The 255,079-nt window shown below is 42.4% G+C and overlaps 4 protein-coding genes across 8 annotated transcripts; 2 read left to right on the top strand and 2 right to left on the bottom strand.

Moving 5' to 3' along the window:
• Positions 1-39,345: 39,345 nt before the first annotated feature.
• Positions 39,346-78,247, top strand: STAT4 (signal transducer and activator of transcription 4). Its single transcript, XM_009989202.2, has 23 exons — positions 39,346-39,473; positions 41,009-41,153; positions 54,349-54,447; positions 55,211-55,303; positions 57,240-57,318; positions 58,848-58,933; positions 59,812-59,963; positions 61,172-61,330; positions 62,261-62,353; positions 63,208-63,267; positions 64,676-64,693; positions 64,773-64,866; positions 65,682-65,726; positions 68,524-68,607; positions 69,390-69,488; positions 70,499-70,634; positions 71,757-71,806; positions 72,588-72,682; positions 73,125-73,261; positions 73,644-73,835; positions 74,998-75,064; positions 75,567-75,675; positions 77,999-78,247. Exons 1-23 carry the CDS (start codon positions 39,346-39,348, stop codon positions 78,023-78,025), a joined length of 2,247 nt encoding a protein of 748 aa, XP_009987504.1. The 3' UTR covers positions 78,026-78,247.
• Positions 78,248-82,698: 4,451 nt separating this feature from the next.
• Positions 82,699-109,074, top strand: STAT1 (signal transducer and activator of transcription 1). The gene is made up of 24 exons (XM_086616091.1): positions 82,699-82,773; positions 84,724-84,852; positions 86,184-86,328; positions 87,456-87,554; positions 89,428-89,523; positions 90,245-90,323; positions 91,433-91,524; positions 92,133-92,284; positions 92,560-92,718; positions 93,971-94,063; positions 94,535-94,594; positions 95,414-95,443; positions 95,533-95,626; positions 96,681-96,719; positions 97,224-97,307; positions 97,827-97,925; positions 98,491-98,626; positions 100,485-100,540; positions 101,679-101,773; positions 104,103-104,242; positions 105,581-105,766; positions 106,417-106,492; positions 106,871-106,973; positions 107,553-109,074. The coding sequence occupies exons 2-24, from the start codon at positions 84,725-84,727 to the stop codon at positions 107,574-107,576; spliced, it is 2,265 nt and encodes a 754-aa protein (XP_086472217.1). The 5' UTR covers positions 82,699-82,773; position 84,724; the 3' UTR covers positions 107,577-109,074.
• Positions 109,075-113,087: 4,013 nt separating this feature from the next.
• On the bottom strand, positions 113,088-174,630 carry GLS (glutaminase). Of its 3 annotated transcripts, none has more exons than XM_086615666.1 (18): positions 174,290-174,630; positions 166,842-166,938; positions 166,229-166,350; positions 159,937-160,066; positions 159,120-159,199; positions 157,076-157,239; positions 152,180-152,238; positions 144,474-144,506; positions 144,149-144,207; positions 142,948-143,014; positions 142,343-142,393; positions 139,735-139,911; positions 138,452-138,583; positions 137,183-137,275; positions 115,328-115,389; positions 114,336-114,412; positions 114,106-114,169; positions 113,088-113,759 (listed from the first exon to the last, which is right to left on the bottom strand). In XM_086615666.1, exons 1-18 carry the CDS (start codon positions 174,628-174,630, stop codon positions 113,603-113,605), a joined length of 1,965 nt encoding a protein of 654 aa, XP_086471792.1. In that variant the 3' UTR covers positions 113,088-113,602. The 3 variants fall into 3 exon arrangements, with proteins under 3 accessions (XP_086471792.1, XP_086471793.1, XP_086471794.1); XM_086615667.1 differs by lacking the exon at positions 174,290-174,630 and adding an exon at positions 173,399-173,427; XM_086615668.1 differs by lacking the exons at positions 157,076-157,239; positions 159,120-159,199; positions 159,937-160,066; ... (1 more) ...; positions 166,842-166,938; positions 174,290-174,630 and adding an exon at positions 146,088-146,137 and having other exon boundaries at positions 152,180-152,212.
• A 55,306-nt stretch (positions 174,631-229,936) lies between these two features.
• NAB1 (NGFI-A binding protein 1) lies at positions 229,937-249,140 on the bottom strand. Of its 3 annotated transcripts, none has more exons than XM_086615571.1 (7): positions 248,313-249,140; positions 242,535-242,668; positions 241,448-241,499; positions 235,816-235,926; positions 233,012-233,153; positions 231,664-231,813; positions 229,937-230,526 (listed from the first exon to the last, which is right to left on the bottom strand). In XM_086615571.1, exons 1-7 carry the CDS (start codon positions 249,129-249,131, stop codon positions 230,435-230,437), a joined length of 1,500 nt encoding a protein of 499 aa, XP_086471697.1. In that variant the 5' UTR covers positions 249,132-249,140; the 3' UTR covers positions 229,937-230,434. The 3 variants fall into 3 exon arrangements, with proteins under 3 accessions (XP_086471697.1, XP_086471696.1, XP_086471694.1); XM_086615570.1 differs by lacking the exon at positions 235,816-235,926 and adding an exon at positions 239,943-239,945 and having other exon boundaries at positions 248,313-249,131; XM_086615568.1 differs by having other exon boundaries at positions 231,664-231,837; positions 248,313-249,131.
• Between the last annotated feature and the right edge of the window lie 5,939 nt (positions 249,141-255,079).

The following is a 255,079-nucleotide window of genomic DNA, read 5'->3' as shown; positions in this document are numbered from 1 at the left end:
GAGGCAGCACGTTGCATTAAGCACTAAATTAAAGACATTCTTAAACTCAGGCCTGGGACAACTGGAAATAAAAACATACTAAGAGAACGTCACTACTTTTAATACTTTTAAAAGCGGCCAACCACTGAACTCCACTTTAACAGATGGGTCGGACTATTTCTGTTCCCTAACACTGCGCGCTTTTGGGGGAAGCCTTGTTTTTGACACAGGGCTTGACAAAGTGATGATTCATCCAGGGAAGGATGGGCAGCTTGTTGCCAGCCTTAATTCACAATTAACAATAGGACAGTCGGATATGGGAAACTCATGATTCAACACAAAAATTGCAGAGTCAGCCATTTCACCTGGCCTTTAAATTTTCCAGTGGCGATTTCTAATCTGTATATATTTTAAATAGCTTTTCCAACATACTTTAATAAAGTAGTTAGCTTTTATTTCATTACTGTTAAGTTTGTCCTTTAGGACAGCGATCCTGATTGAACAAATAGCAAATGACTTAATCACATCGCCTGAAATTGCAAAGGTTTAGATTACTCAAAAAAGCAAACAGCACGCACGTGCACAGACGGACACATGCACAGACGGACACATGCACAGGTACCGCGGGCCAGACAAGCGAGCGCTGCACCTACACACTTTGTGACCATACCACCAGTCCTGCTCGCCACAGGCCCTGCTAGGATGGCCGTTGTTTGGCGCAGGGGAGTCTGGCTGCTCGGAGGAACAAAGGGATGCCCTTCCCAAAACGCAGCAGATGTCCTACACCGAATCCCGACAGCCTTGGCCTCTGTAGGCGCAGATGGACGGTCTTAGTTGGGAGCCTACACCAATCCATCCCCTCAGGCAAGATCTTCGGGACAAAGACCCTGCCCTGGAAAGCGCTTCCCCAAGTCTCTTCTCCAAAAGTTACCCAACGGCAGAATTTATCATCCCGCTCCAACCTAACAACACCCTTCCCACGGCCCTCCCCTCTCCCCAAACCCGAGCCCGCTCTTTTGAATTAAGCGAAGCCGCGCACACACGGTAATTATTTTAGACAAGAAGAAACAGATGCCACGGTCTCTCTCCAGAAAAAGCACACACGCACACATTCTTATTCTAAAGGGTAAGATCCGGACCATCTCCGCGTGTGTGCACACCACCATTCACGCCTAAATTAAGCTGTCCAAAGCCCACAGCCATCCACCAGATGCCAACGAAAGCCACAACGCACGCAAATCGTCCCAAAGCCGCAGTTTTGCCCCGGGAAGGGACGCCCAGAAGGTGCCGGGGTCCGAGTACCGAGCACGGAAACCCCGGCACCGCCGCCCCCTCCTCGCAAAGGACCCAGTGCCGACCCCCCCATAACCCAAACCTCTGCAGCACCGACTCCATCCCCGCGGGGGGCGCGGCGGGTCCCATCCCGTCCCGCCGGGCTGCCGGTGCCGGAGCCCCACCGCCCCCCGGTCCCGCACAACAAAGGGGGCCGGGGCCGGCCGTGCAGGCGGGGGGCAATCCCGGGTTGGGGGGTCTGAGGGGGGGGAACCGTACCTCTGCCGCCGAAGGGCGCTGCCCGCCGTCCCCCGGCAGCCCGACGCCTCCCTCCCGCCCCGACCGGCGGCGGCAGCCCTGCCCTGCCCTGCCGAACCGGGGGCGGGGCGGAGCGGGGCGCAGCCCCGGCCTCTCCCTGCCCGCGCCTGCGAGGGGCGGAGGCGCCACCGCCCCCCGGCAGCGCCCGCCCGCCCGCCCGGCCTCGCAGCGCCGCCCGGCGGGCACCGCGCCCCGGCCCCCCCGGCCGGCCTCGCCGTGTGCCGCGGCAGGGTCCGCCCGTGAGCACGGGCCAGGGCAGGTGCCGCGGGACGGAGATCCCTGACCTGATCGCCCCCGGGTGCTGCCAGGCAAGGAGAGGAGAGGAGGGGAGGGGAGGGGAGGGGAGGGGAGGGGAGGGGAGGGGAGGGGAGGGGAGGGGAGGGGAGGGGTCTCCACCCGTCCTGTTCGTTGTACGACTCGAACCTCTGAGCATCTGCAGCTCTCCAGTTCTACCTGGGTATTAATTCCCCCCCCCCCCCCCCCTCTAGTTCACCTTTCGCCTTCAAAAACGAAACAAAAAGAGAAACTAACCTGTTTTAGCCTGAAACCCAACACCCCCGACTAGATTTCTGCAATAATGTTTTCAGGACCTCCTCAAAGCATTTTAAACGCGAGCACCCAAAAGTATTTACAGCAAGCTTTGACAAAACGTATCTTATCTGCCCAGTCCTGCCCCTGATAAGCACGTCAGCCATCGACAATGTAGGGCGACTACCCCATTGTGTAAAAAGAGAAAAAAAAACAAATACAAAAACACCCTAAGGGCCGCATTCATTCTATGTCTCAGACATTCGCTGGCGTGAAACTGGGTCTGAGGGAAAATAAGCAGACGTCTCTCCGCACCACCATAAAAATTCCCCAACACACAGATGAGATAGGCGAATATTCAGGTCTATATATTACGTTCACACCCTTCCTGGCAAAATACCCCGCGTGAAAAGTTTCACTACACGTACTTTTTCCTAAGAAACCAATTACCTCATTATCTTTTTGTTATTTTTTCATGATTGCAAGCAGGCTTTTTAGCTAACCAAATTATTTATAAAAAGAATTATTACATTAAAAAAAAAAAAACACACAGAAAAAAATGAATTGAACTCTCTATGCAGTCCAGCAGTTAGTATAAGTTGCAGTAATAAGCTGATGTAAGAGGAGGAGCAAAAGGTAAGGCTGGCTTTTTCTCTTCTCTTTATACCTATATACTCCGCTTCCTTCCAAGACAGCTGAAAAGGTTGAACCGTTGCGCTGTTTCCGAGCTGGGTTGTTTTTAAACAGCAATAAGCTTCAGTTCAGCTACAAGCCACCCCTGCGTTCGATAGGTAACAGTGACGGGGACCTGGGCTGCAGGCACACAACCAAAACTCTTCGTATGTGGTAGAAATCCAGCTTACGTCACCAAATTCAATATGATCAGAACCATACAGCAAAGATGTAAAAGGCGTTTTAAAAGCCTTTCTGATTAAAACACTTCAGTTATTTCAAAGTCAATACTGTATTTTCAGCTATATATCCTATTCCTTGATAGTCCTGCTGTGTATAGAAAAATACTGGATTCTTACACAATTTTTCAAATCTGTAACTGTATAAATGTTAGAGCAAGCTTTCAGATGAATTCTAGGAACTAGAGCCCTACAGCCTTACTAATTCATAAGCTCATCACTATTTTATTATTTGTAGATTTCCCAAGCAGATGCATAACTCCTAAGATTTGTTTTGCCCTTAAGTTGTTACGTCTTTAAAAATAATGCCTGCTTTCGTCAGAAGAGGTCAAAACTGTTTCAACAAAATATTTTTCCCACTGAAAAAAATCGTATGCTTGGCCAAAACTCGGTTCTAGGGCAACAGTGACAGTTCTGATGCAGGTATTCTCGGGAAAATAAACGACCCTTTCGCTTTCAGCCCGTTCTCCATTCAGGTGAGGGCTTTGCTCATGACTCAGCTTGCTGTCCTGGGACAGAGTTATTGCATTCTTTCCCAATTAATAAAGGAAAGGGAAAAAAAAAAGTAATTTCCTTTTACTCCCAATCTAAATGAAAACTAAATTCAAGTTTCTGTAAGGAAAGCAGTTACTGTCCAGCCAGCATTATTTATCAACAACGTCCCCAGAACAGTAAGTAGCATCACGAGACAGCGACTGCAAGTATTTCACAGAGAAAGTATCTATTTCGACTTTACACATTAAAATTATTGTTAAGTCATTGCATTGGGATGAAAATACAAATTTTCTACCTTGAGGGTCAAATTCTCCACTTCATCCAAGTAGAAGTTTCAATACAGGAAAAAAACAGTATAGCTTTCCTTCCATGGTCCACTGGGCTTCAAAAGGGTTAATGGGGGCTACTTCTCAGACACACTCTTCATGCCCATCTGATTCTTAGATTCCTGCAAATAAGAACATTCATCTGTAACAGCTGCTGATATTTGGTAGCATTTATAACACAGATAATACTGAGCATCCTCGTGAGGCTGCCTTGTCCTCCAGGAGATGAACCCAAAATACTCAGAGTTTTCCCTTAGCCTTCCAGCACTCTATTCTCCCCTTGTTTCAGATCTGTGCAAAAGACGACAGCTCTTTATCCATCATTTTTCTGGTGCAATTTTCTATTCTAATTCTTTATAAAATGTGAATTAGCAGCCTATCACTATATCTTAAACTCTTTGTTTTGTCCTGTCTTAATAACAAACATTAGTCCTGAAACCCATGTTCTTTCCCTAAAGCAAGTTAGTACGATACAAAAGGTATCACAATTCAGCCTAGAATATTTTTTTTTTGCTTTTTACTGCATCTACTGGACTACCATAATTACTGCTGAAACAATCTGCAGTAAATGAAAGAAAAAATCTGAAAAAAAAAAAACTAAAATACATGCTTGGTCACAGATGATCAGGCAGATACCCAGAATTATTTTCTTTAAGAAATGGCTCATTTCTTAAAGCTAAATGGTATATCCTGGACCATATAAGAGATCAGGGAAAATCAGTATTCAACACACATTCAGCTCTCTTTCGAATGTTAGCTAAACCTAGAGAATATTTAAGGGGAATTTCCAACTACTGAACCATTAAATACGCTTTCTCTAGCACGCACACGCCACTCTGAAAGGGCATAGGCAAAGGCTCCGCTTGGCAACAGCCTACAGCAATTTCAGAGAGAAAACAGGAACATGGCTGCGTCCCTGTTTTGAAGCTCCTGAAGCATGGACTCACCAGAATCTGTCAGACAATCGTGTACATCAGAGCAGTTTAGGAGCTGCTTATTTACAGATGACCTTCTTTTTCCCCCCCTTTTCTTTTTTTGCACGTTTCCACAGGGTGCATTATAGCCTCTTGATTACAGCCCTACAGCTTCACAAGCCAAGCACGTATACCAACTGTAAAACTAGCTGTTGTTAAGATGGCCAAGGGCAAACCATGGAGATTCAGGGACCCATTTTGACTGACAAACCACGAATCAAACACACAATGGTCCTTAGATCTGCCCATGACAATCCCCAGCAATTAGAAGAGTGCTAGTCAACGGCTAGAAGTACTTCCTAGCCAACCTTGCCGAGAAATAAAACTCAACCAAAAAACTACAGCGATTCCTTGACAGAGCTGAAAGCACGATTTAGATGTCCACTTTTCTAATCTCGTGCTTAGCTGCAAGGCCAAGCTTAGCCATTTGTCCTATGCTCGGTGAGACAATTCTGCGTGCTGCTAAAACGTCGCAGCTATACCTCTATTCTAAACCAGTGGCACCGAGTGCATACCAGAAGCTGTGGAAATATATCCTACAGTGTTTATAATGCTTTTCCACTTCGGGCAAAAGAAACCAGTATTCATAAGATAACGAGAGGAAATCTTGCTCTAAGACTGAGCACAGGGATTTAACAATAATAGTCTCTGGCTTCTTTGTCATGGAAAACGGCCACAGCTTTGAGTTCTGTCTGCACACAAGTGAATGATTCAACAAACAAGCTGCCAACGGTCTGGAGAATTCCAGTTCTGTGACTGGAAAACCAGAAAGCAAAAACTGTACGTGAACACAGCTCATCCTTCATCCACCTGTGGCAAATCAAATTGCACGCAAATTAGAACGAACAGGCAGTGGCTCTGCACGGCCACATGCTGGAATGCTCCTCTGGTGCTTTGGAAAGCATCGGTTAATTCAGTACGGAGAGAGATCATCTGCCTTCTCCAACTGTGGATCTTACACAGGATTTGTATTCCCACCTGTCAAAACACTGTCAGCTTTCCATTTTGCCATAATGTCTCCTCATTTGGCCAAACAGGGACTTTCTTTTTTTGTCGAGAGGCAGCAATATGCCTTCAATTAGCATGGTATTTTTGTCCTTCGAAGTGAAGACCTGTGTAAGATGGCCCGAGGGTCTAGACCTGCAATCCAAGAGAAGAGGTCACCCCAGGGGAGATTTCACCCTGGATGTTGGCATTAAGCACAGGACAGGATCTGCAGGGCAGCATTAACTTTTTTCTGGCTAATTCAGGCTTGAAATCAGTTTGGTACATGGCACAAGCTACCAAAGTCCCCAAAACTAACTTGTACGTTTCATGCTAATGGTCTTGTGAGGGTGAAGAAATCCCCAGTATGGAGGTGGCTCAGCCCCCACGTCCTCCCATCACACACCAGGCTCTGTCTAGCAGCTGAGCGCTCCCTGCAGACACCAACATACTCAGACCTCTCAAAAGGCGCATCTGGAAAAGTCCCCCCTGCCAATGCTAACACTGGGGAGATCTTTACATTAGCGTGAACAAATCACAATAGCAATACGTTCAAAGTTTCACTTCCACAGTGGCTTCCTTTGAAAACACATTTGAAAACTGATGGGCTATAAATCTGCGGGGCAGCTGGTTCAGTTCAAGAAAATTTCCCCTGGGAATGGGTTTGAGTGTCCTCCTCAGCAGCTAGCAGGGAGGAAGGATGGGAAAACTCCCAGCAAATCCAACACTGGCAGGCCCTGCAGCTCTGTCAGCTCATTGCACAAGGGCACATCCCCAGTCTGATCCAGTGGTCTCAGCAGCCAGACCCAACAGCCACCAGGCAGAATGAACTTCCGTGCGGTTCACCTGCTCTGAAGGGCTGAGCACTTCCCTGTTACATCCTTGGCTGATTATTTTCTGGTTTCTCTTTCTAAGTACCCGGAATGCAGCGCACAGAAACACGGACTCCCCAGGGAAGCAGGTACTACGCTGTCCAATGGACTCACTAGGTGCTGGATCAGCATGGAGTCATGAAACCAGGAGTCCACAAACAGGTTTTCTTCTCTTCCTACTTTTTAAATGAACTATATACAACTTTCCTTGCTAACCTGCCTTAGTAACTTTTCCCAGTATGGATTCCTCAGTCTAAACTAGCCAAACATCACCACTTTTCAGTTGAAGAGTTAAGTACATCCATTAAAATTAAGAAAAATGCAGGAAAAAAAAGAAAATGAGAAACATAAGAAAGCTATGAGAACCGTCTGAACTGTCACCCTGTAATTCTGCAAACATGAACACTTTCCAACAGCTTAAGGAAGTGCTTGCTCTGAGGTAACGCTTGCAATTTCAGACTTCCTAAATAATATTCCCACACACGCCCAAAGGATTGTACTGTTGATGTTTTGGAAAAGGAGAAGGTCCCATTTTTTCCTAGTGCAACGAATTAATCTTCCCTCCTTCTGAAAATGAAACTTTTTAGAGACACGGCTGCATGCATCCCTTCACAAACACCCCCTCAAGCAAATCATAAAAAGCGTAATTAAGGAAGAGAAAGGCCCAGCGTCCTGCAGGATTCAAAAGCTGATGTCAGAGCAGTCCTCACACTGAGCGGCAAGGGAAAAATCTTCACTTGGAAACCACGCAGCACTAGGGAGAGGAGTCTCTTTGGGGACCAAAAGACAAACATCACCAGTAAAGTATTCGCGCTGTGATCTCTGTGCATACAGGGATTTACAGCCTGAACATCTTTGCAGCAGGGTAATTATGGATATTCTTTTCCCATCTTATATACTTCTCTCACAGAACTCTCTGATTTTGTAATGTATGTGTTTTTTGTGGATTCCCAAGCACAATATGTGATGCGTTAAAGATAGAATTGCACTTATGCTGAGATTTCTGACCACACGTAACATCTGTTTGTGGGGATCCTGCTTCCCACAGGCGTCTGAACACAGCAATGACATGTTCTTGTGCTTTGTATGGTCCTCTGTTATCGAGGACTCTGCTTAGAAGGAAAACTTGTACTTGGATTAAGTACTATTAAGTACTTAATCAAGTACTTGTACTTGGACTATGACTATTCTTGCAAACAAAACTCCCCAACACAGAAGCGTTGGACTTGAACTGTAGGTATACGCAAACTTATTTTCAGAATAAAATCAAGTATATTATAATAATAAATCCCACGTCACATATTGGGGCTTAAAAGTTGCTGCAGACTGGGAATGACCATTCCTGTGTGGCAGTATGAAATGATATGAAATTTCTATGATATATTTATCAAGACTTCTAATCAGGAGTTATGCTTTGTTATTGTTTTTTCCACTATTTAAAACTAGTCTGCAATTTACACTAAAATTCGAAAAATGACAGCCCACTTTTGCAAAAGTCATCGACAGAAGACGGTGTTAGAAAGGAGTTGCACCATTTAAGCCAACAACAGTTTAAAAGAGAACGACGAGGGTCTTTAACGGGAGACTGTGAAATCTTAACAAAGACCTTAGAAAAGGTCTCATCACAAATACTAATACTGATCAATGTACACATAGTTACCTATGAGGAAGTTATATTTCCTTTAACTCTGTACAATTCTCTCGCTTTCGTGATTTTCTTAAAGAGGAGTTTAAATGGGAACTGACTATGCAAGTTTTAGGCTCTGGACTTTTTTGACTCCCAGCGAAAGTGCAGCCAGATGGACAATACAGCTGAACTCTTTGCTGGCTACCCACCAGTCTCTGAATGGCAGCAACAATGAAAGCAGTATAAATAATAAAGAGAAGTGCAGCATGAAAAAAATCAATGGCTAAAGAACTCAGAAATCAGATGGTTCTGGAAGGTCCTTCTTAATAATTTTGCAAGCCTGAGAGCCTTCCACTTCCCCTGCTAGCTAAATGAATGAGATCAACTTATCTAGGGCACATAAGGACAATTTTTTCTTCCAACTTAATCTCAAGAAAAGCCTGTGGAAGGTAACCCAGCTGTGAAGGATGTGACTGCACACGCCAGACAAACGTTGCCAGCACCAGACTCCTTCCTATGTTCCCCAAATGTTAACTACTCACTGGAGATTATGCATGTCTTGTATGCAGGGAAATAGCAATTTCTTTGTTCTCCAGCGTTATTACAACATAATGAACTATTTAGGAGTGCGAATTCTTGCCAACAAGAAGCAAATTGGTAACATATGTATACGGGCTGTTTCTGCTTCCATCATAGGTGAATGCAGTGCTTGTGAGAGATGCTATTTGCAACCTTCCTGAAGCAAGGATCTTGAATCCAGCCCCAGCTACACCAGCGTGAACCAACTGCAATCCTACTGGAAGAAGCAAGGCAACAGTGATGTAACTGATGCCTCAGCCAAACTTTTAACTCTGTCCAAACAGAAACAGAGCAAACACATCAATGCAACTTTCCCCTACATTGCCCTGTCAACTCCTCATCAATGCAGTTACTCAAGCTATTCTACTGCCTCTCTGAATCCAAGAATATACTTTATTAAATGTCACTAGATTAATCACTAGTCTGTCAAAAATTAACTTACATGAACACTTCCAGCATTCACTGATTGTGTGTGATTTAGCTGTTCTCTGTGATCATTGTTCTGTGTAATACATAGATTTTCATTTTTACACAAACAAAATGTACACACTATAATCCTATTCTAGATACTGGTGGTGTTTGGTCCTATAATATGTATTACAAACCATTTGCTTTCATAGATCTCATCAATAGATGGTCACAGTCTGTATTTTCTTCAAAACATCCACTTAGTTATTTCATATTCCCTTATTAAGAAATGGTGTTATTGTGCCAGTAATAAACCATCCTTATCTCCGATACTGGTTTAACTAAAAAGGCCCTGCTACTTTTTTGAAAGACTAGCTAGTGAAGTGCATAAACCATGTTCATGTTAAGTACTATTCCTAAATGCATGCTTATTTGAAGCAGAAGAGATGGGCTGAACCAGGCTTTGAACATTGAAAACACACTCCGTAAACCCCATAATAACTGCTTCACAAAGATCACTATTTTTGTCCCTCAAACAGACGCACAGGCTTGGGGCTGGCCGTCCCACAAGCCCTGGGTACTGCACCTGCTTCCAACATGGGGTAAAAAAAGGTAAAGAGAGAAGGGCATAAATTAAAACCCTGTGCCAAGCCTTTCTGGGGGTATTACCCAGCAGACCACAACAGGTCTGTGGGTCACATTTCACGTGCAGAAATAGAGATATTTCTAATTGACGCTTAGTAAACAAGCAGACTGGTTACTTGCTTTAGACAGCCCTGAACAAATATTAATTGAAACCATCTGTAGGACACGTTATCTCTGAGGTAACTAAAGATGTTCAGTTGACTTTGGACTAAATTAGCCAACAGCTTCCACACACAGAAAGCACATTCGTGAAAGAAGGTGATTTACTGTTTTAATATAGCACACAACTAGGAAGGGCTTACACTTGACCCTAGGGTTTCAATGATTATTCTCTTTAGAAAAGCACAGCTGAGAGAGAGAAAATAGCTAGAAAGCTGCTGTTTCATCTGTATAATTTGTCTTTGAGCTCTGAAGCATCTTCTTAATGAGCAAATTACTCTTTTTGCTTTAAAAAATTGATGAGACAGCGGTCCTGAGAGAAAAAGATAAAAAAGGAGTCTTTCCTCCAGCACATCACCCATCCCAGGAGCCAGTGGAAGTTAGACTCGTACTTAACAGCGCACAAGGATTCTTCCTGCTGTACATGTTATAAATACTGGGAAGCAGATGAGGGAGAAGGGTGCCCGCCCCTTCTCCCCATCTCATTTGCTTCTTACACCTGTACAAAGAGAAGGAGTCCAGACTGCTGTACTTCCTGTTATATCTGGCCGTTACCTCAGCAGGGACAATGCTGGAAAAACTTTCACTGTAAGACACGTGATGAGGGCTGCTGCGCAGTACTTTACAGGGAACCATTCTGCGTAACGCTTTAGCATCCCACTGAGAACGCTGTCAAGGTCAGCGATGTGCCAGCAAGGCCACAGGACTGAGCAGGCTGCTCTGACACAGGACAACAAGCGATACAAAAAGGCAACGGAGAAGCAGATACTGAGCCTTGGAACAAAAAACCCTCATGGTGAGGGAGTTTCTGTGATCCGATGAGAGGACAGATAAAACGCATTTGCTGTGGCGCAAGAATTGAGGTTGGTAACTTTGTCAAGATAGCATACAAAAAAAAAAAAAAGATAGAAAAGTCTCCAAAAGGCTGATTCTTTATTGCAAACAAAGCTAGCAGACTTCAAGTAAAAGTACGTAGGCTATAATGAATGTTTTTGACTGTAGGGAGAAAAATGAATGGCTTGAGCCCAGAAACTGTCTCTGCCTACATACAGAACTAGGTCTGTAGGAGATCCTTATTCAGCACATTTCCTACAAAAGACATTAATTTACATTTTCTTGTTTAAAGAACAGATAACTTTCTCCACGTGAGAAATTCCAGCAGGAATACTGAACAGGCTCAGAGGAACGAATAAGCACTGCAGAGACCACTGCGCATTTCATACAAACACTCACGGATTGTTGCCGCTTTGACATCTCAAAGCTCGTGAGGAAAATATGTTGGGGTTTTTTTCAGAGCAGAGACTAGGTTATCAACCCGAATTAATCTGCAGTTGCTCACCTCCTGCCATTGCAGTTTGAGGGACTTGAGGCGTTAATCAAGCTCAGACGTAAGGAAGGATTTCTTTTAAAGGCTATCATTGTTAATGAACAACTTGATCTTGTTTAAACATCCGGACGGTGATATGAGCAAGTATCTGAGTTTATCATGTCCTCAGTCTTTTGAGCAGCCAGATTTTATTTGCTAAGCACTGGTCAGGCCAAGAGGAACGAGGTTACCCTGAATGGCGGTGGCTGAACTTGAAGTCTGGACTTTAGATAGCAAAACATTCAGGATTTCATGCAATTTTGCCTCAGCTACCTATGCAGAGCTTTGGTCTCTCCTTATAAAACCAGGGACTAAAGCAAACTGTCCTGAGCCTTACTGGAAAACAGAAAGGCACATTCTCACTCTGAAAGGCTTTTAGTTTGTGCTTCTGTATCTAAAAGCTAAAAAGAGTTGCTGAATCTTTGTGCCAAAGGTAACAATACAAACACAACTGGATGTACTAATGTTAGCTACGGTTTTGCTATTCCTTGGGCATGTTAGGAGCAGAGGATTACAAATTAAAAGCCATACTGAAAGCCAGAAACTAAATATCACATCAGTTTTAAAAACAAATCGTTCAGAAAAATAGTATCTTCACTTCATTTATGAGGTGGATTTATATAGGTTCATTTTACCCTTTGATTAGGGCAGTTTTTTTCTGTTTTTGACTATGTCAGCAGTCTACAGCGGCAATATTGCTGCAAAAACCATACAGGTGTTTAATATAAAATAAAAAGGCTTTTGTGCAATTTTTTCAATCATGAAACTGTTTCTACTAATATTAGATTTTTATGAAGTCTTTTGAACTCATACTTTTCATATACAGTGGTTCAGATCATACCCTAAAATATCTCTTGTGAAATTAGAATAGCCCCGTGTCATTATTAATCTACTAAAACAAGACTTTTCGAGTGCTTACTCACTGATCTGCTCTGTGTACTGTTGCACAACAGCTTCTCATGAATTTATTAATCACGGACATATCACTGTTGAAACATTCAATATGTTACACTGGGGCTTCTCACTCCTTCCCTCAGGGCAGAGTCCTTTCTTATTGCTCTGGCTCACTCAGCATCTGTATTATTGACTTTTTCAGTAATAATGCGGTTTTGTCTTTGAAGTTTTTAAAGAAAAAAGTGCAACAGAAAGATATGCATAGAAAGGGGTATGGAATACCAATTAATACGTTCAGCCACCTGCAAGTGAGATTCAACTAATTAGGTCTTGTAGCTACTCCTGTAGCCTCTTATCCTTCTTGCTTTTTCAGCCCTCGCTGCAACCAAACTCTTAGGAAATTCAGTGAAATTCATATTCAGCAAATACACTGTTTTCTGAAACTCATGCTCCGAGACTGGAGTTTTGCAGGTATCAGGTGGTGAAGGACTTCACCACTTAGCTTGATCCTGCAGTTGCATTAATGCTTTCTCAGGAATGTCTGGGTTTGTTCCAAAGCTCTTATCTGCCACCACTCCAAATGCAACACATCATGAAGCTCAGAGTCAAAGCTATTTACATAAAGACGTGATGGAAATGTCATTGTCAACATAATCATCCCTTGTCCACATTACATGGATGTTTCAAAACAGACACCCATTTCAGGGAATTTTGTTTAGAATAATTTTATCTCTGTACTTAAGGAAAAGCACATAACAAGACAAACTTCCCGAATCCCAAGCGCAGAGCAGGATTGTGCCACTGCTTCACACAGGGTTAAATTCCCCACCACACTGATAACCAACATAAGAGCACCCAATTATCACTTAAATAGTGAATTTTTCCTTTAGAATTCACAGCTTTCCTGTCCTCATTAGTGGAAGACTATGACACAGCTGAGGAAACAGCTCCCCTCAACAGCATCCTAAACGATTCACAGAAATGTAAGCTGAATAAGAGAAAGTAAAAGAGAAACAGTCTGTCCCCAGATGCCAGCTGACCTTTTAAACTTAGGAGAATACATACTAGCTACAGCAGCTGGAACCCATGGACAAGAGCCACCGGACTGCCTCTGAACCACCTTCGATATGGCCAATGGCATAGTCATGGCAGAACGGAGCGTCACAAGGACTGCTTGCAGGAGCTGAAGTCAAGCTTTAGTCTTCACTGAAGGCATTCCCTTAGAGTCAGTGTTTTAAGGCATAATCACCCATTGAATTTAATATTAAGCAATTTTTAATTTTAACTAGGGAGATCATGCATACCTATAGTCTTGTCTTAAAAAAAAGCTAATCGCTCATCTTAGACTTCACGGTTTTTTGGTTGGCACTTAAAGAGTAAAGAAAAAAGAGAAATCTTGCTCAGCTGCTTGTGTCCTTCCATTGTCTGTGTTAAGAAAGCTTGAGTAGCACCTCCTTTCCCCCCTCCCCCCGCCCTTCCCTTGTCAACCAGTTAGCTATAGCTGATTTCAAACGTTAACAGTAAGCTGTGGTAATTCATTTTATTTGCACGAGGGACGTGTTGAATATTGTTCTATTGTCTTTCTTCAGTGTACTCTTCCTAAAAAAAAGAATTGCATATTCCATCTCCACAGGATGCCAAACATAGATGTCTCCTGAGCAAACAGAATAAGTTACTCAGTATAGTAACTATAAAGACAAGAATAAGATTACAAGAAAACATCCTCTACAGCTGTAAACACTAGCTGCAAGTCTTAATATTCACCACCACAACATCTTCACGCTGGGCTATTCCAATCCCTTCTCTTCTCATTGCTAAAGCAAGCAGATTTTTTTTCCATTATTATGGAAATTCTATGTACCATTTTTGCGGAGAGGAACGGACACGTGTTGATAAATGAGTCTGAAAGGGGATCAGAACTAGCACTGGATCATGCATCTCTAGTTTTAAAGGTTTGAAAACATCACCCCCAACCCCCCACCCCCCCAAAAAAAAGAAGAGAAAATAAATAAATAGAGAAAGAATCAGAAGTTAATAGCCTGGGGAGTTTCTGCTTTGGCAGAACTAGAGTAAGGCAGTAGCCAAACACATTGCTACTGGCATCCAGTCTTGGAAATTTTAAGCCAGCGAAATCATAGCTTGCTTCAGTATAATTAAAACAGATGCTCAAAGGGAGGACAGTAAGGCTAACTGAAGAAATTATACTAAATGCATTTTAATAATAAAAATGTCTTGAGCAATCAGGAGAGGGGGAAAATGGTATTCCTATGCTTTGAAACTAAATCAAGAAAATTGAAAAAAAAAAGTACTCACAGTAGTAAATAGATGAGAATCCTCCCCCGTGCCCTGAAACAGTCAATACGGACTAGTGCTATGTATTAAATGTTGTATTCTGTAGGTCTTAATTTTTGCAAGCCACACATCTTTTGCAAACATGCCAAGATTTTAGAAAGAATTGTAAGCCATCGACCAAAGTCTGCCTAAATGCACGTATTGCCATTTTCTCTAGAACACTGTTAGACGTTTTCATGTCATTGCTCAGATGGGCAAACTTATACCTACATGGAAAATGTTCATAGCATTATCCACTATATGTGCTTCACTGTAGCTGCTTTATCTTGATTGTGGCGGGGAAAAAAAAAAAGCCATTAATCAATTTAATGATTGGTTAAGGAAAGCTCATGTCTAAAAGCGTTAGGGTCAGCTCTTGTCAAGCTCCAGGTGGTCTCTGTAGGAAACAATTACAACTTTTTAAGAAAACTTGACTTTCTGTCCAGCTTGTTCAGTTTCTAATGGAGTTTGGACATGTCTGTTCATTCTGCCGTTTTGAAGTCACTCTCCTCATTTTTTAGTGACTTTATAAACAGAGCTATGAACAGGGCCATTGTCTCCTGGATATAGCACTGTGTCTGACTTCCGTCTGTATTACATACTCCTTATGACCCCCTCCAGCAGTATAGAGGACCTTCAAGGAATAGTATGAAACTCAGCCTGACTAAGGCCCATTGACAATACCAGAATGAAGGAAAGGGGCCTCGTTAGTCAAGGGAGAAGTTAGGCTCCCCAGCATTTAAAGGTGAAAAAAAAAAGTGAGCTACAAGCCATACACACCAATTCTATTTTGTGTGTAGATTTTTGTCTATTTTTTTTTTGCCATCATCTTTATGGATGGCAATGATCCATATGGTGACATTTCAACTATGAACTCTGTATTTGTTAGCAAAATTAAGTACTAGCTTTCTAGTCTTGTGTTCCGAATTGGTGTATACTGCTGTCCTCATAATGATCAGTGGACTTGTAGCAGGGAAGTTACAAGAATTCCTGACTTCCAAGGCTTAGGCATTGGTAATTTGGTGGCAGAATGAGGGTAATTCAGATCACAGTATTTTTATAATCACGCTGCGAAAGTCTGTGCAGATAAGATACAGGTACAGCACACAAGATACAGGATAAAAGAAACACCCTTTATCCCGCCTACAACACAGTTCCTGCACTCCTCAAGATGAGTGGGAAAAGAAGCTTCCTAGAGCCTCTCCTTAGAGAAATCTGGGGGGAATCACAAATCAGGTCAATATGTTCAAATCGTTAAAAGAATGAATAGAAGTATTAACTTATTTCGTATCCAGGATATTCTAAATTGCTTTACTTAAACACTTCCAGTGGCTGCAGTCTGAGCTCTGCTCTGCTAGTCGCAGAACCCAGAGGCATCAAGAACGGCTCATGGGCAAGACCGCGTCCTCTGCTGTACACTTCCAGCCATTTTTTTACATCACTGTTTCAATATACTGAGCAGTCTGGTTTCTAGGCGTTACACAGAGCAATTGTTCCACATGCTCAGAGATTTCCTACACATCACAGGCAGATCTAACTTGTCTCCTTATTGTAACTTTGAATAAACAGATGATTATTTTACTGCGATGCCTCTTGTTGAATGTATTTATAGGAAAATATTACTTATTTTATCACTAATTGGGAATGAGTTTGAATCTAGCAAGTATCTTATATGCATTGTAAAATTACATTCTGGAGTGGCTTCAGCTTTTCAGAAAAAGAATAGAAGACACACTAGTCCCGAAGGCAAAGGATTGATCTTGTGATCAAATTTAAGATATCCATTCTCTATTTGTCAAAATTATTTTGATTAGCTTTATCACGCATCTTATACGTATACATATAATGATACAATGCAGAAAATAAAACCATCATTCATTCACCACGTAATTTTTCACATGTATAGAAAAACTGTACTTGATAACATAGAGTAGCACTACCCAGTCTGAAAATCTGGTAGTCAGGCTATCTCTAGTGATCTCATGGTTCTGCTATGATTCATGAATATAGAAATCCATTAAAATGCTTTCATTAATCCCTGATGCTTTTACTGTATGCAAAAGGCATGCTGCTTAAATACCGAATTTTACAATAGGCTTTAACCTTCTGCCATGACTCCCTCCTGAGTCTCATTGGCTTAGGGAGGGAAACGGATGATGAATTTGAACTACGTCAATGAAAAACTAGAGACAAGTTAGAGCAAAACGTTTTGCAAGACATGACTATCATGACTATCACATTTGAGTGAATAAATGATATTTTGAAGTCCATGGTTCATCACCTTTTTATATGAATGTGAAAGCATTCAGCTTCACCTTGTTGAATACAGGTTGTGCAACTCCTGTACAAACTGGCGCAGACAGGAGCTGAGGAACAAAAATAAGTATTTTAGGGAGGACAACAGTTTCTGTTATTAAAAACAAACAATTTGTATTCCTCCCCAACAGCCATCAATGTTCATTTACGTGCAATGTTGCATGATTGCTTTTGTTGTTGCTCTGAAGACAGCTACCTTGTAAAAATTAAGGTCCATTCCTTATGTTTTCATTAAGCTATCAGTTAACAAAAACAGAAAAGAAAAAAAAAATTGAAAATCACACAAGCAGACAGCAAAGGTATACACTAACTCATCAGCTCTATATTCCCACTGAAAAGCAGCAATCGCTGTCCTGCAGCGATCTATCTGGAAGCTATCTGCTTCCAGAGCCGTTGGAACTGGTTCCACCCACAGGAATCAAGAGAAATAACAAAACGTGGCCTTTTAAAAAGGAAACACTTCTGTGAACTTAAGGATATGGTTTTCCACCTCCTGCATCCTTTTGGCTGCCTCCTTTGAAGTGGCAGTCATCAGGCAGCTTCAAATAGAGGTAAGCTACAGAGATGGACCCTGCTGGTGGCCAAATGTCACCATTTTTAGGCTGTTTGAAATGTATAGTTGCTTCTACGTCTCTGCCACCTCAAAATTATTCACTCTTACCTGATGAAGTGCTTCATGGACTTACCGGTAGGTCTCCAAAATACCCAGGAGCTGCTGTGGGGGGAAAACAGTTGTCCATCAACCCAAGTGCGTAGGAGATCTGTTGAACAGACATAGCTGGAGCAGCTGCTCTGGGTTCACCGGGGCTGGGCCACACTGTCACCTACAAAGAGTTAACCAGCCTGGTTAGACACCCCATCCTTTCTGCAACTCTTGCCTTCACCGCCATAATCGAACTGTTCCACAGCGAGACAACTCACTCAGCTGCCGTTTGGACAAACCCTGGCATGGAGGGGCCACGTCAGGCTTTCTCCTTGGCGGAAACACTGGAGACCGGTGTCAGTGCCGGGGCTTTGCCGCTAGCCCCCCCAGCCCCGCATGAGCACCATTTGTGTCTCGACCTCTAATTAGCCGAGGTGAATACCTCTGCTTTGGCTCCACCGTGATCCTAAAGTACCATAACTGGATTTGGTTAGCTACAGGGTTCTACAGAAAGTACTCCTTGCTTCTCTGGCAAACATGTTGCCTCAGATGCCCAATGCCACGACCTTGACCAAGTAATTTCACTTTTGTTACTGACGCCTAGAAAACAACCAACATGTCCTTCTTTTAAAGTTCACCACAGTAACTTTAAATTAATCAGATCAAGGGAAAAAAAAAAAAAAAGATGTCACATAGTGTTTGCACCACGGGAGGTGCGCTTGCAAGCTTCTTTCAAACCGGCATTAGCACCTGCCATCTTGTTCTCTCCAACACCTCCAAAAGTTTTTCCAAGCTCTACCAAACCTTTAAAGCAGCACAATCACAAGTCCTGAAGCATTCAGTGACAAATGTTTTCCAGAACAAAGACAGCATATGTCTATATATTTAAAAACCAAGCAAGAAAAATAATTTTTCAAGTCTCCTTTTGTAACATAAAATCAAAATGGTCACATTTTTTCTTTTTTTCTTTCTTATTTTTTAGGATAAGTTTTAAATTTACTGCTATGCTGGAAATACATCGAGAGGGATAAATTCTTCTCGTTCAGATCTGAAAGATTAACTCTTCAATTATTAAATTCTATCCACAGCCAATAACTTGCTCTGCCATCTATTTTTAAAAGTACATGAAAGATTAGTGTAACCAGAATACCTGGAATAGAACACTTAGCAAAAGTCTGCCATGTAGAAAGCTGAAATTAGTGTTTGAGATGAAAACTGTGGAGATCTGCGATATCAATTTACAGTTAATCCCAGGCTGGCTCTCAGGGGGGCTCAGGTCACTTTTTAATGGCCTTTAACAGCTGCACACACACAACCCTTCCCTCCTCAAACCACCACGAAACCCACAAGTGTTGTTTCCATCTACAGGGATGATCCAAATCCTTACTAAAAAGATCTGATGCCTGCTTTACATTCAAAATTACCTATTAATTTACAAAAGGAAGCATATCACAAGTTTGTTTTTAACAAAAAAATGAGTGAAGTGGGAGGGGGCTGTTTCAAGCTGAGATCGATGCATTTGTCTACAGCCACCAGCGAGTCCCTTTGAGGTCCTGCTAAAAGCCTGGTACCCGTATTCCTATCACCAGAAACCTCTCCAGAGCATCGCTCTCTGCTTACCGTGTAGTGCCACTCTTTGCAGACCGAGGCCAGCCCCTCTAACAGAGGCATCGTTGCTCCAGGAACCATAGGTGGGTTAGTAAAACAAGAGCCCCTCATGCAGGTCACTATCTCCTCTGAGTGTCTCCTAAACATCTCACCCTTCTTATAAAATCCAGTGATTTCTGTCAGAAGACTCTCAGCATGCGCTCTTCAGCATCTATTTCCTCAAGAAATTCTGCATGTCTAAATCCATCAGACCATACCTCTCCAACCTGATCTAGTTGGAGATATCCCTGTTCCTTGCAGGGGGGTTGGACTAGATGACCTTTGAAGGTCCCTTCCAGCCCTAACCATTCTATGATTCTATGATTCTATGATTTAAGGAATGACACCTCATTGTACAAGAACACACATTTTCATCACCTGTCCCTAGCCAGAAAGTCTAGTAGAGGTTGCCCTCAGCGAATGATGTCTGACAATGCCTTTCAGAATCTTCTGAAAATTACACCCTGTGTAAGGCTTTACTATTGCACCTTGACCTACTAGCTCCAGGCTACAAGGACCTGACACAATGTTCCGATACCAAACACAAGTTACCTCATTAAAATAGCTCCTTTAACTTACATAAACTATTACCTCTGAACTTACTCCATAGACCTGACTAAGCTAAGACACAAAGGGACGTGAAATAAACTAAGCGCGTGCTAATAAAATTATGTGACCCTTTGGGAATAAGCTTTATCTTGGTGGTAATAGTATTACAACACCAGCAGGCATCAGCAAAGCAATAGCACAGCAAGAGTTAAGAGCATGTGCTGTACTTCACTGGTGGGAATAGCTCGGGAAGCAGAAATAGTAGGAGTAAGATCTTTTACAATTACTTCAGTTTTTATTAACATATTTTTACAGGATATCCCAGTTAAGCCAGACAGCTTGTTTACAATAGGGCCCTGTCCAAGGACAGCTTAAAACTATTATACAGTACATACAGAAGGACAATACAGTCCCAGTACAAGCTACCAGCAGGCAGTAAATCATGTCAAAGCCTCATGTTACACCTGATTAACTGCTTGGCTCTCGTACTACAACCTATTCCAAGAACGCTTGCTTCAGTGTAGCTAAGAGTTGTCAGAGAATTTATGTCATCTGATGGCAAGTTACATAAAATAGTGGCCCAGTGTATCATTTAAGAAGCATTACTTGGCATGAAACGCAAGAGTGTGTGCTTCACACCTGCAGTATCCTCTGGTGCTATGTATTCCTTAAAAAGGGACTCCATTTAGAGGTCTTGTTTACTAGGAGAAATCACATCACCTCTGTCCCAACAGGATTACGACTCTATCTGAATTACGCTTCATCAAACATATCCAAAATTTTATCACTCGTGAGTTAGTTCATCCTCAACATGGCCACTGCAATTAAACTAAATTTTCCACAAAATTTTTCTTGATTCTGCTAAATGGCTTAAAAATAGGTATTCTCATAAAACTGAAGACCTTATATTTTTCACTAAACACATGAGCCTGCAAGTGGTCCAAGCAGTGCAATCTTTACACCACCTGAACACAAAGGAAACCTTGTTTCTGTGAAGCTCAAAATTAACCCAAGCCACTAAAGAGCCAAATTTAGTCCATAGATTGCACGTCTGTCAAACACGCAGGGCACTGCGAAACCCAAGCAATAATCTGTATGAAGTCTGTGCTTATCCGAGCGTCAATCTGCAAGCTGCACGGCATTAACTGCGATGTCATGCATCTTGATCAAGAGTTAGAGCCCTGGAAGTCAGCAAAAGCGTTTAATTGTAAAATCCATTAGCTCTGATTCTGTATGCGCAGCTTTTTCCAGAGCTGTGCAGGAACTCAGCAGAAAGCTGGAGGTCAGTTTTAGCAGAAACACCTTCTACACACACACAGATGAACAAATCCAACATTTCTATAGGGTTCTTCACACTTGGGCAGCAGGAGACTTGTCTATATTCTTTTACAAGATGAACTGACCATCGCCTTTTTTTAAAGTACAGTTGCATAATTATGATCTCTTTCCTTAGGCAAGGCAAGTGATACTTCAGCTTTACCCTTGATTTCATAAACTGGTGAGCTGGTCTGTACTTCAAGTCTCTGCAGGTAACATAAACCCAGTAAAGAGGGCAATTTCTTGCGCTTAGCATATTGCAACACACATGGTGGGCTGAGAACCTGAATTCTTCCTCTTGCTTATTGAGTGAGGCAATTTCTTACTTCAACAATTATATCGCAGAACGCAGTGAAAAATTTTCTTCTAAAATTGAACAAGGAGCTTAATTAAATAAGAACAAGTCTTCAGCAGAGCACACATCTCGGGACTGCAAACCTATTTATCTACTTTTTCTGCTCAGTCATAACAGCATTTCCACAGCTATCACAAGAAGAGTTACTAACAAATGGAAAGCCAGATATTCAATCACCTTTCCCTGGTAGAAGATGACAAAAAGTCATTCTGGTTTTAGTATGAAGTAAGACCCAAACCAAATACTAAGGCCATGGCAAAAGAGAGATGTAAAATCTTTTAGAAATCCAGATACTGAAAGGAAGATCATCCACAAGCAGTAGTGACATTTAAGACAGAAGAGAGCACCTGAATGGTACCACTGTGGTGGCCTTCAGGCACAAATACCCGGGGAATTGAGAGGCAAGAAAGAAACCAGTACACGTTCCCTAGCAAAGTGTGACATGAGACACAAGCACCGAGGAACAGCAATTTGCAGTGGAAATGCATAAAACAGCATGTGGGACAGGGGCTTTTGGGTAAGCAGTTAATGCTGGGAGAAGTGTTTGGGGATGGGTTAGCTGAGGCCAGCTTTTCAGAGGGCTTCTCTCTCCGAATCCTGAGCAGCATAGGAGTTGTCCTTTCAGATGGCACAGCTCCAAGGTACAATAACTCTGGCAGGACTGTTGCTAACGCTGCTGCAGTTTTGGATTCAAAGCTCACAGCTCCTTAGCTGGGGAAGGAAGAAGGGTGGGTGGGAGGGAAGCAGCTCAACCATCACTGAGCTCAGTAGGTGTAAGAGTCAGCAAGGTCGAACACAAGTACTCATGGAATTTAGCAAATTGCTCTCCAAGCCTTTGGGTGAGATCATAGAATGTTTTGGGTTGGAAGAGACCTTAAAGATCATCTAGTTCCAATCTCCCTGCCATGGGCAGGGACACCTTCCACTAGATCAGGTTGCTCTAAGCTCCATCCAGCCTGGCCTTGAACACTTCCAGGGATGGGGCATCCACAACTTCTTTGGGCAATGTGATGAAAGAGCTGGGCTTCCGTGACACAAGCCACTGGGCACAGCGTACCAGTTCAGACACAACCTACAAGATCTTCTTTGTGGCTAGGAGTCATGCTGACTGCTCGGCAGAAGAAGCGGTCACACCACAGAGGGACAGCTAGGTCCAGGAGGGTGCTTGCCAGTTGCCACTGCCATTTAGATGCCATTTGAAGAGCTCAGCCTCTTGAGCGGTCTTGACTCTTGCGGATTTGAGCTGAACATTTTAATCAGCTCTGGTTTGGAAAATGTAAAATCAGTAAATTTGTTTCTACTCAGCTTCTTAATCTCCTGGTAGTTTTATTTAATGGCAAGAAAAATCAGAGGTTAATCTCAACTAAGTTTTCAGTGAGTTCAGCTCTTCCAAGTCCAAGGTGCAACTGAAAACCTGTGACTAAAGCTAGCTGTGCTCATTGCCTTGCTCAGTTACCTGCAAAGGCACAAGTGGAAACAGTGGTATCTGCCCGTACACACTTGGTGACTAAGTGCAGGTATTTCTTATACATGATTTCCTTTTCCCGGTCTTGCAAGCCTTCACCCAGAGCATCAAATACCAGAGCCATGATGTGTTAACAGCACATTTCCTGTTGAGCTGTGCTCTACCACTCCACAGTAGGTTTCCAAGAAGTTGTGTGCCTCTGGTAATTCAGCCTGCTAGAGGCACTCGTAAGGCAAAATTGAACGGAAACTGCTGTATTCCTTTCAAACAGATCCATGTAATTTTTAAATTGACTTTCAGAAATACACCAAACATACCCAGGGGAAATACACTAACAATGGGGATTGCTGCCTCAAATCATCACACAGACAGCTCAGGGCATTTAACGTTGTGAAGAAAGAAAAGAAAGAAGAAAAATAGATTAGCAGGCTTCACAGAAATAATGTGGCTTAGTAAATCCGGCGCTTCCCCTTCCGCAACAGAAAGTTTGACATCACCTAGATTTATAAATACAGTACTGTACATATCGGTTTTCCCAATTTGGAAGTCCCTACTGGTAAGTTCAATACGATACAGGAAACATGCCTATAGTAGAGGGCTAGCTGCTACTCTCATATAGACATACCTGCAGATTTATGACATTGTCATTATTTCACTGCACAGCTTTGTAAGAAGCGGTGATTTTACTGCAAATAAGATTACCTTCTCATTAAAAGTGCAATACTGAAAGACAAAGTTTTGCTTTGCCAGTGTATCATCCTCGATTAGTTCTTGCTGAACAGTAACACAAAGATAGGTAACGGACTTGAGGATCTCTCAAAGCCAAAGGGTTTGGAGCTGAACTGTCTAAACATATAGCAAGCCTCAAACTCCTTAGAAGCTTTCTTCTGTTAAGTTCAACAGCATTTAAAGGAAACTCAGGCACTGTTGGCAGGTGAGCATAGTTTGATGAAGATCTGAAAAATAAACATTTGGGTTTTTTTAACATTTCCTTGAAATTAAATATTCATATGATGTAGTTACACTTAAAGAACTCAGTGGCAAGTTTTAGCATGTGCACTGAAATGGTATTTTACTATATTTAAATAACCAGCAGGACGAGATATCAGAGACATTAGCCCTGACTGTATTATTCTTCCACTGAAACTACACCTACAGTATTTCAGCACCACAACAATTTGCACTTGAATCATCTTTTCCCTTATTAAAAAAAACCAACACAACTTGACCAGTGTCTCTACAAGCAGCTCTTTCTTAATTAAAATGATACATCCAAACAGATTTATGCTACACCCTGTTTTGTCATGAAAGAACTTAATTCCAGGTGATGAGCATACGTGGGTGTCTGCTCATAATTCTGAACTCCCGTTTTAAACATATGTTCCAAAGATACTTTCCATATAGTCAAGGTCAATGGGGAGGAAGCAGGAAAAACTGAACTGTTAAAATTTCACAGAAGGATTAAGAAAGTTATGTAGAGAAAAGAGTTTGTTTCAATGCTAATCCAGGCAGGATTCAAATCTATATTTTTTGTATGTTTCAGTTTTTTAAGGCTTGAAATCTTGGGATTCATGAGAGACAGAATCACAGAGTAGAAACTATGGTGTGAACACTAAAACAATAATCATAGATTCATAGAATGGCATAGGCTGGAAGGGACCTTACAGATCATCTAAACCAACCTCCCTGTCATGGGCAGGGACACCTCTCAACTAGATCAGGCTACTCAAGGCTCTGTTAATGAATGATCTGGAAAGTTTTCCCCTTGTTAATAAGATGCCTGTAAACATTTATAGTACTAAACCTGCCAAATTACACCTAATAGTCATTCAGCGTGATCTCAGCAGTATTTCCTTGGTTTGTTACTGATCACATCCCTACACGTGAATTTCAACAGAAACACTGTCTGTTTGGGACCCATGTGTCATACTTATTTGCACAGTCCCCAAAAAAAGAGCAATAACAAAAAGAAGAAGGAAGGAACAAAAGTTGACAGATAATGGCTAAGTTGATCTTTAAAGTGACGTGTTTTGTACTTGAAAATCCTTATTTATCTATATAGTGATGATTTTAATAATACCATCTACTTGAAAAAAGTTAGACAGTTCTAATTATACTACAAGCCCCATTAACAAACAACAGCTGTGTCATCAAAATAGCATTCTCGTGCAAAACCAAGAACTTTACAATCAGGACAATGTGCTTGCCAGATGGATCTAGCCATTTGCATTTTACAGACGGGAAACAGAGGCACTGCAAGTCAAACATGTTACCCTGAGGGGCTTTGCCTCAAAGTTTGAGTCAGAGAGGCAACTGAGCCATGTGACTACTGCTTCGAATGCTGATCGTTACTTTGCTGTCACTTCATATTCCCCCTTCTACATTTCTAGTGCTCATTCAACTGCACAGCACCGTTTACCTTTACACCATGAGGACTTTGGGTGAGAGATGCGTACAATGTTTAGCAAAATGGAGTCAGGGCCTCTAAGCACCATTACTACACACACAGCCAGAGTGGTAACAGTCCTAAGCCTGGCTATAGGCTGGATGGGAAGGAACGATTGCAAAGGGAATTTTTATTGTAATAAAGCTCATTATGTATTAATCAGATACTTCTATTTTGCGTACATGATGCACAACTTCACCACTCTGAAGCGTCTGTGTGGTCATGATCATGCTTTTTTCCTCCAGGTCAAACAAGCGTATCTATTAGAAATTAAGATATAAACACTAAAAAAGAAGGAACATAAAGGAAACATAATTAGAAAAATCTCTTTGAAGACAATACCAAAATGGTAAAGCAGATATTAGAAAAAATTAAACATTTTACAGAGAAGAAACACTTACTGCTGCCATCTGGCAGATACTGTGACATACACAAACCTGGATGTTGAAGGAAGACCAAATGGGCTTCTACAATTTGAACCCGAACTTTCCTCCTGGACTGCTTGAAATGCCTTTTCCAACAAGCACTCTCTTTAGCCTATTTTCCATATTCAGAAAGAATATTTACAACTCATGGAAGAAAATAGTGATCTCATGTTTTAATGGCTAACAGGTCCTTGGATAGTCTGAATCTCAGTGTGAGACATGACTTGCTTTTCAATATACTGGAATTAAACACATTTCATAACAGCCATTACTTTGGCTTAGTTTCAAGAAGTTCTCTGTATCCCACCCAGTTGGCAAACTATGAAGTCAAGTCAATATTTAGGCCAGTAAAGGAAGCTATGGGAGCAAGATCTCGTTTGGGAACAAGCTATATCAATCAGGTCCAGAGGAGGGCCACGAAGACGATCCAAGGGCTGGAGCACCTCTCCTGTGAGGACAGGCTGAGAGTTGAGGTTGTTCAGCCTGCAGAAGAGAAAGCTCCAGGGAGACCTTCTAGTAGTCTTCCAGTACCTAAAGGGGCTACAAGAAAGCTGGAGAGGGACTTTTGACAAGGGCGTGTAGTGGTAGGACAAGGGGTGATGGATTTAAACTGAAAAAGGGGAGATTTAGATTAGTTATTAGGAAGAAATTCTTTACTATGAAGGTGGTGAGGCACTGGAACAGGTTGCCCAGAGAAGTTGTGGATGCCCCATCCTGGAAAGTGTTCAAGGCCAGGTTGGATGAGGCTTTGGGCAACCTGGTGTAGTGGAGGGTTTCCCTGCCCATGGCAGGGGGGTTGAACTAGATGATCTTGAGGCCCTGAGCAACCTGATCTAGTTGGAGATATCCCTGTTCCTTGCAGGGGGGTTGGACTAGATGGCCTTTGAAGGACCCTTCCAGCCCTAACGATTCTATGATTCTATGATTCTATCTTTGAGATCCCTTCCAACCCAAATCATTCTGTGATTCTATATCTTACCAGTATTATCTTTCTGTAACGTGACGTAGAGCCTAATTTTAAATACTGTCATTCTCAACAGGATCTTTTGAACAGCAACACAGTCCCTTTTTGTCTTAATTTCAGTAACTTCATCAGGATATCTCTTTATAGCCTTCTTGCTAATCACTCACTACCAAGCACATCATTAGTTTTTGGTAAAGAAAGGCCCATGGAAAACACAGTCTCTGCCTTGGTGAACTCAGGCAATATAATCGTATCGCTTGAAAACAAATGCATTCATGCAACCCAAATACGGCCTCCTCTGAGTCACCACACAACTCCCACATCAGCACACAACCTCCTGTCATTTGAGAACCTCATTAAACCTATCAACACTTGTATCTCTTCAGACTGATGAAACGGGAGAAGTTTTGAGACAGCAGTAGGCTTTGCTGTCCCCTAGCTATAATCTGCTGAATTTGAGAATTCCCTTCATAGTTGTTTCCCCTCCTAATGCTCATGGACATGGCACAAAGACCATAGATTCCCACGTTTATTCAGAATTAGGATCCTCTGAGAAAAAAAACATGCAGTTCTCAAAGCAATGTAAAGATACTTGTTCTCAGCAGAACTGCAAAGCAAAAAATCTTCAAATAAGAAAAAAAAAATCTGATTTGTCAAAAACCCACTTTAATTACTATGTGGTTTGCTCAGTTTTCTTTTGAAGATGCCTAACATATGGTATGATTTACACAACACTGGCAGTGAGCTCAAGACAGAAGATTCAAATCTAGCTGCAGAAGTATGCAAAATTTAACACCACGCATCAAGATCGTTCTTCTCATCAGCTGAGTATGGCCATTTAAGTTTGCATATACAGCTAATTCCTATTGCTAAATATTCTTTTAACACTAAGATATGTATTTCTGTATTTTCATATATACGGCTCGTAGTCGTAGCTGATGACATAGGAGCTGCCAAGGGGTGGAGGTCATTTGCTTCCTCAGAAAGGGCAGTCGTCTCCTTCCAGATATGCATTTACACTCCTGGCTCCAATGATCTCAAGGAGAAAGAAAAGAAGTTTGTGTACAAGGGATGTAGTCTTCAAACTATACAGCATACAGACTCCAGCTGTACCTCCCTTCCTCCCAAGTGTTTGTGCAGGTCCCTTCCGAGGCATCCCCAGGGCTCAGCCCCCCACGGCTGTCATCAAGCCAGTGCACAGCCACCTCTCCCAAAAAAAGGGGAGGCATAACAAGCAGGTTGGGAAAAACCCACCAGCTGCGCGTTTTCTTTCTAGGGGCTGCAAGGAAAGAAGTTACAAACTGGGCCATATACTACAAAATACTACAACCTTCAATAATATCACACCTTTTAGCATTGCTCAGTGCGCTGCACCTCACAGTACTGCAACTGCTCTGAGTGTTCAAATACAGCATTATGTTATTTCCTTCCCAGGAAAAGCACTTTAAAAAACAACAACACATGGCTTGTAAAACAAAGTTTAAAAAAAAATACCACAAGAGATAGTAGAGTCAGTTGAACTGAGAACCTCTAGCTCGGTTCTCATGAGTTCAGAGAACTCAGCGGTTTCTTTTTTGACAAAAGATAATGGTGGTGGTGTAGGTTATCTACATCGCTGTAGCTATCGGAGCAGCACTTCTCAGTCTCTGGGTCACAAGTAGGTCATAAACCTTCATGCAGCAGTTTGCAAAACAACTATACACAAAGTAAGATTTTTTTGAGAGATATGTGTGCATTCCTAGGTATGGAAAGAACTAACCAAAATCAGCACTGGAAAAATGATAATCATTCAACAGCTTTGCCTCGTTTTTTTGACTCCAAATGATAACTACCGTGGCAGCACTCCACAGTGCATTTGGGATTCATTTTTTCCCCCAAAGAAGTTAGGCAATTCTCAGATTTTTTTTCAGTGACTTTTAGAGGCCACATGAATAAAAACAAAACCTTGAAAAACAGTAGTCTAGATGGCCTCACTATCAGGGTTCCCAGCTGAAAAATCTAAGAGCTGTGGATTCTCACCAGGCAGACGCTGAGGATCTGAACTAGAGGAGAGAAGAGGTCACAGATTTCCACTCATGTTGGTTTTAGGATGAATGATACAAATTACACAAAGAGGAACTCTTTATTCTGTGTTCGAGGTATTGAAGAATGTGAGAAATACAGATCATTAAATATTAGAAATTATGAATGAGTCAAAGAACATCAGAAAAAAGTTATTTATGGCTTATATTTTAAGAGTACCTACCATTTTCATGTTTTGGCAACATTTACATTACTAGACGCTTAGGACGGAAGAGAAAAAGCCCTTGTTTAGTCCCTGTTAACCAGCGTGAGTCTAACACAAGGCTGCTTGCTGGGATGCTCCCCCAGCACACCAAGGCCTAACAAGGACAGAAGCAGAAATACCCAAGTACTTCCTTCCTGCGACCCGTCCACTCAACTTGGCCACGTGCACAGAACCGCAACAACACAGCAGTTTGTTGTTGAACACGAGGCAGCATACCAAAGCAAACCTTAGCCTCATTTTTAAAGACATCATCCTAAAGACACTTAAAATGAAATCTGGGTGGCCCTTCAGAGCTGAGCTGAGGACTGCAATCCTCAGAATTGCTGCCCAGCCTTTTGCATGTCTAGAATTTGTGGGTATCTGAGCAGTGCCATCGAAGTGGTGCTGCTCATACCCAGGTTTGTCCCACAGCTTGCTGCCCACTTCAGCCCTAACCCAGTCCTGATTCAAGACTCTCCAATTTGGCAAGAGCCTCAGCGTTCTCTAACCCAGAGCACAAGCTCAAACAACACATGCCACTCACCAGTACCAGGGAGGAATTCCTGCTGCAAGCATCGCTCTCCCCTTCAAATCCATGCACTGTTTTGTGGATAAATCAGTAAGTCAGTATTTAAGGTGTTCACCAGGACTCAAAGACCTGGTTTAATTTCCTTATCAGACTGAGGGAACCCAGACATACTGTCGCTTTTCCTCTCCCAGCAGACTCCTGCAATCCTGCTGCTTCAGATTATTACAGAGGGAGGATGAGGAGTACTTCCTCCCACAGCCATTTCATCTAGACCAGGAACAAAAGCATCATCACGCCCAACCAGGAACACCCTCAGCCTGGGACTGGGAAGAAGGCTGGGCTTTGATTCCTGCTGCATGTGTGCCAGACATCATAACTGCTTCATACGAAGTGCAAAGTCCTTGGACTATGCTGCTGGACTGCCTGAACAACCATGCTACAGTGAATCAGCATGCTCTCTCCTTGCATCTCAAGTCTGTTTCCCCAGGAGAAATAGGAGAACACCAGTTCCCACCCTGCAGGAGCCTCAAGACCCAAGCAGCTTCGGGGAGAGCACAAGATGTGAGCTCGAATGACCACAGACTGACAGAAGAATTGAGCTTTGGGTTAACCTATGTCCTTTTATGGCCACAACTTCTTTCTTTCCTACTGGCATTTCACCTCATGTTAGTCAGCTCTAGAAATCACTTTTTTCTCCTTGTGAAGACAAGAGAACAACACGAGTTTTGTTCACACCATTAGGACAACTTTCAATGCTAGATTTTCACATACAGTCTTAGCTCTTCATGTCATCCTACACCCGCAGAGACTCCAATTGTCTCCCAGCGAAAACAAGCTTGTTTTCATTTCTGGTTTGAACCGATAATACTAAAAACTGATTAATTCTGAAAACTTTGAAATGTACTATAAAAAGCCACTTGGAAAATTCAGAAACAATAATGATTTTCAAAATAAACACAGGATCATTACTTATTCACACTGCTCCTCCTTCCCCACTGCCATGAGAATGGCACTGAGTGAGGGACGTGCCAGTTTGCAGCTAACCCTTCCATCACAAGGACCCTTACCTACAGCATGCTGAGGGGCTGAGATCCAGGAAAAAGCAAGTTTACAGAAGAAAAATTAAATCCTATCTAACTGGGATTTGTTGTAGGAGGCTGGAGACGCATAGAAGGATCCAAGCAAACACTACATTCATACATCCTAGAAGGGAGATAATGAGTCTGTAACAGGCATGGGATTGCCATCCTCCTTGTGATATTCAACAATACAATTACAGTCGACTGTACAACTGCTTCAGATTTGTTGATATCGTATTGCCTAGCCAAGGAAAAAGCTGACATTATTCCTGAAGATGTGTGCTTTGTTATACAAATAATATAAAAAGATAAGGAGTTTCAGAGAGTAACTTAAATCAAGAGGTTCTTTTGGTATCATCAGAGCTAAAACCTGTAACTTTAACATAGAATATTTCAAGTATTATCAAGCAGAGATAATCAGACTTCGGTTTAATTGCTCCCTTTGTGAAGAGACTTTATTAAATTAATTAACCAAGTTATCTTCTCAGAGCATGATCCATTACTAATTCTAAAATTATTGATCTTTTCATTTGGAAGTCATTGTTCAGCATCAAACTGGTTTTTGCAATTAGCATACACTAGCAAGCTTAATAAAACTCAAGGACTCCTCTGAGGACCTAAGAGACTGCAAACTGAAAATATTCCTAAGTGTGCTCAGAAATTACCATTATGCATAGTCATCTTGATCCCAGGTAAGGAAGGCAGTAAGAACTTAAGTAACTATTGACAGCACAAATCCCAAGTGAGCTTACAATGAAAAAATTACCTTCTCTCTTGTCCAGCCAACATTGATTTACATACTAATCAAGTTGCATCACCAAGAGTCTCCCTCCATTTTGCCCTCCAAGGTGTACCTCACAGGAACACACATACAAAACCACAGCATCCACAGCATTCCCCAAATCACACTGACTTTGTATTCCTTTCTCACATTCTACTTTGGAAAGCACTAATCACAAAGCCCTTGGCTTCCGTGCAAGCAAAAAGTGAAAGTTACCAACTGACAGGGAAGTTGTATAAAATAAGAAAAAAGCTTCCCACTGTCTTCACTGAGAGGAAGTTGGCCTTAACTTCTACGAGAGAGATGCACAGGTTTCTTTCTCCTTTGAGGAGCACCTCTTTCCCAGAAAAAAATTCACCAGAATATCGAGATCTATCCTCTTGAGAGCCAACACCTCCAAGTTTTCCCAGGATACACATTAAACTACCCAGTGCAAAATTGCAAATATGCCATCAAGAGGTAAAACAATAAATAAGGCATGCATCAAAGCAACACACCTGTTGTTCAAAGATAACAATAAAAGAGAGCTCCTCATGTTCTAGTTCAACAGAAGAACTTTTTGCTTTGGCCTTGCTGTCAACTGGTGCAGAAGATCCTCTCCCCATCAGCAAGGATGGGCATGGACCCTCCATTAGGGCCGAAGAGGTCTGGGCACAGGCACAAGCTGCAGCCAAAAGCCTCAGGAAGGAAGTCCTCTACCTACAGGGCATTTGTTCTGACCTGCTCCTACATTGCTGGGCGGTTGCTCTACCTGCACCTGCCAAAAAAAGCAAAACTAGAGACTGTGGTATCGAAAGGCCATACTGCCTCAAAAGCAGAGACCTGAACCCAATGCAGTGGGAGACAATTTCATTTTCTATAGTTCCTGATTTTTCGTTATTCTCTACTTGGCAAGTTAATTACTTTTTTCTAGCTAGTATCATCTTGAATCTGGGTGAGATACGTATCTTTATTTCATGTGGATTTATGCATCTGAACATATATGGCTTGTTCATGACTGGAAGGGGGAAAACGGTAAGTTTTTCAGCAATTGAGAACAACCAAACAGCCAAAAAACCTCCATGTTTTCTAAGCATAACAATAATTCTTTGAGCTACGCATAAACAGAGAGCTAAGAGTTCTTTCCAGTATTCATAAACAGCTTGTTACAACATGTAACTTCAGGACATGTAACTTCAGGACAACATTGCTGTTCCTGTATTTTTCTCCAAATAGAAGACAGTAAGGGATGTGACCTGCACACACAACGGCTGATTTATGCTGTGCTGACTAGGAGGAACTACACTGCCAGCAAGACAATTTCTCACGATTATAGTGTTTACTAGTCTCCCTGAGACCAGAAGTCCATGTTCTGAATGTAAGAAGAAAAGCTACGAACAGTTCAGATGCAAGATATAATGCGTGAATAGCAAGTACAAGCTAAATGTCTCCTTTATGTAAAAGATAGATGACACATACTCTAATTAAAGGTTAGTCAAGAAGTATAATGACTAGAGGCCAAACATAAGAGATGATAATCTTGATTGCAGGTTGGTCAGACAGATCAAAGTAATAAAACGGCTCAGCGTTCCTAGAAACAACTTTGTGAACTTTTGATGAGAAGATTATCACGTCCCAAATTCTTTCTCCATCACTTGAGACTTTTTCTTCCCTTTAAATAGCCCATGTAATTTAGACACTTGCTTCTTATTCTCCTGCCTTGAGCGCTGCTGAAACACTGGTGAAGTGGAATGAAATGTTACAGAGTAAAGATTAACCTTGACCTGCCAAACTCAACAGTGGCTTGAACCTTTGCCGGCCTGTGCCTGTCCGTACTCTCCAGGGCTGCAACCCACACTGTGACTCAGTGCAGCTGACGAAACTCCTTCCACTCCAAGAGCTGCCCTAGGCTCTTTACTTCCTTGCCCCCACTTTGAAAGCATCGTTTCAGCCTGTCCTGCCTTGCCAGTGTGCCTCGCTGAACTCCCCCACCGAGTGTAAGCCATAACTCCTTGCCCCTGAACTTCTCCTTTCAGTCCATGCAGCTGCCTCCTTCACACCCTCCCTGTGCTCAGCAGTAATCACTGCATGCCTCGAGCCATCTCCTCCAGGATCCTATCCACGTAGCACTCCTTCAGAGCTTCCTTGAACTGACCTAGACCATCTCTTCCTTCTCATCTCAAGATGGGCTCCTGCTCCATAGCAGTTTCCCCTCACATCTAACGTCCAACTGGCCTGGGATCACAAGTCTCTTTATTCCTCCTCTCCAAAAAAAGCGCGTGTCCCTTCCACTATCTCCAGCAAGCTTCTGTAAAGCCCTGGGGGTCCCCCTGCCTCATTGTAATGCCACAAGTGACTCCACTCATTTTCCCACAACCTCGCTGCGAGGATCACCCCCCTGTTCTCCTACCTCCACAGCCATGGCTTGTACCCAGCATCCTGCACCCCCACAGCTGGCTCCTCAGTTGCTCTCCATCCCAGCAATCAACCCACCTTCGCTGCCATACCTGCCAGAAAGTGGGGGGAGGAAGGAGGGAAGAGGGGAATAGCAACCATCTTCCCAGAAACTGATCTCGCCAGCTCAGATGAAGAATGATCTCTGATGACCCAAGGTTTTGGGAATGACACCTAACTGGACTTTTTCCTCATGGTCTCTTGAAGGAAGCCTGAATAGATATTTGCATCAGATAACAGGAAGCACAGTATCGTCTTAATAACAAGCACTTCACCATATAGCTTCTTTTCTAGGTTAAGTGGAAAAACAGCAAGCAAAAAGGGGACTGGAAACCTCTTACGGTCTTATTTTACTAGGATGGTATAAACTACCTGTCTCCATATCACTATGGATAGGAGCTACGTAAGGATGCCCAGAGAACGAGTACTTAATCTAAAAAGAAAAATAGTTACCAATATTTATTGAAAGGCTAAAGAAAAAAGTACAGTGCAATAGTTCCCCCTACTGACAGCATGAAATCAAATTACTAATCAATGTTATTTCCTGGGCGATCCTCAAATTACTAACTCAATGTCCCGACGTGGTACCTACACAAGCTCACCAGTACACAGTAAACCACGTGAAAATCGGCTCCCTTAGAAAACTATGAAGATTTGCCAAGTGGTAGAGAACAGAACCTGACAAAACTCTCGTTAATCCCTAAGATTATTTGTCACATGTACAAAATGACACTATGCAGTCCCACCAAAAGATTGTAAAACATGCGTGATGTGTGTATTCTGAATGAAATGTCAGGGTATCCTTCAGCAAAAACAGAAACACAGGTCAAGTGCAACTGTATAGCTCCCTGTGCTTGCTGAAGTCTAAAGGACAGATGGCAGGTCTGAGCAGAGACTTGCCAAACTCTGGCTGTATTTGGGGACTGACCTCTTTGGACAAAGAGCAAGTCTGACATTCAGTCTGGTCCCCAGTTCCCAGTAAAAGGCAGTGAAAATATTGTTATTCCGCTCTAGTGTCAGCTGTTTTGAGCCAGTGGCAGCTGAGTTAAATCAGAACCAAGAACAGCTGCTTACAGAAGTTGAAACGCAGTGTGGGACTAGATGTGCGTCTGGTCATGAACAGCAACAGAAGCATTCCCCTGGCAGAGCTTTCATTTCTGGGTTGTAAAGCTAACATGATTTTGCACTCTGGTCGTTTAGCAAAAAAAGAAGAGGCTGAAGAAAATCCTCTAGTACGTTATATCCTCATCTCACTTGAAAAAGTTGATGAACAAATATGCAACGATATAACATAAAAGATTAACAGAAATAAATAGAGTCTACTGAAACATGCACTGCACTACATAGTTCTATAAATCAGCATTTTGCAGACTTCAGTTAGGATCCTGGCTCTCTGATTACACAGGCACATGAAAAATTGCTCAATGCTGTTAAAGATAACACCAAGTCTCATTTCAAGCACATGTACAGTGAATATGACATCTACTCAGCTAATATTCAGACACGAGCCAGCTGTCGACACCTGCATATGATCTTTCAGAAGTTGCCTGTGTACCAAAGCCTCTCACTTCGCTTTCAATTCTCTCTCTGCTGTATCAGGAAAATATTATTAGACACCAATAGGGACACGCACCTTCCTCTTAACTGCATCTCCAGCACCTGGCTTTTTCACTCGACCACGGTTTCGTGTTCCTCCCAGTGCACAGGGTGTGACACCACTGGGTGGGCTCCCTGGCAGGTTCTGCGAGCATGCCTCCTACTTCAGGTTTGCACAGCCTGGTGCAGCAGAGCCTTGCTCGTGACTGGGGTTTCTAGTAAGACAAAATATGACAAATAAAACAATATTCACTCAAAAAGATCCTCTTTTTGGTAGACTGCAGCTGCTTCGCATCATGCCTGAGCCACGATCCTACCACTCAAGCTCTGTGCTGAGGTGAGATGGATTTGAAACAGTCATAATTCAGCGTTTTCCCCTCATTTTGGTTTTAGCAGCACCTGGTATTATAGAAAACTTCTTTCCAATAACGTACTACCTTTAGGGAAAATACACTTGGAGTGTCTCTGTTGCTATACGACCCTTGCTGCGAGAATGCTATTTACACACACGACATTGGATCCTTATCTCCTCAAGGCAGGGACCAAGTTCGTCATCTTGGACACAAGCTCCTGCATCCCAGGTACCACCTGAAATGAGGAACACCGGTAGTCACTGCAGGAATCCACAGCACACGGCGTTTCCACGTCCTACTGCCGACCTCCTCTGAGGACTGCCCTTAGCCTTCTACCGGTGTTAATTACAGCGAGACACGGGCGGCGAGTCCGAGCACCGTGGGGCAGCTGGTGGCTCCGTGTCTCTCGGCTCCCCGGGGGTGCAATGAGCCCCTGCACGGTCCAGGCTCAGGCCCCACAGTACAAATCGGAACGATTTTAACTTTTTTTTTAACTCTCCTGAAGACAACCATCCTCCTTCCTCCTCTGAACGTTCCCAGACAACTACCGTGACTTCTGCTGCTCCGATACCCGCCCCGATTCACGCCACCCGAAACACAAGGGCACGGAGGCACCGCGGGGGGCCGGTCCGCGCCTGCGAGGGGGGCTCAGCCCTCGGCACGGGGCTGACGCACAGGAAGGCGGCTGCCGCCGGGGCCGGGGGCGGGCGCGGCATAAAGCGCGGGGCGGCGGCGGCGGCGGGCAGGAGCAGCAGCCGCCGGCGGCAGCAGGGCTCGGCCGGGACCGCGGGCGCAGGCAAGTGGGGCGCCCGGGGGCACGGGGGGCCGGGGGCGGCCGGGGCCCTGCGGCTCCTACCGAGGAGAGGCGGGCCTCTTCGATAGGGGCGCACGGACGGCGCCCGCAGCGTTTAAGCGAGCGCCCGGCCGCCTGGAAAGCGGGACGTCGAGCAGCCGCGCTATCGCCGTCGCGCTATCGCTGTCGCAACTTGTCTGCGTCCAAGCACCGTCTCGGCAGCGGGGATCCGGCGTGACCCGCAGCTGCCGCAGCTTTGTGACTACTCGCGCGGCTCCGAGGGGAGAGGTGTGCCGGGGGGTGCCGCACGAAATCGCCGGTCACCGACCGGTCCCTTGGCGCCTTGCAAGCGCTTGTGCGTGCGAGCATCCCTGCGCGGCGTGCCGGCGGCCTAAGGGGGTTGCAGCCTGGAGAAAATCTCGCTTTTCTCTTTTTTTCCTGTAAAAAATAACATTAAGTTTTCTCACTAGTGCTTTTAGGATATGTTAATCACCAGAAATTGCAGTACAAAGTCCCACTGAAAGCGAACAGGCTTGCAAATCTTCATTTTTGTTCTGAGCGTGAGTTATTAACGCATCACGCTTTGGTTCCTTGTATGTGTCTCAAGAATTAAGGTCTGTGGTTCTTTGTAACTATCAGTATAGCAACACAGACAGCAAAACACTCCTATGCATTACTCCTCCTTGGCAATTTAACGAAGCAACCTAAACGTTCAGGCAATATTTTTTCCTCTCTGAATGGAAGTAATGAGGAGGGAAATGTCACTGGGCACGTTTCCACTGACGTTATTCAGCGTCCTCTGTACCACTCACAGAATCATCCCATCCAGTGGTAGTTAAGGAGAAACTAAAACCTGTCACTTTTACTTTTGCATGAGTAAGTACTCAGGACTCCGTTACACCTTGAGATACTTTGTCTTTTTTTTATTATTATTCTCTGACTTAAGAAAATGCAAAATGAAAGACCACAGCATTAAAAAGATGATGAACTATCTACTTCAGACTGTTGCCATTCTGAAACTATGATTCAGAATTGGAAATAGAAAACCTGTTTATAAAAAGGTCAACTTTATATAAAAATGTCAATTTTGATAAAATCTCATCTTTTTTTCAGGAAAAATTTCTATCAAAAATGTTCAAACAGAAGTAATATGTTGCCCTACCTCAGTGTAATCCATAGTCCATGGCTGGACATTTTTGTAGTTAGTTAACATGAACAAACATCCTAACGAAAAGAGAAGACAACCTCCAGTATAGGATCGGGGTGCAGGCAGAGCCCATGCAAGGACCGAGATCCCAGGGCACAGGCCCTAGGGCATCCCTTGTCTCGGCTCATCCACCATGGCCTGTTGGCAACCCTACTGCTGGACTTTTTATCCCCATGCCACATCTTGAGGGGACTTTTGACAAGGGCGTGTAGTGATAGGACAAGGGGCAACAGCTTTAAACTGAAAGAGGGCAGATTTAGAATAGATATAAGGAAGACATTTTTTACATTGAGGGTGGCAAGGCACTGGAACAGGTTGCCCAGAGGAGTTGTGGATGCCTCATCCCTGGAGATGTTCAAGGCCTGGTTGGATGAGGCTTTGAGCAACCTGATCTACTGGAAGGTGTGTCCCTGCCCATGGCAGGGGGGCTGGAACTAGAGGGTCTTTAAGGTCTCTTCCAACCCAAACCATTCTATGATTCTATCTAGAATTACAGCCTGGCGTAGCCTGCCCTGAGGCAATGTTTTATCTTTAGTCTTTCCTGCCCTAAAAAAAAATCACAATGAAAACGGCATATTCACCAGTGGGGTTAGTGATGACCTGGTGCAACCCCAGAGCACAAGTATTGGAAAGGTATTGTTCTCTCAAATGGAGAGTCACTCAGGCTGAGGTGTCTACCCAAAACAACCTCTTTAGTTCACAGAGAGGAGCAGATATCAATTCAGCCCACCTAAAATCTGGAACAACCAAGCTTCTAACTCCAGTATCACAGTAAACAGCCAAAACGTACTCAGGATAGTTATTTCAGTAAGGATTTCAGAGCCTGTCGTTGCGTGATGCTACTCTTGCTCGTCTTACAGTTTTCGTATGACTTTACGCTTCCCCCTTTTTTTTTTTCTTTCTGTAACATCAAATCTCAGACTTCTGTGGCAATTAAAAATGGAAATGATGTATTAGATTAACAATCTAGGTTGTAAACCAAACACTACTCTCTAAACAGAAGATGTGGGGCTCTAGGAACGACATGGTAACATACAATCATTATGGCTTTAGGAAAAACGTGAGTGACATGAATTCACTGAGAAGAGAGCAAATTTGTTGCTTTCTACTACTTTTTCATAAGAATAGTTTTACCTAGATTTGAAGAGTACAATCCTAAGCTGCTTCTCTTGAAAGAGATGCTGTGTAAATCTCTCTGCTTTATAAGCATCATACAGTATCCCAAAACATTTGCATTAAGGAAGGAAATTGGCAGAGGTGCCCATTCAAGTGTAAGAGCTAGAAATCCTTTTAAAGGTCTTCCTCACTTTTCTCCCTCTCCCCCTTTAACTGACAATCTTTAGCCAAGTACTGTCTGTATTGAAAGGCAGGTTAAACAGGAACATTCAGTGCGTAATAAGAACCATAATGAAAATAAGTGATTTATGCACTTTGGATTATTAATTCATATTCGCCTTTCAGCAGCAATTTAATCTTTTTTAATCAATGGCTGTTTAATCTTTTCTATTGCAGTATGTCCCAATGGAGTCAAGTTCAACAACTGGAAATAAAGTTTCTGGAGCAGGTAGACCAGTTCTATGACGATAACTTCCCCATGGAAGTCCGGCATCTACTAGCACAATGGATAGAAAGCCAAGACTGGTAGGATTAAATTTATTCCCTCTCGTGCAATTTCAGTCATGAACAATTCTTTCGTTCTCTGGCAGATTTTAGGGTGCTCAGTTGTGAACTGTGCAGGCATCTGCGCTCCAAGAATAGTGTTCCACTAGTTATGGATTTAGCCCGTTGAACTGTCAAAGTTTAAATTTAAGGAATGTCTGGAGGTGAGGTTTGATTTGAACTTATTCCTAAACAAAATCCAATAAAAATGATCTAGTAAATTAACAGTATTACAGGTTTTTCATAGACAAAAATAATGCGAGTTAGTTTTCAGTGGAAATGTTATACGTTTACCTCTCGCAGCATAAAATTATTCACTTGCCCAAAACCGTTCTTAAAGCTGGATATATAATTTTGGGGAACAAGCCAGCAATCTGCATGAACTGTTCTCTAGAAGGTGAATTTCTGCACAAATTTGGATCGAATTCACTGGATAGCTATCTTGAGAAAATTCAGAACTAAATGCCAAAAATAAAGTTTATATTAGTCGTACTAGAAAGAGACATCTCAATTTTTCAAGGTAAATCTGCAAGACTATTAGAGGACTATTGAAAAAAAAATCTGCTAAGTAATTTAATCTTTCCTTACAGTTTATAGCTTAGTGTTTATGGGGCTATAGGAACATGGGAAGCATTAAAATCTCCTTTTCACCAGATTTAGCAGGCATATCTCAAACAGGCATCTGCCATTTGGGGGGCCAGGACAGAGAATATCCCAAGGACAAGGATGCCATGCAGTCCAAAGTGTATCTCCCTCTATTTTGCTCACGAATGTTATTGCCCTTCATGTACTAAGCTGTTTCATAAACAGCAGAACCAGTAAAGCCTGTTTTTGTGTCTCTCTGTGTCCTTTGTCCCCTACATACCCTTCACCAGCAGCTTCAGAGTCTTCCTGTATCCCCAAATAGTTTGGCCAGGCGAAGGCTCATCTGGTGCCTGGTGTGAAGATATATATCTGCTGACTGGCCATCTGGCTGTTGCCTCCTGGAGCAAGTTATTACTGCCTTTTTCCTCAGTGGAGGCACTAATTTGGATTCCTTTCTTCTACCAACCTGCCAGTTTTCTGTGAAATTGTGAGAACATACCATCTTTTGGGCTTCGAGTCCGCTGTCAACTTTGAAACCAGGCAGCAAATTCAGAAATTATACCTGTATGACTGCCAGAGTGAGAGGGACAGTGCGCATGAGCCTCATTCCTTCTGGGAAGTGGGCTAAAAATATTTAAATATTCATTGGACCAGAGACTAGAAAACTCTGGTTGTCTCCCTTCTGGCTGACCTCATAGCTTGTGCTAAGAACATCCTCATCCCGTCTTTATAGCTGCACATCTGCATGAATATAAATAAAAAGATCATAAAATCATTTATTCACAAACCTGAAACTATTTGCCAGTCACCATATATTTAGAGCCTTTTTTTGCTGCCTAAATTTCTGAATGGATTATAATTTTCTGTACAGATAGATTGACCTCTCTTATGACATTTTAAACACATGTGGTTCTCATTCGTCGATTCTTTAGGGAGGCTGCGTCCAACAATGAAGCAATGGCAACGATCCTTTTACAGAATTTGCTAATACAAGTAGATGAACAGCTGGACCGGGTTTCACAAGAGAAGAATCTTCTCTTGATACACAACCTAAAAAGAATCAGGAAGCTGCTGCAGGTAGGTCATTACTTCAGATGACCAATTGCATCCTCTTACTGGTTTCTAAAGGTAGTGCCCAACCTCTGTTGAACGCAGTTTGTTCCTGTGCGCAGCTCAGAGCTGTCCTGATCGCTATAGATTCCAAGCAGCTGTGGGAAGACCGAGCCTTCCACAAAATAATTCAAAGTGATACTTCCACTGTCTGTTACATTGTGGAACAATAATTCACATTTTAATGCTTCTTAGCTCTGTGTGTATCTGTGTCTCACTATGATCTTAAAAATAAGACTGTATAGTGCTTATAGATGTTCATGTTTAATACAAATGTAATTACCACCTTTCAGACACTTAACAGATATCTAGCTGTGATTAGCTGCAGTTATCTCAGGAATAAAGATGCATGTTTTGAGTTTAAAGCAGCACCCTGCAAAAGGAACCCCAGTAAAAGTCTTTACCATGTTTGCTATTTTATGCTTAGCTGGGATTATTTGTTATGAATGGCTTAAAGGATTTTCCATTAGGCTTCTGCAAAATTAAATTTATTTTGATTGGCTGAACGTTTCTCTAATAATTGTTTATCTAAGGCAAGGATTCTCAGAGTTCCACTTCATTAGTCACCTACTTCCTGACATCTGTCTATCTTCTGCATAAAGCAGACAGGCATCTGAGTTTAATGAAAGTCTGGGGTTTTTCCTCTTCTTTGATGGTGTTTTCCATAAGTACTTAAATAACAGTTATATTGCTTGCAAAACATTTTCTTTATTTTTTTTTTTTGTGTGTATATATACATGCACACACACTAGTCTGGAAAATCTTCACATTAATTTGCCAATTATTTTGTGGCTGCGTGTCTTTCTATTCTTTATCCCTAATGGCAGCCTCTTAAAAACGTGACAATATTTCCATCGCTACCACTTTTTCTTCCGGTGTTACGCAAGCAGCCTTACGTAACTTGAAACCAAAGTCCTTTTTATTTCTTTTCTCGCTTGTGTAGCAGCACTATCCACAAATTCAGTACTGCTCAAACAGCAAATTTACTTAACTGCTGTTGGAGTTCACTGTAGAAAGGTTAATCCTGTTATTTCGGCCACGGTCTTGACATGATTCACTACAGCAGGGCTGAGACAGAGCTGTGTCACCTTGGTGAAGGTATTCTCCCACAGTAGCATAATGTGGAAAGAGCATTTCAGGGCACTGAAATAAGCAGTTGCACTGGTGTATTCCTGGCTTAAACGACTGTGCGTTTATGATCGTACCATCACAACGTGCTCATGCAGAAGGACTCGTCAATATTTATGTACAGGCTCTACAACATTAAAGTCTCTCATTGTTCCTTCTTCTCTGCGCACCATTTATTGTATTCTAAAATTATGACCAAATTTGAAGTGGGAGCTCTGCATACTCTGTGAAATTTGGCGTACCAGGGCAAGTACACACACATGAGTTTACAAGTACCAGGGCCTTGGGCACACACACATGAGTTTACAAAACAGCCAGTGTGAAAACGGCCAGAATGAAAACTGCTTCCTTTAAGTCCTGGCTGGAAATTATATTAGGATGCACTTCCTGAAGAGCACAAAGCAAAGGAGGCTTCCAGAAAAGCAAGAGAAGGGGAGTTTTAAGTGATTCCTGATTAAGTGGTTTCTTAAGTGGCAAGGATCCGAGTCAGGATTCCAGAAAAAGCCAAAATGCTCAGGTGTCCCCATCACAACTGTACAGCGAGGTGACAGTCACCATATACTAGTTACAGCAGCAGCAGAGCCAGCACCAGAGCTGGTGGCCTCCTCCTCTGGGTAAAGCAACAGTAAAGGTCCATGTGGGGTAGCCTAACCCATCATTTCACTTGATCGCTGGCTCTGGAAAGAAACGCCGCACAAGTTGCGACATGCAGCACCTTGTTTTCTCTGCCGCCCCGTGGCACTATGAGGCCCTGCCTTAGGAAGCTTTCTCAAGCAGCAAGGTCTCTCTGCTCCCTTGGGTTGCAAAGGTCTGTAGGTTTGCAGTCTGAAGCATTACAAACGTCTTGAGAGGACATGTGTGGTGCTGGAATTACACTACTTGTTAAAAATGGATCACAGTCTTGAGCTTTGCAGTAAAATGTTTCCAGCTAAGCAAAAAAACCCCTGCAGCCCTCTCCATCACTAATAATTTTGGCCTTTCTCCATTATGTCAAGACAGCAAATAACCTGCATTTAGATAAAAAGCTACTCATTCAGTTTCAAAACGCACACATGAACCCCCAGATACTGAACAGCACTTTCACTATTAGAGCTTTTCCTGATTTCTTATGACCTTTAGCACTATCACCCAGAATCTATTCTGATTTCCAAAATAATTTCTATGGGCTGGAGTAGGACAAGGCTCTTGCAATAGGTGGTTGTTGTTATTATTTTGGATAAGGCAAATAACTTAAACCATGTCTTAAGAAATCTGTAACACAGGTATATTTTATTTTTGTGTAAAATACTATGTTACAACTTGCAGTTTTTGGAATGTAGGTGATAAGTGCATTTTTGGCCAAGGTACGAACTGCATGTTCTATAGAGCTGTACAGGCAGTCTCCTGAGCTTCAGCTGTTAAAATTATTTCCTTATTGGTTAGTTAAGTACATCAGGAAAAAAACACGATAGTAGTTGTAATTAGCTGACGTCCTATCCTTGTTATTAACTGTCAAGTATTATTAATGGACTATGAACTGTACATGACACATAGTATGGACAGTAGCTGCTGTAAGGTCCTTAAATTTGAGTATGCAAATTGTGTAATTATGGGTCTAATGTTTTTAACACATCACTGATTGTGTTTTATGGCTAAATATGTGAGAAGTTTCAAACTGGGCATTTGGCTCCCCGCCTGCAGCTGGATGAGCTTGCAGATACCTAACTCTTGCAATTTGAGCTGGTTCGTGACAGTTTCATGAGACGCCACCAGAAAAAGGTGACTGATGTACATAGTACAGTGCCCCAGTCCCTTTTGTCCCAACATACCAGTGAGAGAAAGGGAGACTGGAAGGGTACTCTCTCAAGCTAGCAAGACTTTTCACCAACTTGGATGGAGGAAAGACTGGGTTCCTAAATAGGAGAGGAAGGTGCATTTGTCAACAACCTTTCATTTCTGGTGACTGTGCGAACTGTGTTGGTTTGATTTTCTCTGGAGGTTAGTTACCATGAGCTCACCTTTACCTCTGCTTTGCTCTCTAGCGCAAGCACTTCTTTGAAATTTCACAGTTCACTCCTCTTCCTTCCCCTCTATACCACACACACACAATGCTGTTCAACCTCGACACATGATCTGCGTGCACTGTTTGTTCATTATTTTGAGTCAAATTATGTTACAATATTAAGTAATATTTGTCAAACTAGATAATGCCAGAAATCAGCATTTATCACTAAGCTTGCAGAGCAGTGTGTTGAGCTATGGTATAGGTTCCTAAATACTACGACAATAGCAATAATAACTATAATTAGAGAAACAAAGAAAAGCCATGCAAAAGCAATCTGTAGTTCTTGACAAAAGGCAATATAAGGGACTAATGTTTAATTAGAAATACAACTAGATCGTTAATGAAGAGAAGCCTTAGAAGAGGAGGCAATGCACACTTTACAAATGCCTTGTGCAGCTGTTTGCTAGACAGCAAACGACTTGTCAGGATGAAGATTCCTGGTGCCGCTACTGAATCTAGAGAGAATCGCGCTGATTGAGTTAGTCACCAGCACCACAGTCAAACACACCCTGTCTGAAGGATTTCCCTGGGATTCACGTTTGTTCTAAACATTATAAATGGAGAAAATGTTCTATTCTGAGCTTCACCCGCAACATCTTTATGTAAACACCTTAGTTGCTCTGTGAAAATAACGATGGAAGAAGTGAGAACTTGCCTGCTTCACACTCACAATACAAAGCTTTGGGCAATCTTAGGCATTGTGCAGGGCAGAGAGTGGAAGTCTTAGCAGGAAGACGGATCTGCCTGGCACCCGGGCTTTTAAGGCCACAGGGACCATCCCTATTCTCTCACCATTAGAGAAATAACTAGGGAACATGGCATTTCTGCTCAGACTGCTGACATTTCCGAAATAATCTTGAGGCAAAAAGAAACATTGACGAGGAAATGTGCAATTTGACAAAGTTACAAGCACGTGAAAAAGTGCTGAGCGGCTCAGCTAAGCAGCTGAGGTTACCGCTAGCTCTCAGGAATTTGCTTCTCTATCCATTTCTTGCTTTCCCTGAAACATGGCTTCTTGACATTAATCTGGTATAAATGCACATATTATATTAAAATCGGGGTCAGCGTTTTAGGTTAAAATCCTTCATGTTTACTTCTTACGTTATTATCACTTCTCTAGTCAGTAAATAGGATTCATTTTTATAGCAGAGCAGCCTTTTGTTGCTGTGCTCTTCGGTGAGAGACAGTACAGCGCAGTCACTTGCTAAGGCTAAATTCTCTGTCCGTCTTCCCACAGAACTCCTGCTCCCCCCAGCAGTGGATCTGGAAAGGGGTGAGGAGAGAAAACGTTTGGAGGCAGAGCGGGGAAAGAAGGGGGAAACTATGTCTGTGGTTCTTTCTCTTGCTTAAAACCTAGATGGAGAAAAGCGAAGCGGATTAGCCACAAGGAGATGGTTTGTGCTGTTGCCATGACAACACGCGTAAAGGGCCGATGTTAAGCTCAGAAGAGCTGCCTGTGGCTTCTAGGAACCAAACTGCAGGTACAAGTCTACACCACCTTAGCCCACGAACAATTACATCTTAGTTTTCAGAAGGAATGCTTTTAAGTGACAGCGTACTTGTCCCTGATGCAAGCTCCTGTGCAATACATGAGTAGATTTAGTACACAAATACAACTGGGGAAATACAGAGGTCCTCATGTAAGACAGGCACTGTCCACGTTCCTGACTCACATGCCAAAATCTTTGGTTAGGGGAGAGCAGCCGGCCTGCAGTGCACTTGGGGAGGCTCAGAGCAGCCTGGGAATCGGAGATGGCCCCACACCTCAGCATCCCACCGCTCCGTTTAGGAGCGGTACTGGCAGGTGATTGCTTGTTGGTCTGAGGAACAGTGATGTTCACCTCAGGGATACTCTTCCCTCCCCAACTCCGAGCCGGAAACTTGGAGCACTCAGCAGGTACCTGCTAGACAAGATGTAGCTCGGTGGGATGCAGCCTGGCCCGTGCATGGGCTCAGGTGAGCTCCCAGGAACTGCAGAGCTGCTGGCTGTGCTGCACGCTGCGATAGGAAAAAGCAGAAATTCCCTGAATCGTCCTACTCATAACTAAAGCTCCTGTTTGTGCTCTAGTCTCAAGATAACTTTTGAAAGCAATCCCTTCTCATTAATGGCAACCATGCATCTGTGTCATGTCACTGTTTACAGTATTCAGGGGAAAATTTGAATAGATAATTCTTCCTTTATAGAAGTGAAATAACATATTTCAGGAATAGGAAGAAGGGCCGCTCTGCTCATTTACCATTGAAGCCTGAGTTAATGAGTATAGTGTGCTCTGGGGAACAACTTGCTATAAATGATGTATATTCATGACATTAATTTAATACTCATGGCAGATTCTCAGGTATTGGTGAGCTTTACCCACGTACCAGCCCTGCTAGAGCCTAAGATGGGGGAGGTGGGCACTGGGGACTCTGTGCGAATGAGCAGGTCTGTGTGCACACCATTAACACCTTGGGGTGTGCTTACAAAGGGAGAGGTTCATGCAGAATCACTAGATTTGCTGATTCTCACCCATCAGTTACATCAAAACCAGCTTTTGGAAGCACTACACTTACAGTATGAAGTTGGGAAATAATACTTTAGTTGTATTTCTTCCTGCTACACAGCTCTACTTTTTAATGGAAAGATCTGGAATAGCATCTGAAAGTATGTTCTGTCAGCCTCATCGACATATATCAACATGATGGCACTTCTTTCCATATAAAATTCACCCTGTTTCTAAGTAGTACAAACAAATAGCATTTTACTGCACGTGATGCTGCTTACAACAGTAAGGCATTAGCATGTTCCTGATTCTGTTTCAGGTTCTCAGCTATACTGCACAGCCCGTTTCCACCTGTAATGGGAACTGAACATCTTTGTGCTTCTCCAGATAGAAATAAAGCGAATATATAAAGGTTTTTATTGCAGGTCAGGTGACTGTTTACGCAATTCACCCTACCAGAAAGGCACACGCATGAGGGATCCTAAGATTATTTATCTCGGTGCATCACAGAAAATGGACAAAACAGCATTGGATCTAAAATAAGACGTTCCAGTTGGTGCTTAGCAAACAATTCTAATAAGCGCTGTGCTGAGAAACAGTTGCAAAGAATGGAAACATAGCCATTGATGTTTAAGTTGCAGTTTCCTGTTAAAGCTTAGGGCAGGGAGAGAGTGGAACAAAATAGAGAAAGTTTCTAATACACCACAGAAGATTCATTTTAAAATGTTATTTACATGTATTTAGCACTCATGTAACCTGCCAGATCAACAAAGCAACAAATTATAGTAGGAAATGTGTTTCAAACCAATGTGTCCTGCTGTGTAACACAATTCAGATTGGTTTTTCACATTAGCATCTCGCCCTCAGTGAGTTTTCCAGTTCAACCATTAAAGCTGTTTACAAAAAAATTTGGCTTACAAATGGGGAACCCCGCGTAGAAGTCTGGATGCTAAAGCAGCTAGCTGTCTGCTGTTAGTGATCGCTGGCTGGGGACTGCGCTTCAGCTAATAAAGATTTTTAAAAATGCTTGACACCAGACCAAAAAAAGGTTACTTACTGGAGGTAAAACAGTTTTGAGTTCCTAGTTATTATTTGGAGACCATAACTAACAATTCATAAACATTTCAGTTTTGTTTTGTCGAAGAAATGAAAGCATTAGCTTACAAACAGAAGTAAAATCCCAAGCAAACAAACTAAACAACCTCCTGTGGGTTTGTTCATTCTGGAGTATTAAGGGCCCAGTTGCAGTCAAACATCTGTCTGAGAGATTAGTTAATAATGCTCAGGTTTTCGTGGGCAGAAGATGGAGAATTAAAAAAAAAAAAAAAAAAAGAATGCAGTCCTCTGCTGTTTTATGCTTTTTCATAGAGAACATTATGCTTTTATTTATTCTGAAATAAATCTCACTTAAATAAGAAGCATTGCTACATTATTCATCTCCTGTAGCAACACAGCCCTGCTGCCTGATGGTGAGATCTACAGACCTGCACTTTCTAGAGATGCATCTCACCTTACCTCCTCGGAAATCGGCTGGTTCTATACACCGTTCCTTGGCTGGTTTTAGTGTCTGCAGGGAAGGACTCAGCAGTGGAATTTGGGGGCAAACTGGGGGATGGAAAAAAAGATCTGTCTTCACAGCTTATTCACTGTGCTTTTATAGCTTTGCCTATTGCAATTTGGTTGCACGTGCTCTAAAAAAACTGCACGATCTTTTGGAAGTTGTGTTTTATATGATGCGAGGAAAGCAGAACCGCGGCTTACAGGCTTATGTATCAGGACTTCCCACACATCACAGGAGTTGTCTAAAACAATGAGGTTGCCTTTAAATTCTCTCAGGTATTTTGAGAGGGGGAAGGGGAAATCTAAAAATAAAAGTCTATCTAACAAGAGCAGTCTAAACAGATAGTGTCACAGGTACTTCCTCTTAAAGACCTAGATAAAATGGAGCCATCTTTCTATTAGAGAAAGGTTTTTTTGTAAGAACTCTGGCTGTTTAAATAGAGGCTTTCAGAAAACTCCACAAGCACTTTACCTATATCAGGGTACCACAAGGACCGAGTCTTTCTTTGTATTCTAGTACTGCCTTCATTAGACTTTCTGCCTGGATGCACAAACAAAGGTAGAAAACAAATCAAGGCAAAATGTTGTTTGTCATATTCGAAGGTGAAAACGGGAAATAAGTGTGTACGGCAATGACATCCCACCCACACATATCCTTGAGATACAAAACTACACCAAAGGGTTTTTTTCTTTCAAAAATAAAATTACAAAGGGTTTTTTCTCCGTTTTTCTCTTTACATGAAAGATGAGACATCTGCTTATCGAGAAAGATGCTGAGTATCAAACTTAATAAAATAAGCATATCACAAGTGAGTAACAGGGAAGGAAATGTATTTTTGCTTGACTTTGTAATCCTGTTTCCTATCTCTCCGTGTCTCACCTCCCTTCCATCGGCTTCTTTAAATATTCATTCAATGTCAACAAATACATCAACAGTCATATTAGTTAACTGTTCCGTGCCTCCAGTGAAGCTCTTCTTGTATACAATGAAAAGGCTCAAGCAAGGTTGTTTGAGCAGAAACGGGAAAAACTACAGCTGATGTTTCTGATAGTTAAAAAAAAAAAAAAAAAAGAGAGAGAAAAGCAGGGAAAAAAAACCCACACAACCAAATTCTGAAGTGCTTTTTCAGAATCAGAAAGCACTGAAACCTACTCAAGTCCTTTTTAGGTCACCTTGAAAACCAGATGAACCCCTGACTAACTTTCTAAAGGTTGCACAGCACATCCTTCTACATTACGAGACCAACAGTCATTAATACCTAATTCTCTACTTTAATCACTGAAAACAGAGTAAGGATACTCAAGTAGTGCATATATAGTATTCGTTTAAAGATGTGCACAGTACCTAGATGACCTTTGACACATGAAAAGAAAGCTGGCCAATATTACTGTAGTTGGAAGTGATCTACTTTGTGATGGAGCTGCCCAAAGGAAAATAAGCTAAATTTTAGAAAATTTTAAAAATGGGAAGAAAAGAAGAATAAGAGAATGAATCTCTGGTCTAGATTTATTCATTCATCTCAGGAAAAGCAGGAAATCTCAGATACTAAAACTGACAGTTGTTTGGTGTTTTTTTTAAAAGGCTGCAATAAGGTCTCTCTGGACATGCATCTTAGAGTCTCATAATAGGTATTTTAAAGTTTTTCCATGATCTTAAAACCTTGCATTTCCCCAGCCACTGTTTCATGCATCTTAACATATCCCAAATAGTTCAAGCTGGTTCAAAATTTGGCTAGAGGCTGTAAACTGTGCATACTGTAACGTATAAATTGGTTTTGCAGAAATACCTCTTTGTTTTTCTTCATGATCAAGATACTATCACAACAGATGTCTTTGGAGTAGAGACAGTGCACGCTGGGCAGTTGTAGAAAGGTCTTCTCCCAAGGAAATGTCATCAGCATTCAGAGAAAATTTTCACATATTCAGAATGAAAGTTTAATTTCCTCCGTTTGCTTAAATTTAGTATCATGCTGGTAGTTACTGAGAAGAAGCTCATCCAAATAAGATCATTTGTTGTTTGTTGTAAATCGTGATATGGAAGACCTCATCAAAAGGGAAGAGAGGAGAAAGAAAATTTTGAAGAACAACAGAATTACAGTAGCATTAGGAGACAGGACTAACGTTTCCATTTGAAACTTCAGATGAAAAGTGAATCTTCAATTTCTCTTTGTTGGTATTTATCAAAAGACAATGATAAGTTTTCTCTATAAACATCTAAACTTAATAATACAATTTTGCATAAGTACAGAATCCGCATCCTTCCTCCTCTCCTGGCTGCCATGCTAAGTTAGGATTCCCCTGTCTTAAGCCTTTTCTGGTTCCATTTCCTTTATTTTCCAACTTATCCTACTCTTTGAATGTTAGGAAATTATTTTCAATTTGTCATGCAGAAGCCAAGTTCATCTTGAGCAAATTCTGCCCTCAACCAAAGAAAAAATGCAAGAGTGGGCAGTAGCCGGATAATAAGGGAATACTGAGTGGTGCATTCTGAAGCGCAATTACCTCTGAGAAGTACAAAACACGGGGAGAAAGACTTCAGTGTTGTTATTCTGATGGAGTCAAACACATTGGTTATTGTGACTTTTAGTACTTACTATTTAATAAGTTACAATTAGTGAGATATTTCATGTTACAACTCATTTATTATTTATCCATGTATTACTGTTGAGCTGCAATCCATCTGCTAGATCACTGCGAAAGAGGCTGTTGGTAGAGCAGATATAGCACAGATACGGCCGTTCCAGGAGGGAGGACTCAAGATGACGGAAGGGGATGCCCGCTCAGGCGGCTGAGCTCCGTGCCAGCTGTCCAGCATCAGAGCATCTGTCTGATGGGAAAGGCAAGGCCCGTTCCCAGCCTTTGATCGCAAGCGTTCATGCTGCAGATCCACTGTTATTCCAGCTTTTGTCGGAGAGGCTGCTGCTCTGGGAGGGCAGGTTCTCTGTCGACCTGCTTGGTGTCTGCTCAGACTGAATCAAGTGGAGTTGAACAAGCACCAGGCAGGCACAAGTATGGGAATCATTATGGGTGCAGCTTGTTACTAGAGCTTTCTGAGTTAGAGAAGAAAGGAAAAAAAGAAGTGAATTTCCACTTCATCTCTTAATTCAGATGGTTTTCTCTTAATGAAACAAAGAGAGAGAAAGAGTTTTTAAAAGTTTTGCATATGAACAGTATCTAGAAATGCTAGGAAAGTCCCCAATACTTGGCATTTTTTGTGGGGGATTTTAAAACATCCCACTGTCAAAAGATTTTTTCGAAGTGCCTCTAGTACATAAATGCATTATCCAGCTCCAAGAGAGGATTTTTATTTCTTCTTGGCTTTGTTAAACAGCTTTTGTTTGACTCGTTTTTGCCACAGGGCAAAGACAAAAGGCAAGCATCAACCCTTAGAGTGCTGGAACTCTGTCAGGTAGCTGTAAGCCGGGACTAAACACTCCTCAAGCTTTGCAGCTTCAGATAGCCCGCAGATACCAACGCGTGGTGTGGTCCTCATGTACTAGCTATCTATGTGGAAGGTGGGACCCTGTCTGACCAGCAAAAAAGGAACAGCAACAAGCAGAAATTAACAGATGTTAACTAAGGAATTTGTACACCTGTCAGTGTACACCAGTCCCAGATTTCTCACCACAGCTTTCATCCCAAGCGTTATTAAAGGGCTTTTTTCTCTTCTAATCAAGGTGTGGATAGATGAGACAGGCTTAGCGATACAAGGAACTGCAGCTGAAACCAAGCAGGCCTGTTCTCCCCTCTCCCAGATGGCCTCTCCTGACTCCATGTGCGCTGGTCCTCAACAACAAACTCATCCTTTGCTAAGCAGTTCTTTGCAGCAATTAATTTGCTCTGGCTGTTGCTGTTGGACCTTATCATTACCTTACTACTTCATGAAGCTCTACTCCCCTTCTCCACCTTTTGCTAGAATATCATAGGCATTTCCCACATTCCCATATTCCCTTCCCAAAGTCACATCCTGATGCTACAGCTTAGGAATATGGTCAATAAAAGGGGACTACGGATATATTCCTGGACCTGAAGTTCAGTTGTGCTGAAGGAAGCCCGCAGCAAGAATGCCCTTACTACCCTTATAGCCAAGGGCATCGGAAGCTGGCAGGGAGAGGCGAGTAACAACAGATCTTTGGCACTGTTGTTTGACATGGAAATCAGCAGTGTCCCCCCTTAATGTTAAATTGTCCCCTCACTGCCCAGGAAGGAGCAGGCAGGGAGGGAGTGCTTAGTGTTTCATCTGAGACATGGTGTGTCCTGAGGCAGTATTACTCACCACTACTTTTTTTCCAGAGAAACTCCTAAAATCACAGTCTAGTTCATAACTCCTGTTCCTCAGGGTAATTGATACAGATGATTGCTGGAGTAAAGCACCACCCTGAACTGCTTTTAAGGAGATCAAAGGAGGTACAGCGCTGGGACTGTTTCGGGTGTGCACTGGCTGCACTGTGGGGCATGTACTGTATTTGTCCTGAGAAGATTTCAGAAACCCTAGGAACATCAGAAAGCTAAGTTTCATTGCCAACAATTCCACAGCAGTGAAAGCTTCTCTAGAAGGGAATGTTTTGTACATCAGTTACGTAGTTTTAAGAGTCCTATGTCTTTCACCACAGTCTCTACCTGGAACCAGAGTATAACCAACAGCATGGTATTTAATACTGAGAAGCTCAAACCAAGTCTCCATTATTAAAATTACCATTTTTCATATAATACTTCTTTACCTTGCAACTGAAGTCAAAACATATTATGAAAAAAACCTTTCAGATTATTTAGATTTCATGCAGAAGCAGCCAGGAAATTATTCAGTTTTGTCTGTCTAGTAAAAAGTGTTAGAAATTTATGTTCATTGTCATAGCAATAGCTGGAATATAGAAGCAGAGTGTTCACATTTCTATCAGATGTGTTTGCACCCTTGTTTCTAATACAACAATTGGTATGAGATATCAAAGGAATATACAGCAACCGTTTAAGTATGTGTAAACTTATTGTGCCACATTCAGAGAAAGCAAGAATAAATGAAGTTCTGAGTGGCAGCAAAATATGATGAGAATAAAAACTAATCAGAAAGAGAGGAAAATAGAAATAAGTCCAAAAGCACAAACCGTATAGGAAAAGAAATGAACTGGATTAAGTCTAATGAATGGCTGAAAACTGCACGAGCACTGAATAAAGGGCATCTGAACAAACGATAGGTGAGTACTGAATAAAAGGCATGAAGGATATCGAGAAACACTGAGCAAGTACATCACCATGAAAGATGCTGCTTGAGAGTCCTCAATCATTCTAATTTGATAAATACAGCGCAAACCAATATTTGTTCAAATTGTGCCCAGTCCTCAGTCAGGCATCAGCAATTCTACGCATTATTTATGGTGGTGTAAAAACAGAGACATTTTTTGGTTCTTTGGCTTGAGACAAGAGTTGCTTCTTCCTTCGTCTTAGGCAAGTTATTTGTCGAAGGAGAAAAAGCGTTCATAGACATGAAAATTTAAGTCTTCTGCCTTATGCTGAGGAGGCTTTTCTGCTTGCATCAATACTGTATTGATACACTTACAATTTTTTGTTGGCAGAAGTGCTACAGGCTAACAGCAACATCCTACTGAAAATGGAAGACATGATAAAATCGTGCACAGAATAGGCTGACAGGAAAGCCCTTTCAAAACAGCCGTGTTAGCAGTGGAGCAATTTGATCTTCAAACGATGTACATCTCGGAGTTGTATCTTTGTAATCTCTGCAGAACACTGTTAAGAATATTTTATGACAATGGCACTAACTGATGCTGCACTGCAAGGCTGAACCAGCAGTAACAAAGGTCGAGAACAGCAGGGGAGTCTTTTCCACCCGCACCAAGCCGTAGCTCATAGACACCGAACACAGTGTTTGTGATTTTCAGAGGGATACCCTGACTTCTGATTTTTTAAAAGCTGTATTTACTTGTGCTTGCAGGGCAAATATCACGGTAATCCCATGCATATAGCAGTAATCATCTCGAACTGTTTAAGAGAAGAAAGAAGAATATTGGCTGCAGCTAGCATGCCTGTACAGGTAATGAATTACATGTTGTTAATTCGCTCACATGCTTTTAGGACCAAATCCTGTCCTCTCATTCCACTGGAGGGATTTGTGTGCACTAGGGGTTTCCAAATGTTGCCCTTCAAACTCACGTTTGTACTTCATTAGTGGCTCTACTGCTGCAAACATTGCTATAAGTGACTTCTGTGTCACAGGTAATCTTCAAAGACTTTAATCTGTGGGAAAGGTTTTAAAGAGATTATTCTTTGGAAAACAGATGTGTATATTTTAAATTATGCAGTGCATTAATTCATATTAATTCTGCAGTGCAAAAGACATTCCATCTGATATGTTGCAAAGGCATTGATAGTTTTTATGTTGTTTGAAGAAACTTTAAAATTACATATAAAACCTATTTTTTGGAAATTGTTACGTGGTTAAAACCCAGATAGAATTAAGTCAAATGTGTTCTTTTTAATTGCCTCTGGATGTAATACATATTCTTATATTGTGACCTGGGTCTTTTATCAGAAATTTAATAATCTGTGTTTCAGTGTCTTGAATTTACTAGATGTTTGGTGTTTGCAACATACCCACATCCTTTCACCTTTTGGATTTCAAAGTTAAAGCAGCATGTTTTTCAAATCTGTGGAAGTAAACAGATTTTTCTGTTTACACCAGTTCCCAGCTGGTTGAAGGCCAGCTTCTGAATTTACTCTGCGCTAGAACTTGGAGTACAGTTACTATCGCTCGTTATTATTACTCATGCACCCATTATCTGTTCAACGTGTTCCAGGGGCCACTGGAAAAGTCTCTGCAGAACTCCGTGGTTTCAGAACGACAACGAAATGTAGAACACAAAGTGTCAGCCATCAAAAACAGCGCTCAGGTAATTTTTTTTTTCGTCCTGTTTGCTGTTTACGCAGCCATGATTTTCATACAGACGTACCTGAACTATCTTTAACCCAAGTAGCACAAATACTTTTGCTAACAATCTGCACCAACCATTTTCCGTTATTCTAAGGACCTCAGCCCAGCCCAACTACTCAGGACACATCTGGATCCTCAGGTTTTTACAGCTGCGCTGGGTTCAGTGGGAGAGCTACCTATTTTAAATCTATCACGCTCATCCCCATGCAAGTTGCAGGCAGACCACTGAGTGCAGTAAGAACACACCTACTGTCTATAAAAAGATGTGAGGCTCAGTAAATACGTTTCTGCTGCTTCACCTCTTTCAGTTGGGTCAGCAGTAGCTAGCCTTTGTGACCTCTGAGTCACATACCAAGATCTTGGTAAAGCTGAAGGCTAAGTGGCATAATTACATGTTTTGGAGATGTGAGGGAAGAACAACATTGGGAGCAGATGGTAACAATTCTCCAGGAGCTTCCCACACCGTTGCAGGGCAGAGCCAAGCTGAGCCAAACCTGTAGCTATGCCTCACAGAGACCTTGAAAGCTCAGTCAGAGAATAGCTGCCTGCTCAGTTCAAGGCAGGAAAAGGATTCAGATTACCAATGGCCCTTGTGCTATCCCAGCCCCCCTTTCAGCTTTGCAGCAGTCTCGATGTAGAAGTTCTGTTTGAAATACCTGTCCATATGCTGCTCAAGAGCAACACTTTTGGTCTACTGGAAAGAAGTCCTAGTAGTGTGCTCTCATCAGCATCTCCCTACGTGGGGAAGAAGGGTTAGAGAGATGAAACCCTTAAAAGGATAAAGCTGGCTTTAGAAGAGTATACAAGATCTCTATCTATGTATAAAGTTGTCAGAGTTGCAGAGCAAAAGCAGACAAACCTGTAACCCAGCAGCCTGCCATGCTGCTCCTTCTGCCTGCGTGGGGAAGCACAGCCAGCCCTGGAAGACCATTTCTAGATACAAGGTTTTTTTAGTAGGTAATTAAGTTGAACACAGAAATCAGCCAGCTCCTTGTGTATGTAATTTCATACCTTACACATATAATTTAAAATCTTACTCTCCAAAATAAAGAGGAAACCAAAACGGCTAATTCTGCGTGTCCTAATTTAGCAAATGAGTTTGTGTATTTCTGCAGACACTTAACGTGCTATCTCAGGGAACTAAAAAGGATTGTGAGTTGTCAGCAGAATCAAAACTTCATATAAACAGCACAGAAACAGACCTGCGAAGGAAAACAGATGATTTCCTACAGTTTTGTTTTCTTTCTTTTGATGTGTCTTTTTTGAATTATCATTGTTTGGTTACTAGAAAACACCTTCTATACTTTTTCAGTACATATGAAAACAAACCCTTGCAAAAAGCCAAAGCAGCAAAAACGTTACGTTTCTTCACCCAAATTTTTAAGTAATTCTCTAAATAAAGTCTCTAAGCTCTGCTCCTGACTCTGGCTCCACCTTTCTTGGCTTTGCACACCCCATTCCAATTTCCGTGGAAGTCAATGCAAAATTATCCATTTGCCCTACTCCGAAGTTCAAAGAAGAGAGTTACATTATTGGCATAATAATTTCAATTTAGCTCAGGCTAAATGTGATATTTCCTACTTTCCACTACGTCATTTAACTAATAAACAAGAAGTAGTTAAGCTGTATCAACTACTGTTTGACTGTGGGAGAGAGGTTAATAGTTGGCTTTCTGAACAAGTGAAATAAGTCTGTAATTATAAATGTGCATTTATAATTCAATTGTCTTTTTTAAAGTTTACAGGTTAGTAAACCAGAGTTCCTAGAACTGCTTAGGGATTTTCAAATGATAGGAAAGGAGAATACTACATTATGCATGTCTCCATTATGAAACAAATTCCTTTTTATGTCACTGTGAACATCCAAATAATTTTACTTTCTTTTCCCCGGGAAAGATGACTGACCAAGATGTCAAATACTTGGAAGACTTGCAAGAGGAATTTGACTTCAGGTATAAAACAATACAAAGCTTAGGTAAGGGTTTTTATAATAATTTTTAGATTCTCTAGGAAACAGCTGATTCCGCAGCTAGACCCCAGTATCAAGGTTTTTTCTGTGTTACCTAGATAATATACGTAAACATAAAAAGTGGATTTTTAGTTTATATAAAGTTAGAGTCTTGGAACATCATGACTCTTTGGGGGCTAAGAGGGTAAACAGGATCTCATCAAGTAGGCATAGTTACTTTCTATAGATAAGCTGCATAATGGCATGAGAAAAAGAGTAATTTTCTTAATTTAAAGAACCTATTTTTCAATTTCTTCACCTTTGACGTGGCCCTTCCTTGGCAGGATGTGGAAGAGCCTCTTATTTCCCAGAGTAGAGTTGTGCAAAACTGATTTTTTAGCCTCTAACTTGGCTTTCTGTTCTTTTTTGACCACAGTGGTGATAACGAGCTGGTAAGCACTCTGACTGCATGTTTGACCAACCTGTGATGGTTGAGATCTGCACACGGCAACAGTCCTGGCATGATCTCTTTCAGGAAAGAAACTGAGGTCCACTTGTGTCTGCTCAGACATCTTCATGTTCTCTCCTTTTGAACATGCAAAGATACTGGGCTTGAAACGTCCGAGTTCTTAAACATGTCAATCCTATATGTTTAAGGCTGGGTATGGCCAGGCAATTGGAAGAGACCAAGTTGCCATGGTTTAATAATTCATCAGGCCAGTCATAGTTATTGACCACGCAGATGACTGAAGCCTGCTCTGCCTGTAAAATAAAACACGCTGTAGCTGAGCTGACTATCAGTTACTTGTCTGCCTCTGCTGAAACATTGACTCTAAAGCAATGGGAAGATGTCAATCCAGAGCTCGCACAGACACAGTTGGCACCGATTTCTTTTTTGAAGGTAGCATGAAAGAGTCAAGAAGAGCAAAGGTGGAGGAAGGTGAGGGCGGGGGGAGAAGAGCTGCATATGAAAGAGCCCGGGGCAAGCTTGGGGAAGCTTGAAACTAATGCATGATCCAGAGAAGGAAAAAAGTTACCGAGAAGGGGAAACACCCACTGATCAGTACTCCTGGCTGCCGAAATCCCCATGGCGATGAACACTTCATCTCTGTTTCAAATGCCTAACCTCCATTCTCTCAGCCAGATGTGTAATTCACACAAGTCCACAGAGCTTTAATCTAACGGCTGGCATCACGAGCATATTTCAGTACCGTGCAGATCAATCATTGATCCAAGCCAGATGTACACAATACACACGAGCATGCACATGAATAAGATATTTATAGATTTCTAGGCATCATCCGTATGTTTTCTACTTTTTCCTGTTCCACATACACATCCAAAGAGTGGAGTCACGAAACCTTATCTTAAACTTGTACTAAAGTTAATCCATTCGAATGAAATATGCTCTTACATAATCTACTAATGTCTGCAGTTAATTTTTTTACTAGTTCATGCTGCAATCTGCTTGTAGGGTTTTTTTCCCCTCCTCCCCCTATAAACACGCACACACACCCTCACACACGTTTACACGGATTTTTTTCATCCCCTTGCAGAGCAGAGTGACAAAAACAGCGCCCTCATTAAACAGGAAATGTTGGCGTTGCAGGCGATGCTCAATACTCTAGACTACAAGAGAAAGGTTAGTGACACGGTTTGTCGTTTGTGGGTCGTTTGCTTTCTCCCCTTATTCCCACACCAAATACTCAAACGCGTATGCGTGCCTTTTTAAATTCTCCTCTCGGAAGAACAGAGTTGCAAATCCACAAAATGTTTTGGGTGGGTGTGGGTGATTTTGACCAGCAGTTAAGAAATCTGCAATTAAGTAACGGCTCAATCGAGGATATGGCTCTGCACACCTTAGAAGGGAGATGAGGGTGTCACTTCACGGGGTCTCTTATGTACTGTGCTAAGTAGATAACTTAGTTGGCAATCTGTACCTTTTAAAGTAAGCAAAAAGTATTCAAATAAATGTAATCTAATAATTGGAAAAAAAAAAAACACAAAAGAAAAAAACACCTAAAACCAACAACCCACTAATGGTACCTTGCCTTGTTCAGCGACCGAGGCTTGCAAATATGACAAATATTCCCCTGCCCACTTCTTGGCTGGCACAGAAAACAGGACATTTAGGCAATTTGAGTCCATGTGCTTTTTATGGATAAAAGCAAGCGAGGAAAAAAAAAAATCAGTGCACTGGATATGATACAAAACAGAAGGAGGACTTTTTGACCTTGACAGTATTTGTAAATGTCAACTTTTGGAGATGTTATACCCACAAAGAATGCAACAATACTCCTTCTCGCCCCCCAAAAAAGAAGTTTTACTGAAGAAGGGTTCATAGAGATTCAGGATTAATTTCAAACACAATAGGTGACAAATCCAGTCACCTCTGAATTACAGAGACTAAAGCCATAGGGACTAAATAGAGTTACTTTGAAAATAATCGAAAGAAATGTAATCAGCACTTCTTAGTAATTGTTGTATTTTGTGCCTGTTCCCCGTGGTCCTATTTTACAGGAAGTACTCAGTAAAATAGGGCGTGTGATTCATGAAATCGATATGCTTATGAGCAACATGCTGACTGAAGAGCTGCTAGACTGGAAGAGACGGCAGCAGATTGCCTGCATTGGGGGTCCTCTCCATGGTGGGCTTGATCAGCTCCAGAACTGGTAAACCTGCCTTCAGCTTGTGTTTCCACTGAAAACCACAGGAAGTCTGCTGCACACAAAGCGATCGTTCCTCTAGATCAGTTGCCTTGCTACTTTGCAACAGCAGCAAATTCATTAGCAGCGTAAGCGAGTAAATAACTAAAACTACAATTTGTTTTGGTGGGCAACATTTGCTGTTCAGAATTAATAACATTACAGCGAACTGCTGAGCCTGAGCTGTGGCAGACGCTCATTTTTTGGTTTGACAGTTGTTCCGGATACATGATACATACCCTCTCGGGAGTTTTGCTTGAGTAAGAACTGTGCTGACTGAGTTTGTCACTGAGGACAGTGGGAGTTTTGTCTAGGCAGGAGCTGGGTAGACACTTTATGCTTTGACTCACTAGGTACATCACCCCTCCAGACTTCAAACTACACAGGGATTGAATGGCAGTAGTCTCTGTGGTGTCAGCTCTGAAGGTGATGGCAAAGAAAATAGCATTATATTTGAAAAGATAATGCAGCCAGAGAATGTCAATGCCCTGGTCATTTCTCTCCCGTCAAACTTCTCTTCTGGAAAACGTGAAGTAAAAAGTAAGAAATAAAAAAGGAAGGAAAACAACCAAGAACCTTTTTAGGTTTGAAGGAAAAAGTATTTTCTGCCGTTTTTTGTGTGGGTTTTTTTTTTTCCCCACTGAAGTATTTTTTTTTCCAATGAAGATATTAAAAATAGCTTTTAAAAAAATGTGATTTTATATGCGCATACCCTATTAAACTTTAGCAAAGGTGTTTGGGTTCAATACTTCTTATTGTTTTTACATATCCTCAGTCTTGGTAACTCATTCACTTTATATAAATATTATCCTTTTAAAAAGTACATTTTGCAAAACTACCGAGCTGTAGGAAAGAATTGAAATTGGCGCAAGCACCCTGCATGTAAAACATCAGAAGCGCGTATGTATTTCTTCCAAATGATCACAGACAGCGTTGCATTGCTGTTGATGAGGCCTGTTGCGTCAATATTTATCTTTGAAAATGAAGTAGGTAATTTGCCTGGTGTATTTATATACTCCTGTAAACAAAAGATGAATGGACGTGAGTTTGGATAAAGCTAGAAAGCACCAATCGGTACCGATTCCGATTTCCTTGAGCAAGAACTTCAGTAGCCGTTATGTTCTAAGAAATGCTTTGCGTGAAGGATTGCAAACTAATCTTCTGTCTTGCTGTAGTTTTACGCTGTTGGCAGAGAGCCTCTTTCAAGTTCGAAGGCAACTAGAAAAACTGGACGAACTGTTGACCCGACTGACTTACGATGGGGACCCTATCCCAGTGCAAAGACCTCAGCTGCTGGAAAAAGTCAACTTTCTGCTCTACAATCTTTTCCGGAAGTGCGTAAGCCGTTGTCAACCTACGTAACTTTACCTGAACTGACACAAATTTATGGGCAACAATGAAACCATATGGTTAAGAAGAAAAAAAAAGGGGGAAAAAAAATATTGAGGATCTTAAAAACTTAAAGACCAAGTTTCCAGTATAAAAAGTGTACAGCTGTCGTCAACACTCCTAGAAGCTGAAGGTGCCAGGCAGCTTCTCGTGTGTGGCAGTTAAGGATTTGTGATCAAGTTCTGACTCAATATGAACACACAAAATCCACTTATTTCAGTAGGAGTCAAGTACATACTGCTGAGAAAAGTTGTGGTTGTTTTGGGTTTTTTTTTGTGGGTGTTTTTTTTTTTTAAAGTGGCAGGTGCTAGTTTGTTCATTGTCTTTCCTCTTCCCCACAAAGACCTTCTTTCCCCCCATCCCAATTCACCCTTCTATTAAGATATAAAATATTATCCTCATTCGTTTTGCCTTTTGTACTAGCTATACTAGAGATATACCACAAGTGCCTGACTGAAAGCAAAACATGGTCAATTGAGGTTTTTTTTTATAAAAAATGAAAAAAAGATGAAATGATTGTTTAATTTTATTGGAGGCAAGCTCAGTGTATTTTCATACTCTGGTTCTAATAAAAGTCTCAATCTTCCAGACTGTTATCAGCCTGATATTTTAGGACTATGGAATTTGTTTTGTTTTGATTTTTAATGTATCCCAAATATCTGTTTCTTATGGAAACAATTCAACAACAATTAACAGCTCAAGTTAGACCACTGGATCATTTTAGGAACTGGGAGTTAGAATACGTACCTCCCACTTCAGTATCTGTAGAGAACCAAGTCTCTAAGAGATACCAGCACTTCCCCCCCCCAACCCATACAGCTGTTTTGTTTATGCATATTCCTAACAATCTATCTGTTTCACTTCTTTTCACACAGTTCATTTGTGGTTGAAAGGCAGCCCTGCATGCCAACACATCCCCAGAGGCCAATGGTTCTTAAAACGTTAATACAGTTCACTGTTAAATTAAGGTAAGGAAAGGAAATCTGAGATAAACTCCTTCATTTGCATACTGCACTTTATCCTAGGAGAATCTAGAAAGCAAAGCAGACCAACTTGTGTTAGAGATCCTTGTGACTCCAGGGAGAATTTTCTGGAACAGGGATATAAAGGCCACAGAATCTGTCACTTGTAATAAGCGGCAATAAAGAGTAAACCAACGTGAGGAAGAAAGGCAGATTGTGGCCCGAAGTCAGCACCTTCAGGGGTTCTGTATGCATTGAACTCCTGGTTTAATGACTTTGCAAACTGAATAAATAACGATCCACATCATACAAGCCAACATCAGAATAACTCAGAGCCACTTTTGCACGTAGGAAAGAGAAACTTCTGCATTTCAAGGGGCTCTGGTGAATCAGTGACAAGTTCTTTCTCTCCCACTTGCTCCTTTGCCTGACTTTGTGGAAAGAGTGAAGATTGGAGATGAACTCACATCTCCTTTCCACCTCGCAGCAAAAAGAATGCGTGGAGGGCTGGGGATGTGGAAAGGGTACACAAAGGAAAGTACACATACAGCGATAGTGTGCTCACTGATTATACAAATCCATCTCCTAATTATTACCTCTTTGTTGTCTCTCTAGCCATCCCCTCAGACACATACTAACTTTTCCATATACTAGCAGGGAGGGTAGAACACCTGCCACTGGACAGCTCAGCTCCTCTTTTTGAGTATACAACCCTGTAATCATGATATAATCCTAGATGCCTAATCTGTTCTCAGATTATAATAATTTCATATACTTCAGTGTGGAGCTACTGGTCTCTGATGTTTTCTGGTGAAAAATTTATTCTGTTAATATTCACTTTTACATTTTCTGTTTTGAAGGTTGCTAATTAAATTGCCAGAGCTGAACTACCAGATCAGAGTGAAAGCAACTATTGACAAGTAAGAAACTTTAAAGTAAAGATATTCTCCCTCTCCCTACAGAGACTACACAGGTTTTTCAGTTGCTACCCTATCTGATTTAGAAATTGCTCTAAAAGGGGAAAAAAAAAAAAACAAACCAAAACAAAACCACAAAAGAACATTTAAAATATCAAGGTAAAGCTTTAGTTTTTTTAACATGGAAGATTTCTTTGTCCTTTTTTTATTTGTCTAATTGATATTTTCAAATTGAGGGAAGAAGATTTGTTTAAGATTTGTTTCAGGACTTAGATGAAATTCATCAGTCTGAAATAGTATCATCACACAAAAACTTCAAATCAAACTGTATTGCATTTATGGGATAGTTAGCTTTGAAACACCACTTATCTCTGCTTGCATTAATAGGCCCAGTACCTTCAATGCAGCTGCTCCAAGTAGTACATGAAGCTTGTGCTTGCAAAGCTAGTGCTTTAATTAGTGACTGTGGCAGCTTACAGAGCTTTACTCCGGCCTGAAATTAAGACTGCTGCATTAACTCCTCCTTTCTAAGGTGTTTGATTCTCCTTCATGTTCCCATTATTTATTACAGCAGTCTCAAACAAACAAGATCCCCACTTTCTTTGGTTAATTATAATTTCCTAAGCAAAAAGCATCTCCGAGCCTGTCTATACTACGTTTGGGAAAACAGCGTTAATGCTGCCTGGAGTATTTCTGTTTGAGTTGATGCACCTTCTCCCAGCAAGGTGTGTTATATTTTGAGCAATACTTGGCACTGTAGTGCAAGCTTGGTTACAGATAGATCAGGGCACCGTGGCATGATAAAACATGGGGCAGAAGACCTGCTGTCAAGGTACGATTTCAAAATCAGCAAAGGTCATCCAAGTCCTCACCGCCCACCAGCCCCAGGTACCGGCTGCCTCCCTTCTGGCTGTTGTGCTTTTGCAGGCCCCTAAAAACCACCTTGACCACCCAGACACAAGAGTTGGCCTAAAAGAAGGAGGGAAAATACCCAGTGAGGAAGGAGCAGGAGAGAAGCCAGGACTGTTTCTCTCAAAAGCTGTGTGCTGTCCAATTTGCTGCTGTGCACATGTTCTCCCAGTACACCATGAGCTATTTACACAGGCTTGTATTGTCCCAGAACACAGGCATGCAGGCAATTACTGCAGCTTTGAATACCCACACATCATTCCAACGGCAGGAAAAAAGCTAGAAAAAAATATACTGCTTGCATCTGATCGGACGCGGAAGTCTAACTGGGCAGTACAAATTTCAGTTCTTTAGTTTAAAAATTGCAGTTATATTGGTCACACAAATCAATGTTGGCAAGGCAAAATCTACTATCTCAAGACATGTTTCTCAGTACAAGTTATGGCCTACACATTTACTGATTCACCATCTGTTCCCTCCCTCTGCCCCTCTTCTATTTTAGGAATGTTTCAACTGTAAGGTAAGAAAATAAAATACCATATTTCTTAAATTATCCAACGCTGTATTATTTGAGTACGTAAGTGTAATGTCCTCCGTAGCAATCGTAGATTTGTTCTGTGTGGAACGCACGTGAAAGCGATGAACATGGATGAATCCGCAAACGGAAGCCTGTCAGTAGAATTTCGACATTTGGTAAGTTTGACTGCTTTTTTCCTGTAGTGCACCTCTGGTAAAGAAATAAAAGATTCTTTAAAAACTATGCAGGGAGAATTGTATTACTGTCAAGTCTACACTCATTTTCTTTTTCCTTATACAGAAAGTTTACTCCTAGAACCTCCTTATCCCATTCCATACTTATATGTTCTATAAAATAAGACTATACATTTTCACAGAGATGACAAAGCAAATCCTAATTTAATGCCATAAAAGGAAAAGACCAATCATGCGGAATTACACAGCTTCTCAGAAACTGAGTTTTGTTAAAAAAAACACCACCAAAACCAAACCAAACAAAAAACCAAACCCAAACCACATCACCATTGTCTAGGGGAAGCATATAATTGAATGCTTACACCTGGTTGAAATGAATGCCTGCGCTAGCTGTCTTTTGAGAGACTCTCGTACTGCTTCTGTAACTTCTCTAATATCCCAGTGAGTCATACCCCTCACCTCTGCTATTTTTTTTTGGCTTAACAACAGATGCAACGCACCGGTGCAGTTTGGATTGGAGATCAACAGTCTTTAGCTCTTTTTTGTATTATACACTTCACACGCACCCTCATTAACGCTTCGTTACATAGTTTCTTGAAAAAATTCTTTAAAAATATCAAAAACTATCTGCTGAATAGACTTTTCAATGCATAGTGTCAGAGCCTTTATTATAGTGCACTTGTGTGTTGTAAATAAAATCCTTATTTTACTAAGAACATCACGGTTACAAATGATGTTCTTTATATGTACTTGTCTATTGTTTCCTTGGCACATAACTATTGTTTTGCTTTACACAGCAACCCAAAGAAATGAAATCAAGTGCTGGAAGCAAAGGAAATGAGGTTTGTGCATTTATTTTACATGTTATTTTTGATTACTCTCACAAGCATTTCAGATTGGATTTTATTTAAATCAAAGAGCAACCATATGTGGTTAGATTTTTAACTATATATTATCCTTATAATAAGTATAGGACCCAATTATTATGTGACAGTATAAGTACAATGAGAACTTTTCAGAACGACTCAGAAATTTTAATTACATGCCTTAAATTTGCATATTAAAAAAGTTAACATAGAAGGTAGGATGTAATAATCTGAATGTATGTATTCCTCTTTAAGGCTGCATTTTTGGTCATTTACATTTGGAAAAAAAAAAACAACATTTTTTGAGTGTTTTGTTGAAACAATTTTTCCTATAGCAACGGTTCTTTAAATATACATCCTGTTGCCAAGTATACAGAGTGAGGACATAACTCTATTTGCATCACAGAAGTTTGCGTGCCTCAACCTGGACCAAAAGCTGCTGCGTTTGCCAGGGCTCGTCCAAAGCCGGTCGTAGGTTCCCCTCTTGTGGCGACACTGTACCGTGACACGTTGGCCCTAACAAACCCCCGGGTGCTTTGCAGCGCCCAGATTCCAGGGACATGCACACACCACCCGGCATGTAAAGAGAAAAGGTACTGCGAGTGTGGAGCAGCTGAAAATTCATACATTCTTGCACACAACCTCTAGGGTGGCCGTGGACCATCACCATAAATTTAGCACTGCTATTTAACAAAAGAAAAGGCTGCAGATAAATCTCGGACCGAGGCAAGAGTTGGAAGCTTGCAGCCAACGATACAGCCTCTGCCAATGCTACCAGAACAACCAGTGTCTCCCAAGGGAACTGAAGTCGTAAGATGCTCTTACGAATGCCATCTCCTTACCTAGGAGGTGAAATAGCCTAGACTGGTTTAGGGTATCTCTGTAACAGTGTAATTTTTTGCACTGAAAGTGCTAGTGGCAAGTTTCAAAAAAAAAAAACAAACAAACAAAAAAATCACTCATATCACAGCCCAAGTAGAAGAAGTTATTACAAGCAGTCTTTACATACAAAGCAAAGGTGCGATTAGCATGGAGGATTTTAACCAAAAAACCTAAAGCAGAAGGTACTTGAGCACCCTTCACACCGTGTTTCTGAACGGAATAACTTGCAACCTGATTAGCAAGACTGAAACGCAAGGCTCGCCTCCCATTTCTTTGCTACTTACAAAGTCGTTTGCATCAAGACAAGCAAATGCAGAAATGTAGGTGCTCTACTTTTGGTAGCATTTTACTCCCACTTCCACACATTGTGCCTTTACAACTAGATAAAATACAGGGCTGTGGAGAATTAGGACAGCAGAGCTGTTCACTGCTCACTGGTTCCCTCAAACAGAGCTTCTCCTTGGTCAAACCACAATCAGCGAAATCATTATTAGCATGAACAAATTTTTTGATTAACAGTGACAATAATAATTTAAAAACTTGGTTTGCTTACAGGATGTGTAGTAAGCCGAGAGTGTAGTTGTTCAGTATGACTTGCCACATAAAAAAGAGGGGAAGCTCTCTATATTTGAGGTTTGTCCTTTCATGCAGATGTTTGGGGTTTTTTTGCCTAGATAATTTTTCCATAATAAAAACCCAAGTTTTTGCAAAAATCATAACAGGAGGGAGGGAGAAGGGGAGTGTCATCAACCCTTTTCAACTTTGTGTGAGCAATACAGGTTGAGTTGGATTGATTCTACCTGTATTAAAGCATTTGAGCTCATTTAATGGTCAAGTATTTCATGTAAAAGCCTTCAGCTCTAAGCTGGATTTTCCCTTTGCAACACAGATTTATTTTTCACATGCCTGAGGATCTCCTGTGGGCTCAGCCTCTCATTTATATAGTAACTTTTGTTGCAGTGTCCTGTATGAAGCATTATCTCCAAGGAATAATTTTATTTTGCATTGACTGAAAGAGGAGTATTTCAGTAAATGGAAAGATTTTGATTTGGGATTTTTTATTTTCTTTTCTTAAAAATCTGACAAAACAAATATGTGATGGAAGAAAAAAAAAGAAAAAATCAGGAAAAGGACAAATAGATTTTGATACTTCAACTTCTGGGGATTTAAATGTATTTCAAAAGATCTGTTTCCGAAGGGGCAGATTCGGATCTTTACAGAACTATGTCCATTTATAATCAAAACAAAACGCTTGTACTACAAACTTTAAGCAACTATGACAAACAGATTTTATTTTTCTCTTTTTTTTTTTTTTTCCAAGAAAAACTTGAGTTTTTTAATACCAGATTTACTTTGGATTTAAGATTTAGGTCTCTACTTCTTCAACTAGTACCATCTAAGTACACTGACAACAAACCTGTTGTAAGATGGGGACCTACTTGCCATTAAAGCCACGGCTTTTTGTTTAGTTTCTAGTCTGTTTCTCCTTGAAGTTTAACATCTCTGTTTAAATTAAGACTGTCAATCAGTAAAGATACTTGAGGAAAAGTTGGAGACTACCAGACAAAAAATAATCTGTTAACTTCTCCTGCATGACACTGTTTAAAAGCAACGTTTTAAACAAATTAAAAGCAAAAGTTAAAAGTTGAGGAGTGTTGCTTTAACAGCAGCAAGGGGTTTTTTTTTAGATTCATCAGGAAAACACACCCGTTCTGGACTAATTTAATGTCAGTGTTTAACAAAGTAATTATTTCCTTCATTTCAGTCTTTTCCTGCTCTACTTGTACATTAGATACATTGTTTTCTTTCAAAGTTGTGTCTTTGCTAAAACAGCACTAAATGCCAGCTAAACAGTGCTAAATTCAGTTTTCTAACCTGCGTACTCCCTCAGGGCCCTCACATGGTGACCGAGGAACTGCACTCCATCAGCTTCGAAACACAGGTCTGCCTGTATGGATTGACTATAAATTTGGAAGTGAGTATTCTAGCCAGATTTCCTAGGGCAGGAATAAAAAGCATTTTCCAGCAGCTTATGTGGAAACAACCGTGTGGAGCCAGACCGCAGGTCCGTCTATCCTAGATTTTGTCTTCAGCAATAACCACAAGCAGACACAAGATTCCTAGAACTTCTGGACAGCAAGGAGCATGCACAGGTTTACAGCAACATTTCTAGCCCTTCTCTTCAGAAGCTCATATACTGGCTCTCAGGGTAATTTTGTTACGCTATGCAAAGGTAACGCATCTTACTAAGCAAACACCGTAGGATCCACTGAAGTCAGAGACAAAATCCATTCACAAAATCCATGTTCAGTGGCAGGCGCATCCCTCTATTAAGCAGTATAAATTAACACATTAGAGAAAGTCCGTGATGTCCACAGTGAGTCAAAGGCTAAGGACATCTCTGTGGACCTAAAACAGACATTCAGAGCATCTTCTAGTGATAAAGACTGCCACAAATCACTCTTTGGGCTGCAGGCTGCCATGCCCACACAGGTGCCATGCAGCTACAGCTAGGCTTTCTGTCTAGGTCCAGCTAACCAAGTCCCGAACACCCTCTGAAATGCCACTTCTCTCTTGGAGTGCAAGCTAGGCATCTGTAACCAACAGTTGGTCCTGCTCCACAGGCTCAAGAACAGTATTTTGAGAGGTGGAGGAACAAAAGAGGAAGGAAGAGGGGGCTAAAAGAAGACAAAGTGTAACACAGCACTAACACTTTCCTTAGCAGCATTTACTTACTGCGTTCGTTCTTTCCACCAGACCAGCTCCTTGCCTGTGGTGATGATTTCCAATGTCAGCCAACTACCCAACGCGTGGGCTTCTATTATTTGGTACAATCTATCAACCAACGATCCTCAGGTGGGTCTTCAGTATGCACATACTGACTTTCTGCACTTCCACATTTCTATTATTTGGTTATCAAATATATTCATAAAAAGGCTGCGTTTCCCTCTTAAACTGGTCTTATTTTTCTCATGTACACTGTTATAAACATCATACTTTAAAATTTTTGGCTTTTCCTGTTGTTCCCTGCCCAGATATAAAATGATATGCATATTTAGCCTTCCTTTTCATAGGCTAAAGTAGTCGTTCTTAAACTAAGGAAACATGGTAGCCCTTCTCCACAGCTTTTCTAGTCTGAATTTGTCTTTTTTGGATGCGCTTGACCAAAACTGTACTTAGTACAAAATAATTCCACTAGTACAATTCAAAACTGTCAAAGTAGGTGTATAGGTGGGTCTGCAGTGTACTTAAGCACTGCTTTCCCTCATGCATTTTATAGGAGCTAGTGCTTTCTGTGGAGAAGATCTTGAGTCTCAGGTAGGACCTTCTAGTGGCTCTAACCACGAGCTAAAGCAGAATCATTCTTTCTCAGGCTCCTGCTGGCTCAGCACATATTTTAGGTTCAGCCACTGTTACTGCATTTGTAGATTGTGGAATAGTGCCATCAGTAGCTCTCAGGCTTTCAGTCAGGGATTAGTGGCAGTCACGTAGATGTTTGGAGGAGAGAAAGGGTAAGATAGGCACACCCCATGCACAACGGCAGGGCAGCTGACCAGCTGCCTGGACTTCCATGATACTAGGAGAAGCAGAGCAAGGTATTTTGTCTTCCAAGATGCACACAGACTCTCGCGGTCTCTAGTAGCACCCCCTTCCCTCCCCTTGCAGCTGCCCTTACAGGCACCCAGGCAGACCTTGCTGGGTGGCTGCAAGTGGGAGTGCCAGCACGTACTTACGCCAACGCGTGCCCCACACACCTCATTTATAACTCTTCTGGATCCTGCTCAAGTACTTGCAGCCTTCTTTTACTGCCTATAGTGTATTTCAGGGTTGCTAACTGTCTAAACAAAGCACTAATTCTGTTGCAGAATTTGTCTTTCTTCAACAATCCCCCTGCTGCCACTTTAAGTCAGCTCTTAGAAGTACTGAGCTGGCAATTTTCATCGTATGTCGGTCGTGGACTCAATTCTGAGCAGCTCAACATGCTGGCAGAGAAACTTACGGGTAAGATCATAGAAATATACAGATTTTATTTTCTTTGGGGCTCTTATATTTGATAGTCACGGGTAATGACTTCAAGCGTGACCTTCACTTCCAGAGCTGACTGCAAAAATGCCACAATGACATTTTTTCTCTTTAAAGAAAAACACACGTCAGCTTATTCTTACCACAAAGCAATTCAACTTCTGAACTTCCAGGCTGCTAAACTGAAGAAAGAGGGCATCAGAGTCACACTGAACTGTGATGTTATTTTGTTTCCTTAGCAAGTAATTATCTCATGCATCTGAAAACAAGAGGAAGGGTTTTTTGCTTGCTTATGGGGTTTGGTTTGGGTTTTGTTTCATTTTAGCTACCCATCCTTGTGGGTCTGTTTTGTTCTGGGACCCATCCTTCACTAGTGACAGCATAGCAAAGAGGCCCTGTAACTTCAACGAGATGAACTATTGAACACTTGGATCTGACTGTCCCCCAGAAGGGAGAGGCTTTAGGGAAAGCTGGCAGAAGAAAGGAAAGCCTTAACTGTTTCTGGAGAAGAAACAATTGTAAAATATACTGTAAGCTGTAAGGAACTCCAAGCTGAGGGTGTAACGATACCTCTACTGCCAGGCAAGAGCAAAAGCACTTGTCAAAGACAGGGGAAACGTTTATTTCTTTCAAAGCTAGGAAGCGAAGATTGGTTCCCCTGGCTAACAGCCACTTTTTTCTGATGGTTTCTTAGAGGTTTCTTGCTTAGTGGAGGCAGTGGAGTTGAGAGGTGCCATTGTAAATCAGCAAGAATCATAAGAAAAAATAAATTGTCTTAAAATACGGAAGCTCAAGATAGAGTGAAGGCCAAGAGAAGTAACACTGGGGCTAAAATCTGAAACTGAGCACATAGTGTTGCAGAAATGAAGTCCCAGGCCACTTTAGGCAAATATTCTCAAAACCACCATTTTCAGCTCCTTCAAAAAGATACAGAAAAACTGATCTACAGGCCCTTAACATGCTCCTCTCAATCCCTCTCCAAGTCTGGAGGTACTGTACTACCCCCACAACTCTACAGATATCAAGCTGTATCTATTTCAAAACTTCAGAGAAATAGACTCACTTTTTTTTTTTTTTTTTTTTTTTTATCCTCTTTCTCAGGACAAGTCAGTTACAATGATTATCAACTCTCCTGGGCAAAGTTCTGCAAGGTACAGTTCTGAAAGTAAAACTAGACTCTTCTTGCTGTGAACACCCACACGCGTGCCTAACGCCATCGCCCTGATGCTACTGAAAAGATTCCCACTTGTAGCCCAGCACAATCATATTCATTGTAAAAATTTAAATAGGAAAATAATATTTCCAGAAGCTTCAAGTTTAGGCTCAGAGATCTACTTAGTTACATTGTTACAGAGATCAGAAGCAGTCATTGTAATGTGCCCTATATATTTCTGTAAATGATTAATAGATTGTGCTATCAAAGCATACGATACATTTTTCATAAAGCATACGGTAAATTTTTTCATATGCTTAGTTGTGACCTAAATTATTTCAAGTCAGTCGATGTATTGAGTAACTTTGATGAGGAACGGAAAAGTCATCGAGAAAGACAGACAAACCCATTTTATTCACCTTAACTATGTTATTTAAACACATACAGAACCTTGGAAGGAAGTTCAAGTTTCTCATCATCATTTCCTCTCAAACTGTGATTTCATAACTAGGAAGAAACAACAAATGTGATTTTTTTTCCTTGAAAAATGAGGTGCTTCCAATGCATATCTTAAAAAATCAATTGCTTTTGTGTCATGCTGAGAGATGTTAATCAAAATAGCATTTCACATTTGTCACTCTCACTTCAACAATTCTTAAGAAACTGAGATATCCATGTCATATGGATGTTGGGTTACAACACTCTCACAATTGTCTTCTTGTGTGTGTTGTTTTTGTTTATGTTTTGTGTTGTGGTTTGTCTTTTTTTTTAACCATTAGGAACATTTGCCTGGAAAGTCTTTTACCTTTTGGGTTTGGCTTGAAGCCATCCTGGACTTAATTAAAAAACACATTCTTCCTCTTTGGATTGATGGGTGAGCAACAAGGAAACAGCTGTATATTGATCTCCCTCTGCTATGTCTGTTTTCTTTACTAATCTCAGTTATAGCTATGCAAAAGAGAATTTGCAAAGAGTTCAGTACTTCCAACTCCCTCTTCCCATTTATAACTTTTTGAAATTTTGGCCAAAAGGTAACACCACTAAATCTCTTAGAAATGCAGGTTTAGATCTATTTATCAGATGTGTCAGTGTACAGTCACATACTGTGATAAATTTCATCATGCTTCATCATACTTTGACCTCAATATCATACTCCACATGTAATTCACATAAAGCTTTTGTCATCATTTCAAGACCTGACAAAGCTTTTGTAACCAGCTTTTAACATCTATGTACAGTTTGGCCAGATGCGTTACACAGATTGAAGTTTGTATTTTTTTCCAAAAGCCAACCCATTATTTCCTGTTACGCTTCAGGTATGTAATGGGATTTGTAAGCAAAGAGAAGGAACGAATTTTGCTCAAAGACAAGACACCAGGAACATTTTTATTGAGGTTTAGTGAAAGCAATCTGGGTGGAATTACCTTTACTTGGGTGGATCAGTTAGAAAATGGTAAGTATAATTTTAAGAAAATAACATAAACCGCAAACTTTGTAATACAAGATCCATGGTTTAAAAGTAAAATTCACGTGCATCGTGTCTTAGTATGGTTTTGGGCAAGATACAAGTATCATATTTACTGAAACACAAACCAAAACTCTGAAAGTCTACCTCTCAGTTCTTTATTAACCATATACCTTCATTAGGAGCTGTACCTGCTTACTGCAGGCTTTAAATTTGTTTCCACATGTGCAGATGCTAAAGATACTAACACAGGTAGGAACAGGTAGAACCCCCACCAGAGTAAACTGCAAAAGAAAGGCAAAACCATGTTCCAACTGCAGATGCGGATCTACCAGTTATCGGCGGTTACGGTGCCTTTGTATTTTCACAGGAGACGTAACGTTTCATTCGGTGGAACCCTATAACAAAGGTCGCTTATCTGCACTGCCTTTTGCCGACATACTGCGCGATTACAAAGTCATTATGGCAGACAACGTTCCTGAAAACCCTTTGAAGTATCTGTATCCAGACATTCCCAAAGATAAGGCCTTCGGCAAACACTACAGCTGTCAACCAAACGAAGGTTGGGCTCCATTTCTGTATTCACCCTTTCCGCAAAGCAGCTGCAAAGTCAAGAGGCAATTCGAGGAACAAGGAGGGAGGAGGAAGGGAAGAGGCTAAGATGCCTCCTTTATTCGGCGTCTTCAAGAGAACTGTTATAACGTGTGTCTGTCATTTAGACAGCTTCATTTTGTAAATATATCCCTGGCTTTAGAGGTTACATTGGAAGTAATGACAACAATATTTAAAAGAACATAAGAAATAGATCTTAGGGTAGAAAGAGTCAGAAAATTAGGATTTTTTTTTCCTGACTGATGCATGACAAAAATCAGTGCTTGGATGTTCAAATGAGATGGAACGGAAAAATCATCCTGCTTATCAGTTTCATAATTGTGTTACACTGTAGCATGCTGTCTCTTTAATTTCAAGGAAATTCTGTGTTTTCCAAACGTCTTGGAAGACTTACTTTATTCCAGCAGTATAACTCCTGGCAACTACACTGGAAAACACAAAAAGGCTAGATGAAAATGGCTCCAAATACGTTCAGGCCCATGCTCACTCTTGTCCAAGTTATGAGACAGGCTGTTTTCAGATCAAACTCTTTCAAAAAAGCCCTCAGCGCCTTGATTTTTTTAAGAGATAATACACGTTCTTCTAGACTTTCTGTATAAAAGGTTATGATTCCATTTGAACTCAAATTCCTACACTACTCAAAAATATTTAGAGGCTACAAACATTTTTCCTCTTCATTTTAATTCAGTGGACTTCACCTAATGCTCCAGCCCTCTAAAAATTTATGTATATGCTTAATTTCATGCAAAAGACATTGCTGAAGGCGTATCTGTAGAGACAGAGCTCCACACAAGCATTTGCAGACCTGAAATGTGGAGGCTCAGAAGCACCAAGCTGGGATTTGCTTTTGAAGCCCCGACTCTTTCATCAGTTACTGTAACAGATTCTGAGATGGGGATGCATGGCAAGGGAGCACAGCCAATTGTGCAACTAAGACCTGAACTCAAAGACTCATGTCAGGAATTCCCCTCGTTTTTGTGGCTGCTTATCTAAGCATAAACAGGGACATTTCTTTTTTTTGATATATTATGGTCTGCAGCACTTAAAGCAGATAATCAATTTTGAATATATATTACTAGGCAATATGTAATTTCTCTAATATTTATTTTTAGTCTCAAAGCCCTCAGATGGAGGAGGCAAAGGTTATGTTCCTTCCGTATTTATCCCAGTCTCCAAAATGTAAGTACCCTTACAGACATATTACCCTGCAAATGTTACTTTTCTTAAATTTACATACCATTTCAAAGTTTTCCCTGATCCCCTTTCCCCTTTCAAATAGTCTGGGATAGCAACACATTGCACGTTTTTATCTGGCCAAGGACTGCTAAAGACAAGAAAGGGAAGTAAAGAACTCGACTTCTGCAGTGCTCTTCCCATCCATGTGGCAAAACATTTTAAAAATTAAATGCAGACTTTATGGTACTCTGATGTACTGTCTTTTGCTGTCTTCTTTTTCTCTCCAGCAGCTGATACTAGTCACGTTTATCCTCTCTTCCCTTGGTCCTGTCTCCTACATTTTCAAACATATACCAGGTTGTTGGCACATGCTTACAGGGCCACCAGCAAGGCCAAGTACAGGCTTAACCAACTTAAACATCACCATGCTCCAGTGCTGTGCATCAAGTTAGAGGGATCTAGGTTGCTTTTAAGATTATTTTTGTCGTTTTTGTCTTTTTTTAAGCTTAAATGATTCTACAGATCCACATTCTCCATCAGACCTTCTTCCAATGTCTCCAAGTGTTTATGCTGTGCTGAGAGAACACCTGAGCCCCACGGTGATCGAAACTGCCGTATGTTGTGAACTTTTCCATTCATAAGTTAATACTAAGCAAACGGGTCATGTACAGCACACGTGCTGGTTATAAAAAGGCCGCTTGTACAATTCTGAAAAAAATCAGAGCTTTCATCACTTGTGTACTACTTTCTGAAACAATGGTGCACACTTTTCCTATTCTGAATGGGACAGGATGCTGCAAGCATACTCAGCAGCACTGCGTTATGTGAAGCTGTCTGACCCCCTGGCCAGCGAACGATGAACGTCATAATTGAAAGATCTCGGAGTTCTTGCACAAACAAAGCAATTACACTAATTCTGTAGACAGCACAAAGGACTTGACTTGCTCAGGGAAGCTGCACACGGAACACACAAATTTCCGACTTGGCAAACTTCCCTAACACTTCAGTGCTGCAAGTTTCTACGTGGGGTACCAAAGTAAGAAATTCAAAGTCAACTAAAACATTTTTAGCAAATAAAACTAATGTTCACTGAGTATATAGAAAGATTGGGGAAAACGCCGTATCAATGTCCTATTAAAAATATTTTCCTCTTTTACTTACTGACTAGAAATTGCATTCTAAATCATCGTGATTTAGAGAATCATAGAATACCAGGTTGGAAGGGATGTCAAGGATCATCTAGTCCAACCTTTCTTGGCAAAAGCACGGTCTAGACAAGATGGCCCAGCTTTAAAGTGTCCAATGTTAGGGAATCCACCACTTCCCTGGGGAGACTATTCCAATTGTTCTCATAGTGAAAGATTTTCCACTTGTGTCCAATCATAATCTCCCCAGGAGCACTTAGAGCACTGATGTATATACCCACTGGGGATTTGTCCGGCAGGCTTCTGTCAGGAAACACAGCAGTGGTTTGGCTTTAAAAACTTTAAAAGAAAACCTCCTTTTTTAACACGAGCTCTTAGTTTTCTGTGTGTTCAGTGATTTATGATCTTAAAATGGATCTGTCAACTCCCCCTGAAATTCCTCTTTGTAAACATTCCTCCTCACCCACAAACAGAACAAAACTAAACGAGAATCCTAACTGTTGATGATATGAAGCACAGTTAAAACTTTGTATACAAATAGAAGAGTTCTTTAACATACACCAAGCTGAAGGTAGGTTCAAGAGCAAAATATCATACTTTGGCTTCTTTTTTTCTGCAATGGTGCTCATGACAAACTAGTTCTTCAGCTAAAAACTGAAATACTAGTCTGAATGAAAATTCTGCGTTAAAACTTACGACACCCAATCTGAGATGTGTCTCCACTCGTTTGTGGTTTGGTTTATACATATGAAAGACAGTTCTGACCTTCTAAACTGCATTTGTGAACTACGTATGCATTTGCATTTCAAAGTTTCAGCAGCGAGAAGAACAGTTGGCTTCACTTTTGTTTATCATCAGGCTCCAAACGTTTTTGGTTTCTATTAGCATGGACAGCAATTCTCAGACCAGCTCTGTCCAGAGCTTCCAAAGCAGCCATGATCATCACCATCTTTTGGGGTCATAACTGCACAAAAATAACGTGTTTGGTGATGAACTAGGAGAGTCACATACAATCATATTGTGGTTTGTAAAGGTACTAAAGAAGCGATTCAGTGCTGCTAGATGGTAGGTAGGTTTCTGGAGGCTCTTGCTAGAAATGTTTTCAAGTTTTGTTAGAAATCAGGGGAGAAGTAAGTTTTGGAAGATTTTTAAAGAATTCCTTCCTTCCTTTTTTCATTCTATTTACCTTGCTAAATGGGAATGAGGAAAACACGGAATTTTTTTCTTTATCAACCCAAATTCATACAATATAATCTACCCTGGGGAAGAGCTGGCTAAGTATAGTAAGCAGACAATCTGCATTATTAAAGCAACACTTCTCCTTCAACAAGATGCCAATAAAAAGCAGCACGTGAGATGCAGAGAACAAGTGTGAAACGTGCAGCAGGACAAAATATCTCACAAGTCAGTAAGTCAGTCTTAGCAAGATATACTTTCCACAGTCTTGCTGAATTCCCATTTCCCCCCTCTCCAGGTTCCCTTACCATCAGGAAAACAAAGACTCCAGTAAGAACCATGCTACATGTATCATAGGCTGCAAGAACCACAAGAGTTCATATAAAAATATCTTATCATTTTTATAGCAACTGTTTCCCACACAGTGTTTTTTAATGGGCATTCCTGTATTTTGTAAAGAACCAGAAACAGAATCCTCAGATCCTTACCCAGTTTGTACTACATTGTCAAAATGACACTGTAGTTACCTTGAGCCAGAGAAGGTTTCATCTGCAGTTATTTCTGAAGGCACAGCAGTAACTGCCATGAGACTAATCTTTTCCTTCTTTTCTTCTAGCTGAGTTCTCCTTACTCAACTGACTGAAGTTCACATACTGGAAAAATTAGTAATCGCATGAACACTGGATGGGTTAAGGATGAAGTAATTTTTTTTGGTCATCTTTGTAAATCAGCATTTCCTGGAAACAATTTTAATCTTATTCTCAGGCCTCTTTCCATTATCAATACCATGCAAAACAGGATTCTTCTCCCTAGGGATCACAAACAGCTCCTGCAAGTCAGAATTGCTGTCCTCACTGATAAAAGACCAAATCTTTTCTGGCTTGGAGGTCATTTGACTTCAGTGGTGTCCAGCATGGATAAATTTTTCTTGCAGAATTAACGTCCATAGAATTGCTGTAAACACAAGAGTATAACAAAATGTTTTGCTTCCGAGAGTAGCATATAAGGATAACTAAAGACATTAACATGTTTGGGGAAATTAGGGTTTATTATGTTAAAATGTTTCTGTTTATCACCTTGTATACCATTGGTTTAGCTTCTATTTTAAAGTGAAGATTCTCATCCCTCCGAGTTCAAATGTGCTGTAAGTGTCCGGGGTTTGCTTGTTTTCCAAAAGACAAACAACCTTCAGCATAGATTTTTATCTGCCAGCACAGCACAAGCTGTGGAAGGAAGGCAGGCAGGCAGCAAGGCTGGGAAGAGAAGGGAGTTCTGGAAAGGAAACAGACACAAAACTTACAGCATCAAAAAGGCCGTCTCTATTTTGCCGCTGGAAGAGAGGGTGAGGAAAACTTACTCCTCTCACAAAATAGTTGCAGAAGTGAATCTATTTGTGCATGAAGCTCCAGATACTACAGCAAGTACTATCAGAAAGTCTACAAAGAAAATCCCTGATCTGACAAAGTTTGGATAGTAGCTGGTAAATGCAGACTGAGAAGCACAGTTTTTAAAAAGTTACTGAAGAGCTGCAGTGTTTGCTGGCAACTGGCAATTTGTGCCAATTTGACAATATCACATGCCTGTCAGAGACTCAGTTAATAAGCAGAATAACTCGTTTTTATATAAGTGGTAAATTGCCTTTTTAAAATATTCTTTTTTTCTTCTTTCAGGAGCTGTTTAGTGCTGGGTTTGGGTTGTTTGGTTTTGTTGTTGCTATTTTTCCTCCCAATACTATCCCTGAAAATTCGTTAATGGAATAATAAACAGGCAATTCCAAAGCCACTGCATTTCATGTATGCAGGCTCATTCAAGATTTAATTCTTGTCTGCAGAATATATGGTTAAAGCATGCAAAGTTCTTAAAATACACATGAGCACTTGGGCATTTGCACCTTATACTTTTCTTGAGTGGGTACAAATTAGACATACAGAATGAAAACATAACCTCCTTGAATCAATAAGATCTGGATTTTACTTTCATTTCTCCTTTTTTACTTGCTCCTCTCTCCCATACTATTGACGTCAGTTGAAAGCAAGTGAATGGAAAGAGAGTAACAAGATACTTCTGTGATGCACAGGAGCAGATTTTAAACAAATGAACGTGGCTGTTCATTATTCTGAGTGATTCAAAGCAAGCTGCAGATAGTAAGTCATTTTCTCTCAGAAAACATCATGTATAAATAATTTTCCAGAACAACAACAGCAACTGTGTATATAGTTTGGTAACATCTGTAATTTATATGACCAGTATGAATAAAAACAGATTTTGGCTTAAAGCTGGATAGCTGGACTTTTGCATAATTTTTTCAATAATAACAAAAACAGAGACTTGCCATCTTTTTGTTGAGCTCAAGTCTGAACTAGAAGCAGTAACACAGACTTCTAACACCACAAATGTAACTTCACCTCCCATCAGCTATTGCATGCCTTTTCATTCTAACCTGTTCTCAACAATCTTAATACAAACACAAAATGGGAGGCACCCTCTACTTTTGACTATCTAAACCTCATGAGAAGTACTGTAAAAAAAAGTCCAGACATGGCACATCAATCGATCTCTCTCCTTCCACCCTGCTCCGCATGCAATGCAAGTTTTCAGGACTCAAGTCTTAACTTGAACTCAACATATTTTGTGTTACTGAATAGCACTGTCACTCAGGTTTTGGCATTCTGTTTTAAAACAATAGTAGAAACTGTATTTTGCAAGGGGTAAGATTAACGCTGAATTGAAAGGCATATGATTTCAGACCGGTTTGCTGCTTTAAAAGAACATTGGAGTCATATTCTGTAAGATAAATGTATATAACCTGAGCTTTCTTCCATAAAAAAAACCACAAACCCACAAACAAGAATTTTGTCCTTATGCCACTGAGTAAGAATAGGGTTCTCTAGCAAAACGATGGGTGGGGGAGGGGGCAGACACAAGAAAAACATGCTGAAAGGGGTGCTGCAGATACTGCCAGAAGAAATGAAACATCTGCTTTGAAGTACTTATACTAACAGGGCTTGTGCTTTCACTGTGTTTTGCAGCAGCAAAGTCAAAAATAACAGGGAAAAAAAAAAAAATCACGTAATTGTTCTGTGCCCTGTGTCTTGCTGTGTCACTGTAATAATTTTAATTCAACAAATGTAAAAACTGTCTTGTTACCTTCTACTATAGCTTTTATTTATAGCCACCACCTTTATATCCACTACTCAGTAGAATTTCATGCCATGAAATTTACCAAACAGACTTTCTATATACTTGTTTCTTCCACAGGCTAAGAAACATCTCCTCCATCTGAGGAGAGAGGGGGATACAAAAGATACCAAAAAGGATCCAAGTATCCCAGAGAACTGCACCAAAGTCCAGACTTTAATTCTTCCAGTCTTTGTTGATGCTTCATACACGACACAGGAATGAACAAGATCGTGCATGTCCAAGTAACAGTGTCCCAGCAAACAAGACCATTGGAAGAAAGACAACATGAAAGAAAGGGAAGTCATAGAATGGTTAGGGCTGGAAGGGACCTTCAAAGGTCATCTAGTCCACCCCCCCTGCAAGGAACAGGGATATCTCCAACTAGATCAGGTTGCTCAGGGCCTCGTCCAACCTGGCCTTGAACATCTCCAGGGATGGAGCATCCACCACCTCTCTGGGCAACCTGTTCCAGTGTTCTACAACTCTCATGGTAAAAAATTTTTTCCTAATATCCAATCTGAATCTACCTCCCTCTATTTTAAAACCATTACCCCTTGTCCTATCACAACTGGCCCTCCTGAACAGCCTCTCCCCATCTTTCTTGTAGGCCCCCTTGAGGTACTGGAAGACCGCTATAAGGTCACCCTGGAGCCTCCTCTTCTCCAGGCTGACCAGCCCCAACTCTTTCAGCCTGTCCTCATAGGAAAGGTGCTCCAGCCCTCTTATCATCTTCGTGGCCCTCCTCTGGACCCTCTCCAACTGGTCCATGTCCTTCTTATGTTGGGGGCTCCAGAACTGGACACAATACTCCAAGTGAGGTCTCATGAGGGCAGAGTAGAGGGGGAGAATCACCTCCCTCGACCTGCTGGCCACACTCCTCTTGATGCAGCCCAGGATACTCGGAAGAAAATTCTCAACTGACAAAACGCCAGGAACGATTAAAACACTCAGCCACCTGCAGTTTATAAGCACTCTTAAAGTTTCTGTATCTTCGATGGAAACCTGGGTTACAGTTCATAAACTAACAACCACAGTCCCTGAGACCGGCTGCTCCGCTGAGGCAAACCGGACGCCGCAGGAGCCGCCGCCCAGCGTGCGGCCAGGCCGGCGGAGGGCAGGGCAGGGCAGGGCAGGGCGAGGCGGGCCGGGCCGGGCCGCCGCAGGTTTCGCTTTCGCCTTCCCCTCAGCCGGCCCTTTCTGGGTCCCCGCCGCCTTTCCCCGAAGTCACGTGGTGCGGCTGTTCCCGCCCGGCGCTCCCCCTCCCGCCGCCAGCCGCGCCTGCGCACTACGCCCGGCGCTGGAGGCGGGCTCCCTGTGGCGAGCGGGACGCGGCACCCGCGGGCACCGTTGGGCCGTTCCCGTGAAACGGCTCCCGGAGCCGTACCCGCGAGGCGAGAGGAGGAGGGGAATGGTGCCAGCAGCAGCGTCGGGAGCTGCGCGTCAGGGGGTGAACACCCAGTAGCCAAACCTGTCGCTTCTTCTCAGGCTGCCGCCACGCCGGGCAGCTGGCCGTCCTTGGCTGCTGCCGGGAAGCCGCTCGCTGGGCTTTACGCTTCGGAGCCTTTCCTTCTGGGACAAAAGGAGTTACCTCCTAACGGCCCTCATTCCTGACAGGGCCACCAGAGCTGCACCGCCTGCCTGCCGCGCTTTGCTTCCACCTGTCACACCTGCTCGCGCATCCTACTTCTCAAAACATCCTCTAGCTCCTTCTCGGCAGCTGCACGTTCTCTCACACGTTTCCAGACTTCTCACGCTCCCAACGCTGCTTGGGAAAGCCAGAAGCCCACAGAAACGGAGGCTGTCCCCAGGGACGGTGCTCACTCTATTTCTGCTTCGCCTGTTTATTGCCACCATCGCCGCGCTGCTGGGCAGCCTTTTCTTAACAGCTGCAACCTCTCTCTACGTTACACGCCTGGCGCTTCTGCCTGCAAGCGCTGCGCGGTGACCGGGCGCCAGCCGGCCGAGCTCCCACCCAGCGCAGCCCGGCGGAGGGGAGAAAGCGCCGCGCCGGGAACACCGCGGCTCCCCGACGCGGAAGAGAAAGGGCTGTGGGTGGGGCATCCCGGCGCCGCCGCACGCCCATTGGTCGAGGCCGCGGGGACTGGGCTCTGATTGGTCCTGCGGCCAGCGCCCCGCTCCGCGGCTGTGCGGGTATTTCTCGGCGCAAGCGAGGGTCGCGGCGCGGAGTCGGAGCGCAGCCTTGTCCCACGAGTAAGTACGGGCGGCGGCGAACGGGCGGCGGCGGGCCGGGGCTGACGGGGCTGCCTGCCTGGCCCGGGGAGGGGGAACGCTGTCCGCCCCGCGGGCCCGTCGAGCCGCGGTGGCGGGGGGAGGCGGGCCGGGTCCCGGGCGGCAGGGGCAGCTGTGCCGCGCCCTTTGCTCCCGAGCTGCGATCGCCTGGGAAAGCGGGAGCGACATGAAGAGTGGCGTTGTAGGCAGAGCGCAGCCAGGCAGGAGTCCGAGTTCAGCTGTGAAAGAACCCTCGAGCAGGGTGTTTCCGAGGCGCACGGACCCGCGCGGCTGCGGGTGAGCCGCCCGTGCGGGGACTTCCAGGGAGGCCCCTTCTCCAGGCACACGGATGGGCTGCGATCGCGCTGCCCTTCGCCCAGGGAAGGCAGAACAGCGAAACGGGCTTTCCATCCCACGTCACCTCACTTGTCAGCTTCTCAATGGCAGGCTGAGCCCTGTATGCCAGTGTTGGTCTTTCTAAAGCCTTCTCCACAAAAGGTCCTGCTTTCCCATTTCTTTGGCGTTTCCCTGCACGTATCCCCAAGGATCGTGTTTGCTAATGCTGCTCTATACCCACCTCTTCAGATGGTTCTCTGTCACTGCTCCGAAGTCCTTTCTCAGTCTAGTTGCTTTAAGACACAGGAAGATTGGAGTACATCTTCATTTAAGCACTAGGGAAAAGCCACGGACTAACTTTGTGCATTGAGATAAATTCTTCTGGCTTTCCTCACCAATATCATGTTTGTTTGCCTTGGTGCCACTACAGCATGCTCACATGCTGCATTACCTGTCATCTGAATCTCATGCACATCAAAATCCTCAAAGCCCTCACTTTAAATGTAGCAGCATTCTTAACTCGCACTCGCTTCTCACATGTAGCATATGCTGCCCAGCAGCTGAGGGAACCGGCATACAAACACTAATGGGTTTGGCAGGAGGCCACGTATGAGATGATAGTCCTTTGCCTTGGTGCTGCCTTGTTCTTTAGATAGGTCATATCACTTTTTTTTTTTTTTAAAAAAAAAGCTGCAGATGCAAGTGGACTTGCATCTCACCACCCATGTTCTCAGCCCGGACTGTTCCTTGGACATATCTTTACCTGCCGTTTCCACTACAAGATGCTAACCTGCAGCTCAGTGAGGAGACAGTAATGAGCCTGCAGCCAGGGGCCATATATCAGAACATACAGCCACTCTGTCATTGAAGTGTTGTCCTGCATGGCTTCTCTCAGTCATATCGGTTCCTTTTAGCTAACTTATGTCTGCTGCTGACATTACTCAATTTAGCCTGAAAGTTTGGCCATGGAAACTAAAGCATATAGTAGAAAAAAAACCCCAACTCTCTAACACTTCTCCATTTAAAGTGACTTGAGATCTAGTCCTTTTTCGGAACAGGTACGCAAAGGGACAAATAGCACCTGAAAACGGGCCTCTAGAGGTTTCTTTGATTTTCCCCTCACACTTTTTCCACCTCTTGGTGTGCACCAAGAAAAGGTGAAACTCCACATACAGGATCTCGATAGTGCAGAGTGCAGTTATTAGATCCTCAATTCCTGTATCCCTACACTAAGCAAGAGAGCAGTTACACTACACGCTGTGAAAAGGGGTCAAAGGGAAAAAAAAATTGCAAGTTTTCATAAGGAAGAGTGATTTAGCTTTGAGTTACTTTTCATGAAATAGTGTACTGTCTTAATTCACAATTTTGAAAATTTTTCTTAAAACAAGCACAGAAGTTGTATTCCGTTTAATTATTAGATTTCTGAAATTATAGGAGCTGAAAATAATATTTTTGTTTGCTGGAAACACTTTTCCTTCCTACTCCTTCCATTTTGCTATTTGTTCACAAAAATTTTAAAATGAGTTACTTTTTTTTCACCAGTTCAAGCCAAATACTGCTTAAACATTTACACTGATTTTTTTTCTCCCTCCTCAGAATGACTCAGTGGTGTCAGCTACAGCAACTTGATTCCAAGTTTTTGGAACAAGTTCACCAGCTATATGATGACAGCTTTCCTATGGAAATCAGGCAGTACCTGGCACAGTGGCTGGAAAACCAGGATTGGTAAGCACAGAAATTGGCCTTCAGGTTGTGAGATAAGCAATATTCTCATACATGCAGTTCCAGGCAGCAGAAGAATAGTGGGGAAGCAAGCTGCTAGGTGAACCTTTGCTGGTAGGATGCTTAAGTAGCTGTGTGGGTGCTACAGCCTGTGTTCCTGCCCCTCTTCAGGGCTCTCTAGAGGGGCCTGACATGTAGAGTAACAAGTGCACTATCTTACATTTCCCTTGGTTGGTCTTTAACTAAAGTGGCTGTTTTAAGACCAAACAGTTTCGACTGTGGTAGCTCAATCTCTTGCTGTTTGAACATGGCAAGAATAATGCAAAGAACAACATTTCTGTATCAAGGAAATTAAAGTCAGAGTTTAGAGCTTATGAAACTGGCTTATGTTCGAAGGCAATTCTTACTGCTTGCATATACTACTAATGGAGCTGGGGATTAAAAATAAAATACTTATGTATGCATTTAGGCTTGAGAATTGGGCCAGTGCAAACTGCATGAGCTTCAGCAAGTCAAAATGCAAGGTCCTTCACCTGGGTCGGGCCAATCCTAGGCACAAATACAAACTGGGCACAGAGTGGGTTGAGAGTAGCCCTGAAGAGAAGGATTTGGGGGTGTTTATAGATGAGAAGCTCAACATGAGCCAGCAGTGCACTCATGCGGCCCAGAAGGCCAACCGCATCCTGGGATGTATCAAGAGAAGCGTGGTCAGCAGGTCAAGAGAGGTGATTCTCCCCCTCTATTCTGCTCTTGTGAGACCTCACCTCGAGTACTGCATCCAGTTCTGGTGTCCCCACCATAAGAGAGACATAGATTTGTTGGAGCGTGTTCAGAGGAGGGCCACAAAGATGATCCAGGGGCTGGAGCACCTCTGCTACGAGGACAGGTTGCGGGAGCTGGGATTGTTCACCCTTGAAAAGAGGAGACTTCGGGGGGACCTAATAGCTGCCTTCCAAAACCTGAGGGGAACTTACAGGAAGGCTGGGGAGGGACTTTTTACAAGAGTGTCCACTGATAGGACAAGGGGAAATGGGTTTAAGTTGAAGGAGAACAGATTTAGATTAGATCTTAGGAAGAAATTCTTCAGTACGAGGGTGGTGAGACTTTGGAATAAATTGCCCAGAGAAGTTGTGGATGCCCCCTCCCTGGAGGTGTTCAAGGCCAGGTTGGACGGTGCCTTGAGTAGCCTGGTCTAGTTGAGAGGTGTCCCTGCCCATGACAGGAGGGTTGGATTAGATGATCTCTGAGGTCCCTTCCAGCCTATACCATTCTATGATTTATTGAATGCTATATTGAAAGTGTATTTATCACAAACATGCTTTAAATTATTCTAGGGAACATGCAGCCAACAATGTATCTTTCGCAACGGTGTTATTCCATGACCTGCTGTCACAGCTTGACGATCAATTTAGTAGATTCTTGATAGAAAACAACTTTTTGCTGCAACACAACATAAGGAAGAGCAAACGTAACCTTCAGGTATGCCTGGGGTATATGCCTGTGCATTTGTTTGAATTGCTTCAGCAGTGCAATTGGATGCCTCTAAACAAACTACCCGCCATGAGGTATTTTCATAGAGAATGTGTGAGAATCCTAATTTAAGAGCTAGAATTCAAGTGTTGCTCCATTTTGTTTTAATTGGCTACAATTAGAAAGTTACTTTTGTTACCATTACAGTTTCAGTTTCTGAGAACTCTAGAAGAAAGTTATAGTTTGTAAGGTATTCACTATACGTATATGGAGCACTCACTCGAATGTAGTTTCAGCTCACCCCACCCCCCCTCCCCAGCCAGTTTCCTCAGTGTCCTAACAAGCTTCTGTGATGCAGAAGAAACACAGAGGAAGAAGTCTTTCCCGTGTAACTGCAGAATTACAGTTAATAGCAAAGGACTTGTCATTAGATAGCACTTCTGTGCATAATATTGTACTGACAAAGAAAAGGACCAAAGCAACTGATAGTGAGTGGCAATGCAGAACGTCTGCTTAGTGGACTCAATTACTTTTGTTAGTCAGCCCTCTTCTCCTCCCTGTAGGGCTCTATGCCAGAGGATCTTCCATAGTCACCCTTCTCCACAGCCTATTTCCCATGCACCTAGCTTCTCCACAGCACAAGTCAGTGACTAGGGGAGCGTTTCAACTTCATATGCACGTAAAACAATAAGATTGGATTTGTATCCAGCCTTGACTGCGTGTTCATAAGTGGCAGCTAACATACCTCCTTGACATGACTGAACAGGAGCTGTACCTGTCAAAGTAGAACAATCACCCTTCAAAACCAGCAGCTGTACTTCAAAGGTGTGGGAGGGTGGCTCTCGAGAGAAGATGAGCTCTCTCAAGGACTGTAGGGTAGTATCTCACTTCTCCCAGCAATGTCTCTGACCCTTTCCTGTTGTTTTGTGTCCAATCTCTTCATGCACTAGTGAACTAAAACAAACTCATTCTTGGAGATGGTTGGACCTGTCACACTCTGTAGTGTTGGAGCATGCTATGACCACTGTGTGCCCCAAGGCTCAACACAGTCACCCGCTAACCTTTTTGCTGATAGTTTACTGAAGCACAAGCGACTATAAGTATGAACTTTAACAATAGGCTGTCTCTAATGCCAGGATAACTTCCAAGAAGACCCAATACACATGGCAATGATCATCTACAACTGCCTGAAAGAAGAGAGAAAAATACTGAACAGTGCCCAGTTGTCGAATCAGGTAACTTAGTCTTGGAATGTCTACTGCAGTTGTATCTGGCCTTTCCTATTATTTGAGAGGGATGGAGTAGAAGACTGAAAGGGGAAACAGGCTGTCCTCTCTTTATCCAAAACCATGTTTTTTAAAGACAGAAGAGTGAACAGTAACATGTACCAGCTGGACAACATGGCTTGTTTGTGCTGTATGAGGCATTTAGAGGGGAAATTACCAGAAAGTAATTTTTATTTCTTGCTTTTTTTAATGCCTTTGTGGTATAGCTTGATGTGCTCAATTACAATTTCATGATTAGTGCTTGCTTTATTTCTCCAACAGATTTTAGCATTTTTCTTCTGCATTTACTCAGTCTTGAGCAGCTGAGCCTTTGTGCTTCCCCATACTGTCTCTGGGGAAATAATACATCATTCTCCTTCCCAGTTATCTCCAAGTATTTATTTCTATTTTTTAAGTGAAGCCCATTTCTTTCCTCTGAACTATAGGCAAAGCCATATTCTTCTCCTTACTCATCTGTTCTGACTTTTCATCTTTTTGGTTTTTTTCCTTGGCAAGGAGAACTGTTTTGCAATAAAAGAAATTCTGCAGATGGGAAAGGCCTGCAAGCTATACAGCTAGATGTAATCCACTTACGTAGTAATAAAATGGTGACTAACCGAGCATGTTAAGTTCTGATACCGAAGTACTTCCCTTTAGAGCAAGTTTTCGAATGTGCGTTGTGGAGAGCAGGAAGAGCACTGAGGCACAGGCTTTCAACAAGGGCCCTAATGCATCTGTGTCCAAAACCAGCTCCTTTAAAAATATGACTGACAAAGCCATTCCCCGATGCCTTGTAGCTGCAGCACAGCTGTTCAGTTTCTGTTCTGGCCTGTGATGTAAAGCACACACACACAGAGCTGTCTTTCCAGCATGCGATGTATATTTGGGTCATCAAAAAGGGAAATAAGTCCTCCTGTACTTACTGTTAGCACACGTACAACACCATGCCCTACCTCTGCTTTCTGGTTCTCATTTCCCAAAGCTGAGAATGTAAAATGCAGAGAAAGCACAATTATAAGCATCATAAAAACCAAAGGAGAATCCATAGTGTTAGAGTATGCTTGGATTGCCTTAATGGTCTGACAAATCTATGATGGGGGACCTTTGCTAGTTTGCCAAAATAAATGCTTTCAATATATTCAACTTGGCTTATGTTGAACTGTCAGAGCAACAACACATACCTGACTGACGTTAGAGGCACAGCAAGTTTCTAACACCAATAGTACTGCTGATGTGTGGACCAAAAAATCCTGTCTTCCAAATTACTGCAACTCTCTTTGACTGATGTCATGCAGTGAGCTTCCTGAGTGATGTTGGGGTCAGCTTTCAAAGAAACTGTGCAGATATTTAAAGTGTGCTTGAATGCTCTCCAGGAAGAAGTTGCATACCCAGTTACCCCATTTGCCTGTACACAGACCTGTCTTGTTCTTAGACTGTTTCTCTCCGTATCTTGTATGGATGAATCTAACCTTTAATATAGATGTCATCCAGCATGCAGAGTTGCTGATTTCTTCAAATAAATTTAGAAGATACGTGAAGATAAGCAAGCAAAGAATGGATTTATGCGAAGAGAAAACAGAATGTGTTTATAGCTTTATATTGCTATGATGAAAAAATGCAGCAGCATCACACAACAGGCATTTTTAATGCTGCCTTGTTTCTTGCCCAAGTCACTTGACCTTGATTTTATAGTATAAAACCTTAGTATGATTTATCAGAACAAGCCATGCTTCATCAAGCTGTTTGCCAACAAAAGCCATGAACTTACGTTAATGAAAAAAGTATTTGCTGTCATGGGTCTCTCTGGTCTGACTTCTGTTGTTTTTCTGCTTGCCTCTCTCAGATGGAAGTGGGAAGCGTACAGAACACTGTGGTTGGGATGCTGGACAAACAGAAGGAGCTCGATACTAAAGTTAAGGCTGTAAAAAACAGCGTTATAGTAAGTATAGTACAACTGTTTAGAGTGGTGCTTGTTGATTCATGCATGTTGAAAAGCTTGCAGTACATAAAATAAGACTTTCTAAAGTGACAACTAGAAATAAGGTAATAGTTTGTTTTTTAACTCCTATCACCAGTGACTATTTGAAAATAGAAAGTAGTTATTTGTCAGCAGCACTGTAACACAGATTGGGATTTGACTAGTTTAGCAAAATCAAATTTCTTGTGCTTGAGTTTTAACAACAAAAACATTTTACCCGACATAAATACTAGCAACTGAGGAAGAACTCTTAAGAAATCATATATTGACCGTTTTGTTGTTAACTTAAACATAGATTTTCAGTTAGCATATAGATGTTTATTGTCTTAACAGATTTTCTCCAATGCCTAAGAATTTGGAACAGCACACAGCACTTTAAACAAACTTTCAAGTTTTTCCACTGTAGCCTATGTTCACAGAATTCAGGAGAACTTATATAGCTAGACAACGATGGCTTTTCCATATTTTATAATTAACAGATTTTAGTTAGCTGAGAAGAGGAAGGAAGGGTGAATAGAAGGTGGTTAAGTTTAGGAGTGTTTCCTGTTAGGGAGTTCCAGGAAAAGGCATTGCTATAAAACTGGACTTCATCTCTAAATGGCTGGCACTAGGCAGTCCTGAGAAGTCTTGCATTACGTGAAGGTGTTGATTAACTGTGGCCACGCTCGTTTGTGCGTTACAGGACGTGGAACAAGACATCAAGACATTAGAGGATATGCAAGATGAATATGACTTTAAATGTAAAACCTTGCAGAACAGAGGTGAGTAGTTTATCAGGGACATACCCTATTGCATATAGTTTATAAGAGTAAACTGTTTTATGTCAGGAAACTAAACCTAACAATACGTAGCCAAACTTACTGATAATGTCCCTCCTTTATTAATTCTGCTTCATGCTGAAACCTAAATTCCTGAAAATGCATTCTCTGCATGTGTCTATTCTTACAGGAAGTAAGAGAGCCTCTTTGTTAACAGTGTTCCTTTGTCCTTTACATCCCTTTGCTATTAGAAACAGCAAACCTTATAGACTGTGACCATTCAACCATACATCTAAACAGTTAATTTTACGCTTCTCTTTGCTGTCTTGTATTTCACAAATGCCTTCCCTGCGTCAAGTTTTGTAGGCCCTTGTGTACTGAGGGAAGTCACACTGGTTTCAGTATATAGATCTGTCTCTCTTTTTGACTACTTTCTTCTAGAAAAGACTGTAGTCTCCAACACAAATTGGTAGTTGACTGTCCCTCGGAAGAGGGATATGTTCAGAAAATACTAAGGGGACCACTGAGCCATGATCTGGCTCTTTGTACTTGAGGGCAGGTAACGCTTCTGCGAGGCAGACAGGAACCTCTAACTTAGGGTCAGCAGGCAGCAGAGGTAGTAGCTAGGGTGACTGTGTAAGATCTGTCAGCCTCTGCTACCCTCAGGAGGCTGTACACAGACTCCCTTGAAATAACAGTTAACTTCTGTTGCCAGGCTAAGTAACGCGAGTGATTCATGTCTGAAGTCAGCATGAGAACAAATTGCTCTGTGTGCGTCTTTACACAATATAATCATCATGTTAAATCAGGTTCTTGATCTGAAAAGCAAGCAAACTCATGTCTCAATTACTTCACTGAGATAGTGGCTTTTCCTTGCATTAGTGCTTTAAGTGTAAACTCTGTCCTTTCAGAAGGGGCAAAGAAGGAGTCATAAAAAAAGTCTAGGAGGCAGTAAACATTTCCTCCCTTAAGCTTCAAAGATATATTTCACTTGACATTAGCCAGGCAAGTCCTCTCTTCCCCTCAGTGTTTCCCCCACCCGTACTTCTCACAAAGGCATGACCTGTTGCCTTCCTTCAGCCTCACCTTCACAATCTGGACTTATTTTACAGAGCATGAGCCCAACAGTGTGTCACAGGAGGAATTTAAGAAAGAACAGATGAATCTCAAGAAGATGTTTTTGTCACTTGACCTCAAGAGAAAGGTAGTGCTGTAGTTTTCTTTCAGAAGGCGACCGCTCTTCATTTTGAACATGTATTCATTTTCATTGGTTTGACATAAATTATATAAAAGAAAACTTTTCTACTACTGTCAGTTGAACTAAGATGTCATTCTTTCCATCCTGACTGATAATCTAGAATCTCTGTAAGCAATTTGCTTCTAGCAACCTTAATCAAACTCTGTCAGTTAAAGCTAAAAGAACGGTAAGAGGGAAAAGTATCATATCGATAGTCCTGTTCTTGAGGGAAAACTGATCAAAAAATTTGCAGCTAATGCAAATGTGCTCACTCTCATTGCAGTGCTCAAATCTACAGCAAGCACTGAGATGATCCCAGGTACACTCTTGAGACGTGTGAATGTGAGACACTGGCTCTTTAGAATTCAGCAACACTGAATATACATTGATTCTGTACTTAATGTAACAAATTCTCCAGCTGAAAAAGAAGGTGTTTTAGGAAACATCCTCTGTTGACAAACTATTACTTTAAGGTCCTTGCAAAGTTTTGCAAGACAGATAGCATTAGCTAAAAGAGTACTTAGTTTTCCTGTTTTTCTGTTTTAATAAACAGAGTAATTTTATATTCTCTATAGGAAGTGGTGAACAAAATAGTACAGCTGCTGAACACCACAGAGCACACACAGAGTGCTCTTATTAATGAGGAGCTGGTGGAGTGGAAACACAGGCAACAGACTGCATGTATTGGTGGTCCACCCAATGCCTGTCTTGACCAGCTGCAGAACTGGTAAGTCTCCAGTCAAGGACTGCATTGGCCAGGAACTTGAAGTGTTCTATGAAGGGACACCAGATCTGAGAAATATATTGATTATTTATGCTGTGTCAGAATAAAAATGTGTAATATAACTACATTTCATTGATTTTATTGCCTCACCACATCTCTAATTAAAAGGAAGTGTTCTCTGTGCACTACCTAGTCCTTAGGGACAGTCACCCAGCTTGTGTCTCAGCATTACTGCAATACAAAAACATGCTAAAAGTAATAAGACTGTCTAATTGTAGGTTCACTATTGTTGCTGAAAGTCTACAGCAAGTTCGTCAGCAGCTGAAAAAGCTTGAGGAACTAGAACAGAAGTTTACCTATGACCCTGATCCCATCACAAAAAATAAACAAGTTCTGCAGGACCGAACATACAGTCTTTTCAGACAACTCATCCAGAGGTAACATGGAAGAAAGTCTTTTTGTGTTTGCTTGAATAACAGAGAGAGTGCACCTTTCCCTTTGTTCCCTCAATATTTCCTGCACGCTAACTTCGCATTTTCTGAGGTTTTCCTAAGTTTGTCACAAACATTAAACTAAATGACTGGGTTTGAGATTTACCTTATTTAGGATTTCCACAGGTTTAGGCCTATGGAAAGAGTTTGTGATCAGTCATCATTTAAGTTAGCAGGAGCTATGCTACGGTATGCATTGGTTACAGAATCAAACTCCTGGTATCTTGGTCCATGTCTTGCTTTAAGCTTCAGCCCTGCAAAGTTCAAGTAAAGAGAGGCAAGAAACCATCTGCACTAAGCTATACCCAAGATACCTACACACAAGATTCTCCAGCCCTTTGTCTCTGGGTGAATCCTCTTTGTCTCTGCTATAGGGAGGCCATTTGTATCACTGTACCATCTCTATAGTGCAAGTTACTGTAACTGGTGGTTACCCCACATAAGATCAGAGTCCCATTCTGTAAACATACAGTAGACAAGAATTCACGCTCCAGAAGACTTGAAACTAGCAGATAAGAGCAGGGGCTTAGACACAGTAGGTAACACTCTTATGGGGGGCTAGAATCCAGGTTTCCAGACTCCCGTTCAGATGCTTTGGCCACTAATCTTCAATTGAAAAACACAGGTACTGCTTTTCAGTGAAGTGAAGGCAATGAGGTAGGAGGCTATAGAAATCTAGCTGCTGTTTAGTTATCTAGCCTGTGAGTATTGTGGAAGGGAAAGTCTCCATGCTGCCTAGGACTTGGTAACAGTAGAAATACTTCAGAATTGTCTACACAGCACAGTGCTTCACAAAAGGTGCATCAGAACAGGTTAGCGTCAGGAGTTTGCTTTGTGAGGTTAACTAGCCCTCATCAAATCCCCAGCTAGCTTATCTAGCTCTTGAGCATGTGTCGTTACGTAGCACTGTCTCACAGCACCGTAACCGTAAGAATTCAATGAGCGCTGTGAAGTGGCAAATGAAGCAACACTCCTCACTTGAATTATGCAAGTTACGTCACACTGTTTACATGCTGTTTAATTTCAGAGAAGTCTGAGGTAACAGTCTCCCTGCTCAGGCCATCGATGTGTTTAGGAAAAGCCAACCCTTATGAAGTCACTTTATACTTGCATTCTAAAGTTCACTTTTTATGTAATTTCTTATTCCTAAAAGACCACATTGATAAATCAAAGTGCCTTTAATCTGCTCTTTCCATAGCTCCTTCGTGGTAGAGAGGCAGCCTTGCATGCCAACACATCCTCAGAGGCCATTAGTTCTGAAGACAGGAGTACAGTTTACTGTAAAGCTGAGGTATGCTTCCCTTCACCCATCTCATTTTGTGGTAAGGCTTTCATGTCATTGGCTTCCTGCAGCTGCAAGAACTGCACTTCTTACGCAGTAGCCTAAGTGCTAAGGTCAGGAGGAAGAGTCCCATGTGGCAGGGGGATGTCTTCTAGCAAAGTTTAACTTTCGTTTAGCTTTTGCCCTTTACCAGAAGTGGTGGTATTGAGTGTATGAGGAAGACACTGAAACAGCAGAACAGACACATGCAGGAGAATAACTCATTTGCCCATCTAGATTCCTCTCTAAATCAGGACCTGGCACCTTGATAATTTGTCATGCCACTGCAAATATGATATATATCCTGTATAGAGCAAGCTTGGAGCCTGTACGTGGCCCTGAGTTGTGCAGCTTAAATGTACTTGTGATAAGCAGCGCAATAGAAGAGTGCCTGTCTTTTACAATTGCAGTCATTAAAAAAATACACCTTTCTCTTTCCAGATTGCTGGTGAAATTGCAGGAATTGAACTACAACTTGAAAGTGAAAGTTTTATTTGACAAGTATGTTGCGTTTTTCTCATCCCTGTGTACGTTAGTAGTAAGCAGTCCCTGTGTTCAGAAATCCCAAGGGCAGTCATATTTTAAGTGTTGAGTTGACCAGGAGCAGGCTGGTTCTCCATGGCAGCAGGTACACCCTCCCTTTTTCTTACTCGTGCATCTCTGCCAGTAGAGACTGGCACAAAGTACAGAAGGCCTTAGCACTTGCTTGAAGGATAGGGAAAGAAATGCAGCAGACTCTCCAAGGTAATGACAGGGGCTGTAAGGTCATTAAAGAGGGCTTTTAAGAAAGCTTTGTCTTCACATTTAAGTCTTTAAGGGGCATCCTCTTCACTTGAAACAGTGCTGGGGTCCAGAAACTTGCACGAAGTGGGGGGAAGGAAAAGAAATTCTAACATGGATGTGGGAGCTGAGGCTTTGAGAAGTGCACCAGATATAATGCAACTCAGTAAAATCCTGAGTAGTGGGAAAACTGATTCAAGTGACTCAGCAATTTATTCAACAAGTTGTATTATTTAGAATGACAGTACTATATAATTTTTTTCTCAAACCAAAAGTTAAAGCCTATGTAATAAAAGAAAGGACTTGTTTTGATTATAAAGCCCCGTAGCAAAATTTAAGCCTCAGTAAAAGATAGCCTATGTAGTGCAATATTTATTTTGACTACTTGAACCAATTGCCTCCTCCTTTGCACAAAAGGCTTCCACAGAAGCATTTTACCAGTTCTCAGTCACCTACTAAAACACCTACTTTTTTCGCCTGTGGCAGAATCTTTAAAAGATTTATTTTGTCATTTGTTTGTTTTTTGTTTTTTTTTTATAGAGATGTAAGTGAGAAGAACTCAGTCAAAGGGTATGTGGCCTTACAGGTTGGTATCTTAATATTGGATTCTTTCAATGAATTTGAGACACTTAATTCTTTCCTCTCCTCTCTCTGTGAAGGTTCAGGAAATTTAATATTTTGGGAACAAACACAAAAGTAATGAACATGGAAGAATCTACTAACGGAAGTCTGGCAGCAGAATTCAGGCACTTGGTAAGGGATTTTTTTTTTCTTCTATTGACACATCCATTTAATTGTGTGTGTAGAGGGTGTGGTAGGAAAGAGACAAATTGCTTTTGTTATTGAAGTAATTGTTTACTTCTGTATAAGAGGAACTGTGAACATCTTTCCTTTTTCTTTGTTCTTCCTTTTTGAAATCTTTGGCCTGTTTCTATTGAAGCACTATTGCTTTTGTCACTGAAATACAGCTAGAAAGACAAATAAGAGCATTCACTGCCTTACAGGTTATGTTGCAATGAGTTCTGTGGAGGAGAAAAAAAAGCAGCCTAGAAATGCTATTTGGAGCTTTTCAGAAGGCGGCCCATAAGTAGGGAAGCTTAGAGTAGCTTAAGAGCTTTGAAACTGGAAGAAAAAAATTGTCCAGGAGGAGGCAGCTACAAGAAATTCAATGCCTTTAGCAGACTATACAACACAATCCACAGATTGCGAGATAAATCAGAATGGTTCCATCGTTACAACAGGAAAGGGAAAATGCAAGTGGTGAACATGGAATTCTTGCTTCCTCCCTTCATTGTCCAGAACAGACACTGTCTGGAGTTTATTGTCCAGTTCAGGAGGATACTTCAATAAACCAGTATTTCATCTGATCCTTCCTGATTTCACATTGCTTCTGTTCTTATAAGGCCTCTTATATAAAGGTGTTGCATCAAAAGCATGCAATATCTTCTCACAGATGAATGGTTTATCAAAGAGTAGCAGTTATCTATAGTTTTGTCATCCCTGTGTATGTTTATAGTAAGTAGTCCCTGTGTTCAGAAATCCCAAGGGCAGTCATATTTTAAGTGTTGAGTTGACCAGGAGCAGGCTGGTTCTCCATGGCAGCAGGTATGCCCTCCCTTTTTCTTACTCGTGCATCTCTGCCAGCAGAGACAGTGGCTTCCACTGCTTGGAACCAAATGGGATCAGATACTAGTGCAGCAAGTTTACGTACAGCTGAGCAACTAGAGCATGTAAACATTTGTAACCATTAACAATTTTATTTGTGGCTGAGGTGAATGAGTGACAGGGGTTTTTTGTTCATTTGCAGCAACTGAAAGAACAGAAAAATGCAGGAAGAACAAATGAGGTAAGCAGCACTAACCTTGTTCGTAAAGCTTGCGCATACTAAAAAGACATTTGGACATTTAAGACAATGCTCTGCTCAGTGCCATGAAGAAACACACAGTATGACAGATCAATAGGAGAGGAGTTCATGTTTTGGGAAACGGTCCCTGTAGGAGGTGTCTACAGATGAGAACTACTGCCAGAATGGCGTCTCTGACCTCTCCTTCGCTGGCACCTAGCTTTAACAGGACTTTCTGGCAAGGACAGTTTCCTGTGGCTTTGAGGTAGGAGCCCAAAAAAAAGTGCCTAAAGAGTAACTATTCTAACAGGCATTTCTAGGAAGTTGGTATTGTCACTTAACTTTGACCTGTAAACTGTTTCTGAGGTCCAGAGCAAGTAACCTAAGGCAGAAAAGGTTTTTCGCCATGATAAATCCCTTACCATCCCCCCCCGCAAGCAATTTCAGTTCCTGAAAGGTTTTTTGTTGTTTGTGGGGTTGTTTTTTAATTACTTTTTTTCTTCAAAGGGTCCTCTCATTGTAACAGAAGAACTTCACTCCCTGAGTTTTGAGACACAGCTGTGCCAGCCTGGCTTGGTAATAGACCTAGAGGTATGTCTTAGGTGAAACAGAGATGGATTAAGTTTCTGTATGTCACTCATACTAACAATCTAAACTTTTTAATTCTTGGACATCAAACACTTTCAGTTATTTCGAAATATATGAATGACACCTCACAACATTTCTGTATATACACATACAGAAAGCTGTCAGATCTCAGGGTAAATAAGAGTAGATGTACTTTGCAAAGTATCTGATAACCAACTCTGTGTTAAGCTCTCTAGGTATCAGTTTCCATTTATCTCAGAAGCAATATGCCAAGAACTCTATTACTATCAGTGCTATCATAACTAACACTAAATGGAAGTTTTTATCAGACAAAAATCACTCGAGTCTTTCTAGTACTTCATCATATTGATGCTTTCTCCCCTACATACAAACTTCAAGTGAAAGAGTTAAGACTGTGTAGACAGGGAATTGCAATGGAAGTGTGTTTGTCGGTAATGTAGAGGAGGACTGCAGCAGGGTACAGAGGAGTCTGACATGTTTTTCCTTTTGTGTCCCTTTCAGACCACATCCCTTCCTATTGTTGTGATCTCAAATGTGAGCCAGCTTCCGAGTGGATGGGCTTCTATATTATGGTTCAACATGCTGTCTACTGATCCCAAGGTATTAAAAAAACCACACAAAAAACATCAAACAAAACAACCTCCCCCCACACAGAGACACTTCTACCTCTTTATGTGCAAGAACCACCTCCACAGTTCCTGAAATTGTATCAGGAATGCTATATCTAATTTTCAAGCATTGTCTGTGTACAAGTGGTTACAGCATTTCTTCCATGCAGATGACTCAGTGGAGAGAGGCACAGTGACCCACTTACCTGTCCTAAATAGAACAATGGTTGAAACTCACATAAAGATATTACACATTGTATTCAGTTTATACAGTACACAGTGAGAAGCCAAATAAACATTAAAGAATTCAAATGCAGTGCACTTGAGTAATCTGGGAATTCTACCCACTGGGAGAAGACATGTCCAAAGCAAAGTCCCAGAGATTGCTTTTCCTGTGGAAGAGTGCCTGTCAGAGTAGCAGCCTGCTGTTCTAGAGTTGGCTCAAGCTGACGTCCATTAAGCCCACATTTTCTTTTGGCAATACGCTTGTAAATTCAAGTGGCATTCCAAAACTAATGCATATTAACTACAGATTGTATTTTTCTTTTCCATTCTAGAACTTGTCCTTCTTTCTGAATCCACCTTATGCAAAGTGGTCTAAACTTTCTGAAGTTCTGAGTTGGCAGTTTTCTTCTGTAACAAAGAGAGGACTTAATGCAGATCAACTGAGCATGCTGGGAGAAAAGCTACTTGGTATGCTTCCATCACTTCAAAACTTTCAGTTCTACTGAACAAGCAGGTGGCTTGTTTGAATTGAAGCAAGTTCTACATCTTTTCTGCAATCTATTTTTTCATTTCCTCTCTCACCTTTGTCCTCCCTCATACAATATCACTTTATAGCGATGGAGTGTTTTCCAGTTTTCAATACGGTAGAGTTTGCAAATGAAGGTCAGGTCATAAAAAAAAAAAGTCTGCAGTTCTAATTTAGGAGTTACATGCATTAAGGCAGTGCAGATTGGGGCTACTTCTGCCTTTTGAGAAGCATGAAGTAATGCATGTTTAGTCAGTCTTTGAGATGGCTGTTTCTCAGTACTTTTGGGGTTGTTTTTAAATCCATTAGTTTCAGCTTCGTGCATGCCCCCAACTACAGGGCAGGTTTACTCTATCTACATAAACACAGTTGCAATATCAAAGTACAAACACTATGAAACCATGAAAGGATATCAAATTGAGTGTATCCCAGACAAAAGTCCCTAGTAAAAGCCTAATCAGCCATGAATTTTGTTTTCATAATTCCTTGTCAGTTCACCTGATAAGGCAGGGCATTTGACACAGCTGCTGAGTTTGCATGATAGACTGTAGATAAAATACTGCTGATTCCGTATATTCCACTAACCTTAAGTTTCAAGAAGTATTTATGTTTAAAGAGATTTGACATTAGTGGGTCTGGGTGATAAGTACAGCATTCCAGTCTCTCACTCCCTTCCTCTAATTCTCCCAAGACATAAGATCTGACAAAATCTTACTGATTTAATAGGTTACTTCTCCAAATTCCTCAAGGAGAGTATTTTTTATTAGTCCAGTTAACCATCAGGAAGACAAAGTGACCACTAACGTATTTCTGTGGTCAACTTGTATTTCAGAACTTCAGAGATTCTTTGTCAAGCTCTGAGTAACAGTAGAGATGCTATTTAAATCTTACCTCTACTGCTACAAGTATTTCACTACTGAAAAAATCCAGGGAGCTGAATGCTGTATATTCAGGATCCCTCAGTGCAAGGGGACACAGAATCTAACAGGGTGCCAGGATACAACTTAGCTGCTGCTTTTGTGATGTGAAAGTTGACAGAATCCTAGTATCAAGTATCAGAAACAAGCTCACTAACCCAATTTATTTTTAGAGAGCTAGGAAGGAAAAGCTGTGGATTCCTGACTCTATTGAAATCCATAGCATGATCTGTAATGGAAAGAATTTGGCTCTTAATATAGTCAGCAAAGCTGTAGCTAGTGTAGTAACAGCATAGGATTTTCTTTGCTGTTTTGATGTGGTTATGAAACACTGTTGACAAAAACAAGGCAGGGGAAATGACTGTAACAGGAATGAGATGAGTCTTTGGTTGGAGCAGACTTAGGATTCAAGAATTTGAGGCAAAAGCCTACAAGTCACCAGAATGGAGACAGGAAAGCGCTCCATCTCTGAAAGATGTTGTAGGATCTGCTGAGCTCCTACAGAAAAGCTTACAGGTTGCAGTTTTCTTGTTTTGCTGGAGAAGAGTTGTGCGAGATTTCAGTCTCCTTCCTGGAGGTGTTTTGAAACTGGCAAATGTTAGGTGTAGCACAGCTTAGAAGGTGTCAGAATGAATTTGTTCCCACTACACAAGGTCTGTTTAGATACATTTGGTAATTCTCATGCAGTGAGCTTCTCCAGAGGAGAATTCTGCAAGCCCTCCCTTGCACTACCTATGGAGATACTGTAGCCTTGCATTTCCTTTCTTCCTTAGTCCAGCAGCTCAGAGTTGTAAATAAACACTCTGAACATGGTTCTAAAAGCACTTGTCTTTCAGCTTAAGTAACTTACAGAACATGACTGAAGTCAATTTTTTCTGTTCAGGGCCAACAAGTGGAGGATCTCTGGATGGCCTTATTCCTTGGACAAGATTCTGCAAGGTATGAATGCAGTTTAAAAAAATGAGAGGGAACAGGGAGCTTTGTCTTGGGGTGGGTTTTTTGGTGTTTGTTTTTTTTGTTTTTGTTTCAGTGTCAGGGTGTTTTCTGGTTTTTTTTTTTTACTCCTCTAGGATTCTTTTTCAGTAGTGTACCCTAATTATTCAAGAGCTTTGAGCTTACATAGTTGTGGGAGGTTTTTGGTGGTTAACATAAAGTAGCAGCAAAAGGAAGAAAAAGGGCATGTAAAGCAAGGAGCAGATGGTTTTGAGCTTGCTTTTGAGCCAGTAAACTGTATAGAAAAATGCATCTTTGAAAGACAGCATCTTCATTATTATTAATGCAATCGCTATTAATAGACTAGTTCTCCATTTTAACTGTTACAGGAAGCATCAGAAAACCCCAGCAAGATGAGTAATAGGACATTTCCCAGACCAGGGGCAACTGGATTAGCACAGGGCAGCCAAGAGTGTCAGCATGATGGCAGAAAGCCACAGCATATTTCATAACCCTGGCTACAGCAAGACAGGAGAAGTCTTCACACTTTCTTTGGCTTTAGACCCTAAACTGGTATAGATAAGCAGGAGATGACAGATGACAGGAACAGACTCCAGGGAAAGAGCAAAGCTCTGGTGACCTACAAGCACCCAAGTTCATTCATGTGGGTCTCATGAGGAATTGACATTGGAGTCTGAACATAAAGCATCTCTAAGCTGTTCTGCTAGCCAGCCTGGTTGAAGGCCCCATGGACTGGTTTAGATGTCCAAGAGCTCCAGTAAGGACAGTGCCCAGGCAGGAACCAGAGCCTTTTCTCTGTTCTTAGACTAGTGTCACTGCATGAGAGGTGATGGATCACATGTTTGTGGATACTGTAGGCTCAGGCAGGCATTTCTCCTACACTGCCTCTTGCCTTACATACTTCATTCCTAATAGTTTCTGTCCTTCTGGAGTAGAGAAACAGAAAGGGAAAAAATCATAGGAGAACACAAGGATAGTGGGAAGGAAGAAGGGAAGAAAAATGCAAGAACAAATAGACACTGGCAGGATTAACAGCTTGCTTCCTCTCCTTAATAAAACTCATGTTTCATTATCTCTGTTCTTCCCCTCTCCCACCCCTGCCTTTCCATATTCTGAATTTCAGGAAAATATAAATGATAAAAATTTCCCCTTTTGGCTGTGGATTGAGGGAATCCTGGAGCTTATTAAGAAACACCTTCTGTGTCTCTGGAATGATGGGTAAGACCTGAATGAAGTTAAAGATATGGTCATTGCCTCAAACCTTTCATTTAGGCTAGCAGTTGCATCCTTAGGTTGTAGTGGTGTTTGCACAAATACTTCATTGGATCTAATAAATTGGAATTTGCAAACAGAAAACCTGAGGCAAATGAATTCTAGTAGTGAGGAAGCCTCTAATGTGGCAATTGCTTTTAAGCAAAAGAGTCAGATGAACAAGCTGTCCCATTTAAGTCACAGAGTAGGACTTTAAGCATTAGATTTTTTTTGCCTCTGCTCCTGCTACAAGTAGGTTCTTTCTACACCCCAGAACAGAGCATCTTCTGCGTTTGACAGGGGAGACTAAGATACAACAAAGCATAAGTCATATAATAATCATCCATCTTAAAAAAAAAAAACATACAAAAAACCTACCCACGAGCAAACATTATTTGTGAACATCCTCTGGGTGGCAGCAGCCTGACTCTGAGCTTCTGTATCTGCAATGTGTGTCTGGAAAGTAGCCTTTACTGATTTTAGTAGAGTATTAGTAATTAGTAGGTCTCTGCTAGATGGAAAACCAGTTCCATTTTCTGTTTAGCACTGGTTTAGTAAACTTTTGATTCTGGTATTGCCGATTTCAGAAGTAATTGCTGCCAGAGATAGGTTCAGCCAAGGTCACAATCCTGCCTTTCAGGTTTAGCTGTATTACGAAACCCTGCCAGTAGTGCACTCACAGCAGAGCATCCGAGTATCCCACAAGTCTGCAGGATCTACAACAGCAGGATTGCTGTCTTGCTAAATTCAGCAGCAGGCTTCAAATTATTACCCCCTAGCTCTAGATGAGTTCTGTCAGAGCCTTTTTTAGTACAAGCCTCGTCTCACTGCCTAAAGCCTATGTATTTCATCTTCTTATGTGGAGTCCAGTGCAGTGGGAACTTCTGCCACTATTACTGAAGCAGAGTTGCAGTTCTTTCACATTTGATGTTCCACCTCAGAATGGCTGCGTACCCACAGGATTGTTTTTGCCTGTAGCTTTGATAGTATACAGTCTTGGATAGCATTACTCATTGCTCTCAGTCACGAGAGCAATCCCCTGTTTAGGGTTTAACAGAGAGAAAAGGTGCAAGTTAAATCCTGAATGTAATCAAAACCAGAGATGTAGTACTATTAGTTTTTCTTCTCTCAGCTGGCTTTGTCAGATAGTCACAAATCTTTGGCTTTTAGAAATGTAAAGAGGGAAACCGAAGCAAAAAAACTCTTGCAAACAGAATGTACATGAATGGGAAAGACAAATCTATAGTATTTGTTAGGATAGAGACTCCCTTTGTATACAAAAGAATAAGTATTACAGCCTTAAGAACACTTGTCTTTCTGCGTGCTTGAGGGATGGGAGGGCTAAAGACTATTCATTATACACAGTACATTTACTAAACAGATTTGTTATCTAAAGCATGCCATTTAAAAAAAAAAACCACAAACCAAAAACCCCACAAGACCTCATAGAACAGGGCAGCCTACAGCACCTGAAATTTCTAAGCCAAATCATAAATATTTAGGAGTTTGTGCACAAAGCACTGTAACTTAACACATGGAAGGACAGTAGTAGTAGTGCTTTTTGAGTAATACTCAAAACTTCATTATTGATGGAGTGTTTTGAGGAATAAGCAGCAGTGCAAAAAACTCTTAACTTTTTTTTTTTTAAAAAAAAAAAGCAGTTGGAGTTTGACCAGGGTTATGCCCTAGTGCTGGCTTGTGCAACTCCCTCCCACAGTACCTGTTAAGACCAAGCCATTTCTTAAAGCTTTCACACTGGCCTCCTTTCCCTACACAATGACATTTGCTGAGCGCAGTGTTTTCGGAGGGTTGAAGTCACACAAGCTTAACAAGCTCATCTAGAAAATGTGCACAAGGAACAGAAGAAACCCCACACCTGTAGATGCAGTCTGGTAGCTAGCAGACTGTTTCATCAGCCAAAGAGGAGAATCAATTGTTCCTCAATATACTTTTCAAGTCAAAACTGCTAGCTGGCATCTGATTGTTGCACACATGTAACTTTACTTCTGCTTCCATAGCCCAGTTTTGACAGCAAAAGACAATCTTTTTTAATTCAAGGCTCAGAAAAACGGTTGTCTAAGCCACCAGGCAAAAAGAAGAGTGCTGAGGGAAGCTGTGGTGATTCATGGCTTCCACAGTGCAACTCTAGCCTGTCCGTCCTACTACTGACTTCCCAGGACACTCCTTCTCTGAGACTTTTACAAGAACTTTAGCTTTTTAGTTTTCCTAGCTGGCCCAGCACAACCTAGATTTTGTGTTGAGAAATAAACTCAACTTTTTCTTTTCAATGTTACAGCTGCATCATGGGTTTCATCAGTAAAGAGAAAGAACGTGCTTTATTGAAGGACCAGAGTCCAGGAACATTTTTACTAAGATTCAGTGAAAGCAGCAGAGAGGGAGCAATCACATTTACTTGGGTAGAAGGATCTCAAAATGGTAAGTCAGTAACAGAGAACATATTTGTCTGCCAAATATAAGCTTACATCAGAACAAGGAGTCTTTATGTTCCTCTCTTTCACACTGGGAGCCAATACAGTACACCACCGTAGCAGTCCCCACCCTGACAAGCAACAGGCCACTAGCCATGGCAGACACATGCCTTACTTGGCGTAGTTCATAAGCCACACAGTGGATTGCTCAAGGCTTCATCTGGAATTACTGACGCTTCCCAGGTACTGCTTCTGGCCTGGAAGTTTGTTGAGGACAAACCAACTGGGCTGTCTGCCCTTCCTCCTTAGGGTCTCTTTTAACAGAACACATTTAGTACATACACACCTGCATCTCCCTCCAACCCCTTACCACCTTCCCCATCAGATTTCTTTCCCAGAAAAAGTTCATTACAGCCACACTCAGCCTTCTGTACTATTATTCTCTCCTACTACACCTTGTGTGCAACACTCCTTTCTCAAACAACTAGCATTAACTCATGGTCCAATGCACTTGTTCTTTCCAGCCCACATGCTCCCTAGGTAAACCACACATTTAATTACTTCATTTTCCTAGCAGTTCTCTTTCCTTCCATTTCCAGAAAAAAGACTGATGAAAGGCTTGGCTTCTTCATTTAACTAGGCACCTTCTGTCAAGAAAGCCCAGAGACTTAACAGTTGCCACAAGCTGTAACCTCCACTGTATCCAATCAGGGTTCTTCCCTTATCACACTGCTTAAATCAAACCCACCTGCCAGGATGCTGCAGCTGTTGACACTTCACTTGGATGAGCCCAAGACCTACAACAGCTGGAAGAGAAACTGCTGAATGTACTTGAATGACTTCTTTCCCTTTTGCTGCCTTCATAGCTGAGACATCCAAAAATTGAGCAAAGAAGGGTGATAGCATCTGGAACATTTAGGGTGGATTTGTGTGCCTCTCTTTATGATTCGTAAGAGCTCCAAGTGGACTATTGGGCTCAAACTTCTAGTAGGCAATAGAGTTAGAATTACATCATTTGGAAGAAGGTTGAAAAAGTAGCACAACTTTAATTAATGAAATACCACAGTTCGTTTCTATGGACAAGTCACCCCGGTCATTCTGAGTACAAACCACACCAAAAGCTATCAGTATATACCGTCCCTCCATAAGCCTTCCTACCCCGCAAAACACTTGTCCTTTCCCTTTGACCGTCATTAAATATTCACTTGCAGCGCAGTAGGTGTCATCCAGGTAAGCCTTTTGTTCACCTGAGCTCTGAATTTGTGGAAGTGACTGCAGCTTTTCTGGGTGGTTTTAGAAAAAACTTTGAAACCATTTTTAAGAGTCACTGTTCTCTCATCTGCAGAGCCCCAGTTCCATTCAGTAGAACCATACACCAAGAAGGAACTCTCTGCTGTCACTTTCCCTGATATCATTCGCAACTATAAAGTGATGGCAGCTGAAAACATTCCTGAAAATCCACTGAGATTTCTGTACCCGGATATACCCAAAGATAATGCCTTTGGCAAATACTACTCCAGGCCTAAGGAGGGTGAGTGCTGTAAATGGCTCATACGGTGTGTGATGTTTGTTCTTGAGATGCTTGGGCACTGGATAATTTCTTCGGAAACTGGAGAAATGGAAAGAAAGGGTAGCAGTTGAACTGAATGTCTTGGCAGCCTAACCCATGCTTGAGAGTGCTGCTCAGCTGGAAGGTGAGAACAGGCACCTAAGCTTTAGTAGGTTAAGAAAAAGTCTGTTTTTAAAAAGAGGCACAACGTGAGATCTAGTCAGCTCAGAAACTGAAAACATAATTGTCGCCGGCCCTCTAATTCAGCTCTCGTGTCAGCCTGTGAGATGTTGAAGAGATTTAGGTTTCCACTAACAGCTGGAACCATGACTCACATTTGTCTGTGACAGAGGACTGATTCTGGCTAAAGTGGGCCTGGCAGGATGTGTTGATACAGCTACATCAAACTTCATGGGAGGTTTTGTTCCCTGTTTGCTGTAGGGGAAAAGCAAAAAGGAAAATCTGACTTAAAAATTGGAATAAATTAACCATAGTGCTGTAAAATGTATGGGAGAGACTTGCATGTTATCTGGGGCACGGGCTTTATTTTTGGTATAATAAAGATGGCAACGTGAAGTAAAATTGCTTGAAAAAACACCAAGCTTTTTTTTTTTTTTTTCCCCTCCTTGAAGCACCAGAGCCTATGGATTTGGATGGTCCCAAGGGAAATGGCTACATCAAGACTGAGTTAATCTCTGTATCTGAAGTGTAAGTTTCCACATAAATGCTGTATTCCTAGGAAGTGATCATAACTCCTTAGCTGTCGTTCATGTCTCATCACAGTGTTTAAGGTGTAGGTGCCCCTGGCAAATCTTTCCTCATTTTCTCTTTAAAGATCTGATCACACCACGTTCATGCAGCGCTGTGTTCGAAACACCATTTTTAGGCAAAACCCTAGAAGCTTGCAGGTAGTTGTACTGGCAAATAATTTCTTGCAAAACAATGCTGGTTTTGCAGAGGATGTTGCATTGCTCACAGGCTGGTCTTCACAAGAGACCTGGTTGGTGGCCCTTCTGCACTCAGAGCCAGACATGGTAGCCCAGTCGTGCCTTGCTTCTTTAGTGAAGGTTTCTGTTCTTCTGTTAGTCATCCTTCCAGGCTCCAGTCTCCAGAAAATCTGCTCCCCATGTCTCCTGAAGAGTTTGATGAGGTGTCTCGGATGGTGGGCTCAGCAGAGATTGATACTGTGGTATGTATCACAAACCAGCCTTGTGCAGGAGGGTTGAGCCGGAACTTGCTTTTTTCCTGTTTTTTTTTTTTTCCCTTCAAACATACATCAGACAGTTAACACAGGCTGGCACTTCAGAACAGGTCTCTCCAAATGCATGGGAAAAGCTGGGAATCCAGAATTAGACTTGGATTGCTGTCAGTTGTTCTTTCCACTTGTCTGTGAAGAACAGGAGAGCAAAGCCTCCGGTGCGCATCTTGCAGGAAGAGGGAAGACGGGAAGGGAGGAAGGGGTAACACTGTAGTCCTTCCTCTGGGGCCTGGGGTGGGGAGGGCAGCTAGAGCTGGTACACATCTGGGCAGTGTCACCCTGCCAACGCCTGCGAGGTGCTGCCTGTTAAGAGAACAGCATTCTCCCTTCGGGGTGTACTCAGAAAAACAAAACCAAAGCGTAGCTTTTTCTTTTTTTCTCATAGTGGTTTGATCCTAAGATGTGAATCTGGTGCTATTTGGGGAGGACCTGGTTGTGCTCTGTGGTTAGCAACAACTGGAGTTTTCGGGCTTTGCTTGGCTTAAATGACACGTGCTTTTCTTGTTGCAGATGTGTTCAGCGTATTCAACGTAAAGGCTGAGCTTTTTACTGCGGCATTAACACAGCTGAGCAGCTTATGCATCCGGCTCTGCAGTCAATGACTTGGTGCCATGCTTCACTTCAGTTCTTTGGGAAAACCTTAGATACTTCACAGCACATCAGTTTCTCAACCTGAAGGCCCAGTAGCAATTTTTAACTAGTGGCAATATGAGCAGCAGTCTGAGTAGCCTCCTTACACGCACTTCTTTTGTTTAGAAGTTGTTTGTTAAAGAATTTCCAGTTGGCAAGATACTGTGGCAGCGTGGAGGAAAAGAGGAGGATAGGAACAAAAGGTCCTCAGCTAGAATGATGGGAGAAACATGCATTTTTTGTTTAAGGGAATTAGATAAATTTAACGTTTAGAACAGTTGGCTGTACACAGGCGGCTTCAAAGGAAAGCTAGTTCTTTTGCAGAGGTTCTGTTCAGAAAGCTTGCACCTTCTGTGAACCTACTCCTGAAGAACTTTCACAGCTCTAAATTTGCGCCTGCATCACAGAAAGAAGACTCTGCAGGTATGTGCGACACGGAATCCATGTGCTGTTGAAGTTTGTCCTGGTTTTATCTTTGCTAAGGGCATGGCGCACTGAGACAACATAAGCCAACAAACATTACCCGCATTTCATTTTTGCTTGTTTCTTAAGGCAAAGTCTTCTCGTGTAGGATGTTTAGCACAATGTTTCTCATAAAGAGCACTTAGGACACCGCCTTAAAGCTGCATCGGCACATTTGCTTGCAACTCAACGCGTAGAATCAAGACTAAAGCCTCTACAGACTGCCATCATGCTGTCTAGCAGCACCATGGGACGAAACGAGAACCTGCTCCTAAAGAGTACAAAAGGGGCTGGAGTATGCTTTTGCTCACTGTGCTTAATCTACCAAGGTGAAGATCCGGTCACTCATCTCTTTTACAATAACATATACCCAATTTAGGTTGTAACAGGTGGAATGGAACTTAATTTTCTCATGCACTATGAACCAGGACATTTATTTCGCTGTTGATTGTAATAGCTTAGAAGACCCTATGGGCTTTGATAATGAAATGGTTTTGCAATTAGGGATAAGGCACAGGAAAGTGAAGAAGTTCAGTTTCTACTGAGCAATGGCTGTAGGATATGCAGTCCTTAGTACTTAAAGGATGAAGCTGTGCTTCCACCAGAGGAGGAACAGATTTGTTCTCAGCATGTTTGAAGATAATTAACAACTCACAGTTAAGAGGCAAGGTTGTTTTTAAGCAGCTGGTCTCTTAGACTAAGGGCATGAATTAGTCTGTACTGCTAATTTGCATGCAGCTGAGCAGAGGGAGTGCAGAACTCTGATGCTGGATCCCACATGTTCAGGTACAGGACCTGGGCCACAAGCTCTAGGTGGCCCTGCTTGAGCTGGGGAGTTTGATGAGATGACCTTCAGAGGTCCCCTCCAACCTCAACCCTTGCATGACACAGCTGCTACTACAGCTTTTCAACCCATTGCTACCCCATTCCCAGCGCCTGGGAGGGCGGCAGTGGCCCTCACAGGGATTGCAGAGCCACTTCTCTGCCATTCGGAAACGCTAGATCCATCAGTTGCTGCTTAGAAAATGAATGACTGGTTCAATTTAGTGCATTGTGCCCAGGAAGACTGATATGCCCCCCTGCAGAAGCCAGAGAGAAAGAAAATTTAAAGGACCTAGAGCACATAACATACCTACTTCCATGGAAAGCGTTGCTAAACTGACTTATTTTTAGTACCACCCTGTGTTACGGAGGTTAACAGTGCTGCAGAATACCACAACTGGAAACTTACTGCTTTCACCTTACTAGAGGTTGCTGAATGTGTATCTATATTATATTAAAAAAAAGGACTTGTTTATTGAGCTACAACTTTGTACTTACGTTCCTTATACAGCAGTTTCGTTTTCATTACTTTGGTATTTCAGTTTTACCGACCAGGGTGAAATTTGCTTGAGAGATTTAAAGCAATGGCTTTATTCATGGATTTATCTTTACATGGCAAATAGTTGTAAAAGCCATGTTCCCCCCACTCCCCCCCGATGGAATATTCTTTTGTCATTTTAAATAAATGGAACTGTCAGTTGACACTTTGTCCCTTCTCTTATGTTTTGGCTACCTATACAGTAAACTATCATCTTTATAATAATCTTATTTTAAATGTGTTTGTGCAACTGAACAGTTACAGCTCTGAAGTCTAAGGCAATGTAGATGCTTTTCCTTCACTGCATTCCTGCAGGTTGGTCTGCATCACAGAGTTCTTAGAAGGTGGTCGCTAGCATTATTTTTTTTTCATTCTTGCTTGTATCATATCCCTGATATTTCTTCCTTCCCCAACCAAACTTCACTAAACTCAACTTGAATTTCTAATTTGAGTTGATCAGTAGGATAACTGATCCGTGGCTAAACTTTGTGGCTATCAAGCTGGCCCACTGCTGCATCGTTTTTCTCTGGGGCTATTCAGTGATACAATCCCTTGCTTTTGTATTAACTACACAGCCAGAAGAATAATAAAAAGAAAGAAACTTGGTGAGATGAAGGATAGCAGAAGGGAAGAGCAGGCAAGAGAAAGGTGGAGCTGTTCAGAGGCACATGGCCAATCCACTTAAGAATCCCAGCAGGAACAAAAAGCAATCAGTAAAAGGACACAGCTCTAGAAGTGTAAGTTTAAAAGAAAAAAATAAAGAAAAAAACAAAGGTAGATCAGATAAACTCATTCTGATTTCCTGAAAGCTTTGCACAATGGAAATGACCACAGCAGGTTTTCCTGGACAGCCTTCTGCGCAACTGAACGCTTGTTTCAACAGCGGTCGCATAGATAACCAATAAAACGCATCACCACCATTGTCATCATCTTGGTATTTCCATTTATTATGCTGTAAAAAGCAACACTATCTGGATTTTATTTCTTAAAATAAATAACTTTCATTTTCAGAACCAGTACAGCTCAAGTTTAGATTCATTCATGGGAAACTGCTAGAAATACATTCATCACTGTCTATTCCCCACAATACAGAATCTAAAAGTCGAGATCAGCCCAGTCAGTTGCGACGACCAGAAGTACGCTGCTGAGAAGTACAGTCACTGATAGTCCAGCTCTGAAGCAAAAAAAAATCTGGTACGATACATTTTGTTCACAAAGATAGGCTAATTAATGCTAAGACTATCACAATATTTCTGAGTACAAAGCATTAAGTTAGCTTAACGATTTTAGGTTGTGATACAGAAGAAACATATATGACACAAAAACAAAGGAGTGGAGGAATCCTCTTTGGAGCATAAGGAAGTCAGCGTTTGATAAGATAACCCAAAGCTATTTACGTTAAAATCTACATGTCAGTGTCATGAATGATAAAAGAGCCAAACCAATGCATATATTTATATTTATAAATAACGCCATGTCTAAACAGCTGCATCGCTGAACTGGACATTACAAAATAATGCATCTTCTCACAACGAGAAAATACTAAAGCTAACCAGCAAAAATGCACTGAAGCTAAGACCAGCTAAAAGCACTCAGTATAATTCCGGAAAGCGTTGAGTTTAGGGACAGCCATAATCTTTAATGGTAACTCAGTTAAAACGCCTTCTTTTGGTTGTTTTTTTTGTATATATGTGTATTATGTAATATACCTATCTTTTAAAAATGCCAGTATGAACAATGCAAATCTCAATTAATTAAAGCTAAATCAGGTATTTTTCTGAGAAGCCAAAGGATGTTTTAGTAGGAAAAAAAAAATACCAGGGAAGAAGTCAGATTAGCGCTGAGATACAGAATACCAAACTAGAGTCCGTCTGAAATTCCTCTATGTGAAAGTTGACAGATCTGTTGCCAGAGAAAACACGTTGGTATTTAGTTCAGGGTGCAGTGGAGAAGAGACCTTGTGCTACTCAGTGGCCAGTGTGGCTCAATAAAGAGCCAGAGGCCATTTCGGTTAGTTCTTGATTAGAACGAAGGTGGCTGTGACACAGGATGTGAAAAGAATGGGTTTTAAAAGCCTTCAGAAAAACAGCTGATCTTCAGAAAAAAAGAAGGGTTGAGGAGTGAAGCCACTTACGAACAGTAAGATTCTTGAGAAAAAGTGTTTGATAACCATGCCAGCCAGCTTCCACGTGTGCTTTCAGGGCTTTAGACTTTCAGACTCTTCCAAGATTTCATCATTGTGAAGACAGTCACTGCTTGTGATGAGTATCAAGCACTTTTCCATGGGATTTGTCTTCCCCACAGGGATGCAGTATGGCACATCGACAAGAGACTGTACAGGAACTCGAAAGGATTTATTCTCAACTCTGCCAGCCTGCTGGGTCACTCTGGAGAAGTTACTTCTCTCTACGCCTTAGCGGACTCATTTGCAAAAGGAGGATAATGTGGTTCAGATCATCTTTATAAAGTGCTTGGGCCATTCTAGAATGAATTTTGTCATTCTTTCAGGAGGATTTTGGTGCCTACACAGAAAATTTGAACTTCGAGATCTACTAATGACATGTATACCATGTGCTAGGGTAAAAATAGCCACAGACGCAATTCTCAAGCACAATCTCCTTTTCCACGTGCTAAACAATTCTTGTGCTAAAATTCTTGTGCTAAAATTCTTGCCTGTGTCCGACAACTGTGGGGTTTTGTGAATATCAAACTCTTAACTTTAAGTGACTGCTCAGTTTTGAGGTTTTATGCCACGGTATCGGCAGAAGCAATTGCACATGGGACAGGGAACTGTCGTAACATTGTACTTCTGCAAACAACACATACCTGCACCTACATTTCCCACGATGGGGCATGTGCCAAACTGGCTTTAGTGGCCAGACGATAAATGCCACTGTTCACCACAAAAGGCATCACCTACTTGTGCTCCTGTTGCTGGAACTCCTGTTCTACACCGGCGGAATCCCACTGATGCAGTATCCTGCTCCCTGGTTGATGGTAGTGCAATAAGAGAATATATCCAAAAATTTGGCTTATTTCCTGCTCTGGTCATGCTTTGATAGGCTCTATGCTCCTTAAAGCTGTTTCACTCCATCCGTGTTCCTTATTTATAAGCCTAAATTAAGCCAGATTTACATGTGAGATTTGGTTTAGTACTTTGCCTTTCACCTACTTCCATTCCCCCCCACTGGCTCCTGGCGCAACCGCCAAGACCACCACCCACGAGCCCAAAAAGGGTTTTTTTGCAGCTCGTCGAGGCTTGCCGTAGTGCAAACATACCTGTAAGGAACACGACTGCAGAGAGTGGAAGCACCTGCTTTCCCCAGTAGAGGGGAAGTACTTTAGCAGCAGAACGTGGAGAGAGGAGGGAGGCGAGACAAAGGGAACGGAAAGAAACGCTTCAAAACCAAAAACCCCACTAAACGCTGTTTGATGTTACAAGTCACGTTCCCCTATGCCATTTGGTCAAACAAACCATAAAACAGATTCTCTGACAAAACTATCTCTAAGAACAAGCCTAGACCATTGACAACTGTCACCTATATGCTCTGTTGATATTTATATTATGTAAACAAGGTTGTGTGGATTTCCACCCCCCCCCCCCCAAAGGTTAAGTGCAGATCCTTACTTAACACACCCAGCCTAAATCTACATCAGCATCCTCAGCTTTTGAAAAACCTCACTGACGCTCATACCTGACAGCACTCTGGCTCATCTCGGCCATACTGGAAACAGAGGGCTAGAGAAACAAAAATTCAGCAGAAAAATTCCTGACCACAGACTAGAGCTCACATAGAAACACAAAAATAAATTAAGTAGTGCACAGTAAAGCCAACAACAGCTAAATATTTTTACACATCAATCATATGCAGCATGAGGTAATATTGCTCACATTATGGAGGGAGATTCTTGGTTGGTTTTGTTTCTTTTGAGAGAGATTGGATTTGTCCTGTGCGTATAGAAACTCCTGTAACATAACACTGAAGTAACAGAGACTTCTGTAAAATATATACCACTATCAGATAGAAACACACACGCTCTTCATTACTTATGCATATCACAATTAAATAGGTAAGTGATTTGATTCTTAGGATCTAGCTGAAGACGATTATAATAAGCCATCTAGATTTTTATGAACCGTTCGGTTCTCCTTTCCGTTGTTGGAATCCTCTGATGGCGTGTACTGGACCTGATATTCCTGAAGAATTTTAAATACATCATGGTGTCCAAAATGTAAAGCTTCATCCATGGGAGTGTTATTCCACCTACAGGAAGGAGGGACGATGGTATTTAAGATCACCACGCCAAGTACAAAGCACCAAAAGTCTAGTTCTTACATACTGTGCTAATAGACCGCACTAAGTTCAGTAACTATGAAAACACTTTGTAAACTGAGCATAACCTTTCAAACAACAGTTTCAATGGTTTCACCAATTTTTTATTCCCGTTTGCTCTGCAGAAGCTACAGAGAACCAGCAGGATCCCACCCCTTCTCCTCCAGTGTACTGGCTCAATGCATTCCGCTCTTATTTGACAGACACCTCTCCACACAGGAGCTAGAGAGACGCTGTTAGAGCATCTCTCCTCCAAACTGGTGATAAAACCACTCACCTGTCTTTGGGGAAAGGATTCACTTTGCAGGCTTCCAGTAGAAATTTAACAACGTCCACATGTCCTGTAAGAAAAGCAGGCTTGTGAGTGTATATACTTAAATATATCTCGACGTATAGTCACACAAAGTTTTAAAAAGCAGGTATGCATATAGAGAGAGTGGAGACAGTCTAAAGAAAGCGGACCACGCTCCATTGACAGACAGCAAACCATGTATGAGGAGACATCACCTTCTGCAGCTGCTACATGCAGAGCTGTTCGTGAGTCGTAGTCTCTTTGTTCCATATCCATTCCTGACAGAGCAAATCTAAAAAAATATGATTACAGAGAAAAGTCTTACATAATTAGAACAAGTTAGAAAACTAGCACAGAATGATACCCCTATGCTAAAATGATGAAAACTTCTGCTACAAGAGGATATAAAAGGTATCAAGAGCACATCGTACCTTTGGTTATAATGAAAGGATTACTGCTTTGGCTTTTAAAAAAAAAGGTAGGGGCTTAACTTTCCTTCTGCTCTCCAGTTGTTATAAAGAAAAACGTCTTTGCAGGAAATCTAACAGTCAACATATTCGATTTCATATCTAACATGGACGAGCTAAGTCATATAAGGCAAAGTCAATTTACGCCAGCTGAGAAAATCCAGCGAGGACTCCCAAGACTGAAAATGCTGAACAGCGTTAAGGTATTTCATCACAGGATGGCAGAGTAAACTATACACATTTTTCCACCTACTAACTATATTCAGATATATTCTAGCCAAATTAACACGTTTATTTAGTCTCTTACCATTATTACTTTAAACGTTGCCAGATTCTACTCCAGATTTAAAAAGCAAAGCTAGATTTCCTAACCTCTCCAACAACAATGGGCATTTTCCAGCCTGAATTTTTGTGGCAGTTTCAGAGTTGAAATACAAAGCAGGCGAGAGCACAGCTAGGATTTTCTGCCATTGCTATAAAAAAACTGGTTAAGGAAATGTATTTCATTACGACCCAAAGAAACAGAAAACAATGGGATTGCAGGATAGCATGAGGGTATCTTTTTGATGGTTAGGTTTGAGGTTTGGGGGTTTTTCTGGTTGGTTGTTTTTTGGGTAAACATGCTCCATCTCCAGCACAGCTCAGATGGCCCCAACATGGCCCCAGTGCACGTGCATAGTCATAAGTAAAACAACAACAACAAGCAGCATTCCTATTCCCGACCCCGCACCGATTTTTACCTCCGGAGTGCAGACACATCCCCCGTGTAGGCAGCAAACAGTAGATTTATCACAGATTTCACCTACAAAGAGAAATAAAGCCCAGTTTATTTAGCTTCCTTCCTCAAAAAGAAATGGACGGAAAACCTAGGAAAAGCCCAGCGTGGCCAGTTGGTCCAGTGCTCATGAGGCTGTTGATTTTCTCTCCTTCCCTGGCCACATTTTGCAGTAGCGTTAAACACTGGAAGAATTCATTCCAGCTTGCTTTGCTACCAGTACTTTTAGGTCTGTCTTTCCAAGGTTGAAGTCATAAGGGCAGTACAAGAACCACAAAACATGCATTTCTGCTCCACTGTGTTAAAAAACGTGAGCCTTGCTGCATGGACAAACCATCTTTCTCTCTTTGATTGCCCAACAATACTGAGTATTGAATTACACAGATGGCATCATTTTGCACCTTTCATAAAACCATAAACGCCTCGTAAGACAAGCTCATTCCAGAAAAGGAAGATGGTTTTGTTGTGGGGTTTTTTTTGGTTTTGTCTTTTTTTTTTTTTAAGAGAAGACTCCTAATGCTAGGAGAAATCCATGTTAGCAGAAGAGAAGAAACAAAGTTTTGCTTTGTATTACAGATTTTTCTTTGTATACATCTGTTACAGAGGCTTTCTTCAAATAAAAAATTCTAAGCAATTCTGTAACATAATGAGTCACTGCAAGAAAAGTAAAGTTTCAAGGCAGACTAAAGTAGGATCGTTTTAGATCAAACAGTGAAATCTCAGGCAAGGAGTGCTTTTCTCAGCTCTATTAGCTCAGAAGAAACGATACCGTCAGGCTACAGTTTTAACACACCCTAGCTATAACAACTCTGCAAGTTTGAACAAGAGCCAAAAACTACAAGACAGATGGTTTAAAGCATCCCCCATCAGCTTCTTTCATAAACTGATAACAGCCACTTCTAGGCACCATTTCACAGTAATTTCCAGTAAACTTTCTAAATGCTGTGTTGCTTGTTGAGTCTACAAAGTTCTGTTGCTGCTACTGGCCAAGTAACAGAGATAAAGGAGAAAACTGATGCTGCGTTGACCTTCCACAAAGAGGAACAGAAAAAAATAAAAATAAAATCACCGCCCACGAGTAAGTCTCCCACAGATTTCTGCAAAAAACACTGGCATATTTTCACAGGGCCACAGATGAGCCGACATCTGTGCCTCTTACACAACGAAGGCAGTGGCGGCCCCCCTTCACACAAACCCAGCACAACGTCTTTGATAAATACTGGGCTGCAGCCTCTATTTCAAGGCAGGCCCGAAAGGGGAATTTAGTTTGATAATCTCTGTATTTCCATCAGGATGATTCAGTTCTCCTTGCCAAGAGCAGCCGAGCGCTGCCGCGCCGCTGGAGCCCAGCCGTAGCCCAGGCTGGCTCCGCTCAGATGCTTCAGGTCTTGCAGGTGCCGAATACTCTCCCTTTTTCAGGATCTAGGATGAGCAAAGGACATTCTGTCCTTAATAAAAACCCTTTCAGAGGTAACTCATCATTTTAGCTGGACATCTTTATGTTCCTGGGAAATGCAAACGTGTATTACAACCATAAAATAAAAAGAACACACATTCCTTCCTCACAAAAAAGTAACTTTCCCAGTGTAGCCGGGGCCAAAAATCCCTCTGGATTCATCTGAACATTTTGCTGAGAAGCCATTTTCCTTTTCTATAATGATGTGACAAAATGTAATTTGAAGATTTCTGAGGCTCTGTAACACAATAATCTCAGCCCGTGTCGCTCAGAAAACTGGGAAAGGTTAAAGCCGCTTCTTTCTTAAGGTAAATAACAAAATCCAAGGTCGCGTTATTGCAATAACTGAACTTCTTGACAGACCAAAACAAAAAGAAATACAAGTCCAGGTAGAAAGAAATAAAAAAACCTGTTATTTTAGTTCAGAAGAAAGAAATTTGAGAGGAAATATGACTGCTCTCTGTACATCAATAACGGTAATGGGATACAAAAAGCGGGAGAAAAACAAATTTAGCAGGACAATTATTTGCAGAGTAATTATCCAAAACTGGTCAGGAATGAACTCAAGCTCAAAAAAAAGCAGACAGAGCATAGCCATCATAGCTGAAACAACCCCCCTAGGGCTACCTGCCCTCATTTCTAGTGAGACTTTCATCATTTTATGGAAGAATTATGTTGGATCTGCTGGTAACAAAACACACCTCGACTCTGTAACTTCACCCTACTCTATCAGCAGCATAATCCAGGCCACAAAATTAACAAATTGCGTAAGGTATGAAAGGAAGTTGCTCAAAAGGCAGCCATAAACAACAAAGATGGACATTAAAAGTGAATTCCAGAATAAAATTTTCAAATCTGAAAATACAAAACACATTCTGAATCTAAGGTGAGAATATACAGTTTCCATGAGAATCTTCTGGAACATCTCCTCGTTTTCAAGAGAAAATCAATCTAAGTAGCGTAACTATTAAACCATCGTGTAAGAGGTTATCGTTTACATTGAGAAAAAGTTATGATGTGACAATAACTTGCTGCCAGAAGCTTTGTATTGGCACAAAACCTCACTTGGGCTGCCATAAAAAAAAAAATCAAGCACAATCAAGACACCAAAAACGCAAACCAAAATTCTCTACCCCTAAACTCGGTGCCTGCTAGCCTGAAATAACAGGCCCATCGCAAAAAATCAAGAGCCAATGAAATTCTAAAGTGGGAGCAGCAAACTCTAAAGTGGGGCTTTAACTGGAGGAGAGAAAAAGAATAAATAGTAAAGGTGACAGATGAGCTGTATCCATTCAAACCAAGTAAGGCACGAGGAACAAGGCAACTAATTGAGGTGTTGAGAGACTGTCACTGAGTTTCTCACCAAGTGGTTCATTATCTTCCATATGCTGTACTCAGTACTGGTGTTTCTAGTAACTACACTGATGAACACAATTTTACCTCATCTTCAGAAACAGGAAGTTCTCCCTTAACCTGACAGCCGTGAATTACCTTTTTCTACTGCACAGATTTCCTTAACTATGAGAATGTAATAAAACGAGAACAGATGGAGCCCCTTCGCCGTACATGAGCTGGATCAAACATTACCATACAGCTTCAAGCAGTATCGAACCCAGACCAAAAACAGTTCCACCTCACTCCAAACAGGAGATAAAACCTGCATGCGCTGCACTGGATTAGCTTAACGGCTCTCGTTACTATCCCAGAAATACAGAGCACTACTCACTTAGCTACAACAAAACCCTCTTTGTACACAAATACTTTTTCTCCCCAAGTGCTGGATATAGTCTTTGTTACCCAGGTGGTGAAACCAATAAGGAAAGGTTCCCCAGGAATATTTTTGTCACCCAACATTAAAGATCAGAAGTAAGACCAGAAGTCCCAGACCACACAGCTTATATTTTCACCTTCAGGTTAGTAGCTGTTCGAGGTCTCAGACTCAGCTGGATGAATCACAGAACCGTAGAACAGTTTGGGTTAGAAGAGACATTAAAGATCATCTAGTTCCAACACCTTCCACTATACCAGGTTGCTCAAACCCTCATCAACCTGATCTGGAACACTTCCAGGGATGGGGCATCCACAGCTTCTCTGGGCAACCTGTTCCAGTGCCTCACCACCCTCAAAGAGAAGAATTTCTTCCTTAGATCTCATCTAAATCTCCCCTCTTTCAGTTTAAAGCCATCAGCCCTTGTCCTATCACTACACACCCTTGTCAAAAGTCCCTCTCCAGCTTTCTTACAGGTCCCCTTTAGATACTGGAAGGCTGCTAGAAGGTCTCCCCAGAGCCTTCTCTTCTCCAGGCTGAACAGCCTCAACTCTCCAGCCCTCGGATCATCATGAAGCTATGACTGACACAGCCTAGTGCTGGCCCTGGTCCTGCTTCATGTTGGAGGTGGCCAAGTGACCATGACCTCCAGTGGTCCTTTCCAACTAACCATTTTGTGAGTCTGTGGGTAAGAACACAAGCAGCACAAGAAAGAAAAATCAAGACTGCTGTTGCTGAAGAACTACACCGAGGTCAAGTCAGAGGAAGTAAACACTCGGAATTCGGAGTGGCAGGAAATCACGTGGCTGTGGCAAACGTTTCAGATAAACAGGAGGGGCCTAAAGGGAAAGGAAAAAAAAAAAAAGAGAGAAAAAAACATCAACCCAAAACCCCAAAAGCACAAACTGAGAGAGATATGGTACTGAAAAGTTACAAAGGAAAACTGAGTGTTAAAGCAATTCCTAGTCCAAAGTTTTCATATTGCAATTATTTTAAACAGCTCCTAAGCCAGACTGTGCTAAAAGCTTCAGAGCAGTCTCCTTCAAGTAGCAGGATTCAGATATGAAACCAATCACACAGGGACAGAGAAAACGCAGTAAAATCCACAGGCTGCCTCAGCATCTCGGGGAGCACGTGCCAGGCGCACAGCAAGTACGCTGCTGTCCCCCATTCTGCTGTAACACACGTTGTCGAAGGACTTCAGTGAGGGAGGGTAGTTTTTGTTTCATTTTTAATTTCTCAGGGTACCAACCTGAAAACCTAATGAAAAATAAGTTTATCTTCAGCACTAAGTTTCTTATGGCAAGCAGAATTCCAAACACATCTAATTGATCCGAAAGGCTTGACCTGTACGTAGGAACAGCCTGGGCGAAGTACTCGTAACAAAATCATCTTCCTAGTTGAGCTGCACACCCGAATCCAGCCCACGTGAGAAGACTTATTTTAAAGGTCTTTTAGTCTCATGATGGTTAATAGCAAATCCCCACACAAGACTGAGATGAAAATCTCTTCTAACACAGACCAGTTTAGAGGATTTTTTTTTCTAACGTAGGAGAGCAACATGCATATCAGTGCCCAGCTGTAATGCTACCAACAGAAGATCTCTCCAAACACTTCACAGAGAGCAAGCTGCTATTGTTATCGGCACCAGGATGGGAAACTGAGGCCCAGAGATGGAAACGAACTGCTATGGCCTTGTGGCGAGCGCAGAGTGACCCAGCGCCTTCTACCCACCGGCTCACATGCTTCGGCATTATTACAGAACAACCAAACCTCATGTAGGAACCAAACCCAAGCGGCTGGTCGCACCAGCTCCATGCTGTGTCCCTGCCCGCGTGCCCCTGTGGCTACGTGGCTGTTTGTCCTGCTCTGCTACTGCTGCAATGACCCTGGCGCAGCAGGACCAGCCTCTGCTCCGCACTCCGCTTGGGTCGGGAGAGAGGAGCCAAACATCTGTGCATGCAAAGAAAACAAATCCTTCAGGAAAAAAAAATAAAATTAATTTAGCTCAGAGCTGGATTAATTCCATGAGAAGCTCTTAGCTAAAAAGGTCACTGGATCTGGATTTTAATTTCCTACTGTGTCCTGCTTCCCGAGAACATCCCCCCGCCCCAAATTTATTTGAAAACATTACAGAATTTTGTCTAAAAAAAATATTACTTCCGAGTTTACTGTTTCTCCAGGTGGCTGAGGAATACAGTCAAGCCCAATAGTTTAAAACAGTGCTGCTAAATAAAGGCAATACAAACAAGGACAAACAAATAAACCACCTCCCTAATCTTTCCAGTGCTCGTTACATGATATTTAGGGACAATGCCACAGATTTGCCTTCGGAAAAGACATTCAAAATATTGGGGGGGGGAAGGTTGTCTGAATGCATATTGCTTTGCAAGAACTTTGCCATATCTGAACTTCACGATGCATCAGACCCAGTGTTCTGATAGACTTCTAAATACAACAAGGGGGGGAAAAAAAGAGATAGTAGAGCTGGCTGAGAAAAAACAGCCACCAGTCTCTTCTCTCAGGTTTCAGTTTTTGTGCTTAAAATGGGAATCCTGCTCTCCTGGCCAACTGGCCTGAAGAATAAATTTTTCAACGTTCCCCTGCACAGCACAGAGGCGCAGAGACAAATGGGGATACAAACTGCAGCTCTTGCAGCTCCAGATTTCCTTTACGACATGGAGCTGTCATGCTGACCTCAGGTCCTGATGCACTGGGATCTCAGAGCAGGCCCCAGATAAGCAAGACTCTTGGTGCCAGATACCCCACCATCCAACCTCCTGCCAAACGCTCCCAGCTGTAGGAGAGCTGCACTGTAATGGCAGTAACGTTCTGCAGCTCTTCACCAGTGCAGAACACACCAGAGCAATAAGACCAGCTTCTCTGGAGGCGTCTCCAAGGCACACTTCTCTGCACTGCTAAAACCTACTGATGCTGCAGCATGGTTGATCTGCACCTACGCTACGCTGGCCACCTTCCTCTGGCACCTGTGCCAACACCTGAGGACAACGCAGCTCCATTTCCCTATTTGTAGGAAAAGATGAGAGCACAAAGGGCTCCGTAATTTCTCCTACAGAGCCTCTCCTCATCCCACCACCCCTGTTTGGCAGCTAGGTCACACCAGCCATGGCTTGTGTGCCCGGCGCAGGTGCTGAGTGCCTCTTTCCGCCCCATGCCCATCGTCAATAGCACACGGTGGCTTCACTAATCCGGCTCAGCACTGGATTAACTCCGAAATTCAAAAAATAGATTTTTAAGCTGTCTAAGGTGAGCGTTTGTCTAGTGAACAAGGATTAATGCTTCATGCTGGGAAGAGACCAACTAGTATAGAGTCCTTCTGTTCTCCTTGACCTTTGCAAATGGCCAAGTACCGACAAATAAGGCGGGAGCAAAGAGTTTACATAAGCCAAGAGAGACCACACAAAGTAATAAAAGTTCCCAAACCAACAGAAATTTGACGTCACAGTAACATCATTCTGCTACTTTTCCTAAAGCTCATTGACTGATGAGGGTCATCCCAGTAGGCAGCAAAAAACAATCATTCCTCCTGCTCTCTGGAAACATTGCAGGTTTTTAGACGCTTATTTTATCAATGGGAAAAAATTCCTGAAATCTAAGAAGTCAATATAAATTCTGAAACAGCAGTGGTGACCTACAAAACCAAGAAAAAGTAGATCTAGAACATAAATTAAACCATTTAGTCATACAGTTTTTATAAACACTGAACATGTAATTCAACTATGCTGAAACATAGACTATAGATGACTTTCTCTCTGTATGTAAGGTTTCAAAATAAAACCTAAGAACAAAATAAAACAAACCTGCTCAAAATGGATTTTGAAGCTTCGACTTTGAAATTAAACCTAGAACGCAAGTAGTCCCTAAACGGACAAAAATAAACCAGGGATGAATCTCAGAGAGGAACACAGGTGTCTGCACATTCAGACATTAGACAGGACCACTTATTATAAAAAGTGACCATTTTTGTATTTACAATTAATTTGCAATAAACTGGAATCTGCTGCCCAGGGTCCGCTGACAAGGCTAGTGCTGGGGGAGAAAAAACTAAAAAAAAAATAAAACAACCCTCTGTTTAAGTCTAAAAGGGACAGCCACAGTTTTCCTTTAAAATACCATTCCTCAATATGAAGGTAAGCTGTATTTCGTAGGGAAAGTAATGTCAATCAAAAGTCAGTATCTTTGCAACTGGGCTTCTGCTTTGTTTCCCCTGAAATCAAGTGAAAGTTATTACCTAAGGGGAAGTAAAACATTTACTTTTAAAAGTAAAAACTAAGATGCACCGTAAACAAATATCCAACCACAACAATATGGGTTTGTCAAAAGCCCTGGAGTATTACTCTGTCCTCCCACTGAAGTTTTTACAGCTTCTAAACGAGCTTTTTTTTACTGCTCATTTAAAAATCTCAGTAACATCCAGCACATTTGAAGGACAAACTGGTATTCGGATGCCCGCAGCACTGGCACTGGAGAGAGCGCGTGTGCCAGCTCTCACGCAGAGATCTCCAAGCGCTGCTAAGCATTACCTCTGTGTCACTGCCGAGATGGGAGCACCTGTCCTTAGCCACGTGTCCCGCGGCAGCGCCAGCCGGGATACAGCTCCCAGCACCATGCTCTATTCACCTTGTTTCAGAGGGGCGTACGTGCATGGCTGGAGCTCCCACCCGAGCGAGGGCTGGCTCCAAAGAGGTCTCAGGATCTGCCCCTGAGCACTCCTAGGGATGCAGAGCCCATGAAGGAACTAAGCAACCTCTGGATTAAGCCACAAAATTAGCTTTTTCTACAGAAAGCTAACAGTTAAGTAAGAAGAGACAATTTCTCAAAATAACCTAGTGAAAATAAAAATCAGTCTTTCGGTACGAGTGAGAGTCACCAGCACAGCACACCTACCCCTACGGCAACCCAATGCCCACAGCCCCTGGCAGAGCCCCTCGCCCCCACTTTCAACGAACACGAGGCTCACGGAAAGTTCAGAAAGTGAGAACTCCTTGGGAAAGTCTTTGTTCCGTTATACCATATATAATCTCAGGATACAGGAATAAATCAACGCCTACACTTGCGCGTGTTAGCCACAGACAGAAATATTTGAATACACTAGCTGTTCCACAAAACTGTCGTTTCTTCTACATGACTTTTTCCACTCCCTCATCTCTTTTGCCTATATTCTGCATTACAGATCCTTCTTTCCTAAAGCAATTTGAAGAAAGTGCAAAAACAACTCGAGAACCTGCAAATATTTTACTCTTCTTTGTTTCACAACTAACACAGGAAACGAGATCGTGTCCATTTTTCCTCCAGTCCATTTTCTATTGTTTTTTTTTTCCCTCTAGATGGTGCAAGCTCCTCTCTGCCACTTGGGCCGGAGGATGACACCCACCTCCTTCAGTTTTATGAGCTGGGGGTGCAGCATTTATTTTTGGAGTCAAAGCTGCAACAGTTAACTTTCAAAGCTGCTACCACGGAGTTTATTTTTGGAGCCTCTCAGCTGGAATTAACTGGAATCGCCGCTTGCACAGCACATAGCTCGTGCTGTTGGTAGAAAACTAGCAGACTCATGAACCACTTATTTATTCCTCAGGAACCGCCTTACAGTTTTTAGCAGCCATGTTCAAACACAATTCGTGTACCTGCTGAAAGCTGCTTCTCGCATGAGTTACGTCCAGGCTGCAGGCACGCCAGGGGCTGTATTTTCACGTATACAAAGCCAAAGCAGCTTTAAACCAGCTGCAGAAACACCAGGCAAGCCGGCAAGTCAGTCAGTTTTTTACTCAGCTTGACAGAGGAGCTGCTCGGTCTCCCCTTGGCCATACTGGACGGCAACCCTGTACCAACAGCTCTGCATCTGGAATCACTTCAGATGAGTTAACTGCACTTACGACCGCAACGAAGACTGTTCCGGTGCTCTGTAACCTGCACACAGACCCTCGCTGCATCTGGATAGTTGAGCTGATTACACAGAAACACAAGGCACAAGTTATTTTAGGTAGCGTGACTGCTAATTCATGAATTTGTACTTTATTAAAAATGGTACAAACATGCTGGACAGCGTGGGGGTTTTGATCTTTAAATTATTGATCTGAATACAGATCAGCAGTCAGCAGCTGCTAAGAGGAGCTGGACATGCTATGATGGATGGATGTGCCTCTCACCCCAGCATCAGACTGCCCTCGGACCCAGGCAGAAGGAAAGTGGGAAAAGTTGAGACAGATTTGACTGCTAACAAACAGATCAATTCAACAGAAAAAAATATGCAATCCTGAGTCTTTTAATTTTTTTTTAAATTGTGTATCAAGTTAGTCAAAATCCTAGCATGCTTTTAAATGTCCTCTTTTCACAATTCAACTTTTAAAATTGTTTCAAATCCAAATCCAATCTTTTAGAAAAAAGCTGGTCATTTCTTCTTCTGAATTCATACATTTTTAAACTGGCAGGGGAACATTTGACAGAACAAGTCCGTGGTCCTAAAAGCATCCCTTTAAAAGTCCAAAAACAGAGCAAAGAGTTTTGACTGGGTTCAATTCAGACTCGGCAGTGCTAACACACAAATGAGCTCCTACCAGTAGCTCAATCTTAGTACCTGCCACAGAAGCTGTGCATGTAGATGAATATAAGAAACATTTAATTAAATCAAATATATACATTGAAGACTTCTCTTGACATCGGGGGAAAAAAAAAAATCATAAACCCCTTCCTTCAGCCTAAGAACAAATGTCAATCTCCTTTACTGAGTAATGTACAGGCTAAAGTCGCCAAAGGACAATGGAGGTGATGGCTGAGCAGAGACGGTTTCTCCCTCCGCTCATCTGCTAGTTTCAAATGGATTTCTACCATTCACATTCTCTTCATATTTAAAACTTCTAGAGATAGTCCAAAGTACTAGAGTATGCCTACCTGAAATCGCAAATAATTAGATAATCAAGATTGGATTTTACAGTCAACTGATCTTCTTCGCCCATCGCTGCCCAAAATTATGTTTTTCATCACAATACTCTAATCTAGGTATTTAAAAGCATCTAGAAACGATACTTGCTACAAGCTAGCACAATACCATAACTCTTTGTCCATCTCTTCTCCTGTTACCATACTATTTTGCCTAAGATTTTATAAGCTAACAAGGACACAGGAAGCAGTACTTGGGAGCAGGTTACCTTTTCTTCTGATCACATTTGCAGCTACGAAAGATGGACTAAACCAGAATTTACCTCTTCCAATCCCAACCTCTTGCTCATGAGATGATCATCAAGTGGACACACAGTTCTGGAAAGAGTCTGTCTCACTGCTATTCCTCAAAACAACATCTCTCTACCTGTGAAAAGGCTAATTCATCTTCAATACTAACAGGCAGGAGGAGGCGTTAAAAGAGTTTTAAAAAAAAATCCTTTAATGCATATGGAAAAAAAGCAAGAGTCATAGACAGGACTGAGCTCAGTTCTACAACTAATTCAGCCACTCTATGCTCAGATTATTGAATGTCATTCTTCAATTTTTAAATGATAAGTGAGATTTAACACTAAAAATTAAATTTAAAATACTATATATTTCCAATACACTTTGTGAATCCATAGTAGTAGTCTACTTCATTCTTTCTTTGTCTTTGCTGAAATGCCTGAAAGACAGTAACAATGGCACTGGTTGAACTGCCCTGGAAGACAGCAAGCTACAAGAGCAGACATCTTGTTTCATGACAACAAACACTGTGACTTTGCAATGACTTATTATTTACAGTTCTGGCTATTGATAAATTTTAAAGTATTAGTAGACTGATTCTGTCTGAGTTTCAGGTAAGACTATTTAATTAAAATGAATTAAGAGTTAAATAACTTAACAAAATGTTTACTAGGTTAAGCGAAACATCGACTTACCTTCAGTAACTGAGATTCTTTCAGAAAGACCATGCCCATCTATTCTGCTCCTGAGATGTGTAAACACAACAGGGTGAGCCGAGGCTGTTTTGGCCAGCCACGAATCTCGACTTCCACCACTGCCTCCCCCAATGGAGGCAGAAGAATCAACCCTTCACCAACACTGACTCCAGAACTTGAGCTCCAGAGGTGAAGAGCAGGTCACATAAACTGAAGTTTACTTGAATCCCTGCATACAAGCCTCTCCCCCCTGAGCCAGGGCATTCAAACTCATTTTTAATCTAGAAAAGAGTACCTAGTATCCTAAGAACATCCAGGGTGCATGGATAGGGCAGTTTCTCCTTTCTTGTACCATCATTAGGGGCAAGAGGTGCTCAACATGACAGTGGGAAAAGTTGTGGGAGGAGCAGTGCATGACTGGTGGTGTCTTTCCCCTTCTAGCAGATAAAACCATCATTAAAGATGGACTGGTTCAAGGAGTACACAGTAAAAAAGAGCACACCAGTCAGAGCTCAAGATTCAGAGCCATCAACTCCATCAATATTAGAATACAAGATCCCAGGAACAGAAACTTCTCTAGCTGGAAGATAATTCCTGCAAAAAGGCCTCAAGATTCCCTTATACATAACTATGGTGCCTACTCTTAAGAAGAAGTATTAGGATGGACACAGCCAATATCGTTCTGTCATAGATACCCCTGAACAACTCTCAGATGATCCTAAAGTTTTCAACACAGGAGGCCTTTAGTAACTAATGCTGAAGTGTGACCAGGGCTTAGATGATGGTAATGATGTAGTGACTAGAGAGCTTCCCTCCTCATGCACATGCGTGCTTGGACAAATCGACGGCTCTGGTAGAAGAGTAGCTAATCTCAAGTGCTACTCACTAACAATTAATCACAGAGTCTTATGCTTTGTTTCATACCCATGACCTTTGTTTTGGTGAGGATTATGCTGATTTCAAAAGGTAAAAGTCCTGGGAAGAGGAGAGAAACCTGAGCACCAAAACTGCCTTGACCAGATTAAAATGAGCATGGCTGTGCTTGGTTCCACCTGCTGTTTCTGATTTCCTCTGGTATGAATGAATTAACACACTTTTCGCTTTTGCAGACAACAGAATTAAGTATATCACTGACAAAACTCCAAAAATGTGAAGCAATAAAATTTATTGTCTTCCACTAGACTTAAGACCTAAATTTGGTTTATTCTACATACTTAAAGGGCCTTCGAAAAAACCCTTTCGTGGACATTCACACACTCATAAATTGTGACAGCAAACAGAAATTTTTGCAGGCCTAATAAGAAAAAGCAAATTAGAATAACTGCAATGAATCGGGCAATTCTAGAGAACTGCAACTTAATAGAAAAATTCGACCTGGCTCCTGTCCTGATGGCAAAAGACACTACTGCTGACTTGCTTGCCACGAGAGGAATGACCAAAGCATAGTAGGGAGAGAAATTACTCCAACAAAAAGTTTACTAGACCGAGTGAAACACTTAAGGCATAAAGAGGCATAGATACTTTCATTCTTCACACCAGAAGATGAAGAGGAGGCACATTTTCTGCTTTAGATGGTACACATTTGCCATCAGTATTTTGAATGGAAATACCTGAATCTTGCTGCCATGTCCAAAGCATCAAAGTTATGTAGAAGAAAATGAATGACCCTCTCAAAGGTTTTAACTTCCTCTGCTGTCATTAAAGTTTTTCAGCGTTTCTTAGCAGTAATGTTTTGCTAGTGAATTATGACTGGAAATTCCAAAACAGTAAAATAGTAATTCTTGTAGAAAACTATTGCAGGAATCTTAGGGTCGTCATCACCCCATGACACAGATTTTGGTATTCCTGCACAGTCTTTTCATAGGTTAAACCCTGCAAACACTACTGCAACAAAGAGCATACAGCGTACATACAGAAATCTTAACAAGGGGAATGAACGCTGACCAGTTGACCAAAAAAAAAAAAAAAAAAAAGAGGCTTTGAAGTAGTGGATACAGACATTACTAACACTGCAAGATTTGTATCACTGAAATTGATCAATTGATCCCAAAGGCCTGGGATCAATGACAGGCACACAAATAAAGCAGAATGCTGATGGGTGCTTTAGTGGCGCTGGCTGTATTAAGCAGACAGGACAAAAGAACGTCTGCCTTTCCAAGGACCTATTGACTATGACTGATACCCAACACAACCGAGTAATGCTCCCACTTTCCCCGTAGAGCAATGCTTTCGCTTTGCTTTCTGGGTTGTAGGTTCTTCACAACGTATGGACAACAGTTCACTCCTAACTACAGGACGTGGAGCAGGAATTATTCCCAAAATAAAGGAGGCTGTTCTCAAAAGATATTTAGTGAAGCTTTACAAGCAAGAGACTGACTACACTCTACAGGCTGAAAGCACAACAGGAAATCTCACCAGAAGTTTCCACTCTGCTCTCGTTGGGAGGATTGTTTCTACACTGTTAGGAACAAGTTTCTAGAAACCTTCTTCTAATTTTTCCACTATTTATTCAGTACCTGCTTTTCTTGTACTGGAAATATTTATCAACTTAAACAGACCTTCCGCCTTCATGGTTTTATCTCCAAATCCCAGGAACTGTCATTCCCCATCAGCCTTTGATAGATGAGGCAAAACGTGCTCAGCTGTTTTAGCCTCTTCTCCTATGACTGCTTCTCCATTTCCTCAATCATAATTCTTAATCCTTTTCTGCAACGGCATGGGTGCCTTTTTTTTTTTTTTTAACACATTTGATCAGAACAGTTTATTCTCAGACTGAGATTACATTTCAATTAGTCATCTTGAAACAATTCCAGGTTGGAGCAGTTTAAAAGACAAGTCCTTTAAAAGAAGTGTGAAATGCACTTACCATACAGAAAGCCAAAGCTACATATACAACCAAAACTAGGTCTACGAGTCCAAAAAAAATTGATATTGAATGAGCAATTCCTGAACAAACAATAAAGTTGCTTGCCTCAAGGAAAAAGCTGGGCTAGTGAATGACATCAACAGGAAGCAAGTAACATTATCTCTTCCTATCACTCCACTTGTGTTCTCAGTTTATTGTTTTGATAACAAGTGCTCTGATCACAAGGAGTCCTAATAGTAACATGCTGTCCCTCAGCAAGTAACATACTTTCATGTTTGCATTTAGCCTGTTATGCTTTAATAGAAAAATAAAGGGAATACGGAGTTTTAAAATCCTTAAATCACTTTATTTTCAATGATATAATTAAGAAAAAAACTTGGGATCCAGCAGGAAATCACAGCAGGAGGTGAACATGTTAGTTACTGCTGACCAAAAGCCATTTTTACCCATGCCATTTCTAGGACTCCCTAAAGGCCAGCAGATGCCCACATGATGGTAAGCTCACCATGCTCAGCAAAAAGTCACCATCACAAGCTGCAGAAAGGGAAAATTTCTACTGGAGGTCAAGAGAAAATTCTTCACGATGTAAGTGGTAAAGCACTTGAATAAGTCACCCAGTGAGGTTACAGAAACCACATCCTTGGAGGTTTTCAACACTTGACCGGCAAAGTCCCTGAGCAACATAACTTAACTGATGCTAGATCCTGCTTTGAGCAGGAAGTTGGACCAGATGATGTCCAGACATCCCTTCCAAGCTCCACGACCTTATGCTTTCATTCTTAGGTTGCTTACTAGAATCTCCTGCACTTCATACAAATGGGTTATGATGTTCGCACCCAGCTAAGTAAAATTGACCTGAATTAAGGAAAGATACAGTTATGATAATAAATTCCCAATTTACAGTGTGCACAAGAATTCTGTAATAACACATGAATCCTTCAAATTCTGTACACCAGCTGTTTGGCAACTCAAGTGAAAAGCCTACTTAACAACAGCACTTAGATATTAAAGAACTTTCCAAAGAAAATAACAGATATTTGTTGACTATATTTTCAAAACAATTACTTTAAATTTGCAGAACATTCAACAATGTAATAAATAAGAATGAAATTCAAGCAATATCACCGAAAAATCATGATGCCAAACAGATTAATAGAAGTGCAAAAATGGGGTGGGGGTGAAAGTCAGTCTTTATTCCAAGTCTGACCAAACGATAATGAAGTTCATGTATACTGATCTCTAGCAGAAGTATTACCAACTGCCCACAATTCACAAAATAATAGTGCTACTTAACCAGAGAAAGTCTGCTGTAATCGATCAGATAAAGGCGTCAGAAGAAATCTGCAAAGAAGATATGCAGAAGACAGTTTTTGCCTTCCGCAAGCATAACCGGTACCGGGAAAGCACACGGACGACACTACAGAAGGCACAACTAGGTGCCAGCTAGGTCAAAATCAGAGCAAAGCAGCAGCTAAAACAGGAAGCGTCACCTTAGAACAGCTGTGCTCCCCCGCACGCCCACTGCGTAAATGAAATGCATGAAAGTACGGCTGGCTGGAACATTTTTGAGGGTAGAAAAGCATTCTGAAATTGTTTCCTTTGTCCTTCTTTCAACCCTGTTTCCTCATCAGCCTTAGTGCTGAGGTGCCAACGTCTCTATTATTCTCCCAACATGCAAACGTGCCTGTCTTTGCCTTTTTAAAAATTCGCATGGTCCAGTTATCTCCAACACCCTCGCTATAGATCTTACACCCATGTCACCTTCATTACCTAAATTAAATTCTGTTTAAACTACTTAAACTGTTGGGGGAAAAAAAAACCCAAAACTTGGCACCACCACACTTCTGCCAGCCTGAACTCTATTGTAGGGCTTTATTTAGTTAAAGCATAGCTCCAGTTGTAACCCTTACGTAAGGCCTGCTACGCAGAGCGGAAAGTACGTGCATTTTCAGAAAGAACTGAGCTCTGTGTAGATCTCTGCCACTCTTACGTCCTGCAAAAGCTTTCAAATGCTAAGCGTTCAAATGGCATCAAAAGTCTGCATAAAGCAGTATTAGAAGCCAATAATTAACTTCTACTTGCATGAAAAGCACAAGGAAACAGGACGTTTGTTTTGCACACAATATTCTCTAGAAGGAGCAAACGGTAAATCAGAAACCACGCTTGGTTCAAAGTAGGTAGCTTAATAATTTAGACTGCAATGAACTATTCAACATACCAGGGCCTAAATTCCTGAAAGAAAACGTGGCTGTGCATGACCCATCCTTTAAAAGCATGTCATTACGCACGCTACTTAGTCATGCGTTTTCTAGACAGGACAAGAAGTGTGGAACAGACAAGATAACTAGCATAAAAAATAATAACTAAGTTTTACTCAGATAGCTACCTGATTTAAAGCCTCTTGCCATCCCTGCAACTTTTGTGACACTCCATTTCCGCAAAGAGACTCTGCACTCAAGATCAATTATTAGATGCTCTTAGTTACCCCAATAAGAACTCCGCTGAAAAATATCTATTCTTCTTTCACTGGAATAACTGCTCCTGAACATCCATCAGAAAACTACAGAAATATTTAAATAAAATAGTGAAAGCCTACAAACAATGTTCAAGATACTAAAACGTTTTGTCTAAATTATGAAGCTCCTAATTAACTACTTTGCTCACAGCTAACTACTCTGCATCAATGACATGTATGTATCAAGACCCAGAGAAATAAGGACAATGAAAAAACAACGTACTCTATCCCCCCTCCCGCCCCACCCTCTTCTGACTCTGTTGCCTTTTTATTTCTCTATCCACCCACTGGTCTTCGGACACAAATGCCAAATGGAAAATAAATAAAAGAGCCAAAATAATTCTACAGTAAATCACCTGTGGTTCTCTCTTTGTATCTATTAGTTTTCTACCTTTCCTCACCTTTATGACGTTTATGACATTTAGAGATTAAACTCTTTTGATATGTGATATTTTATGTACAATGAACATACAGCTAGTTTTAAAAAACATAGTACAAGTAACTACAGTTTACAAATCGATCTACAGAAAAGCTAAATTAATAGTTATGGCCATCCTCAGTATGGGCATGTCTCTGGTGACAAAATCTTGCCTCAGAATCATCGTGTTATAAATACATCCACTATTTAGTATCTTGAATAAATTTTCATGAGGAAAAAAAACAGTAAGCCTGTGACAAAGGGCAAGTGCTCTGTCAGGAACCCGGATCCAACTAACTGTTGCTTAGACCCCACTGTTGCTGCTACAAGGATGTGGGTTTTGGACCACCTTCCTTGCTATGCGTGATTTATGACAAGCTGTATTTTACACTTCAGGATCAACAGTTACTACCCTGGCACTGGCACCATTAACCACACATTTTCCAAGTGACTAAAATTAGTATCTTTAGAACCACACAAATGCACAGTGACGTTAATAACCTACTGCACCATGACGTTTTTACTAGAAAAGTCATGCTGAGAAAGTTTTGCTACTTTGGATTTTTGCTTTCAGCTTTCCAAGATAACAGTTCAAAGAGAAAAATAATTAGATTATTGTACAAAATCTTTAAGAAATTTTGGAAAGGTTTTCAATGACTGGTTTAACTAAATCTGCTTATTCCACCTACTTTTCCAGAACTTTATCTTTTTTGGAAGGGAGTGCTTGCTATCTCACTTCAGTCTCAAAAACATGTTTGAGCAAATCTGTTCTCCATTGAGAGAAAAAAAAATACAATAAAAATCAGCTTAAAATAAATTTATTAAACAATACAAAAATAAGCATGCTGGAAATCAAGATACATAAATAACATACAATGCAAATGAAAAATGGAAAACGAGACAGGTAACTTAACAACTGAGCCAAAAAGTACAACACAAATGCTAAAATAAAATTTTGAAAAGCATTTACATTTCTAATGAAATGTTAATGATGCCAACAAAGAAAAACAAACAAACAGCTAAAATGCTTGAATATCAAGAATTGCTATGACTGTAGCACAGGTGAACACTAAAACCGTTGCAGACGTCGAACACTCAATGACTAGCCTCTATCACCGCGTTCTGTCGGACCCGCTCACCAAACGGAACGCGGGCACGGGTAAATCGTCACGGCAGACCTACCTCTGGTCCCAGCTACCTATGTGCCGCCCTGCCGTGAACAAGAGCCATCTGTTCTGTACACAGACATGGCAGGCCAGAACAAGAAACAGTGAACGGAGGCAAGTTACAAAATAATTGGTCCTAAGGAGTCTCCTCCTAACTAGAGGCTGGCTTAAATTCTGAGACAGGCTTCAAAAAAGCACATATTACAGAACTGTAATATATATATATATCTCTCTAAAGTAAAGATTGTGTAAGCTGTACCCTAAATAGTCTTATCATGCATATTAAAGATCTAATAGTTTCCTTAATTTTATATTATTTCCCATGCAGGACTTGCCTCTACCACAAATTTTGTATGCAACCGACAAACATAAATACAGTGAAGACTCTTATTTTCAAGCTGAAACCCAGATGGAACAATTTTCCATCTTCAACCACGTTTTTAGAATTAGCTTCAAATAGTCTAAAAATCAAAAAAAATAACGTGTGTAGAATTAGATCAAGCAAATCCTGCATCATGTATTTTCCTTTTTTAATTAAATGAGTAATTTAACAAGCAACATCATCACTGTAAAGACCTTTCATTAGCAGCACAGATGCGTTATGCTCCCCCTTGCAACTGAGGGTATTTCAGGTAGAGACGTAGTTTTGCAGGACCTGAATACTCGTTATGTCTCTGCAACTACTAGTTTCCTGTAAAATCCTCAAACAGGCGAGACATTTTTTATAATTCAAGACTTTGCCTTTACTTATTTTACTTTGTTTCCAAGATCAGCACTGACAAACCTAACCTTACCATCAGGGATAAGACTGTAAAACAGCTATGATTCAGCAATTTATGACTGACATTTATTAATGACATCTGCACCACAGATTTACCTCTTCATCCCAATAGGACTTCAAATTCACTGAAAATTGATGTTCTGTCTTGTTTTGCTTAAACATTTTAATCCTAGGCTTCAAAGACAGGAAGCCCATCCTTTTACAATGCACTGTGAGATGAAGATTATTCAGGGTTTAGTCAGAGCTTACTCAAACGTTTGTGCAAAACAACCAATGCCTACACAGAGTGATTAAGAACAGCTTGCTTTCTCAGAGAACATCGGTTTTGCTTCATGCATCTTCCTGAATTCACAAACACCCAGAAGGGTCAAAAAAGGGGCAGGAAAAACCTAACTCTCCCCTTATGCAGAACTCCATATGAATGCACTTTGGAGTTTTAGATAAACTGAAAAGGGAGGACTGGGGGAGGAGGCAGGGAGAAGGGTGTAGGTGTTCCTAGGGAATTATCTGTCATCATCTCAAAATATTTAACGAGCAAATACCATTTATCATTATTGGGACAAGTTTTCTGCAGTTTTATAAACCAAGACTCTGCATGATGTGTATACCAAATTATCTGCAAACTTATAAAGGGGAAAACTTTATATAGAGATTTTTTTTTAAGGTTTTCAGCATCATTAAGAATCTAATAGCTAAAAGCATCGAGAATTTAGCAAGTGTGCGCCCTCTGTCCAGCATTGCCTATTCAGCCTAGTCGAAGCTTAGAGACACCATTTCAAGCTATACCCTACTCAACATACTCAATATTATCAAATTATGCAGATAAACAGATGCAGTTGCCTGTAGAAGAATGCAAATCCTATTCCTTAGCAAGCTGACAGAGGTGCAAACTTGCTACCATTTTAAAAAGTAGCAATTGACAGCTTTTTAAAAATTTGCCCCTGTGCAAGTAAGCGAAACCTCTGATCGCATACATGAACATGTGCACACATCGCCATTTGAAAATTAAGTTAATTGCAAACAGTTTTAATAACATCTACCTATCTGCTTTGCTGTGAATGTATTTCCTGGTCCCTGCTCGGCTGGTTACAGCTCTAAAACCAAGATTGCTTACATTCCTCTCTGGGGTGGAGCACGGCATTATTAATAAGGCAGACTTCTGAGTCATGGCTACCAGCTGGCACCAGCTAGCAAGACACTCAAAATCATTTGGTAAGAAACCTTTCTGCTGCATTAGTTAACTTGCACACAAGGCAGTTTTGTTTCGGGTTTTTTTTTTTACCCCTCCCCCTTCTGCCAGTCCTCCTCAGCCATTTTTGCTCTTTTTATTTAAACGTTAGCATTAACAATTATTAAAGGTCTGATAAAAAAAATAAAATATAATCTTCACTAGCACAGCATATCCAAGGGATCCGTTTCTGTTCCAAGCAATTTGAAAGCTCATATTAAAGAAGAGAGGATACAGTAATAACATGACTCAGAACCCATCTCCACTTAATACACAATTATTTAGAGATTCATGAATTTGTTGTATTTTGCTGATACTACTTTACATTTTCCTTAGAATTCTTCTGTCTTTTCATGCTGACCCTGATCAGAGGACACATAGCAAGTTTTTGCTTAGCTCTAAATTAATTTACTTAAAATTCTCAGATATAAACAAAAATAGATATACACAAAAGAGGTATATCTTCGAAAACATTCGGATTTACCTTTTTCTTTTCTTTTTTTTTTAAAAGTAAATGTTTTAAGTAACTAGAAAAGTCAGTTAACAGTTTTGGGTTTTGTCATATGCATGTGTTTTTTCGCCCCCACCTTAAACTTTGACAGTCTTTTTGGTATAACATACAGAATTTACAAAAAATGTATATATAAATGAAACACCAGGCAAACAATATTCAAATCCAAGTTAAATCTAGAGATGCTTGAGAGTTTTTAAAATGAAGAATTTAATGAAACTAGAACCCATTTAGTTTTGGTCTCCCCGACCTTCCATTCTATACACTACGGTTCTGGAGATGTCCTCGTTTGATTCAGGTGACACTTTTTTCCATACTGTTTCTTTTAAAGCAAGTTCTTGCTGGAGATTCTCATAGTCCATTGGTCCAAAGGAATGCTAGTTGTTCAAGCAACATACATTATTTATTAGTGTGTTTGAAGGAAAAAAAAAAAATCCATACTTGCAGTCAATGCTAACAGACTCAAGTTTTTCACCTCTCCACATAAACTGTCATTTTCTCTTTTCCAGTTATAAAAAAATTCAAATTCCAAATTGGGTGTTTTCTAGACGTATACATGCAAATAGAAGCACTTTAAAAATTATTCTACTGTTTCTTCTCCTATTGAAATCTTCACGCCTTAGTTAGAACATTAATGGTAATAAAAGCAAAGAGGTTTTCCTTATCTCAAGCATCCTCACACTTTTCTCTTTTGTACATGTAGCTGGATTGGATTCAGTTCATTCCCTGAGATTGTTTCTACCACTTCCTTAGTAACAGGCACTTGTCTACCGCAATGTAACACCTGAATTCACTGCCTGTGCAGCTCTCAGCAAGCCACGCGGTCTCAAAAGGTGTCACTGCGAAAAAAATGCTAAACATACATCTCATGCGTCGCAGCACAGAACAGAAAGGCTGAGCCCGCCAGCTGGTCAAATCTTTATTAAGGGCAACCAGAACAGTCTAACTCCTTGCAACTTTTATCAGATACCATATACTTACTGTAGCAAGAGAGATGAACTGCATGAAATGGAGTTACAAATCTAATATGAAATTCTACTATGCAAAACCCTGTGAGAGCGTGGCCCACCCAGGTTAAGTGTCCACTTAATAACATAAACTAACTAGTTTATCTGAAAGCTTTGATGCAATACATGTCATTGAGCAGTTCTGCATTTACAGAAGAGCTTTCCACTTGCCATCTGATATCTACAAACCATACTCACTAACACACACACACGTATTAACTTACCCGCTGATCACCACCTTCTCTGCGAGGATCAAGCTTTTTTGCAAAGTGTCTCAAATTATCGTAGTTATGGAAATTGCACAAAGAAACCAGATCCTGCAAGTGTTTATAGAGACCACACATTATTATTTGCATGTGATAGTCAAATGCACATGAGATTATAATACTACTACCACTTATGTTTTACATCATACCCTAGCAACTTAAACCAGTCACAGGAGAAGCTTATTTAATAAATTAGTCTCAATGTCTGTAAGGCCTTTCGAACACAATACAGTGATACGATTAAGTTCTAATAACACCTTTAAACTCCTTTTTAAGGAAATACAAAACAAGTAGCAATTTGCAAAACATCTATTTATCTTCAGCTGTATCAAACACTTCAGGAAGAGGAAGAATAGTCTGGGCTGGTTTAGTACATCAAACTTAAAAATTCAATCAGAAAGGATGAAACAAGAAAATATATGACAATTGATTTGAATTCAGTTTGAATTCTAACATGAAAGATTATATAATTACAGAACTTTGCTAACTTTGCTATGCTGTTGTGTATTTAAAAGTGAGTGTTATATTAGTGTTACTTGTCTGCCATAATCATCTATCATCTTTTAGGTCTTCTTCTAACAGAATAAGCACAGTAAAACCTTCACCTACCTACTGTTCTATCATGCTTTATTTAAATGATCAAGTACACATGAACTTCAAAGTATTAAACTAGAATTAGTAACTTCTTAGTGCTCTTAATTTGCAGCTGTACAGACGCTAGATAAATAGAAGTATGAAAAGTTTTAACTGCTGCTCATCCACAAAAACTGTTTAAAAAATACGTGAGAATAGCAACATTTTATGAGAATCATCTTTTATTGTAATGAAAGAAGAGTTGCATTTCCAAAGTTTTGAAAATGCTTTACTTTATGACCGGAGAGGAAAAGCAGCCTATAAATAAAGCTCTACAGCTTCTAATGCAGGATACAGAAGACCAGCTCCTTCATTACTTCATGAAGTGCTCCTTTTCAAAGCTTTTTCACCATAAATTTATCCAGTGGTTTTGGCATTTTATATTCTAAATGCTCACTGAATTAGAGTCATTATTACTGAAATGCAAATGGCTTTTCTTGGACTTTCACCCTTAGATCAGATGAATCTTGCTATGTATGGAAGAGTAAAAAGTCACTATTGAGTTCAGTCAGATCTCAGCGATATCAACTGAAGCTCAGTAAGCATCAGTTGCAAAAGAAAAAGAAACAAGCACTAAAAGTCAATGGTGCTTACATGACAAAAGTGAATTCCTTTAACACTGTTGCCCATCTTGTCCAAAGCAGGCGACCAGCACATCAAGCCCATGACATTAGGAACAACCAGAAGAATCCCACCAGCAACTCCAGATTTTGCAGGAAGACCAACCTATAGAAAAATTGAATAGTTAACTGTCCTCTGCAAACATTCTTCACTATGGTAACATGATGCATTAGCATTTTACTGAAGATTATTATGCAGCATTTATAAAATGTAGATCGAAAGTCATTTAAGCTGGGAAATCATTACTGCTTTTTAGAAAGGCGATAACCTGAAGCACAGTTTGTAGCAATCCAAGGTACGCGATCATAAAAGTTGTTTGCTCTTAGTAACAAAGAGAGACAGTAATACAGTGAAAAAGATAATTCCAATCTACTATAAAAGAAGCAATTATGACTAAGCAGTAGTACACAAGCGTATGTGTCACAAACAGTTTGCAACAAGGGAGTAGTACAAAGCTATATATATTAAAAAAACCTTGAAACAGGAAAAGGTAAAAAACAAAAACCCACGAAAACGGAAAAGTCCGCACATAAAGCCATACACTAACCTACTTATTTACAATCTGGATAAAGCTACTGCTTTTTCCCCAATAGGAACTAACATGTCACATATCCCCACAGCTCAGTAATCAATAACTTTTAGGTCACACCAAGCATCATAATCGATTTTACATGTACGCAACAAGGAAAAACTAAAACCACCCAAAACCAAGTGCTGAAAACACAAATAAGATGCAGTGCATATTGAAACACTTGCACATAAGAAGCATACTGCTGAAAAATAGAAGCATGGTACATATGCTGTGTATGACAGGTGCTTTTACAACTCACAAGAACAATTCATGACACAGCCTGAGTCGGTGAAGAAAAAGCGACTGTCTGCAAAGGCTTACTGCTATCCTTTACTCCCATACAGCAGGATTTCTTCAGTTATGCTGCTTCCAGTTACGTCTCCATCAATCACCTGTTTCTCTCATGAACAGCCTCTCTTAAAGGACAGTATTTATGTCTCAGCGTGAAAAGGATTCCCACATGTGAAGTGGCAGAGAACAGTAACGACTATTACAAGGTATGGTGTACTAGTCACGTCGTGAGTCCTAGGTGACATTTCCCCACACCGTTTGTTCAGTTTCTAAAGAATTTATGTAACACTCCCTCCCATATTCCAGAAGCAGGCAAGCCAGCCTGGAACATGGAAACCAACAGCACGGATTAATCTTCCTGGTCGTTATAACTAATATCTGAAAAGCTACTTACATGGAAGGCAAACTGCCCTGAGAAGTCATACATGCCACAAGAATGCATTAAACTCAAGGTATTCCGGACTGCTTCAGGACTCAGTACTCTTTCCCCAGTGATCGGGCAAAAGCCACCATTAGCCAGAGTTGCTGCCATCACGCTTGCCGATTCACACGTTACTTCTATTGAGCAAAGCTTATGAAAAAGAAATTGAGATTATAAGAACTGATAGTTCTAACACAACACGACCAACTAGAGCAGGATCAACAATACGTCTCTATAGAAATAACATTTCATAAAATAACCTGTAGCACAACATTTGTTACTGGTGACACTAGCAGCATCAACTAATACGGTCTAAATCTTTCTACTATAAAGATCCCAGCAACAGTGTTTACAAGCCCTCTTAATAGTTTGGACAGTATTTACACTGGTTAGTGTCTCCACTTGATTCCTCCCCCCGCCCCCCCTTAACGTTCCTTTGAGAGGAAGAGGTGTGGTAAACAGTCTTAGTATTTTGCATCTGCTTAAAGGGCAAAGCCACAGAATGACTGGGTTTTTTTTTTCAATTTGACTTTGTTTTGTGTGGCTTTTTTTTCAGCCTTAGAAGACCACACACATCCATTAAAAGTACATCTTAAAGCTGCAAACTCTGGCACATGCAAGTCTTAACGCCAGCACTTCCTGCTGAGGCAGCCTCATTTCACCCTTCCCTCACATTTGCTTTTTGATATATTAATGATACGACCACACGATAGTTTCTCCCAGGATCCCTGCTTCAGTACAGACTATACATACTTTGGTGACACATCAGGAAATGTGATATGATGCCATCACCTGATGCTGCCTCATTTCTGCAGAAACCAAAAGATAAGCTGGTTTCAACCTGAAGCTGAAATGCTACTCTGAAAAGTAAACAAACTACTGCTTGTATTCTTGCTTTTGCCAAACAGTCATTACATGATACTTCATGAAGTTACCTAAGCCATGAGTAGTTACTACCTGGAATTCTTATTTTCCGGGTGCCAAACTCAATACATCCTAGTCCAATCAACTGGAGTTGCAAATCAAGAGATTGTCAGAGACGCATCTAAAATAGCAACTGTGTTTTAAACATATGAAGTATTACATAATATCACCTACTTTGAAAAAAGAAAAGTGTTTCTAGGTTCTCAGTTTAAGCACCTGCGTTTTGTCCCTCCGTTCTCTAAAATGAGAATAATCCATTCTCGCTTTACGGAAACAATAGGAAAATAGGTTTATTCCTGTTCAGAACGTTCCTAATTACACAAGGGAGGAAGGAGCATTACAGAAAACCCAAAGAAAAGGAATAACTAGCCTTTTACGTAGAATCGGAGTAGGGTGTTGGAAAGTAAGCGTTGTACAGTGAGAAGAAAAGAAAACAGAATTGCCACTCGTGTACAAGCCATCCTTTCTCTCAGTAGGGAGTGAAAAGGGGATTTTGCAAGGAAAAAAAAAAAGAATGACATGCAGTTGTGAAATTAGAGATCGTAATGCATGAAAATGAGGCCAAATTAAAATCCATCAGAAAAGTTAGTTTTGGCATTTCTTAACTTATGAATAGCTTTTCACTCGGAAGCATATCAGGACTGGAGGCAGTGGGATAGGAAGTATTTAAAAAGCATGTTTAAAGAGTAACTACAACCACATTATCGGTTTTGTTCTGTAACAACGGAAGTTCAGAATAAGGTATTAGCTTGTACCTAGTTTCCAACTCAACAGGAGGTCAACCAAGGCTAATCACATATACCATACGCCACAAACACTCATTCAATTTAAAGATTAGAGCAGGTGCATGCCAATACAAAAAACTCAGATAAAATTTGCATTTTAAAAAACATTGTTTGTAATTTGCATAAGTAAGAGCAAGTCTCATGAATCAAGAACAGATTCATTTTGAGAACTAAACTCTGGAATTTATTTTTTTTCAAAAACTATCCCAGACTGACTGACTCAGTAACACAACGTGAACTGCCTCTCGAGAACTACGCGCTGCAGAGCTGACTGAGTTGTGAACGTTTCAACATTACGAGAGCCTTACTGAGGAAATACTTCACACTTGCCAAGTTCTCATTTTGGGGCAGTTGCAAATAACTTGCTGAAAGTGAAAAAGAAAAAAAAAATGGAGGGAGAACATATATGGCTAGATTCTTTGCTTTACTCATAAGCACTGAATTAAACAAAAAGGAGGAAATATTTGTATTATTTCATTTATAACACTACGCTTACAATAGAGCATGTATATACTATTTCAGTTACACACGGAGTTTAAAGTACTTCACAGTATAATAAAGAGCAGCAGCCCAAAGCTGCTGAAATATTTTGTCAAACTCACGGAACACAAGACATTTTCAGCTTTTAACTACTAGTATTTTAAATACTATTGCTAGTTTGCATTATCAATAAAGACACTTAAGCATATCACCTAAACAAAAGCAAGTCTGGATACATCAAACATACATCATTCATTTCCAAACAGTTTAACAGAAGCTGACAAGTTTAACTATAAGCCATTAAAACCTTCATATCTACAAACAAATCAGTTTATACTGCTTCTAATAGTAATTCTAAGCCTATAATGAGTCTCAATTTTTAAGTCAGTTACCTGAAAATAGAAGTCTAGTATTGCAACCATATCCGTGCCTTCAGGAAAGCACTGAGGAAGAAAAATTAAGATAGCCTTTAGGTAAAACTATGATTTTTATTTTTTTCCTTAAATATTGCTTTTAGAGAGACATAAATTAAGCTATATTCTTGTCAGCATATTAGGCAGATTTAAAACTAAGTATTTATTTAAATGTAACAAGTAGAAATAGTAAATGATGTCAGAATTCAAAATAACAGTGCAGTGAGGTCAATAAGCTAGATATTTTAATATTTTTCAGTACAGCTTTCAACATCTTTCAATGAGCAAACTGCAACATGCATCTAGGAGTTTTAAAAAGTCATCTCCATAGCATAGATTATGCTTTTTACAGCAAATAAAATTACCACGGCTATGATGCAGAAAAAAGATTACAGGCAATCTATTAGAATGATGTAAGTATCACACTTACTAAATGACAGCATTTTGAGTAAAAGTATGAAAACACATACAGCATTAGAACTATTATGCCATATTGTACATTAAATACATTAAAAAAATCTTCACAGACTATGAAAAAAACCCACCACACAGATTTCAAAAGACAATAAACAAACGAGATCAACCTTTTTTTCTTTCAAGTAATAGCCGATTGCAAAGTTTCTATCGCCACTCTCTCTTTCAGACTGGAACCTTAAAATAAAAATAAAAAATAAAAGTCAACAAATCAAACTCAAAAAAACCCCACACTTCAGAGACACATATTGTATTTCAATAAAGCTGCACGTAAACGATACGTTACTTCAGAATACAAACACTGTACTAATGGAACAGAAATTGCCACAGAAGATCACCCCAGTACACCCAGTTGGAGTGAATTAGGTTTGACATCTGAACACACACAGTACTGGTTACCTACACCTACATAAGCTGACTTGAAGAAAAGGCAAAGAAGTGTCAGATCCTACTCTGAGAAGAGCTTCTAAAAAGAGAATAGCGGAAGGAAACATCCCACAAGGAGCTGTAGCAAAAGCGTCATTCACTGACAACGCTGACCAAATCAGAGAGGAATTTGAGGATCAAGCTGCGGGTCAAATAGCGACCAGACCGATGGCTGCACTGTTTATCATGAGGATTAAGTCCAGGATGAAACCTAAAGGAGGAATCTGTATGGATACAAGGGTAGGTAATTCTCACTTGTCTGGTTCATTCCATGGTAAATGCTTCTATGTTAACAAAGGCCAAGAAAAATATGAGTGATCTCATTCTGCTTCCCTGCATCTGCATGCCAACCAGTAACTTGGAAGCAACTCTGCTATACGGAATCTTCATGATTTTCCTAGTGCTGCCTCAAAAAGCTCTCAAGATTTTTGGAATGCTATACATTGAGTTAATGGGGGGAACTGTTTTAGAGAAGAATTTAAATATGCAAAATAAAAAAGCATAACGAGTCCCAATTTTATAAAGGATGCTTTCTAAATAAACATTTGATACACAGTCATCAACATGCAGAGTGTAATTTTTAATGTGAATGCCAGGAAGATAAGCAGTGCACTTACAGCCCTCACTGCCGTAGCACCGACAGAGCACAGAGACAGAATGACGACATTCCCAAGAGGTAGCAAACACTTTTACGTGAAGTTTAGCCACACCAATGTCAGAAACATGCACAACTTCATAAATTTTAAGCCAAAACACCCTCTAATATTAGGCATGAAATGATGGTTTCAATGTACATAACTAAACATTGCCATAAGCTCACTATGCCAGCTATCACCTGAGGTGTTTCCCACCTAACTTAACAGCAAGTAAATAAAAAATACTTACGTAGCGTTACTGAATCCAACATACTCATTACCAGCCATTTTATTCATGAACTGCATCACCTGTTAGAGAAGAAGGGGGGAAAAGCATGCTAACATTTTCAGACATTAAAAAGCTCTAACTGATGAGCTTTCAATCCAGCCTTACCCTAAACCTTGTAGCACAATTTTACAAATGCAATCCAAATCACTAAATGTTTAAATAATCAAGTACAGACAAAAAGGCAAAATGTTTGAAATTAGTAAAATTTCATTTGCAATTCTCTTGCCATCTTGAGACTTTTACCACTGAATTTAGTTAATAAAGGAGTGTTGTAACATGAACTTACGTAGTCAAATTTTTCTGCATTATTTGCTCCTTGCTGCAAGAAAAGAAAAAATAATTTACAAAAATTGTTAACATAAGAAAGAAGTTAGTTCACTTAACAGTATTAGGATTTTTAATGCATATAACTAAGGTATGAGACTAATTAAGAATAAGGTACTACAATCATTTCATATATTAATGAAAAAATTAAAGTGTTAGATAAGTAAATATTTAATTATCACTTAAATTAAATAATCCTATAAGAGTCTTATCAAACACCTGCATGTTGGAAATGAATTTAAACTTAAAAAGGTATGCTTTATTTTAAGTACTCTCTATTCAACTTTATGTGTTTAGCGTAAGTGAATGTAGTAGTTAAAGCAAAAAAACACAAAACTAACTACAATCAGGATATTTATAATGAAAACACAAACTTTTTATAGATTAGTAACCCAAAGGTATTCTTACATTACCAACAGAGCTGAGCATAGGAAAGTTCAGGATACTGAAGTTAAAACATTTCCATGGCTAGCGCCCATACTAAGAATTTAGATCAAAGACTTAAAATAAAGTGTTACCCCTTACAATGAAAATAATTGCATTTAATAAAAAAAAATCTGATATAATTAATATCTGATTAAAGTCCTATCTATTAAAAATTAGAAGTTAGAAAAGTAGAATTTCACATCATGGAGTACATCATTGTGCTAACAATGTAAGGAAAAATTTAAATCCAACTTAATAAGCATGCTAGTGAAACTTCATTCTTAGAGTTGGTTGGTTTGGGTTTCTTTACAGGGAGGACAAGGGGTGTTATTTGGGGCACTTTTCTCCCCACTCCCCCAACCCCCCTCACTTAAGAACATTCTCAAATTTAGTAGCTGCCAGTTAAAGATGTATTATTTTTTTACAGGTCTCTGACAGGTGACCTTTCACAAATTCCTACAGCAAGACGTTAAAAGAGGGGTGGGAGGTAAAAAAAAAAATAAAAAAAATAGTGCATGGTCTACTGGGAGGTGTTTTTAAATTTTTTTTGAAGTAGCCAAGTAGAATTTTTTTGAGGAACTTTAGTAAACAATGGCATCACATATACAAGTGGAAACAATGTATCTGGAGAAGATGTTTTTAGAAATAATTTTAGTATTAAAAGATACTCTATTTAGATAACAAAACTCTGTTTAACATATTTCAAACAATTCAAGACACCACTTGCACATGGGAATGGGGAAGGAAGTGGAAAAAACCTGAAGCTTTATATCAACCAGTATTTTACTTAATGGCATGCGTAAAGCCAGTCTCATTTCCCACTCTGTCTGTGGATTAGGGTGTTGCAGATAATCTTGGAAGCCCATGCATCAGCTCATCTACAAGAGGATGTGCAGTCATACACGTACGATCACTAGCTGAAAGGAACACCACACTGTTTTCTCAAAACTATGCACCAGTGGTTACCTTATGCTTAAAGGCTAATAACCTTACTCTTAAAAGGCAATAATCTCTAGCTAATCTGCAATAAAATAAAAAAAAAATCACGATACATTTCATCAAAATGTTCCTGTATAATATACCAGAACACAAGTCTTAAAAATTTAACTCCAAATCTGTTCAATGAAAAATAATTAAAAGAAGAAATTACCAACTTCATTGAACTGTTGCAGTTGTCAAAATATTCCATAGATCCTAATGCTGTAAAATATGTAACAACATTTAAACCACAAAAACCTTTTCAACCTTTCAAATGCACAATGAACATCTTTTTTCTGGGAAAGTGGGTCAGCATTAGTTATGGGATGCTGCATTGATAATTGTATGGTTAGACATGTATAATAAATTGAAACAAGTTCTTGTGTTAAAAAAAAGAAAGAAGGAGAAAGGGATCATGCTTTCTGCAAAAATATAAATACATAATACTTCACTTTACTTTCTTTTCCCAGTTAAAGAAAAATTCCTAGCCCTGCAACAAAAACCTGGCTTTACTAGCAGCATATAAAATTGGTGGGCAAAAGACTCAATGCAAACTTTTTCCACATTGACTTGTTATAAAAAAGGTTTCTTCTTAAAATTTACATCTAATCTCATATTTTGGAACGAAAATCTTCTGTATACTAATTCAGATGATGCAGTTTTAGTCCTTGATGTTCCACACACTTGTATAGGTACTTGACATCAAACACAAAAGCATTGTTACTGAAATTAGAGCACTCATATACCCAAAATATTTGCCTCAGTAATCATATGACCAAGACCTCAGTACGGATTAACATAACACATAACTAAGAAAATTTCACTTCCATACACAAGATGACGGCTAAAAAACCCAACACATTAGTTTCCCTCTTTCAGGAGCTGACAGAGGTGTGCTGCTCCCCCTAAAAAGCTGAAGAGACACAGAGGTAACACACATGCTATTATTAAAATCCAATTGCGAATATGAAATCCTAACATTGGGAATACTGAGCAACTTCTCCACAATAATTTAAACAAATACAAGAGACAAGAAAACGCCTATTCTTGCACAAGTGCTTCTTATTTTTAGCTTGATTGTATAAGCTTACAAGGTTGGGGGCACTGTGACAATATTTCTTAAAAAGCACTTTGATTTAAGTTCAGATGCAATTCATCTGTCTAGGACATCAAAGGAAACATTCCATGCACTAACTCCACAAACACTTAGTAGTACATTTACTGGAACATATGTTCATATACACACTTATTGTACACATGCTTGTGTGTATATACATATGAAAAACACTTCTAAATGAATACAAAATGAAATTGAAAAAGTTAGGATTGAAGCAGTGTGATAGGCAGAAAATTCAAACTTGTAGAAGACAGACACTTAAAACCACATGGATAGTACGACTGTCAATCATAAATTTGAATTTTTTGACTGTGTCGGGTTTTAGTGATCTTCCCTTTTTTTTAATTTAAAAAAAAAACAGAACAAGGTACTTCTATTATTTGTATTTCTAGTAGAAAATTATAAGCAGTTGCATGCCTACATGTACATAGGAAAGGAGAGACTCATGGATACTTACCAGAGCTTGCAACAACAAAATTAGGCAATACTTATTAGAAAAGTAGTTAATATTAGCCACTTTTCATTGATCAAAATGGAATGTTTATACAATTAGACTTCATAAACTCTTACCATGTGTCTCTTGTTAAAGTAATTTTTCAATTTTGACTCTAAGCCAAGCTAATAAAAACAACTGGATCATGAGAAGTTTATAATCTTCTAATAAAAGAAGATTATTTAAAAATTAATTTCTGGCATTTTTTTAAGCCAAGTTTATAACTTAACACTATACTGTGATGAAAACATCCAGAAAAAAAAAAAACAAAAACAAAAGGTAACACTACATCAGAGTGCAAGAAAACATTTTTGACATTTGTGCATTTTACATTAACTTAACTATTAATGTCTTTATTTTAGTTTTCTGTACTTACACGTTTTAATTGCATTTGTTAATCTGGGCCTGTTCTGTGAGAACACTTAGCGTGCCATTTTCAGCTCTGAAATACTTGAGAGTACACTGTCACAGACAGTATTTGATCCACTGAGATCAATACTATTTGTATTTCAAATACACGCAAGAATTATTCGTGTGTCCTTCAGGTATTAAATACTTGCATGGGTGACCACTGAATACATGTCATTTCAAGTATCACTACTACATATTCTATGTCAAATAATATCCAATACATTTGAGTTATAATAAAAAGCAAGCGCAGAATAATGTGAACGTACATTCTAATCAAAATTAGTTACTATAAGATTAATAACCCAGGAAGAAAGGAACTTCACCAAAATAAAGACAAGTATCTGGCAGAGAAGATCACAACGCCAACACATGTTTTCAAGCGGTATGTATGTACATTTACAAATCAGTCTATCAGGAAAGATAAATGGAGTGGGGAGGATAGAGCAATTATGCTAAATCTGTACTGTTTATTGTAACTATAGTGTCAAATACGCCATGCATTTCCCCACTCTTCAAGTATTGGACCATAACTCTCTAGGTTTCCTAATAACTGTATCCTGACAGCAAACAGATCCTTGGCACAGCTGGACGGGCTTTTCCAGCACTCTGCCTCATTTATTTTATGACTTATCATCATATTTAGAATGCTCTGAAGTATATCGGATACACTTCTTTATGTTTTCTACAAAAAGAAAAGCTTTCATTAATTCAGTTTTTTCAGGGTCAGTAAGATCAGCATTTTCATTTGCTCATACGCCAAATATTTTGCAAGGACTATGAATATTGCTTCCCATGTTATTTCATTACCATGGAATACCTCCCTTCACCAGGCATCACTATCTGTGTAAGATTGTGCATGTGGTTGTCAGCATTTACAGGATTTACATACACTGTATTTGCTCAAACCTTTGTTGTTACACTAGGAAAGCTTTTACCTACTGATGGAATCTTGAAGCATGCAATAAAAATGACTGAAGATTAATCCCCTGTCCTCTGGGGATTCCTTCTGCAGCTATCTGCTGCCTTCTACATATTTCTCTGGATCATTCTTCATCTCATTTGCACTGGACCCTTCCTCTTCATCTCGTTTGCACCTCTAACGCACGACCTTCCCCACGTAAAGATACGGGGAAGTGGGCGACTGCTGACACAACTACTGATATTCCTGCAGTTGATACACTTTGAGAATTGAGTTTAAGGATTAAAAAAAAAAAACAACTAAAACCACCACCAGCATTAACATCTATCCTTACTACAGGCAATGAAGACTTTTCCCAGTCAACGTGACGTACAGAAAGCTGTGTGGTTACAGAGCACTGAATCTGTACTAAACCTGTATCTTCTTTCAAGCACCTGTATTTCCTTGGAGACATGGAAGAATCTACCATTTTATCTAACACCACTTTTCCACAAACTCCTGTAATTGCTGCTACAATTTTGACAATAATTATTGGGAAGTTGTTATAACTATGTAATTTATGTAACTAGTAATAAAGGCAAATAGCTGTACAATTATAAAAAGGGAAAAGGTCCTTAGGGATTTTCGAAAATTGTATTTCTTTAAAACTGGCCCACATGAGGTATTTCTGCTAAAGCATTTTTATTGTATACACATGCTTTAAATTGCTAGAACAGTCTGTGGAGCGTGATGCAAGTACAGTTAGAACAAAGCTGTGAGTTAAGGCACCAAAACATAAATACATCTTAATTCCACACACATGACAGCGGGAGAATCATTTAAGCTGGTAAAAGTATGATATAGTCATGCCTAAGTAAGCCAAATAGATGTTCAACTTCACATGCACATACGCTTTGTTATGAATAGCAAGGACTAAACATAACATTACGGTTTAGGTCCATGCTTTGTTCCAAGGTGCCTGTACCAAATTCTTAAGGCAGTTGGGACTGGGTAGGTGTTGCTAAGAACACTTCTTTCCCCTAAAATGTTAACGTACTACATATTCTGACAAAATGATTACTCCAAACGTCATCACTTGTCCACGAGGAATCATAATTTATGCCAGATTCTAGGGGCAGTTGTGTGCAAGATCACACATACTAACAGCTGCTAAATTCAGTACAACGTATGTAAATTTTGAAAGACTTGTATCAATTTATCAGAAAAAGATAAAATAATGAATACCAAAAAGAGGTACAAGCATTCTTAACACTGAAATCATAGAATCGTCTGGTTGGAAGAGACCTTCAAGATCGAGTCCAACCATTAAACGTAGCAACCATCTCTCCATAGCCATCAACATGCTATCATTAGATAAATCTGTCATACATGGTGACTTCGACCACATTTAGTAATCTCAATTTCCTTGGACTCAAGGAGCCATACACCGTCTTCAAGATATGCAAGTAACACCTTAAATAAACAGAATGAATGCAGAGGAACTGAGGGCAAGTACGGGTTAATGAAGCCACCTTTTCCAGAAAAAAGTAAGTCTTAGATTACATCAACTATAAATGTTAATTACTTAAATCACTAAATAGTTAGTAGGAATACTGTTAAGTTGCAGATTGTAAAGAAGTTATGTCAGAAAAAATACAACTATTACGTAACTTTGTCCCTGTGACCCTCTATGCAATTTTCTTCAGAATATGTTTTGTTTGGTTAGTTAGTCAAATGATAAATGGTATCTTAGTGGAAGCAGTACATAAAATAATCTACGTTTTAATCACACTGAAAACAAATAATGGAGTGTGATAAGTACAATACGCGCCCACTAGACGTGCAGTTACCACATGCAAAAGAGTCAGTGCAATGCAATACTCTTGATGAGAGCATGACAGAAATAAAACCAAATAAAAATAAAAAAAACACCCAGCAAAAACAATCCCCCAACCTTCTAACAAATATCACAATTGCATGCAGTAAAGAAATCCATGTTATCTATTTAGAAGTACACCATTTATCAAGAACTATGTGCCTTCTGCAAGAGGCACATGCTTGTGTTTTGCCTTATGACAAGTACGGCATGTTGTAGTAGGACTAACATGTTGACATTTCAGACAAATGTGTTATGTCAGATTTTCAAATTCACTATTATTCAAGTGAATTTCAATGCTCAGTCAACCTTTAAAAAATATTAAATGTGAATAAATTTACCTGTCATACTTAAGGCCATTTTCTTTCACCTACAGCTATTAAAGATAAATGTCTTTAAGCAGGAGTTCTTACACCTTCTTTAAATATAAAATAACAGAAAGTCATGATCTAAGTAATTTTTAAATCAACAATTTGGAAATAGGAGGTAGGAAACACACTGTAGCTAGTGGACTTTGAAACATAACCAAGACAAAGGCTGTAAACATGATTTTTAGACCTCTGAAGTAACAGTATTAAGTTTTCTACTTCAAAACTCCAGGGGACTGACATTCTAAGCAGGTATCCTTAAAAAAAGAAAATAATAGGTGTTTGTACCAGTGGCTACCGAAAAAAGGCAGAAAATACAATTAAAGTACCTGGCAAACATTAGCATTACATGGATTTTACGTCATTAACAACTTCAAGAGACGCAGACGGCTATTCTAAGAAAAAACAAAATACAGCTTTCCAAAAGTCGCAAGATCATGGACTAAAGATGTCATTATTCATCTATGGTTTACTCAGCAGAATACTGGTAACTGTTTCCAAACACGCTTAACTTAATGAAGCACATTTAACACCCCAACAGAAACTACATAACATAGAAGTTAAACATAATTTAGTTTTACAGCATGTTAATAGCAGACAAATTCATTAAGACTGACGTGCGAATATAGCTGCATTGCTCCTGTACAAAAGACAGCATCTGCCATTTCTTCTGCACAGAAAAAAATACTCTTGTAACTTTATGCTATATAAAAGCATTAGGCATTCAGAAACCTAGTTCTGAATGCTGTAGAGTAAATTCCTAAGGACATACTCTAAGTGTTTAACAAGTATGAGGCAATTCTCTCAAGAGAACATCAAGTGTTGTGCAGTTACAGAAGGAAATGAAATAAGAGTAAAAACACAAAAGAAAAAACAAAGACTTTCAGCTGCACTGTTATTTTTTAAAAACTGCTAGTCTAATATTGCATTTGTTTGGAAGTGTTACTATTTCCAAAACATCAGAGCTTGTCTATCTGTTAACGAGTAAGCTGCCATCAGATACTGCACACAGAAAATGAAAACAGTTCATAATCCGTACAAGATACTTTTTCTACATTCTATTAAAAATATTCTGAGAGGAACTAAAAGTGAACTTTTTACCTTGATTAAAGACGTGATCACAATTGCTCCAGCATTCACCATAGGGTTATGAGGCCTGTCTGTGAAATAAAGTTCTCAATTACAAACATATCCCAAGACACATTTGTCAAACAAAACCAGTCAAGTGTTTAAGTGAAAACTGATAAATATTAATGGATGACTTGAAGCTATGATTGTGGAATATAATCCTAAATCAAAACCAATGTAATCCAACATTATACACAATTTTTTGTAATTCTGAAAGAAGTATTTTACAGATTAGAACACACTCAGTCTAATGTTGCTTAACAGTCCAGTAAATTAATCAGTCTGGCATAATTTTTCTTGAAAATTTTGAATCTTCTTCAGAATTCCAAGATTTGATCGATGAACATCTGCAAATGGAACAACCCCTAAGGAACTTTCCAATTTTTCTCCAAGATACCAAGTCTCAGTGACCTTACAAGTGTCCAAACAGGTCCTTTAAAAAAAGAACTCCAGTTCTTGAATATCCTTACTGCTGTATATAAGTACAAAACCTTCATTCTTTTTGAGAATCAGAGGTTTCTGTTGGCAGCTCTGAAACACAAGTAACAATTTACTCACCCTCACTATAATTTAACTTTATAATTGACTTGCATATATTTGCTACACTTAAGTTTTTCTTTTTAACACTGATCTCCATATTAGCAGTATTTTTGCATTCCCAGTCATTTTTGGCTGCTCATGTGAATGAATCACTTTTTTTTTTTCTTCTTTTTCCAGAATTGTCTACTCGGCTGTCTACTTTTTTCCAAATACAAGTTTTTGTTCATCAACATCTACCTCCTACAGCTATTTTTTTTTAACTAACGTTTTTGCTGTGCCTTCTAACTAGGATTTGATTTTTATGTGTTCTGGTGTCTGAAAACCTCAATCAATATCGATAACATTAATATCATGTCAGGTTTGAATTCTTATTTTTATTTGCTATTACTTTGTTACCAAACTCTGCAAAGCTAACTGACACACATCACTAAAAACAAAAACACACAAAGAGACTCTAGAAATATATTCTATATAATCAAGTATTAAAGGCAATGACATGCTCAGACTGAAAAAAAAAAAAATTTCACACAGCTTCTCTGCAAGTCTCTTATATTGCTGCATCATCTCATTATATTTTGGAGTAAATTCATGTTTTTATCCTTAATGAAAAGCATAAGTCATAATAACCCTTCAACTTCAACTAGAGTGCCCTGCTTAAGTCTAGCACTGATTCAACCATTTGTCTTTTGCACAAACAACCCACCTAACAGCCTCTGAATAGTAAATATGTTCTTCTCCGATGCAGCACTGTTTTTCCCATGGGAAGGAGATACTTGCCTAGAACAGCCTTTTACATACAGAACTGCAATATATTTAAAAGGTGTATCTAGAATCGTAGAATCGTTCAGGTTGGAAAGACCTTGAAGATCATGTAGTCCAACCGTTAACCTCACACTGCCAAGTCCACCACTAAACCATGTCCCTGAGCACCACATCTACATGTCTTTTAAACATCTCCAGGGACAGCGACTCAATCACTTCCCTGGGCAGCCTGTTCCAATGCTTGACAACCCTTTTGGTGAAGAAATTTTTCCTAACATCCAATCTAAACCTCCCCTGGCACAACTTGAGGCCATTTCCTCTTGTCCTAATGCTTGTTGCTCAGGAGAAGAGTCCAACCTCACTACAACCTCCTTCCAGGTAGTTGCAGAGAGTGATAAGATCTGCCTTGAATCTCCTTTTCTCTGGGCTAAACAACCCTGTTCCCTCAGCTGCTCCTCCTAACGCTTATGCTCCAGACCCTTCACCAGCTTTGTTGCTCTTCTTTGGACACACTCCAGCACCTCAATGTCATTCTTGTAGCGAGGGGCCCAAGACCGAAGACAGTACTTGAGGTGCAGCCTCACCACAAAAATAAAAATTCACTAATAAATTCACTACTAAATTAAAAAAAAAAGTTTTAAAATAAGTATTTAGTTACCTAAAAATCGCTCCACTGGACATCACTATGGAATGGTGAAAAAACATGTATTTTTTCAATGCCTCAACACTGCTTGACAATTAGCACGATTGCTCTAGCAACCTGCCAGGCAATTATGCCATAAGCGAACCAGACCTTTTTCCCTAATAAGCTCAAATTACAGTGCTTTTCCTCTGCCAGTTCCTCTGACCCTTTTTGTCGATCATGGGCCTTACGCCCTTCTTGTCCGACTGGCTGGCAGTCTGTGAGCACAGAAAGCAGAGGGTGCCACACGTACACAGTACAGGCATTTTAATGCACAGAAGAGTTCTTCGTGACAATTTTTTTCTGAAATGACACCAAAATGTGTTTGTCCAAGACAAAAACTTAAAAGAAAGAACTCCATCTTTGGTTAACAAAATCCTTCAGCAGAAAAAAAAATTTCCTGGCAATCATTCATTCAATTACAACGCAATATTCATTAGTGGACTACATTCTACAAACAATTATATTACTGGACTAATTCTACAAATAATTAACACCAAGAGAAGGTAAGAGATACTAACTGTACATATATATGAGTATTGTCAGACATGCTGCATTATGAACTCAAGAGGCATGAAAAAACCTGCAAACTGCTTGATGACCATAAAAATTATTCCTGATGATGCCTATTTCAGACAGATTTTACTATGTAAAATTCTAGATCTACTTCAATCAACTAGAATAATCGTTTTTTAATTAACATGGGAGTTGCTTTAGTCCTCCAGACACCTGAATTGTTTGATGGGCCCTATGCTCCCTTTGATAAAAAAAAGTTTTAAAATTGAATATTCACAAGGCTGCAGAAGTTTCCACATTTCCATTCCACAGCACAGATCTTAAAATGTACATGAGTCTTAGTAACACTATTTTTTTAAATAAGTTGGCATTTTTAGCTATGATTTTAAATTGTCTTGCAATATTCTCCATTCTTTCCAGCTTGAATCCCAATACTAATAAACAAAAAAAATGAAAGAACACCCTGTTTTAGGTTTCTTTAATGTATTAACCATAAAAAAATACCTTCAGATGCATGTCTAGCCAGTTTTCAAATACCCGCATAGCACTGCATAAAATCCTGATTACAAACATGAAATTCAACGCTATCAGAATAATTAGAAAGCAAATAGATTAAATATCTATATTATATATATAATTATTTTCAAATCTGATCTTCAAAGTAGTTAAGAATGTTCAAACCGCCAGATACTCTGCATATCCAAGATTCATACATCAATTTAAAACGACAAGTAAAGTTTGTAATCCCTTCTTTCCTCCTCCACTCACAGAAACTCAACTTCCCTTTCTCTAACTGAAACGTTGCTATTTATTAGACCTTCTGGTTTAGGCTTTTGTTTAAGGACTGTATAGATAAAAGGCTGTTCAGGTTAGTACTAACATATTTTTCTCATGTTATTTATATCAGGCACACAAGCACATACTTCAAAATTAGCATTTCTATCATGTGAATTAGTTCTCTTTATTAATGTAATGCACACTGGTCAAATTTTCAATAATCCCAATTCTTCTATTGCATAACAGTCTTATAAACACTCAAAGTCTAACAGTAATACAATAAAAGACCATAGCCTAGCAATTCATCTTCTCTCACAGTTCAATTTTAAAAGTAGCAACAAAAAGAAGAAAATAACTACTATACATTCTGTTATTTCATTAAAAAGACAGAACACCTATATTGATCCAAAGGAAAATACAGGCAATTTTCAGCACCATCAAAACTTTTTTTATATGAAAGCTTTCTTAGGACATGAAAGGCAGTCTTCTTCACACTGTACAACATGGTATTTGGAAAAACAAAAGCAAAAGAAGGCAAAAACAACAGAGCAAAGCTTGACAAAATGCTTAATTTCTTCTTGGTGATACACACGCATGTTGGTATTTCATTACCACTTACTAACCCAATAAAAAAGAAGAAATAAATTATCAAGATCTATTTTATTTTTAAGTTTAGAAGGATGACTTTAAGGTGTGTACTAAGTAGGTTTATGTAACATTTACATATCAATTATACAGATATTTAAGTCAGAATTCAATAGTCCTTGACAAAAATATCATCCAAGTTTTACGCTGTTAATTAAATATTAATTGCAATACCATGGCAACAGAAACATTGTCTGTTCTCTTACTGAGAAAGATCCGCTAGAAGAAACATTTGTGTTTCAGAGATAACATCCAGTATTTCCTCTAAGGCCGAATGAGTCATCCTTCTCAGATTTTTTCCAGAATGTTTTTATAAATAACATTTTCATGCCTAAGAATTAACATAACACGAAAAAGAAATAATCTAGATAAGTACTGTATGAGAAATTCTTGCTAAAGCACTCCTGCCACAGGAAAAAAAAAAAGTAAAATAAAAACATTGTTTTGAATCAGTAGCCAAGTTCAGTTTAGAACAATCTGTGGGAAGATGTGTTCTATTTCCTCTTCTGGAAACTAGCCAGCACTGGCCTTTGGCACCAGCACCAGCTTCTCAGAGGGATGAGAAGGGAACTGATATATATGTTTCTTAAAAATCCATTTAACATCCTTCTTTCACCACCATTTTACAGAAGGTACGATTAAGGAACGCTTGCTACCAACTCAACTAAATAAATACACATTTCAAATACCTGCATTATCAAAATTCTTTTTCCTACATCTGGATACTAGCAAATAAAACAGAATAAAGCATCTTTTACTAGCATTCTCAATTAGGCAAAAGCGAGTGACAATGGATAAGCACACCTTGCTGATGGCAAAATATTTTGGGACACTATCTAATAATAAGACGATACAGTAAAATGAAAAGGTTGAAAAAAACTGTGTAGCTTGTTTTATAATTTTCTAAAATTGAGTATTTGCGTTATTAAGTATTGCGTCTCTCTTACCATCTTCATTCAGGAACAATTTGTTGAATCTTAATCCACTAGGCTCTTTACCCACATATCTGTGCACGTACTCTGTGCCAAGATCATTAACAGCAATAGCGTATTTCAAAGGCTTTACACAGGACTGAAGACAAAACGGAACTTTGGTGTCGCCAACAGAATGCCTGGGAAAAACACAGATGAAGAGGTTTGAAATTGCCCATTTTCCACCTGTGGCAAATAAAGCGTTAAATGCTTCATCTATTCTTCAACATATGAGGACTGTCAACAAAAACACAAACACATATTATTTTTCAGTCTCACTTTAAAGAGCAGAACAAAAATATTTAAAAGTTTTAACAATTGCCTCCATAAGCTATGTATAACAAAGTCACTCGCTGGTGATTACTTCAGACTTAACAAGATAAACACAAGTTGAGAAATGAGTTTGTACCAGAGGGGGAAAAAAAAAAAATCACCATGGAGCTCTAGTATCACACTTGCCCTACTTCACCACAAATCACATACTCAGAGTACGGCTGACCTACAGCCACTCTACATATTTATGTCTACATAAACAAAGACGAAATCCAAATGAGTTTTGGAATTCAAGAGCAATAATTAAATAGCTGTATTTACATGTCCTTTGATAATGGTGTAGGTATTTTATTACAATTATGAAATGCTATCTTTCGGAAAGTTTACTTTCAACATCTAAGTCAGACTGCATCGACGAATGACTCCTACAAGCAGCATATGCCTCATCTAGAGCAAAAGGCTCCAAGCAACCACTTGTCTGATGGCAAAATCAGAAGCGTATTTGCTTTTCTTTGCAGAAAATGTGAGAAGGTTTCAACGAAACTCACAAAACCATTTTGGCTTTATAAAAACTAACATTAAACGTTAAAAAAATTAGCACTATAAATACTTTCATTAGTGCATGTTGTAACATACAAAACAAAGTAAAATGCTAATTTAAAGTGTTCAAAAAGGAGAACATTTTTACTCTTAAAGCTGTTTTACTATGAATAGATTGTAATTCAGACACTTAAGCAGAGAGCTGATAAATACAATTCACTTGTACAGCTCTTCCCCTAGAGATTGTAGAGCATATGGCTAATAAGAAATATACAGATCGTAACAGGTCACATTAAAATGAACCCAAATCCATAGTCACTACAAGCAAGTCTGATGCTCTCTCAAGAACACTCCATTCACTAGGGTCACACTAAACACCTAAGAATTACGGTACTCAGAACATGCAGTATGACCATATCAAACTGCAGGGCAGCAGAGTCACGCAAGCTGGTGAGTGTCTCATATTGTCCAGTCACAAAGGTGGACGCAGAATATTTTACCTTACTTCTCAGTTAGATGGTGTGAGATACTCTTTTAACCTTTGGGCTCATAACTCTCTCTGCTAAACTGAGTCACTGTTCAAGAAAAAATAAAAATGAAATCACTCTAGCTATACCTAAGACCTATATACACGCTTACAGGAGGAAGTTTAATAAACCTGAAAGGCAAAAATCACATTAAGTTCTGTGAAGTTTCCACGTCTTCATTTTCTTTTTAAAGAATATAGATCTAATGTACAGTGATCATATAATAATGCTACAATAAGAATATTAAAATGCAGAAAAGGAACTAACTTTTAAGAATATCGTGACCTACAGAAAAAATAATATAGCTGAAGACATGGGTACTATCAGACAAAGCTCTTCAACTTCCAAAGATAATACTACATAAGCATTGTCTCTATCTTGTCCTTTGGCAATCACTACAATCACCCACAGCTTCATAATTGTGTTTGGATCATAAGCACAATATAATCCATCCTTCAATATAGTATTTACAAATACTATTTAAATAATGTTTTATAAAAACAGCAAAATAATGCAGCTTAAGCAGAGTAGTTGAAAAAAACATTAAGAAAGATGACCAAGTGGCTTTTACTTCTTAAACTCCAGTAAAGCTTTTTCTTTATTAAGAAATATTATGAAGTGCTGTATGTGTCAGAGAGTTTAAATAACTGAAAGAGCAAAATCTAGAAGTTAGAACATACCTCTGTCCATCCACTGTGCAAAGTGACACACCCCACAAATCAGGGCTGAACTTGGCCAGTTGAGGAATATAGTCAGCAACCTATCACAACGTGAAATAAAACCAGAGACATTACTACATCCAAAATATTTCACTATATGTCAATTTATATTAATTAGAATAAATGCCAATGGAAAGGATACACAAGGTATAAGTGAATTATTCCACTAATCACCTAGTTTATCTAAAACTTTATTACAAATTGTTATATTCACTAGATTATTATCAAGCAAAACATTTTTTTTTAAGTACAAACTTCAGCACATTCCAAGAAGAATCTCTGGTATATGTTAACGCATGTTTAGCCTTTCCGTATCGTACAAAATTTTAGCTTGTAACAAAGTTTGGAGTGAGTTCTTCAATTTATTAAAAATAAGCACTAGAATAAACTTTAATTACTAACATAGGTATGGTATTGACAATTATTTCTGTCAAACAACACAGGCAGTTGTGTAGAGTAGTGCAATTCTTTTAAGACTAAGTTTAGCCTTACAAATTATATAGCATTTTTATAGTTTATGTAAAATAAAGAACAAACAACATTATTTTCTCGTTCTAACCTCAAAACTGTAAAAGATTCTTAGAGGTAAGGAGCTGTATTTCTAAAATAGTTCACAAGCTGCAGACATAACTGAACTTCCAAAACTATTTTATCATGTTACCAATTTAACATTTTGCTGAAAACATTAAGGAAAATCTGTCTGATTTCTTAACAAAGAATGTATTTGGTTAATATCAAGAAATCTTTAAGTCTAAAGTTGCATTTACAGGCAGGTTACCTTTCCTCCAGATTGTTTTTTAGCACTTTCGTATAACTCATCAATATGCGAAGTAAACGACATAAAATCTGGAATGACAAACTTCCTCCTGAAAGCTTGAGTAAGCAACACAATATTACTTTGTACACACCTGCAAAGAGTTAAAAAAGTTTATTAGTATAAAAACACTGTCAAAAAGCTTACTTAAGCAGCAATTACATGCTATTTAAATAAGGACCATCGGTCCCTTAAAGTTATATGCCTAGAAGAACAGGTCTTTATTAGAAAGACTATCCAATTTTCCACTCTGTAAATTATGACTAATTTTTTAAAAATATTTTAAATTATTTAATTGCATTTGCTTTTATGCCTTTTTATTTAAAGCAGTTATTTGACATTTCAACTGCAAGGTTGTACTGCAAGGTACCATCAATTTGCCTTCCAGTGGCATCTAAGCTTGCAAAAGGGATGCAAGCCACCCATTTCTTAAGATCAAGACATGTGCCAGCCATCTAACCCAGCCCTTGTCCAAAGATGTGCTAACTTCAGAGTTAGATTGGACTTCGGAGGTTCAGGGTTGGCTTCTCTCACTTCCAACTGATTTCACCACAAACTGAACAAGAACATTGCCAACAGACCAAACTGGAACAAGTTTCCACTATAGTAAGCGCAAAACCTTGTGGAAGTACTCAATAAGATCTTCTAAATTAAGGAAAAGTTAACAGCAGTACTGCAAGTCTCTCGCTTTGAACTACCACCAGTTAAGGAATCTTCGCTGCCTTTTAGCCCACAATATAGTTACATTATCATCCACACCTTCTGAACATCAGCCCATCTGCCACATCTAAAAAACTGATGAGGTAAATAGGAAAAAACTTATCTAGGAGGAACAGAAGGAGAGAAGGATCAAAACACAAGCTGAGACATGCTGCCGAAAGTGGTATGCCTATGGGTGGGGGAGAGCGGGAGCAGGGGTGGGAATCCGGATTCGTTATCACATCAGCTGAAATATGACCTGATAAAGGGTATTAACAGCTCCATCTCAGCGCAAGGAAGAGACGGAGAGGTTTAACACCAAAGACGTACTGTTAATACAGACAAATGGAAAGTTAAGAACATCTAGGTCCATACTACAAAGGAGAACATATCCTTCCAAAGAAGATTTATTCAGAAAAGACTTATTCAGAGAAGTAAAAAATTAATTTTTAAGGAAATATTTTCACTTGGAAGAGATACTTCCAATAATCCTATTATGAAAAGTCCTTATCAGTTCAAAATGAAGACACGTAAAGACCAGTGGACAGAATTATCTTCGCTTTGAATCCCCCTCTCTTTCTTTAAAACTTCAGTCTGAACTCCTTTTTACTTAGGAGACTTCACCTTAAATTCAACTGACAGCCATTTCAAATGCTGGTGGGCACTGCTCTCCAAGGGTGAAAGAGAAACAGTAGAGAAGTTTCCACTGTACATGCTGCCATCTTAAGAATCACTGTCTGTAATACACTTCTTTATTAGTCTGTGCTAAAAGTGCAATTGAGTTGGTTTTGCTGCAATTCATCGCGCTTAACCACTCCTTTTTTACATATCTTGCAAAAAATCCTGTTCTTTTGTGTTCCCAGCAGCCTCCAATTACAGTTAGCTACTCCAGGTGCAACAACTCCTTTTCAAAACTACTTAATAACAGTTATGGCAGCTATGTGTGCAGAAGGAAGACAATATAATATGCACTATGTTTAAACTTCAGGTGCACTTCTGCATTGTCAGTACCACCAGGACAGCATTAAGCACTCTCGTCAGAAAAAACAAAAATATTTGAAGTTCACCTATACTTATTAGATCAACTCAGTACAAAGTGTGGATAACAACAAGAAGACAGCATGCACTGAAATACAGTCCTCTGATACCACATGATGTTTCTGAAACAGGAAAGGCATTTATACACTTGCCAATTTACACCAAGTCTAGGATGCTCACTTCAATAATTCAATCACTTTAAGCTAGAGATTGAAACTCACTACCAAAATAGCTATGCTGGTTAAGGACATTACCCATTTCTGCAAGAAGTTATTGTTCCCAGACTTCTGCCAAGGTCAGCGTCTGGGTATTTATCCTGGCACTCCTTAACCCAGGCGAATCCCATGAATACACAGACTAAATTAAATACAGGGGTTCAATTAATCTAAATGGGTATTCAGAACAATTACTACAAAATAACAAGGGTCTTAGTAAGCTCTAATTAATGGGGCTGTAATATTTTCATTAGTAAGCTCTAATTAATGGGGCTGTAATATTTTCATTCAACAGAGGACACTAGCCTTGATAGCCTCTAATATTCTGCAACTGACATCTCATCCCCAGCAGAGTTTCTAACTGGTTTATGTTCCAGCTAATCCTTCAGAGATGAATGGTCTGAGGCTCAGGAGAAGGGCAACAGTAGGAAAAGATTGAAGGGAAGAATTTAAGTAAATCAATATATTGATAAAGAAAAAAAAAATCTTTCTACAGTCAAATCTTACAAACAACTTAGTCTTTATCTTCCACATGCTTTAGCACTGTTCAAGATTGGTACACTGAACACTTTGCACCTCGAATTCTTCCATTTCTCCAAACTCTATAATCTTACCCTGAAAAATTCTGTCTTGCCAAATCTCAATCCAAGTTTTTCTTCCCTCATTTGAAAACATGTCTTCTCAAACTGTAAAACTTCCCTGACACAATTGGGTTAGCAAGTTTAGGATGCAATTCTTACAATTTGTAATAACATTGTGACTTACATAACCCGAAAGTAAAAGTCTGGGGCTCTTTTTGAAACTGAATCCTTGGTCTCTAGGATAAAGTTAGGATAACTTTGTTTCCTTTATCATACAACTTGTAACATTCACCCATTCTTTTCCAGGTTCTGGCCCAGCTGGCTGATTATTGCTTCCCTACCCAAAGTAGCTAACTGCTAGAAACACAGTCTGAACTTTGACCAATTCTGAAGAACTGTCAGGCTAATCTATATAGCTGAACAGACACCCTTTTTCCTGTTGAAAAAGCTAAAGTATAAGCATTACAGAATGGAATGTGAAACTCCATTTCCAACTAGCAAAACTACGTCTGTAGAAGTGTTCAGTAGATTTAGAGATCTTCAGAGGAAAAAAAAAGTGACATTATTTTGACAAATGAGATATTAATAGCATAACATAGTAGAAACCCACTACATCTTCTGTCAAAAGCTTTCTAATTGCTCAAACAAATAGGATGAAAACATATATTAACACCTGGGTTAAGCATACCTAAAATGAAAGTTTTCCTCAGGATTTGCTACCTAGATTGAGGGCAGCACAGCTGCTCAGAAGCGAACAGATAACCCTGTCTGAGATCCAGCAAAAGATAGTCAGGTTACTGCTTAGAACGTCACATACCCAGATTGCTGCTTCCTACCCGCCGATCCGAGGAGGTCTGGCTAGCAAGACCGCAGCTCTAGGTCAATACAGCAAGACAGACAACATCTTGTGACAAAGGTTAAGACTACAATGCCAACTAAGTTGTTCTGAAAAAGAACAAAGCTTAAATCTCAGAGTTTTAACTGTCTCTCAGTAGCTATCATCTCACTCACGTTTACACCATTTTCAAAATAACTCAATTCTGATTGCCTCATGCCTTCCCTTCCCCCTGCCCTTGACCAAAACATTGCCAGTTAAGAAACAGGGCTTTTTGCAAGTCTTCTCTTTTTCTGTTAGCAACGAGCTGCAAGTTGAAGAAACAGCTAAGAGGGCAGGAGGATTTCTGACAAAGATTATTAGAAATTTTTCTACAAATAAGCTACAATGTCATAGAAACAGATCTAAAAAATAGGGTATGTCAGAACGTGCACACTTAATGAGGAAGATTAGAGCGTACAGTCTTCTGCATTTGTTAAGTTGCCTACGTTTCACCTAACAATAGTTAGATAGTACTACTACTACTTTATTAAGTAGTACCATAGCTAGGGTACCAAAAAAAAAAGGAAAAAAATTTTGCATAGCAAGCTAACACACGTTCCGCACGGCTTTCAGCAAGAGGGCTGTTCTCAGCACAGTATCATTTATGCGACAAAGACCACGGGTTGCATTATGTTACATAGAAACATGTCCCAGTGAAGCCTTCCATCCAAGAAACTCTGGAGCTGAAAGATGAAAACCCCAAGTTGTTCTGCCTGTAACGTGGAGATTTTTTTCCAAATTTTTATTTGAGTGGAGAGCACTGTAAAGCCAAAAACTTTCAAAATAAGGCAATTTTAGTCAAATTGGAGCCTGATGTTTAGAACCACTAAAAAGGCGTTGAAACTTCTGTTACGAAGATGCACAGCACAGATGCATGAGCTAAAATATTTTACAGGTAATTTCTACTGGACTCAACTGATTGAGTCAAGCTTACACTATCACCACTCCATGTCACTTATCCTTGGTGCTTTATTTGACACAGCAGCTTTGGATTCAAATTCAACAGGAGAATTACACCATTGACTTTTATGTTTAGAGACCTAAACCTTTAAAATCCTGAGGTAAGTACAGCTGAGTAGATACATTAATATATTTCACACCTTAAATGCTTGGAGAAGAACAAAAAACACAGGAACCTTGCACGAATCTCTACACATCAAATGTGGCATGCCTAGGAGGAACGGGTAACTGAAGTTTGGGGTTTTTTAATTTATAAAAAAGATTAACACCTGCTGCTGCAAAAGAAAATCAGCTATGTGAAAAGATATTCACCTCTCCACCCTCTGTATAGTCTTTATGTTCAAAAGTCTTCCTACACAAGAAGGAATCATCTAAGTTTTCCACAAATTATCATACTAACAACCACTCCTCTAAGACAGAGGATCTAATCTTAGAGATGACGTAGAACATACGCTAATCTTCAGCCCTCTAATTAGCAATCACTTGTCTTTTTCTTAACATAGAGCCCTTGCCTAAAACACAATTCATAGTTTACTCTTACAAACAAGCCTTCAACTATAAATGTAATGCCTAATAGCAAAAGCACTTCCTATCCAATCTGACCATACACCCAGGAAGGTTTCTGACTCTCTAGCAATTTAGAGTTTTTACTGTGCTGACAAATAACCAGTGAAGACCTGGTCTTGAACTTAAATGAAGCAATAAAGTTAGCCCACATTGTAACGTTTAGGAAGTACCCCATATTTGATTAAGGAGTTAACTGGTTATTTTGTCATGTGCACAGACATTCATTTTTTCCTCAATGTACTTTCAAAAATGTTTGTATATATTAAAAATACATATAACAGGTACATACTTTATGTTTATATTTATATAAACTGTGTAAATATATAATACAGTATAAATATATCCTGTATACCATGTCTTTACATACTTCTATGTATATAATATATACACACACAATTATATATAAACACATACATATGTACACTGTTTTATACATACATATATATTTTGAGATGTAACTGAGAGGAAGTAGTACTGAACAGCACTAGTTCACAAATTCAAAAAATGCTAGAGCAACAAAAATGTAACAATTTTGACAAAAGTATACTCTTCGTGAAAGCAGCAACTTTTAGATATTATATCATTTACCCTGTAAATGGAATAAAAACATAGACTCACAGTCTACAAATTTCATTTCAAGATTTAAGAGCCTCTAAAACTCCAGTCTTCTGGCAGACAAAAACCGTAACCAGAGGAGCAAAGGAGCATCCCTTGGAATGAACTGAAGACAACCTGAACAGTGCTTATATTGTTCAGTTAACTGACCACAGACTTTTCTTTAAAAAAAGTATCACTAAAATATGCCACATAAATATTTTCTAAAACAGATCAAAGCAGTGTCTAGTCCTAACTGCTCTCACCTCTACATATCTTGAAATTTAACTTCACCTTACTTTTCATATACTCACTTTTAGAATTAACTACATACATACTCTGAACACCTCACTACACAGAAGCAACATCCTGAACTTCAGATTAAAAACTGATGATGCAGCGAGAGAGAATTTTTACGTGCTCATAAATACTCCATGCTGCATCAATTAATTTATTTGGCATCTGACCAAGAGTTGGAGTATGGAGTCAGATACACATGCAAACAACACTGATACATTAAACTCTTGTGGAGATCACACAATCTGTGTGCTGCATGAAACAGAGAACAAACTCATATGAAAATAGCATCAGTAGGACCATGTGTTTGACTCCCTTTCTAATTACACGCTGATTTATGTACCTTATGTCTCTCTTAAGATAGCAGTCAGTAACACAGAGACACCATTCATCCATAATTATAGTTACATTATTGACAGAAAGTTTACTTTTTAAAAAGGTCTTTGTCCAGCATAACACCATCCGAAGTTGTCTGCAGGGTCAGCCTTAACATGTCCATGCACTCTTTCAATCGAGGATCAGATGTACGCAATCCTGTAGATTTGAGTGCCTATTAAAATAAAACAATAATTACTAAAATGAAAAACTATGCTAATTACAATCAAGTTCTCTACTGCTCAGTTATTTTCAAGAAACATCTGCCACTGTGTTATCAACACAGAAACATTTTGACACCTTATTGATCCTTTTCCCATTGTAGCTGCGTCTGATGTCAAAGGATTAATGTCATTTGAAATCCACAGTGGTCCAACTACATTTTACACAAGCACAAACACTACCCAGCCCTGTCATAGACACAGATGCTTCCAAGCATACTCTTCTGCACAGCAAAGTAGTGAATAACAGTACCAGTACACTCATTCTCTTACTTAATTACATAAACAGCATCAGGGAAAAAAAAAAAAAAAACATAGTTACATTCCTTGCCACAGCTAACCATGTAAAACAGACATTCTTTGCTTTGTATTCTTGCACTTATAATGTTGAAAAAAAACTTGCAGTATTTAGCTTTCATACAGCACTCTGGAACAGTAAACTTACAGTTATGAATTTATGAACTGGTATTTTTTCTTGTCCTTCTGCAATAGTATAGAAAAGTAGATCTTCTAAGCTGGGAAGGAGACCTTGCTTCATTTTACTGGGGGGAAAAAACCCAAACAACACATGCATAGATTAGTTTAGTGCACATTTTTATTTATACACATTTCTGCATTATTCACAAGGACACACATTTTCATTACCAATATAACTGCTACCATTAATTTCAAAGAACGCTTTTATCAGTGAACACAAAGCTTAATTCAGCTTTAAGTCAGAAGAAAAGGGTAACATTAACAGTAGCGTACATATACTTTTTAATAATAAACATTTTAACTGAGTCGTGTTTCTACTGACGTATTTTTTGCTAAGATTACATTTACAATTTTTTTTGAGCAGACTCATCACATTTCCCTCTTCTTGATGGTACAGAGGATAGACACGTTACTTGCACAGAGGATAAAGTATTTATAAGAGTGAAAGACCTACATGCCTCATAATGAAGCTGCAAAAGCAGACTGACCCAATGGTTCCACAGGCAAGAGAAAGTAAGACGTGATGAATTTTCTCCAAAACAGTCCTGTTTTCAGGAGCTCCTCCTAGGAGTCCTAAAGCCCTTGTCCTTCTAGCAGCTTATGTAAGCCACACTGCTTACAGTGAAAGCAAAGCCATCTGCACCACAGTGCAGTAACCTGAACCAGCTCAGGCACCAGCAGCACGAACTCTCACCGTGCCTACTTCGCAGAGCAAGTTAACGTGCAGTGTAGCTACATCTTTAATGGTCACCGTGTTTATCAATGTAAGTACACGCCAGCTCTCCAACTGTTTCACGAGTCAACTATTTTACTCTGAGATATGCTTCCTGTACGCCTGCACTTTTTGGTAACTTGCGTCTCCATATTAAGCGAAATGCGAAGGAAACCTACCAGATTAAGCATGAAGATTCTTTCCAAGAGAGAAGTTCTATACAGGTTTAACCTCAGAGTTTTGCCTTTCCTTGATATTCTAGAGCACCCTGCAGCAGGCAGGAGCTTAAGTTTGTACTCAGTTCTTTATGCTTCCCCTATAAGTGCAGCATCATAGCATACAGCAGGAACATACACTTCCAGACTGCTAAGGGCAGGGATAGCAGAGGGCTTTGGATCGATTCTTTTAGCCAACTGAAGTGTTTAGGCTTGTTTCTAGACAAAGCCAGTTTAGAGGAAGCCAATGTTCTAATGTCTGACAAGCAAAAATAAATCAAAACCAAAATAAAACAGTTCTCCAGTAAATAGAGACATAAACTAACTAAAATGCAGAGTATGCAGTCTTACATTACGCACTTTAGCCACCAATTTTAAAGTTCAATCTTACAATCTAATAATATTGGCAATACTTCGCTACTGTGCTGTAGTATCTACAAGTTATTGCCCAAAACTAGAACATTCAGTGGCAATTTATCTATTTTTATACATGTATGCCTGTGTATACAAAAAGCAGGTCTAAACTCCAGTCATAATAAACTTTTCACAAGGTTAGTAATTCTTTGAATATCAGTACTCAGGGTTCTAACTACAAAAATAAAATACTACAGCTAAGCACAGAACCAAGGCAGACCAGTGCAATCTTGCAGACTGGTGTTAAGCCTTCCTCCTCTCCCAATACTAATTTACTCTAGCTCAACAACAGCTCAGATTTATGATTATTTTTAATAAAAACCTGATTATATCCAAATATCCTTCTAAATTTAAGACAACCTTTACAGTGCATTCACCTCCGTCCTTTCCTCATAACTAGCAGTGAAAACCAGTAATAAAATCTCACTTCTCATTTTCCAATTTATTTAAAACTCTGTACTTACATACTAAGAACAGAAGACAGCTTTGTAAGCCAACAGAACTTTCCTTGTCTTCCAGTCTGGATTTTTTTTTTTTTTTTTTTTTTTTTTTTTAAAATGATGCTGGCTGACTAATGCACAGACAGGCTGGCAATTCAACCAAGACAAACGCTTGCAAAAACCTCAAGCAAATGACTGAACATCCTTTTTCCTAAAGAAAATTCCAGTCTTCCACGCAGCACATTGCACTTTCAATCTTTGGAGAACAGTACGTCCAGTCAAGCCAACAGAACCAAAACAACTAATATACCAATTCAAGCTTCAGCCTGAATCTCCATCCTAACTCTGCAGCTACACAGTCTGGTTTTTAGAGCTACGTTGAGCTACCCCCCATGTTTTCACCATTTCCACAGATCATTTAACTAAGCTCCCCAAAGCGTTGAGATTTCGTGTTTTAAGAAATGTCTCTACTACAAGACTTGTTACTGGATGGCTGAAGGTCTGACAGAGGAAACTCTTATATTTCCCTTTGAAAAAAAAACCAAGCCAGCAAACATATTGAGGAATTTTAACCGATAGCCTATTTAATTACAAGTTTCTGAGCTAGTACTCAGAATTTTACAGCTGTTCCAAATACGGAATTTCCATCTGGAAGGATGCAGAAAAAAAACCATCAGACATGTGACCGAGATTTTTATCTGCCCCTCTGTAAGACTTTCATCACTCTCATTAAAGAGATGCTCACTTTTTGCAGCATAAATTCTCTCCTGACATAGTTTCCATATCTTTCATAACCTGCTGCTGTTCAATATTGGGTCAGTCGCCTAATTTAACAATGGATCTGCACCGACTGCCAAAGCAAAGAGGATGGCATTCAATATATTTACAGAAAATTGCTCTTTGTCAAATAGGCCATCTTTTGATAAAGTTTATCAGCTAAATAGAGGTGGAAAGGCTTGCTCTGCAGTTTGTCAGGTCAGTGATGTCAGTAACTAATGTTTGCTCAACCTAAAAGCTATGTTTTGGCACCATGAGCACACTTAGCACGATAATGTTGTTTGGCACACGTTGTAAAGAGCTGTTTTTCAAGTCAGGGAACTTGCAATTTCCACAGTCAAATTAAAGTGGAAATTCCAGTTTATTCCATTTCATGAATAATGACTTTTGATAGTTGGGTTTGTTTTTTTTTTAAAGAGAAGTAAGTAAGCACCAGACTATTACACAACTAGACTCCTTCAGTGGTACTCTATCCTGTGGACTACAAGACTGGCAGATGCTCCACGCTGCTTTTACATTTAAAGAAAAACAGAACGCAGGAATTTCTAGCACAAGGACTTTGCAGTTCATATTGTTCCTTCCTTCAGCTCTTCCTTTTGCATCAGTGCAGTGCTTATATCAGATTCCACAGAGGATTTAATTTTAACAAAAAGCTGAATTATAATTTCTACAGTATAGAAGAGACTGAACTTCAAATACAGTGAAACATTCCTACTTTGCACTTCAAGATGTAACCAATAAAACGCAGAACAGCATTTACAGAACAACAACAGACATAAAGACATGATACTGCTAATAAGAATATCAGGCTCATTATTAACCGTAAGACACCAGTCATAAAAACATGAGATCACAACAAGTGAAAGCTGCCAGGGCTGCAACCCGCGGTTGGTAGCCACTCTCTCCAAAACAGGCATCCTGAAGAAGTTATCGCAATACTACAGATAACTGATCTTCAACTAGAAAACACCCCCAAGTCACTAAATAACTACAAATAACTGCTTTCTGTCCACTTGCAAAGGTAGACACCAATCCCATTAACAGTAGTGAGTAACCATTTACCCGAAAACTTACCAAGAATCAGACAAAACTACATATTTATAAACTTAGGCTAAAGATGGACATGTGTTAGTAGATGTCAGAGTGTTAATGGTAAAAACAAGAACTGTAGATTCAAAACCTTTGCCTCCAAGGAAGTTATGAAAGGTCTAATGAAAGCCCACTTGTACCAGTTTCTTCCATCTGCGAGTATCATATCCACACCGACAAAAGTAACAGTGAGATGAACCACTGCCTGGTTACTATACAGTTACTCCTCTGGGATCTGGCCTGGGCACAAAAGCAAAGTGAATTTTAAGATATCTCCAGAATTCACTCCTGTCCTTAAAAAGGAGTGCTACCACTCTCTCGTCATTTTAAGAAAATTAAGAAAACACTTCCATTAACCATTTTGCTATATTCCATCTACTAGTACTCATCGATATTGCAATTTAGCTGTACTTCCAAAATCAGGGTTGCTCAGGTTTTGCTCCTCCCTCTCACCTTAATCAAGGCCTTTGCAATTTATAAATAGCTTATACTAAGATAAACTTTGTTTGATCCTACTACTGCCCACCACAGAAGAGCAATGCACACTTAAGTAAAAGTGAGCAACACAGTTATACTGAAACTAGAAGTAAACACTATTAAATATTTTACAAGTTTATACTTTAGGACTGTACTAGGTCATTGTGGTTTAAGTATTTAAGCATGAACATAGATAGGATTACATTTTAATCCACAGCATTAACTAATCAAAATTATCAGTCTACAATCACTCTCAGTTTAAGCTCAAATATTTTTCCTTTCCAAAATATATTAAGTTTCAGGTGGATACACAGAGCGAAGGCTGGATAGCAGAGCTAAGGTGGTGGCGGAAAATGTTGAGGAAAAAATGCACAAAGGGATCTGGTTATGCAATGGGATACTAGTTATTTCATCAGCCACAGAGCTCATAATTTATTCCCTCTACGAAGAATTAAGCTGTTCTAAATTTCCGTACAGTCTTTGCACAAAACATTTTAGGTTTTCACTTTCAACTCCTACACTCTGTACACAAGCACTGTCAGGCAAGCAAGCAAGCAAATCTTAGTGCTGCCTTTTGACACTGTAGGTTATGCCAGTATCCTAAAACCACGACCTTACGATTGAACAGAAAAAAAAAAAAAAAGCCCTCAAAAGAAATAAAAAATAAAGTGTAAAAAGGACTATCATCTTCCCATTGGGTCCACAAACCATCTGCCAAACACACCTCAAATGTCATATACTGCTGGATGACGAAGCGCTGGAATCGGCAGAACACAGACTACACTGACGTAGCCTAGTTGTCAATTTAGTCCAGAAACCTGTCTTTTGAAGAACTTCACTTTCCTTCTGAACCCTGCACTCTCTCTTAATACAGCAATGATTTCCACATGTACCACTTACAAACGCTTGAAGATCTTCATAATTCTGCATGAAGACAAGTAAGAATGAAAGCATCCAGCAGCCCGGCTAATGTGCCACCAGGAATACCTGCACAGCCTGAACTGAAAAGAAACCGTTTCCAGCTTTTTCCTCGCTCGTAACTATACGCTGTATGTTTTATACAATTGTTCCTTGTTCGCTTTTGCAGTAAGGCTCAAAGAACAAGCACCTGACTTTCAAATACATCCTTTTATCAAAAGGAAAAAAAATTATTAAAAGCGTATCACTGGTTTGTGACTACACAGCTTTACCAGGCATATTGGAAACTAAAGGATTTGCCTAACTGATGCTAACAGTAGGAAGCTGTTATAAAAGCTTAGTTTAAGAAAACGTTACCTCTTTTATAAATCAGCTTTTCAACATCCTCAAAAACCCCACACAGTTGGCGTATTGGTTTTTAATGGCACTGTCTGTATTTCTCATTGAAAATGAAGTACAACCTTTATAAACCACAGCTAATTTTTTTTCTCAAAACATTATATATAGAGCTAATTCAAAAAGGAGACTTCATATATGTTGATCAATAGCATAAATATAATACTACACATATAATTGTGTATTATACTGTATATGGTTATATAACTTGACACGCATGCATTTTTTAAGGGATTTGACGGCAGAAATTATAAGGGATGCCTTTAAAGAAGACTGTATCTTACTGAAACAAAAGGCGTGAACCAAGCTGGGCAGCTAAGTTACTTGGTGGGAGAAAGGGGAGAAGAACAAGAAGATAACTTCTTTCCCTGCCTGCCATATTGAAGGAGCACAAGTTCATGCTAAAAAAAAAAAACCCAAAACCACAACTTAAAAGCAGAACTACTAACAAGCTAAGGGCTAAGCCTTCCCGACTGGCCTTGTGGAATCTTTTCCAGACTTCCTCTTAGCATTACACTAACAAAGACTCTGCTCAGTGTTAGAACAAGGTACTCTTTTCTTGGCGTTACTTCCTCTTTCTTTCGCCTTTTTCATCTAGGTAATAAGCACAGCAAAGCCTGGGAAAGCGCCTTGGTTTTAGATTTTAATTATGCCACTCCATAAGCAGCGCAAAGGAGACACATGGGCTGCCTACAGGAGAGCCAAGGGGAATGCTCCAAACACACACAAAGGAGAAGGATCTTCACAGGGCTCGTGGATAAAGCTGTCAAACGTCTGGTAAAAGGCGATCAGAGATACTAAGCACACCCAGGTTCAACAGGCAAACTGTCAGGTGGGAGGCTGGGAAAAGAACAAGTCTTTTCCAAGACCTGCATAATGCTGAGGCCTGATAGAGCAGAGTGCTCAGTAGAACCATCATCACTATACTCTATACCCAGTACACACTTACTGGCCATTAACATGGACACAAACTGGAGCAGACACTCTTAATAGACTTAGTCAGGGACAGGTGTATATCAGGTTCTAAGTGAAGGAATACTAACTTCATAAACTTTTACAGTGCCACCATTCCATTACCTGCACATACCTTTGTCACTTAGGGACAAATGAGGACTTCTTAGCACAGGGACAGATTCTGCAGCACCTATGAACGTTTGTACACACCACTACCGCATGGTTACACCTATCCCTAACTGCACTAGATGTCAACGTGAAGACAGTGCTGCAAAACTTCCAGTTTTAAGCCACGTTCATCGCCTTTAACAATCAGCGTAAGATGACACAGCTTTCGCTTCTCTTAGAAAATATTTTATGCAAGTAGGTTCGCTAGGAAAAAAAAAAAAAAACAAACCCACAGCACACTAATGCACCCTGCCTCCTCTGAGCCAAAACGCGGGCACCCCCCGCACCAACGCGCAGCCTCCCGCGGGCGGGACCCCAGGCGAAGTGGCGCGGCCGGGACCGCAAGCGGCGGGGAGGGCGGCCCCGAAAGGCACAGACGCCCTCCGCGTCTGCACCCCATCCCCCTCCGAGCCGCCGTTCATCACCCGCGGGCCCCCACCGGGCTGCGCAGCCCCGCACCCGGGCACCAGGCGGGCGCACCGAGGGTGGGCGGCAGCCGGGCCCGCGCCGCCCCGCGCCCAGCCGCAGCGCGCCCCGCCCCGCGCCCGGGGCGCGGCCGGGACAGACCCCAGCCGGCCGCGGCACGGCCCCGGGACAAGCCATGCCTGCGCGGAGCGGCGCCCTGTCCGCGGCCCAGCGCTCGCACCTGCCGGGGGAAGCGGCGCGGCAGCCCCCGCACCGGGCGCGGGGCGGCCCGGCCCGGCCCCCTTCCGCAGGCACCACGCGTGCGAAGGGGAAGGCGGCGCTCACATGGCGCCTCCGCATCCTCCTCCTCCTCCTCCGCCGCCGCCGCCCGGCCCGGCCCCGCCGCGGCCCGCGCCCCGGCACGCCCCCGCCGCCCCCCCCCCGCACTCACTTCTCCCCCCCGCCGCCGCCTCCGGCCAGCTCCTTGCCGCCGCCGTGGCTATTGTTGTGGCCGCTGCTGTCGGCGGGGGGCTCGCCGGGGGTCGGCGGCGGCGCCTGCGCCCCCTTCCCCGGCTCCTCCAAGGCTCCCTCCGAGCGGGTGCACAGACCCCGCGCCGAAGGCGGCAGCCCCGGGCCGCGGCGGGAGGCGGGCGGGCTCGCACCGAAGGCGGCCAGCGGTGGCGGGAGGCGCCTGGAGCCGGCGCCGGGACCCGCGCCGCCGCCGCCGGCCGCCCCCGGCGGGCCGAGCAACAGCAGCTCCCGCAGCAGCGCCGAGCGCCACAGCCGCATCATGCTGCGCCACTTCCCTCCGCCGAGTGCCTCAGCCGGCGGCCTGCGGCGCCGCTCGCACCCCGCCGCGCCCGCCCCCTCTCACTCGATTGGTGGCGGCCGCCTAACTGTCAGGCACGCGGCGCTCTCATTGGCCAGGAGGGACGCCACTCCGGCCGGACCACGCCCCCGGAGCGAGGCGAGCCGCCCGCGGGCCGCTGGGGTCTGGGCGCGGGAGGCCGGCGGCGCGGCGGCCCGGGGGGGGCGGGCGGGCGGGTGGGTGGTGGGGGCAGACAGGGACGCGGGGGCCGGTGCCGCTCGTGGCCGGCGCGGCGCGGAGCAGCGCCCCCCGCGGGCGCATCCGCCGCAGGACCGGGCGGCGGCGCGCGGAGGGGAGCGGCGGGGCGGCGGCGCGTAGCGGGCCGGGGCTGCCGTTCGCACCGAGGTCACCCCGCCCTTCCCGCCGCCTCCATTTTCTGTCGGCCCCGGCGCCGGAGGGGGGAAAGTTTGAGTAATCGCCGCCCCGGCGCCGGCGGGCCCGGGCGGTGGCCCAGCAGCGGCGGGCAAGGAGTGCGGGGCGAGGCCGGCACCTGCGGGGCGGCGGGCGGCGCCGGGCGCGCCCGTGGGTCCCGGCGGGCCCCGGGACGGCGTTAAACGCTCCCGGCGGCTCTTCCCTCCATGTGCGACGCCTCAAGGGGTTAGAAGCGGGTTGGGCTTCGGCGGTGTCAGGTTTAGGTTGCCATGGATACGGGCGATTTTTTAAAATTGTATAAGCATCAAGGGCACTGTCTGCACTGGCACCGGGGAGCGAGCGGTGGGTGCAGTCGGTCACCAGTGCGGGCTGGAGCCACGTGAACACCTCGGAGCCGCCCGGGCGGTACGGCTGGCCGTAGGCCTGCGTTAGCCACCCTCGTCCTGCTCATCTGGCTCTGTAGGAAGGGGCTCGGGTGACAAAAACGTGTTAGAAGTACCCTTGGCGAGAGGAGTCGTTCCCAAACTCTTTGGGCCAAATGCTTCTGTTAACGCCCAGATCTACTAATGGGTTTCCATGCACTCGCAATAAAAAGATAATTGCGTAGCTCATTGCCAAAACTTGCTGTGGAGGCCGAAGTCTACAACTTTAAAAAAAACACCAAACAACAGACAAGAAGTAAAACGCCTGGATGCGTAGATGACTTGGGTGTGGCCATTCTTCGTGTTCACATCATCAAAACGTTTAATCGGAGTGTGAAAATTTTCTTACTGCTCCTCTACAGGTCTCAGTTTGGGAACCACCGGCCCATAGTAAAGCAACGCCAAAGGCCGAAGCGTGGGACGAGTAGCAGGAAATAACTGTAGGGCCTCAGTGCAACGTATCAACGTCACTCCGTACGTACACTTAAGCTTCTGTCGCAGCATCACGACGTGCTGCTTTACCAGTTGACAGCGCCTCGGAATTCAGGGATTTTGCAGTTACTCGGTGAAACTTTGTGCTCACGTAACCAATTGCTAAATTCATCCTAGGTGAGTACAAATCTATATTAGTCAATTGTATCCGTTATGGGAAACAGTAGATGAGATCTGTGTCATCCGACTTCATCAGTAATGCCAACATGGAAACCGGTATTTAAATCGCCACTAGCTTTATCACTTTTAGGAACCATAATTTTCTGAGCAAAAGTGTGAATACTTCTGGAGGCTCTGAATCTATTGCAGCTAAATTTCCTTGTGAACCATTTCTCCATGTATTGAGGTTTCTTTCTTTTGGTATGTTGTTATGTTTGGGGGAGGTAGGGGTGGAGAAATTGTAGTTCTAAGTTAAAACCATGTCGCTGCAGACTTCACTGGAAATGTTTTACTCTGAAAATACTGATATTTTCTTTTCCACCACCCCCTAGATTGAAGGTTTCAGCTGTCTAGGTATAGTAAATTGCTCTTAAAGGACCACGTAAAACACAGAGGGGTTTTTTGTTACCTGTTTTCTGTGCACATGGGGTTTGAGATGCCCACTGCAAGTAGACATAGAGAATAGGCTTTGCTTAGCCTTACACCGCAGCGCAAATGCCCACGGGAGTTCCTTCTGCTAATAAATCGTCACAACAGCCGTGAGAGTTTTTGGAAGCAGATTTAGAGATAGTTGATAACCTGTGCCTATAAAACGAGCCTCAGCACACCACTGGCTTTCCTTCCCACTGAACAAGGAAACTTGAAATATCAGTGTGGGATGTGTAAGCCGGGGCTACAGTTACTTCACATACAAAAATGCAAAGTACCTACAGTTCTCACATACTTATTCCATTACCTGTTATATTCCTGGAACAGATTCTGGATTTCCATCTGCTGAGTCTTTTTGGCAAGCCAATAACTACATCTTTTATCCTGCTACTCAATATTTCTCATTTTTTAAATTCCGTTCGGTAGAATATTCTGAAGATAGAAGTATTTAAAGCACCTTTTCCACTCTCTCTGCGGGGGCTACTGCTGTAAGACCAGAGACGGCAAGTGCGTTTCCAGTATGTGCGTCTGGTCACTAATTGAACACGCAGTTCTGCAGACACTTGACAAGATTCCCTGCTGGTTTTTAGTGCCAAGGTGATATTTTTGGTGTGACAGCTGCGCTCTTTCACAAGCCAGCTGTTTAGCAACTGACCTGGTTCAAAAACTCGTCTGATTTGTCTCTTGTACTGTAGAGGGAGAAGAAGAGGAAGAATGCAAAACGTAACAATCTAGATCTTTCCTTTTAGTGGTCTGGTTTCTGTTCAGAACATTGCAAATAAGGCTGTGGGAAGGGAAAATAAAAAAGAAGTACTACATTAACAAAAATATTTGCCTTTCATAACAGTACCCTGTGTTGCACATTCTTGACCCTACATGAACTCTTTTAATTTTACTCATTTCCTTTTTTGTTTACTTTGTATGCCATTGCCTTATTCCTTTATTTAACCTTTTAGTATCACCTTCTCATCAGCAGTCTCCCAACACAAGTGTTCTTCAATAAAGCTTTTCTTAAAACTTATTTCAAGAAGTTAATCCTCAGCTTCTCTCCCTCAAAATTCCCTTGTATGTGTTTTGAGGGCAGAAAAGGTGAGTTGTTCTGTATCTGGAACTACAAATACACAGCTCAGGAACAATGCGAAATGATAAATTTAGTTTCAGATTCACAAAGTTCAAGGGCAATAGTGACTCATTCCCTATTCTGAGAGCTTTTGCTGCATATTTCAGGCCATCGCTCCTTACTCCTACTATGACTAAGCCTTAAGAAGTTTCACCCAGCGATTCTCTCCCCTCCTCCCAAAGGCACAGCTATGTCAGAGAGTCTTCATTTAAAGACGAAAGGGTTTTTTGCTTTTAAAACAAGCCATAAGAAACGTAGTAAAGAAAACATCAGAAATATTTGTTTGCTTGTGAGAAGTGTTATACACGAGATCTGTTAAACTGACTGATTTTTTTGTTTTGAGCCAGGTGTTAGACTGGGCTTTCCCATACTTCTGTGAAACCCCCTTCAGACTTCCCTCTTGAACGGCGTGATACTGCTCATCTCTTTGGAAAGAGCAGACAGGCCATCTGCTCTGCCCTTCTGTGTGTCATGCAGTATCCCAAGAGAAACAGAAAATTACCAAAAAAATGGTTTCCAATGTAGCGCAAAGAAATTTGGAATTAAAATTCCCTATAGCTTCTATTTTGATTTCGTTACACAACAGTCAGTAACCATAAGCCAATGATTCTCTGTTTAATTTCCACACCTATGCATGTATTTTTCTAAGACAAAAATTAATAGAGAGAGAATCTAAGATGACATGCTTCTTCAGTAAAGAGGGAAAAAAAAAATAGATCTTTTAAATAGGCATTATTTTTTAAGTATTTCCTTTAAGCTATATTGTAGCAAAATATTCCCAGCGTAACCCTCTAACAATAATCCGTATTTCAGAGATTTTTCTTTCTAAAAGGGGCATAGCGGCGTTAATCTTCTAGGAGAAAGTGCTCTGAGAAGCAGGTGGAAAGAGGTCTTCCCAGTTTAATCACATACACTGATAACAGCTTTCAGGAAGGTTAAATCCTCCCGTCAGATCGGCAGGGCAGATCTCAGCTAAGCAGCAGAAATTAAGGATTATCTTGACTACAACATGAACTGTTTACTTTGCTATTTTAAATGGTTATGCTGGCTCCATTTCATGCGTTGCTGGGTAATGCTTTCCAAAAGAGAACTGAGGCGCTGCAAATTTCGACTCTTATTTGAGTATTCCCGTTGATTCTAGCGGCAGTTCCTAAAATGAATTTTTTCTCTTGTGAGGCTAACTTGCTGCACAGTTGGGTAACACTTTGAATGAAAGGTGCTCAGTAGCAAGAAACGTTCCTCGTTGGATTGTACAGGGGATATGGAACAGCTTCCTCTGAGCACAGAAGTATAAGCAGTAAATAAAGTTACTATTTAATCCAGGAAAATGAAGGTTTAGATGTTTAGGCATAAAAGCTTAGAAATCCAACGAGGAGGAAAATATTCAGAGGAATAATTTACCTGAAAGGTAACAGTTGACAGAGTGACCACAAATGACAAGTAATAGGAAAAATTCAAAATTGTCTTCCTCGCATGGTGCATCAATGAGACCATAGCTCATTTCTCATCACTCTCATTCCAGGTGAATACGGGCAGTGAGGATTTAATTCAAAGGAAAGCAACAAAAATATTTGGAGAATTTGCTGGGACTGGCATGAAGAGAGACTACAAGGGCCTGGGACATTCCTAGCCTGACTGAGATATGCAATGTGTCTTGGTGTACACGACAGAGTAAGCACGTAATGGAAGGAGATTTATTGAGGATGATCTGCAAAGACTGACACAAAGTCAATGGATGAAATCAAAGAATCACTTTATGCGAATTGCTGAGCTGAATAATAAATGGCAAAGATGGCAATTAAAATACAAAAGCAAATCTTTGCAAAATGACAATATTTAAAATGCTTCTCTTTTGACTTGTTTCCTGAGTGCTGGGGAAGATTGTCTGCCGCTGAAAATCACCACACAGGAATAGAGGCTCAGGAAACAAAGTTTGTTCCCCACTCTTGGCACTGATGGGGTGTCTTGGTCACTTCCTTACCCCGTGACTTGGTTTTCAGTATTGGCTTCCTTGTTCACCGCCCTGAAATTAAGTTTTGAAGCAAGATGAGTCTTAAAGGGGAAAAAAAAGGAACTAGATTTATTTAAAGTACAGATGAACAATGCACTTATCTTCCATGGGATACAATTATGCAACTTACTATGCACTAAAACCGTCAATTACTAGGTCTTTTCCGTCTATAACTTCCAAAAGGAAACCACGTGAATATGTGCATTCTATATGTCCAAATAATAAAGTGACTCTAGCTCTAATGTTAAAATTCGATCTACAGGTAACCTTGATTTTTCTGCATTCATAGGTTGCATCCATGTTACCAGACAAATGAGGGACAAAAATTCTTTCACAACTACGTGGATGAATTGCATTGCAATTTCTGAATTACAGTCTTAATTGTTCAGTCTGCCAGTCACAGTTTTTTCCTATTGCTCTTTTTGTTAACACGTTTCCTCTCGCGTTCACCAGTGAGACAGCACCATGGTTCCTCACGCGCGTTATCTATTCTAGCGCTTTTCAGATGCAAAATTCTTTACACATCAGAACATTCACTTTCAGAAGCCAACAGCTTACCTACCGGAGCAGTATCCCCTGCTGCATCCAGCACACCAAATGTTATTTGTGCTGTAACATACCTAAATCATAGCGTTACAAACCCCATGTGTTCCACCCGCAATCATGTTTAATGCTTCATTCTGATGACACCCGCCAAACTGCGGTTTGATTCCACAGCAGGCCGGGGAGCAGGAGCAAAACTTGCATCTTGGGTTCACGTTCCCCATCCTCAAACATTAGCCTTGGTAACCTTGCAGCCCCGCAGCAGTGGAGATGTCAGCGCACAGCTGCAGCCACACAACTCGCCCTGTGCTGGTTGCTTTCAGCTCTGAATTCTAGCACCTTACAAAAAGGCCCTTGGAGGGATGCAGTCTTGCAGGCAAAGACATGCAAGTGAATCCCGTTTAATGGTCCCATGTAGGAGAAACCCTCTCTCACACATCTGGTTTTAGAATCATAGAATCACAGAACGGTTTGGGTTGGAAGGGACCTTAAAAATCATCTAGTTCCAACTCCCCTGCCATAAGCAGGGACACCCTCCACTAGATCAGGTTGCACAAAGCCTCATCCAACCTGGCTTTGAACATCTCCAGGGATGGGGCATCCACAGCTTCTCTAGGCAACCTGTTCCAGTGCTTCACCACCCTCAGTGAAGAATTTCTTCCTTAGATCTAATCTAAATCTCCTCTCTTTCAGTTTAAAGCCATTACCCCTTCCTTGTCTCATCATAGAATGGCACAGGCTGGAAGGGACCTTACAGATCATCTAATCCAACCTCCCTGTCATGGGCAGGGATGCCTCTCAACTAGATCAGGCTACTCAAGGCTCTGTCCAACCTGGCCTTGAACACCTCCAGGGAGGGGGCATCCACAACTTCTCTGGGCAATTTATTCCAAAGTCTCACCACCCTCGTACTGAAGAATTTCTTCCTAAAATCTAATCTAAATCTGTTCTCCTTCAACTTAAACCCATTTCCCCTTGTCCTATCAGTGGACACTCTTGTAAAAAATCCCTCCCCAGCCTTCCTGTAGGTTCCCTTCAGGTACTGGAAGGCAGCTATTAGGTCCCCCCGAAGTCTTCTCTTTTCAAGGCTGAACAATCCCAGCTCCCGCAACCTGTCCTCGTAGCAGAGGTGCTCCAGCCCCTGGATCATCTTTGTGGCCCTCCTCTGAACATGCTCCAACAGATCTATGTCTCTCTTATGGTGGGGACACCAGAACTGGATGCAATATTCAAGGTGGAGTCTCGCAAGAGCAGAGTAGAGGGGGAGAATCACCTCTCTTGACCTGCTGACCACGCTTCTCTTGATACATCCCAGGATGCAGTTGGCCTTCTGGGCCGCATGAGCGCACTGCCGGCTCATGTTGAGCTTCTCATCTATAAACACCCCCAAATCCTTCTCTTCAGGGCTATTCTCAGCCCACTCTGTGCCCAGTTTGTATTTGTGCCTAGGATTGGCCCGACCCAGGTGAAGGACCTTGCATTTTGACTTGTTGAAACTCATGTAGTTAGCACTGGCCCATATCTCAAGCCTATCAAGGTCCCTCTGGATGGCATCTCTTCCCTCAAGTGAGTCCACAGCACCACACAGCTTTGTGTCATCGGAAAACTTACTGAGGGTGCACTCAATGCCGTCATCCATGTTGCTGACAAAGATGTTGAACAGCACTGGAATATATATACCCTTGCAAAAAGTCCCTCTCCGGGTTTCCTGTAGGCCCCCTTTAAGTACTTTTAAGTTTTGCCCTTTCACAAACTGAGGTTGGAATTACTTGTGGCCACATAGAAGCTTAAACTTACAAGGACACCCAGGCTCAGGAGCTGGGCTACCCAGCCTGGAGGAAAACAAAACAAAACAAGATAAAATCAAGCAAGTGAAACAAGCAGGCAGACTGTAATGGAAACCGTCTCATCATAACTGGTAATCCAAATAGTTTAAAAGTCTCTGACCTCCAGAAGGCTCCTCTGGAGTACTCAGAAATTGCTCTGATCAAGCACAGGGAATGACATTAGCATCAACGAAACCCCACCACCTCTGAAATGGCAAACTAATTGGCAAAACCACACGTTTCTTTCTGCCTGGATATTTTTGGCACGTTTTTATTTCTGTTGCTGCGCTGGGGGAAGAGGAATGGACACATCCTGATTTAGGGCTCAGCCTTCCTTTGCAGCTGCTGTTAAGTTGCAAATCACCTTGCAGGTTGCAAGACCGCTTAAGCCTCCTGTTGACTTAAAAACAAACAGTCCCATGAAGACTAATGGGAAAATACCCAGTGTTTTTTAATTCTTGAAGGATGTAACCTTGAAAGAAAATTTTCCCTCTCCCACCTCCATCTAACTATCTCTTTATAAATTCCAATATAATTTTCTTAGGTGGCAAGGAAGAAGCATAACAATGCAGATACTCTTGGTACCAGCGGGCAAGCCTACATGTTGCTGGTGACTGCAGGCACGCTACCAGCAGTGCTTCCAGTGGCACAGCGTGTACCATCACACTCCAAGGTTATTTAATGTTTAGACAAGGACTTTTGAACAGTTCCACAACAGTAGACCAGTGCAGACTGAATCCAGTTTCGCAAATCTTCAAAGACATAAAAAATAGGAGTCAAGGTTTTAAATTAGCCTGGGCTAAGCATGTGGTTTTGCTAATAAATAGTTTAGTGCTTAAACATGCATATGTTCATCCTAACTTCCAAGAAGACAAACATTTGAAATTCTTGTCAGGTATGTTTGGTGCATTTGAAACATTTGTGAAAGTACAAGATTCGTGCTTCTTTAGACTGCTGCCACAGAACATCTTCACGTTGTCTTTAACTGCTCCATAATGTTCCATCTTTTCTGACAGGGCTTGAAACAGCTCTCACTGAAGTCAAGAGTTGATGGAAAAACACACAAGGAGAGAAACTCTTACTTTTTAAATAATATTTTTAGCCCTCAGCATAGTTTCCATAGCAGTTTTAGACCCAATTATTTGGGCTTTTGCCTCGACTCACTGGGTTGTGCTGTTGAAATTCGGAGCGTTTCTGACATTACATGATCTCTAGTGGCAAAGTGACTCGTTCACACACACACGCTGTGGCTCGTCACCCCCTCACAGTCATTCCAAGACAACTGTTGGATTGGGTCACGCTGTAAATGGCGTGAATGAAGCAACCTGGGTTAAAAATTGATGAATGATAATTCTCACAATGATAATTCACATAAGTATGTGAAACATTGTCTTGAGGAGCTTTGAAATAGACGTGCTGTAGGATGGCTCAAAGGAAGAGCAGTAGCCAAGAAGTGCTGATAATTTTGTTTCTCTCTGTGTGCTTGGCCTTGTACCACAGGAAAGGGATGTTGTCAGATAACAAACTTCACAGCCTTCCTGTCACAGGCAGTTTTTAAACGATGACCAAGTGCTTGGATATTTTGACTATTTAGATAAAGTTTCATCTGGTTGCTTGATCAACGAACAGAGCTTCAGGCAATTGGATATCCTTATAATAAAGCATGGAACCAAACCAGTTGTCGGTCTGGATAATACAGTTACACTGATTTTAGGAGGAAATATAAGCAGTTCTGGACTTACCAAAACATCCCTTACTCTGTCACATACTTGCACACAAAGTAACTTTGTAATACCCTACAGTAATCACCCAAGACATCATGGGCCTAATTTAAGAACAAACCTAATAGACCCGACTGGTAGCCCATTTGACATGACTTTTGTTGTTTGTTTTCAGGCTCTTTGCTATATGTGCTGCATATCAGACACTTGAGGATTGGCTCTGCTGAAACAGAGTCGGAAGAACAGTGGCATAGCTGAGCAACGAGACCAGAACCAGGCAGCGGTAGGGAGGATAATTTGAGCTAAAAGGACTTTAAGCCAACAAATAAAAAATGAACTATATTGAGTATTTTAGGCCAGAAGGCATGCAGAACAGACACATGTAATTATTCTTGTATCTATGGTTAGGAAAACATCATCCAGCCACCTTCCTACTTCCTCCCCAGGTTTGACTTACTGTGTCATGTCTGCAGCAGAATTGCAAACTCTCAAGACAAGGCACATGTCTTCCTATTAGTCATGTTTCATCAAGAAGTTACCTTTGTTTTATTTCTTGGAATTTCATTGTGTGTTCCAATGCAGTTCTTTCACCTAGTTTATCTCACCTCGTACATTTCAGCAAGTTTTTCTGCTGGTTGTCTGTCTTCTAAGTTGTATCTCTTTGTCTTTTGATTGATATACTTCAATAGGGAAGGCACGATCTGAAGAAAAATAGTTTAAATACTGACTCATTTTGTTCTACTTTACTTATTAGTTACATCGTTTGGTACGTCAACGTATCTTAGTAATATTAAAGGTGAAATTCAGAGTTGAAAAAGCACAAGCAGTAGAACGTATTACCTCTTTGCACAGCAGTGTGGTTGAAGAGAAAGGTAATAACTGCTCAGCGTAGCTTACTTAGTCTACCTTGGTGTAAAGCCAAATAAATTCTACCCTTTGAAATAAAAAGTACTCCATAAACTACCAGTAGTTGTTAATGATTACTAGAACTGGAACTAATCAGTCAAAATCCATATGCCAGCAAGTAATAATATTCTACAAACATCCTGAATATGCAGTTTATATCCTTTATTTTAACAGCTAACAGGGAGAAGGTTAATTTACATCTCAATGCTAATTTGCATAATGAGAACCATTAACTTATGAAGTTAATGAACTGATACATCCACCAGCTCAGTCCAATGACCCCGGACTCTGAGAAAAGCAGAAGGATGTGTGTGGTGGAACACTGCTGATCGTTGCCGGAGCATTTGGCTGGGCTCTGGACGCCCGGTGCAACCCAGCCGAATGGCATTCAGCCCTGCTCAGGACTACCATCGGCTTAAGCGGTTGTTTAGAAAAAGAAAACCACAAGGAACAGTGCTCTTCCCATGTAGTAGTTCTCAAAAAAGGTTGCTGGCATTTTTTCACATCCCTGAATAGGTTGCACATGACTGGCTCCAACATCATCTGTTAAATATTACAGGGAAGAGAAAAAGAATGAGCACCTTTAACGGCCTTACAGCTGTGATTTCTCACCTGCTTATTTCTGTCCCTTGTACACTTCACATGTTTAGGCAACACTTATTGGCACATTGAGTCTTGTGACATAAAAATCAGAAGAGCATCATACATGTGAGATGAAGAGTAGAAGCAGTACAGTCACCAAATGGCTGTCACCCAGATGGACAGTCATGAACCAGATTCTACTCCTGAAACTCAATGTTGGGAACTTTGTGCTCAAAAAAAAGCAGTAGCAGATCAGACTGGCTTCAGCTCACCCGTGGCAGGACAAAGCTAGTTTTTCTGTACCTGTTACCTACTGGTCTTCTCAGTTCAAGGGCACAGGTAACAGGTAGCTTTTGCCACAAAAGTTACAGGTGTAACCTTTGAATGCACATTTCAGAGTTCGCACATAAAGTCAGCCTGCTTAGTCCCACTGGAACTCGAACTGCTTGACCTTCAACTCTCAGAGGCTTTCAAATCAGAGCTGCAAACGCGTGGAGAAGATGATTTCCCAATGATCTGGCAGCCTGTTACACATTATCTCGAAGCAGAGCCATCAGAGAGATGGCAGGGTGCTCTGTCGCGAGCAGAAAGGGATGTCCTAGGAAACAGGCAGTCTGCCGGGTCACGGCTTGAGTGTGGGCAAGTGTCTGGGCAAGTTTGTCGAAAGACCATGCAATGCCCAAAGAGAGAGGTCGTTTGCATAAATGCCTTTTTCAAAGGTGTCGGGAAGCTGTAGGAGATGCTAGGCTTTCACTGAAGACAGTAAGAGAGCCAGGTCCTTGAAATTCTTTAGAATTGGGCTGCATGAGAATAAAATTATTCTTAACTACTTCACTCTTCCTCCCTAAGGAGTTACATACTTTTTTTATTATATAATAATAAAGTGACAAGAGATGAGGTATGATATTACCAGTAACCATGAGGTATGTAGTATTTTTAGTGAAGCTAATTAGTCTTGGTTCTATGACCCCCTCAAAAAAAAAAAAAAAATCTGTGTTCCATAAGTGATCCTATAGAGATGAGCTATGCCATATTCTACTAAAAAAAAATAAATAATTCAGGAACTCTTTAAGCGCAACTTACACAGAAGAGCCAACATTTAAAGAGGTATTTTTTACAACACAAACAATCTGTTTTCTCTCACTGTTGTGAACCTTTTCTGGTTTTACTCACAATTAGTGCAGCGGATCGAACGTCCCTTTGTGCACGAAAGGTTTCTTTCTGTAGCATTTTACACGTCCTTGGTAGATTTTACTACAAGACAGTACATTTTGACATCGCTGCCAATCTGCTCGGCTCCTGTGCGACGTGAGCCCCACTCCTGGCACAGCCGCAGCCGTCAGTACCCTGAGCATCGGAGAAGATGGGCTTTTGGAGCCGGGGCTGGTGTCGGGAGCAAGCGGGAGCAGGGATTGTTTAGCAAATAGCCAAACATGGAGGAAAGTTTATCACTTTCAGAGCTAACCCTGGCTTAAAGTGACTGCTCTGAGAACAGAAATGAACAAACGAGCCTTAAAAGACTTTTCTGCCACGAGGAAATTCATCTTTCATCAAACCTGGAGGAACAGATGTTACTGCGCTCCCAGGCAAGTAAAATCTGGGAGGAAATGACCACCGTTCTCCAGGAAATGGAAGTGATTGGAAGCAGCTGTAAGCCGGAGCCTGCTGACTCTCCCTGGCAAGTTCTGCGGCCGTGGCTCGCCCCTGCAAAGCTGGGCTTCAGTGTCCCGGTTGTTCATTTCACGCCGTCAGGGACACCCCGCGAAGGCTGGCTGCCGCAGCCCCGGCTAGCATACTCAAAGATTAGTTTAGGGAAAGCACAGATGCTCTCCTAATCCCCTGTGGAAGCCGTGGTAGAGCCCAAACCCCATATTACACAACAGGGTCCCTTCTCTGACTCAATGGAAAGGATTTCCCACATGCCCACAGCCACGTTCGCTCAGACACAGGGAGGAGACAACCACAAATGTGACCTATTCAGGCGCTTGAAATAAGAGTTACTGGCACATTTCCACACTTCTGGATGGCCTTCCTGCATACCAGACCGACACACTTGCCACGAACCCACGCAGCTATTTGGCCCTGAATCCTAAGGATTAAAACAGAATTCCCCTCCATGTTCTCAGGCATGCCCAGCCAAGGTCCCTATACCTGTATTGGGTTCCTCCTCACCACTTAAACATCCTTCCTTGATGCTGCCGGATAAGAACACCATGATTGCTCTCACCTCACAGCCTTCTTTTGCACCCTGGCCAATGACTATCTCCACTTCCAAGGAGCTGAAGACAAACGAAACGAGAGCTTTCGGCAATCCGATAGTGCCACAACCACACAAAGCAAGCTTTCCCTGCCCCAGAAAACATGCACAATAAAAGAGACTAATACCATAGCCGTAGTGCCACAAATGCAATGTCTCATGTTTAGAAAGCATTTACAAAAACATGGATGGTGTTACTAACCACTTGCATTTTTGGATACGCTAAATCATCTCAAGAGCTCTGACACACTGCAACTGAAAGAGATCCTTTTTCGTTCATCTGAAGGTGAAAAAACCCACCCCTACATGTTTATTTCACTGCTCAAGCCCTGCTGAGAGGACTACCCGCATTCAACTGCTTCATCAGCTGCTTCGGGACAGGCAGGCAACATCAGCCACGGCACCGAAGAGCCAGCACGACAATAACAAAGAAAGCATGAGTTATCTTGAGCGAGCTAGTCCGCGCTTTCCAACTGGCTCCAAGCCCCAGCTCAGAAGTTCACATAGCTGACATTATCGTCTGGTGAGTCAACTCCTGATACTTCTTGTGTCCGGCATAACTCACAGTTTGGCAGCATCAAGGGAGGTTCCTTCTCCTCTCTTGCTGCCCAGAGTCAACGTTGCTCTACAGAACATACAAGATGGTAAAGTCACCAGAAGACATGTGTATGGCAACTTGACCATCTTGCTGGTTATCATCACCTCCTGGAGGGGCAGCACCAGACAAGATTCATACCACGAATGTTGCTTGCAAAGCTGTCTAGATGGAGAATTCTGTATCAACACAGCCAAAACACATCTGCTTACACCAAAAATGAAGGTTTACAGCCCTGGTCAGCTAATTGACCTACGCTCTCTGAAGTCCTTGCTTAAATACCAGAACTTGCACAAATCTTAGCCAGATTTAAACCACAGTCACGAAACACTAAGATACATTCCTGATGGACACAGCACTGTGGAGTCAGGCCCATCAGGCAATACAAAATTCATTCCCAGTCTGTACCATTATGCCCTCTGAACCTACTCCCTAAGCGAAGAGTCAAAGCTCTGGAGAGGTGACTGGCACCATGACAGCCCTGGGATATTGCTCAGCATCACTCCAGCAAATGGGTGCTCAGTCAAAGCCACCAGCCTCCTGCACAACCACTTTTTCTGCTTGGGCTGGCAGGTACAGGAGCTAAAGCCAGAGCCCGCAGCAGCAGCTACCTGGAGTCAGCTGGGAAAGCAGGCACTGGAAATCCACAAAAAAGTGACAAGGTACATTAATCACAGAGAAAGGCAGGCAGAAAGCTTGGATGCGGCAGATCTTCTGGCAGACGATGGAGCAGAGGTGCTTGTGAGCACAGGAAGAAGAAAAAGAAAAAGAAAGAAACCATGCCAGTACATGTGAAAATTATAGTCCTCAGACTAAAGTCAAGCCTGAGCCTCCTGAATTTTGGCTAAACTTAAACATGAAAAACCCCATACATATCAGAGGGAAGACATGCTGTTCGAGGAGCAGAGACATGAAAGAAGAAGAAGCAAGGTGAGACTGGAATCCCCTCCGGCCTGCCAGGCGTCCCTCCATCCTTTCCAGACAGGCACTGCCAGTTAACCTGGAGGAACAAATGCCACATCTGGAAGGAGAACAGCCTCACTGGAGTGTGCAACAGCACCCAGCATGTCAATGAAATGACAACAAAAGTATTATGTTAATAGGCAAGTAGCTATAACGAGGATACAGCGACATAGGTCATGCATAGTACGTCTTTCTAGATGCAAAAAGGAATGGCCATGGTCACTGAGCAGTCTCTTGACCATACAGACAGATGTTTAAGATGAGTTCTCAAAATCAATTTTTTTTCATGAAGAACAGAGCAAACAATAGTCTTACATTTTCTGTGTCAGGGTCAGGTGTTGGTTTTCCACAGCACTAGGTTCTGATGACCACCAGCTCAAGAACAGCTGGGTTTTTTCTTCTGCAGTGAAAGAAAACACATCATATATTTCAACTTTTACCTAAAAGCCGTCATCCCGTAACGGTGGATAAAGTGCTGCAAAACGCCGAGGCTGTTTGTACCATTGCAGAGGTTCCGTGTGCCTACGAAGGCTGTGCTAAGCCAAGAGAGAGACGCTAAGATACGAGGCCCGCGCGTGCTGCCGTGACACATGAGAAGACAGCGCAAGTGGCCGCCACCATCACCCTGGCAGATACTGCTGCTTGAAAGAGCATAAGTTGAGTGGAAAATCAGCCCGGATGAGCCTTTGAGTCAAAGGCAAGTCATACTGTACGCCTGGAACAAGACATCCATATGACTATGTCCACTCCAGAAAGCTCCATTATGCACTTAGGGATGGACGCCAGGTGAAGAGGAGTGGTTAGGAAAAGCACACTCAAAAATCACAGGTTAGAAAGAAGGTGGTCAAAATACTTTTCTAGACGCTGCAGCACTTTCAAGAGGCAAAGCTGAAGGTTTTAACAAAGGCTCATAAGAGCGAGTTTATACCCTGTTTCCCAAGCTATGTGCTAAAGGTACTCATTAGCAGTTCACAATCAGACACAGGGACATTTGCTCCAGGCAGGAATTTATGTTTGTTTTGATTTTCTCAGAAGCATGTAGCTAACACCTGAGGAAGATCAATAATTAACTCCAGCCTGAGATGGAAGCAGACAGGTTTAATTTTCTCAAGGGACAGGTGACTCATCATGTTTCTAGATCTGACAGGTTCTGGTGTGGTTTGCTCCTACCCAAGAGGTTAAACACCAGCATGCAGTAAAGCAGTCCCACTGGGAGAAAGGACATTGCGCTAAGTACTGGTAGAGGTAATATAGAGATTGATTTATAGATTCATAGATTTCTAGGTTGGAAAAGACCTTAGAGATCATCGAGTCCAACCATCCCTAATCCCCATTAAACCATATCCTCAAGTAGCTCATCCACCCTATTCTTAAACACATCCAGGGATGGGGACTCAACCACCTCCCTGGGCAGCCTATTCCAGTGGCTGACAACCCTTTCAGAGAAGAAATACTTCCTAACATCCAACCTGAATCTCCCCTGACTAAGCTTATACCCATTTCCTCTTGTTCTATCACCTGTCACTAATGTAAAGAGCCCTTCCCCCACCTCCCCACCATCTTTTCTCAAGTATTTATAGGCCGCAATCAGGTCTCCCCTCAGCCTCCTCTTCTCCAGGCTAAACAGCCCCAACTCCCTCAGCCGCTCCCCATAAGTTTTATTTTCCAGCCCCTTGACCAGTTTGGTCGCCCTTCTTTGGACTCGCTCCAGGAGCTCAATATCTCTCTTAAAGCGAGGGGCCCAAAACTGGACACAATATTCCAGGTGCGGCCTCACCAGTGCCGAGTACAGGGGCAGGATCACTTCCCTGCTCCTGCTGGTCACACTATTCTTGATACACATTTAATTTAAATTCAGATTTTTACAGTGTTAACAGAAACAATATTGTGAAGAAAAATCATTATTCCTAACTATTCCTAGGCCTTAAGTTTTCCTAAAACCTCTTAAGCACTCTTGGCAAGGTGTAATGTTCCTGCACCTGTGCTCAGCAGGTGATGTTTCAAATCTCTATAGAGCTGCTTACTTACATACATATTTAATGTGGGGAAACATCCTTATGCTTCCAAAGACTGCTCTTGAGGTGGAACTTTAGGCTTGTTCATCAGACCTAATTGGGCTCTTGCATATCAGATATTTCTGTGCAAATAAGGTTTTCCATGCACAGCAATATATATCTATGCACACACACACGTATATAGTGGCGACACCAAGTTGTGGGGTGTGGTCAACACGCTGGAGGGAAGGGATGCCATCCAGAGGGACCTTGACAGGCTTCAGAGGTGGACCTGTGTGAACCTCACAAAGTTCAACAAGACCAAGTGCAACGACCTGCACATGGGTCGGGTCAATCCCAAGCACAAGTACAGGGGCGGAGAATGGATTGAGAGCAGCCCTGAAGAGAAAGACTTAGGGGTGTCGATTGATGAGAAGCTCAACATGAACTGGCAAGGTGCGCTTTCAGCACAGAAAGCCAACTGTATCCTGGGCTGCATCAAAAGCAGTGTGGCCAGCAGGTCAAGGAACTCGACTCTGCTCTCATGAGACCCTCCCCTGCAGTACTGCATTCAGCTCTGAGGCCCCCAACATAAGAAGGACATAGACCTGTTGGAGCAGGTCCAGAGGAGGGCCATGAAGATGATCTGAGGTCCGGAGCACGTCTGCTATGAAGACAGGCTGAGAGAGTTGAGGTTGTTCAGCCTGGAGAAGAGAAGGCCCTGGGGAGATCTTCTAGCAGCCTTCCAGTACCTAAAGGGGCTACAAGAAAGCTGGAGAGGGACTTTTGACAAGGGCATATAGTGACAGGACAAGGGGCGATGGCTTTAAACTGAAAGAGGGGAGATTTAGATTAGATATAAGGAAGAAATTTTTTACAATGAGGGTGATGAGGCACTGGAACAGGTTGCCCAGAGAAGTTGTGGCTGCCCCATCTCTGGAAGTGTTCAAGGCCAGGTTGGATGGGGCTCTGTGCAATGTGGTGTAGTGGAGGGTGTCCCTGTCCATGGCACGGGAGATGGAACTAGATGATCATTATGGTCCCTTCCAACCCAAACCGTTCTGTGATTCTATGATCTATATGTTTTTACCATTTTATACTGTTGATCCTTTAGTGAGGGGAGCTGTAGCTTTCATTTAATAACACCAGCTTTTATCATTGCCACATAAAAATTATCTCAGCTTTATGGCTATGTGACCCAGCAACATTACCCATGCCTAGTAACAGCAGGCGGTACGCGAGTGCACTCACAAGCAGGTACATGACCACTTGTCCTCAAGGTGTATTCTGGAGCTGATCCTGCTCCCTCAAAAGTCATAACCAGGTTTGGCACATCTCTGACGATCTGCACTGAACTTCTTCCTCAGAGGTGGCTCTCCCTGTCAAGGAGGACCTGTTTAACTCCAAAGCAGGGGGCTGATGGAGTGTTTGAAGCTTCCAGGGTAACTGCTGAATTCCCAAAGCATTGGGAGGTCTCTGCCCCGCACTGTGGTCTTCAAAGTTGGGCTCGACACCACGTAAGATCAGGTGAAGCTCTTCTGTTGGATGGCAGTCTGCGCATAGCAAGCTGGTGGTTTCTCAGTTTTGGCCCTTCTTTTCTAAAATGAGCAAGGGAACTTCCCCACATCTGCTCGTTTGCAAATTGAGTTTCTGTCCGACAGCACGTTTTTAGTAGCCTGCAGCCACAGCGCTGGAGGAAGCATGAGCAGAGCTGAGGACTGGAGCGTTGCCACCACACTCTGCTTCGAGAGGCTGCCTTTCATACAAAGGAGACCTTCTACTCTCCCACCAAGGCTGCATTTTGTCCTGCCCTGTCCCAGCGAGCCCTCTGTGACTGCTGCCTCGCAGCCGAGACGCCAACACCCAGGGGAGTCATGCAGCAGACGTGAGCGAGCGGATCTGTTTAAGTTGATGAAGCTTCAAACAAAACCGGTGCTGTCGATGTCTATTTACATCAATGTTTCCAGAGCATTTCATAACCACTTACAATTTTAGTTAAAAAAAAAGGTATTCCCTTCGCTGCTGAACCAGCAGTCTTCGCGAAGCATCTTTGCTGTCTCTCTAACACCACGTTAATGCCAGAAGGGCACAAGAAGAGGACCTATCTCCCCGATTTCTCCTCTCAAAGGCAGAGGATCACTTACGCATGCATGTGGACCGACAAGGCTCTGACGGACCACAGCACAAACGATCTGCCCCAGGGTTCAGATAGGACAGCTTGGACCAGGGGAACGGGGTGACAACCAGGTGCTACAGCCAGCAATGTTTCTTAAACCAGGGGAAAGAGGTCTCTCCGTCCAGCTGAAAGCACCTGGTAGTCCCCAAGGTGTTTATAGCTTCCAGCTGAGGAGAAGTCAGCTGAAGCTCCCGTCCGCAATAGCAACTCTCTGCGCTGGCTGTTACAAAGGAGGCTCCTGTTTGGGCAAACCCCTGGACGTTTCTTTGGCGTCACTGCACACAACCGCCGTTCAGAAGGAAGCCAGCGGCCTCCTTCACGCTGAAGTTTCGCAAAGTTATGTGAAGGAGCATTGTTTTGCTGGCCATCCCTGCAAGCTCCTTTCTGACACATCACTGCCTTTCTTTATGGATTTCTGTGGCGGGGAGAGGCTCGCCGGAGAACTGCACTTTCTGGTAGTTCCCTTATAAGGCAAAGCTCTGGGCTCAGCTGGGTTTAGCTATTCCCTTAGTCTTCATTGCAAAAATAGACTTGGTATCCATTGTACCAGTATCAAACTGGAGAGGAGAAAAGAGAATTCCTCTTTTTTTCCTTTCCTAAATGCCAGCGGATTTCACCATTTAAAAAAAACGACTCCACCTCCTCAAAAAAAAAACAGCACAGAGAAATTGTGACGCTTTTCAATTGGCTTTGCCCACCAACGATAGCCTGTAAACTCTTCAGCACTTGTCTCTATCTTATGTACATATATCACCTAATTCCACAGAGCTCAGTCCCTCATCCCTGGGCATTACAGTCATCCAAGTGTTACAGAAAATAGGGAAAGCCCCATTAAACAATGCCCTACAATGATTTGAGTCACCAGGGAAACGGGTCAGGTCCTTTTCTCATCCCTCCCAGGAGCCCTCTCACAAAAGGCCCTGGACAATCAGGAACAACCCATGCAGCAGCCCAACTAACCCCCTTTCGAGCCTTTAGCCAAAAACAAGTGTCTCAAATCCAGGGACTGCAAAGCAATGTGAAGATGACCAGGACCTCCATTACTGCTGTAGCAACCCTGAGAAGCGAAGGGAAGGGATATGGAGTATTCAGACAGTGTGTACATATATATTTATACCACGTTGGAAGCTCAAGTTGGAAGCCAAGCTACAGCCTGACCTCGTTCACTCTTGGACTGAGAAGGCTCAGTCCAAATCTCTCGATCCCTGGATTTTCAAAGGAGCTGCAGAGAGGGAAGTTTGTACTTAGCTCTGCACATGATTGTGATGCACTGAGTAAAGTCATTCTGCATCAACCATTCTAACCTGTAAAGTCTTAACAGTTAACATCTTGCTGCTGCAGAAAGGGAATTAAACATTTTCCCTAAAAAAATGTGCTTTTCTTAAAGAAAACCTGTTGCCCAGATCCAGTTTCAGGCACAGATTCAATGAACTATTGAAGCAAGGGGACAGAGATGATGATAATCTGCAGCAGACAGGGCAGCTGAGGATAGCAAGCCAGCAGCCAAGAGTATCTTTAGCCTTCAGCCTCCTCTGCCTGAGCAACAGCAATTGCTTTGGGATAGAAAACTATCAGAATTTGTCATTTATTTGTAAATGATTAACAAAATTCCCACTGATTTTTCTGCAGGCCTGCCATTGCTCTGCTTAAAGGTTGACAACCGGAGCTCCAAAGGCAAGTCACCCTGCTCTGCAAGGCTACAGAAAGGAGTCGTCGTGTGCTCCTTAGCTTGGAGGTGACTCACTGCCAAAGTCAAAATGCCATTAGCTACACGGTGGTTTCTCAAACCCTGAGAGCATTCAGTTGGAATAACGTCATGGGGAGAAAAAAATAAAGAAAAAATAAAGAAGTGGTGTTAGCTGAAAGGATGAGCTGCAATTCGTCACCTTGCAGCTGCTGCCCGTTTTATTTGTTACCTGCCTGGTGGAACATCCTCTCTCTGAGTGCCACATCCTTTTTGACGGGACATAGATGAGAACTTTGCAAAAACTGTTAACAGACCGTGCTGTCTGCCCATACTGGGTGGGAAGAGCAGGGTTGCCTCCGTCCGCTCCACCGGCACATGAGCCTTGCTGAACCAGCGCCTGGGCACTCAACAGGGGATTTACCGCTCCACCCAAAATTAATCTCATCATAATCAGAAGGTATTTGTACATCAGCGTGCGCTTCACTGTAGATAACAGCCGGGGCTACTGTGTTACAGACAAGGGCTTGTGTGCGAGGCAGGGTGCGTAGTATCTCCCCCCGCTTTCACCGGTTATCTGACAAATACTATTGCAGCTATCGGAATGAAGGCCAGGAGGTCATAAAAGCTCCTGGAGGATGACAGAAATATTTTCGACTAGTTGGTTTGTAGCACCAGGAGAAGAGTCGTGGTGCGCTTTTTTGGTTTTGTTTACTTCCTTGAGTAGCACCACTGTGCACACCGCAGCAACGGCTAAACCCAAAACAACATCTTTTTTTATGTGCAAGAGAAGGAGGAGGAGAACTGAAAAAGGAACATGCTGTAAAAACAATGCAAACTGGATATGGAGAAACCAGGGATATTTTTGTTTCTTCTACATAGTCCTTAGGCAAAACAAACTAAAACCTGTTGTAACGAAATTCAACTCGTTCCAAGCCAATCTCCCTGTTTCCTCTTCCGCCTGCCGTATCTGAGTTACTTCTTCATTTAGTAGCACAAGGCATAGCCCTTCCCTACTAGAACAGCAAAGTCAGCCCAAGCACTTCAGAGTTTGAGATCCAGCGTGTCATCAGGCACAGCCACTGACAGGGCTCTTTCAGCATCAAAAACAAGCCAACCAACCCCCAAAAAACCCCTTGACTATAGAAAGTGGATCAGCCCCAGCGTTTTCCTCATACCACTGACGTTAATTATGCAAGTAATAATATTACTGCTCAAACATCCCAACTACATTAGGCACTTCCTTGCTGCCCTTCCCCTGAATGGCTGTTTGCTTTGCAAGTGCTGCAGGGCAAAGATCTGTCTTCCGAGGCCTGGAAGTGCTTAGCACACTGTTGGCATCATATAAAAGTATCAAAAAAACGGATGTGAGCATGTATCTGCTTAGATTATTGTTACTAAGGCTGTTGCTGTATTTGCAGGTTGTTTTCCCATGCAGCAGCTCTCTCTCTGATTTATTATAAGCTTATTATAGATTCATACAAATTCAGAGGTAATCTGGAAAATGTATGGGATTAATAATTTCCCCGAGAAACATAAACTGCGAGAAGATGGAGAAGTGCGTCATTGCACAGGGCGGGTGTAGGAGAGCAATTAGAGCTGATGAGAAAAGCTGTCCAGAAGCACAACCTACAGGTATAAACTGATACTGCGCTTCACGCTGCTGGGCTCAGGCTGAGTTTAGGCTTACGGAAAACCAATTTGTTCCTGAGGGTAAAGCCCTCCTCAGGGGACAAAAATGGGTTATGGATGGGAAGGGGATACAAGCTTCACGGTTCCTGGGAGGTGGCATCCCAATGAAACCTTGCAAGAGTGAAGGCCTGCCGCTTACACTTTCTGGGGAAAGGGTCGAAAGAGGATTTCCAAACCAGTTACGAACATGAACACGGAGTAGAATCACGGAACAGTTTGGGTTGGAAGAGGGACCTTAAAGATCCTTTAGTTCTAACCCTCCTGCCATGGGCGGGACACCTTCCACTAGATCAGGTTGCTCAAAGCTGCATCCAACCTGGCCTTGAACACTTCTTGCGGGGAGGGGGCAGCCACCACTTCTCTGGGCAACCTGTTCCAGTGCCTCATCACCCTCAGAGGGAAGAGTTTCTTCCCTATGTCTAATGTAAATCTACCGTCTTTCAGTTTAAAGTCATTACCCCTTGTCCTATCACTACACACCCTTGTCAAAAGTCCCTCTCTAGTTTTCTTATAGGTCCCCTTTAGGTACTGGAATGTAGAAGGTCCCCCCACAGCCTTCTCTTCTCCAGGCTGAACAGCCCCAACTGTCTCAGCCTGTCTTCATAGCAGAGGTGCTCCAGCCCTCGGATCATCTTTGTGGCCCTCCTCTGGACCCGCTCCAGCAGCTCCATGTCCTTCTTATGTTGAAGACCCCAGAGCTGAACGCAGTACTGCAGGGGAAAGTCTAATAAGAGTAGAGTAGGAGTACTGGGAAAAGGGGGGAATGAAGGTTGAATCATCATCTCAGTGATGATTTTCCCTTGAAGTGAATTAGGCACCATGATTTGTAACATCACCTCCTTCTCCAATGAGTCAGGAAGGTTTAAAGTCTGCACTAACATTATTTACACCAGATACAGAAAGGATAAATGACAAAAGGAAACATGGCTTACCTCCAGGTGAGGCTCCCGGTCTTCAGGGTGCTTCCTGAGTAGCTCAGCATGGAGCCTGCTCATCCTGCCAGCCCTCCGTTCTGTCTCCATCCTCTTTCACATGGTGATTTCACAGGGACAAGTCCAAACTCTCTATTCCTGCATCCCCAGGATGTCACTTTTATTACCAGGTGACACCAAGAACACCTCAATGGCTTCCTCCAGTCCTACCAGCATCCCCAGAACCAGCAATCTGCTGCAGCCAAGGGAGCCAGGGGCTGCAGGCACCCACCTATGAGGGGCAGAGCTACACTGGCACCAGGTTGCCATCATTATCCAAATCATGGGTGGGAAAAGAAGAGGAGAGACCCCGATGGGTGCTAATGCTCAGACAGCTGTGTTTACAGCTGTGTTCCCTGGGGGTCATGCACCAGAAACAAGGGGTCCTTCTGATTTCCCCCTCCTCGGGCAGCTCTCTCTCTGTCAGTCTCATGACTCCCGAATACATGAAAATTGCAGTACGGGTCTCAAAAAGCACAGGCGTCCAGCCACTCCAGGACTCCTGAAGGGTTCCTCTGGCCTGACATCTCTGAAAAAGCCCAATTTTCAGCTGCATAGCAATTTTTTCCAATTTGGCTCCACTTGAGAGGTTTCAAATGGGCTGGCCAACGATCACTTATGCCTCTTCAAAATATCAGCCTGGATATTTGCCCTATGAAGGCCAGATACAATTTGAAGACACTTACTGCTTCCAGGTAATTCCGTCACACTGCTAATAGCAGCAGGTCTGTATGCGGAAATCAACTGGAATAAATATTTCCGAGTCACTACAGACGTTTTAGTCAAGGATAAAGGGAGCGTTATTTCCTTGATATTTTTTTAATTATTATTATTTGAGGGTGGAAAGTCATATGGAGGCGATCTGGGAGAGATTCCAGAGCAGAATCAAAGAACAGTTTTTTTCTCTGTTGTTATTCCAGTAATTTTCTTCCTGTGGAAAAACCCCGACAACTGTCAAGCTCACAGTGTTGCTTACTTCTCTTACGGCACGGAGAGGTGTCGCATACAACCTACTTTAGATTTCAACCATTTCAGCTATACACTTTGATAAAGTCGTTCCAGCAGGCACGCAGATTCTCTGGAAATTTCCAAAAGCATTGGGATCCACTGCACAAGTCCTCCTGGCCATGTGACCTCCCTGACTTCTGCAGATCTCTCCTTAGCAGCTTGTGTTTTCAGAAATGAAAACCAAGAGAGAGATACCATGAGGGGCGAAAAAAGTTATAGAATCATAGAATCACAGAATGGTTTGGGTTGGAAGGGACCTTAAAGATTAGAAAAAGACAGCAAAACTGCTTTTTTAATGAAATACATATATTTCCTTTGCACTCTCTCTACAAACCAGCAGGGTGTGCCTGCGGACCAGCTTTCTTACCAACACCACCCTTTTTTTTTTCTTAAATGATGCAAACTCTTTTCTTTATGCATCATAGCTTGCTGTGGTCAAAAAAAAAAAAAGAGGCTATGCACTCAATTAAAGTAACAAAAAAGGAGCACTGGCTGACACTACACCACTTCTCTGTAGTTTCTCACTAAGAGCACAACCAATACTGAAAACTAGCGGTAAGCTGAGAAACAGAAATCATCTCTAGTTTTCTAATAAACATACAATACTCTCCAACTCCTCTTTACGCTGACCTGCTCTTAGGCGGATCAGCTTGGCAGCCTTCCCACCAGGACCTTTAAAACTAGATTTGCTGGGAAGGCAACCAAGGGCACGACAGCTCCGTCTTCCACCCTGGTCTCTCCCGACCCTGCTGAGCACCATTAAATTTAGTGGGTTCTCCAGCTGGCAGGGCTGAGAAGGGACCGTCCCTATGTCAAGTGCCCCGTCAGCAGCACGGCCAAAGAACTGCCTTTGAACACTGAATCACACCACGCTGAAAGCTAAATCTACCCCAAATAATATTTTTATAGGAGAAGGCAATTTAGTTTACTACCAAGTGAGGTGCACGAGGAATCGAGCTGCGCGAAAAGGACGTGAGAAATAGCGGGTTATGGCATTTAAAAGCACTTTGCGCTGCTGAAAGGAGCGCCTGGTTTTTCCCTGCCGCTGAGCATTGCGATATTGCGCGCGTCGCTGGGTGAATTCACCTCCTCTGACCCAAAAGAGCTACAGCTGGCATTTGATCTATTTTTGACACGGATGCAAAAAAGCTGCCCTGGATCAGTAGCGAGTACCATCTGCTCTTTGCAACTCAAATGCCATTGATTCGCACACCAGGGCCAGGAGTTTCAAAAATAGCTAGTCTAAAGTGAGGTGCCTCGATCCGTATTTAGGTGCCTGCCTGACTTTCAGGGAGCGCTGAGCGTGCTGCAGCTCCCATTGACCCAAGCCCGAACTCGGTGCCCTCTGCCACTGCAGCCTGCGCCCTGTCCTCTGGGTTTCTCCAGCCTGGGCACTAGCCAAAAAAAAAAAAAAAAGAAAAAAAGACTGGTTCGTACAAAGGAGTGAAATTCCCCAAAAGCATCCAGACAACTGAAGTTTGAAGAGATCAGGTCACTACTGACGTTCCATTTCCTAAACCAGAGCTGCCTTTTGGCTCAGTTATGTTGCAGAAAGTGACGTTAGAATGAGAATTTTCACCTTATGGAGATAATAAAAGACAGCTCCAGCTTTAGTGTTTGCAAGGTGGAAAAAGGTTTGCAGAAGCAACGGGCACGCTGTGCTAAATTTGTGGTTACGGTCCATCACACCCTATTTATATAAAGGACTTTCAGGAACGTCCTTGTTCCTACCACACTGAGATACTGTATTCATTTTCTTCTGAAGGAAACCAGAGAAACGCAGTCTCACGTTGACCATATAGGTCCTGGAAGACATTTCTGTACTGGTGGAGATTCGGCATTTATACAATACAACATAAAAATCCTGAAAGCTCTAAAAGATGTTTTTGCTGTATTAGTGACTATCATTTTGATATGAAACCCGCTTTAATGAATACCTGACAACCAAACCTTTTAAAAGAATGATTTCACTTGACGTGAACACACTCAACTACTGTTTGTTGAATGATATTCTGCTTAAACAGCCAGCCAAAGAGTAGAGCAGCACTGTAAATCCAGGGTTTGCAACCTTCACTGCACTCGGGACCACGCTTGAAACTCGCGGTGCACCCGGGGCGATACTGGATTTAAGAATAAGCTCAGGGGGATTTGCATAAGCAGAGGCGCTCGGCAGGTCAGCACTCGCTGTTTCACCAGAGAGCAGTCCTTCATCACAAATGTTATCGGGCGTCGGACACAATGTGTTTTTCAACCATCGTATTTCTTTTCTTCCCCCACCATCAAACACGGACCAATGCAAAGCCAGCCCCCGCGGGCCAGGTGCTTACTGCTTCCAGGTCAGGTCTGTGATTCCTGCTCAATTCCTGCTCAGCTCCAGCCTTGCTTCTCCAGCTGAAGCAGAAAAAGACAGTGCATAAATATGCCTTGAAGCTCCGTGGCCCTGCCAGGCTCTGCAAAACACCGGTCGAGCACCCTCTGGCTGCACAGGTCTCCCCTGCACCAGCACAGCCCACCCAGGTTTTGCTGGGACCCACGGAGGTCAGCAAGCTGGCAGTCACGGGGTGTTCTTCACTCTCCAACTCTGTCCATGGCTGCCGCCTTCTTCCCGCACACGCAGTGGGCAGTTAAGGTACTGCAAAGGGCAGATGCTGCTCAAAGCCGATAACGTGTTTACAATGAAATGATGAAACATGAGATAAAATTTGGGAGATGTTAAAGAGCTCTGTTTCAACGTAAAAATACGGCCACCTTTCTTTATGGTGAGGACGTTAAGCTACGTTGCATTGGTTCATGTTCGGAGCAGTTTCTGTTGCCACTGAAATAATTTGAAGTTTAGTTAGTTTAGGAGTGTTTGGTTTTTTTGGTTTTTCTTTTTTTTTTTTTCTGAAAGCTCATCTTCTGCAGAATCAAAGAAATCTAGCATCTAGAGAGATACGTCCTGTACACGTATGCCTTGGACAAGTACTTTCCGACCTGCCAAAATGAGTCAGAATACTGAGAAATACTGACTCGCAGCACCGAGAAACCCTGTATGGGCAAGCGGCGAGAGACGCGTGCTTTTTGGAGAAATAAAAAGCTGCAAAGCAGACCCTGTTTGGAAAGGGCAGCCGTGGCTTGTTCTTACCAGCAGGTGTCATATGGAAATAAGATGTGGTCTCAGCTGACACCCCGTCCCCAGTTCAAGGTGTTAGGGGTACATGGTCCTGAGGAGGAAATAAATGGAGGTTATCTTCCAGCTGGACGATGTCTGTGGATACTCAAAGATGTATTACATCCCTCGTAGGAGACCGAGGTAGCATTTCAGAAGCCGCCTCTCACTAAACTGTTCTCCAACGGGACACACCACCCTTCTTTCTCATATGAATAATTACCAACACAGGGCAAGATGCCTGGCAGCTGGCGCTGAGCCATTTCGTTAGGGGTATTAACATCACCTTGCAGATGCCTTCTCAAATTTTTGCCTGGTGTCAGGCTGCCCCGCTGCCCAGTCCAGTGTAGATACACGGATGGGGGATTTTAGCAGGACATTTGAGAGCGAGGGATTGAGCAGCGTTCCTTCTTGGAAGCACTGAGATTGCCAAAGCGCCTCTTTCCAAGATGTGACTTGTGAACGATCAGAAAAAAAATACAGGGAAATAATGATTTCTCATCTCCCAACAATTTCTAAGCTATCTAGGTCATTTTTTAAAACACTTTGACAGCTCCTCTCATTTAACGGGACCCTACGGAGCCCAAGTCTCTTCTCAACCAGTCCCCCAGGAATGCCGTGGGCCTCAGCATGGCTGCATGACAGCTACACTGATCCCCACCACTTCCAGAGTATCGTCTCCTGGAAGGGAACCTTCATGGGTACGCACCAGGACCTCACCCAAACCTCTACCGCCACTTGCGCTGCGGACTGCCCTGCTCCCGAGGACTTTGCGGAGGAGGCCTGCGAAAGGCATCCCTGGGCTGGGGCGCCTCGGTGACAGCCATGCCGTGGGACCTCAGCTCTGCAGGGGAAACCTTCTGCTGGGCAGCGGCACCAGGACGAAGGGAATTTGGACCCTGTGTAAGAGCCTGCAGCTCTGCTGGACCACTTGTAAGAGGGAAGTGACCACCATTGCTTTGCCTGAGAGGAGAGACCTAAGCTTCAGTTCTTTCCTTCAGGGAACTCTTCATGTAAGCAGCTGCTGGACCACGATGTCTCATCTACTACTGAGTGACTAGGAGTGAGGCAAATCAAGACAATTATAACTCTATTAAATATGAACACCGATGCAGCAGTTTAACCTGGCCAGCAACTGAACACCACGCAGCTGCTCGCTCACCCTCCCTCAGCCGCAGGGAGTGGGGAGGAGAATTAAAGGGTAAAAGGGAAGGAGACTTGTGGCTTGAGATAAGAAAAATTTAATAATAATAATTAATTAAAAGTAATAGTGATAAAATAATAATAATAATGATATATGAATATATATAATAATATATACAAATAAGTGATGCACTGTGTAATTGCTCACCACCTGGTGACCAACACCTGTCCTGTCCTGGCAAGTGATCTCGAAACAGGTAAGTCCTGACACCACAATCCCGGACAAGTGAGAGGCCTGGAAAGAGAGAGAGAGAACTCAAATTGTCTGAGGGAGCCCTCAGAAAAGAGAATCTCTGCCCAGTCAACCCTCATCTATATACCAGGCATAACATGGAATACTCCACTGGACGATTTGGCCGTCAATCCTAAGTCCAAGCTCAAATCCTAAGGAGGGGAGTTGTCGACCCTTTGTTCCAGCCACATTCCCCCCCAGCCTGTTGTGCTCCTGCACTGGCAAAAACACGGGAAACTGAATTGTCCTTGGTGCCTCAATACCAATCATAACCATCAGTGTGCTATCAACATTCTTCTCATAACAAATCCCATAGTAAATCCAAAACACAGAGCTCTTCTAGCTGCTAAAAAGAACAACTAACTGTCTCAGCCAAAACCAGGACAATGGATTAATACAGTTCACAGGCAGAAGTCTTCCCGAACCATGCCGTGTTACCGTTGGAGATAGGTTTTGCTTCTAACTTTGCTGCCAGAGAAGCAGGCATCCTTTCCAGACCCCATACAGCTTTGTATTTTGTTACCCTCCTGGAACAAATGCAAAGGGGAGGAAGGATGCTTCACAGAAATCAATTTTCAACAGCCCTGTGAAAGTGTGGGAGTACGAATGCCTGATGTCCTCCTGCGTAGCTTCGAGCATCCTCAGGCCCGTCGACTGCTTCCAGGCTCCATCAGCCTATGCTAACCCGAAATACCTTGAAATAGAAATGATTCATTTGTAAGGGCTGGTGGCTAGCATTTCTTCCGTCAACCTGCTTTGAGCAAGAGAAAAGACTTTTCAATAAAACAAAACAAAAAAAAGACCAGGAAAAGCACAACTTTTATTGAAACGGAACGCACTGGCAAATCTTTAAAACTTGAGAATAAGATAAAAGAGTGACCAACACACCCACTATGGCGAGGGGGGAAGGAAAACATGATAAAAAGGAGATTTAAATTCTGTGCAAGCAGCACAGAAACTCACGTGGCACTGCTGAGCAGCACCGGGACTGAGATGACCCACGCTCATTTTTGCCAGAAAAGAAGCAAGCTCACGACTGAAGTCGTCCTCTCAGGATGAAGATGCTGTCAGGGATGGATCCCCGCTCCAGGCGCTGTGTGGGATTTTCCACACACGCAGGTACAGGGGAGAGGACCAGACAGAAAACACACATGCAAAGATGCGGCTGCATCATTCACATTGTCTCACCATCCATCTACTTCCTCACCAACCGTTTCCAGTTCTCCCTGTCCACTCCTCGTCCATCCTGGCACCAGCAGCTCCAGGAGGCTCCTGGCAGGGAACACGTCCTTGTGCGAGCTCATGGCAGCGGCAAGCGAAAAACCTAATTTCCCATCTTCCTCTCCAGAGGACAACTGAGTTTGACACCCCAACATCTACCAGTGTTCAAGTAGGGAGAAAATAAGAAACTTAATTGAAATAAACAAACTCGCTCTTTAAATGCTATGCATGGCCAAACCACATCTCACAAAGTGTGGGGAGCTGCTGGTACAAAGGATATCAGGGAAGGATGCTTGCTTGGAGATCACAGCCCCAGGGAGTGCAAGCCAAGCCACAGGGGACCCTGGCCAGGAGTTGCACCAGGTGGATTCTGCTCTACTGTGGTCATCCTCATGAATGGTGGCTGGAAAGGCACGAGGAGGAGCACAGTTGTGTTTTCCTCCTCCGATGACTCTTTGCTTGCAGAAAGACCAGATTACATGATTTTCTCTAGACGAGTCATCCCTGACCAAAGCCCAGGCTGCCACAAACGTGTCCCTGGCTGCTACACACAAAATGACTCACCCCTTTTCCTCTCTTACAGGAGGGCAACCATTATCATTAAAAATCATTTTCTTTTGCAAACTTAGATGAAAAAACCCCTTGTTATTCTTACGGTTTTATCTATATATATCAGAGCTTCTCTCCTCTCTTCTTCTCTTGGGTGAGCTAATTGCTCCTCCCATGGCTGGTTCCCTTCCATGGTCACTTGGATCCCAGCGCAGCAAAGCCCCTGTGCATTAAACACTTATGTTTACAGACCATTAACTGCACCAACCTCTTCACACGCTCAGTGTTTGCTGGAAGCCCGGGGCAGCCTGGGCTGTATCGGGGCTCTGCTGGGGCAGGGATGGCGTCCAGTGGGAACAAATTAGCCTCCCACTTCCATGGCATATCACTCATCCTGTTTCTTCCTCTTCTTCACCTCAGTGTTCCCTTCAATCACAAACATGTGTCAGATGCTTCAATGATTGTGCCATTTAGCAGAAGCAGCATAAAAATAATACTTGTTGAGACTTGCTGAAACAGAAGAAAAAATAAATCAGTGTATTTTTTTAATGGAAAATTTTTTTTTGTGAGTTCACAGAGGAAAAGCACTCTCTTCTTCTTGCTTCCCAGTCGCTGACTGCAGCTGGTCCACTGCCGCGTGCCAGGAACAGCCCCTTCTCTGTGCATGGGACTGGGGGAACGGGGATGTGGGTGGGCACAGCATGGCACAGCCCCATGGGTTGGAGAGTCTGTGTAATAATATAATAATAAGAAATAAAGAATAAATCAGAAAACTCCACTGGTTAATGGTTCCAGGCTCTATCCTGCATCCCAAACCTCAGGCAGCTTTGCAGTCATCTCGACCACACCGCTTCTCCCAGGAACTGCGAAACCCTCCTGCCCGGGTGCACGGCCACCGCAGGCTGGCCCAAGGGGTGAAGCTTTGGGAGAGCAGCCCCCACTCCAGGGAGAGCCCCCAAGCTGGAGAGGGCTCCGAACGCCCAGCCCTCAGCCCCCTTGAACCAGCTTTCCAGATTGAGCGATCATTGTAATTAAAACGGAGGCGAGCGCGGCGGCAGCGCAGCAGCTAAATTACAGGTCTGGGAGGTGGGGAAAGGCGTGTGTCTGACTGCCTGACAATCAAAGATGGTAAATGAAACCTGGAGCTCTGATATGCTCCAATTGCACCCCCAATCCGAGAACAGGCAGGAATAGAAATTTGCCTCCCAAAAAAAAAAACAAAACCAAAAAGTTGAGTTGCAATTTAATTTCTCTCCCTTTCTAATCCGCAGTTGGAAATACCAGTATTTTAAATCATGACAAGTGATACCTCTGTAGACCAGAGATTGTTGAAAAAGAAAAGGATAAATAAAAAGCCATGTTTTGAGTAAACCTGGGCTATCTCCAGCAACTTACATTCCATGAAATTGCTCGCTGGCAGTGTCCCAGGAATTGCAGCAAGTAAGGCAAGCATCAGGGGAGCTGACACTGTCAGAGCTTCATCACCTCCATAGAGGACGTTCATCACCCAGACTGAAGGTCTCCCAACTCATCACAGGGTGTCTGTCCTTCCTTCTGGCACGGAGAACTACCTGCCCAGGTATTGCACTGGGCAATTGTTTCAGCGTGACCTTGTTTAGCTAGAAAAAGCAAATTGTTGCACTCGGGGCTTCTCTGGAAACAACGTGAGATTCGGGCACCGGAGCCGGCAGTGGCCCCGTTGGTGACGGCCGTGTCAGTGATGGCCCTGAAAACCTCTGACGACACTCGGCAGAGAACAGGGTTGCTCACACGTGCTGGGAAACACTGCAACTGCGTGGGCAGCATTTGCTACAGTGGACACATTTAGAAGCACTTATACTGACACTTTTAAAAATACATTAATTTTACACATCTAGTACTGCAAGAGGTGTTTGGGGTTTGTTGGGGTTTTTGGGGGTTTTTTTGGTTGTTTTTTGGTTTTTTAATTATTCAAAATAGCACCCTTTCTCCTGGCTGAAATGTGCTCTGCGTAGGAATCAGAGAGAAGAATAATCCTTTGGTCCCTCGTCTGCGCAGAACATCTTGAAAAAAATATAAAAATAAATAATTATGAAACCATCTGCTCAGAGAAGGAAATCCCCACTGTACATGTCTCGTTGCAGAGCAGTAACAGGTATTTACCAAATAATATCTTCAAAAGGAGCCCATGGAAGTTCCTTATTGAAATACCACTAATAAACACGCACAGTTTCCACCAGAAGTTAAGCGGTTTTCTGGAGCACACAGGTAACCCCAAACGCGCAGTCTGAAAACGTGCAGGAACCTACTTGTAGGACCCAGGAGGACACCTCTTCTGGGAGCCGTGGTCTGGAACACCAGATCCTCATGGCTCATGAGGTGCCCGAGCCGCTCCCCCTTGTTGGCAGCAAATCTAATTACAATTCATCATTAAACGTGGCAGGAAAATACATAGGGAAATATTTCCCTCTCGTCTCAGTTTTTACAAAATGGCAAAGCTGGCCTTGGAGGATGGCTTTTTTAATTTTTCCCACCAAAACATGTAAAAATTACTGGCAGACTCGAGTAAATGGATGCTATCAATTAAGTCAGCAGCACTGTTACGTGGAAATGAAGCTTAAACACCAAAAGCACAGACGTTGGTCCAAAGCGGGTATCTGGTACCGTTGATCTCTCGCCCAGGTCACGCGCGGAGATTTGGCTAGTTATGCAGGCTTGCAGCTGCGAGACTTGTGTTTTCTTCGTCATGTATTGAACGAGGGCTTTATGGATTTATTATTCTAATCATGTCATGCACGCTTATCAAATCTGATTGGCAGGGCATGAAATAGCAATACCTAAAAATAGCCACAAGGAAGAAAGTCTCACTCTACTTCCCCCACCAAAAGCTCCCATATGGGGCTGCTGAGAGGTGGGGTCTCATGGAGATGGAGTGGGCAAGCCAGTGTAATATGGGGGCTATTACCATCGTAGGGGCACCAACATCAATAGCAGCAGAGCTGAATGCCAGTGCCTTGGAGGCAGGTAATTGCAAGTGGTTCATATTCACTGTAAAGGCAGAGGTACAGCCCAAGAGCAGGCTTTCTGGACTGGAGTACTGGGATCATACCATGAGTGGGATCTATGAAGACCTGGATCTCCTGTGAGGACAGGCTGAGAGAGTTGGTGATGTTCAGCCTGGAGAAGAGAAGAGGAGAGAAGGCTCCAGGGAGACCTTCTAGCAGCCTTCCAGTACCTAAAGGGGCTACAAGAAAGCTGGAGAGGGACTTTTGACAAGGGCATGTAGTGATAGGACAAGGGGTGATGGCTTTAAACTGAAAGAGGGGAGATTTCGATTAGATCTAAGAAAGAAATTATTTACAATGAGGATGATGAGGCACTGGAACAGGTTGCCCAGAGAAGTTGCAGCTGCCCCATCCCTGCAAGCGCTCAAGGCCAGGTTGGATGATGCTTTGAGCAACTTGGTGTAGTGGAGGGTGTCCCTGTACAAGGCACGGGAGTTGGAACTAGGTGATCTTTAAGGTCCCTTCCAACCCAAACCATTCTATGGTACTATGATCCAGCACCAGTCTTTAGAAACAATAGTGATAGGCACCCTAAAAAAAAAAATCCCCACCAACTTTAGTTTTTCTGTGAGCTCTGGGCACGATCCTAGTCCCACAGAAGCGCGTGGGCGTTTTGCAGCTATTCCCAGTGAATGTAAATCTGTTCTCCTCCCCTCGTTTCCTTACCAGCTCTGCTTGGCTTCCTTCCCTCCCTCCCCTCAGCTTTCCTTCCCTGGCAGGACTTTGCCAGGGTCAGTGCCTGCAGCCCCGGGCAGGGCTTCACCCCCCGTCCCGTGCCCTCCTCAAGGTGTGTGCAGCAGCCGGAATCCAGCCGGTTTCCAGCAAGCAGCTGCCTCAGTTACCTCCCACGGCAGCAGGGATAACTGGCTCCTGGAGCGGAGCATCCGACGGGAAACGCCTGCCAGCCCCCGAGCTGCCGGGAAGCTGTTTGGGAACGGCGCGTTTGCAACCTGCGCCTTTAAATTCATTTTACTATCACAGACATTTCGCTAACTACTTAATTGCAGCCATCTATCCGCGTCTGTCTTGGTCCGACACCCACAGATGCGGCCGCCCACGCAGCCACCCACGCCGGCCCACGCTCTGACTCATGCTCCCAGCCCTTGTCGAGAAAAACCCAACACCCCGCTCCCCGCCGAACACAAACGCTCTCTTCAAACGTGTGCTGCTACTTTGATCTATTTCCATAGATTCCTATGAGTCATCTGATCCGTCTCTGATCTAAACCCAGTAGACTAGAGCCTACATGTATGTTGTTTTGCATGAATTTGACTCGCGCGGAGAGCCGACCTCGCTGGAAGGCACAGGCATGCAAGAGCAGAAAATTCCTGGGAACCTCATCCAGGAGCGAATTGCTTACTTCTCCAAAAAAGAAGAGCAATTATTTCCTATTAAAAAGTCCTATTGTGCTCTAAAAAAAAAAAAAAACCCAAACATATATATATGCATATATATATATCTCTATCAGGAATAGAATTATTCTGAGATACAAGGTCCCAGTGATGCTCAGAAGCCCTTTCCATCAACCCCCCCGGCAGTGCTTTACCATATAGCCTTTTCCCACCCCTCCCAGCTCCATACCCTCTCTCTCGCTTTGCAGATGGCGGCATGGTGGTGCCAAACCTCAACGTGCCCGTTTCGGCAGGAGCGGGAGCCAGCCTGCCGCTAGCAGCACAGCTTAATTAAGGCAGCGGGGACGATTGGTCCTGGGCACCTCGGGGGCTGTGCAATTTGGCTGCCGTCTCAGAAGATGACAGTAACGACACCCAGGCTACCACCCAGATGCCACGTGCGTCCAAAAATTTCATGCCTACTGCCCAGCAGATTCATGGTCCCTTGTTATCCCAAATCCAGGGGTACCTAAATTCCTCCCGAATGGGTATTTTCACCCAGCAATCTATCCACACGTAGCGCTTGGGGGTGAATCCATGAAAACCACCAAGGAAAGTTTCAAAGCCCACAATGTCTTGGAGCCGTGCCAATTGGGGGATGCTGACACAGGCGAGCGTGGATGCTCAGGGGATGCTCATTCCTACCTGGAGGCCATTTGCCAGGTGACGCCAGCCTGTACCTGAGCTGACCTCCCTGCCCCTCCACTCCCAGCAGGCAGGACCACTGCTCGCACTTGACCTTGCAGACGTACCCGCTGCAAATATTGCTGCTAAACCCGCCGTTATCCTTCCCATCACCACAGCTTCTCCGCGGGCGGGCAGGATCCCTTCCTGAAGGCTTCACAGGCATGTAGCAGATGGTGCCTGTCACTAAAAGCAAATAAATGCTTTGGGGCCCTGATTTATCTGTGCAAATACCACCTGAGTTATCGAGGACAGGAGGCCCAGCCTTTCTTAGTGGATCTGCACTCGACGGTAATAAGCACCGAGCACACAGAGTTCACCCTTTTATGGAGTGTATGTCCTATCACTATCGATAGCTTATTTAGGTTTGCACAGACGCACTTGAAAAATAATTAAAAAAAAAAAAAAAAAAGAAGAGAAAGAAGCCAGATGGGTTTCATGAAGTTGTCACAAGGATCATTCCAAGACATGCCTAAAATGTTAAATATTAAGGAAAAAAAAAAAAAGAAAGATGTGAAACTTGGAGCCTACACCTGAGCTACTAGAAGTCGGTGGCAAAGCTCCTGTCATCTCCCTGCGAGAAGAGGGTTGCAAACCCTTTTGTTTTCTCCATCCATTCATCCTCCTAACAGGTCTCAGTGTTGCGATCACACCAAGCACCAGCAGGGTGGAGGTACTCCCACACTTGCCTCTGCCCCTGCAAAGCCCATCCCAGTCGTAAAGGAGCTCCAGGAGATGGAAGTTTATTTAAGCAAAGCCAGCGGGGCCGGGCGCTTAGTGCACCAAGCACAGCTGATCTCGGCTCTCCCCGGCAGCCGATGAGGGAGGTAGCACCGTATCTCCTAGCCATCCATCACAGCAAGTGTTGCGTGGTGCATCCCGGGGACCGCTCTGCCGAGGTGGAGTGGGACCATCCTTATTTTAAACATCTCGGACTAGTGAAGCACAAATTTTGATCTGATGATTTGTGGCAGGGATTAACATCCACACCAGGAGGGTGACTGGCCCTTACCACAAAATACAACTGTGGCCCAATCCTGGATACCCCAAAAAGCACCAAAAATAGGCTGAGCGACCTGGGGAGCACAGCAGGGCTCGGCAGCCAGAGGTAACACCCCACCAGGCGTTTTTTTTCCGGGAAACCTATAATTATGTAGCACTTCAATACTGAACAACTCCTTCTCCCTTTTTTCCCCTGCTTGTTTTTGTTCGTTTTCATTAGTTTTGTTTTTGTTTGTTTTCAGGAGAACTGGGGGAGGAGGAAGAGAAAGGGGTAGGAAAAAAAAAACCAACATTGCATGATGTGATTTGATTTCAGTCACATTGCACTTTCCCTGTGCTTTTTTATGCCTGATGGGAGCGACGTGTGCAAGTCAGAGAGAACAGCGCATCTCACCAGCCTGACAAACATCGCCTTGGGCCTAACCCAAATTTTCACCAGCTTCACTGGAAGACAAATCAAGCCTTTCCAGTAGCCAGAACTGCAATCTGCGATATCAGGGCAATATAGAGCCTGATATCTCAAGAGCCTCAAATATTTTAGCTCATGAATGGTCATCAGCACTGCTGAGCACCACGCTCAGAAAGCAGCACGCAGCCCTCACTGGTCCCTTGCAGCACTTCCGAGTGAACAATCAAGGCTCAAGAGGGAGACTTTTTGTCTTCCAGGTCTATAAATGACGTCCAATATGTTAGCAGAATTGGAAAGAATCACAAAAACACATGTAAACTGCCTGTTTTCCCCTTCTTTTCTTACTCCTAACACATCAGCTCTAAAATGCTACACACCAGAGGAGCTGCAGTTAAAACACACGGTTGTTTATTCAATTATTTCCATACGCGTCTTATTTATTTAAGATCAAGACAAATACTACTCGCATGCCTGCTCTCCCGGCATTAATCATCTCCCGCATCCTGGGCTGCCCGGGATGCGGGAGGCGGAAGGAACGTGACAGCCGCGCGTGTGGGCGGGCGAGTGGGTGGGTGCGGAGGTGGGTGCTTGCCTGTTGGAGCAGAGGTTTGCAGCAAGCCAGCGGGAACGTTGAAATTCAGAGCCTTCCCAGGGTCTTGCACAACACTCCCAGTGTATTTATAAATCATTTTTTTTAATACCTTTTCTTTGTGTCTGTAGCATCTTGGCACTCGACTGCTCTCACCACGAGCCCTCCCTCGCCATTCAGAGCTGCCGAAAGTGCCTTGGCCATGGCCGAACCGGGGAACGTTTTTTCCTACTTGCTACGGCATGGGGAGAAAGCTGCGTGTTGAGAAATGACACCGCTACTACAGTGTGCAAAAACGCGATCAACGTAGCCTTGAACAATATGGGCACGTAAGCGCGGGCACAGCTGGCACCACTCGCAGCGGGAGTCAGTCAATTTGGAGGAATGAAAATACGCTTGTTGGGAGGCGCCACGGCGCAAGAGCCACGGCACTGCTCTGTGGAGCGGAGCCAGCCCGCAGGCACTTGGGGTAGGGATGGGGGTTATGGTCTCCCCTCTACCACCAGCCCTCTGTCTTTCCCCAGCCACTGGCTCTTAAAGGAGCCCAAACCCTTTCTTGAACATTTATTTAGCTTGGGAACAGCTAATTTCACTTTGAACATGGTCCCAGTCTATTTAATTAACATTGATTAATGCCATTTCTAAACAAACGAAGGCAGCCAGGAAGGCTTTTGCGCTGACACTAGTGAAACCTGGTTACAGTAAACCTGATTAAACACCCCAATTAATGTGTGCATAGCCACACCCCAGAGTCAGTCCTTGAGATTAAACCCCAGTGGCAGAGCACACCTTATGGGGTATTATCTCACCTCTTTAATATCTGAATGTTGGTTCTTATTTATCTTAGAATCACCAAATCATTTAGGTTGGAAAAGACCCTCGAGATCATTGAGCCTGACTGTAAGCCTAACACTGCCAAGTCCACAACTAAACCCTGTCCCTAAGTGCCTTCTTACTTCCCATCTAGTTACAACAGCGAGGAAACCCACAACATCTCCTATAGAGGAGATACAGGACCCAGCTCTGCCCACAACAAAGTGGCTTTTTTGCTTGCACAGCAGAACCACTGCCCTCGTTGGGTCAACCCTCTGCCACAAACAGAGGCCAAATTGGTATTACAGGACTGCTGACGTGAAGACCAGCCTCGCACAGGACAAACTGACAACAGGCAAAGCTCATGCAAGCAGCAAAGCAAAAGCTGGTCTTACCCACCTTCACCTTCTGCTGTCAACTGCTGGTAAAAGCAAAGAAGGCTTTTACCTCACCAAAGCCTTAGGCAATGTGATAGCATCCATCCATCCATCCTCTTGCATCCTTCCTTCTCCATTCTTCCCAAGGAAAGTCCTCAACACAGCAAAGAACTGCTTAAATATGCTTTTTGCCTTCTTTTCAGAAGCTAAATTTTACCAAAGACCTTGATGTGGGAGCCCAAGGAGAGACAGGCTGCATCTCACCCTGCCTGGAGGAAATGTAATCAGCAAAGCCCCTGGAGAACAGGGGCCAACTGCTGTCCCTCTCCCAGCTGGGCTAGCACCACCGCTTTCAGCTGGGGAGCTAAATGTTTATTAAAAAAAGGATCAAAAATGAATGTGTTTGGTTCTGTTTTCCAAGAAACAACAGGGAGGTGGGGATATGGCAAATGGGAGTCCAAGATGGTCCACAGAGCAAAAAGGGCCTCGTGCCTTTTGTCTCTTCTTTGAAACGCATATAAAGAACAGCTTTAAAGGATGGTTCTTCCTCTTTCTATTTAACAGTGGAAAGAAAAATACAAACTCGGCAGTTTTGCCCTCCACTGCGAAGACTGCAAAATTTATTTTGGGAGAAAGCAAAATGGCATCTCGAAGCCTAACACATTCAAGACTCCGAGCGCTCCAAAAATAAACCCAAGCATGGCAAGGCAGGCAACGCTGTAAGCAGGCTCTGTGCGGCACCGGCTGCCCCTGCCACGGCAGATTTCGTGAGGCTTTAGAGCAAAGTCACCTGGTGAGGACTCTGCTCTCTAATCCACAAAGCACACCTCTCACCACAGGAAGCAATCTCGGATGTACTCAATATTCACATTGTCAGACCGAGGCTCCGTGTAGGATTGGGAGCCTCTTTCTTAAGAGCTTACGAAAAAGGGGGTGGTTGGGGAATGAAGGAAAAAAAAGGGGAAGAAAACAGAGCATGACACTGGTATAGATGTAACAGCTAACAAACGGCTGACTTGCTACCAGCAGAAACGTACTCGTTGAAAAATACTGGGTCAGTCCTCCCCTCGTATTAAGGCTCTGCTGGACACCTTGGTCTTATATATGTTTTATTCTATATATGTTTTATATAAATATATTTTAATACGTTTAACAATATTTTAACATATTTATATACGTTAATATGTATGTTTTGTTGCATATGTTTTATCGTATAAGGAGCACAAAGTAAACATGCTCCCTACGGCGGAAAACTGGCGGAGTTTTGTTCCAAGCACAGAAATTGATCATTTCTGGAATTAATATCCAAAGTCAATGTAACACTGCATTAGACTATAAAACACACTCCTGTGGGGAAGAGCCAGAGCATCCCGCTCCCTTCTCCTCCTCCTCCTCCTCCTCCTCCTCCTCCTCCTCCTCCTCCTTCTCCTCCTCCTCCTCCTCCTCACAGCCCAGTCATCGGCACAATATCCCTACCCCTGCCAAAAGCAGAGAGGTGAGGATCCCAGCTGCAGCGCGGCACGAGGCCGAACCGCGGAGCCCCCTGACCCCCACAATTTACCCCCTTGACACTCCTGAAGGAAAAGAGGGAGGTTTTGAGATGCAAAGGTCGGCTCCGGCGGAGTGGCCGGCTCACCGACCAGGTGGTCATCACCACAGGGTCTCCTCTGCATTTTCTCTGTTGAAGTAGGTTTGTGTAGAAACGATGACACCGTTGTTAGGGGTCGATGTTAACGGCGTTATCGAGACAAGTCATGTAATTTCAGACGCTGCGGTAAGAGTGTATCCCACAAACATCTGCGCTCCCGAGTAGGGTGAATAAAGATGCGTATGTGTCTGTGGATCACCCTCCTGACTTGTTTTTTATCTTCAACCTGGTGAAATAAAAGGTAGTGTCACCTCAATATTTAGGTTTTGTGGAAAACCAACAACAAACCTTTCAGTTTGGCCCCAGGCACAGCCCCTGCTCCCGGCCCCTCCGTGGTGAGGATCCCAGGGTCTGCAGCCTCCAGCTAGCCATGCCAAACACGCCAGGCTGCTGCTTTCCCTTTCAGCTTTTCTATTTGGGGACATCATACTCTCATTAATTACTGCTCTGAGCAGCATGATGGATGGGGATGGGTTTAGGCTTCGGGACGGGGGGATGTGAGGGAGAAACAGCAGTTTGGCAGGATCCTACTTTCTCCATGCCTGCATCTCTTCCCCCTTGCTCTGATGGAAAACAACAGCGGCGACAAGTGCTGCCGCTCACTTTGGGGAAAAAAGAGCCTGCTCTCAGTTCCTCCTCGCTTCTGTCAGCTTCCAGCAGCACGACAGGCTCCCAGCAAGGCTGAGAAGTTGGGTGAGCCAAGAAGATATACCTCTACATACATGAGGTCGTTGGCGGATTAAATGGCTTATTGATTCGCTTCCAAGGATGGATGTTCTAGGAGTGCTTGAGGGGGTTGCGGATTGTCATTGTTACAGGATAAAGTTCATAAAATTCACCTCTAAGGAGTAACTAGCCACGAGCAGAGACACCAAACAAAGAGTGAGAGTCACTTATTTGCTATTTATTTCTCCGGATTTCCACAATACTAAGGTGGCACCCACCCTTAAAAAGCTCCAGGCTCAATATCATTCTTTAAAACACGCACATCTGAAATTATCCACTCCCCTGCCCCAGCAGCCTCACCCCCAGCAACACCCACCTCCCAGCTTCAAGGTGGGAAAAAAAAAGAAAAGAAAAATTAAAAAGAGAGAAAAGCAAGAGGTTATGCCAGTGCCTGAGATCCCCCTTGGCCATCACATCCTTCTCTGGGAGGAGCAGGACTCAGCTCCTCGTGTTCCCTCTGTCTGCAATCAGCTGCCGAGACGGGACGCGAGGCAGACCCCAAACCCGGCGTCAGCTAACAGCACCGCCGCGGCCGGGCTCAGCGAAGGCCTCTTCCCATCCCCACAGGCCCCAGGGACACGGGTGGCCGTGCCAAGACCGAGGATCTCTAAATTTCTGAGCAGTTAAACCAGGACGAGAGACCGTCTGGAAGGCGAGGGAGAGCTTTTTCTCAAGCCAGGAAAGGGAACAGTGCCTCTTAATATAGCAAAGGGAGTAATATAAAAAGAATTTTCCCGATCTCCCACCTCCCATCCCTCCTACAAACTGCCTTATTTTAGCGCCTGGCTACGCCCCGGCATGCAGGAAACCATTAGGGCTGCCAAACGCCTCTTTCAGGAGACAATTTACATACACAAAATAATTAAGGTTTTCTCCGCTGCTCCTCACCGGAGCACCTGAGGCCAAGGCCAGCCAGAAACCCTGCTGACACCTCCTGAAGTTTCAGCTCACTCCACCGGCTGGTTGGGTGCAGGTTGAGTGTTGGCTCCTTCCCCAAACCTCAGGAAGCTTTCCTGGTCCCGGCTGTGCCTCCGAGCATGTCAGGGGCCAGGCCGCAGGTGTGGGATGCCGCACGGGGCCCCGGCAGCCTGCTAAGGGATTGGGGATGATGTTCAATGGGTGGTGGCTACACGATGCCACGGCCATCAGCAACCTGGAGTCTTGGAGTTTGGAGCGAGGAAAGCGAGACCTGAGCTCTGGTGGGCTGAGGAAACCTCCCCTCCTACGCCAGCTTTCTTCAGCACAGAGACGTTAGTCAAACTCATGAATTAAGACCACAAAGTCATAAATTAAGACCACAGCAGATGTTTGCACGCGGTTGCGGAAAATGCCTGAACAGGTAAGACTTTCTTGGGTAGAAATCCTGCAGCTTCCCCACTTTTTAACAGAGACCGTCATCACCCTCTGAGCCCCCACAGAGCAAAACTCTTGTATTGTCCTCTGACCCAGGGCACATCTGGAAGAGCATCTCTGACCCCAGGTGACACCAAGGACTCCAAGCTAAAAAGAGTTGATTCTTCATTTTTGGTCAAACTGAGTGTTTCCCATCACAAAGGCACTTGCAAGAGAATTCAGTCGTTGATGAAAAGCGCGTATTGATGAAAATTGCCACTTCATAAATGAAGGATTCTCCATTACAAAAAAAATCATTCTTATTTTATGGCATTTCCTTCCAATAATATTATTTTTATCTATTAAATTACATGTCAGAAGTAATTGTATCATGTCATATTATGACAAGAATAATGGTTGAAATAGTCTCATTTTATTTTCCATTACAATCACAAAGAGCAGCTGTTATCTGGTACTATTTGAGACATCTTTTCTTTGTTCGAGATCAAAGTGGCTCCTGCTCGTGCCCTGGCGAAGCTGTCTAACCGTTTCCTTACGACACAAACAGGAAACATTTTGATCTAGAAACAGAGGCAAGGTAGTCTAATCAGTATCAAGCCCAAATTACTCTTCATTAAAAAATAGAAATAGACATGGTGGAAGCTCTTGTGTTAGCGTGTGCCAGTAGCAGTAAGGCACGCAACGCGCTGCCTTCGCAGGTACGACGTGAACAGTTGGAATGGCAAAGCATCCCTACCCGCTAACCATGTTTCGAGCTACACAAAAACATTTTCCACAAATTCCTAAAAGAATAGTTTTTTCCAAAGTTCCAATTTATGGAAAACTGAAAGTATTTGGGTTTGTTCTAATTCAGCAGCTCTAGATTATTTTCCTTTGTGACATTTCATGAGAATCCTGAAATCTGCTGAGCTTTATACCTCTGTCATTCACTGTATTTCCAAAACATCCCATTTGAATTATTTCTGCTAAAGCCTAATTTGTTTAGCAATGTGTTATCACACAATTTTGCAGAATTCTTCCTGAACTAGCAGACCTCCAATGAAAAAAAAATGCAAATTTAGTGAGTCTGGAACATTTTGAAGGCGCTTTTCAGTTTCATCAAGAAGGTCCAAAGACAAATAACCGAAGACTTTTCCTTACGTTTATGATACACTTATAGATTAAAAATCAAAATAAAATTAAAATACTGTGATAAATATACCAAAATTAGGTATTTTGAGATTAATTGAGTAAAATAAAGTTTCAAGAAAGTCAAAAGACACTTCTGAATCTTTAGTTTCTCAAGAGATCCCAAGTTTAGGGATGAAATAATATTTCCTTGTTTTTCTCATCCATTCTCGTGGCCACCTCTTTTGCCAAATCGGGAAAGGAGAAACCTTCTGCTCAGCTTCACCATGCAGGAATGTTTTCTCACTGGAGGCTGCAGTGGCAGCAGGAGAGGTAGGAAGGTCCACGGGTTTGTGTCTTCCTCCAGAGAACAAAGCTCCTTGAGAAACCTTGTCTCCTGCCCCTGTACCACAGAGCATCTCTGCTTTTTCCCTTCTGTCTGCCGCCTCTCAGCCTCCATCGTTGCTTCGACTTATGCAAACTGAAAGCTGTATATTTTAAAGGACTGTTTCAGCAGATGCGAAGAGCAACAGCTGGATATTAACGCAACTTGGCATCACAACTGTTTTGGGGCTTTTTTTTTTTTTAATTAATGATCTACCGTATTACAACAGTTCCTCTTCTTATATTACCGTCCTAACCCTGAGCCAAGTATTAAATAAGATTTAATTTAATTAGTTCTTATATTCTCCTCTCTTGCAGGATTATTCAGTAACACAAGGCTCTTACCCAGCTCCCTTTCTTGCAGGCAGATAAAGATCATGCTGATGGTGGTGGGAACACATCAGACACTTAATTTACATGCAAGACATGTTACCGGGTTATGAAAAGTAGAGATATTTTTCAACCAGTCCTGAGGTTCACCTTTTGCTCTGCCACGCACTGATGAGCCGCTCCGCTCTACATGCTGTTCCGCAGTACGTGGGGACGTCTCCAGTGTCAGCCCTTCTGCTGCTCAGCACCAAGGGGCTCGTCTCACCTTTGGGTCCCACCCGAAAAACTAAAGCTTCGAGCTGCAGGTTCAGGGTTTATGATGCTGGCATCCCCTTATCCTCCTGGCATCACTCCTCTCCCACATCCTCAGCTTTTTTCTGCAGACCAGATGAGCCAGTTTTCCTTACCCTTGTGTTTTGGGAGAAGGAAAGGTGGTCCTAGGAAAAGTCTCCAGTCTCTTTAAGTGCTCTCCTACCTGAACATGGACCTTTGGCATTTTCAGCCCCACTGGGTTGTTGCCTCCAGAAGACATCTTCCCAGCTCGTTTATGAGCCTGCCAACACGGACCCTCCCAAAAGCCTTGCTGAAGGCAAGGACTACAGCACCTCTTGCCTCCCCACACTTCATCATTAAAAAACCCTGAATTAATTGGGTAGCCACTGTGCCCAAGAAGAGCGATGCTTGATCCGTCATGGGGAGGCTTCCACTGGGATTTGAAGATGTAGAGTCGCTGCTGCGTGTGCCCAAGGTAGAAACCCACCGAGTGGCACCTCGAGGGATGGAGCTGCTGGGACAGAGCTCCCAGGGGGACACGAGTTGTGTGAGTGTGGGTTTGAGCAGGAGCGAACCTGAGTCTCATCCCAAGCAGGGACAGCTGTGAAACACCGGCTGTGCCTCCAGCACAGCCTCAGACACTGCCTGGTGCTCGCTGTGGGATGCGAGTGGTAATGGCAACCGCAAAGGATGCTGCTGAAGGGTCTGACATCACGGAAGTTTTGGCGCTGTGAACCATGGCTCGTCACCTTGATCTGTCCCCTGAGTGACCGGGAGCAGCAACACGTGCTGGGCAGCCCTGACTGGACCTGGCTTGAGAAACCTTGTAGATGTTTTTGCTTTGGAGTGGGCGTCTCATCCTCTTGAGGCAGCAATAAATAACCTAAACGTTGCGATTAGTCCCTTAAAAGTCAATTGACATTGACAGCCACAGCCTGGATGGAGGACAGAAAGCGAAGCCTTTGCAAGGAGCCCTTGGGAAGGGGATGCACAGCATCATGTCATGCAGATATCTCCAGGGAGCAAACAACTGTGCCCTGAGCTTATCAGCTAGGCAGGGCCTGCTCCATGAAGCACACACTTCTATTCAAAAACAGAGAGCATCAATTCGAAGTAGCAAATTCCAGCAAAACCCAGAGCCGGGGGACAAACGCACCCCCTGGGGTGAGCGGTATCCAGCTCTGCAGGTTCTGCTCAGTCCAGAGCAGAAAACCCATCAGCTGAGTCAGTCTGCTCCTCTGAGTCACAGCCACCGCTATCCCGATATGCCTGCCAGCAGGCTTGCCTGAGCAGGGGCTAAACCCGCAGCCCTCCTCGCCCGATGCCGGCTCTGCCCCTTGACATCTCAATGGCCCATGCAGTCTCTGAGCACACCAATCTGATGCAGAATTGACAGCCACACTCCAAAAGTAAAGTGAGGAGAAGCCTGGGCCACGGGCCATACGCGGAGGAGATGTTTAACAGCAGGAGGGGAAGGGAGAGATCGACTGGGAAGAGCGAGGAGGGGGGAGAAGTCTGGGCAGGAGTGGGCGTCTGATGCAGGTACCGGCGACAGCGTGTCGGGAGGCTTTCAAGTCTGCGAAACGCACCCCGCCAAAGGAAAGAAAAAAACACACTGGAGCAGCGAGGTGAAAGGTCTGGAAAAAGCGGCGAGCGAGAGGGAAGGAGGAGGAGGAGGAAACGTGGGCACAGAAGTAGGTGGTGCCACATAGCAAGTTTCTGATGTAGTCGGGAAAGGCATCCAGAGCTCCCGATTCCCAGTCCTACGCCTTTGCCGGGAGACCATCTGTCCTCTCCTGAGGGGGAAGGAGCCCTCGGGTCAGGCAAGAGTGTTTCCCTCATCCAGTGAAAAATAGCAGGTGGCACCGAGCCTTAGCACGGCACCGCTCCGCGGGGGTCCTGCTCTGGCAGCTCCCCTCCAAGCTCGGGCTGTGCTGCGGGAGCGTGGCCTCCCTCCTCTGGGACCTGCCAGACTCACCTGCCTCCCGAAGTGGTGGCTCGGTAGATGCTTTAAAAGCATCAGATGACAGCTCTGATTTTTTTCCCCCAGCACACAGCCATAGCTAATCCAATTCCTCCCTCTGGAACGTTTTGAGGAGGTTTGGGTTGGGCTTTTGTCTGATGAAAAGTTGTCCTTCAGCAAGGCAGACATTGCCCCAAATTCTGTTGAAGGCATACTGTAGAGCCAAACAAACAAATCAAATGGTTCACTGGGGGGGGGCTCTTTTTTTTCTTTTTTTCCCCCTCATCTTTAATTCGAAGGAAAATTTTAACAATTCTGAATAGTAATTCTTTTGCCTGATATCATCTGGGGTTATGAGGGCAGGCACAACGTTCACCCGTATTCCTGAGTCCTGATGCTCCAGCACTGCTGGAGGAGGACCCACAAGCAGCGCTGGGAACGCCTTCGGGCTTCCCTGTGCTGCTCAGCTGTGCCTCAACGAGGGCACGTCCCCATTGCACTGAGTTCATCCCCTGGAGCTGCCAACACCCTGCGGATCACCTGCCCGCGCGCTGTCTGTGCTCACCACGGCAGGTACTGGGGCACCAAGCCACAGGGGTGACCTGCAGCAGCTCCAGAGTGGGGAGGACACAGTCCTTCAGGATTATGCCAACCTACTGGCATAATGAAGGGAAAGCATGCTGGTGGCCCGGGTGCCTCCAGTCATGCAGAGCATGTCGCCCAGCATGATCCAAGAGACTTCTCATCTTGAGGTTTAAAAAGCAACGAGCCGTAGGGGATGCCTACACGGATGTTGGAAGACTGGAGGCATGCACCGTTGGGTGCACAGAGCTTCTCGTCACCATGCCCCTCTAGGTATATGACGTTAAGTGTCCAAGATCAGGAGACTGAAATATCACTCAACAGTTGGGAAAATCAAGGAGTAGCTCGTCCACAAAGAAGAAGGCATCTCTGGTGGGTAGTTTAGCAGAACCTCGCAGGGTGGGGAGCAAGGTGAGCAGCAGCAGGTAACATGTCCTACCTCTTCCCCAACGTGGCTGCAGAACCGCCCGAAGCCGTCGCCAACCTAGGTGTGTTTCAAAGTGCTTTGCGAATGTCACAGCCCATGAGGAGCAAAATACTTGACCCTCATTTCACAAAGAGGGTGTAGAGCAGAGGGGGCGGACGGCTGCGCCCAGCCTCGCTGCCAGCCAGGAATGGGCCACAAGAAATCCCAGTGGCCTTGGACACACGTCCCCCATGTCCCCTGCCAGCAGCATGTGCCTCCTGGGCACCCAGGGGTGCCAGCAGCTCCTGGTATGGCCACGGCGAGGGGCGAACCCGGTCAGATGCTTTCCATCCCATGGGAATGCAAACTTTTGACATCGTCCGAGAGGCCCCGTCAAGGTAAGCCGTGCAATTACATGTCTCTGCTTTCTCTGTGTGAAACGCAGGCGCCAATTTTGCTGTGTTACCAGTAATAAACTTTTAATGCCATGTATTCGGGATCCCTTGTTTGCCCTGTAGAAAGTTTCTCTTCATGCATCAGACTCGGAGAACAAAGCACAGGCTGTTTAGCCGCAGGATTTAACCACCTGTTGTAATACTTCGTTGATCTAATCTTTTGTTTTAATTAAAAGCCTTTCAGTTTGGTTTGCAGGGTTTTTTCCCCTCCCTGCACCCAGCGCAGGCTTGCCACCTGCTTCGTTGGCTCCGTCTTGGCCATGCAGTTCATGTCAGGCCTCTTTGATTGCCCTCAAATGCATGGAAATAGCTAGAAAAAAAAACAAAAATCCACCCCAAGATGCGTCCATCCTGAGACCCAGCACTGTCGAGCTGCTGCTCGGTACAGTGACGGGTGAAATTAAATGGCTCCAGGTGAGCGGGGAACCAGCAAGGGGATTCACATCGTGTCCGCTCATCGCCAAGCCTGCTAGTCTATATTTGAAGAAGAAACAAAGTGCCTTTGGGAAACAAGATGGGACCCCGCTCCGTAGGCACCCAGGGGGTTGCTTCGGGCACCAAGAGAAAGTCGTTTGCATGAGGGTGAGGTTTAAACTTGGTTTCAAGCACTGACATGAATTCTTCTCTATCTCATTATTAAAATGTCTCCAGTTACACCAGAGATCTCCCACAACGGATGCCTACTTTAAAATGGTCCCTTTGAATATCATCCCAACTCTTTTCCTCTACAAATTTAAATAAAACCCAGACTCCATCAGCCAGCAGAAGTATGTTTTAGTCTTTTGAGCAGGTCATGCCAGAAGAGGAAAACCAACAAATTGAAAAACAAGATTTCAGAAGATGCAAAAAGTGAGAAATCCAGCCGCAGAGATGCCCCCTCGCATCCCCACGGAAGCGATGTACTGGTACTGCCTTCCCCAGCCACCCATGACAGCTCCTCGGCAAGACCATACGGTCCTCTTGCCCTGCCCTTTGCCATCCATTGTTCCTTTCAAGCTTTAAAAGCTTTCCTTACCTCTCCGAGAAGTCCAGTGACAGCCCTTTGAAACCGGCCACACGCTTAACATCCCAAAACCATTGGAAAACTCGGTATTCACACTATTTCTGGCATTTCACCTTTCAACGCTAACACCACGGCAGGGAATCCTACGTGGCCCCGACCAGCCCTGCAGAGCTGTCTCCAGCTAACATGGCCACCACCACCTGTGAGAGAGAAAAGCCAAAATACTATCGCAGAAGACCACAGTGGGGTTTTGGGCATACCAAACGGCTGCAGTTTTCCATGCCTTTCTCCTTGCTCTGGCAGGAGTTACGCATTACAAGCCAAGACGCTTTTGGTGCCACCACCATCCACAGCATCCGATACTCTCCACCGCTTTCCCGAGAGCTGGCGGGTCAAACTGGCGAGGCTGCCAGGCCGCAGCAGAGACGGCTGCTCGGTGCCATGCCGTGCCGTGCCATGCTGCCGAGGCCCATTGGGACGTGTCACAACAGGCGGCGTGTCGTGCCTCACTGCTTCGTTGAGCAACAAGCTGGAAAAAAAAAAAAAAACGGATCTAATATGTGAGTGGGCCGGGATGTGCAAAAGAGATGAATATGGAGTAAAACACACTGGATGCTGCAGTAATAACTGGGCGCGGGGAGAGGCTGGAAGGGAGCCAGGGAGGGGAGCGGTGAGAGGGATGCTGCTGAGCTCCGTCTACGTGCGGCGGCGGAGCCGAAGCTCCTGAACGAGTGCGAGGCCGATCCCAAAGCTGCCGCGTGGGCGTGAGGCTGACACTACTCCGCCAAAATCAGCAGGAACCCCCCATGCCAGGACTGTGCCCCTTCCCGGGCTCAGCCAGGGGGTCATCAGGCGCCCATGGAGTTTCTGTTTGTGTCCAGGGGAAAAAGCAGGATTTTTGTCCCTTTAAAATAAGGTGGTTTTTCGATGCGCACCAGGTCCAGTAAACCGCGCTGCTGAGTGCGGGGATGAGCGGCTTCAACAGCTCCGTGAGAAGCGTAAGAACATGTCCCCCAGCATTTCTGTGCTAAGAGGGAGGACCACCCCGTGCATCTTGTTACGGCTCAGTGATGCTGAACCCAACAGCCCCCAGGCTGGCAACATCGTGTCCCAGCAAATCCTCTCCTGGGGACGAGGGCGAGGAGAGCAGAGGCGGCTGGCAGGGACCCGCCGCTGAGTGGCACCCTGGTGCCCGCGCCCCCGCGCCCTGCCCGTCGGAGGCGGCAGCGGGATGGAGGACTGTCTTCCCGAGATCCCGTGGGCGTTCGACACGGCCCCTTTTCAGCAGTCGAACACACGTTTGCGAAGCTTTAATGGCAAACGGATGAGTCATTACGGGGTTTCAAAGTGCGTAAATGTGATCACATCCTAGTTTGGTGTGTCACCGATGAGCTACCCTGAATCTGCAGGGTTACTCGGCTCCCCAGAAACCTCGGAAATTCCTGCCCGATCTTGTGATGAAAAAAATTCATTTGCATTTGTGTCGCTGCATGCACAGAGTTAATTTTTTTAAATTATTTTTTGTATTTTGGCACTGGATTTCAATGGAGGCTTATGTGCAGTTTTACAACCTGGTACTGCTATGTTTTGCACCACCAGTTTACAACCGAGTAATAAGTAAACACAAGATTATTTGGCTACACAGGATTTTCCAAGGTGATTAAATAATTTTCTAAATAGCTTGGAGAATGAAGCTGTCTAAAATCCCTAAGGTAATAGGAAATTAACTGCATACACACACACTCTAGAGATACAGGAGGAACTCAAATTTACTGAGACATAACATAAAATATTTAAGAAAGCAAACAAAATTGAATAAAACCCCTTGCAACATGAATTAAACCTACCCAAAGCAGCAGCAACCACCTTTGTTGCAACGTCTCCTCTGGGAGACTCCACTCACGCCCTGGGGTCTGCACGGCCCCTGCTCCACCACAGACCGTGGCAGATGGGACGTGTCTCAGAAGAAGACCTCCGTGTGTTTTGTTAAATGGGCAAAAGCATTCACCAGCCCTTTCAGCAGCTCCAGTCGCAGCCCCCACCCCGCCCAAAGACAGCCATGTTCCGTGTGGACTTACCCAAAGAACAGGGAGTCAGGAGCATCACAGATTTGGCTGGGGATGGGGTGGTGGTTTTGGGGTGAGCACTTGTCTGGGGCACCATCTGATGACTCAAGGACTTGGCAGTAGCCTACATTATGGCTTCCCAAGGTTTTCCATAGTGGGAGCCACCTCCGCCGCCTCCCTCAGACCCGGGGCTGCTGCCTGCAGGGACAGGCAGTCAGCCTGGACCCACCTCCCCGGGTGGGAAGGGCCGCTCAAAACCACCTGAGAAGGGCACTCGCCCCTCACGACAGCTGCAGGTGCAAGTGGTGGGGCAGGGTGAGCCCCTGTGGGCCTTCGTCCCAGCACAGCCGGGCAGCGGGAAGGCAGAGGCATGGGAGGAAAGGCTCTGGAAAGCCATCCCTCCCGAGCAGCTCAAGGAAATTCATATTTCATGTTCTGCTCCTTCTCTGCCCACGGAGTTCTTTCTCGTGGTGGTGCGTAGGTGTATGTGAGGGATTTATCCTTTCTCCACTGAATCACTGCAGCACAACATCTTCTCAACCCTTCTGTACGGCAGAAAAGAACCTCATGGCATTTCTCCTCGTTTCCCTGCTTAAGACAGCCAGGGAGCTCCACGGCATGACCTGGCTGCACCCCGCCTCCCGGCTGGGAAGCAGCTCCCGCTCACAGCCCACCTCCTGGCTGGGAATCAGCACCTGCTCCCAGCCCCAGCGGAGGAACACCTGGGGGAGCAGACACCTCCCCGCCCCACCAGCCAGCACCCCAAAACCACAGCCCGGCGTGAAGGTGCCAGGGATCCTGCTGCTTTTTCAGCTGGAGAACCTCTCTGTGTGGAGGGGAAGGAGCAGCACGGGGTGTCCTGAGCACGGTGTGCTCTCACCGCCGCCCCGGGAGCCCAGGACCCAGGGCAGAGCTTTGCCAAATCCCAATTACTGCAGTAGCGAGCGTTTGCGCTTTAACCAGAGGCCACTGGAAGACGTTTCATCGCCGTGTCTGAACCTGGCCTTTGCGTACGAGTCTTCTGCGTTCTGAAAAGAAAACGTGGAGGAAACGAGTTCTGCAGCTGCTGTCACGGGCAAAGCCATGGCCAGGAGCTGTCCCTGATGACCCTCGGATAAAATGATTATTTAGAAAAAGACACAGGAGCTCTAGGCCGGTAGCCAGCAACAAGAAATTAAACAGCAATGAGTTTCTTCGGCCACATGAGAAACAGGCACCCCCTGAAATTTCAAATTAGAACCATGCCTGTCCAGCACACTGTGTTTTCATTGAACTTCGGCCAGTCACTGCTCAGCCCAGATCAAGATTAAAAAAAAATCTCTAAAGGTTTTCCAATTATATTGGCATGCTATCTGGAAGATCAATAACTAACCTGGGGCATGTTCTGCCTCATCCTCGCACCTTCAAGACAACAGTGCCTAGCTCCCTCCTCCTATTTCCTCTCCCAGAATAGGAGAAGATCACACTGGAAGTGCAGATGAAAATCAGCAAACATTAAGCCATTGGTTCTCATTTCCCAAATTTAATCTCCTCTGGGCTGGGAGACGGCAGAGGGATTGCATCCCTCTGAGGGGCTGAGTGGATTGTCTCCTCTGCTTTGAATGATACCTGACTTCTGTGCCATCTAAGCAACTGGGATGTTTTTGAAGGTTTTTGGTGAAGTTCTCCTCTGCTTCTCTTTGATATTTTTGCTTCCTGGTCTGTTTCTCTCCCATTTTTATACCCTCTCTCCCATTCAGTTGCTGTCCTCCAACAATACTTTAGCATTTGACTATGGAGTTGTGGGCTGCTGTTTATTTAGAAGGCGAGTTGAGACACGGTGTCCACCAAAACAACTGTCGAGGGCAGCCAAGGGACAGCCAATTCTCCTGAATTCCCAAGGACCCCTCACAACTGCCTAGGATCCCTTCCTGGCACATCTGCCTTGTTTGCCTTCTTGGGCAAAGATAAGCACATATAAAAGCAGAGAGGGCATCAAATAAGAATGCCATGCTGCAGACCCTTCCTGGCTTTAAGTTCCTCCCTCTTAGCCTTGGCCCACTGAAGCCCCCCGGGCTGTGCACACAAGGCCTCCCATAAACAAGAACTCAACCACAAGGGCAGGAAAAGGCTTCCTCTGGCAAGAGCTGCAGTTCAAGCTACTCCCTCCTCCCCTAGCCCCAGAAAATTAACATCTTTTAGAAAACACCATAAAAAAAAAAAAAAAAGGAAAAACCCTGGGGAAACTAAAGAGTTCTCACGGTGAATTTTATTTTGTAAGCAACAATATAAACATGTGAATAAGAACAGGCATCGTTTGTGGGGCTGCCCTTTGATCCAGAGTACCCTGGATCTAGCAACCCTTGGAGAGCCGGCGAGGGCAAACCTTCGCCTGCGACTCCAGAGGCTAGCCAAGCTGCAGTCCACCAAGACTTTTGTCATGGAAGGACCGATGCTCGAATGTTTGCTCTTACCAAATGTATGTGCAATCTTGGAACGTATCCTCCCACCCGCACCCCCCAGGTTAAAAAAAAAAAAAAAAAGACACAGTTGCAAACCAGTAAAAAAAAATTGCTTCCAGCTTATTGAGACTGAAATGGCCTGTTGGACTATAAACTGAAATATCATTCTAGAGATAACCAACTGGTCGTGACATGAAGTACTGTATTTACAACTGAAAAATATAACTGTTATATACTTTAATTTATAGCAAATTTAATACATTAGTGTTTACAAAATAAATTCTGGACTCAACTGAAACAGCGTGCTGCTTAGCAGGTTCTTTTTCCTTCCTCTCACTTTAACCGAAGAGACCAGCAAGCTTAAGAGCTTCTTCCGTGATCCACGCACAACTTTTGATCATGCCAGATGTTGAAACAACAGACCGTTTCCTGCATCTCTAAAGTCTTGTAGCTTGGTACCTTCTATCCCCTCGAGCCGTACAGTTCAAACCTGAAGCTGACCTTTAACAAGTTCCATACACGTCTCATGAAAGCTACTCAGATACTAACCAGGGCACTGGCTAACGTTACAAACCGAAGAAATATCTTATCCGTATTACTAGCTCACACAACAGGAAAGAGGAAATATAACTACACATTCAATCTCTTACTTCTAACAGCAAAGCTGCGAACTCCATTGCTTAAAGTAAGATACTTCAGTAAGTGAAACAGTACCATACAGTTCAAGAAACATTTTTTTAAAAAAACAAACATTTTAATAGTATAAAAAGTTGTTTACTGGTGTTTCTACTATAAAGCTTTGTTCCACAAATCAAAAGTGATAAAATAATTAGATACGTTTACAGTGATAAGAGACTGCAGTGTAGACATTTCAGCTCACATTTTGCTGATCGTTTCAGTACAACACGGACTGTGACTGAGTTGTTGATACACATCTATGACACAGAGCAAACTGCAGACACGAAGTGCACACCTGAATACGGAAGTTGACCCACTGGCATGGTAACAGACTTTCTCCAGCCCTCCCTTTCCCCTCCAGAACACATTGTAGGCAAAAACTGTATTCAGAATCTCAGGCATATAACTATTTCGACGGCGGGAAAGCAACTCTTATTGAGGGAGTTGCACAGAGGAAAAACGGATGCACACAAACACACCATGGTAAATTCCAAAGTTATATGCCGACTATTTCTCCTTAGATAAAATGACACCTGCAAAAGTGAAAACGTACAAAAAATAAAAACTGTCAAATAAATAAAGAATACAGATGTTAATTAAACACATTTATAAAGAAACTTATTGGCATACTGTATGCAGTATACGGGATATTCATAGAATCATGTGGGCGGGACAGCACTTAATAAGGAGTCACATGCTAAAGAGATAACCCCTTGTCTCTCCTCCAAAACATCTTATGGTTTTTGGATATCGAGTGCAACCTTTTATACTGATGCATAAATCCTGCATCATATTTCATCTCTGCCATACCTAGGATGCATTTTACTTTTTTCAAAGATCCACAGAGAAGTCCAAAAAGTTATCATGGTCTGAATCACAATTTTTGCAGCCCTGTCCACGCTACTTGGTCTCTTGGGTTTCCTACCGAATGAGATTTCGGTAATTGTATGGTATATCAAACTGTAGTTTTCCCCAACAAAATGGGAGCCGTTCACATGGACTCTTCCGTAGGCTAACCGGCACTTTCTACGCTCCTGAACTGTAGGGAGGTATTATGCTATAATCGCGTTACACAAAGGCTGCTGAAACCATTGGAAGTGATGTAACAATAGTTAAGTGTCAAGTACGTCCGCTATGATACAGAATCAGGGTCTAGGTCTATCAAATGCTATATCCACATAACATTTTAAACCATGAAATATTTTATGCATTTTCCTTTTTTTCTACAAATGTTGTTGCAAACTTGCAGTTAATTGTGTCACAAGGTTCGCATTCCTAATTCGCCAAGGATTTTTAATTCAAATGTTTAACAACCATATCTACGCTAGGTACACTTAAAGTAGACATTGAAATTTCAAGTAAAATGAACTGTAGCCACATCTACTGGACTCAATACACGTCCCGACATCTAGATTTACTTTGATAAGTTATACAAATACATAATACATTCTTAAATAATGAAGACCCACAATATTAATTTGTGAATCTTCCCACGTTATAAAATCACTTTTACAGGAATGTTTATCCACCTGTATTACTGTTTTAGTTTGCAGTGTCTCTTGCTGTTCTGTTTCCACAGATTACTGTACCAGTTCTTAGGCTTTGGCTATTGAAATCTCTTATTTGAATGAGGCAACACTGGTTATTAAGGCTGTTTTTGTTTTGTTTTGTTTTTCCTCTTGTGAAGTTTCATTCTTTACTATGACAACATTTTCCAGAGCAGAGTGACTATCTTGTGTCTTCAGGTTCTGTTTTTATGACCTTCCTTTCTATGTTGTTAAAAGCCGAATGAGGAAAATCCTTTAAAATACCAAGGCCTTCTGTATTAAAAAAAAAAAAAGAAAGAAAAAAAAGAATGTTAAAAACACTGTTTGGAAACAAATATATTCTGTTCTTAACTCAACAAAAACATCCATGAACCATATGGATAGTAACAGTTGAAGCAATAAATTCTGCCTCCTCCTACTGCACATTAGTCCAGTTGGGTTAGAATCACCTCAGTTACATCACAGTGACGACAGAGTAATGACCACAGATTTACTCCAATTCTCTCTAGGAGCAGGGCGTAGTGAGGATGCACTCTTCACTTTCATTTTGAAAGGGAACTGGAAAAATTCCTCAACTAGAAATTTCACTAAGCAAATTATCACCAGGATTGGGACAAACCGCAAAAAAGGTGAGCCAAGATTCTAATGTACACAAGTGGAAGATGCAAGATTCTGACCAGTCTTCAAAACAACTGCTTTTGCATCTTGTCTTTCAAATAACCTCTTTCCCATTGCATCTTCCAAGCTCAGGTGAGAATTTATTACTATTCCTAAAGTCTCAAGAATTCCTGGCTTTATCTCGGTGTGCCGAGTATTGAACTGAAACCACCCATACAGATTTCACAAAGGAAATCTTTGATCTTCTATCAAACTTAAGAGTGAGTTTCTCCCAATGCCAGAGGTAAATGACAAGACTGATGGTGGGCAGAAGTCAGCAAACGGGAAACCCAGTTCAAAGACTCATGTGTGATTTGGTTCACAGTACAGAAACTGGGCTGGATCCTTATAAATCACAATAAAAAGTCTTTTTATAAAAAAAGTCTGATTCCTTTATACAGAGCAAAGCCATGTGACAATCAAACTGCCTTACAATGACAGCAACACAAGTATTTAAGAGCAGTAGTTTGGGTCAATATCGCTCCCTGAGAACAGACAAATGCCAGAACTGGCTTATGTGAACCTAGTTACTCCATCCTCTAAGCTTTTCCCAAATACTATTTAATCTAATTCTAGATCAGCAAGTAATGCTCGCTCCTCTTGGAAGTTTTGTCCAAGGTCTTGATTAAAATGTTACACGCAAAGCACTCCAGGCTGAGCTACCAGCTGCTTCACTCAGAGACATCATGTGTTAGTAAGTTCATCACAGGCTCTGTAAGAAACGGTGGGTGATTTTCAAGGGCCAGCACTAACCTGAGGACTGGGACTTTGCCTCACCACCGGGGTAAAGCCGGATCAAATCACTGCACAAAGGTTTTCCAACATGCTGCTCTCCATCAAGTGAAATGTGCTGCAACTGTCTACTTGGCAGATTGGACATGCGGAGATTCAGCGGTCTTTCACCTGGAAGTTGTTCACAGTGAAACACTGATGCGTTAAAAGCAAAGCAATATTAAAAAACAGATAGAGACTTACAGACATACTAATTCTATCAGCAAAAGCGCATCCTAAATTCCAGCTGCTCAGGGAAGATTTGTAGCAAAACAAGGCTTATGTAAACATGCTGCTTTGCAGACTGTTCCACAGGCACTGCTAGAAAGGGACACTCAGCCACACACACAAAAACACCCAATAGTAAATTCTTCTCCTGTTGCACAATTCCTTTGAGATACTAAAAATTCCTGCTCCCACTGCATGATGGATAAATGGTATAAAAAGATACTTGCACTATCAAGAAGAGCTGGATCCACACACGTAACTCTCCCTGTATACCATTCTTCTTGTGTACTGCATTGCTTGACCAATATACACAAACAAAAACCTACGTTTTAACACTTACATTGATTCCCACTGATTCTCTCTGGAGGTTTTTTTAAGTGTCTCCCTCTACTGCTTCTCTTCTCCCCATTAAACAATCTAGCTCTTAAAAAACAGAAACAAGAACTTCTGGTTGAATTTCTTGTGTTTATAACATTTTGTCTCATTTCACAACAGTAAAAAAAGAAATCCAAACAGAAAGCACTCAAACAAAACAAACACTCCTAAAATTAATTCGAGCTAAGGAATAGCCAGTTGGTAAATCAAAGAGATAACCACAAAACTGTAAGCTTTGTGAAGAACAACAAGCTACTAAGAACATCATTAGAATCTGCTTAGTTCTAAGTAATTTACATAGCCAGCTCCTCAGGTTTTGTTCCTAGACTGCACAAACGGGCTGACAAAAAGAGGTACCAACTACATTATTTGCTTTACTTTCAATCTCCACAAAGCAAGAACACAAAATGTCCTATTCTGCTCTGTTTTCAAAACTCAGGAGAAATCTAGAGCCACGTTCCACCCTCAGTAACTGTAGTGCCCCCCATCATCTTCCCTCCCCACATTAGCCATAGGGAAATCAGTTCGCCCAGACACATTAGAGTAACAGAGCAGAATCTGACTGTACATCTGAGTGCGTTATTTAGAGACTGTAAGCACTCCAGGGCAGAGATATTGTCCATTCAGTGCTCAGTGTTCTACACTAGATAAATAACACCACTGACAAAGGCTGCACAATACCAAACGTATTTGCTGGCGGCAAGGCTGTGCCTGGAAGCTACCATACCTTGTCCATCAGTGTTATCTAATGACATGCCGTTGGGGCTGTGCTCTTCTGAGTTTTGTCTGTAACACCCTGTGGAAAGACGTCTCTCTAATGCAGCCTGGTTGCAAAGAAACTCCATCTGTTTTGCCATCACCTTTTCCGACTGCAAATAAAGCAACAAAAAATTTTATCTTTATATACATACATATAGCCAGTCAAAACACAGGAGAAAAAACAATATCACATGATAAGACTAACAGCCTAGATATAGTTTTTTGTTGACTCACATGTACAGATGTGTGCTTTACAGTTTCTTCAAAACTATCAAGCAAACAAAATATTTTTGCACCCATAAAGATTTTCATACTGTGCATCTGAGTCACGCAAGAATACTTAAAATGCAAGCTGCTGTAGTTCATCCACACAGAAATGCAATGTTGAATTCTGTTCTTCAAAAAACACACAAAAATCACTTTCTGCACTTTAGGACTGCCGGTTACGTGAAGAGAATCTCCAGAAAAGAGAAAAATAATGTCTTATTTATCCAGTTAGCTCTGTTCAAATACATGTCTTCACAAAGTATTCCAAGAGCAATGGCAACATCTGCTAAAAACTTATGCCAAGATTTCACCAGACATCTTGGAATCTTTATTTTAGGAAACAGCACTACACAAGCTTAAAAATCTGCCATTCTGAAAGTGTAGGATGACAGTATGTTTGTGGGGGATAAAGGTGTGAAATGTCTGTCTAGAAGAAGAACAAGACCTATACACCTCTAGAGAGTGAAACTAAACAATGCAGCCCAACGTGGGAGGAAATGGCGTCTGAATGTTTGTCATTGACTTTAATGCCAAGAGAATTCTAACTTTCAATATGATCTTGTTCTCGAGAGTGTAAATAAGCATCTTGCAAAAATAAAGAGAAAATCACAAGTCGAGAAAGTTGATTTAGAAGAGCCACATTGCACATAAGAACAGACAGCATACAAACTTAACATCCACGATTGACAGGAAAAAATTCATTTCTTTCAGGTAATGCTGTAATCGTTTCAACTAATACAGAGGCCTATTAAACACAGAGCACTTTTTCTGAGAGATGATGACAGCCCTGACTTCCCACCAAGATCTGCTTACACAGTATAGATCAACAATTTACAAATACAATGAGAGCCTAACAGTCCAGCAAAATCTGAGGTACTCCAGTACAACGATGACCCCGGCAGCATGGTAATGACATGACAATATTTACTTTTTCTGGCTTAGAGCTCATCATGTTCTGCAGAAGAACACTGATAGCTCAAGCTTGGTCTTGGGAGGTAGATTAAAAAAGAAATTATTTTCAAATAGTTTACTTCCAAGTGCACTTTAATTTTGCTATTCTGTCACTCCTGTTACAACTTTTGAACTGTTAATACGGCCTACAAATACCTGAGAAGGGATGGTGGGGAGGTGGGGGAAGGGCTCTTTACATTAGTGATGGGTGATAGGACAAGAGGAAATGGGTATAAGCTTAGTCAGGGGAGATTCAGGTTGGATGTTAGGAAGTATTTCTTCTCTGAAAGGGTTGTCAGCCACTAGAATAAGCTGCCCAGGGAGGTGGTTGAGTCCCCATCCCTGGCTGTGTTTAAGAAAAGGGTGGATGAACTACTGAAGGATATGGTTTAATGGGAGATTAGGGACGGCTGGACTGGATGATCTCTAAGGTCTTTTCCAACCTGGAAATCTATGAAATCTATGAAATCCATGAAATAATTTTTAAGAAAGAAAAACACATTTCTCACTCATGCCATCTTTGTTATTTAATTGGGATAAGAACAGAGTTTCAAACTGCAACGACACATCTCATCACCATAGAAAAACCTGTAGAGTTGCAGATACATTTAACCTTAAAATAAATCTCGTCTGTTGTGATTTAGCAGTGACCAATGAAAACTCTGAAGTACATACAAGATGAAAATAAGCTTGCAAAAACCAAGTTCATTTCATCAGTATGTGACATCAGAACGTGTAGCATAATTGCTTTTTGAAGTATCACAATGAACAGACTTGTATGACTGTACACTACTTTGCAATAGAAGAAGGTAAAAGACAGAGTGACACATCTAGTCTCATAAAACAGGAGTGTAACTCCTAAATGTAATCTTACGTGAAAATTCGGTGATTACATTTGCCCAAATCAGCTACACAAAATAGATTTGTTGCAACTTAGCATGAAATCCCTCCTTGGCAACAACTGTTAGTAGGAGACGCGTATTTTGCCTCAAGGCTGGGATACACTACAGAAAAGACAAAGAATCGGAAACCTGCCTTCATTTATAAAAAGCTTTCTGGATGCTCGAAAACACTACACCTCTGGCAGGCTAGACGTTATTTCGAAAGGCAATTTATCCTCCCAGATCCAGAGGTTCACTATTTCCTAAATACACTGGCCTTTCTTCTTACAAGAAATGTCAGAACCGAGGACTCCAAGATCGCCTACTCTATTCCTCCAGACTCAGTAACTCGAACTTTCCATTTATAGCTAATAACGCAAGTCACACAGCACATACTGTACCAACACTACCCTGCTTGCTCCCAACAGGCAACCACGTATTTCCAAGTCTAATACACTAGATCTTACCTCCTCGGAACTAGCAAGGGTAAAGCTGTAGCGCTGTGTCAGAACAGTTTCAGAAGGCAAACCCAAATTAAGAGTGATGCAATCACAGCTAAGCTAGGCAGCCTTTGAAAACTGATGGCAATGACTTTAGTCATCAAAACAATACATCAAAATCAATGTACAAAGACATGGCCGGTATTATTCACAGTGTAGCGTAGCTGGTTTACCTGGGAATTAAGAGGTGTTGAGTCTTCGCTCTTTCCTTTAGCCAAAGCAAGTGGCATTTTGTCTTGCTGATAAAGTGTCTGGACTGTGTCCTGGAAATCAGGATAACCATCCTATTGAGCATAAGAAGAAAACAAACACCAAGAGGGATGTATTATTGATTTTTCTTCACCTTCTCTCTGTATACTCCAAAGGAAAACCAACAAAACAAAACAAAAAAAAACCACCACAACGAAAAAAAACACCAAACCACACCACATTCCTGAACTTTTGTGAAAATTCTGGACTGCAATTTACATGTTCTTCCTATCCACTTCATTAAAGTTTGTGCATAAAACACACACCCCCTCTACAACTGCTATACATCTAGAATGGCATACACAGACAATCATCTCTCACAGTTTCAGGTGAATCCAGACTACTGTTGTCACTGACATTAAACTAGTTTACATTTAGCCTTGCCAGGCAGATTTAAGCCTGTGGTTTCTGTCACCTGTTAACATCCAGTAGCTTTGGAGATTCTTAAGCAATCAAGTTTATATGTAGTCAAGAATTTAACACACAGCAGTTGGATATGCTCAGTTTCTCAAGGTTAGTAAAGACTCGTGAAATTCAGCATTTTTCACACAGAGCCTTTACTAGTATCACAAATGAAATATCACCATTTTAAAAGTAGGGTAGCAAAGACTTTATGGGAAACCATGATTCCATAATTCTTTCAGTCTCAAATGCTTATGACACGCGAATCTCTTTTGCAGCTTGCATATGTACCAATAAAGTAAATGAAGTTCCTGTGAAAGCCTGCCAGACTCCATTAAAATAAATTAATCATCGAAGCAAAGGTTCAACGTAAGAAATTTATCCTGCTTGGCGTTATAAAAGGAAATCTCACATAAAACAGAGGAACATCCAGAAACGTTTACAAAAGCACAGTATAGGTGACACTGAACATGTGAGAGGAAGCTAGAGACCTTAAGACAGACCCAAAACTGAAAACAGTGGCATCTGTCACTGCAGATCCATAGACCCGAGAACTTCAAAAGTACATCAAATTACTTTACTGTACAAAAGTACATCAAATTACGTATATTTCCCTTGTGGATTCTAGAGGCACATGCATGCAAATAGTAACGTTTTTCATAATAGCTGGACAAATGGTTTACAGCCCAAGAACAAGAGAAGTGATCTTTCAGAGAAACCACTGAAAGACTGTAAGGTCCATACTGTTGGCAAGACTGCCCATGGCGGTGGTCAGACCCACATCAAGTGGCCAGACCCTCAGAGTACAACGTAACACCAGTAAAGCTACTCTTTATGTTCAGGAAAAAATAAAATTTCTGTCTGAACACTGCATATTGCTTTTATCCACTCAACACACTCCCTCAGGGAAAAAATAAACATGATAGGTATGCAAAATTTTGTAACCAGGTAAATTGCCACAAAACCTCATCCTCTAGAAACAAAGGCTTTGCAGCACATTTCCATGAACACTGACCATTTTCGTAGTTAGATTTGAATTTGTTCAGGAGACGAGAACGATTATGCGTAGGAAGATGAGAAACTGAACACACAAAACCCTATCACTCAGGATCCTATTTTTGCAACAAAACAGGTAACGCAGCTCTTCACAACGTGTCTGTGATCACTTGCCAACACACAACCAAAGGCTGGTTCCTACAAGTGGGGTCGGATGCCCGTTGCTGCCCCTTGCCGTGACCGACGGGTGACAGACAACTCTCAGATGATGGTGCGGTTCTGGATCACCTTCCCGCAGCCCTTCCCCACCGCTGGCTGCTCTCCTCCCCGCTGCCCCACGGACAAGGGCTGACGAGGAGCAGGAGCTGCTCTGCTCCAGGTTTGCCCGGCAGTTCCTCTCCCCTCCGCGGCCAGGAGGACCTGCTGCAGGCAGCACAGCGTTCATGTTCTGCCACGCTGCTGCTCAGTTGTTTTTCAAGCCGCGTCGTGCAGCAGATGTTCTCAGTCCCACATGTGCTTTTTCGCTCCCTCTAATGACATTTTTCCTATGCAAACAGTAGCTTCTACTGCTTTTGCTGTTTTTGTGAACAAAACACAAATCCCACACTTGGACTGGTTTTCCTCTCAACCTTCTCAGCACTGGTAGAGGTGGGCCTTTTCTCTCATCTCCTCTCCCTTCACCCATACCGGCACCGGGGGAAGATAATTCCTCGCAGCCTCCACTCCGGTCTTTCCTGCCTGTGCCCCCTGACTCCCACCGAGCTTTGTGAAATCAGCTTTTGCAAGCTCTCCCCACCCCTCTCCTTCAGCTGAACGGAGACACTGACACACAGAACGATTCCTTTCTGCCACAGACAGCAAGAATATTTTCCAAGCTCTCGTTCTTTGCTCTCTTGGCTGTCCACACTGCCTCTGCAGGGGAACCTCATCCGCCCCAACGCAGAGCAGCAGCGATGTGCAGCTGCTCCGCTCCCTCCACGCCTTCTGCACGATACACCTGTGACTTCTTTGGCTTTTGAAGCTGGTGCCACGACAGCTCGTCACTTTGAGCAGTGCTGGTTCTGAGTCACAGAAGATGACAAAATAAGGGGTGCCCCCACCCCGCAACACCTATGCTGGAGATCCTTGCTCTGCGGGAGGATGCTCCCTTTCCATCCCTATTCATCTGTCCCGCTCTTTCTCCAGAGCAGATTTAGGAACTGCCACCTCGTTTTTTTTATAATCTGCTTCCAAATCCCAATTCGCTGCATTCCCTTTTTCACTCCCTCCGCACCTTCAGTCTGTCATTCGCCTGGGATTTTTTCCCTTCTCCTCTCGACACTTCACTCCCACAGCTCGCCCACCCACTCTACGAATAAGAGGGGGAGAGCTCGCCGGGGGAGAGAAAGGCTTTTACAGGTAATTTGATGTAATTCATGGCATATTGTTTCTTTGTAATGCTCGTGTGAGTTTCATACTCACAAAGAGGATAAATGTACAATAGTGGCTGTAACCTGGCAATGTTGCAGCTTGCACAAACAGCTCTGCTACCATGACCTTCAGAGTCTCTCTGGAGGTTTTTTTAAGTGTTATTAAATTTCAGGAAATTAACTCTTTTTTTTTTTTTTAGTAATCTTTTACGCTATGCAAACAGGGTGTGAAGTCTTTCTAAATTCAAGCGCTAGTATTTTAGACCATGCTTTGCGGAGACATTAATGACTAATGGTTAAAGGAATGGTGAATCAAAATACAGAGTTAAGCCGCAAAACAGAAAGGCAAAGTAACCTTTATATTAAAAAAAAAAAAAAAAGACAGAGCTAGTTACAACAACAACAACAAAATCATTCATGTTCGGATCCTCTGCATGATATTAGCACGACGGCGAGCTAATCAAGACATAATGAAGCATTATGACTTTAAAAACAGGATAAGGAATTCTTATCCAGAACAGAAGGAAAAATCTGCAGCATTTGCTACCATTTTCATTTTTACCTCTACCTTTCTAAAAACAAATAAAAAACCCCACAAAATCCCCAAACCTACATTAAAAAAATTCTTTTTTTTTTTTTCAAAATGCAAGCCCCAAGAACCTGAAACATCACATGTAAAAGTGATGTACTGTGTAACATCACATTTTTTTTTTTTTAAGTAAAGTCCATGATTTGCACTGTAACTCGGAATTGTAATGCACTGAAGTAATGGTTTATGCCTTAGAAGGCTCCCAAACTTATAAGGAAAAAGACAATTTATGCTGATAACAACACTGGTCATTTCACAATTTTTAATGCTATGCTATCAAATGAAAGATTATTTAGTTTAATTTTTAATTTATTTTTTTTAAATTCCTATTGCTGAAATAGTAGCTTGTACAGTTAGGACATGAAATTTTTATAAGCATTTTAAAATATGACTGGTAATTTTAGATAAAAAGAAAACGAAGTAAACATCATTTCTCAGAATTATGCAGCTAGATAAAGCAGGCCTTCCAGACTCTCTAGATTTCACCATGCAGAAAACAAGAGAATGCACATGTCCTAAGGCTGTCCAAATTCCCTTCTCTCCAAAAAACCCTGAAGTTTCAGCCTGTATTTTTTAGGATTTTAATTTTACTTTTTCTTTCAATGAAGATCCTGTGGAAAAAAGCACCTCTCTTACAGTATGTCATTTTAGGTACTTGCTCATCATCAATTATTACTGAATGAAGGAAAAACTTTCTAATGCTGAGATCTAATAATGAAATACTATTTCAAGCAAAGGAGCTGTGGCCGCCCACCAGCTCTTACAAATCAGGACTAGACTGGACAAAAGTGGGGAGGCTCAAGCAACCACCCTGCAATGTGTTAGTTAAGGCAGATAATGGTGAAGGCGGATAAAATCATTTAATGTTGCTTTTCTCCACTCTTTTTCCTGAATCGAAGAAAAAGCATAGGTCAAAGCAAATACCAACAAATCTAAATGATATTACTGACTTACCATCAAAGCTACCAGTAAATCCTGAATGTACATGCACATTTTGTATTATATAAACTCAAACCTCAAGTGATGGAACTTAATAAATAAATAAATTCTAGAACTCCTCTATAGCTATCCATAACTGCCTTTTCAGAACTAACTACTCTCACCGGGGTTTGCCTCACAGGAAAAGCCCTTGCACAGGTAACAAAGCACCGCAGCACTGCTGAAAAAATGAAAGCTTTCCATTGAGTGCATCATTTATCACAGACTGAGTTATGTATCAGAAACACATTCTACAATACGTTGAACCTTTCCTCTACAGTTAAAGAATATATCACCCATCTGTGTCACACACAAATCTAGCTCAGGTCTAGCATACATTCTAATGCGCATTTAACCTACACCTTTTGGAGCAGACAGGACAATAAAAAAATACAACACCTAAGGATGAATTAGATACCCATGTAACAGTGAAACAGCAATTTGTTTAAAAACTCAATTAAAAAGGAAGATCTTTCCAGCAGTGGTAACTGAAGAAACAGGTAAACTACATACATGTTCCTCCTTCACTCCTAATAAGAAACGCCCAGCATCTCCCTGAGCAACCATCTTGTGCAGGTGCATACATTAGCCACGTATACATGTGCTTTCACACAAGACTAATCACAAAAACCTGCAAATTAGTATCTACAGGCACAACCATTTGTGTTGACATATATAGCTTTTAGTCGGCTTTTGACTTTTCAACACGATCAGGTTTATAATTTATAGCACAGTCAGAGATGGCTAGTATTCTGCCATCAGTTCTTACCCAGAACTCTGGATTCTAGACATGATCAGAAGTCGACTCAAGCAAATTAAGAAAACCCCACCTCACACTGACTTAAAAGCAGAAGTCCTCATGGGAAGACATTTCCTATCGAGCTCGAGCTTATTCCTCCACAGGAAGTCAGTCAGTCCCATTCATCTCCCTCCTACCCACTCAAGAGTGCAAAACACGGAGAGTATCTTTATCATTAAGTGAATCCTACTCTTTACCCCTGCTCCTACAGGTTTCTCCAACAAGCATTTACAGTTGCAGAGACAGTGGCGATGTTCTCTCTCTCCCACCCATCAAATGTCTGTCAAATGTTTTCCTGACAAATTTCCTTAAGACAGATCCCTTCCAAACAAAAGTGAATTTTAGGACACATAGGTCAAAATATAGGAGTCGCAATACTGTACCTCTATCTTGATTCTCTTTGGTGACAGTTCATCCCTTTCTCCACATTTAGATCTAGAAAAAAAGACACATACACTGTAAGTAAAGAGCACATTGACCTTGACCATCAGAAATAATCATGAAAAACAGAGTAAAGGGAAAAAGAAAAAAAGTCAGGCAAGAACAAGTGAGATGCACAGAAAAAGCCTCCAGTTCACTTGGACACACCAACTAAAAGCAGCAAATGTCACTCAAGTGTAGAGGAATACAAGCGCCTTGTGTTGTTTTCGAAAGTGTCAAGAGACTCACGCACTCTTCCTCCGAACAGAAAGGAAAGCTGCTTGAGCACAGAGAATTACAGAAATGTCTTTGGCATTGCTTATCCAAAATGGATGTATACTTACATTAATCACTATGGAAGTAAGGGGAGAAAAAAAACACATAAAAAGCTCCCAGAAGCGTAGGAAAATGTGTTTTGAAAGGATATTGCATTACACATAAGGGACTTAACATTTAAAAACAATATATAGAAAGTATCAAGACTTGCAATCATATTTATCAATTCTAAAGTTTTGATTGTATTTAAAAGCTGTTAAGCCTTTGTTACTGTTTCATAACAGCAGTTCATTAAACAGAACAGTAACAACTGAAATTAGGACTCAGCTTCAGCTCCTTTACAGGCGAGTGGCTGACAAACTCACTATGACCTTATCTTTTTCATTCCTTGGAAACTAACAAGCCAAATTTGTATATGGGAAAAAAAAATAATTGATACCTTAAGCATCTTTGGCTACTCTACCTATTTACATTAACCTTGAAATACTCAAATGCCTCAAATACTTGAAATGCCAGCCTCTCAGATGCCTCTCAACGTGCACTATCATCACAAAATGTGGAAAACTAGAGAACAAATAAAAAGGTAATTCAAGACAGCTAAATCTTAGCAGTTTGAAAGCTTCACGACTCAAATAGCGTTCTCCTACCCTCCTCAGAAGAACACTTTGCTAGCTAAAGAGCAAGAAGAAAGTGTCTCTAGTGCTTTAGAAGAAGCGCTATCAGACTGATTAGCTCCCTGAAAGTGAAGGTCCTTTGAGTTAATTAAAATCTTACTTGGTGGTCCTGTAAGTATACTTGTACGTAACTTCCCGAGAGATTTGCCGAGCTAGTGCGAAGAGTTCGTCTCTCCTGGTCAACAGCGCGTTATCCTTTACGCACAGCTGGGCGGCTGCTTCATTAACTGTTAGCTGGAAATTAAACACAAAAACAGGGATTGGTGATTTTGCATACTTCCACCCATTGTGCTTGTAGAAGTACCTGTTCTTCTGAAATAACAAATTTCAATTGCGAGTAAAATTACCTATAATTGTCTGCTAAACCCTGGAGGGTTTCTTCAATTTATTTATACCCTTACTAAGCCAGGTAAGCCTCTGGGAAGAGAAAAGATATAAATGTAGTTGGTGCATTTAATGTCCTTTAAAGTTAAACATTATTGTAAGAATCTCGATGTGCACTGCTTGTGCCTCATCCTAGCATTAATTACATTTCAGTATAAAACAGTAGCTCTGAACATTCACAGTGTTTAGCTCCCAAAGCCTGGTTTACAGGGAATACTATTTTTATAAACGCAATATGCCCAGGACTCAAAAAAAAAAAAAAGAAAAACCCAACCCTGACAGTGTGGGTACAGATGGCTTTCCCTGGTGAATACAGCATAAATTCTGCAGAAGGTGATGGTTTAAGAAACGATTACACTTTTTTTAGCTATGTTTCTCACCCTCATGTTTGTGAAGACTATCTTCAGACATGAATCAAATGCAACTTGTTTCAAGGATGTTTTCCTGAGCCCGCTGAGACACATTTCTAGCGCCTCTGCTGCTGGCAATAGTTTCATAAAGACAGGGGGGTGGACAAAAAAGCCTTAAGTTAAGGCTCAAAACGGTTTCGCAGTGCTCTTCAGAAGCCTGTAGAAAGTGGGGATACCGTCACGAATTATACCAGCCCAACAATCCTGCTGTCCGAAAAGCCTGCGACCAACAGCACGGACAAACGACAAAACTACTACTGCAAGGAGAGACACTGAAACTCAGATGCTGGAGAGGAGATTCCCTGCTCCTTCCACAGCAAGCAGGCGATGACATTTTCACTTCTTCCTCTGCTGAAGAACAGCCAGCACTCGTAACGAGGCGTAACAGCGAGAGGCCAACAGGATACTACAGATATTGTTTCCAAAGTGCCCACAACTCTTCTACTCTTTATTTCTGGAAATGAAGCTTCTTTGCATGGGCTTGACTTCACGCACACGAGCACAGCCTAAGCTCTGCTGCTACTGTCAACAGTGTGTTCTGTATCTGTCTCAGGCCAGTGAGTAATAAAAAGCAGCGAGGTTTGCCACAGCACGGTCAGCGCATCCGTGACGGACGGAGATGTGCCATCCCCAGCCCTCCATCCGGCAGCGCCAAGAACAGCCGCCGCTGGGCGCGCAGGGTTACGCGGCTGAGGACGGGCAGGACCGCACACGCGCGACCTCAGACACCGAGAACGCTGCTCGTGCAAGAAGTGCTCTTCATGGAAAGGGACAGAAAACAAAGGTGAGGACAGACCAGCAGGTCTGCAGTGAAATGCTGTCTCCTGGGAGAAGGTTAAGAAACTCGCTCTTTTACCCTGCTCCTTACCACACTGCAGAACGTTACTTGTGGATTAAATCACAGCGACTCACCGGAACACCGCACGTTCCATCCCTGCAGGACGGAAGCTGTCATAAGACATGAACAACGCACAACCACTGCTGTCCTTCACCGCAGTGCTCGATGTCATCCAAATTAGAAAAAAATATATTTTGCCTCCTGCAACACTTCTTCTCCAGGGAGGTTGAAAAAACAAAAACATGCATCAGAAGAGCTGACATTCTCTCAGTGGCCTGTGTCCATGCAGCATTTCTAGTAAAACCTCACACAGATCTGCTGTTCCTAATATTTCATAAGCATTTTTTTTCCTGTGTTTAGCATAAAAGCCTCTGATCTGAGTAGGGCAGTTCCTGCAATACCTGAATGCTAATCTGAGTGCAAATGTCTTTAACAGGCAAACTAGGTATTTTGCCTGATCCTTTCTTTAGTCTCTGTACAGACAAAAAAAAAATCTCACAGAGATGAGATGTACAAGGGTGGGAAGTTTAGATGTATCTGTGAAACATCTATAGGTTACTCTGTTCCTACAATACAATGTACTACAATAACAAACTATTATCCCTTAGACAGGAATGGTTGTTCCACAATGTCTATCTTTTCAGAAAAAAACACGGGGCCGGGGAGGGGGGGGGGAAGATACAGAAATAAAAAATTGATACAACACTGATGAAAAGAATTAAGCAGGCATTAATTTCTGTAACAGTGATAGCTATTACTTTGCACAGGATGAATAATATGGCTAAAGCTTACAAAATGATTCAAGATGGTTTTTATCCCTCAATAAAGTCTTCAAAGGCTGCAAAGAGCTGAAATGACTGAAATGCTTTGGGTAGTTGCAGGCAAATGCTGTTTATCCTAATATATGAGAAAAGCCAAACGTTTGTTTGTTTGTTTTTCCCTGTTTCTTCTCTCAGGTCACATCCAGGCTCACTGAACTGAAGTGCATCATGGCTTCCTGCCTTTTCAGGAGGCATAGTGCTGCAGATCTAAAGTGTTGCATGCCTAAAAATAAAGATTCTGTTTGCTGGAAGCCTTAAGGATTTGGAGCAGCACACAACCATATAGGCTCTATGGAGAGGGATGGATACATTCCCATCGGATGGGGTTCATAGATTCCCCCAGTAAAAAACTCGTAACTAAATACCAAGCCTTACCATTTTGTTGAGTCAGCAAAAGAAAAGGAAAGAACTGAGACAGACAAAATTTATTACTTGCATTTCTTATTCCTGTTTCTCACACTACTAAACAGCATTTTTTTCAGTTTTATAGGTTCCTAGACAAGCACTGAAATATTAACACATAACTTACAAATCTGACTCAAACGCATGGGTCACTGAGTTCAAGGGCACACCTTGTACTCATCCCTCCTCCACTCCAACTCTAAACATAAAGATCACTTTGTGCTTGAAAAGCTGTGTAATACCGAGACAATGGGATGGATTAAGGACAGTATGTTTATTAGTTCTGGAATGTTTATGAAAGATTCTGCATCAGACTTTAGGCTAGATCAGTGCCTTACACAGATAATCCTACCAGTAGCACACACTTCCAAACCAGCTTAGTGTCTACAGCTCTCATGGGCCTCTACGGGCTGCTCAAGCCCTCTGAGGTGCTCCAGGGTTCATACTGAAACAGGAAATAGTCTCACTAACTCACCACTAATAATTCCATCAAACTTGAGTTTAATTTGCATGCAACTCCACTCAGCTTGAGGAGTCACAGATACCCTGATCTTTACATTAGGAAGCTAACCACTACTTCAGCTTTTTAAATTCTCAGTGAAGTTTATTCAGCTGTTCATTGCCAGCTGCAAGGAGAAACCTTGAACTGTGAGGCAGAATGACAGCCTTGGAACGTATTAATGCGTGTAGAAACAGTCTCCGGACACGCACAAACTTACCTCCCTGGTTGTTTAAGATCCCTCCTTCTGAGCAGCAAATCATTTAAGCCATTAAAAACAAAAATCCGTTGAAGTTGAGTTTACAAAAGGCAAACTCTGGCTTAGCAGATCTTAAACAAAAAAAATTGTCTCATTACTACTATTTGTGTATCTTCTGCTTTAAAATGAAAATAGAGAGAAAACTGTTCAAGACAACTTTGTAAAACCCGGCCTCTTTAAGCAAACAGTAAACCAATTATGAGCAAATTCTTCTTGCTTGCATGTGTGCAGTTCCCATCAAGTTCAGCGAGGCCCCACATGCGTAAGTGGGGCATAAGTCAACCACATACTCCTTTGATCTTGTGCCCTTAATCATAATAGCGATAGAAATATTTCCTAAAGCCAAACCATGCTTTCATTCCATTTTTAAACATGGTTTTACAATGATGTAGTAAGGATCTGTAGCGCAGTACTAAAAAAAAAAAAAAATAAAAATGAACAAGGCAGTCATCTTGTCTTCCAGTCCTTTGCTACCCTGCTCCTTCAAACTACCATCCCACCATTCACTCCTCCAGCTTCGTAGAGTCACTCCTGAGCCTACCACATGCCTGACACAAAAGCTGTCCCCGGCGCCCACCTCCCGCTATGCTGCTGGATGCCAGGAAATTATCCTACAAGAAGCCTGGGCAGATTTCAGAGCATTTTCTGCAGCTGCTACCCCAGAGAGAGAGACTTTGAAAGCCCACAGCTGCCCACGTTGTACATCTTGACTGCCTCCATCCTCAGGTGGGGAGAACCCCCTTTCTCCGAATCCTGAATCCTGACTCTGCAGCAACACGCACAGGGTATCTGCACAATCTTTTCAAATCCTGCCTCCTTCTCACAGACAACTTGTTCTGTTAGGGGAGAGACTTCCGCAAGGTCAGGGGAGTAAGACAAGATCTGTTCTTGCACACTGGATGAATTCATAGATTGTAAGCGTTCAACATAAAGCCACAAAGCACGTAAGTGAAAGCCGCACAACTAAAACTGTGTGGTGGAAATGTGGCTGACTACTGACAAGATCCCTTGGAAGTACCTCACCAGTCTCTACTAAAAGCCCTACTGAAGCCACGACTGGTGATGTGCAGTTGCCTTATAAAATGTAAATTCATAAACAAAAACGTAAAGAAATATGCCTTGTTTCCTTCTGCCCTTCTACTCAGAAGCACAAAGAGAACCTAGTCTTATGCTGTGGATCACACACCTACAAAACTTCTTCTTGAAGCGAAAAAAGGCTAAAGCCAGTACAGCTTTTTTGGCACTCCTGTAACATAAACATTGCCTTTCCTTTGGGAGCTAAGCCTTGCATGCCAAATTTTAAATCCAACTGAAATTTTGCAATCACTGTTAACTGTGAAAATGCTGATGCAGCATTCATATCAACAGCGTTTTGGCACTGCTTTGAATTAATGTTTGTTCTCCTCTTGTACTGTATTTTGGCACTAAGGAACTATTCCCCACACAGACACACCTATTGCGTTACAACATATGCAGTGTGAGCCTCAAGAACGCCAGAAGAGAAGCAAAGGAGGCCCCACATGTCCTTAAAAGTCCAAGAGGGAACAGATGCTATGCAAGTATTAAAGGACAAACCTTCAAATTACAGTCACCCATCAACACTGGAGGCGGTCCTTTCCCTTCCTCCTCACATAGCCTGCACTTCACTTGACCGCCTTAAGACAGTACCCAAAAAATCTCAGGTTGTATAATTAAGCCTCATCTCAATTCCAACACAAGAAAATCCCACCCCACTGGGTTTAGTGACCTCATCAGCAGAATCCTTTTTACCTCGAGGGCACAAGCTACAGAGCAGGGTTTCGAGGTGAGGGAAGAGAGCAGAGAGCCAGGTGACCCTGTTACCAGACACAAGCGACTTTAGATACTCATCTTCCTACCAACCAGTCTACTCTCAACAGGGCAAGGGAATATCATGACAGAACTGCTTTAAAAATGTGCCAAATGCTTAGAATCCCAAAGGCCATACTCAACGCAATACGGATTTGCTATTTCAGTATCAAATTGTTTAAATCCTCTGTCTGACAGGCCGCGCCAGCGACCGAGCAGTCTGAAGACACCAAGCTGAAGCCATCAGTGCACGCATGTACACTCCCACCCAAGAAAGGGTACTTCTACTGCACCCGAGACTTCTATTCTGGGGCAGGACCGCCTACTCTCGTCACCCGGTGAGAAGGGGCCATACAAAAATTCTACCCTGTGAACAGCATCTCGTGAAAGGTGTAGGAATAGGGGAGGAAGCCCGCTGCCGCTCAAGGGATTTTTTACCTCGTGGAGCGTGAGATGCTTGCCATCCTTTCTTTTTGAGTCAAACCTGCCATATATTGCACTGTACTTTCTGATCTCCTCCTCTTTGTGAGGGTCCTCATCACTCATCTCAAAGATGTGACCAATCATCTTTGCCAGTTTCTTATTTGTTTTCAGTAACTCCTTGACTTCATTAGAGTCACTTTTGGGCAGGGAGGGGATCATACGTTCTACGCATTCAGCAACTGACAGAGCAGCGGCGGCATCCAGGGTCTCACTGTTTTCCTTTGGTGAAGCCGGAGAGCCGAGGTCAGCCGGGGAAAGACTGTGTTCGCTCTCTGTGGTGTGGTGCCCTTGCCAGAGTCTTGGTTCACTGCCGCTCTGCAGCGACAAGTTCCCCACCACATCGGATTTGCTCGCGCCCACGCTCTGTACGCACGTCGTGGCAGCACATTTTGGAATCTTCAGGTGAGGCTCTCTGGTGCTGCTGTTCCTTTCGTAACTGCTGCAGGATATCCCCAGCCACGCAGGAGACCCTTCCGGCAGCTTATATATTGGAATGCTGCTGACCGGCAGGGAGGTGAGAGGCTGGTTAAAAAGACCAGGGTTTGTGACCCAGTCCCTCAAAGCCTTCTGCAGCCTTCGGACGTGAAGCGGCTTGCTAGCCATGCCTACGAGAGCCATTATCTCCAAAAACTCCTCTTCACCTGCTTCACAGAGCTGCTGGACATCATCACCACCCTGCTGAATGAAGGCATCGAAGTAGAATAAGAGATTTGCTTTCTGCAGTATTCGATACAGCTGCAATTCCCCAAGGGTTCTGGGTAGAGCTGACGCCATCACGGATGACAGAACCTGCAAACAGTAAAAACAGGGAGAAGATGAGCACCAGAACGCCAATGTCCAGATGCTTTCCCCACCACCACCCATCCTTCTGTAAGACTGTCAGCTCAGAGGACAGGATTTCTTTCTCTCATTGTAAGAACATGTACGGAAACGAAAAAAGGGGCGATAGCTCTATTTTTGACTAGTAAACTTAATGGAAACATTTGTGAAAAAACAAATCAGCAGATAGTTGCAATGCATCTACAAAAAAGATGATTCAAACATGAAGCCAGCTTGTTTTCAGCGTTCTCACTTCATGTTTGTTCCCAAGAATGTCATTCAATATTGCTCACTGCTTCTACTTGACCCTTTTATAACTTCAGATCAAAATGATCACAAAACACTCCAAAGAACTACCGAATACTTGATCCCCTGAAGAAAAAAAAGCTCATCAGTTCAGATTCACCTCAATTCTCAAATCATTTCCCCCATAGCAATGTGGAGGACTGTAAAAGGAAAGCAAAGAAGAAAGAAGCGCTTCACGGAACCAGACGATTAACAAAGCTGGATCAGCAAAAGGGTGTTTCAGAACCAAGTCTTTCTACAGTTTCCCCCGTTTCACACAAAAAGGATCTAATGCCTCCACTGATTTTAATTATGGCAGCAACAGCTGCAGACAAAGCAAATATAACGATGGACTCCAACACACATAGTTTAAACATGTTACTTTGAATTCACCTGCCTGTTCCATGGGCTAACAGGCCTGCATGTCATTGATACTTATGACATGAAATACTATTCAGCAATACAGCAATTGGACTTTAAGGGCTCCCAACAGACAAACTGCAGCAGCATTCTACCCTTACAGCTGCAAAAAAATCATCTTCACAAGTTTCAGCTCCATAAAACCTGTTATCCACAGTTATCCTGTAAATAATAAACTCTTCAGAGAATTCCAAGATCTCACATACACACCTCTTCACTCTACTCAGTGGCTTTCACAACTACAAGCGGATAATTTCCAGTATTACTGTATTAAGCTAAACCACCAATCAATAAGGTCTAAAGCATGTAATTTATGGTTGGTTGGGAAAGTAACAGAAGTAATACACGGAGCTGGTCTGCTAACGTTACTCCAGCTCTACTATCACATTACACTTCAAAAAACACATAGTAGTAACCTAAAAATCAGCACTTACAGAACAATTTGCGCACACTGGGGAGAAACTATTTTGATAATGCACAACCCCCATCCTCCCAAAAATCTGATGCAAGAATATGTATGTCTGCTTAGGGACACTGAGAGACTGGTAATCAAAAGTACAATTAAGGCAGAAATTATTATTTTTACAGTATGCACTTTTTTTTTTTTTTTTTTTACAATATGTGGTTTTTCTCCAGCAACTCAAAATAAACATACAGATGTCACAAACTAACTCAACTACTATTCAGAAGGCATTGGAAAGATCAAGCTTTCGCTACAAAATGTTGATTAAACTCTACTAGAGAAAAATAAAACTAGGAGGCCAACAGAAACTTTGCAAAAATGTATTTGGCAGCAACAGGATACCTACAATCTCTTCAGGAAGAAAAGCCCTGGAAAAAAACAGAAAATACAAAACCAAAACCACTTGCTGCACATATCATTCTTTGTACGCTGGTATTTGTAAAACAGAAGGGACAGCAAGGGTCCTTTAGATCTGAGCTGAAACCAGGACACACGTCAAGGAGCTGCTGGTGAGCTCAAGAGCTAATGAACTGCACACTTCGGAACTCGGAGTGAAACTGGAAACATTTAAAAGCTACATATTTTAGAAATACACTTTAGCTTTTGAAAGTAATTGTTAATTGCAGAAAATCAATTAAGTACTGTCTACACTCAAAGACATGAGAGGTAACAAGGAAAATCACTTAAAGTAATCCTTTAAACGGTCCATAACCCAGTATTTTAAAAGTCTTCCTTACTTCACATAATTTCTTAAAAATCCTCCCATTCCATACGAACTTTGACAAAACAAACAAAACTAACAGCTTATGGTTTAGTGGCATTTCAGTAAACTGTTCCTAACCTCCCATTTCAAATGATATCGACTTTCTACCATCAATACCACAAATTCACTTACACAACTGTTAAAAGAATACTCATTTGCTCTGAAAGTCATTCATCTTAGCATAAAATCTACATAAATCTCCATAAGCGGACTTTGTGCAGAGAGCTAAATTGAATCTTGCGGGGACAGTGGCAGTGAAATTACACACAGCCCAAGAGCTCCAGGCAAGGGATGAAGCTCATTTTTCCAGCCCACAGGCTGGAAGAGTAGCAACAGTCCACAAGCAGCCTTTACCTAGAGGCTCCTTCTAATCAACAAATCTCCTCACGACAGATAAAACTGGATTAATATGTACTACGGAGGCGTCAGGAGCGAGTCCACAGTTCAGACTGTGTGGAGATTTGCATTTAAAGCAAGACTGAAATCCCTTTGTTTTGTACTTTAAAGACCAACTCTGTTTTCTGAATTTAGTACAGTAACTCCTGAGAGGGCCACGCAAATTTTCCATTTCAGATTGCTACCAATTTCTGCAGACAAGACATTTTCAAACACTCCTCCTTTTGACCTCTTTTCTCCTCTCATTAAACTGAGTCCCTTTCTGCACTCACCTCAATGACATCCCAAGTTATTTCTACACTTTTACAAGGGAAAGGCTCCCTCCCTTTTCCAAGACAGCCTCACCATGCCGCCAGCTACACTGTTTTTCCAGACATTACCGGTCCGCTCCGCTGGTTCGGCTCAGCTCACGCCCTACAAAGCCAGGAAAGCAGGTGAGCTAGTCCACCTGGAGGAGTAAGACAGGGCTTAGGAGGCGGAAGGTTTGCTGAGAAAGCAGCGCAGCACTGCTCTGGAATTGGAAGAGACCGTTAACCCAAGGGACATACGGCATTGCTGCTGCTGCCTGGCTCTGCCTACCTATGGCAAAGCCTGAGCACACCCACTCAAGTCTCAGTGCCACACATCTTTCAGTTGACCTTTAAATTGCCTCTAAGAGACCTGAAGTGCTGTTTTCCACCACTGTTGTTGTCCTTTCTTGGTGCAACAGGCAGCATGCTTTTGGGGCAAAGGGTGAGCACCAGAAGAGGTTACGCAACGAGAAGACATGGGGCGAGCTCACAGCCAGGCGACTTGTGTACACTCCTCACCAGGGAGAGCACCTTGGGTAAGACCCTCAGGCATTGTCCCCCTCTTCCACAGCCTGCTCAGTAACTCTTAGGCTTTCTAACCTGTGATCCCAAACAAACTCGGTTCAGGATAGCAGCCTGGTAACGTGCTCTGGCAAACCCAAAGAAGCTATCTAGAACGATCTGCTGCCTTAGGAGCAAGGGGATCTTCTAAGTTATGGCCAACTGCAAACCTTTTCATGGCAAAAAGCGGGAATGCGAAACTGGCACAGGAAGGTCTGCAGGAATAAATGAGCCCAGTGACGGCAGTTGAGCTACTACTTCTTCTCCCCCTTCTTTGCTCATTGTCCATACCAGCAAGGAGCGTGGGAACACACAAAGAAGAGCAGCTGTCTTTTACATTTTTCCCCTATAGAATAAACAAAGAAGCTAGGAAACTCCCCATAACAGAAAAAGCCATTTAAAATACCTGCAAGGTTGCATACTGTTAGAGCCACGGAAGAACCAGGAAATCACAAGTTAGATTTTCACTCAGCCCTTTCAACCCACAACCACGCGTTCTCATTTTCCGCACTCCCTCATTCACATCCACAGCCTATCACCCCACACACCGTGCCCTCCTCTCCAAATGCTGGATGTCACCTTAGCTCTGACCACAAACTCATAGGGAAAAGGAAAACAAAAAAAAGCCCCACAGAGGCACCCCGCAGCACTACTAAATATTTGTAAACAACCCGTGCAGGAATCACAACTGATTCCTGCAACCGGCTCCCTCTATCAAGACAACGGGCGGCAGCAGCGGCTCAGCTCGACATCTTTAACCACGGGAAAACACCCGCTTCTTCCCGTTCTGCCTGCTCCGAGTTCAGAGCTGCACGTTTCCCAGAGGTGGCAGGAAGATACGCGGCTGCAGTAAGCAGGTGGTGGATGTGGGTGAAGGACTGGGAGAAGGAAAACTCAGGAGTTGTGGGATGTAAGCATGGGGCAAGGACTTCACCAGCAGTTTTCCTGCTTTTTAAGGTTGCACCAGAAAGCAAGAGCAACCGAGCAACCAGAACTGATTTTGAGAGATTTTTATTTCAGGTGAATTGTATTTGAGCCGTCACCGATTAAATTAGAAATACGCACAAGGAGAAAGTGCGAAACATCACATTCCTGTATTTTAGGCAAAAGTGATTATTTCATAATGTATCTTGATCACTTTGGGCGTTTTGAAAAGTCTCTGAAGACAAACCGGATTTGGATCTGAGCGCTGGCTGCTTTGCATATTCATTACATTTTTGCAGCGTTTCCAAAGGACTTTTAGCAGGAGAAGAAAATTACATGTAGCTGCAGAAGCGAGACTTAGCAAATTAAATAGTCTTGTCTAGCTCTGAGATGTGCCAAAATACAACCTATTAAGTGAGTTTCACATCCAAATACAGATGCGTATCTCGCCATAACTAATAAGAAACTTGAAACGTGCAAAAGACATCGCGTAAGGATAAAAAAAAATAATAATAAAAAAAAAGCCCAATTACTTGACGATTCCCACCCGCTCGGTACGAGGGTCCCTCCCAAGCAAGGTTACCTACCGCCCCGGCATGCCAGCCGGCACCCGGCCGCCGCTGGCCCCGGAAGGCAGCGACGCGAAGGAAACCGGCACCGCGGGCACGGGGCGGGGGGGCTGCGGTCCCGACGCGCCACCGACACCAAGTTCGCGGCCGCCGAGCCAGGAACACCCCCGAGCCGGGGCCCGGCACCCCGCGGGAAGCCTCCCCAGGGGCCGCTTCTCCGTAACGGCTACGCCGAGGGGCGCGGGTGCCCGGGCGGCGGACAGGCGGGGCGGTCTCCTCCCGGCCCGGCCCGGCCCGACCGGCGGCGCCTGGAACCACCGGGCCCGGACAACGCGTCACGTCCCACCAGCGGCGGCGGGGCGGGAGGAGGGGGGTGAGCCACTGCGCGGGGGACGGCGGGGCGAAAAGGCCGCGGAGGGGCACAGCACTACCATGCCGAGGGAGGGGGAACGGCCGGTACCACGGCACCGCCCCCCCCGGTTCCCCCGCGCGGGGCCGGCAGCCCGCCGCCGGGGCGCCGCCCCCACCCGTCCCGTCCCGTCTCGTCTCGTCTCATCTCGTCTCGTCCGTCCCGCCCCGCCGCCCCCCCGCGGCAGCAGACACGGCGGGGACGTTTCTGTACTTTCCGCCCACTCCCCCGTCCCCCCGCGCTGGATTTCTCCGGGCATCACCCACGCACGACCCGCCCGCTCCTTCCGGCCGTCCCCCGCGGGGGGGGCCCCGCGCCCCCCGGCCGTCCCGCACGTACTCTGCAGTAGGCTGCCGCCGCCGCCGCCGCCGGCTGCCCGGGGCTTCCCTCGATGCCGTCCCGGCGCCGCAGACTCAGCCCCGCCGAAGTTCCTGCCAGCGCCCCCCCCGCCTGCGCGCCGCCGGCCCAGGCTCCTCCTTTCCCATCGACGGGGCGGGTGGGCGAGCCGGTCCCCGCCACCGCCTCGCTCCCGCCGGGGGGGGGCCGCGCGGCCGCCCCGCCGCCCCGCGCAGCTCGCCTCGTCGCGGCCGCGCCTGCCGTGCGCGCAGGCCGAGCGGGCGGGCGGCGGGAGGGAGCGGCCTGCGGCGCCCCCGCCCCCCCCCGGGCCCCGGCCCCGCCGCCGGCCCCCGCCCCGCACACACGCCGCCCCCTCCCGCGCGGTCACATGGGGAGATCCCGCGCGCGCTCCGCCGACCGCCCACGCGCGGCCGCCGCGTGACGCAGCGCCTGGCGGGGGCCGCCGCCGCGCGGGGGCGGCACCGGC

This window comes from Tauraco erythrolophus, chromosome 8 (genome assembly GCF_009769465.1).
Source record: "Tauraco erythrolophus isolate bTauEry1 chromosome 8, bTauEry1.pri, whole genome shotgun sequence".
Classification (NCBI taxonomy): domain Eukaryota; kingdom Metazoa; phylum Chordata; class Aves; order Musophagiformes; family Musophagidae; genus Tauraco; species Tauraco erythrolophus.
The sequence above is the reverse complement of the archived record's forward strand: the minus strand, read 5'-3'. Positions and strand labels throughout refer to the sequence as shown.

Excerpts from the sequence above, each read along its gene's own strand:
- STAT4 (XM_009989202.2), top strand. The coding sequence starts at position 39,346 with ATGTCCCAATGGAGTCAAGTTCAACAACTGGAAATAAAGTTTCTGGAG. Across the intron at positions 65,727-68,523 it reads CTGGAAGCAAAGGAAATGAG|GGCCCTCACATGGTGACCGA; the intron begins GTTTGTGCATTT and ends GTACTCCCTCAG. Across the intron at positions 75,065-75,566 it reads TTTATCCCAGTCTCCAAAAT|CTTAAATGATTCTACAGATC; the intron begins GTAAGTACCCTT and ends TCTTTTTTTAAG.
- STAT1 (XM_086616091.1), top strand. The coding sequence starts at position 84,725 with ATGACTCAGTGGTGTCAGCTACAGCAACTTGATTCCAAGTTTTTGGAA. Across the intron at positions 84,853-86,183 it reads TGGCTGGAAAACCAGGATTG|GGAACATGCAGCCAACAATG; the intron begins GTAAGCACAGAA and ends AAATTATTCTAG. Across the intron at positions 95,444-95,532 it reads GAGAAGAACTCAGTCAAAGG|GTTCAGGAAATTTAATATTT; the intron begins GTATGTGGCCTT and ends CTCTCTGTGAAG.
- GLS (XM_086615666.1), bottom strand. The coding sequence starts at position 174,630 with ATGATGCGGCTGTGGCGCTCGGCGCTGCTGCGGGAGCTGCTGTTGCTC. Across the intron at positions 137,276-138,451 it reads AAGGAATTCACTTTTGTCAT|GATCTGGTTTCTTTGTGCAA; the intron begins GTAAGCACCATT and ends AAACACTTGCAG. Across the intron at positions 113,760-114,105 it reads AATCCTTTCCCCAAAGACAG|GTGGAATAACACTCCCATGG; the intron begins GTGAGTGGTTTT and ends TCCTTCCTGTAG.
- NAB1 (XM_086615568.1), bottom strand. The coding sequence starts at position 249,131 with ATGGCGTCAGCTCTACCCAGAACCCTTGGGGAATTGCAGCTGTATCGA. Across the intron at positions 233,154-235,815 it reads CAACACCTCTTAATTCCCAG|TCGGAAAAGGTGATGGCAAA; the intron begins GTAAACCAGCTA and ends CTTTATTTGCAG. Across the intron at positions 230,527-231,663 it reads GGCAAAGTCCCAGTCCTCAG|AAGGCCTTGGTATTTTAAAG; the intron begins GTTAGTGCTGGC and ends TTTTTAATACAG.